Consider the following 236,579-nt stretch of genomic DNA (forward strand, 5'->3'; position numbering starts at 1 on the left):
TCACTCAAACTGTCACATAAACACAATAGTGCTAAGGAGGACTAATCTCATAAAGAGAGGCTATGTATGTGAAGAGCAGAGAGAAGAGCAACGATCCAACTTTTTAAAGTGAATGGTGAGCTTCAGAAGACAAGTATTAGGTAACAGGATATATAAATATATATATATATATACACACACACACACACACACACACACAAAGAGCTACTGCACAGACCTACATACTCTTACAACGCACCAAAACTACACTCATCCACCACAGTACAGCCTCTCAGTGCGGGAATCATGGGAAGGGTTTGACAGTGCAGCTCTCCCTGCTAGACACTGGACCACGGAAATGTAGCCGGGTGCAGCTTCTCCACTGCACATCATCTGTCACTTACTTAAGGTTGAGAACAGTGAATGTGTTTGCTGGAAGAGACGAGGAAACAGAAGCAAACCCAAAGCACAGCAATAACAGATACAAGCTGAGAGGATCAAAGCTGCCTCTACAAAACAAGCCTCAAAATAAAATGAAGACAAGCCATCGCTCAACATGAAGCTACCACTAAAACTTAGGCCAAAATGTAATTCGTAGTTTTTCTGCTGCTGGAGGCTTAACTTTTTTAAACATTTATTATTTGAAGTATATCCTCTATTTTACACCAACACCTATTGCCTTTGTGCTGGAAGGTGGATTCCAGTGCCTCTAACAGAATCTCAGTCACTGAAACAGAAACTGTGGGTTATAACATCATAAACCAGCTCCCAGATGGCAAGCACACCAGACACATAATTATCCTGATTGCAATTCCATGTCTTTTTAATTTTATTAAGTCCAAGTATCTGTACTGCCCCAGCCCCAATCCCAGTGTTATCAGACAATGTTTATGTCCATACGTTCCAGCAGTTCCCATGAGACTTTGCTTATCAAATTTGTCCTGATGTTTAAATATGTTTACGAAACAAAATAAAAAAAATATAAACAATTTACAGAACGCTGTGACATTGTCTGCATGGGAGAGGAGGGAGTCTGGATCTTCGGGAAGCAGAAAAGTGAGCGTAATCTTTCCTGATCTTTCTACATGCTGACCATGCATTATAGAGCACTGCTCAAAGCGTTTAGCCAACTAATCTAAAAGCAAAGGCCTAATGGCCAATTAATCATGTTGAAATCCTGATGAAATCCCTTCTGTTTCTGCGTCAGCTGTCCTCCACTGTGTGAAACAATGCAGGACGTGACAACATATTAAGAGCAGGCTTCAGGGTTTCAAGTGCATTCAAGTTGCACTGTGTGAATATGCCACTGCTATCACCATGGTTGCTTGCTCTCACACACACACAAACAGTGTGCGTGCACACGCACGCACGCAAACACACATACACACACACACACACACACACACACACACACACACACACACATACACATACACATACACACATACACACATACACACATACACACACACACACACACACACACACACACACACACACACACACACACACAGGTGGAAGGGGAAATCTCCCACCTTCAGCTCAGCTTTGAAAAGCCATTAACTCCATTTCCTGGGTTTACGTCACTGCAGGACACTTCTTGCCATTCAAATGCACTGTTTGTTCTGCCATTTAATTATTTGGCTGCCAAGTCTTACCACATGTTCTGAACTGGCCTGTGAATGAAATGTCTTTCTTCTTCTGAAAAGACAGAAACAGGGATTTCTTATTATAGTGAACACCCACCCTTACTTTAGCAGCTGGACACCAGACTGCCGAAGGTACCTAATCTCTCACCTCATTTCATTTTCCCAACATTCACTTGAACAAGCATTACTTCCAGAAAAAAAAACCTATTTTAGAAACTAAGACAAAATTCTGGTCTGGACATAGCAGGGCTCTACGCTAAGCTTGTGCTCCCGAGTTGAAAAGTTAGAAGCACAATAATGCATCTCAATTAGTAGATAAATTCGGCTCTAAATCACAGTGTTTCCAGTTAGCCCATATCAACTCTCAGGAGCAATGAAAATGAAAATGGTGCATATGACATGAGTGAATAATAATAGCATGGAGTGCTGAAGGCCTGTCCTCCACGCTTCCCCTGGTCCATTAGCACTGCTGTGGAGCGGGGTGCCAGATGGAGCGTGCCGCAGTCCGCCTGGCCCGGTCATTCCGAGCAGCGCTCCGAGGATTCCCAGAGCTCCGACCACGCAGTACTACCACCAGCCCCTGCGCTTCGGTCAGCGCCTGATCAAGAAACGCAATGGCTCGTGCAACGCTTCAGCACTGCTTGCACTGTTCCGGAGTCGCACATTTCAACATAAGGGACCAAGCAGCAAGTTGGCTCGATAAAACCGGATCTGAACTTGTTGCTTGTTGCGGTTTACTGCGGCATGTATGCATCCAGCGTGCCGCTATGTCTAGTCTCTCACAGCAGGGGACTTTTGACTCGACGGGAAACCGCTTCTGTTTTGCCAAGCAGTGGTACAGATCTCAGGTGTTTCCTCTTCAGACAGCTGAAGATCAATTCCATTTCACTTCAATAGCACTTTTTTTTTTACAGAGACACTGTCAAAGGTGCTTTACAGTGGAAAATGCCACAAAAGAAACAGGCCTGTACCCCAAAAAAATCTAGCAATGAAGGGTTAAAAATCTAAACCCCAATGGGAATCCGGAGAGGAACCCAGCTACAGAGGGTGAGACTGTCCTCAGCTGGCTGGCCCAGTGTAATAGTCACAGTAGAATGAATGGTAACAGAAATATAATGAGGGGTTGATAAGAGCAAACAAAAATTAACTGGGCAGGTTTGTCAGAGGTAGTCAAAATGTGCACTAGTTAAAATAGAGACTAGTTAGTGAAATAGGCAGTCCAAGCAGAGAGATGAATAGTAATTTGCAATTCAGAAGGGTGTGGTAATGCATCTAGGCCTCCAGGTAATGTCCAGGTGGCGTGGGTTTGAAACAGGAGAGGGACGGGGCTGGAGCAGTCTGCAAACTCAGGGCGGGGGACGGGGAAGAAGCCCCCAGGAAGGAGAAAACAGGGCTCTAAATCACCTCCGTCCCTTCGCCCCACTCCAACTACCAATACAGGCAAGAGTGGAGTCTGGGGCCCTCTCCCCAAAGCCTCGTCACTGTTCACCAGCTCTTCACACAACCAGTGTGGACCGGCGATTCCAACAGAGGGTCACCCAGGGCTCCTGTACAACATTACGGCAGAGAACAGAGTAATCTGTAATCAAGGCTTTATGAAGCAGGTTTCAGCACACAAACCTTGGGGGGAAAATAATAATAATAGGCAAGGCGTGTATTTCAGCTGAAGCTTTGCAACAAGACAACATCTGTGATCTTTTGGGTTTTATTATGCTTCAGTAAAGTTGCAGAACAAATAGAAATGCGGTTTTGGGCAGCTTTACTTTCTTACTGCGACTAGGCTGAATAAAACCTCTGAAATCTGGGATTGTCTAGGGGGCGGGTGGAATTTCCTTTGTTTTTGTGTGTGTGTGTGTGGGGGTGGGGGTGGGGGGGGGGGTGGATTGGTAGAGGCACAGATCATAAAAGGTTTTAAAAAGTAACCAACACTCTCATCTCTCACAACGTCATCTGTACAATGACCCTCTCTCTCATAGTGCATTCCATACCCCGACTCCCACTTGCAGACTAATTCTCCCTGTTTAACACTCAGACAACAATATCGTACCATAACCAGTCCTGCCTCTGGTACCGCAACCCAAGGAAAAGAGTGGTCTTGGTCCACTGACGCTCTCACTTCAGAGTGAACTCTAGTGTTCGCATGTATGCAACCATGACATGGAATTTCAACCCCAAGAGAGGCACAGAATGACAAAGCCCTGTCTGTGTGCACTTGGAGAAAAATGCACAGCTAAGCCCCTCCTGTGTTTACTCTCCTAAGCCGGTAGCTCTGGGCAGGGTGCGTGCCTGGTAGCCCCTCTCGACACCCCACTGTGAGCGCACGAAGCGGAGCGTCTCCTTCCACACTTCCGCAGATCACACACAAACCCCCCCGGGCTGCCTTGTCCCCCTCTCATCCCCCGCACAAGCGTTTCCAGTGCCGTTTCCTGCCACACGAGGCCCCGTCGAAACAGCTCAGGCACCAGAGCGGACCCTTCCTGGGGTGAGACGGGGGTCTCGGAGCTGCGGGGTGGACACAGGGGTGCGGTTTTCTCCTCTGACGTCAGGGCTGCCATTCCAAATAAGGGCTTTAAACGGGGGATGGAGGTATGTGACAGGACTTTGAACGTGGCCGGACTGCTAGATGGTGTCTGAAGAGACTACACGGCCACTTGAAACACAGTGAGGTCAATAGCACAAGACTGCTGTGAGTCCCAGTTCACTGCTGCAACAGAGCACCATGATGGAAGAAAGGCACAAACCGAAACCTACTGCCCTTCAGTAATTTCTGCCAAATATTTCACTGCCATGGTAAAATCAATGTTACCTCTGTAACCTGGACTGCTGCCACGGCATCATCCAGTGCCTAATTTAGGCTCATTAACAAGCAAAATTCATTACTGTATCCGCTTGTGTAGTTTCATCTAGCCTCACAAAATTATGTGTCCACCAAAAAAAAAACACATGAAATGAAAAAACAGGACAAAACTGAAGACTAGACACGGATTGTTCTTACAACTGAGAGGATGAGGATTATGAAGGATATTCATTAATAGTCACTACACTTCAGTACTAAGAATGGCATTAAATGGCATTAAAAGCTGTACCCTGATACTCCATTGTAGGTTCACAGCCAACCATTCTGTAAGCATGAGCACCATGTGACGTTGAAGGCCACCATCACCATTTGTGAATGTCTTGGAAAGGTCCTGAGAAACAGGGATCAAAGTCCAGCACAAACGCAAAAAGTACCACTGAAACGGGGACTTCAGCACAGCACAAATAAAAGGAGAGCATCCAAAAAAACTTCCTAGAGGGCCATAACGGTGCATTTTCAGTCCTAGCATTACTTTTGTTTGCTGCATATACAAAAGCATATGCTTGACGACCTAAGGATAAGTAACGTGGAAAAACATAAACAAACACACACACATACACACACACACACACACACACACACAGCTACAGCTTCAAACAGTTCCTTATTTTGCTACTTCTCCGGATCAGTCCTTGTAATTACATCTTATGTCTGCACTCTGACTTTGGACACTGCACTTTCAACAGTTAAGCTTCAATTTTCAAGGGAACTTCTTTGAATTCCTCTCCCAGAGAAACACCCTGACAAACAAAGCAAGGCTTTGTCATTTAAATAATGTATACATTGATGTGTGGGTGCAGCAGAAAAGATGGAAAAGGCTTAGCCTTTGCTAAGGCTTAACTGTTGCCACCATAACGGCTATGACAGGAGAGGGAATCTGAAAATGGCAAAACATTTTCTGAAGCGACTGAAGCGAATTCTATTGCAGGGAATGACGACGACGACAAAGCATTGTTGCTCTCACTCAGTAAATCGAACGACTTGTTTGACCAACGAATGGGATGTTGAGGAAAAATTAAACGCAGTAAGACTGGAATATGTACACATTACGTCACTTAATGGATTTAGGCTTCATAGCTTCGAGACTATATCGCTGACAAGTAACCTACATAAATTGTAGATTCTAAATTAAATACTTGGATAAACACAGTTCCATCGTAAGTATTACCGGGGACAAATATTTATGACAAGACGCGTCAAAGCCTTCACAGAATATTGCGCTGTATCAGTATTGGATAATGTCAACAGAGTTGAATTATCCAATTGGCAACATACATTTATGTATTCCATCTAGCCAGCTCCGTGTCATGCACATTGATGGTTGTCACGAGCAACGTCAGACAACGCGTGCAAGAAAGTTTTTGTGTTTGATCTGCGAGGACAACAGCTAGAAGCAACGAACGTCTATCTGGGATCTCATAGCTCGACACCATAGTCCATAATCAGACCAATCTTCGCACGTTTGTGCCAGCTATATGCTGGCTTTGTACAAAACTGATACATTGGCGGGCAAGTTAGCATGAAGAAAATGCCTATAGCCACCCAAACAGCGAACTCCAAATAAACTATTATCCGCATTGCTTTCATGTGAGCATCCCAGATGAGAGAAAAATGCACATGAACGAGAATGGGGGCTTGTCTTGTACAAAAACTTCTGTCATATGAAATAGGCTACAAGGAGACAGAAGACAATTGTATCCATTACTGGTAGTCGGCTATATTTCTGGTAAAACTTCTAGCAACGTTAGCTAGCAAACGAGTAAGCCCTGCTACATTAGGAGATGTGGGGGAACAAAAAACAAAAAAACAGTGTGTGCACATTAGCAAGGTCGATCTTGAAATGCTGTGTGAATGATGGCTGCAGGATACCCAAGAACCAAGATCAATTGATGACCATGAATTGACGCATTGGCTACTTCCACGTTGATTTTAATGGAGCAATCTGTAAATTGTTCGTGAATATGAACGAACTACGTGGGGTTAGCGAATTGTACAACGCACGTCGCATTGACCTGTAAGTGCCTGCTAACGTTACTGTGCACTTAGCTTAGTATGCAGCTAGCTACTGTAGCTTAATTGGCATCTATTCCATCCCTCACCATACATAATTATAACAAGCGAAAGAAGCTTCCGTTGACGCTGCCCATGCAAAGATGGAAAATCTCAGGAATCTATGCCATTGGTAGTGACTGGAGAACTGACATGACAACAGTCATAATCAAAATGCCGGTATGTGTGTGATCTCCTGGCCTCTTCAGCAATTGCTGCAGATATCAAGGCACGGATAGTCGCCGGCAAGCAGAAGGAGACGTTTACCTTCAGAAAGCTCCAACTCCAGCTCAGCCAGCTTCTCGCGAACCTCCGCCGGTAGAGTCATCGCAGCCGCCGGTGTTGGCTCCAACATCATCATTAGTAATCCCGTGGAATTTCTCTCAGCCATGCTTGTTTTTCGGATCGGTCCAATTATATCTGATCCGGTCTGATCCACCAGTAAGGCTGGTAGACAAAACTGATGGGTGGTGGTTACTGAATACAGATGTAGCGCAAGCTAGCTAGATAGCAAACGTCAGATAACTCACCACGATGGCTTGCAAGAACTGCATTAGGACAGCTACTGTAGCTGGCTAGCCAGTAATGTTTTGGCAACACAAAAATATCATCTAAATGGATAGAGCTCTCCGTCTTTGCTCCACTCAAAAACTCGAGCCTACGCCCCACACAGATGAGATATTCCTTTATTCCTTCACGTATCTGGCCTTAACAATCATTGTAGGAATTGAACAACTCATCCAACTCACGGCACCATCTACTCCGTACCCCTATAGCACCGCCATTGCAGCCGCAGCAGCAGCGCTGGAAAAAGTGCGCGTGCACAACACATGGCGCGTGTCTGGTATAAGCATAGGCATAGTTGCTGAAGTCGTCAATTAATATAAAATGATACGTTTTCAGCATGAGTTTCATTACTTAGTGACCATATCTAGCTGTTTTGTATTTGTTTATTTAGAAAAATATGCAGTCGACTTCAAGAAATTGTATTCTGAACAACAAAATAAGTCGGCTCGCCTTGTACAATAGTATCTGGGGAAAAATATCCCACAAATGTTATATATACAAAGGTTTATATATACTTATGTCTATGTTTATTTTTATATGTAGATACACTGATTATGTGGATACTTGTGTTGATCAGCATTTAAACAATGCATGTTGCCAGAATATGGAAGTTTAGTAATGCCATGAAAAAACGAATATTTACAAACAGGTTGTATGCTCTTATGAAACGAATATGCAGTTAATCAATATTATAAACACTCGCACGGAGCTCTTTTTAATAAACCAAAAGATCCTTGTTCTTTGTTCGGAAGCTGATTATTTGAAGCTCCCAAGTGTCGTGTGTATTGACATCCCAGGAGTCGAATTGTTCAAGTGCAGGAAATAATCTGCAAGTTATTGCTGTTCTGTGTTCGCAGTTACTCGCGAGATACGAATGCGTCATGTAAAAATGACCGACTTTAGCATTCATACTTTAAGGCCCATATTTCCAAAATACTTTGTTGGAAAATAATAAGAAAATAAAAGCCAGTAAATTGTGTTTTATTCATTTATTTGTCAATGTCTTCTACGAAAACCATAATCAAATTTATGCAAAGAGGTTGTGATGGAATGGAAAAACCCATATTATCCATGCATACTCCTTGAATCCAGTATTCAACGGCTTTCACTGCAGTTAATTGGAACGGTCCTAGATGTCCATCTAGCGGATATAATGTGTAATGACAACGAACGATCCAAAGTTCAAAAAGAGCTGATGTCCCATCTGATTGTTTAATAACGGCTTAAACCAATTCGTCGTTGAGAACAGTCTAGTACATTTACGGTGTTCAGTTACCAATTTTGCGGTGCTGCCGTTGTAGTCTGTTTTATTTATGTATTCTAATACAAAAGTAACTTCATGAAGTCAGAAAGCATAAAAATGTTAGATATTAATGGTGACATGCTCTCATCGAGTACCAACATAATCACATTACATTTACAGTTTTTTACAATCGTTTTCACTCTTGTCTCAATACCATGTCCACTTTTTCAAAACACTTAACACATTCACCATATCATTAGACTATGTGAACTAAACTGTGGATATTTTTGCATTGCTTTCATACTAAAGGCATTCAATCACCACTTCTTCCAAAATTCATGAATACCTCTCTCAGTCAGTGTTCACTACCAGCAAATGTTTGTACAAATACAGCAAATTTTGCAGACATTTAGATACTCTGTTCAAAACAGTTAACTTTCAGTTCAAAACCCAATACAATTCTGATCATTGTGGAAGGAAATATGCTGCATTTTGGCAGAAAAATGAAACTATATGCTTGAAATACGTAAGATCATTCTGATTTGAGCAGAAAGTTTATTCAGTTTATTCATTTTTTTTGTTTGCAGCCTTGTTACCATCTATACAAAAGTGATCATACTTGCATTGAAATGTGCATGTATATAGGGTAAATATAGATGTAGTTGTCACTGAAGAGATTTTTCCACTATTACTGCTGTATATGTACTGTCATTTCAGTGAACAATCTATCCAGGTGTTTGTTGTTTGTGCCCCGTTACCACATATACAAAAGGGGCCACCTTTGGATTGGCATTTGCATTCCTTAGCCTTGGTGGGGAAAATGGATGCAGCCAGAGGTAGAGGAAGAAGACATCGTGGAAGAGCAAGAACAGTTGTGTCTGGTGAAATCAGAGCCACAGTCATTGATCATGTGGTAAATCATGGTCTGTCCCTGAGGGAATCAGGTTGAGGGTTCAACCAAACTTGCCTAGATCCACAGTCGCTTCAATAGTGAGGATTTTCAGGCAAACCAACAAATACTATACAGTATTTACAGCATTCTGACTGAAGGAGTTCAATTGATGTGTATATTACAGCAGTACTGTGATTTGAGAAGTCACCAGAAAAAGCAGATGTATCAGTGCACATTTGTCTTTGACTCACTACAGGACCCAGCGGTTACCTCACACAGTCACACAGGGGGAAGAATGTTTACACCTCAACAGGAGGATACAATAGTTGGGATGGTCATTGTCAACAACAGCATTAGGCTAAGAGAAATACGCAACAACATAATCGCAGACAAGAACATATTTCCAAACATTGACAGTGTAAGCACTACAACCATTTCAAGAGTGTTACAGAAACATCAGATCAGGATGAAACAGTTGTACACTGTCCCCTTTGACAGGAACTCTGAGGGTGTCAAGAAACTCAGGTACCAATATGAAGTTTATGAAGGTATATGTGAAGGTGTAGGACCACCACCCACATGAACAGATGTCACTTCTAGATGCAATGGCTGCTGGGTGTATGACATAACAGTGGAACACATCCAGGGCTGGATAAGGCACGCAAAAAGATGTTTTCCTCGGTGTATAGCAAGAGATAACATTTGGAGTGATGTTGATGAAAATCTATAGCCAAATGCAGAGGACAGGATGGATGGGCCAGGCCAAAAGTAGACTTCTGATACTGATAGGCAGACAATATATGTGCAAATTACTGTATATAGTGGAAATATTGCTATTTGGTATGTATTTGTTATTGATTGTAATGTATTTTGAGTAATTGATTGTATTGTATTTTTCTTTTCTGAATTACAGTATATTGCACTGAGAGAACAAGCGTCAAAATACTGTAAACCCTCTGAAGAATACTGTTGCTTTTGTGATTTGTTTCTTTATCATATATTGTTTTACATTACACAGTAAAAATTGTTATTCTGGGTTTCCAATATAGTAAAACATTCATTCATTTACAGTTTACTGTAAATTTCCCACACTCAGTCGTGACATCTATTATGAGAGGCAAACCAACAGATCAAAAGTTTCTTTAGCTGCTTGGCTTGAAATATTTGTGGATGCAAAAATAGAGGAAAGGGAAACACATAATATATGTATTTAGCAATGCTCCATGTTGTTTGTGTTTTGCAGTTCATTGAACATTGAGTGACAAAGTAGTCTTATGGGAGAAAGCATATGCTATAGTTATGGCAGCATGAGTCACTTTTGGGTGAAATATTAAGTGTTTTGGTGGTTGAAGTGCATTTTGCACCAAAGGTTAACTGATGTGCTCAAGTGCGTGTTTCAAAAGCACACTGTGTGAAGAGTTTTGAAAAAGTGGACATGGTATTGAGACAAGTGTGAAAACGATTGTAAAAAACTGTAATAACAGTACACATTGCATGGTTGTAAAATCCAACTATTTTGTAAAGTATATCAGAACTGGCCTTGCAACTCTTGATTGAAGTTTATTGTTGAAATCCCAAGAAGGTCATTCAAGGGATAATACTGAAGCAAAGAAGAGACATACAAATGCTTTATTTAAAATATTTTAATGCAATGAATAAAATTCCATTTACATTTTATTATTAAGTATTCTTAGTATATAATAAAGTAGCATATGCTTCCATAGAATGAAATTATTAAATATCTTACTATATAAAAAGATAACATATAAGAGAGAATATTGCTGTGTCAGGGAATCTTCTAAGAAAATACAGTTTTTATACCAGGTTTCATGCAAACTGGGCAAACTTTGTGTCCGATTTAGTGTTGTTTTCGAGAAACTTCAAAACGTTTTCCACTCGTCATGAAAATTCTGTGTTATGTTCCTGTGTTCTGTCTGTTAGTCGTTATATTCGTTATTATCATTATTCTTGTAATTTGTTTATTGGATTTCCGGTCCTGCCTGCTTTTGGTTCTTCTGTTCCCCCCGGCATAACAGAACGAACTAGCCAACATGGAACCAGCGGACCCCACCCCCTGGGATATGGCGCACGACTCTTCCATTCACTTGGCCCGCATGTGGAGGCTGGAGCAGATCACTGCCCAACTCACAGCGATCCAGGCCAAGCTCCTTGGACCCGGCCATATCCAATTTCCTTTCTTATCAATAACCTACCCTCCACTCCTGACCCAGCTTCCAGAACCACACCAGTTCCAGCTTCCACTTCTACCCCAGTACCTGTCTCCGGGTTCCGAGCCCCGTCTGCCCGAGGACTGCCCGTCTCGGGCCCCCGAGCCTCTTATGCCCGGAGAAGCCCCGTTCCGCTCCGTTCGTCTGACCCCTGCACCATGTCTGGCCCAGTCCCAGGCTCTGGCCCCGGCCCATGCGCTGACTTGGGCTCCAGACCCCTCCAGGTCAAGAAGAAAGAGACCCAGGGCCCGTGCTCGCCTGAGACCCCATGTTCCCCCCGATAACCCTCCAAGACCCCTTGTTCCCTGCGAGAACCCTCCGAGACCCCCGTTGCCCCCGTTGCCTAACATTCACTAGTTTTGGGTATTTGTAATTTAAATCACTTAACTAACTTACTAACGCATCTCCAGTTTCAATTCTGTTCTGTAACTCCGCCTCCCTATTCTATCACTGATTACTTGCTTAGTTTCAGCGAAGTGTTCGCACCTGTCTCTCCGTATCTGTGCATCTCCTGATTCTCTGCAAATTGTCTACTCCCTAGTCCGGAGCCGTTTGTATTACATGTGTGTCTTTGTAAATCCAGTCCGCTTTGTGAATCCAGTTTCATATAAAGAGGTTCTTCCTCAGTGTGTGTCGCAAGCTTATGTGATACGTTTCTCGCTGATGCTTCTGGTTATGGTCATACATTACTCTGTTCACTTCTGTGTGGATGTCCACAAGGTGCATCCCCCTGTAAAAGGACAAAACAACATCTAATTCCATCTCAGAACAACAGCAGCAGTGCACAGAGGGGATGACAGAACACAAGTCTTCTCATGCACATTAGAATTCTCAAAATGAACTGACAATGGCCTCTGTGATCTGCTACACACAAAGAATACCATAGACAAACTTCACATTGAAATTCTGCATTGTAAGCTTCTCATGTCAGTGAGAGGATGATGATGTTGTTATTGTTGTTGTTGTTGTTGTTACCTGCTTTGTCCTTTCAGCAGGGCGCTGCTCAGTGACTGCACATACACAGAGCGGTGTGTGCTGTTCTCCAGCTGTTGCGCGTCTGTCCTACACAGGCTCCACACCACGTCGGCGTCCTCAGGGACAGTCTCCGCGCACAGGGCCTCGGCCGGCTGGTCCGTCTCCAGGTCCTCGTCGCTGAACCCGGAGCAGCCGTGGGGCCCGGGGAGGCCATAGCTCTGGATGAAGAAGAGCTTGGGCTTCCCTGCCAGCCAGGGGCAGGCCTCCGTGGTGAAGAGCTGCCTGACGGCGTCGAAGCTCAGCCCCGGGCCCTGGCACCCGGTGGCCAGCAGGCCGGTGGGCGTGGCCCGGCTGAGGACGCAGCAGACAAAGGCGTCGGCCCCCCGGTGCTCCCCCGATCTGGACACCTCCCGCAGGACGGACAGGGTCTCTCCCACACTCAGCCACTTATGCAGGATGACCCTGAAGTGCAGCTGCCTGAACGTCTGCTCCAGCATGTCTGGGGAAACGCAATGCACAAGTATTAATATGAGCTGTTGTTCAGCAAGATCCCACTCAGTTCAGTTAGGCCACGCCATTGTTGTGAATTAATGATGATAATTATTTTTGCGTGTTTGAGCAACATCATTTAACTGCTGTGAGTAGGATCACTAGCGTTGTATGATGTTTATGTATTTTGTTTAATAAAACTTCAAGATACAATAAAAGAAAATCTCAAAATGGTTGTGTCCCACACTAAGAAAAAGAGGCTCCCCTAAAGTAATGAAGTAATGGGAGTAACTTTGTAACATTAGTAAGAGGATCTACCAACGTGAGCTGCCTATGATCAGAGGCTGTTCTGCCAGTTCTTCCTATCTTGAAGACAATCCTTCTAAGTAATTATAAAACTCATGAATTAAAAGGTATCTTAGTCTGAGATGTTATAATAAGTTATAAGAGTTCATAATTCATGTTTTTTGAGGTTCTGCCGCAGTATCTGTAACTAAATATACTGAATATAAAACCAAAATGCAAACACAATCAAATAATATTCTTCAATAATTTGTTCTTTCAATTCATTTCCCGCTCTAATTAGACATTCAAAATAAAAAAATGGTACCAAGACAATCATTTATAGCTCGGGTAACCTTTGAGAGTATACCATATTTGTACTTGAGATGTTTTAAATAACAGCCAAACTTAAAAATAAATATATAAATAGAAAAATATACAGCCACATCAGGTTCAACTGAGCTGGCTTGCTCTGGGGTACAACAACATTTTAAGCCCTGCAAGCTCATGGCCAGCACGTCAGCCTCAAAGTCTTGAGCATTTCCCAGCACACCAGCCAATTACAGTAAGCGGCATATGCAGCTGTGGACTGAGCGCACTCACCGCCATCACTTCCCACGCAGTCTATGATCAGGCAGACACCCCGGGGCTCCGCCCGCATCCTGTAAGCCTCCACAGGGGCCTGCGAATCACAGAGCAGCGAGGTGAGTTCAGAGCCAGGACAGCGCATCAAAGCAGCGTGAGTCACTGGCAGTGCGGGAGCTTCATTATCTGCCCCACTAAGGCTGCTAACAGGGAACTTCACATTGAGATTTGGTCAGATGAGGTTTTTATTTTTAAAAATCATAATAAAAACAAAGAAAATAATAAACACAAAAGAAACTAAATCCACGCTGAGCAAGAATATTTCCACAATCTTTGAAAATCCATATTTCAACCAGCCAGCGACTGTGCCTCCAGTCGGAGATAATGGATGTCCATCCCGGAGGCCGTTTGTGCAAGTCGCTGTCGAAGTGTTTTCAGCGGATGGATGAATGATTGGATTCTAATATCTCAGTGAACAAAAATCAGAATCTAGATGTCTACAGGGTGCACGCTTAGGTTGAGAGAAGTTTTGACATAATTGGACGAGGTTTACTCAGGTTCTGCCTGGATATGGTCTGGCTAGGTCCTAGTAGACAGTTTCATTGCCTTGTGACCAACTGTTCACTGGGATATGATCATGAGATAAAGTTGGATAGTCGGTTATTTTGCAACAGCAAGGAAGGGGATCTTTGCCACATATGCGACTCTCCATGCTTTGACAGCTGTTCTCAGGAAAAGGAACCAAGTGCGCAGGAAGAGGAAGTGAAGATGAAACTTGAGAGCATTCCGGTTAAGCACTGAGGTTGCTGACAGTATAAAAGCCAGCAACGTCAGGGTTAAATCAGCCAGTGATGCCACAGATGTTTCACCGTAAAGCAGGGGAAAATAGTATCTTCGTATCACCTGACAAAATTGTCTTCCAGTTTCAGGCACTGCAAATGTAATGTTCCCTGGAGCTGAAAGGAATAAAGGCATTCAACACATACACATAAATGGGTAGGCGGGGGGGTTCCAATGCTATAAAATAAAAATTATAAGAAGAAAGCAGTGTCTCTAAAGGCCCGGACACACCAAACCGACGGTCGGTTTGGTGTGTCCAGGCCTTAAGTCCCTGCCAATGGGGACAGAGGGGGTGGGGCAATGACACTCACCTTGGGGTTTAGGTGACCAATGGCACGTGGCAGAAGAAGAAGTGGGGGGTTGAGGTGGGAACAATGCATAGCACTGCAGAAGAGAACAATACATTACATTTTATTTAATCCAAAGCGACAAACAAAAACTTGCATATCGAGGCCATTAGAATAAGCTACAGACAGGTTGGATAAGCTACAATTCACAAAGAATCAGTTGTACAGCCATGAACATGCAGTACACAAGGCCAAGTCAGTAAGGCTACGCCAAGTCAGTAAGGAATTAGGACAGTAACTACTGTACCCAGATGAATACAAATGCAAATACAAATGAATACAACAAGTTTGAACACACGTGAACACAAGGAACACATGTTTGAGTTGGCAGTGTGTGGACATTACAGGTTGCTGAGGTAGGAAAGATCTCACACAGAATCAATACAAAATAAATGACTGCATAATAAGCAGATAAACTCATCTCCTCACCGGAATCTTCCTCAGACACTGCTGTTTTTCCACTGATCTTTTGACAGTATAACTTAGCTGCGGCATTTCACCCCCATCTAAGATGGATGAAAAAGCTGATTAAAACATGTCATGACTGGTCATCATCCTCCCCCACCACCCCTGAAGGAAACCACCTAACTTTGTACAAACGAACGGAAACAAGTCATAGATTTTTCAGAAATTTCCACCTGAACCTGAATGTGATCAGGTAAATCACCCCAAAATATGTTATGGTAAATCACCCCAAAATTAAAAAAATATTCTGACTTTAAGCATGTTAGTGAAGACCATTACCGCTTCTCAACCCATTACATGATTCTGACTGAAAACCGAAACGTTCCAGATGCGTCAGTGTTTCCTGCCCACACAGACCTTCATACTGGTCAGTGATGGCGGGAAAGGAACTGAACTGATGACACAGAACTTGATTTATATCTATATGAGGAAGTCTGGTATTTCCCCTTTGACCCACTTTCCTACATGAATATGAATAGAGAAAGGAGAAGTAAAAGATACAGTATTATATTTAAAGATAAAGTTGCAAGATGATGTCTAGTCAAAGTCTTTACTTGAACACAATAAAGATGCTGTGGGAGGACCTAAAACAAGCAGTTGATTCTCGAAAGCCTACCACCCTACCTGAATTAAAGCAAAATATCGTTTGGTTGCAATTATTCCTGCTAAGTTTCGGGGGGCAGCTGCCTTTTCACAAGGGTGATATGGGTGTTTGATAACTTTTTACATTAAATAAATGAAGTTGCGTTTACTCAGCTTCCCTTATTATAAATGTCAAATATTACATTTTGTTTAAAGATCTGAAAGTGTTTGGTGTGAAAAATATAGAATAATAGAGGAAATCAGCGAAACCTTTTCAAGGCACAGAACAGATGTCATGGGCTATGAACAAAATCCTCACCTCTCATCTGGTACAGCTGCACCTTCTTTGCTAAGTCCAGCCTGCGGACAGTTCTTAGACATTCGTATATTAGATCCACCTTGTCGCTGGAAACCTTGTCTAGCATTTCCAACTCCACCACCACATCCAGGAAACTCTGTGGGATAAATAGGTAACCTCTTGAGTCAGGCAGAAACAATAACACACATATATATATATGTGTGTGTGTGTGTGTGATTAAGAACCAAATCTGTGGAACAACCCATTAAACTTAACTTCTATCAACTTGTTCAATAAAAACACATATCATGCAAAATATACACTAAATGACAGATCATACATCTGTTATCAAAATAAGCTAATTACTGATTTTCAAGGCCTATCTTCCTATCTCTTCTGTACAGCACATTAACTTCTGTGAAAACCCATTAATCAATTTCCTTCACAATCTGCTGCATGACAAAACAGAGCATTAAACATCTCGAGCTAAGTAAAATGGCAACCGATATTACTGACATTTGTAAGTCACTTTGGGGGAAAAAATCAAATCAAATGAATCTTATTTGTATAGCATTTCCCCAAATGAATTTTATAGCGTGAGAAGGAAAATTGGTGGGGAAAAAAACAGGGCTGACACTCCAAAAAGCAAGCAGTGAGGTAAGAAACTCCCTGGTGCAAAGAAAAACACAAATGTGGTGTTCAGAAAAACCCCAATGGGAAACACTCCTCTGCTGGTCCAGAGTAAAGAACAAAAAAAACATTCAAATGACTGAATTGTAAGTGAAACTGTCGGTCTTACTGTAGCTTTTTCCAACTGTCCTCTGGGCACCTTGCCACTGAGTAAGAATATGACGGAGCTCAAGTCCTTTTTACCCATGTTTTGACTTATGTCAGACATCAGCACTCTGTAACACAAAGAACACATTTAATATATAATCCATGAAGCACATTAATATGTCTGTTCTTATTAAATCTGATTCATGTACTTCATAAACAAATTATACTGTCTTATTATACAAGTATGTTAACGAGAAACTGGCACCACTGCAGCCCAACAAAATCAGAACTGTGCAGTCACCTTCGTCTAGCTTTTAGGTTGATATCTGCTGTGTTCCAGATTCTAAGGCTTAATTGTCGTGAGACTGTGTAATGTATGTTATCATCGGGGCAAAATACCTGTATTCCGAAACAACGTGTCCCCTTCCTAACATTGCCTCAGCTTCCTGTCTGTTTGTCCGCAGCACCTTCCTCAAAATGTCAAACCGCCTCAGCCGAAGCATGAGTTCCAGCAGAAACATCTGGTCCACCTCCTGGCAGTTCATTTTAAGCCTGAACATCCCTCTCACATCCTCCACAGACCAGTGCGGGTGCAGGTCTCCGCACAAGTACAGTAGCCTCCGGCACTCGTCCAAGCTGAGCTCCTCTGAGATTTGATTAATCGCCTGAGACAACTGTCCGGCCGCCATCCTGTAATTTGTTTGTAGATTGTAGTCTTGTGCTCTACTTAATATGATCAAACTGGTGCTTTCAGTGCCTCTATCTGTAAAAGGTAATAATAATAAAAGTAGGCCAAATACAACACAAACAACAACAATAATAATAATAATAATAATAATAATAATAATAATAATAATAAAAATCATAATCATAATAATCATCATCATCATCATCGTCATCATCTTCATCATCATCATAATAGTAATAATAATAGCTGCCCACCTTGATGTGCCCTTGCAATTGATCGCAATGAGCATCAATCCGTGAGAGGTAACTGAAATAAAGACATGAAATGAGTAATAGGTAGTCAATAACAATAGAAAATCAGCGCGTATTGCTGAGGATGGTCTAAATGATAAATAAGCCCCCATCAATCAAGCCAAGAAAACTGTACATACCTCTCTAAACGAGACCAGCTACGCAAGACGGAAATGCATGAATCGGATGCTTTAAATACGCTTATCCCATGCTGAACTGATGACGCATTACTGGAGAAACGAAAGTTTCGCTTCGCTGGGCTTTCGACAAGTGATCATTCATGTAGGTGTAGCCCATACTGTAGGTTTTGTGTATGATAGGTTAGCATAGACTAGCCTACATAATAAAAAGTGAGTATTCATACGCATGTATTAAAAGGAATTTGAACAAGTAAATAAGTGTCTCTAATGAGTGTTTTTAAAATTAACTTTCAGTAGCCTACATTAGAAGACATAGCCTGCATTTAGCCATCTAACGAATTGGTGAGGCTATGATTTAAAACTATCAAGGTAACTTTATCAAACTATCTAACCATGCAAGGGACCATAAACAATTAATTCCAAGCTGTGAAGTACAAAGTGAATACCTATCACCAGGAACAAGTACGCTGAAAGGCCATAGAAGGATTTACAGTTTCAAGTGTACAACAAAGATAAGGACTAGGGCCTATTTGATAAATCTGACAATGGATTATATCTAAAAACTATGCACAACGCAATAGAACGATACGCAGTTTATATAAACAAACGAAACTAGCAAAAAATATTTTCATGACGCTAACACAACAAGGGAAATTATCATTATAAGGTGGGCTGTGAAAAAGTTAGAAATACATACCATATTATCGCCAATGTAATATTCGGACTTCTTAATCGCCGATTAAACATGACCTAGTGGGCGGAATAAAGGAAACGAAAGTATTTTCAAGGGGAACATAATGTTCCAATCGTCAATCGTCATACTGTGTGTGCGCGCGCGTGTGCGTGTATGTGTGTGTGACATTGGAACATGGTTGTTGTCACATATATCACATTGACGTCACGTTAAAAAAGCAGAACTTTTCCACAATCCTTAAAAGTATCTTTCCGATCATTTTTGCAACCAAAAAGTATGATGTAGCCTACAGTATATTTACATATTTTAAAGACCGAGTGCTCCTTCTACTGGACGCTATGATACATTACATGCACTACTTTTCAAGGCACAAAGCAGCTGTAGTTTATTCACCTACTGAGTAGAAACCGTTTGTTGTGTTCCGTATGGGGGCATATTAGTTACGTAATTCTCTCCTATGCAGTGCCCTGAGAAGAAGCGTTCAGGAACATTATGAAATAAGTAGTTGTAAAATTCAATGTATAAAACGAAGTACTTGAAACTAATAGGATAGAGTTATGTTCTGTGCATATAGAAATTTAGGAACTTAGGGGAGGTACCACAGGTGATTTGAAGGGTGTTTTTGGCTGGAGGGGTTATATTGTGCTTATTTAGCGTCTACAAGTGTTGTAGTTTCATAAAATGTATGAACCAATGATCAGAAACAGCTGAAGTACTTCATTTAGATGTATTTAGCCTATACCAGCCATGTCATGTAAACCCAGTACTAAAAATATACATATACACTCAGTGAGCACTTTATTAGGAAGACCTGTACACCAGATCCTTAATGCAACTATTTAATCAGCCAACCATGTGGCAGAAACTAAATGCATAAAAGCATGCAGACATGGTCAAGAGGTTCAGCTGTTTTTCAGACCAAATGTTATAAAGGGGAAGAAATGTGATCTAAGTGACTTTCACCGTGGAATGATTGTTGGTGCCAGACAGAGTGGTTTGAGTATCTCAGAATCACCTGGGATTTTCATGCACAACAGTCTATGCATCATTCTTTCCAGAAAATAATTTCCCTACCTTTTTACTATGAGGCAATATAGGAACACAAGGAACGATCCATCAACTGCAAAACTGCCATCTAAACAACAGACAGTAAACTAGAAATATTCAAAACTTTGTTCTGTGTGATGTTCTGTCATATCACAAATGATGATCAGTTTCACATTTTATTGTTTATTTATCACATTTTCCATTTATATTGTAGGCTACAATGGTTAAAAGTTAGAATTGGGGTTGGGAAATGTAAGGGCAACATGCAGCTGTGTATCAAGGTACACCCAAAGTTATTTAAATAAATTAATTCTTATGTCTTCAGCAAATTGCTATAAGGCTAGATCATGCACTCAACGAGGTCTGTTGGCATTACAATAAGGCATCTTTTTTATAAGCATACAGTAGTGTGCAGTGATGATTATACAATTAACACAATGAAGATAAATCAGAAACCAAGTACAATTCAATTTCAGTATTTATTTCATGTAATATTGATTAATGTAGATGAAAATAAGTAAACAGATAACAATATATTGTGAAAACAAGAATAATAGTTTCTTTTGGAGAAAAAAAATCAATATCTAGTGTGGCCAGCCTTTGTTTTGCATTTAATCATTCACATATCTTTTTATTTCTTTACTCATTAAACCATTCCATATAGTTTGAAGTTCATTCCAAAGAGATTATTTCGATGTTACAACAGATTTATTTATCTTGGTATCCAACAAATCCCAGATTTGCTCAATCGGATTAAGGTCCGGACTTTGAGCGGGCCAAATCATAACTTTTATGTCACCTGATGATTCTTTTCATCAAGTGACCAAACCGGCATCATGTAAGGCTGCAATGTGGATATGAACAATCTCAGAGAGCTCTTTCCATCGTGCCATCGTGTTTAACACTGTGACACTGCTCAAAGTTCGTGTTACCTTAAATACTGGAACAACTGACCATCAGAAGTAATTTTGCAGAATAATGCTTCAAACCGGGCGGCACGGATGGTGCAGTGGGTAGCACTGCCGCCTCACAGCAAGGAGGTCCTGGGTTCGAATCCCCGTCGGCCGGGGCCTCTCTGTGCGGAGTTTGCATGTTCTCCCCGTGTCTGCGTGGGTTTCCTCCGGGTGCTCCGGTTTCCTCCCACAGTCCAAAGACATGCACGTTAGGCTGATTGGAGAGTCTAAATTGCCCGTAGGTATGAGTGTGTGAGTGAATGGTGTGAGTGAATGGTGTGTGTGCCCTGCGATGGACTGGCGACCTGTCCAGGGTGTATTCCTGCCTTTCGCCCAATGTATGCTGGGATAGGCTCCAGCCCCCCTGCGACCCTGATCAGGATAAGCGGGTTCAGATAATGGATGGATGGATGGATGCTTCAAACCAGTTTACACAAATTGTTTAGCATCAACAATCATGGAATGAGAATGCATGGCTCATTCCATGATTGTTGATGCTAAACAATTTGTGTAAACTGGTTTGAAGCATTATTCTGCAAAATTACTTCTGATGGTCAGTTTCTGTTTATTAGCCAAACTTTTACCCCAATGTAATTGTGGCAATGATTTTTTTGTTCTCATTGCCTACAATAGTATTCAATACATTTTCACCAAAATATTTAAAAGAATGAATATATTTGGACCCCTTTTAGACAAACGTGGTGGTGTATAATCCTCACTGCACACTACTGTATATTTATTTCATATTGCAAGCACATATTACATACTGTTCCTTCACTTATATGATACTTTTCTTTAGAAACCATCATTTTAACACCCACATATGATAATTTAGTATTTCTCATCAAGCAATGCTGGTTATGTTTCTCTCCCTCAAAGAAACTGCATTTTTGGCTGTGGCAAGTTATCTTCTGGCTGAGACATTATCAATGTTCCATACACAGGCAAGAAACTCTTTTTGAATTTACAAATATTTGCTATGCAAAATGAAAGCATCAGCAACTAGATCAGGCTTTAGCATAAGGTCAATTTCACAACACCAATAACTCTTCTATCTCAGCCATAAATTCCGCACTTCTCAATTGCAAAGATGCTTGAACGTGATTGTATACCATAATTAGTTGCATTATGGTTACATTACGTGACTATAAATAAATCCTATACAGTTTAAGATTGCCTGAGGAAAATAGGCTACCAGATCATGGCCACTGTGTGCCACATTGAATCTCCAATAAACAAAACTGTCCATGATTGTCCACTTTATTTTATGCATTTATTTCTATTGCAAAAAATATATGAGCTACAAATCAATTCATGGGTACATAACATCCTCTTTTAATGATCTTTGGAAATGCCTTTCTGGGCCTTCACTGCAGCTGCTTTCAGATTATCCTTGTTTCAGGGTTTCTTTTGTGCAACGACACTTTCTCCAGTTTCCTCTTCCACAAGTGAAGTTCAGTGCTTCATTGGCTTTAATCAGGTGACTCACTTGGCAAGTCCAAAACGTTCCAATTTTTCCCATTGATGAATGCTTCGGTTGCTTCAGTGTATGGTGGCTTTTAATATTATCATCCCTGCCCTCTGGACAGTGCTGGTAATGTCACTAACCATTGTTTTATGGGGTTTTTTTCATAGTTTTTTTGATTCATCTGTCATCAATTACAGTGGCCTTCGTGGACCTTATGTGTCAACAATCCAAAAGAGAAACCAATGCAACAGTTAACACCTGTCATTACATTAACATAATTGTGTACAGGTGAAACTGGGGGCAGCAAGCTACTTATATTACTGGTTGAGGGCAATATGGTAAGTACCATAGAAAAAAGCAAGGTTTCCTAAAAACCAAGGTGAATTCAATGTGCAAATAAAGACAGCAGACCGTATACTGCTTTTTACTTAAACTATGACCTGGCAAAGTCTAGTCATCTTTATAAACATAGTCACCTTTTTAAACTCATATACGCTCAGAAATAAAGGTAAGAAAGGGGCCCAAAAATGTACAAATGTAAAGAGGCACCCTATAGGTACATAAAATTGTACCCCTAGCCAGCAAACTATAATTCATTGTACCATGGAAAACGCAGAGATCATTGCAGTACTTTTGTGGTACATTTGGAAAATCTGATCGTTGAAGAACAGAAACGTGCCTCCACTGTCACTCCATTTCTGAGAGTGTACGTTGCCCATTACGATATATGTAAAAGTAGCCCACTGTAGTTTAGCTAGTTAGCTGTAGAGTGAGTGCCCATCTTGAATTTCATGCAAATCGTTCTTCGTTCGTGTAGGCATTTTCTAACAATTGAAAATGTATTTTCGTTGCATTTATTGTGCGATATATATATATATATATATATATATATATATATATATATATATATATATATATATATATATATATATATATATATATATAATAAACAAAATATATATATATAAATAAATCGTAAATGCAACGAAAATACATTTTCAATTGTTAAAAAATGCCTATATATATATATATTCAATAGGTATTCGGCAACACGCAAGAATGCTCTCATTGCTGACTTTGGCGAATCCCAAATTACCTCATGTAACCTCAACAAGCGTCACTGAACACACATCATATTATTATAAATATACCACACCTGATCAAAATATACAAGCATAGCGCAATACAACTTGATAGGTGGTATTGTTTTCAAACCGAAGTTCATTTAATATTCATTCTAAGCTCTCGTGCTTCTGATATTCTCTTCACGCTGTCCAAGCGCGCCGCAGCAATTGAGTTACCGAGCTAGCAAGCCTATTCGTGACTTGTTAAAGCCCGTTTAGCGATCATCCAATGACTGCATATGTTGGAAGGACAGCGAGTTGGCAGAAAGGAGAAGATGTTATTGGAGCGTCAGGAATCATTCAGCACAGACCTGAGACTACAGTCTGTGGTATCATGAAATAGGCACACATGCGGGTGGTTTTAATACATCGGACTGCTGCTGTTTAACCACTGGATTTCATTTTAACTTAATCCATGGGCGCCGATTAAGCTGCGCATAACCTGCATTCATCGCCTCAAGCCAAGACTTGGTGATACCAGGACAAGCTAGCTTGACTGCCAATACTGCAAAGCGAGGCTAGCTAGTGGAGATCGTTCTGGTAAGTATCATTAGCTACGTACTGTAACGTTAGCATTTTAACTTTAGACTGTAGCTAAACGGCACTTTCCACTTATTTGTGTGGTCTTTAAATTTAAGTAATTGTCAATTTAAGTAAGCCTAATGAACACGTACTTAAATGGACATGCTTTTTTCTGAGTAATGCTTTTAATGAACACCTTGCTACTCGCTAACGTTAGACTGCAAGCCATCGTTGCCGTATATGCATGCTAAGTGGCTAGGTACACGGATAACCATGTAGCTAAGCAACAAGAGATCTTGTTAATCTAGCTAACTGACAAGCCAGCTAACTACGTGTCAGTTAAGTAACGTTAAGTTACACGAGTAAATTTGGTCATCCATAGCTAGTCAATTAACTACCACGCTGGGTGGCAAGCTGTCTTGCCATGTAGCCTAGCTAAGTAAGTATCTGAGTGTATCTACCTATATTATGTTATTGCAAACGTTAGACAATAGGCTTTAACCAGTTCGCATAAGGTATCTAGACGGACGTTAAGCAGTCCGGCAGCCTGGCGAATGAGCCAACTAAACCAAAAAATAGTTTGCTAAAGCTGCCATATGTATTGGTATCCAATAGCTAGCTAGCTAACATAGTCAAACCGCATGACAAGTGTGCTCCAGCTCACATTTGAAAATAGGTTGCTTGATCGCTAGCAAAGTTAGCTTTAGTTATCTAGCGAATGTTCGCTACCATGCTAGCAAAATCCATTGCCGTTGAGTCTATTTACAAAATAACTGCTAAATTAACTATGGCTAGAAAGATCACCCAGCTTCATAGAAACGTTTGCAAAACGAGTCAACCTAGTTTAGGATCAATATAGGATGCGCTATACTAACGTTATCTTATTTGGGTTTCTTAGGTTGTCACTGAATTGAAGTCACCGTTGCAACATTGCTTGGAAGTTAGCTGTATGTGTAGCTATATCATATTCATCTAGGTTCTCTAGTAGTTAACTAGCTACATAAGTTATTGTCGCTAGGCTATGGTACTAGAAAACTGGCGACGTGTATGCGTTCCATCATGCATAGTCTATAACATTAAGCCCTCAACTGTGCGTTGCTGGTAAAATAAATGTGTAGCTAGCTAGCCAGCCTACTCGTGTTGTGAATCGTTTTCATGCCGCAATTGCACAATGTGCTGTTTATCCTGTAAAGAGAACTTGTTGGTATTTGATCACAACAAACAAAATGTGTCTGTTTCTTGTTCTTTGCTTTTTTAGGAAATCTGAATCTGCACTAATTTAAAAGGTGCTATGTGATTAAAATTGGCTTTATGCACGAAATCTACGTCACAACGATGGTATATGATGGGAGACATATATGTAGATCGCTAGGTGGATAGTAACGTTGCTTGTATGAATCGTTTATCTAAGATGAAATGCAGGGAGTGTATTGCTATGCTGCTAGTACTGACGTGTCCTGTGTCCGCCAAAATCTGTAGGGGAGGAAACCCAAGCCGTCATGCGACTCGTGATTACCGTGTTTTTCCCCGGACTGTGTTGACCAAATCTTGAACGACCCTGATATTTCTGGTATACATCTAACGCTATTTGTAACCGTGGCGCAGTGCATATAACCTGTCATTGCTGTAAAAACATAATCTAGATCACAAGCCAAAGTGTGCATTGGAAAACCAAAGGGAACACCATCGAGAAAGGTCTGCAGTTAGTTTGCAGTTTGAACTGGCTTTAAAGAAATGGTTGACCGTCAATGGTTTTTTTCTCAATAGCATTTCCGTTTTGGTGTTTGTTTGGCCCAGGTAGTTTCTGATAATATTTGATTAAATTATTATGCTTTTAGGCAATTTGATACACTCATGACAACCTGTCGGATTCACAATGGCAGGTATTTTGTGGTTCGTAATCTAAAGCACGCTAATACACTCCAAGTAACTTAAAAGCAGCTTGTATGGCCGTGCTGTAGCCTATACATTCAATAGAAAACATACAGTAAAACTGAAATCAATGCAAAGCCACCTACAGAAAGGGAACTGTGCCTATTTAAGGAGAGGTTGGTGGGGCAAGGAGCACAGAATATGAAATCGTGTTATCAGCTACATTAAGGTTTTTATGTATAAAAAGTGTGAAAAAATTAAGTGAATGTTGTTTGCTGTTGCCCATAAAGAATGAATAGTTGTGTAAGGACCACATAAAACGAATTATGGTTTTAGGTACCCTTTATTTAAGGTAATGGTAGACCATTTCTGCAATATTAATCTAATTAATATTTGGGTCCCTTTGGGTCTCAGGACAGTAGCTCTAGTGAAAGAAATGATGATGGTAATCAGAGATCAGCAGTCCAGAGTCCTAGGAGTAAACATACGTCACATTGCTGTCACAGTGATGGCAAACCCAGCTCTGACCTACTTTAGCCAAACTGAACCACCTATCAGGTTGCCCCTGGCTGCAGTTACACTTGTCTGGTTTAATAACAGGAGCTGCAGTTGACGTGTACTACTGTACCTCTGTAGCCACAGAATTAAAAATTGAAATTGTTGTTTGTGCATTGTAATTTCTTCAGCATACGCATTGTCAAGCCAAGTGGTGGAGATGACTTAACCTATGAGCCCGACCGTGTTACGTTAGCATAGCTTAGTACCTACTGGGTCTGGTGTTGCTATTTTCTGTTTGCATTGATACCCATGGTAAATGACAGTATGTACCACAATGTCCACATGGGTTTCTTTTTCCCAGAGGGAGGAGCCAACCCTCAACAATGATGACTATCATATGACACAAAAAACTAAAGAAACTTGTGATTTGATTGGGTCAATATTAATGAGATGATCCTATGATCATAGAGCCCAACCATTTCATTATTTATGCAGCTAGCCAAACAGGTAAAAGGACCTATTTTTCTATGTTAAAGCAGTGTTCCATTTCTGCTCTGGCATGGTTCTACCCCAGCCCTTAATTGCCAAAGTGCATAAGACACTTCAACCTATTCATTGCGCGCTAAACCTATAGAGATTGGTTAAATTCATTAGCCTGCTGCAGAGAGGGCTAGAGTGCAGGGAAAGCCCTTCACTGTAGAGAAATAGTGCAAAAAATCAAAATAGCAAGATTTGCCATGTGTAATTAGTAGGATCACGCTTAACAAGGGCTTACGTTCTGCAGCACATTTATTTACTAGCTAATGCTCTGAGTCGGATTAAAATCTGACCTCTGGCCTGCATGCTCCTGGAATTGGTAACCTCAGAAAACAAGAAACGCATTCTTACAGCTCGTCCTGTGCTACATACATGGGGGTACATTGCTTGTGTTGTAATCTTTCGCTAACATGGACAGTTTTATTCAAGATTTGCATCATTTTGCCTTGAGTCATATTATGATTAGGAGTGTATTCAATACTGGCAAGGGTTTTTATGAGCTACCCCCTTCCAGTAAAACGTTTATTTGAGAAAATGTTATTGCATAAGCCTGTATACGGCCCACAAACAGAGACAGTGGCATAAGTTCATTTTGAGTCTGTTTCAGTCTTTAGCTGTTGACTCTGTCTTTGGTGTGCTGTATGCACTTAATTGTCTGGCACCAAACACTTTGAGTCCTCTTATCTAATCAGAGGAAATTGAGCATGGGCACTTGTGCTTGTCACTGCCATTGAGAGGGTAGTGTTGTCGTAGCTCCACCCACCTTACATAGACTTCCTATTTATTGCAGTTGTTAATGTCTGGCCCACATTACAGAGGAACGCAACAGGGGCAAAAAAGTATGATTTTAATCAAATTACCTTTCATTTTTGACTTGAATGTTGATTGGTTAAATAAATCGTCTTTAATCTGCTTTGGGAAGACAAACACCTTTTTTGTTGCATGTCCGCTAAATGCTTAGTCATTTGGCAACTTTTCCTGTCAAACAGGCCCCAAGGGATATGCGTGACGAGGGAGGAATGGATGCTAATATCTCATGGACTGAAACTAAAAAGAGTGGCTAGAGATGGCTGTGTTCTGGACATGCTCTAGCTAAAGTATGAATGTGCTAAACATGAGCCATTACATTGTTGCAGCCTTAAAATATTATACATCTTTGTAGCAATTCACTCATGTAAATTGAAGTTGGGTACACTTGTAAATGCTAAATTGCTTCACATTTCCATAAAAAAATGCCTTACAAGCCCCTATGACTATTTAGAATTCAGAGTTGAGTGGAATTTTAGGTGTAGAATGTTACCGGTGTTCAAAGGGGCACTTAGTCCTTTCTCCGAGGGGAAAATTGGTGTCATACATCAATGAAGGGGGTCTGTTTTGTTTTGAGAGCTAGAGATTGGTTCCAGACCCAGGAGGACCAGCTAATTTGTCAGCTGAAACAACGTACAGTACAGTTCTGTCGAGTGAATGCCCCACGCAATTTACAGCCCCCCCACATTTGTTCAATCCACATCTGTTCAATCCAACCAGAGTTCATATAGTTTTTAAAAATATATATATTTTGCTAAGGAAGCGTCATATATCATTTGCATTTCCCATGTGACCCGATTATAGATTTACTCTTTTTATTTATTTTCTGATTGGTCTGTGCACTTCTATGGGTGTCCAGACTCCAGGTTGATTATAACCATATAATGGTGTCACTATTGTCAAAACGACGTGGGAATTTAATTTGGGGTTTTCTCAAACGCCACTTCTGCCTAAAGAAGGACCAATAAAGAGGGATGGACTCCAGAAAGGGAAGGTGGATATTTTAATTAGATAATGGCCAAGGACCAATTATTTGACATGCAGAGGATGAACTGTGACATTTTTGAAGTCCCAGTTTCTTTAATGTTTGTAAATGTCTAAACCAACCACCAGCAACTTAAACACGCGTTTTCCCCCTCTCTCATTTACCCTGGGGCAGGGTGACTGCCTTTGGCCTCTGCCTGTTCATGCGATATTCAGGATTCACTTTTCTATAGTGGCTGAACTCAGGGCTCCTTTTAAAATGAATGGTCAATGACGATGCAGGCAGTGGATGTTGCACGTGGGGTTTTCTCTGTGCTTAAAGGGGTGGAGGCTGCTAGTAATAAATTAAATTGAATAGCTCAGCCAATATTCATTGATTTCCAGCAGTGCTGGAAAGTGCTGATTCAGAGGAACTTGCGTGACGGGCGGTGTATATCAGATGAAGCCTTCGCCGTGTTGATTTCTGCCCAGCGCCCTCACGCTCTGACGAGTGCTGTATCCACCTTTAACTTAAAGCGTGGCAGCCGTAGAATTTCACATAGTTGTGGGAGAAATTTATATAGCTGATGTGAGGGTGTCTAAAATAATTCATCTAAGATTCTGAATAAAACATTTTATTTTATTTTTTTTCAAGGTTACGCTACATTTGCTTGTGAAGAGCGTAGGTCGGTTTGTGTTCCTGTGTGATTATGCTGGGGCTATAAGAATATTCAAATTAATGCCAAGATTTGTGCTTCATTTTCTGTATTTCGGTCTCTCTGTAAGCGGTGTGAGAAATGAACTGTCATTACCAGAGGCTGTGTTTATTTTTAATTTTATTCTGCTAGCGGCAGTCTTTTAATGTCCTTTAAATCTACGACGCACAATTCCACCGACAGCGTGCACTGAGAACATCATCATTACCATCATCTCGTATTGTATTTTTCTCAATTTAGTTATTTGTCATCCCTGTGTAGAAAGAGGCTCATGAAGAATTCAGGCATGAGTGGGGGTTTAGATGGATAAATTGAGGGTCTTCTGCCATCTGCTGCCGTCATTCTCTCAGTGAGCTTAGGCTGATCTCGCTCCCAGTGCCTGGGATGTGTCCCCTGCCCTCTTTCTTCAATGTAATCTTAAAACAAGGCAGGTACATAACTCGGAATTGGATGGTTGGTGGTTCAAGCCCCGGTGTAGCCACGATAAGACCCCCACAGCTGTTGAGCCCTTGAGCAAGGCCCTTAACCCCTGCTTAGTCTAATCAACTGTAAGTCGCTTTGGATAAAAGTGTCAGCTAAATAAACAACGATTCATTATAAAACCGTAGTCGCCCAGTAGTGTTTAATGTGTAATATTTCCATCTCAAATTAATCAAAATGCACATGCCTGCAAGGAGACAAACCTAGTGATTAGAAAATGAATTGGTTAATCCACTGTTGGCAGAATTAAGTTCTAAAAATAACTCAAGGTTTCATTGCCTTACTGAGTCTCTTTATTTAATAAGCAGCAATTTTCTCTCAAGGCATATTGACAACATGTATTTAAAGTAAAACGCTATGTACATTCTTTGAGAGAATTTCTCCATTGTTTATTAACATGGTTAAAAATATCTTGGAACAATCTATCAGATTTCAATCCTGTCTCGTGAATTCTATATCCTGTCCAAGGCTGATATTGATTTTGAGAAGCTGACCAACTATCTCATTCAGAAACTATTGTACTCCATTGAGACATTGAAGAACAGGCACGCTTCCTTCACTTGTTTTGCGTGTGTAGGATAAAGTAAAGCTTGCTCGCATAGCTGTCAGGAATTATTGTGCTAATGCAATTAGGGGAACTACCTTCCAGCTGGAGTTCCAAAAATATCGCGCAGGCCCATCCTGTTCTATCCGGCAGAAGAGGGGAAATGCTATTTCTGGAAATCAAGGGGCCTGTGATTCAGCCAGGGGGACAAATTGTTCTAAAAATAGCCACATCGAAAACAGAACCGTGTGCAAAAGCCCTGTTGACATCAAACAAGTCAGCGATGTGCCAGGGCTTGAAAATTAAGCCCTTTCCTCTTGTCGTGGTTCGCACCAGGGGCTGTTGTGGGCAAAAATAATTGGCTATTGAAGTATGGAGTGTTTTTTTTGTTTTTTTTTGTTCCTCTTTTCTTTTTTCAGAGTTACCCGCAAAATATGCCCCTGAACTTTCTCAATCAGAATTAAGAGCGTCTCTGCTTTTAATGAGCCATTCTCATTTATTAGATTATGCATGGCAAAATACATGACTCTTCTTATAAAATAAAATAAAGTCAATGGGAAGATGTATTATGTCTTATGCCTTATCATTTACTGGGAATTGCATGCTTTGCAGTAGAAAGGAGTGTGCATGTTGGTGTTATGGAGAGGGGTTATGTGTGAGTGTGTGTACACTTGTGGGCAAAGGGCCCATTGCCTCATTCCAATATTCCAATACTTGACTAAGACACTAGCCAACAACCTGGTGTCATCTGCCAAGGAAATCTAGCTTGGCTACCAATGGATCTTTTAGCAAAAGATCCCAAGCCTAGAGATACTGTTTTGTAATGGTCATTTCCAGAATTGAACCTGGTCAAAATGTATGGTTTGAATTTAAGAGGACAGTCCAGAAGCACAGCCTGGAGGATTTTAAGTATGTTCAAATAGTCTGTATGGAGGAATTGTCAAAGATCATGTATAATTAAGACCATGGGCAAAGGGTTCCTATTATCCAGTGTTTAGGATTTTCTGTGTTTCACTTCCATCCACGTCCAGGGTTGGTTGCACTCATGGTATCAGGAAATCACAAGAGGAAGGCCTGGGAGAAGCGGTAAAATCCACCATCAGATTATTTTGTCCTTTTTGGTGGCTTTTCTTGCATTTTGTCAGTCTATTTATTATCACCACCAGGAGTGGTTCCCAACCCTTTTCCTGGAGATCTACCAACCAGTAGGTTCTCATTCCAGTTCTAACAAAGCAGACATCATTCCACAGCAAGGTCTTGTGCTGCTAATTTGTAAAATCAGGTGTGCGAAAGTAGGTTTAAAATGAAAACCTACTGGACCATAGATTTCCAGGAACAGGGTTGACCTACCAAGTCTGGTTTGGTAACATAACTGAATGATTTTTAAAGGGATACAAAACATGGCAGTTAAGTAATAGAGAGAGTTGCCACATAAGTCTGTGTGAGAGAATGGCTCAATGCTGACCTTTGTGACCTTTGTGTCTTGTGGTGGTGTGGAGCTTCCTGGGTATTGGTGTGATATTTTAACCCTTTCTCCTCATTGTTGCTCAGCTCCATCCTCAAGGCTCTTCCTTCCCCAGGACCCAAACCCTGTCCTCACCTTCAAAGCCCCACCCCTGTCAAGATTTTCCATCAAAACTAGACCCAACAGGGAGAAATGGGAGTTTCTTGTGTGCATTTCAGCCTTTTATGTAGCCAGCATGTCTGCTTCTATGAAGAGCACATCTGATGGTCAGAGTGGGGGTACTACTGCTCAGTTTGAAGACCCCTGACCCCTGGGTACCCCTCCCCCACTCACTACTGTTTACTGACCGCAGGGCATGCAAAGGATACTACTTTAATTTGATGTCCATTGATTAGCATTGGTGACAGTCTGCTCTACTCTAACAGAAAACATAAGGCCATTCAGGATCTCTATACACACTATTGGATTGACAGAATTTAAAATAAGTTGACCTAGGTGCTGTAGTGTTTGTTCACATGCACATGCATAACGTGCCAAAAGAATATTGGCCTAAAGCTGATGGCAATGAAAGCAAGCTTCCAGCAAGAAGGGAATCCCACGATGCAATGCTCCAGAGAGGATAGGGCGCACCCATTCAGTCCGCTTGTTGCGGGTCACAGGTTTTGTCCTGAGATGACTCACTCCAAGGAAGAGAGGAAGGGTCAGGAATGTGTTAAACCCGGTGTTTGCTTCCCCTCAGTGTCTTTGTCATGTCCGCCTACACGTATGCGGAACCCCACATAAGATCACACGGGATTCTGACGCCTCCCTCTTATCGTTCTGTGCAAGCATTATGGGGATTTAGCCTGATCTTTTGCCAGCTGCTCAGTAGATATCACACACACGGGAGCGTTTGTTTAACTTCAGTAGGACTGAGCGTTGTTGTGATCTGTTGGGGGTCAAAGTTAGGACTGGATCAGTCCGCCTTGGCTTCACTTTATTTGTGGACAGAATTTGTGGCAGTTGTGAGTATGTGTAGGCGCGTTCCCTATTCCCAGAGCCCTACTGTAACCCACGACATATCGACCTGTGAGACTGTTCAGGAAAACAGCTTCTACCAGGTTCTTAGCCTCCGTCTCACTCTGACTCTCTCATGATTTCAAAATCCATGTGTCCTGCAAATCATCTTTAGGACCAGTCCTATTTCTATAAAAAAAAAAAAAAAAAAGCATCTGAAATCTGCAAAAAGTCTGAAATCTGATGTGTATTGTTTTGGCCAACAGCAGTAAAACTGTATTGCTCTATAATTGAGCTATAATCAGCTGGGATATGAGCAGAAAAGTGGCATTTAGCAGAAGCTTTAAGCAGCTTGTTATCGTGAGAAAGCGGTCTTCTTTCTTTTTAGTTCATGTTCTGTTTAGTTTCATTCAGCTTATGAGTTGCGGAAGTATCAGCTGCGCATTAATATACCCAGCAGAAGTGTTCCTGCATGATTCTTACAGCTATTAAATAATTGGAGGCCTGTCCACAAAAAGAAGGCTTTTTTAAAAATGTTATATAAATAATGTTTTTGTTTTTGCATTTTTCCATTTAAAAATGAAAGTCTTTGGCTGGTAGTTAGGCAGGCCTGAATTGTCAGCTGGACTAAGCCAGACTCCCATGGAGCAGTTTAGAATCTTCCATGTTTGTATACTGTTCATGGTACATTATTTTTGCCCTTAAATATTTGTTCTTCTCAAATTTCTGAACTTCCTTATTATAGTTCCTTGTTTAATTAGGCCGAGCAGCACTATTAGCTGAGGCTAATATTGCAGGGCATTTGGAGAGCCTGCACTGATGTAGTGGTCAGTGGTGCCTCATACATGTACACATGGAAATATCAATAATTCCCTCCCAATGGAGGGAGCTGAACTTTTGGTGCTCTCTGCCGTTGTGTTCTTCTCATTGTTCTGAAATGTGCTCCATCTGAAGTTCTGTTCAAATAGTTGTTGGAGCATGGATTTTAAGAAGTATTTGAGAAGAATATGAATGATCTGTTCTGGGAATATTTCCAGTGTAAGCACAGAAAATGGTGGTGTTTTTTTATTTGTATAAATTTTTCTTTACTTTGAGGCCATTTACTTTTACTTTGATTGTCAGCTAAACTCCTGAGAACCATCTTCTCAGGCTGTCGGGCTTGGCTTTTCCCAATGTGTGGGTGCAGCCTCCCCTCAGGTAAGTAAAAAAAAAAAAAAGAATTATCAAAATATTAACTTTAGTAATTTGAAATGGCTCTAAGAGCTTTTTTTTTAATTTATTGATTGATTTTTTTTATTTGAATGACACAAAGGTGTTTTGATACTGACGTGACCACAGTTACACCTTCCTGTACTGTGGTGAATCATGTCATCTGCCAATCCACACTAGCAAAGTCCCAAAGGACAAGTTGACAGCGGTGCTTTATACGTCTTTATTCACAGCGCTTGTTGCATAAACACTGTGCATCCCATAAGACACGTTTCCATAGTAGCAGCGGCGGGTCTCGGTAAACACCGCCTCGTCTTCTCGCCTCCCTCCGACGCACTGCAGGGAGAGCAGGCTACACACCCCCTGGAGAGCCAATCACAGCGTGCACATCGTCAGGCAACCGCAGGTGCCTGTCAGGTGACAGTGACTCCCGTGAGAGATGGCCGTGTCACTCCTCATGGAGCACCAGAGCAGATTAGTATCATAAGACTGCCGTTATCTGTTAGTTTTGCTGCTTTTTCTTGCGTATAATCTGTGTGGCCAATTACAATAATAATCTACAGGCTTTGAACATGGGCCGTTAAGGCTTCATTATTTAAGGCATCCAGATTTTCTTTGTTTTTTTTTTTGTTGGTTTTTAGGAATTGCACCCACTCTTAGTGCCAGTTTCACAAGTGCAGATGAAGCTTTATTCTTTGACTAAATTGAGAACTCAAGACTAGGCCTAATCTGTGTTTGTGAAACTGCCTCTTGGTGTCTGGACAGAGGTACTATGCCGTGACTTTGAACAAGAGTGCGGGGTATGTGATTAGGAATTAGGCTCTGTACAACCAGAGCCACTAAATCAGCTGACAGAATGTTCTCGTGGGTCTTGTAAATGAGCATAAATTAATGACAAAATGCTAAACTCCTGTGCACAAATCAAGGCTGTGGGACCCTGGGCCCTAGAATTGAGCAGCACTGGTCTGTGGCGCCGGATGTGGGGTGCGTCCGAGCCCGGCGTGGCTCCTGCTCTCCGGCTTTGAGCTTGGCTTTGCTCTCATCCGCCGCAGACAACCGAGGGCTCGTCTCCTCGCCGAAATTAGCGCGCATCAGCTAAGTGTGCATGGTGAAATCTGCGGGCTGCAATTACGAGAGCGTAATAACATCAATTAAGCCGGCTCTGGCTTCCTGCAACAGATGGGTGTTGTGGTGTTTACATGCTGCCGCGTGCTCCTGAGAGAACGTCGAGGACATTATGTTTGTGTTCTTTTCCATACATCGTGAAGCCGTGTCTCTCAAGCCTTCTTCGTTTTATTTTTGGGCTTCCAGGCCCATATTATTTACATGCATGAGTACGAGTGCTGACCTAGTATCAGTTCAGTTTCACCAGTCCAGTCTCCAGTTTTCCAATTGTACAACACATTGACATTGTGATCGAGTCAAAAGGCAAAACTGACCCTAGATCAGCACTCCTACTTTTCAGAGAATGACAATCTTCAGGGATGCTGGCTCCTGCTTAGTCTAATCAATGTAAGTGGCTTTAGATAGAAGTGTGCGCTAAATAACTGTAATGAAATGTAATGGAGATGTAATGGATGGCCTTTCCAGTCAATGGACAGTGACAGAAGGAAAGGACCTTCAGGAGAACTGAAATGTGATGCTAATGATCTCCAGGAGGATGGCCACCTCAAGATTTAGTCAAAGCCTCCTACCTTAAGGTCTTTGATGTGTGATATGGTTGTGGACACTATAGATACTCCATTTTTTTCCAGCTTATGCTTTATGTGCATAATTACGGTAAACCTCCCTACATTGGAACTGACCTGCATACAGTATGATGGTATGAGCTCTTATTGTTTCTCTATCATTTCTGTTTTCAGCATTTTTTACTTCTCTAGATGAAAAAGGCATAAATCTGTACTCTGAGCGCAGGGGCATGGCAGCAGAATTTCCTCTGGTGGTCAGCAGTGTTGCGCCGTTTTTGGACCTCGCTGTGAGCCGTTTGTGCCACTGCGGACCGTCTGCCAGGCAGGCCCTGATTTACGAGCTGTCAGATGGGCGGTTGCCACGGCAGCTCAAGGTGGCCCATTGTTCTGGGAGCCCTGTGAGTTTGTGGAGCACAGTGCTTTCCTGCCGTCCTGTGAAAATGGGGTTAAAAGCCGGCTCGTGAGCAGCGCGTGTGGAGAGGTCGGCCATGTGTCTATTCGCACAGCAGCTCCCCTTCTGATGCCAACTCGGATGCTCTCTCGCTCTCTCTTGATTTTTCCCCTCGCGCTCTTGCACTCTCTCTTTCTCTCCTGCTCTCTCCTTTATTCATTAGGTGTCAGTGTCTGTAAAAGAGCAAGGGTGTGGTGTGTCTGTGTGCGTCTGTGTGTGTGCGCACGGATGCTTGTGTGCGCGCACGGGTGTTTGTGTGTGTATGCACACGGGTGTGTGTGTGTGTGTGTGTGTGTGTGTGTGTGTGTGTGTGTGTGTGTGTGCGTGTGCGTGTGCGCGTGCGTACAGTGTGTGCCCACGGATACAGGATGAGTTTGTTGTGTGTGCGTGTGTGCGTGCGTGCTGTGTGTGTGTTGTGTGTGTGTGCACGGGTGTGTGTGTGTGTGTGCGTGTCTCCACAGCCTGCCCAGCTGGAGCGTGCCAGGCTTTGCAGTGCCAGCAGAGCTAATTTTACCCTGCGTTCAGTGCCTGGGTTCTCTGGGCTTGTGTGGAGGCTGCGGGGCTGAATGTGGCTGTAACAGTATAGGTCTGTAGTACATTGTGTTAGGGCTGCATCTGTGAGAGTGAAAGCTGATGCTCAGTGAGTTTATTTTGGAAGGCTTAGTGAGCCGCTGCGTTAACGCATATGTCAAGCATTGCCGTGTGACTCTGTCCATAACCTCCATACACTGTCCTGTCCCTCCATGAGGTCACTGCACTGGTGTCCTGTCGGGTTGTTGGGCTTGCTGCTGTATGTTGTTCACAAGTGAGGACTTGGATGATCAGATTTCCCAGTCCATCAGTGGTGCTTGTGTGCGTTTGGGTCATTCCGTGAAAAATGGATTGGGGACCACTCCAAATTTTTTAAAGATATTTTTTCGGCCTTTTTCAGCTTTATTGGACAGTATAGAGAGACAGGAAGAATGGGAGCGAGAAAGGGAAAGACATGCGACAAATGTCAGCCGGTCGGATTCGAACCGCTGACGTCGCGGCTCTCAATGAGCATGCGGTCAGTGCTCTACAGGCTGCGCCACCGAGACACGCAGGGACCACTCCAAATTTGTGCAAATGTTCTTTTTATATTCAATAAAGGACATCCAAAACATTATTGTTCCTCTCGCGCATCCAGACACCACCCTGCCCTTGTCGGCATCTCTACTTTTGCTCTGGCTGTTCTGTCACATCGCCACTGAAATGGCTTTTGGGAACGGACTTCGTGAGAGGGCCTGAATGGCACGGGGCCCAGTCAGACCTGTGAATCGGAGCGAGGTTCCCTCAGAGAGCCACGCTGACCTTGACAAATCCCCATTATGTGTGACCTGGTGTCGCTGTGCCTCGGCTCGCCATATTCAAATCCACGCTGGAATTTGCATGGCAGTTTGTGTGCCGGTGCGCTGGGCTGCTTGGCACGCAGGAAGGTCAGGCAGGAAGGCATCCTGGAACACAGGGTGTGTATTAACGCTGTCATGTGAGGGTGTTTAAACAGTCAGTCTCTGTCTTTCTGTAGTGTTGTAGATTTAGTCAAAACTCTGAACTGCTTCCATTTCCTAATCTGTAGACCGACGCCAAATGGAAATGGGGAAAATATTTTGGTATCGGAAGGTCTTTATTTTTATTCTTATCAGGTCATGGGAAATTATACAGTTATATTCCTAACTATAGATGTACAGAGGGAATTGCATGAGGAAATGAACAATTGTTTTACACACTTTTTTATTGTTTACGCATTTGTGCATACGAGGTGGACACTCCCATCACTTGCAGGTCAGTGCAAAATGGGCACAGTGCCAGGCTCCCGGCCACAGACCGCACTGGCATTGGTCAGGATGTGATTCTGCACCGTGTGATGCTTCACTGCGCAAAGTTCTTTATCTGGTCTGTTGGTCACATGGGCCAATACCGACATCTCCAAGCTCTGGCCCTGGAGATCTTTTCTTCCAGTCCATTTCCACCCCGGTCTTACAGGAGAGAAGTCAATTTGGCCCAGCGAAGAACGTGATTGGTGGAAGCTGAGCAGAGACGGGCTGCCGAGACATGTCCCTCACTCCACCCCGCCCCTCGCCCCAGACTGTAATTCCAGCCGGGCTGGGGCAGTCTCTGGAGCCTGGAGGCCCTACTCAACACCGTAAACCATCGCGTGTGCTGTACCAGGCAACCCGAGAGACGGACAAGAGCAGGGCCCTCGAGTATCGGCTAACATTCTTCGACATTCTTTGAGGAGAGGACACACACACACCTTTGTTGACAGATCTGGTAATGTGTGCTGAAGCTGCTGGTAGATCAGTGAGCTCTCTAGTGAAGAGTTATTTCTCTGTTTTGAAAGTTGGTTAATTAATGACCGGTGTTTAACTTTGCTTCAACTTGTGACACAGTAATGAAATGCAGTGCCACTTCTTCAGTAGCGGGTAAGGACGTATCTCCCTGAGATTAGCAAAGGAATGAAGAATGGCAAGTAGATGTGCAAATATGTCAGTTACTGGGGAAATTTGAATCTTTCAAACTAACTGAATGCAGCTGTGGTAAACTGGTTCCAGGTCTGATTTGCTATGTATTAAAAGTACACGACGGCAACATGGTTCAGCGCGTAATGTCTTTGTGGACTGATCCACAAAGGGCAACCGCTGGATCATAATAACTGCAGTTTTGCGCCGTGCTACCGACTATCAGAGATTCTGAATCTGAAGACCAAATGAATCCTCTGAGAGGGAATGGTTTTAGAAGGATGAAAGCTAGCATAGAACAATGGTCTTTTTTGTCCTTGGCAGTAGTAAAGAGAGGAACAGACAGTGAGGGGGTGGTTTAGGCCTGCACTCGGAGTGGGTGTTGCAGATAAAAACCCACAAGGTACCAGGGCTGACTCACCCATCCGAGAGGCCTCCCAGGAATGTGCGGACCTGCGGCCCTGTGTTTGGCAGCTTGAGCAACACTACTGAAATGCATACACACACACACACACACACACACACATACACACACACACACAACTTTAGTGTGTGGGAGGCTGTGGGGTGGAGTGTTGGTATAAGATCTGGAGGAAGAGAATGTTTGCTCATGAATACTTTGGACTGGACTGGGCCTGGAAAGCTCTCCTACTCTGACGACTGAATAGGCTCAGAAGTCATGGGCTTGTGCTAACCTAATCCTGAAATGCCATGATAAAACAACAGAAGAACTTAGTGTGCTGCAAGAGTGCGAGCCTGAAAGAGTGGTTATTATCATTCGAGCATGAATTGATTTGAATAGTTTGAGTTTTGTACCCTGCTCCCAGGTAGCTAGGAAATGTACTGACAGGGATGTGGGGTTCATTTATTTTCTCATCTCAAGTTGACGAAGGAAGCAGGTGGATTGAAAGTTTCATTGTAGGAATCTTGTCTGCAGGAACATATTTCGTAGTCCCAAAGCAAACTGTGTGATATCCAAGAAGACCCATTGGTTGCGGTCTTGCTTTAACCCTGCCGACCAACTTTTAAAATTTGTGTTAATGGCACAGTCTCAGGTTTTGTCCTCGTTATTGACATACAATCATTTAGAAATAATAGTCTGTAAAGTCTAGTCATGAGAGGGCACTCATTGTGCAGACGTTCAGGAGAGCAGAGTTCATGTACATACTGACGAAGAGACAACAATCCGTCGTCTGTGTGTGTGCCCGGAAGGCAGAGAAAGGCTGGCTCTGTTTCCACCTTCGTAATCGCCGTTTTCGCGGTCCCACTCCATACGCAGTGTGAAAAGCGCTCGATGAAGGAAACCGTTCATCTCCATCGGGGCTTAGAGCCACTGCTGAAACGGTCTTCATGGCTGACGGGGCTCCTTGCTCATTCAAACGTCATGTCTGTTAGGTAGCAGATGGGGTGAGGTGGATCCACAGGTCGATTATTAATGTTTCTTTTTAGTATATATATATACATGTATAAAAAAAATGTTTTGAGCAAGAGAACATCAGCGCATCTTTTGCAGAAGTATTTTTTCGAAAAACAAATATATCGATCATTTAAGTTTTTATATATAAATATAAACAATATATTGGGAATTCATAACTTTTACTTCTAGCTCCAAGAAGGAACATTTAACTGGTTGGAATGTCCTTAAAAACGGTGGACCTCGATCGATTTCTCGGTCTGGAAAAAGTAAAAGGGGGGAAAAAAGAGGAGAAAAATGAGAGATTGGAATGACCCCTTACGTCCTTTGGACTAAGGTCTCTGGAACCACCGATGTAATCATTTGCAAACATTTTTTGCATTGCTCGCTGGCAATTCACGTACACACACACACACACACCCCTCTCTGTTCTTACAGTGTCTGTTTGGTCTGGAGATCGCAGTCCTGGTAGTCATGGATGGGTACTCTTGTATCCATGGTCAGGGTATAACTATAAACCTGGATTGGCTCACAATGTTTCCACATAGTTGGATAAGGCTATCTGCTAAGCTAACTTTGGTTATCCAGTCTCGCCACTCCCTGGTTGCGATTTTATGGCTTGCTCACGTAAATGAGAAGCTTTGAATGTAAGCGTGGGAAGGGTGTGCTTACAGAACAAGTGATTACCCGCAGAGGAAGCAGTACTCCCTGAGTGTTTGCATATTGCTTTCTTAACAATTACCACAAACTGTGCTGAGTGCAGTCAGTGAGCAGTGCAGAAGTAGCTATTTTAAAGGGGTTTGAGGTGAATCGAATTTCAGCTCCTGTTTCATAATTTCATGCTTCATCCATTTCCTTCATGGTTTTTGTCCATTTAGACTTTTTTAATGAGTAGCTCATGGCATGGTTGCAAATATGTGGTATTTTCTGGTAAAGAAAATGTATTGCTCTTTCATGGTACTATTATTAATCTATTTCTGTAAATGGGCAGTGGATTGACATTATTATGAAATGCCGTTTCGAAGATCAGCGTGGCAATGCTCATTACATCCAGTCAAGCATTTTGGTGCGCTTATATAATTCAGTTTTTATTTTCAATAGGAATAACCTGAAGGTCAAATGTTTCTCCCTGGAAAGTAAAACGAGTGTATTTATTTTTCTTTCGAGAAAAGTTTGTAGCTGCTTCATCCTGCTTGGGTGCAGTGAAGCATGTGTCTTATGTAACGGATACCAAAACAGTGGATGTAAAATGCCATTAAACCTGTTAATAAAACCTGCTTTACTGTTGACCATCTATAAAACTTGCTACTGAAGATCCAGGCTGAATGATGGCAAAGCATATGACAGAATGAGTGGAGCCCATGGGTGGTTTTTAATCTCTTGTGCTGTCATGGAGTTTCACTTTGCAAGGTGGGTGGCAATTGACGGAATGGATAGGCTAGTATGCGGTGACGCATTGGTTTCATTGCGGTTTTTAAATGTGTTGTTGTATAAATAGGTCTGCTTCTGAAGTATGAATTCGTCCCATTCGGGTGATGCATTTGACTTTTTGGAACAACGCACACCTGTGTAATTTTCACCTCACCAGCGTTTTACTTTCAGCGTTTCTCTCCCACCTGTGTTTATTTTTAATCGTACCTGTGCATAGTCTTTCTACGAGCAGCATTTTTCATCAACGTTGGAGCACGTGCGTCCGTGTAAAAGAGTCCTCACTATGACCGCTTGCAGTACTCTGTTTGATGAAGTGATTGCTTTCAGGAGCAGCTGCTGGGTGCAGGTCTGTCACGGAGGCTCCTGGTCCCAGTGATTGACAGGGTAGTTGTGGATTTGACATCCCACCTCCTGCTTTGTTCCGCGAGTATCGATTGAGCTGTCGACAATCTTAAAATGCTTAAGTATGGTTTATTGCAGTAGTCACTGTTAATCGAATGTGAAATATTGCTTGGGGCAACCTCTTGTTTAAGTAATAAACCTGTCTTGTCTCTAGTTTGTGTTTCAGCCAAGTTTGCATAGCAGGGGACCTACTGGTTATATCCCTGTCTTTCCCTGCTAATACCTGAACCTCCAGTAGCAGGGGACCTGCTGGTTATATCCCTGTCTTTCCCTGCTAATACCTGAACCTCCAGTAACAGGGGACCTGCTGGTTATATCTCTGTCTTTCCATGCTAATACCTGAACCTCCAGTAGGGGACCTGCAGTTTATATCCCGTAATTGACCAATGAATTTTGACAGCAGCTCCTGAACTAAGTGAATCTTGCGTAATTGCAGGGGAACTTTCTGAGGGATACTGTTCTTGATGGTAATGGGACCGCTTCGGTCTGCCTGTGGTTTTCCTCTGGATCCTTTAACGTCTCAGTTCCACTCTCATCTCTTTCACCGTGACTGTCGCATGTTCTGACCACAAAAAGCTCCTTCCAGGACTGAGGGCAGTATCTTGTACCTTTTAGTTTTTATTCTGTGAGCATCAGTGAATCCCTTCCCCTGGTGTTGTGGAGGTGTGAGATGAGCAGTGGAGGCCAGTTCACCAACAATCGGAGCTATACTCCACTCCTTAAGTTAAAATCCAATTCATACTAAAACTTGTTTTCACTGAATCCTGTTTCATTATATCCCCTGATACTCGGCTGTTTGTCTGGTCATGTTGTTGTGTGAGCTACCGGAGTGTTTCCTCCCTGCATCGTTAGCTGAATTAAACCGGGGGAAATCTGGCCCAGTTGCGCAGATGCTGCGGTTCACAGTTGTGGGATAATCCCAAAGCCTGGTCTTTAAGCAAATTAAATGTTACTGATAGCCTGCCGGTGTTTAATAGGATTGTCCAGATGCAATCTGTTTCGAGCCGCCATGGATTTGCTTTGTGTCCCTTGTTGCTATAGGTAACATGTTTTGCTTTGGAAATCAGCGTGTATCCACCTCCTTTCTGTGAGACCTACAGTTTGCACTTTTCTCCTAATGCTTCGCTTGGATAATGAGCAATAGTATACAGAGTTTCAATGATTGCTTGTCTGGAGTGCAATTTGGGCAGCCACACGTTCCTTTTATCTCTTTACGTGTTGAATCAGGCTTGTTTAGCTAAACCTTTATTTGTCTCAAACTAAGTTGCAGTTGCATCGTTTGTGGTAAACTATCATATCTTGGTATAGCCAGCTAGTTCCATAGCCAAATAAGTTGCTTGCCCATAATATAGTTGGTTAGCTAAAGTGAAAACTTATAAATAGTGTTGCGTAGCACACCAAAGTCAACATTTCATGGAGTCAGCTGTTCGGCGAACATTTTCTTATGAGAACACTACAAAAAGACGGCGTTTGTCACTGTCAACATTCCAAAACGGCACATGTTGTGGTTTGAGGGTGTTTGTTGCTGCAATTCCTCTCTTGACCGTTAGGAGTACAAAATTACTTATTGTACCTTGAAGACAGCCCAAAACTGAAAGGCATCGTACTACGCACCCGTGAAGAGGCATTTGGCACTGGCTGTGGACAGGAGCATGTTAGGAGGGAGCCATTTTGGCTCTTGTTCTTCCTATGGAATCGCTGAAATGCCTCCACTGCTCTGCAGAAGGGAAGTACTGCAAAGAGCAGGCAGCTTGTTGGTATCTCTGTCTTTATTAGACTCTTAATTTCCTGCGTACCCACCTAATGCACTTTGGGAGAAAACACAATCTGATGTATGAACTGGATGTGTGAGTGCAGCCAGATGCTGTCTCCGGAGATAATTACACAACCCGCCCCTCTCACCCGTTCTCATCCTCTGAAGCCTCACAGGGAAATAAGAGGCTGAGTAGTCTCAAATGGTGCCACATATGGCATGGTTCTGCACAATCTCTAAAGTGAAAAATGCTGCTTTCAGTCGCTATTGGGCAGCTTTGTTCTATTACACATGTTGCAATCTCCTGTCGTGATGGTGATTTAAGTGTCCTTCAGATAATGCACATTCTGCTTGGCATGTGCAGTTTGTTACTATTGTGCAGAAATGATTGAGCTTTTTCTTGTGTGTACTGCTCATCAGAACATCTGTGACTGAAGCCAGTGTCTGAAGCGCACGCACACACACACACACTCACACTCCTGCTTCCCACTCTATTTTGATCTATATAATCTATTTTTCACTAAGATACAGAATTGGTTTTGGCTGAACTGCCAAGGTTCAGACTTGAGTGTTCTGCTACATTTGAGGAATGAAACTGTGCAACACCGCACCACGTTCAATCACACCATATTTTATTAATATCTGCGACGGTGAAATCCGTTACATTTGCAGTAAGAGCAGAAAACAGGATTAGTGCTACAAGCTGAGTCAGATTGGTCATTGTGATGCACTGTGCTCTGATTGGTTCCCTCTCCTTGCAGGTGATTCTGTGGGACTGACAGATGTGTGACGTCACGGGGAGCCAGCAGCCTCGACCCACGGAGATTTGAATTCCGGGAGAGTGAGGTGAGGAACACGGTGTCTGGAACATTCGGGCTTGGGTTAATCAACCCTTCCTCTGAAAAAGTCGCCCGTTCCCTCCGTATCGATCTGGGTCGCAGTTCTGTCGAAAAGCTGGCTGTACAAAACCTGGAAAATAAGCGGAGTCATGTGTCAAATGAAATGGTGGCGTTCGAGTAACGTAGTTCAGTTTAACAGGAAGAGGGAGGAATATTTTGGCAGTTGCGTCTCCATGGTAACGGAGCTCCGTGGTGAGTTACTCCAGACCGATGGACTGAGTGAGGGGGCAGAAATGAACGATTTCAGCCCTGGTAAGCAAAGGGAGGGACAGGGACAGCTGCCTCGGGGACAATGGGAGTGGGCTTGTCAGGACCCTTAGGGTCTTTGTGGAGAGTCCATACGCGTGCAGACTGCAGATATGGGAGGGGGAGATTTACTACACTCCTGCGGTATGCCATATCCTGCTAATGGCGTCGTGTCAAGCTGTCTCCTTGATTACTGTGGGCGGGAGATGGGGAAATCAGCCCGTAAAAATGGAAATTGGAAAAGTGTAATATATTTGAAAAGTAATTCCAAATTTGGCCTCTACCCTGATGATGTGTATGGTTGGGCCTTTCTTAAACCTTGTTTCACAGTGTTTAGTAATATGTGACCACTCCATATTCATCTTCTCTCCTGCCTGGCCTTCACTGGGCATCATTGTCTTTTAAATTGGATTGTATTCCCTTAATACTCAATGTAGAGTTCAGTTCATAAATGAGTGTGTCCTGGCCACCAGAACAAAAGGATTAAATAAACAGTAAAATTAAAAGATGATAAACATTAGTATGAAGGTGTGTGTGACAGGGGCCCGTCTGAAGGTCTGACTGGCAGGGGTCAGTCTGAAGGTGTGTGTGTCAGGGGCCAGTCTGAAGGTGTGTGTGTGTGGCAGGGGCCAATCTGAAGGTGTGTGTGACAGGGGCCAGTCTGAAGGTGTCTCTCACCTTTATCTCAGATTGAATGACAATGACTATGTTGTCGTCCTCATCTGATTCCACACATTCGATTGACTTTCTGCTATGACAGGACATGGACAAACTGTCCATTAATGAAGAGACAGTGGGCTATGTTTGGCGTTGCAGTGCCTGGATTAAATGGAAACCATTCACTCCAAACCTTCAATAGCCATGGGCACATTAATCCTTTAAATCTGTAGTCCTGCTGGGGAAATTGGAGCACAAGGAAGGGTCATGGAAGGAAAGTGTTTTCCCCCCTCGATTGATATGCCCAAAAGACCAGAGCTGAAGCTAGGACAGCACTCTGAAAAATAAAGTACTGAAGAATTAAGCCCTTTTCACTCGTGCTGTACTACATATTTTGAAACATGCTCACTGTTGACCATCACTGTCTAACCCCTATGCAACTCCCTAACAACATGCCTAAAGATGGTAACACATTACTGCCTTATAGACAACTGCCTAACCACTATTTTGAATGAGTAAATGCTACATAATTGACATGATACACATTTGTTGTAAAAGACACTGTACAGCATTGGAGAAAGGTGGAATTCAGGTTCCATCATTTTGAGGAACAGCTAACAGTCATTAACACTTTTGGAGAACCTGACATTTTGCATGTTTCCCCTGGAAAGGTAATCATTCCCCACTGACGAAGAATCAAACAATGCTCCTCTTTCTTCGTTCATGCGCTCTCTGCTGGCGGACTGTTTGCTCAGGGAAGTACGCGAGACCTCGGTGTTTCCCCTTGGTCTCTATTTCTGTAGGCTGTCTGTTGGTAACTTTGGACACACTGCTCTTCCAGCATTGCCTTATCCACACTCTCACTCCGCACAGCCTCCTAGGAGAGCTTCTCTTACATCACCATCCTCATCCAGCGCTCTACCAAGTGTGCTCATCCTCCTGACCGCCTGCTGACTTGTTCAAAAGATCTTATTTCATCCTTTCCCTGGAGTTTGGAATGCAGGGTCATATGTGCATGTGTGCAGACTAGCGCATGTGTCCCACGTCTATTCTGGAGAGTGCAGACTAGTGCATGTGTCCTCCGTCTGTTCTGGAGAGTGCAGATTAGTGCATGTATCCTCCGTCTGTTCTGGAGAGTGCAGATTAGTGCATGTGTCCTCCGTCTGTTCTGGAGAGTGCAGACTAGTACCTGTGTCCTCCGTCTGTTCTGGAGAGTGCAGACCAGTGCACGTCTCCTCAGTCTGTTCTTGGGAATGCAGACCAGTGCATGTGTCGCCCACCAACCTGCTCCTCCACCTTCGCTTTATCAATTTTACATCTCAAATCTTATTCATCTAAAGCCCTGAACAGGGCTGGCACCATTATAGCTCCTCCAGGGTCGTGTTGAAGAGGTACTTTGAGGGTTGGTGCTTCCAGGTTTTGCCATCATGACCAAATCGAGATGAAGCCTTGAGAACCTTACTGATGCTTCCTTACCTGTCGACAATGCAACGCTCCCTAAGCAAGACAGGTTGACCATTGGAACATCGGCATTTTTCTATCAAGTGCTTTGTGCTTTCGGTAAATTAATTATTGATTTGTAGAAGCTGAGTTTGTCTGGAATCATGCCTACTCACACACTGTTTTGCTAAAGATTCAGATTGTAACAAGTGTGTGTGTGTGTGTGTGTGCATTGCATTTGCATGCACAAACATGCTCATTTTTGTGTACATACAGCTGTGTGTCCAAATTAGAAAAGACATCCCTGCTTTAACATTTAAAGTACAAACTTCTCTCTATGTTGCCTCTATTTTCTTCTGATGTATGATTAACTAATTAGCCAAGCAAACGGCATACATTTAAAGATGTAGGCCAACATGTTACAAATGTGCATAATTTGATTGATTAACTCGTCTGTCTAACTCGTCGAATCTCTGGTTGAAATTATCAAAAGTAAACTAAATTCAGTAGAGGTGGTGTTTTTACCCTTACATGGTATGGTGAAAAATCTTTGGTCTAGATTAAGGCCCAGATCTATCCTACTGTTGCACCCTACCCAGTTTAATTAGTGTTTTGTGTTTGTGGCAGCAGTAATTCATAGTGACTAAAAACTAGACTTATTCCGGTTCCCAGGTGGGGCGGTGCTGAACTGCCTCACTAAATATCCAGCATTAAGACATTTGGTGTGTGTGTGTAGGGCTCCCTGGATAAGCCTGTCTGCCAACATGTAATCATGGATGTGGAGCAGCTCGGGTGACTCAGTGAGTCAGTGCCACAGCAGTGACTCAGAACACTGATGCCAATTTGCTCGCCTCGTGAGTCACGAATCCTTGTGTCTTGTGCGACCTGCCCATATGGGCACAGTTAACTGGCCTCAGTATTCTTGGTCTCCTCTGGTAAAAGGAATGGAACTAAATGACCGCATTGACCCTTCTGAAATATGATTTGACGTCATTGCAATTCTGAAGCGCTTTGTCCCGTTTTAGTGATCTTAGTGACTTTGTCTATCTGGGCTAACTTCAGTGTCCTTTGGTGCTTTTCGTTCTTCCTGAATTTGCCAAATTGGCCAAGATGTGTCAAATAGCAGCTGTAACTGGACCAGGGCTAATTTTCTGGCGGACACCCGACAGCTCATTAATTATAAGACTGCCCTCTTGCTAGAAAGCTGAAACCAGTGTACAAAAAGTATAGTGTTTGCTGCTGCTGTAGTTTATTGTAAAGTTAGGTTTTTGGTGTTTAATGTTCTGAATGTTTACTGAGGCCATTGAGATCAAATACTTTGCCAGTGGGTGAGATTGCAGTGTTGCAAACATGAGTTTAGAATGCACGCTTGCAGCAGGGATCATCAAATCGCTCTCCTCGAAGGCTGGCTTTCCACCCTTCTTTTACCTGGGAGTCAGGTGTGAAGGCAGTCATTTTTTAGCTGATTGCAGAGGAGAAAAGAAAACCAGGGCTGGATTTGAGGGCCAGATTTGATCATCCCTGCTGTAGAGTATGTGCTTACCTGCGTCAGCATATTGTGTGTCCACGTGTATGGCTCTGCAGACTAGTGTGTGCACTTGCATGGTTCAGTGCACTTCTTCTCACTGGAATTTACCTTACTCTACCTTCCTGTCATTGTTTCGTTTTGCTCAAGTTCAAACCGATTGATACTGACGGGTTTGATATTTCTAACAGAGCATCTGAAAAAGGATTGTCACAACCATGTCATACTGAGGAGTCGCGTAGGGACCGGGGCACTGCTGAATCAAACCCAGCCCAATTCCAGCTTAACCTCAGTAACTTTGAGTAAAGCACTTCCTGAAAGATTAACCACATGGTCTTATCTCGTTACCTTATTGTTATCTCTCCCTCTCCTCACCTGTCTCTTTCCTCCTTTTCCCGTTCCCCCTTTCTCTCTCAGAGGGAGGTGTCCTGGGGTCAGTGGAAGATGCTGGGTTCAGAGAGAGGAGTGGTGGAGGAATGGCTTTCAGAATTCAAGGTGAGCTAAAATTTAAATGAATAAATACTGCTGCCAAAATATTACCGACATTGAACATAACGCTTCAGAAATTGTAACTTTTTCTAATAATTTTCACTCACTAGTTGTTTCTATCTTGAAGCTTTTTTACGAAATATTTAGGGTATTTTCCCAATATCTTCTGTGCTTCTCACTGCTTGGCTGTGTTTTGCCCACACTAGGACTGCCCCAAACCCAATCTTTCCATTCACGTGCACTGTCCCGATTCTCTCCAAGTTTTGTTTATTTGGAAGGTCTCTGCTGTACCTCTGAGATAGTTATGAATGTCAGAATGGGGACCCCTCCAGTCACGCTTCAAGGGTAACTGTGGTAATGCCCACCCACAGGCTTTACCTGAGACCCAGATATCCAGCTATGCTGCCAGTCTCCACCTGAAGAAGTCCCTGGTGCCGGCGCTCTACAGAGTAGTTCAGGACCCCAGCAATGAGGTGAGCCTTGGAGACCTGCAGTCCTGGCCTGCGTTGTTTCTCTTCATCTGGAGGCTGTATGGTCTGGGAAGAGCTGAGATTATTATTCTATTTTTTTATTGTAATTATGTATTGTAAATGATTGCTTGGTGGTTAATATTTTTTATAGCTGTCTTTTTTATTTTTGCTGAAATATTTTTTAGTTTAAATTCCTTTTAACGCCCACCTGCCTAGCACAATCATACACAAACAAACATACTCACATACATACACACACACACACACATACTGTAGGCGCATGCACACAGACACACACAGACCAACAGACAGGCAACCACACACTTACACACACACACACACACACACATACTCTAGGCGCATGCACACACACAGAACAACAGACAGGCAACCACACACGCACGCACACATGCACACACACACACTCACTCACTGAGCGTGGGATGATGGACAAGGCTGTGTGCACTAGCGATGTGTGCTATCACACTCTCCCAGTGAGATGGATGTCCTGCTCTGAGCCTCCTTTGTCTTCCATGTAACACAGTGCGCACAGGCCCACTGCAGCGCTAATATTCCTTTAAACACACAGCCCATCAGCTAGAAAAAAAGGGCTTTTATTTTACCATAAAACACCTTCATTCTGTTTGAAACGTCTGCGATGTCAGCGTGTCGGAGCTGAAAGTGAACTCCGCCCTGTGTCGGCTCATTGTCATGGCAACCCAGGAGGCAGTCCGCTCTCGTGACCTCCTGGTGTGTGCTTCAGCTTAACTGACATTGATAGGAACCAGAGAATACACATACAGCTGTAATGGCCAGCGGTCACAAGCCATTTGAAGTTTTACTCATAATCATCATTTATCATAGGCTCTATAATTGGTATTGGTTTAAAGTCCTCAGTATCCTTCATGGTACAGTAAAGATGGGGTTGAATTGTGACGTGTGTGTGTGTCTGTGTGTGTGTCTGTGTGTGTCTGTGTGTGTCTGTGTGTGTCTGTGTGTGTGTGTGTGTGTCTTTAATAATAATCTTTACATTATTCTGGCACATATAATATACTTTAGATTATACATTTTGGCATTTGGCTGACTCTCATCCGGTGACTCACGTTTAAGGCCTATATTTTTTAATAGAGCTGGATATGTTCTGAAGCAATTCAGGTTAAGAACCTCGCTCAAGGGTACACCGATAGGGCCCTCCTGGGAATCAATCTCACCACCATGGAGGTGCAGGCTCAGCACCCCAACCTTTATACTCCAAGCTAAATCTATTCTGGGAAATGTAGTTTTGAGGGTCTGCTCTCACAATTGGTAATTCCCTGAGGGACACCTGAGTACCTGCAAATAATTGGTGAGCTGGTGCGGATGAGGTCAATGAGGGATCTCTGGCACGTCGCCCTGTGATGCATGGGGACCAGGCTGTAGTGTGGAGCTCCCCGCTCTAGAAAGCTGTAAAACCCAGATGCAGTCTTCCCCAATAATCATATTACCCACTTCCACAGGCTGTTAGACAATCACTGTGTGTCTTCAGGAATAATTATATGGCTTTGCTCATTTGCCTGAAAGCTCATTATCCATCTTCATGCCACACCTCTCTCTCTCTCTCTCTCCCTCTCTCTCTCTCTCTCTCTCACTATGTATTCCTCTCTTTTCCTCTGCTTTAGTTTGTCTCTCTCTCCCTCTCTCGTCCTGGTGAGGTTCCAGTAATGCTGTACTTTTTGGAAGCTCTGTAGAGAGGATAGAGCGCTGTCATCCCGCCTATACCCCGCCTGTGCTCTCTGTTCTCATGTTCGTGCAGCGAGGCCGCGCTGGAGGGATATTAAAACAACCGCAGGATGGCTTCTTCCGCTTCACCGCCCTTCCAGGAAATGACACGAAGGAACCACTTTAGTCTCGTTCATTTATCAAGGGCTTGCATTCATCTCCATGTCACCCCAACCTCCAATCCTGCCAATGTGTGCCACCACACATACAGCCTGCAAGGCAATCTCGAAAGCAGGCAGTTTCCCTCTTCCAATTAGGAAAAATCCTATTGTACGGCTGTAAATGTCGTCATTCCGAGTAGAAATTTCATGCACCTCCGAAATAGAACGAGTTTCCAAGGTGACGACAACGCTTCACAGCTGAACAAAGCATCACTGCTGAACATTGTGGGTTTTTTTGGGTGATACGCATTATTCCGGGCATGCGTGAATGTTTTATCCCAGTTCCAACCTTTCGACAAGAGCAGTGAATGCACTATGAATATCGCAGGGCTATGGAGAGACCGTTTAGGTGTTTTTGGGGTTGCCATGTCACCCACGTTTTCTGCGTCCCCTGCAGCTGCTGGAGCCGGTGTGTCACCAGCTGTTTGAGCTCTACCGCAGCGCCCAGGAGAGGCTCCGCCGGTTCACCCTCCAGTTCCTGCCCGAGCTCATCTGGGTGTACCTGCGTGTCACCGCCAGCAGGGACCGCCAGAGCAACGGCTGCATCGAAGCCCTGCTGCTGGGCATCTACAACCTGGTGCGTACAGACCCTACGGTCTATGGTACAGACCCTAAAGTTTATGGTACAGACTCACAGGGGCCAGGGGGGGAGACAGTCTATGGTTCAGACCGTACGGTCTATGGTACACACACATGCGGACCAGGGGGGAGATGGTCTAATGTTCTATGGTACAGACTCACAGGGGCCAGGGGGGAGATGGTCTATGGTACTGACGGTATGGTCTATTGTACAGACTCACAGTGGCTTTAATGATTTAGGTAAGGGGGGGGGTCCTTAGATGGGATTGGGTTTGTGGTGGAGTCCTGAGGCTGTGATTGGAGAAGGACGGTAACGTTGCTCTTGGACCTCATTGGGGATCTGGGCAATGTGGGGTTGTCCTCAGGCACTTGCAGGGCTCTGATTGGGGAAGGGGGTTGTCGGAGATGTAGTCTTGAATCACTGGCATAGGAGATTGTTGCATAACTACACTACCCCTCTGTTTTGCAGGAAATCGTTGACAAAGACGGAAATGGCAAGACGCTGTCCTTCACAATCCCTTCCCTCTCCAAACCTTCGATATATCATGAGGTAAGAGTGGGGCAGAGTTCTGTGTGTGTGACAGACCTGGGTTCAACACATAATTCATTTGGATTCAAAACTGTTTTTGTGCTTGATGCCTGGTGCAACAAAGACCAGAAGGCACAGTTAGCATTTTTTGAGAGTATTTTGTAGCTTCCAATACACCAGACAGGCTCAGTAAAGTGTAGAAGAGTATTTGAATCCAGATCCAGGTCTGATGCATGTGAGGCTGACCTGTGGAGAGCGCTAGGGAAGAAGAGAGGATTGTGGTTCGGTGGGGCTAGTTATGTTCGTCTCTTATTCACATGAGTTCATATTCTTTATAACCATTTCCTGTCAGGGTTGAATATTTCCATCTATCATGACCTGACTTCTACAGATGTGACTCTTGAACAGATAATTGGCACAGGTGCTTTTACTGAAACGGCAGTCTCAAAACTGAAAACGTAGCCTCTTCACATCAGAGCCACATCTGCTCACCCCAAATGGAGCAAATGGCTTTATTTACAGTCAAACCCAGATTGTCTCTCTCCAAGCTGCCTAGAGAGTGTTGTGTGAAAGGGGATTAGTGTGCTGCTTCCAGTGCAACATTTCTATGGCATTATTTACCATAAATCAGAGATTGGAGTTTACAGCAAAAAAAAAAAATCAGTAGAACCCTCTAAAATGTGCCATTTTAGTCTCTTGCTATGTTCCATCACTTAAAATGAAAGTGCACAATAGTACAGCTGGCAGTATGTGCGTGTCAGAGCGCTCCTGCTCTATTTCAGGCTGGGCCGTTTGACAGCCTGCGCGTATGAGCGCTGCGGAAGGAAGGGGGTAATTTATGGGAGTCATTACAGGCCTGAGAGCCTTCTCCATCTGAAGGTTTTCAGGTGGGGGGGTGGTTATAATCCCAGCCTATGGCACCATCTAGTCCAGCAGCCGTATCGTGGAGCAGATTGCATTAGCATACACTCTAGCCTTTCATCCAATATTAACCCCCCCCCACACCCTTAGCAGTGCTACCGTCGTCAGAAAACCGCAATCCTCAAATTCAATTACCCGAGACGGCCTCTCTGCACGCTGTCACCATGACTGAGTGTGTTTTCGTCTCCACGTGGCGTTGCGTACCGGCCGAGCCCCCCACCAAACGCCCCCTCGTTTTCGCACCAGCCACCTCTCTCTCTCTCTCTCTCTCTCTCTCTCCGGCTGCTTGTGCCAACCGTCTGCCGTCGTTCTGTATTCCACCCTTCCACTCTCTTCCCGCTCCCTTCCCTCCGTCTGTGGCGCTTTGCGGCTGCAGGACCCACGGCCGCCAGCGTCAGCGCTAGACTGCGGTTCCCCACCAGGTGTGAGTCAGTGGTCATTTTCAGTTCTCACCCTAGCTCAAACACCAGGAAATGCGCCCCTGAATCACGGGGCTGCTTTGGCTGCGTGCGTGCGTGCGTGCGGGGGTGCTGTGGGTGTGTGAGGGGGGTGTTTTGTGTGTGTGTGTGTGTGTGTGAGGGGGGTGTGTGTTTATTTGAACAAAGCTGGCAGTCACAGTCCTGTCTCTCTCAGCCCTCCAGCCTGGGGTCCATGGCGCTGACGGAGGGGGCGCTCAGCCACCATGACCTCATCAGGGTGGTGTACAGCGGCCTCCACCCTCAGAGAGAGACCTTCACCGCCCAGAACAGGTGCGCTCCTGAACCCGCGTACATCATCTTGCATACCATCCATTTACAGCACCAGTCAGGCCGAGTACCTTGATCCAAGGTACCTTGGCAGAAGTAGTTGCTAAATTACAGACATAAATGTGATAATGTGATTATAAATTTGCTTGTTACCCTAAGCAAAAGCATTTCTTTATTTTTCAACACAATACACACCACATTGTGGCTGAGGGGTAATCCCATATTATTCTGGTGTGTGCCGCACCATTGTTTGGTATGTTTACACATTTCCATATTCTGGTAATGCTGGATAGTCACTTTTTGACATTTTTTATATTCTACTGCCACTGTAACCTGTTTTTATGCCACAGCTGTGTCAAATCTGAGAAATTGTGCCTGGTCCTAGTATGAAACTATGAATGAACAGGATGCTAGGCAATGACAGGGCCAGTACCCATAATCCACAGCTTTTAGTGCCGAGCACAGAGGCAGTGGGCGGCATCTTTTAAAGCCTGACATGTGGCCCCACCAGCATGTATCCCCCAGCCTTACAGGGTCATGGAAGACACCAAAGGCCACTGGAGCCGCTGCAAGGCCATAAAACAATGTTGTTCTTGTGGCTGCAGGTTCGAGGTGCTGTGTTTCCTGATGCTGTGCTATAACTCCGCCGTGGTCTACATGCCCGCCTCCTCCCACCAGGCTGCCTGCAGGATGAGCTCACGGTAAGAACCAGTTTCCCAGCATCCTCCGCTCTCGCCTTCTCGTTTACCCTCGGTCTCCACCCAGAGGCCGGGAGCACTGCTGCCTTCGCCTTGCGTAAAGGTGACATAAAGGAGTCGTGTCACTCTCCTCTACGTCTCTGCGGCCGAGCGCTCGGTCATCCTCAGGGTGCCGGACCTCCCTCACTCTGTCTCTGTTTCTGCCGTCACACAGGCTGTGCGTGTGCGGGTTCCCGCGGCAACAGCAGAAGTTGTGGAGGGATCCGTGTAACAGAGTGGTTCTGGACGCTGAGTTCATGGTGCAGATGCTGACCGCGGTTTACCATGCCATGTGAGTTACGATGTACTGCTGAGGTCTTGCGTCACACAAACAACAACGTTTTCAATGCCCTGCACTTTCAGACTGACTGGTGGCATGATGGTTAAATATTTAGCGTAGTTTTCCTGACCTACAGATACATCATACAGGGGATCAGATTTAATTAAAGAGTAGTACCTTCTTTTATTTGTAATTTATTGAAGTGACACAAATAGTGTTCTATTTACGTGGAACCATTCCTCCTTCACTAAAAATTGTAGCTGTTGGCACAGGTATTGGCATTACTGTTTAGCAGGTAGAGTGCATTTTGGGCCTAATTCCAGACCAGTTTTTTTCTTTTAGGTCACTCACATAGAGACATGGGCGGAAAGGAAATTGGGAATGATGAACTTGAGCGTTATTTTTGTGGCCCAGTGCATCTTTCAGAGTGTGTGGTTTATGTCCTCAGAGGAGGTCCTCTGTGCTAGCTGGGCCAGTGTTCTCCAAGCGCCGGCTGCTGGCTAAATGGCCGACTACTCACTTCTAGCTGGCCAGCTACTCTATTAAGTATAATTATATCTTTAAATGTATATAATGGTATCTGTAATAATGCAATCACTAGCCTACTAATATTGTCCGCTGCCAACTGCATTGTCACACACGCTAGCTTCATGTATCAATGTAATGTTCATTTATGTGCTGTCTTAGGAGAGAGGAAACGGCTCGTCATTTTCTCTGCCAACGCGATGTAACTTACTCACCTATTCACAATCAGCTGTGAGTTTGTTATATTTTCTGTAGGCCATTTCACATATTAGCTAGCTAGTTAACATATTAAGTTATATCCGGTTTGCGAACTGCCCTCAACAGTAAAATAGGTGTAACGTTAGAAGACTGAAGTAAACCATATTATATAGGCTACACAATCCCTAAGCTAGTAGGCCTACTATCCTATATCGTGATCCATTTCCATAGACTAATGGCTAGCTCACTTTACAATTGGCTACTCTGACACATTCTTGAACAGTTTGCTGACTTTGGGTAATGTGATCTTAATTAACATTGATATTAATAAGAATATAGCCTACCGGGCACCATTTGCAACAAAACGTCAATTTCATAATTTCCCATACAGGCTTACAGTCGACAGCGACTTCCTAAAAAGGAAGGCAAATCCCAGAACCGGACAGCAGACAATAAAGGGCTTCGTAAAGAAAACCGTTATAGACTTACCTTACGATAAGTGTAAGATATAGATATCTTAGATCAATGAATTAATTCTTAAGATCCGATTTTGTGCACTCAGAAATCTGTCGATAACGTATGAGACTTCAGGGGCTGAGGAACATTGTAAAATGGAGGTGTTAACGTTAATAGAAACGTATCTAACGTTACCAATTTAATAAATTACAAACTCAACGGCTTGACGAAAGTAAAAGCAAACGCGATCGACGTTGTAAAGCCACTTCTCTTTTTAGGCTGCAAGCGAACAGGAGAAACCAACGGATTCGGCGTTGAACAAAATAACGTTATTGCATCCATATCGATAGCATTTTCAGTAATTTAGCGAACCCATGCGTCATTTGGTGTTGCAGCAGAAAATGTCTTATACAATTTATGTAGCCTATAGAATATGTTTTACATTATGTAATATGAAGTGTGCATATTATTTAGGCCTTAATAGCCTTAAATTGATTAATCAGTGACTATGAATTGGCAAACATGCTCTAAATTTGATTGGTGCTTAATTCTGGAGTTTACCATTTGGGTACTTTATTATTAAGAAAGACCTGAGTGATTCCATTTGTGTCCTAAATTAATATGAAGAATTTGAATGATGAAATAGCATATTGGAATGTTTTTTTGTAGAGGGGGATCAATCAGGCCCTAGTCAGCCTCACAGACAAGCCCACGGAGAGCCCCAATACCAGCCTCACAGAGAGCCTCCATGCACTGCAGAGATAGAGGAGGAAGAAGCCCATGCCCTAATAAACAAATCGGTTCAAATTGACACCTCAGTTCCCAGTCTCTGAGAGGAGCTTAGCAGAGCATTGGTGTCTCTTGACATGGACTTGGAAGAGCGTTTTACATTTATGATTGACTTCTGGCCGCCATTTCATGTCATCTAGAGCCTTCATTTATCGATAATTATGGTGGCCAACACACTCCTTAAGAGACACTAATTGGTAGGATTAATTATTGTGACTAATATAAAATTACATTTTAGATTTTTATTCAATATATAGTGGTGTCGTGTTCTAGTTTATTCTCCTTCGCTTGTTGCTGGCGTTTACAAATACACCTTTGCCGGTCTCTCAATGCTTAAGAATAAATCAATTTAAAATGCGTTCAACATATTAAAATGCACCAGAAGCCTCCAAATTGCTTCAGAAAAAAAAGACCAGGGGACATCATCTGACCCCCCCTGGTCGGCTACCTTTTCTGTTTGGCACTACTACTTACATTTTTGGGGAACACTCTGGCCAGGTCGCTCTCTAATCAACGTCCAGGAAGCCCATTCCTGGAGAGCTGTGCTCCTGCAGGTTTTCATTTCAATCCTAAATTTGGCACACTGGACTCTTAATTGACACTTCAGTGGAGCTGTTCTGTCAGGGTTGGAGTGAAAACCTGCAGGATGGTACATCTCCAGGGACAGGTTTGGGAACCATTGTCCTAAAGTCACAAACTAGAAACAGGCTGTGTACACAGAATGTATACACAGTCTTTATTTACACAAGCACATTTTATATATGCACGCACACACAAGAGACCCACAAAAGCTTTTCATCACCCGCTTTATTTACCGGCTCACAGGCGTGTACACGCAAAGGCATGTACACAGTATTATGTGTTTGCACACATCCGTGTCGGGGTCAGTCCAGTAAATTCCGCAAACCAATTGAATTTACAGTTCAATTCAGAATTCAGTGGCACTTCAGTGTAGCCTTGCGGCTGCTTCAGCGCTTTCAATCGGGAATCATAGAAAGCGCTGAAAGCCTCTGTCCCTGTAAACAGAGGTAAACGGAGGAAAGGTTTTCAGTCTGCCGTTTCTCTTCATTGCGGCGGATGTCTCGGTGAATGAAAGTGCGCAGTTTCTGCAGCTTTGCGATTACGCAGGTCCTTGTTTGTATAAAAGCCGAGAGGGGCCTTCTGAGTGTGCTTCTGACTCACTCTCTCCTCTCTGGGTTGATGAATGCACTCCTCCTGTTTACCAATGAAAACCTGCCTTTATATCGGTCTGCAGTGAAGAAATAAAAAATATATATATATGAATTTGTTATTTGAATGAGGGTTGACTGATGAACCCACTCCTAGTATTATTATTTTTTGTCTTTTTTTTTTTTTGGCTAGTGTCTTTATTGTCTTAAGGTCTGTTTATACAGTACATGAGGATATTTGTTGAGGCAATTCCATTAAGTATCTTTCTCAAGGGCGAAATCGCAGTGCCCTACCTGAGAATGTATTCATTTTACAAGCCCAGTTGTTTAATCACCACAGTGAAATTCTAAACTGGTTTAGGTTTCGATACTGTCGAACAGTCCTTTGTAACACGTTGTGAGTGTGTGAGTGCGTTTCTTTGGAGCGGTGGAACTAAACATCCATATGGAGATAAAGGGGGAGGTAACCATCAGCTGGTTCATTTGCCCTTTTTTTGGTTTAATTAAATTGCCATGGGCTGAAGTTGGATGAGAGTTTTCAAAATGACTCACTGGGCAGAGGAGGGGGATGGAATTAAAATGTGGTTTAATATTGCAGGTAGGTGCCGTAATGGTTTTCCTGTCCCTGAAAGAAAATGTTAAGGGTGCCTGTTAAGTAGAGCTGATATGGAGTCGGTGCATGGTAATGCGGCCTCCTGATGATGTCACCTTCCTCTGCAGATACAATGGAGAGTGGGACCTGGGGAGAGAGGCCCTGGAGGACATCCTGTACAGAGCTCAGCTGGAGCTGTATTCACAGCCTATTCTGGTAATACTGCTGAAGCAGAGGAAGCTAGCTAACAGTGTTGGGCTGGCACTCAGCAAACGTTCAGCAGACTGCAGATTTTTTGCATACGTAGCATTAGTATATGCACTTTGATGTGTAAGCCTTTTCACATTCCTAGTTGTACCAGTGGTTTCCTTGGTCCAGTTAGGGCTTAATTTTCCAATCGATTGTTTGTGTTATTAGTTTTGTATACGCTAAAGAAATCGGGCCCTCGGTCTTTGTTTTGCTTTGTAATTTTCCCCTGGCTCTGACCTTTGACCCCTCCCGTGCCGCTCAGGTGGCGAACGCCATGAAGAGCTCCTTGCCCTCCAGCGCCCCCGACGGATCCCGCGGGCGTAAGATCCTGCAGGTGGAGGTGACGCCCACCGTGAGCCGGATCTCGCGCTCTGCCATCACCGCCGCCTCCATCCGACGGCACCGCTGGAAGAGAGAGGGTAAGAGGGGTCACCTGACCGAGCGAGCTCTCCCGCAGACACGCGTCACAGAGGGGAATGTGTTCTGCAGCGTTAACTCTTCACTGCGCAGCTCCATCCACATCAGCATCAGCAAACTATTCAGCATTTTCAACCTTGGCTGTATGCGTGTACAATAGATGACAATACAGTTGATTAGTGTTTGCTGTAGATTGTTGACGGTGTAGTTATTTTAGCTTTTTTCAGTTTCAGTGTTTTTTTGTTTTTTTTTGTCCTCGATTGGCTCAGACAATGCTTGTGTATGAAGGACAGTTTGGAAACTTCCAGAAGTTGCAGCCAACCTGCAGGCTTCACAGTGGCTAGTACAGAGGCATCAATATGTTATATCATACATTTACACATTCACAAAAATAAATTAAATGATATCAACAAGCTCCAGAAAGTGAACTTCTATATAAGATATTGGCACATTTTAATTGAAAGCCTAACCGCTTTGGACCAAATCTTCCCTGAGCCTTTGATTAATTTGGAAGGTACTGGATTCTGAATTCTCCTGTTGTGCCAAGGAATAAGGTTTGGGCCGTTTGTGTCTTCATCAACGCTGTTTGATCATCAAACTTCATTTTATTTTATTTTTGTGTCTTGTTTTCATGCTGCTACAGCACTGTTTTTATCAGTGTACCAGTACTCCCTCGTCACCATCTTCAAATGATTAACTCTGTTTTTTTTTTTTTTTTCCTGCCCAAGGATGGGCTCCTTTGGTTGTCTCCAAAGGCACGATTCTTGTAAATGTGTAAATTTGTCACTCGAGAAAACGGGGGCATGTGAGGTGTACAAACAGCTGCTACGCCCCGGGCACTAAGGCGGCCATCTTGTGTTGAATCCCAGATTGTTTTGACCACTCGAGCGAAGCAGAGCTGCGCATCGTCGTCACGCCCGGCGGCCACGCCCCCTCGGAACCGTCGGCCGGCACCGAGCCAAGAGGGAGGGGCCAGCTTGGCTTGCCCCTGGCCACGCCCAAGGGTAGGCAGGAGAGGAGGCAGAGAGCAGGGAAGGAGCTGGCTAAAGCGGAGGGTGCCCCCTGCTGGCCTCCCACTTCAGTCCTCCAGAGTATACTAACTCATCCAGTCCCCTTCCTAAAACTTACAGTGCAACCCCCCCCATCTCCCCCTGATTTCCAAAGCCATCCCTGGGTCTCCATGTCCTTAGCTCTAGGGCAGGTGCTGTTACAATCACGGTTTGATTCTGTGGTGGTGGTGGTGGTAGTGGGGGGGGGGGGGGGGCACACCTGCATGGACCTGCATTTCCTCTCAAAACGCCCGTCCAATCAGAACGCATGTCTTGTGTAACCTGCTGAGAACTCCCTGCATATCACTCACTGAGCATGCTCGCTGCCGTGGAAACCAAACTGACTAACTCAGCGATCGCAGTATGTGAGGATGTTTTCCTTACATAGGGCTACCAGCTCATTTCCTCTTAGTCGTTTTTTTCTATCCCCTTCCCTGAAAAAGGAGTAAATCCAAATGGTTTCCTTGGTTCATCCTCTGGCTCTATATGAAGAGGAACCGGTATTTCTTCTTCAGACTACTTTCTGTTTGTTATTTCTCCCTATACATTACATTGCCGTGCAGGAGCAAGAGTAGACGACACAATCCTGCTCCTTTGCTGCCCCTAGTGGTGGTAGTGGGCTGTGCACACACTGGCCTGTGGAGCTGGAACAGTGTACGTGTGTCAAAATAGGAGTGGAGTCTTGAGTTGATTTGTATAAACCCCAAGCAAGACTCTCTGTGTTCATGTGCACCTGCGTCCAGATCTCCCATGAGCACTTTTCTGCACTTAGGTTTTTTTGGGGGGGGTTATTTTTGTTTTGTCCTCCTGTACAGTTGAGCTGGACGCACATGACTGAAGGAGCCAGACTGTGGTTAATATACGTCATTGTTTTGGATTCAGATACACTCCAGTAAAGCATAGAAAAGTGTCTGGTGTGTTGGAACCTTTCAAAAAGAGCAAATCCTGCCTTCTGGTCCTCTGGGTTGACAAAGTTGTACCAGGCAAGATCAGTTGAGCACAGAAAATAAGTTTCATCCAAAATGGTTACGTATTTGACCCAGGTCTGGAAGGAGCAGGCTCACTGAACGAGGATTGGGCCATTCACAAATAAACCTGAGCATGAGCACCACCACAACTGCACAAATGCCCCCGCCCCCCCGCCCACCCCGGAAAGAGCAATAACACTATCCCAGTGTGGTAAATGTAGTTCTTATCACACTGGTCTATGTGTTGCTTGTGTGTCGCTGTCTATATGAGATTGTGGATCTTCTGAAGACAATGGAAGGCAGTTTCCCAGTAGTTCCCTCTTGCGCCGTCTCGTCCTCCAGCTCAGTAGTAACAAATTGGCCTGTATTTGCATGGGCCTGCAGTCATCACAGCTCTTTACTCTGCTGCCTCTTCCCATGTGCCGTGCAGGTATCATGGGAAATGGCCGGGAGTAGCTCACACACCACGGCTTATTCCACACAAGCTATTATCTTAAGTAAGGAAAGGTGCAAGGCCATTACTGTCAGATGCACATAATGCCCCTGATAAGCATTTCTATAATTTTGGTCCCTCCCTAAATGCATTGAATTGAATGTCTTGTGAGTAGGGTTCTGCTTTTAAAATATAGAATCAAAGCTGTCACAAGTATGGTCCTGTGTTTTAGTCCGCAAGGCTTTGTTGCTTGGAATTCAGCCCTACAATGCAAGACAGGCGATCAAGATGATTTAGTCAGTCAAGTACGGGGTGTTGTAGTCACCCCTATGGTTCTGCAAGAGATTTTCCAATAGATTTTTGCCATAGACATTTCAGAAAGTTCCTAGTTAAAGTGTTTTAACCATCCGGCTACCAGATTAATCATGATATTATGACACATTTTTTTAAAGCAATAAAATCTTTAGAAAATGGAAAAAAGGCAGAGGTACAACACTGTGTACTTAACGGTTCTTAATGGGAGTGATCTACACATCCCATGAAGCATCGCAAACGATGTGATCAAACCACTTTCCGCTCTCTTTCGTGCTTTTAAATGCATAGCAATTACGTACATTTTACTAATGGTGGACATCTCCGTGGTAACAGCGCTTTAGGATGTGGGCGGCGTAGTTTTTCACCAGTACTTAGCCGACGAAGATGAAATCGGACTGATTTATAGCTTCTAAAGGAGCGTACACCATCGTTTCACAATCCGGTAGCTCATGGTAAGTCTACCTTGAGTCTACATACTCAAATCACATTCTCTCTGGCGAATATGAATGCTGTTTTTATGTCCCTCACCTCGGTACTCTGCGGGCAGCTGTCCCTGTCCCTCGCTCAGGCCCGTTTAAAGGCCAATATAAAGGGAGCCATTTTGGTTTTAAAAGTTGGATTCACCGAATGTGAGACTTTTGAATGGCAGTTGCTCTCTCTCCCCGATGAGAGCATGCAGAAGCAGGAAGCAAAGATTTGGCCCACCTGTCTAAAAGACGTTTTCCCTTCATTCAAATACCAGCTGGTCCCGCCACATGCTTTTCCTGCACACAGCCTGCAGTAGCTGTTAAACATTTATTCCTTGTCGGAGTCGCTACATATCTTAATTTATTAATTACGTCCATAAATCAAGCTTAAGCAGTAGCTTTGACTCTCGCCGGGCTGGCTTTTGCTCACTGGAATGAAAATTAAGTGAGTGATTTTTCCGGCTAATCTCTATTCAACGAGTGTGGATATTTTGCAAATGGAGTCCTGTTAAGGCCCTGCAAATGAACGATTGTTAGCGGAGAGAGGAGCATGGCTATGCTGGGCTGCATTTGGTGTTCGTTCACTGGCCCAGTAGGACACGTACTGTACGTACGCAGCAGTGTGTGTGCAGTCATGCCAGTTTCTTATGCTTGGTCTCCACAGTGCTGGGTCCTCCACTGCAAGGTATCCTGGGTCACTGTGACGCTGGAAGTGATTCAGAGGGTTCATTCCAACCCTTCATTTTCATTACTCGCATCTTTTGGCAACATGGATTATGGGAATGAAATGTCCTTTCATTCCTCAGTGTCGGTTTGAAGCTACGTCAATTACAGACAGTAGATGTGGATCCACCGGTGGATCTGTTATATGTCACGGGTTCCGAAAACGACTTCCTGTGGAAGGAGCATCTGATTGGAATGTGTCCGGGTCACACGGGGACTGAGAAGATGACGATGTATAAAATAAATTGAATGAGATCGGAATGAACCCACAGATTCAGGAATCCAATGCAAGTCTAGGTATCCAGATTATGTGGGGGTTGCTGCAGGTCAATGACCTGCAACAGGACATTTGGCCATTTCCAAAAGGAAGGGAACTAGAATATTTGTCCCTGTATCTCTGTCTCCAAAATGATAGCTTGTCTACATTAGTATTTTGGTTGTTAGTCAGTAGACTGGGCTGGTAATAGTATTACCCTTTAGGCAATAGAACCGTATTCTTGCAAAATACACTGTGAGCACTTTAACAAGCTGGTGTAGAGGTCTACCTAATAATGTGAATATTTAATCAGCCAATGATGTGGCAGCAGCTAAATGCATAAAAGCATGCTGACATGGTCAAGAGGTTCAGCTGTTCTGACCAAATGTCAGAATGAGGAAGAAATGTGATGGGACTTTGACTGTAGAATGATTGTTGGTGCCAGACAGGGTGGTTTAAATATCTCAGAAACTGCTGATATCTTGGAATTTTCATGCACAACAGTCTCTAGAGTCTGCAGAGAATGGTAAAAAAACAAAACAAACAAAGAAGTCAAATACCTAATAAAGTGCTCACTGAGTGTATACGGTCTGCTATTAGACATACATTCTAGCACAATTAATTTTTTCTTCTTTTTCTTCCTTGGCCTACTCCTGCTTTCGGCAAGGGATTTATTTTGTGTGGATTATGTATCTGATGGTCAAGTGCAAAAACAATTGTCATAATGCCAAGTTCTTTTGCCCATCTGCTGTGTCACATGACCAGCAGTGACCCAATGAGATACTCGTCAGCATTTTCCTGTGACTTTTATTTTAATTTTTTTAACCCTACTCTTATTGGTGTCAGGACTGAAGCCTCAGCACAGGCTTTAGTGAGCTGCCATGAAGACTAGTGGGAGAGCATGCGGTGGTGGTGTGCCTGATGTGTGCATGTCCTTCCGTCTTTCTCTCCTGTTTCTCCTTCACTCTCTCCTTCCTGAGGTCTCCCACCTCGGTCCAGTAACCCAGTGCTGCTTGCTTAGTGATGCATGATGGGAACTCGTAGTCCCTCATCTCTTTATCAGTTTGGATATGCGAGATGCGTTTCCTTTTCATGTGTATTTTCCTCTTCCCTTTCTTTCAGCTTGTGAAAAATGGATTCATTGTTTTCATCTATCGTTTATGTCTTCATAAATGTATTAATGATGCTGTGTGAAGACTGCTGCATTTCTGTTATGTACTGAAAGACAGCATTTTGCTCTCACTAATATATATTATTATTATTATTATTTTTTTATATATACCATGTTTCAGTTTTCAAATAATTTGGATGTTCCTTGGAAATATTTCAGGAGTTGACTGGCTGTTAAAAATGACAAAACAAACACCATAGTGTAGCACATCATATTGCTGAGTTCTAAAATATCCCTGAGAAAGGAAAAGGAGAGCACCACTGACTTCCTACTGGTTCTCCCAGCTTCTGTTCTGTTACCTTGACCAACTCCTCTGCGCTGAAATCGATGGGCACGGACCTGCCATTCAAACCCATAGCCCAGTGTGAGATGGCCGTCTTTGATAGGGGCTCAATGATGGATAACCATAGGCACAGGCTTTATACGACAACAGTTTTAGCCAGTTTTCAGCTGGTGATGAGAAAATCCCATTTGACTGGAACAGGGAAGTGTTGCTTCCTAATCAGCATTTCTCAGCTGACATGATAAATTCGTTTTTTTTCTATTAACATAATTAAAACATGTGATTTGAGCACACTTCGTCCGGAGTGTGGATTAGTCTTGAGAATTGGGACAAATGAGCTGGAGAAGCTTTCAATTATTTTTGTTTCAGGTCATTAGGGAAGAGACATTGGCCTGACTCACACATTGAGCTGATTCAATAATGGTTTCTTTTTACTGGTTCCTAAATTACAGAAGATAAAATTCAATATTGGAGCTGGAGAATCGCATTTTAAATTAAAATGGTCACTTCATCTGCCTCAATGCCATGTGTTAGTATGAATTGGCTATAGTTTTTTTTGACCAGTGGCAATGAGTAGAGGTACATGTTTTTTTTGCCTTGCTTTAGTCTTGTTGGCAATCAAAAAAGTCTCCCCTTACACCTTCAACCCCACCATTAGTGGGCTGAGAGCTATCCGCCATTGAAGTAGCTAGCTACGAACGCTCCACTGTAACCTTGTCACACCCCTTCCCACATAGAAAAGAGCGTCACATCCTGAACACACCAGAGAAGAAGAAATACAGGCACAGATTCAGCAAATGTCCGCCAGTGCCTCATAGATATGACTGAGCCTAGTTAATTTATGATATAAGATAAAAATCCTGCATATAATGCCTTTAATTTCTTTTAAATGATATACTTGGGCTAATATAGTTGAATTAGGGGACTGTATGAACTTGATTGGCAGCATTCCTGCTAATCAGAAGGCAGATATCCGGCGTTTCAGTCAGGGCTGGTCGTTTCCTCCTCGACTTGCCTTTTTTTGGACTGACATGTCTTCCTTTCAGTGTGTGTTTAATAATGCTTTCTCCCCCTCTGTCTGTTTGTCTCAATGCTTCTACCTCAATCTTACTTACTTTTTCTCTCACTCTCTCCTCACGCTCTCTCTCTCTCTCTCTCTCTCTCTCTCTCTCTCTCTCTCTCTCTCTCTCTCTCTCTCTCTCTCTCTCTCTCTCTCTCTCTCTCTCTCTCTCTCTCTCTCTCTCTCTCTCTCTCTCTCTCTCTCTCTCTCTCAGATGCTGACGGCATGAGCGGGGGTGAGGACTCCTTCAACCTGAATGACCCAGACGAGGGCTTTTCCTCGGGGGCGTCCAACAGCAGCCAGCGGGGCGGGAGCAGGGGCGGGGCGGGCGCGGCCCAGAGGAGCGCGGGGCTGAAGAAGGGCCTGGTGGCGCGGCTGTCCCGGGACCGGGAGGCCGGCCTGCCCAAGCACAGCAAGGAGCTCCCGGCCGACCCCCAGGCCGTGCTGCGGAGACACCACCAGCGGCAGCAGTCCCCGCCGCCGCCCGCCATCACGCTGGACGCCATCGAGCTCAGCCCCATGAAGAAGCGCCTGAGCTTCCCGGCCGGGCAAAGCCTGGTGCGGACTTCCAGCACCTCCTCCAGCAGGTCGTTCGACTGCATGAACGTGAGCCTGAACGGCAGCCGGGCGGGGGCAGGCTCGCAGGAGGGGAACCTGGGGACGCTGGGCAGCCTGAGCGTGGGCGGGGCACACCGCTTCTCCACCGTCAGCCTGCAGGAGGAGCGTCTGGCCCGACCGGAGGAGACCCAGGCCCTGCTGTCCCCCGGGACGCCCCTCACCAAGCAGTCCCGCTCGCCCAGCTTCAACATGCAGATCATCTCCCAGGTGTAGAGGGCCTGGCTCTCCCGCCGGCTCCTCCCCCGGGCCACGCCCTGCCGCCGTGTCACCGGGGGAGGCTCCGCCTCTTCACCCTTACTCTCTCCACTCGAGGGCGGAATTTACATCGTTCCCACTCGGGGGGGCGGGGGAGGGCTCAAGTCCCGTCGAGGTGCTGTGAGTGACAGGCCACGATAGGATGGCTGCTCTCTCTAAACTCACATCCTGGATAGGATCAGCTCTACTGCAAACATGTACAGAACTGTAAAGGCAGCCAGCGGTACAAGTTTGCATTAGAGTGTACCGGCCTCACACTGGCAGTCTGCAGGATACCTGTCCTCCCAGCATCCTTTCTGACCAAACGGAGCATTCCATGTCCTCTCCTTGTGGGGGGGTTAAAAAGTTCACACAAAACGCAAAACAAAATCAAACAAATGAGCAGGGAGAAAGAAAAAAAAAATCTATTCTAAGTTATGATTATCCATTCTGAGAAAAAATAATTGTTGTGGGTCTGATGTAATTTATCTTGAGATAAAAAAATGAAAAAAATAGTCTATGTTTTGTATTGAATCAGCAATAAGACTATCGTTTGTGAGAACAGAGTGGATCGTTGTAGTTTGTCATGCCTTCTTGTTTATCCTTGGGTGATGTGCAATCAAGATTCTGATTATTGTTTTTTTATTTTCAATATATATTTATATGGGTATGCTCTTTCAGTCTTGTCTGCTTAAAGAATGACTTCCCAAAGACACTGCTGTTCCTCAAATCTTTAGAGTGATTTTAACTAAATTGAAATGGAGACACTGGTGTTGACTGTTCCACTGTAAACTTGGATTTATTTTTTCATAAGGTAAAGTTTTTGCTTATCTGAGACTCTTTTTGTTGAATTATATATCCTTGTGACTGAAGCCCAGACTCGAATGGGGAAGTGATGACCAGACCTTTTGACCAGATTTTGAATCTTCGACTGAAAACCACAGCACCAAAGTGGTGGGCCAGAATTTTGAAGATTTGTAAAAAAAAAGTGAAAAAAAGTATATGCTGCTGTATGATTTTTTTAATAAGAACAGGGAACAGAAAAGGTGTATCTGGAGTCCATTACCAGTGATGATGTAGGCCGGGATGAGGGGGGCAAGATCGGAGCATCTTGCCTGAAACAGAACCACGCAAAATTGTCAGGAGACAAAAATATATATATTTTTTTTGTTGTAGTTTGACACAAAGTGTATAGATGTTAGTGGCAATGACTGTAAAACAGCCAGCGGATCCACTGTATGTGCTGGGTTTCATTCAAACTGCAATCAACCAAATGTATGAATCACTAATTGACCTGCAGTATGACTTCGCCATTGATGATAGACAGTGGCATTCACACAAGGGGTGTGAAAGAATGCTGAAAGTGGACACCTATTTACTGAAACTGCCATTTACCCAAGGGAAATAAAGATACTGCAGATGGTCAGTTGAAATCATTTAAACATTTTAAACAATCTTCCACTGTGTGCTCATGCTTTCCGTCACCTTTGAGAAATTGGCTTGTGGGAAAACCAGCACTAACACAGTGGAGCCCCAGTTCAGGGAAGCCTGCTGTTAATTTTCTGCTGGATGATGATCACTGTCTTTGGTTTTCGTTATGATCTCTGTGTCCATGCAGTAATTGTGGTACAGCTTCATCACCTGTCTTGAGTTGAATATCTGGAACAGATCAGTGGTTCCTACTTCTTTTGGGACTTCCCAAACCCCAAATTAGGAGGTGTTGCTCATGAACCAACTGGAAGCCTTCACTTTCAATAGCAAAAAGTTAATTTGATGAGTTTCTAGTTAACACGCGGTGGAGCCACCCATTTTCGGGGTGTAGAGTCCAACCATTAACTGACACTGTATGTGGGCACTTGGAAAGGTAAATGGCCAGTGTTCTGTATGCTGTAATCAATGAACATTCCTTCTACCTCATCTTGTTTTCCCTGATACTCAAAATACACCACAATTGAAAAACCCATTGCTCTTAGATAAGCTAACACTGTAGTCTGTCAATATATGAAGCAGAGCTGAGTTTGAAAACTTTGAAGAGCTTGGAAGCACAAGAGGAAAAGCTTAGTCATTTCCATGCTTTAGCTAGCATGTCTCAGCATTTCTCTTCATTTATCTGTGATTCGTACCCTTGCGGATTAGCTTGTGCAACAAGGAATATTTGTGATACAAGCTTAATCAATGTCAGCCATATATTTATTCACTCTGCTGTCCTGCTGTGCGATATTTTTTTTATTTGTTTGTTTGATTTCAAGGAAGTATCTTCACTGTTAACAGGGAGGGTAATTTTTATTTGAGGAGGTTATACGTTTATCATCCACCAAAACTTGCTTTGCACAGTTCTGCTTTATTTTGCTATTTCAAAGTGCAATTTCTCACACGCATTGAGAGGAGCGTCTCGCTTTGCCCTGCTGTGTTTCTGTGAAGATCGTGGTTATGCTTTTCACAGGAAGCTTATGTTACTTCATTCTTGTTACCGCAAACATTTTTGGGTTTAGCTCACGGTCACCCCCTTTTCTATACTGGGCCTGAAAGGATGATGAATGCAGGTGCGTATTTCCTCTGCCAAATTGGCCAGTGCCACTCGGGTTTAGTTCTTGTTTGGTTATGACACAGGAAGGTTTCCATTGCATCATAGTGTATATCGGGTCCAAACATTGCCTTCCTACTCATTCAGTTCTCATGCCGCGTAATGTCATCTGTGCCGATGAAAGGCTGTGCTGGGACAGAATTTTCATTTTAGGTCGTAATTCTTTCAGAGCTATTTAATGTGTGGGGGAGAGTGAGCGCGTCTTGAGACTTTCAACCCCGGAGTGTGTTTCCGGGATATGTAGTTCTCACTCTTGTCAGCAGCAGGGCATTATTGGACTTTATCTGCCATCCCACATCCCTCCTCTGTGACCCTAGCGCTGGAGTGTCTGTCACGTCAGATTTATATGTTCTGGGTTTTTTTGGGGGTGTGCACATGCGTTCAAGCAACTCATTAGAGGAAATGCTTGCTTTAAAAAAAATAAAAAAAATAAAAAAATTAAAATTAAATAAAAAAAGTGCATCTTATGTTATCTGAATTTCAATGTACGTCACATGGTTTGACAGGCGGTGAGAAATCCTGGAATGAAACCCCCAGTGGTACAGTGCCTGGGGGCTTTCTACATGGCCTGGAGTGGCCTGCTGGGTAGGACAGGTGAAAATCATTTTGCTGGCTATTTTCATGTGTTGTTGTGCTGGACAGCTGCTGTTATGGAGGTGATGTGTTCTGTGTGACCAGGTCTGTCAGTGCCAACCCTGGTCAGGTCATGCTGGATCTAAGCAACTGGATCTAACAGTCTTTCCGAGAGGCTGCTTGTCGTAGAGATGGTTGGCGTTTGTCCTTCTAGTACCCGTGTATTTATTAGGAATCCATTTGACTGAACAGCCCAAATGGGCAGCCTGTTCTTTTAGCCCAGCCGTGTGTTCTGTGTGTAAAAAGAAAAATAAGTTTTGCATTGCATGTGAAACGTATGAGGTGTTCTGCTACGATGCACTTTATCTGATCCTCTCTCAAAGCCTTGTGAATACATGTACAGATGATTAAACGTTTTTAGACAGATTTGTTTCTCCGGAGTAAAGATCTGAGAGGTCATCATGACATCATCAACACCTTCCTCATGCATTTTAACTGTGAAGGCAAGGGTGCAGTTATTCATTACTTTCTTTTGAAACCAAAAAGAGCAATGCATTTGTTGGGACGGTCTCAAGGAGTCAAGGCCAAGATTGCAGTCGTCTTCACTTGACAAAGATATGGGCCTCCAACTCTAGTAAAAACCTCTTCCCATTAATACAAAAATACAAAAAAAAACAATGGGATTCTATGCAACATGTGTTTCTTATTTCTTTTTATTTTAAGCTTTAAGGCTCTAGATGTTTTCCCCACAGAATTACACACAGCCCTTGGCAGTGGATAATGTGCAGGAGGTCATTAAAGGTCAGGGTGTGGTAATCCTGCTGAGAGCCTACAGTTCAGTGAGGCGGGACCGTGCGCGGTAGCGACAGCTGCCGTCACGACCTGGAAGACCTCATCCGGGCTCACATTGCATTGAGAAGATCGTCACCTCTTTTCTTTACGTGCATGTCTCCGTCTGGGAAGCGCCAGGGTATGCTTGTGGTGGTGATCGTGGTGTCCGTCGTGAAAGATGTGGCCAGGAGTCACCGGACTCGTGCATGCAAGCCACCTCTGTCCCCGCGTGGTGAGCCCCGGCCGTGGGCTTTCAGAACGGAAAAGAGTTCAAATGTGAAACCTTGTACAATTGGTGTTGTAAAGAGAGAATATTTTAAATCCTTGTAAATAATAAATAAAAAAAATTGTACGGGAATATGATGGAGAAAGAACTCTTTGATGCAGAGACTTCTGTCTTATCTGTGACATGTCAAATAAATATTGTGCTGTTTCTGGGTATGTGCGTTTTGTCTTTTGTTAATGTTGGTCTAAATGTTTTTTTGAGAATCATTAAAAGTACCTTGTCGACATGGCTCAGGCAGTTAGAGCAGTTGTCTGGCAGTCGGAGGGTTGCCGGATCGCTCCCCCGCCCGGGCTGTGTCGAAGTGTCCCTGAGTAAGACACCTAACCCCCTAATGCTCCTGATGAGCTGGTCGGTGCCTTGCGTGGCAGCCAATCGCTATCGGTGTGTGAGTGTGTATGAATGGGTGAATGAGAAGCATCAATTGTACAGCGCTTTGGATAAAGGCGCTTTATAAATGCCTGCCATTTACCATTTACCATTCGTCGATCACCAGCTGATTTTGATCCACCTCTACCCATGCATTGTTTCAGTTTATATCCTGCAACTCCCCCTGAGAATGTAGCCAGGGCAGTGCGTCTCTTCCCTCACTTGCACCACTGTGTAAGGAAAATAGCCCGTATATTTGCTGCCGCTGCTTCCTCGCAGTCGGGATTGACTCGGCTTCATATGAACTTCTGTCAAGGCTGGAAAAGTTATCTTTCCTTCCGTAAAATGTGCGAACTGAACAACTACAGTTCTACTTTAACACGTGTGCAGTTAAATACAAATTCAGTGCAGAAGTAAAATCCAAAACTCTCATCCCGATGACTTCATGTTAATGTCGCGAATTCTGAGGAGCACCCTGCGTCAGGTCCATGTTAGGCCTAGGCCTGGCAAGCCTGGGTGATCCTCCATACACAAGCATCGTGACAATGCTGCTTATTCCGAGCAATTCTACAATACGGAGGTACACTGCTGCCATTTTGTGACCAGTTAATCAGTGTTCTGCTTATTCCAAATGCAGTGGCACCATTTTCATAATGATGTCCTCAGACTCTACTTTTCTACTTATATTCTTGTCCGTGATGTGGTTTTGTAACATTTACAGGTAGCTTGTTGTGATTACGCTGGTTGAAATGAGCTAAATAATGATTGCCGATGCACGGAGCATATCTGATCTATAGGCAGTTGAGAATACAGAGGATCCTAACACTTTCTCTACTGGTTTGAAGACCCTATGGGGTGCATCCCAATACAAAAAGAAATGCATCCTGGAGCCGTGGTGGAACAACAGGCTAAGATGCAGCAGACTTGTGGTTGCAGTTTGTTGCTGTTGCACACCGAGAACTGGTTCTACCAAATGTTCTCGTGGAGCAATTGGCTCACTCGCTGCTCCAGAGGGAGGCGGGGTTAGCGAATCACCGCGCACAACAGCACCCCAGGCACCTCGGAATCATGGTCACGAGCATAAGACAAGACGGCTTGAAGAAGGCGTGTTGTTCTCCTTCGGGCCGCCGAGGGACAGGGTGTGGGCGGTGTATCCCCCAGCTAACACTTGTTGGATTAGATGGGGTACAATTGGCTACCAAATTGGGAGAAAAAAAAATGCATCCTACTTTACTTCACTTGTCTCCTCCTATTCTGAATTATGGGTGACGGAAAGGAGGATACATTTTTTTGGGACTCACCCCTGGAATGCAGGTAAAACCCTTGGAAATTCGCCATCAGCAATTACACATGGGCCTCCTACCTGCTACAATGGGTCCTAAAATTCGTTGATTGCTGAACTCTGATCTGCTCTGATCAGCCCAGATATGCTGTTCATGGTTATCATATACCGTGTACTTTATCGTTTGTTGTGAAGCTTCTGAAAACGAGTTCAAAAGCTGAGGGTGCCGATTCTGTCCATACGTTCCACTGTTTCCATTTCTGTCCAGGCACCAACACAAAGCTAGGAAATTCCATTGTAAGATAATTACTGTAATTAGACTTTTGTATGGCAACCAGGGCCATTGTGATATAGGTCTTTTTGTATTGTATTGACTTGCTTGCTATACAGAGTTAAGAGACCACAGTCAATGGGTGTCCAGTCCCGTAATGCACCATATTGCCTCCATTGTCCGTAATGCCCCATTTTCTATAGGCATGAGAAATAGTTGTATATAAATACACAGTCATGCAGTAATATTGATTATTATTATACTATTTATGTTGACCTATGTACTGTATGTTCTGTGTGAGACTGGTGTAGAAGAAGTAATTAACAAATGGCAGGTCTGCCCATGTTTATGTTGATTTCATTCTTTACTCAAACTTTTCTGTGACAGTACAGGTTCAAATGCCATCAATAGCCTCCTTATCTAGTTATTTGTCTTGATAGGTTTTATTGTGCATAATGGTGCTTTCAGTTATTTCAGGTGTTTTGGGTTGGAAAAGCACAATGAGTGACTGTACAGCTCATATCCCTTAAATGAGTGTCTGACGGGACAAGGAAATATGTGGAATGGAAGTTCAACTTGCTGAAATACACAATGTGACTAAATCGGCCTCTCTTTGAAACCAAGGTCTGACACTTGCTAGTTATACACACAACACACAGTTTTATTATTCATGTATTGTTCGTGCTGTGGAGCCAGAGCTAGATGCTATTATTAAACCTGTTTTGGTTACTGTTATTATTGCCCTCTGGGGGCAAAAATGATGGCCCTCAGTCTCTAGTGTATTGTGCTGTGCCCCAAGACACCTGCAAAAATGATATACAAACTTGTATTTTATTTGCATTAATTACAGTAATACTGCATATACAGTGGCTTCAGAAAGTATTTATTAGAAATTTATTTATTGTGTTGAATGGATAAAATTGCCATATTTGGCCATCAATCCACACTCAAAAACCCATAATGGCAAAGTGAAAACATTTTTTTAGAAGTTTCAGCAAAGTATTCAGACCCTCAATTCAGTACTTTGTAGGAGCCCCTTTGGCAGCAATTACATCTTTGAGTCTTCTTGGGTAAGTCTCTGCAAGCTTTGCACACCTGGATTTGGGAAGTTCATCCCATTCTTCCTGACAGATCCTCTCAAGCTCCATCAGATTAGATGGGAAGTATCTGTGAACTGCCATTTTCTGGTCTCTCCACAGATTTTCTATGGGGTTTCTGTCTGGGCTTTGGCTGGGCCACTGAAGGACAGTCAGAGACTTGTCTTGGTCATTGTCATGTTGAAAGGTGAACCGTCACTCCCAGTCTGGAGCAGCTTTTCTTCATGAATTTGGGTGCATTCGTCTTTCCCTAAATTCTGACCAGTCTCCCTGTTCCTGCTGCTGAGAAGCACTCCCATAGCAAGATGCTGCCACCATAGATGTGTATGCGTGTGTCTGTGTCTAGAGCTGCATAAGAAGGGACTGCCTCTATCTATTTGAGTGCTAGGTAAGAATGTTCTCATTCTTCGTGCTTGCAAGCATTGAATTCTCATAAACAATATATTTGTCTTTTTGACCACCTCACCTTAAAGGAAGATTAACCACTTGGCGTGGTCAGGCAGCATCGCTAAGTTCAGCGTCCAGCGATTAGGAGCATTCTGCTCCTGTGTTAGGAGAGTCACCTGGGTCTGAGTTGGGTTGGGGGTATAGGGTCTGGTGTGGTGCCAGGGAAGGCGCTGGACTCTGGATCTTATAGTGCGGTGCATCAGCATGCACCGATAGTTCCAAACCCTGCTACCATACTAGCTCAAGTCAGAAGCAATTCTGTGTATTTTACTGTGATCGATCGAGCAAATGCATTCTTCAGTATACCAGTGGAAAAAGAGGCCCAATGCTGGTTTGCATTTACATTCAAAGGAAAAAGATACACATGGTTGATACACAAAGATACACATGGCTGCAGAGACAGGAAAATTTGGAGGCGTTTGAGTTCTCTAGCCAAGACAGTACCTTAATACAATATGTTTTGATCTGTTCCCCAGATAAGAAAACATGTCTTTTTGACTCGATTGCTCTTGTGAAATTTCTCGCTGATAATGGTCACAAAGTTAGCTTAACCAAGTTACAATTAGCAGAGAAGGGGATTAAATATTTGGGCCATGCAATTTCTGCCACAGGAACTCTAAGTAGTCCCTAAGCCACAAACTAAGAGGCAAGTAATGTCATTTCTGGGCATGACAGGCTACTGTAGACAGTGAATTCCTGAATATTCTGAATTAGCACGACCTATTCAAGACGTGGCATGCGGATATGGATTAACTCCTGGAGATGAGGTCCAATGGACCTCAGAAGCCAAAAACAGTATCACGCAAGTAAAACAACAGCTGGGCAGCACACCCACATGAGGATTACCCGACATGTACAAACCATTCACTCTCGCTGTAGATGAGAACAAGGCTACATATCAGCAATGTTAATGCAGGAACATGGTGCGAAGCAGAGACTAGTCGCATATTTTTCTGAGCAGTTAGATGCTGTGGTGCTTGCTTCCTAGCTGTTATGGCCCCATCTATGGAAGTTATTGCCTGTCACAGTTTTGGTTCCTCATGCAATTGCGGAAATATTTCTCAAACTGAAAATTGCACACTTCTCACCCACACAAATGTTGCACCAGCAACATATTTTGCTCTCACTCCCCATGTGACTATTAAAAGATGCACAGTGCTAAACCCAGCCACCCTCCTGCCTGCAGAGGAGGAGGATGAGCCACATGACTGTAACCACCACACCGGTTACTCAGTTTCTAGGAAGAGTCCTGGTGGTTCCAATCTTCTTCCATTTCACAATTATTGAGGCCACTGTGCTCCTGAGAACACCAACATGCAGTGTGAATTGTGGAACCTTACATACACAGGTGTGTGCCTTTCTAAACTATGTCCAATCAATTCAATCTGTCATCTCATGTACATCTTTTGACCTCAAACTCAATTGTCTTCAGTGTATAGCAAAAACAAAGGAATTTACCTTGCTGTTCCAATACTTTTAAAGTGGACTGTATGTTTCAAAACAACCAAAAATCTCCAATGGATGGATGTTGCAATACTGTACATACACATTGCCAAATTGTGGTTGGTGGCAGCAGCTTCCCCATAATCAACTATAATGAGCCCTTGTAAATACTTTATAGATTCCGGAAAGTAACGCACTAACATAGAATGCAGTCAAGTGTCTCACCACACCTCCTGAGCTTATGTACTGCATTTACATTAACCACGTGATGAGCCGGCTCCTCGCGTGCAGATCTCCCAAATCCCCTGTAGGTGTCATTTGATCCTTTAAACAACCCCTTTTTCCCCCAAGATATACAATTCAGCCATTACCTGGCAACCATCTCTGGGACGACGGCTTCAAGGGCGAGGAACGCAGGTGTAGCCCAGCAGCCTTTAAGAAACAAACCCCTCTCAGACGATCGTGAAAGCCTCCAGTCTGCGGACCACAACCCTTGCTGCACATTCAATGTGCTGCCTTGACCTGTTGGCATAAGCGGGGAGAGTGTACCGAGAAGGGGGGTTTCTGTGCTCACAATGGGGTCTTCAGGCCACCCTGCACGGTGGCTCCAGAGGAAGATGTGTGGCAGAACGGCCGGCAGGGACAGATAGTGCAGGGCAAAGCTGCAGAAGCAGACATCTGAACAGGTAACGGGTACCTCCTCTCCACCACAAGTCTTACCTATATCAGCTCTGTATGTCAGAACTAGGGTACAGCTGTCTGCATAAGTCTGCTTTTTCTAGGTTCACAGCAAAGAGTAGCAGATGTACACCCCCCCCCCCCCCCCTCCTGTCACTGTTTGTGCTGTATTCTCAGCAGAAGCACATGCGAGAAATAGGAGGGGCTTTATGCGTGAGAGGGTAGTGAACATCTTTCTGTATATTTATATGATTGGAGTCTGCAGAATATGGAATATGTGTCATTCACCTGATCAAAAATCAAGCATGTGGTACAGTATGTATTATTTTTTTCCGTGTTTTTAGCACAGTGAGGCTCATGAATGACATTAAAGCATCAAAATGAAATTATTCATGCAAAGAATAATACTTTAAATACAGTAAATATTGTAAAACCTAATAGTGTTAATATGGTCCTTAAAAGCCTAGAGACAGAATCCTTACTTTTAGGTGATCCTTACTCTAAGGAGAACTTCAGTAGTCACATTCAGTTGAAAATATGCTTCCATTTAGTTAAATAATAGTTTATACAATAACAACACTAGTTATCACAGTAAATGTCAGTGGACTGAAGTTTTTTTCAGCTGCACATAAGCATATTTTGCTTTTTCTTCCACCTCGGCTACTGTTGGATACTTTACAACCGAAATGTTTCTCAGAGATGTTGCCCAGACAAGACATCAAGGTCCACCCAGACGAAGTGGACAGCCAGCGGAAAGTACACCAGCTGCTGTTCAACATCAAGAAGGTGTGTCACGCTATCATCTTTAAGTTGTGAATTACAGACAGCACCTCCATGAGGATATAACCCGGCAGGACCGAGTTTGCTCATTTATGAATTCAGTACTTAAATTTCACTATGATTATCAGGCTGTTTTATAATGTGTGACATTAGTTTGTTAGTCATTGAGATGGCATTCAATTCAAGATGACCTTTGTTTTTGATCCATGATTATTACTGTTTAACCTGTTCTCAAAATATGTAGCTCCTTTTCTGGATGCTTCAGTATAAAATTCATCAGTGACCAGAGCGTCACAAAAAGTTTGCCCCATCCCATTTAATGTAGCAATTTTGCTTGCAATGCAAAGTTTTTAATTGTTTTTATTTCAAGTGAATTTTCACCCAGCTGTGACTGTATAGAATAGAGATCATTTACGGCAGAAGGAAACATATGTGGCTTGCTATATCAAAATCCCCAAAACGAATTTTGTGTTTTACGAACGAGAATGTAATCGTTCTAACGATACCAAATTTACCTCTCTACGCCAGATATGAAGGGAGTTTGAAGTGCCACCACACCATGTTTTTGAGAAAAACGGATTTAAAGTTTCGTTGCGATAGTTACATGAGGCTGGGAGACTACAGACACTGGGCAAATGAAACTCTTTTTAAACTATATTTTTAGTCTGAACATTTACTCTTGACATTAAAACATACAGACCATGGAAGCAAATACACAAACATGCAAATACAATAACACCGGATGTGGTTGTCTGACTGCTGAACTGAGACAAGCTATGTGTTACTTTCACTTTTACAAGTAATGTGAATTCAAGTAATTTGGGGCACTTCTTGTAAATTCAGTTTGAGTCTGCCCTCACCACCAGTTTTAATAAGATACCCATAATACGGTACATGTTTACAATCCTCACGTTCTTAGCTATTCATATACATGCATAATTGTGATATTATAACGTGAATGTATGGCAAACTATTTTGTAATCACTGAGCCAAAATCTTTCCTTTTTTTCCCTTCACATTTGTAAATATGGGAAACCACGTTAGATAATTTGCGACACAGCATGAACTCAGACACAAATATACTTATATATAATTATTCAAGCATCAGACAATCCCAAATTGTTTATACTGTCATGTTCTGTATCATTTTATTACACTGCATATATTTTATAAATGAGACATACGGTAGTTTGATTATACTAACATGTTTTCGAAAACAAACAGGTCAATCATACAGAATCTGGATCCAGAAGATAGAAGTAAAAAAACAGAAACGGGTCGATAAACATCGGTTCTGAATCAAACAGACGGGATAAACAAAGAGCGGAAGTCGGGTGCGAAACGGGTCGTAAGAGAAATCAATCAGATAATACCGCTGGAGCGGACGGTATCGACACATGTGTGGTAAACAATCAGGAAGTGAAAACGTAGGTGAAACGAATAACAATGAATGAACGAACTGACACGGTGACTACGGTGTACGCAGAGGCAATAAAAACACGGAAACGCGACGGAAAACAATACAGTGAAAAACAAGAAACCTGACAGGTGTATTTGTATCTTCTAGCAGTGTTTATGCTGCTTCTTATTTCCCAATCAAAATTGATTGATTTATTGAAACTTTTATTTTAACAGAGAAAAATATTTGTAAGTTGTGCATGACGGAGATAACGTCGTTTTAATGAAAAAGACTAGCTGGCTTGCTCGCGAGTACCGAGGCTAGTAATGACGAAATTACAGCATGGAAATGGCAACTGGCAAGTCCTACTGACCTACTTCATAGTTTATTCATGGATATTTAACATAAAAAGTAATTAAGTGATGTTTAATCGTGGTTTCATAATTAAAACAGTACCTCAGTGATATCAGTCACCATAACCGAACTGTTGCTGCGGATGCGGTGCTTTTTTGAGTTGTATTCGGAATGTCGGGAAGATTGAACGATCACAAGGCAACACACAAAGTGTCAACATTTTTCTTTTGCAATATTTTTTGCATTTATTTAAACTGTTGGGGTCAATTTGACCCCAACCATAAAAGTGGCCATAAATATAATAGGAGGGTAAAGTTACACCACGGCCATTGCTCTGGCTCTGGTAAAAAGCATAATACACACAAGATTAGACTGACATTTATTTACAAGCACTCAAATTTCTGTCATGTTATATTATTTTTCTCTGTGCAAAGTACTTTTTTAACGTCCCAAATTACCATACGCGTGAAGGTAATTTGGGACAGTCTCAACATTATGAAATAAAAAAAAGTTCAATATTATATTCAAAACTATTTTCTTTATTTTGTTCATTCATTTTGCATTATTATGTCATACTTTGATATACACTCACTGAGCATTTTATTAGGAACACCTGTTCACCTACTTATTCATGCAATTATCTAATCAGCCAATCGTATGCAAAATATAATGCAGATGCAGGTTAGGAGCTTCAGTTAATGTTCACATCAACCATCAGAATGGGGGAAAAAATTGATCTTTGACTGTGGAATGATTGTTCATGCCAGATAGGGTGGTTTGAGTATCTCAGAAACTGCTGATCTCCTGGGATTTTCACACACAACAGTTTCTAGGCTTTGCAGAGAATGGTCTGAAAAAAAAGAAAAGAAAAAAAATCATCCAGTGGGCAGAAGTTCTCTGGGCAGAAACACTTTGTTAATAAGAGAGGTCAGAGGAGACTGGTCAAAGCTGACAGGAAAGTGACAGTAACGCGAATCACCACACATTACAGTGGTATGCAGGAGAGAATCTCTGAACAAACAACGCATCATAACATCCTAACATCAATAAGTTGATTCCATTTCAACAAAATCTCTGATTTAAAGGATAAATATATTTTGATGTAAACACTGGACAATGTTAGGCTACTTTTCAAAATTCATAAAATAATATGTTCAAGAATTAGGCTTGAGTTTTTGCCTACATGTTGGGTACTCTGAGGCTGCTCATATGGGTACACCGCATCACCCCTAATTCTGCTTCTGTGTACAGAGATTATTCTGGATAATTATCAAAACTGTGAAGGGAAGTTGAATGGATAGGGGGAATCAATGAAGCATGTTTTGCTCTCAGTCGCACATTATTCATTTCAGAACATAGATACTCAGAATATAGATACGCATTTCAGATCTGCTTTGATACTCCAGAGTTTCCTGAGCTCATATTACCCCTCCTGTAACATCAGTACCTTTAAATCCCTGCACGGTGAGCAACTGCGATGCTTCAGAATGGCCAGGGGCCGCCCAGCAGGCTATCACTTGTGTCCTGGCTTTGCTCTAGCAGTGCTTCATGGGAGTTGAAGTCTTTTGGTCCCCAGTTTAGATTTGCAGTTCCCCATCATAAGCAGGTTGGCAAGAATATATGAAGGGGCAAACCTGTGTTCTCACTCTGTCCTCAACATCCATCCAGGGTTAACCGTGATCTTCTGGCACATTCCTTTGTGCAGAAGATGTTCTGTTTAGTCATGATCAGATTTCATTCCCCCTCCCTCTCTGTAGCTCTCCCAGACTGTGCTCATGACATCACTGCAGCAGGAGAAAGTGGAGTAACTTACTGCAGAGCATCCTGCTGCAGACTCCCAGTGTTGAGCTCTCCTCTGCCTCTCCCTCTCCTGCACCCTCCCAAGCATGGAGGAGTGCGTGGAAGAGCCCATGCTCATCCAGAGCCTTGCTGTCAGCGTGGCCAGAGCCCCTGATTACATGTCCCTCTCTCCCTCCTTCCAGCGCAGCCTATTTGCCTCCTGGATAAAGCAGAACATCAAGAAGAAAGAGTGCTGCTTCTACAGTGAGAATGAAAGGTAAGGGGCATCCTCTCTCTTTACCTCTCCTCCCCTGTAGCTGTCTGAGCAGAGGGGAGTATGCCGGGCGCTGACCTTGATGAAGCTGGGGAGGGAGTCTCCCCAGGAGGTACGAACACGTGTGCGCTAACCACCCGATATAGTCGTCCTGCAGAAAACAGTGCATCTGTGGGAATGATCTCTCTCTGTGTAGGAACTTACACAACTTCTATAACTTAAACACATGCAGTCGCTTTTGAGTAGTTCCACTTATTATATGACACTGCATTTGTATCTATGAATGAGCATGTTCATAGTGTATACTTATTATATTAGACACTTTATATACTTATTCATAGCTTTGGAGTGTTGCATTTACAGTATCACTGATGTGGTCATTAATGATACATGTGGGAACACTGCTCAAACAGGAAAGACTCTTAATATTTTCAGTTATCAGTGATATTATTCTGTGATAATGGCTTTCAGCTCTTCATATAAGCAGCTCACTGGAATATATTTTTACACAGTCAAAGTGGGTATGAGTCACCCAGATAATGGATGCTCATATCATCTTTCTAGATTTAGCAAAATAAAGTTTATGTGAGATTTATATCTCTTTAGAAAGAGATACCTGGGAAGGTTGTCTGTTTTGAGAAAAAGGAAGTGTTCATTTTCTGTTCAAGAAACAGTGTATGGAATGTTGTTTGTTTCATGTCTGGTGATTGTTACAAATTTACTGACAGCAAAACCACTTAAGTGTTTTTGTTGCTCATAAATAATGCAGAATGAAATGAAACAATGAAGTGAAAGAAAATACATTTACACAAGGGCATGAATGTAATGAGTTGTACAGTATTTGTGTTATGTCTCGATAATGAGGTGCAATTATGATAGAAAATTATATGAAAAAAGAGTAATGTTTAAATTGGCTAGTTCCTCTATGCCAGATCTTAAAGTCTCTGATTGTTGGTCACGGTCAAACATCCCATAATTAGTTACAGGCTGCATCTCCACTATGAATGCATTGTTACGAATCCCTCTAGCTGCTGGGAAACGTATAGATCAAATTAAGCCTATAAGGTGCTGGCCAAACTATAATGCTCCTAATTAGACTTGCTTTACCGAGAGGTAGGTGTGTGCTGTGGGCAAGGGTGGTTCTAAAGAGGTGGCCAAGGTGCCACCACCAAAATCGGATTGGCCACCCCAGTGCCGACCTGCACATAGTCAGTCTGCTTTTACCAAGATATTGTTTTTAACAAGACACCATCTTTCCCGTTTTGCTGCCTTCCAAATGTGCATCAAAAGCACACCTGTCAGAAGCACAAATCCGTTTTGTCAGTCAATCTGTTTTTACAAAGACACCATCTTTTCCACTTGCAAGACTGCCAAATGTGCGCCAAAAAAATCACCAGGACATGACATGACAGGACTGCTTGCAAGCTTGTATGGTGCAGTTTGTAAGCCTCTAAACCAGGGGTGTCAAACTGAATTCCCAAGGGACCGCAGTGTCTGCTGTTTTTTGTGGTTTCCTTTCAATCAGGCCTCGAGAACAAGGTGTGTCGATTCTTTAATTAATTACTTAAATGAACCACAGGTTCTGAGAACAACCCGAAAACCAGCAGACACTGCGGCCCTCCAGGACTGGAGTTTGACACCTGTGCTCTAAACTCTATTTTGCTCTCGTCAGTGTGACAGGTTGAAATATTCAATATGTTGAATGGTAACATTATGGTTGAAATATAATTTAAATGTAATCATTAAATAACATCAAACAGCTAGCTAACGAACGTTAGTCTCAACAAGAAATACATGACTTGAATGCTGTTTTTTTAATATAATATGGCCCCCTTGTGTACTACAAGCTAAATCAGCTAAATCTATATAGCCAAATCGTTAACTTGAGAATGTGTATTTACATAATAATATTGTACCCACTGTGTACATTACATTATTGGCATTTGGCAGACGCTCTTATCCAGAGCGACGTACAACAAAGTGCATACCCATAACCAGGGATAAGTTCGCTGAAAGACCCTAGAGGGAAGTACAATTTCAATTGCTACCTGCACAGCAAAGATAAGGACGAGGGCCCTTTTTTTTTTTTTTTTTTTTGAGAACAAAGAAACAAACAGAGCAAAAGTGACCAAAGTTAACTATCCAAACACTGCTTTCCTAGCCAACTAAGAATACCGATACACAAAGCAAGTCACAAAGACAACAATTAAGGTTCACAGGGAGGTAGGGAGGGGTGGGGAGAGGTGCTGCTTGAAGAGGTGTGTCTTCAGCTTGCGCTTGAAGGTGGGGAGAGATTCTACAGTTCTGACCTCAACGGGGAGTTTGTTCCACCACCGTGGAGCCAGAACAGACAGTAGTCGTGAGCGTGATGTGGAGGTTCGGAGAGGGGGAGGTGCCAAGCGGCCTGTGGAGGCTGAACGAAGAGGTCTGGCAGGGGTGTAGGGTCTGATGATTTTTTTTTGCAGATAAGCTGGGGAAGACCCTTTAACTGCTTGGAAGGCTAGCACCGATGTTTTGAATTTGATGCGAGCCATGACAGGCAGCCAGTGGAGGGAAGTAAGCAGGGGGGTGACGTGTGAGTATTTGGGAAGGTTGAAGACCAGACGAGCTGCTGCATTCTGGATGAGTTGGAGGGGTCTGATGGCAGATGCTGGGAGGCCAGCCAAGAGGGAATTGCAGTAGTCCAGGAGGGACAGAACCATCGCTTGGACCAGGAGCTGGGTCGAGTAGGGGGTGAGAAAGGGGCGGATTCTCCATATGTTGTATAGGAAGAACCTGCATGACCGGGTCACCGCCACAATGTTCTCGGAGAGGGACAGTCTGCTGTCCATCACCACACCGAGGTTCCTTGCACTGGGTGACGGCGTGAGTGTGGTATCCCCGAGGGAAATGGAGAGATCCAGATGGGGAGAGGTTTTAGCAGGGATGAATATCATTTCAGTCTTGCCTGGGTTGAGCTTTAGATGGTGGTTGTCCATCCAGCTCTGGATGTCCCTCAGGCAAGCAGAGATACGGGCTGAAACCTGCGTATCAGACGGCAGGAACGAGACGAAGAGTTGGGTATCGTCCGCGTAGCAGTGGTAGGATAGCCCATGTGTAGTGATCACAGGGCCAAGGGAGCGAGTGTAAAGAGAAAAAAGAAGCGGGCCTAGGACTGAGCCCTGGGCAACTCCTGTGGCGAGGGGCCGAGGTGTCGATACCGAACCAGCCCAGGCAACCTGGAAGGAGCGACCAGAGAGGTAGGACTCAATCCAGTCCAGGGCTGTGCCACAGATGCCCGTTGCTGACAGGGCAGACAGGAGGATGGAGTGATCCACAGTGTCGAAGGCAGCAGAGAGATCTAGGAGAATGAGGACAGAGGAGAGGGAGGCTGCTCGTGCGGCATGGAGTGACTCACTGACGGAGAGGAGCGCAGTCTCTGTCGAGTGGCCCGATCTGAAGCCAGACTGATGGGGGTCTAGCAGGTTGTTGTTAGAAAAGAAAGAAGAAAGTTGAGTAGAAGCGGCTCGTTCTATGGTTTTAGAAAGGAATGGAAGAAGAGATACCGGGCGGTAGTTCAGGATGATGGAGGGATCCAGAGTAGGATTTTTTAGCAGCGGAGTGATGTGGGCCCTCTTGGAGGATGCCGGAAAACAGCCGGAAGACAGGGAGGAGTTGACAAGGGAGGTGACAAATGGGAGAATGTCAGGTGTGATAGTTTGGAGAAGAGAAGAGGGGATAGGGTCAAGGGCACAGGTTGTAGGGCGGTGGCAGAGCAGGAGTTGAGAAACATCAGAGTCTGTAAGGGGGGAGAAAGTGGAAAAGGAAAGGATGGGCCTAGAGGGGGGGAAGGGCACAGTGAGGGGGGCGGTGGTTGTAAAGGATCTACGGATGACTGTGACCTTCTCATCGAAGAAATCAGCAAAGTCATCAGCAGAAAAGGAGGACTGAGGAGGAGGAGGCGGTGCATTGAGGAGAGAGGAGAAAATAGAGAAAAGTTTCCGGGGTTAGAACCGGAGTTCTGAATTTGTGTTTGAAAGTATTTTGCTTTGGCGGCAGTGACAGCGGAAGAGAATGCCTCCAGGAGAGACTGGTAAGTCGTGAGGTCTGAAGTGTCTCTGGATTTCCCCCACTTCCTCTCCGCTGCGCGGAGGCTGGCCCTGGAGGTACGGAGGGTGTCTGATATCCAAGGACTGGGAGGGGATGTGCGAGGTGGCTTTGAGACAGGCGGACAGAGAGAGTCAAAGGCGGAGGAGAGAGATGAAAGGAGGGTGGCAGATGCAGAGTTAGTGGGGAGTTTGAAGAAGGATTCAAGAGGGGGGAGTGAGGCGATGACGGTGCTGGCAAAGGAAGAGAGTGAGAGGGAGGGGAGGTTACGGTGGGCTGAGGAAGTGTGGGTGGGAGGAGGGGGAGGAGGATGGGGAGGAAGAGGGAGGGAGAATGAGATGAAGTGGTGATCAGATGTGTGCAGAGGGGTAACCGTGAAATCAGAGCATAAGCAGTTCCTCACAAAGACAAGGTCTAGGACATTGCCCGCCTTGTGGGTTGGAGGAGAGTGTTGCAGGGAGAGGCCGAAGGAGTGGATTAGCGGTAGGAAGGCAGCAGCCTGGGAGGCTTCTAGGTGGATGTTGAAGTCTCCAAGGAGAATCAGTGGGGTGCCATCCTCAGGGAAGGAGCTGAGAAGGGTGTCTAGCTCATCAAGGAAGTTTCCCAGGGGCCCTGGAGGACGGTAAATAACTGCAATGAAAAGGTTAGTAGGGTGGGATACTGCAACAGAATGGAATTCAAAAGTGGATATGGACAGGTCAGAGAGGGGGAGAACAGAGAATTTCCACGAGGGGGAAATTAAAAGACCAGTACCACCGCCACGGCCGGAAGGCCGGGGAGTGTGCGAGAAGGAGAAGGAGGATGAGAGGGCAGCGGGAGTGGCGGTGTTGTCAGGTGTGATCCAGGTCTCTGTGAGGGCAAGGAATTGTAGGGACTGGTACATAATGCTGGTACAGAATGGTATATAATTCTTATAGTATTTTGACATTTTTATGTGACACGCTGATTGATACAAGTTTTCAAGACAATAATGAATTCATATAGTTCAAAAGCTCTTTATTGTTTGAAAAGATTTCATTAAAATAAAGAAACATTTTTTCCAATGTATTTGTTCAGTTTGTGTTCTTTAATTGCCTTAAATATAGTCAAAATAAATAAAAAATTATTTTTGGACCATAAACATCTAAGTGTCTTATGATAACAATATATGATGTCATGTATGATATACGATGTAATTCAGATTGGTCATATTGGTGCAATTTTGAGGCACTAAAACAGGCAGTGTGGCATGGAAAATGGAATGGAATGCTGTCTACTGTATGTGCAGACATATGCTTAATTTGCATAATGGTGGTTTGCTTAAAGCATTTGTCTAATGAATAGCCTTAACTTTTGCAAGTGAGCTCAGAGAAGGGTCTTGATGACAAAAGAGGCGATAGCCTATTTATTTGTCATTGTTAATGTTATCCTGTACATTGGCTTATCAGTAGCCAATAGCCTATTAATTTATGTTTAGTCTTAGTAGACTAGTAATGCATCGTGGTTTTTTGGGGGGTTTTTTCGCACGTGAAATGATAAAAAACATAAATTACCCCAAAAATGTTTTGTGCGCAGGAAGCCAGGAGATATGGTGGCCACCCAGGCAACCCTTGGACCCCCCTTGGCCATCCAAGTAAAAAAATCCTAGAACTGCCCCGGCTGTGGGCCTAACAAAAAATAGGAAAACAAAATGGGACACAGCCGCCATTTCCACAGATGTGTCCCGCTGCCTGACGTCACAGCAGCAAGTGCCAAATCAAAAATAAAATAAAGGGGAAAACCCAAAAGGAAACGAGGAATATCAGTGTGTGTGATTCCTAGTCGTAACAGCATGATAAAAACATTCTGTGAATTATTTTTTGTCTCTCATCCAGCAAAGGGTTCTGCATGTGTGGCTACCCCAGACATTATCATGTGGAAGATGCTTTCAAGCCTGACGAGTTTGTGGGTGAGACGTGGGACAAACACAAACACATTCGGGAGGTGCCCACAGACGCCTATGGAGACATCAGCTTCGGTGGACTGGGGCATAAAATAGGAAAGGTAAAAGGATGTGAATAGCATGTGAATAGCATCAGGTTTTGTGTATTTACAATAGATTGAGAGTTACCTTTCCTTTTCTGCCCTTGTATGTGATCTTTTGTGTGTGTGTGTGTGTGTGTGTGTCCCTTCAGTATGTGCGAGTGTCCACAGACACCTCCACTGATGTCCTGTACGAGCTGATGACTGACCACTGGAAGCTCCGCCCACCTAACCTTCTCATCTCTGTGACGGGCGGAGCCCAGAACTTCTACATGAGGACCCGGCTGAAGGAGATGTTCCGCAGGGGGCTGATTAAGGTGGCCAAAACCACAGGTATGTCCTGACCTGTGACCCCCTCATTTTCTCACCCAATTCAGACAAGAGGGTCCCAATGTCCTTATACTCAAAAATGTATCCTCCTTTCCTCAACACATCTCCTTTTGGAAGTGTGGGGAGGCGGAGATAAGTGGACACAGACTCCAACATACAGTGCGAGATGCTGTGTGGTGTTTCATGCCATGTCACCAGTGTATATTGGCATTGTTGAATATTGCATCTACAGTGGTATGGTGTGCGAGTGCTGCTGTGTGCGGGGTCTATGGTTTGCAGTCGTATAGACATGAGGCCTTTGTTGTGTTTGTAGGTGCGTGGATCCTGACTGGGGGCACAAACACGGGGGTGATGAAGCATGTCGGGCAGGCAGTGAGGGACTACGCCCTGACCACCAGCACAACAGAGGATCAAATTGTGGCAATCGGCGTGGCAACCTGGGGGACTTTGCTCAACCGGCATGCTCTGGTGAACACGGAGGTGAGGCTGGACCTGTGATACCAGACCTGGGTCAAATACATAATTATTTCGGATTCAAATAGTTTTCTATGCTTTACTCAGCTTGTATGGAGTGTTGGAACCTATGAAATACTTTCAGAATGCACCAACCTCTGCCTTCTGGTCCTCTTGGTTGGCTCAATTGCACCAGGCACGATCTATCGAGCACAGAAAAGTATTTCAGTCAGACAACTCACAATTAATTAAGCAATATTTTAATGTCAATCTCTGCCTCTCATCACTCCCTGTTGTAAGCCAGCCAAAACCAAAGGGAGTGACTACAAATGCTCCCATGGGGATCTTGAGAATCAGAGCCCACAGGTGGATGCTGGGGTGGTGGTGGGAGGGAAAGAAAATCTGAAAGGCATTATTTCAGACAAGCTCTGTTGAACTCTGAGGTCAGGCTGAACCTGTGTGCACACAGATGCCCAAGCCTTAGGCCTGCTTTGTCCTACCTTTCTGCTCTCCTGTTTTCTCATGCAAGGCCTCTTCCTGATCAGACGACTGCTCTATCCTACAGCCTTGATCTCCTATGTCTTGATACAGGGCTGCTTCCCAGCTCACTACTCCCTGGACGAGCAGAACCAAAGCAGGCTGGCTTGTCTGGATTTCAATCACTCCCACTTCTTGCTGGTGGACGATGGGACGCACGGGACCTACGGTGTGGAGATAGCTCTCCGCAGCAAGCTGGAGAAACTCATTTCCCAGCAGCCCCTGGGGGACAAAGGTGAGGAGGAGTGTGTGCTGGACCTGTGTTTTCCACTGATTGAGAGACGATGAATGGGAAATACAAGGTGTCATTAAATCCATCCCCATATTAGATTATTCTTTGCTTTTTGCGGGGATACCGAGCCTGTACGCTCTGTTTCTCCCCCAGAGTGTGGGCTGAAGGTCCCTGTGGTTTGCGTGGTGCTAGACGGTGGACCAGGGACCCTGAATGTAGGTAACCTCTGACCATATGGTCCAACGTTCTTCATTTAGTTTCAACAAACATGACAGACGTGACAGTATCCTTTCACAGTGGGCTGTGTCTGTGCATACCTCCACAACTACAGACGATCTACAACGCCATGCTCAACGGCACCCCGTGTGTGATCCTGGAGGGCTCGGGACGGCTGGCCGACGTCATCGCCCAGGTTGCGGAACGGCCCATAGCCCAAGTCACCCTCGCCCTCATTCGCCAGCTGATGATGAAGTTCTTTGGCCAAGAGTACGAGAGGTTCAAAGAGCGGCAGCTCATTGAGTGGACCAAGAAGGTAAGATTTGGGGCAGGGCATATAGATGCTTACGAGGGGGTCTGCAGATGTCTTTGGGTGGAGGACTCTGATGTTCACCTCCCCCTCAGATCCAGGACATTCTCAGGACGCCCCAGTTGCTGACCGTGTTCCGCATCGATGAGGAGGGACAGAATGATGTTGACGTAGCCATCCTCCGAGCTCTCCTCAAAGGTGCCTGACCAGGGCTTCTCAAATGACCCTGTCTGCATCAGCTCAGCTGGCGGGAATTCTGCCAGAGACAGCACTGTCTGCAAACTTTGGACTTTGTAGAAATATTAAACCCTGAATCTGCATTGGGAGAGCTTAGAGTTAGGAGGGCCCATCTTGCCATAATAATAGCTCAATGTCTCATGCTTCAATAAATGGATGGATGATTAATGTAGATAATGGTAATCTACAAAACCTACAAAGATACAAAGACTGAGAGAGTACCCATCATGATAGTAAAAATTCACTTACCTGTACAGTATTCCGGCTGCAGGACTTGCATTAGCCACTCTAACCTCTTCCTGTACTCTCCATGTGGCTGATCATTTCCAGTCAGAGCTGATATATAACCACTCCTCACTGTCCCCCTGAGAGGACTGTATGTTGTTTACTCCGCAGGTTTCCATTAATCTTCTTAAATGTACTCCTAAGCATTTTTAGAAACAGGATTTTCAATTGTGTCTTAATGGATGCTCCATTCCCATCAGAGTAGATGTATATTTTAACACTGTGCATAAAATCTGTCTAGTTGTTAGCAGTTATCCATCTGAGAGCGGTTTCTGCAGTTCTGTGCATTCCGAGAAGGACAATCAAGGACAAACAAGGACAAGGACAATGTTTACAATGCTCCTCCCTGTGCTCTTTCCCAGCTTCCCGGAGCAGTGGCCAGGAAACCTGGGAGCAGGAGCTGGAGCTGGCAGTAGCCTGGAACCGTTTGGACATAGCAAAGAGCGAGATCTTCACTGAGGAGAGCCAGTGGAAGGTGTGGCTTACACGTAATATCCTGTTTTTGGGTGACTTATCAGAAAGGATTGGGTCTTCGGCCCTCTATAGAATTAAATTTATACTTTGAGTATACGTAGCTAGATGTAATGGTGTTGGGTGGCCCTGAGTACATGTTCATAAGGGCACCATGTAATGTTCTTATTATGGAATTGTTTGTGCCCTTTCTCAACTAAACCCATTCTTGCATAAGCCTTGAACTGAAGCCAACACCACAGAAATTAATCTGACTTCACTCACCTTCTCTCTCAACAGCAAACTGGCTTCACATGTGTATAGTTACATGTTTGAAGAGGCTACCAGTTATAACTTTTGACCTGAATTTGAAGTTACATGTGTTGTTAATTAGTATATATGTTGTGTATGTATTTGTAATACATACATTTGTAATGTATTACCATAAGTAAAGGTTAGAGAAGCTTACTCTATTCTACTCCAGTCCAGCGACCTGCACCAGGCCATGCGGTCAGCCCTGGTTGGCCACAAGCCAGACTTTGTGAAACTGCTGCTGGAGAATGGGGTGTGCCTGAGGCAGTTCCTGACAGAGGACATCCTGGTCGATCTATACAGCCACCTGGAGACGGGCTGCATCTTCCTGCGCAGGCTGGCCAAGCGCATGAAAAGTGAGAGGGGTCGCAAGGGTTGCCAGGATTTGGCTGGCCGGAGCACTATGTGTCTCCGCCACGTGTCTGATGAAGTGCGCCACTACCTGGGCGGCTTTACAGAGCTCATCTACCCCCCTGCCTCCACCCGGCCACGCATCGAGATGCCTGAGGACCACATCCGCGTCATGGTGAGTGTCAGCAGGTCAGAAAAGGCCCGTCGAACGTTTGCGTTCATCACCGGGCTGTCGTGACTTTCGACACCATGCTTTTTCAGTTTCCCCCCAAAGGGCCAACGGAGCTCCAGAACATTCCATCCAACTGGCCGGACAGGGACACAGAGGGGTTGCGGTACCCAGGGAGGGACCTCTTCCTCTGGGCCATCCTGCAGAACAGAAAGGAGCTGGCTGAGATCGCCTGGGAACAGGTACAACACACTGGTAGAGAGGGTGGCTGTGCTGTGATCTGAAGACTCCAGGGAAGTCTGGTTTATATTAGGGTGCATTTCTGTTCAAATTGATCTGAATACCTTTTTTATGTAACACTTTTGGAAATAATGAATCTGTTTTCAAGGGGCCTCTTGCATGGGTTACGTGATTTAAAAGCTGGCAGTAAGGAGACTGTAAGTTGCTGGAATGTACATGCTAAGAGTTCTCTGTGCAGCACAGTGTGTGCCGTGCAGCTGAGCATTGTGCTCCTGTTGGGTTTGTCTGTGTAGTGCAGGGACAGCATGTGCGCTGCGCTAGCTGCTAGCAAGATCCTGAAGAAGCTGGCACAGGAGGAAGTTGATGAGGATGACGAGGCAGAAAAGATGTGGGAGCTGGCTGATTACTACGAGAAACAGGCCATTGGTACCTGAACCATCAAAATATTTTCACATTTTGATTCATGGTCTCTATTATCTTCTTACTGAAGTAATCTGATAATCCATTCACATAATGGATAGCAGTAGTTTAACCCTTCACCTCAATGACTATTGTGGTTATTAGTTCCAGCCCTGGTTTCCTGTATTTCTGACACATCCTCCCTGCCCTGTCTCCATCCCTGGCCCCAACCTCCCTCCCCCCTCTGCACAACCCCATCTCCACCCTACAGGTGTGTTCAGTGAGTGCTACAGCCACGATGTGCAGCGTGCCCAGAGGCTTCTGATTCGAATCTCTCCATCCTGGGGCAGGACCACCTGCCTACGCTTGGCTCTGGAGGCTGATGACAAGAGCTTTGTAGCTCACGCTGGAGTACAGGCAGGTCCAAGCCAAGAACCCACCAGATAAGCAGTTTCATATAAGCTGTGCAATCCTTTTCAGAAGCTCCTATGGTGGCTGCTTCTGTAAGAACATTAAAGGTCAATTTCAGTTTGGTATCACCAGTTTAGTGTTTTTCTTCCGAGAATCCCAAAATAGAACTCTGTTAGAGCTAGTTTATTTATTTTCTCTGACCTCAGAAGGGTTTCTTGTTCCATTATTCTGCTGTCTATCTTCATCTGATAGCAGCATTTCTCAGAAAAGAGCCTCTAGAGATATTGATCAATGACCGCATGCTTTTCCTCTCTGCATGGGTTCGTGTGTCAATGCCACAATTTGCAGACTTCCACCTTTGTGCCACAGTGTGGCCAGGCTCATTTGGGCCTCATTTATCAAATGTGGGCCGAATGAAATTCACCGTAACTCCATCGGAAATTCATTTCCACAAATTATGTGGGATTTATGAAAGTTTTTGGATGTCAGTTTTTTTGTAGGAGCCAAAAAAACTTCAGGAGTGGTCTCCTGTTTGCATTGTGCATGGAAATTAAAAAGAACAGTTGTAAAGTGTGTTTTGTTATTTTATTATTCCATTAATTAATATTTTATTCATATATAATATTATCGGCGGCATGGATGGCGCAGTGAGTAGCACTGCCGCCTCACAGCAAGGAGGTCCTGGGTTCGAATCCCCGTCGCCCGGGGCCTCTCTGTGCGGAGTTTGCATGTTCTCCCCGTGTCTGCGTGGGTTTCCTCCCACAGTCCAAAGACATGCACGTTAGGCTGATTGGAGAGTCTAAATTGCCCGTAGGTATGAGTGTGTGAGTGAATTGTGTGTGTGCCCTGCGATGGACTGGCGACCTGTCCAGGGTGTATTCCTGCCTTTCGCCCAATGTATGCTGGGATAGGCTCCAGCCCCCCTGCGACCCTGTTCAGGATAAGCGGGTTCAGATAATGGATGGATGGATGGATAATATTATATATATATATATATATATATAATATTTAATTTCATATGCCAATTGGATATTATAATTATTCATATAATATAAAAACGCAACAGGATTCAACATTAAATTGGGTGACGTTTCATTCATTAATCCTGATTAATTAATGCTTAAGTGGAGTTGAATATAAATTCCATAAAACATGTATGGGGCATGGCGTAGCCTACTACGCGAATGAAACAACAAACTATAATGGTGAGTTCAAGTTCAAGTTACATCTGCAAACATCATGGTAGGCTTCAGAAGCGGCATGAAGTGGCTGGTGAAGTTTTTTGCTTCGCGTTTAATGTAGATGTAGATGTGAACTGTTTTTCCCAGTCGGAAGGTGCTAATTTGTTCATTCTGATATGACGTGAAGGCAGCATTAGACTTTGTTGCTATGGCTTTACATTCCATTTACAGCTTTATTAGAAGATTTGAAGCATGGCCACATAATCACTTTGTTTGAGGCTTGTGACACCTCCTTCTGGCTCTCTGCAAGGACAGGGAAAACGTAGCTATAGGCTATTGCTCTCACCGCTCCGGTGTGATTCCAAATAACGACGTCTCCTATGATTTATCAATGCGTTCCTCCAGCCCAATGTATACTACTCCCTTAGTGAAGCCTGGAAGGCAACAGCTTGCCAAAATAGTGAGCTAATCGCGACGGGTTTAGCAATTAGCTAGGTCAGTAACATAAATACAGATAGCCTACATTTCATGAAAATACATTAAAGAAAAGTTGCTAGCGAAGTAATAATATATACACACATACACATTATCAGCTGAAACCGCTGTATTGCTGGCTTCACTGTGGGAAGGAAAGTGCCAAATGTGAAACCATTTTCTTTTTTACCTGTGGCGTAGTGCGTGTTACTTCAGAAAGAGTTTACAACAGCTAGGCTATATTGCCAGGCTTCAGTCTTCCACAGCTCTGACAATTTACACTCTGTAAATAAAATACACCGATCAGCCAACCACCTGCTTACCGTAAATCCTCAAATTGTGTCCGGGATTCTATTTGAAGCCGGGCCTCGGATAATAGCCGGGGGCGTGGTCTATTCGGACAAATAAAGGGCGGGGTAATATTGCCTACCAGTAGGGCTATCAGTCCATGAGCACTAGAAGACATTGTTTCGATTTAACTCAATTAAATAAAAGAGCTATTCTTAATATTTTATATTGTTGGTTGGTTTAATGCTGTTGCCAATGAAAAGTCGTTGTCCTACACCATGGGTCTCCAACACGTTGCTCTCAAGCTACCAGTCGCTTGCCGCCCCTTTCTGAGTAGCTTGCCAAAGGCTGAAGCAGTATACATATAAACGATTGTTGCCGCGAGGCATTCCAGCCTACGAATTTAATAAAAAGTAAATCAGGCAAAATTAAAAATTAACTCAATTTAGGCTACTTGGCTACGCAATAAGGTTTCCATGTATTTACAGCACAGTGCACATTCAATGAATGAATGAAGGCGGCTGCCTTGGCTCGCAATAAACAGATGGGTGGAAATCCCGACACTCTTTCAACTACATAAAACTTAACAGTGAACCATCAAATACCCCCCAGATTTCAGTGCCCATCAGTCCCAACATTTAGCAATAGAATCAAACAGTCCGAAAGTAAATTAAATCCCAAACCAAAGCGAAAATCTTTTGATAGCCTACCGGTATGGTACTCCAAACGAAACGCATGTCTCACAATAAAACGCACTTTAGGAAAAAAAGATCCTTAACTTGCTGTTATCTACGCTAATTTGTTATTGTTCATGAAGGCATGTCTGGCAAGTTGTTCTTTTATGGATTCTGGACTTGCATGTGATTTATTGTGTTTGAGAATATTTGCAATAAACTAAGTCTGTTAAGACTGACACTATGACTATAACACCAAACGGTGTTCCTGATTAGCCTACACTAATTGATTCCTGAATGGTTACAGGAAGTGTTGAACAGTGTTGGCCCACTTTAAGTGTAGCCTTTTACTTTATTTCTAAGAATAAAATTCTACAACAGAAGCCTAATAAGAAATAAAGGCCTGCCTCGAATACAAGCCTGCCCCAAATAAAGGCCTGTGCTTTGTGCAGCCTAAGTAAATGAAAGACCCCGGCCACAATTTGAGGATTTACAGTAAACCAGTTTTTCATGATTAAAAATGCTTTAAACTGTATACACTTGTCTCAGCTCATTAGGAGGGAGGGGGGTGCATTGTTTAACCCCCCCAAAAATGCTCTATTTAGTGCTTATAGACTAGTTTATCCAGTTTAAAGCATTTTTAATCGTGAAAAACCAGGTTTAAGCGGGTGGTTTTAATTTTATGGCTGATTGGTATATGTTTTTGGCTTGTTGTACTTCCATTAACTTCAATCTCCACTTCAGAGAAGCTTTTTTCTTTTATTTCGACTATCTCTTTAAAGAGCCGAAATTCCATATTATGATGTTTTTGGGGCGTCAATTTAGGCTAATCACAATCAAAGCTGTGTCTACGTTTGTTTCATGAATCTGGTTATGTTACATTTGCACACGCATTTCTGAAAATATTAATAAATGAGGCCCATTGTTTGGAAGGCTGTGGGATGTCATGGACATTTTGACTGTTTCCCCCGGGTGTCTAAAGGGTGGATTTCCCATTTGATCTCCAGGGGCTGCTGACGCAGATCTGGTGTGGGGAGCTGGCAGTGGACAACCCCCAGTGGAAGATGTTGCTGTGTATGCTGTTCCCCCCTCTGATCTACACGGGCCTGCTGACCTTCAGGTCATTGTCCTCACTCTCCATTGTTAGAGGACCACTCTGCTTCTGACAAATCTCCAGAAAGTGTTCTTTCAGCTTGTAGTACAGAGATATGAAGCTTGATGGCAGCAACGGGCCAAAGACTTATCTCTTTGATCGGTGACTGCACTTTTAATAGAGAATGTCTTGAGAATTTGCTGAAAACAACATTTTTTAAACGAGTGTACCTGAGAATAATGGTGTCACTTCATTGGAAGTCTAAACAAGTGAAATTATTATAAAATGGTGCCATGATTTATTTCAATAATAATGTGGATTGATGAGTCCCTGTCTTTCAGGCGTGATGAGGACATACACAGGGAGACTCAGCGAAAGGAGAGGATGCTCACAATGGAGTCTGTGACAAGAAGTTCAGTTGCGTCTCAGATCCGGTAAACATTTGGTCTGGATATATGAAAAAGATAGTCAAGTTTTAACACAACTGATTCATGGCTGGTACCTGCTAAATGAGTTGTTTTTTTCATCATTAAGAAAGGAACTCAGCATATAGCTAGTTAAAGTGGAAAAGCAGAAATATTATTCATCTCTGATGGTAAAAATAGAATAACATTAGCTGCTGTTCATGCTAAAAAACTTTGGGTAATCTATACACCTGGTCTCCCCCTCTTCCACCCTTCTCCCTTTAGGGATTATATGGAGAAAACAGACCTGCAGCCACTTACCTGTACTTCACGTTTGGTCAGCTTCTTCAGCTCATCGCAGATCAAGTTCTACTGGAACATTGTGTCTTACTTTGGTTTCCTGTGGCTCTTTGCCTATGTGCTGATGATAGACTTCCAGACGCCACCCTCTTGGAAAGAATACCTGCTGTATGGGTGGCTTGCCTCGCTTGTGTGTGAGGAGATACGCCAGGTCAGTTTGGAGTGGGAGGCCAGCAGGGGTTGTACACAATGGTGGGGTGTTATGCAGTGATTGTCTCCTCTTGGTTATAGCCTTTGATTTCATCCGTGGAGATTGCATTTGGAGTCAGAAGGCATAAACCATCATAAAAACCTGAGCACTAACTATGGCTGAAAATCAACTAATCTGTAAACTGAGTGACAGAATAATTAATTAAGAAACTGGGTGTGTCAAGTACATCAGTTTGAGTTTGAGGTCCATAAATATTGGGACATCGACACAATTCTCATCTTTTTGGCTCTATACACCACCACAATGGATTTGAAATGAAACAAACAAGATGTGCTTTAACTGCAGCTTTAATTTGAGGGTATTTACATCCAAATCAGGTGAACGGTGTAGGAATTACAACAGTTTGCATATGTGCCTCCCACTTTTTAAGGGACCAAAAGTAATGGGACAAACTAACAATCATAAATCAAACTTTCACTTTTTAATACTTGGTTGCAAATCCTTTGCAGTCAATTACAGCCTGAAGTCTAGAACGCATAGACATCACCAGACGCTGGGTTTCATCCCTGGTGATGCTCTGCCAGGCCTCTACTGCAATCAGATTCAGGTCAGGTGATTGATTTGGCCATTGCATAACATTCCACTTCTTTGCCTTAAAAAACTCTTTGGTTGCTTTCGCAGTATGCTTCGGGTCATTGTCCATCTGCACTGTGAAGCGCCGTCCAATGAGTTCTGAAGCATTTGGCTGAATATGAGCAGATAATATTGCCCGAAACACTTCAGAATTCATTCTGCTGCTTTTGTCAGCAGTCACATCATCAATAAATACAAGGGAACCAGTTCCATTGGCAGCCATACATGCCCACGCCATGACACTACCACCACCATGCTTCACTGATGAGGTGGTATGTTTTGGATCATGAGCAGTACCTTTCCTTCTCCATACTCTTCTCTTCCCATCATTCTGTTCCCACACCTAATGTTTTTGCTATCTCTCTGATGGGTTTGTTTTGATTTTTCAGCCTAATGATGGCTTGCTTCACTGATAGTGACAGCTCTTTGGATCTCATATTGAGAGTTGACAGCAACAGATTCCAAATGCAAATAGCACACTTGAAATGAACTCTAGACCTTTTATCTGCACCTTGTAAATGAGATAATGAGGGAATAACACACACCTGGCCATGGAACAGCTGAGCAGCCAATTGTCCCATTACTTTTGGTCCCTTAAAAAGTGGGAGGCACATATAGAAACTGTTGTAATTCCTACACTGTTCACCTGATTTTACTGTACTGTAATGGAGAATGGTAGCAATAGGATGAATTCAGTAGTGTACTGACATATTAATGGCAGTAGTAGGATTAATTCCGAAGTGTACAGGCATATTATGTACACCTATTCCTCCAAACTCATTGGCTTCATCCTGCAGCAAGATACTGAACACACTGCATATGCAACCAAAACATTAATCAGTGGAAACAAGTGGAAAGTTTTAGACGGGTCTAATCAAGCATGCATTTCACTTGCTGAAGAGGAGACTGAAACCCCTGAAACAAAGATCAGTTGAAAGTGGCTGCGTTAAAGGCCTGGAAAGCCATTTCCAAAGAAGATACTAAACAATTGCTCATGGCAGTGGGTCCTGGATTTAATGTTATTGCATTTATGGGCTATGCAACCAAATATTAGACTTAATTATTTTGCTGTACTGTTAAGTTTATCTGTTACTTTTGCACAGCTGGAAATTGGAGGATTGTCCATTTTATGTTTATCTAATTTTTCGAGAATGACACTGAATGGATGGTGTAGCAAATCTGATTACTCAGAAAATTATGGAACTTATTGCAAAAGGATAACTCAAGGTTGACCCAAAGTTCTGTGTCCATGTGGTAAGCTGTTTGATGACCCTGATGGATTTGGCTTCCGGAGGAAGTCCATGATGTACATCAGTGACCTCTGGAACATTTTGGATGTGCTATCAATCCTTCTCTTCATTATTGGACTGGTCTGCAGGTAAGACAGTTTCAGTTAACAGTCGCTGCCCATTCACGGCTATCAGAAATATTATAAAGAGAACCTTGTCTCTTCACAAGTACAATATGTATGTTACAATAAACAGTATAGCTGTCATGATTCTGTACTTCAATTAAACAGGTCAGTAAAACCCCAAACCTTTCCTCTAGGTTAACCACTGTTGTGTTCTATACTGGCAAGATAATCCTCTGCATTGATTTCATCGTATTCTGTCTGCGTCTCATGGCCATATTCACAATCAGCAAGACGTTAGGCCCCAAGATCATTATTGTGAAGAGAATGGTGAGTGGATTTGAGTGCATATATGAGAGTAAGGATTCATGAACCTCTTTTGCCTCTTTGAACCGCTGATAACAGATAGCAAGGTTTGGGTGCCTGAAAGGTCTCCATGAACACTGTCTTTTTTTCACTGTATTGGTCGATAAATGTAGGGATGGGATCTTCATGTAACTAACTGTAAGTGAATGGGAATATTTTTATATGGTTGATTCTTTGAGGCCCTGCCTATGTCAAGTTACTGCTCATTATGAAAACAGGGATATATAAATTCATATAAATTCAAGTATTGATAAATTGTTATATTATGGCATTATATTTAATGTATGATGATACATTATATGTTAATCATACTTCTTAGCAAAGGGATCCTGATAAGAAAATATGTAATGATCAATTTGTAATGGTACAATCGACAAGCGCCCAAAGATTGACTGGTGTCTCTTTCTCACTTCACCAGATGAAGGACTTGTTCTTCTTTATGTTCTTGCTGAGTATCTGGGTGGTGGCATATGGGGTTGCCAAGCAGGGCATCCTGATCCACAATGAGGAAAGGCTGAACTGGATAATACGGGGTGCGGTGTACGAGCCTTACCTCATCATATTCGGGAATGTCCCCACCAACATTGACAGTGAGTGAACTTCCCAACACATACTGTAATGCTTATATCCTGGCTGGTGCTGGGCTGTGCTTTGCTGACCTAGGTCTCAGCCAGTCATGTGCAAGATTCCTATGGTCCTTGAAAATATTGGTCTTTGAAAAGTTTTTATATTATTCCTAATGCAGTCATTACTGACTGGCATTCACTAATCCTATGACAAATATTTTTCTACTTTGCTTCCCCCACCTCTAACCTCATTTCATTGGAACTTGGAACAGTAACAGCAATCAAATGTCCTTTGGAATGAGCCATAAAAATATGAATGTGATTTCAATCGGACCTCTGTTATCTGTGTGGTACAGATGTGGAGTTTGACATGAACACGTGCAGTGTGAATGCGACTGACCCTCTGAAGCCAAAGTGCCCAGTTCTGAATACTGACTCCACACCAGTGTTCCCCGAATGGCTCACCATCATTCTGCTGTGTGTGTACCTGCTGTTTGCCAACATCCTGCTGCTCAACCTGCTCATCGCCATCTTCAAGTGAGTGCCCGCAAGTACCTGGCCCACTGCCTCTCCAAAGCCTGACACCTCAAGGCTGACCTCTTTTGTTCCCTGCTGTGGCTCATAATTATCTTAAAGGTCTTTCAAACTCATGCCCAAAAAATAAAACTGCAACTCCTTTTTGGTTGTGGACAGTGTGACAATCATTAGCAAAGGTAATAGATTATCATTTTAATATGGGGTTATAAGATAGATAAGATAAGATATACTTTATTGAACCCTGTGGGTTAATTTGTCCTCTGCATTTGACCCATCCTAGTTACCTAGGAGCAGTGGGCAGCCACGGTGCAGCGCCCGGGGAGCAATGTGGGGTTAAGGGCCTTGCTCAAGGGCCCAACGGCTGTGCGGATCATTTATTGTGGCTTGACCGGGTTTCGAACCACTGACGTTGTGGCTCCCAGTCATGTACCTTAACCACTACGCTACAAGCCGAAACTTCCGAAAGAAGTTGTGTTGCATTGTTCATCTCTCCTTCCCACCTGAACCAGAACCCAGACCACAATCATTTAGCTCTTTCCACACTCCTTCACCCTTTCAGTATTTATCTCTTTGTCCCTATCCATTTCTCCCTCCCTTCCTCTCTGCAGCTACACATTCCAGGAAGTGCAGGACAATACTGACAGAATCTGGAAGTTTCAGCGCTACGAACTGATCAAAGAATACCACAGCCGCCCCACCCCACCCCCACCCTTCATCTTCCTCAGCCATGTGTACATCTTCTTCAGGAGGATGGTGCTCCGCAGCACCCCCAAAAAACACAAGCAGTTCAGTGAGTACAGTACACGCTCCAGAACAACAACCTCTGCCGTCTCTTAGCAGCAGCTGTGTCAGCGCTTGTATGACCTCTTTCCTCTTCTTCCTCGCTCAGAGGAAGAGCTGTCACAGTCGGAGGAAGAGGAGGTGCTCTCATGGGAGGCCTTCATGAAGGAGAATCATTTGGCCAACAGCAAGAGGGACCTGAGCCAGAGCATGGAGCGTCGCATTCAGGACACTTCTGACAAGTATGGGCCCTTTGGGCAAGGGGGGAGAGACAGTGGTTCTCACTCCTGGTCCTAGAGAGCTGCGGGATGTGCTGGGTTATTTTTTGCAACTCAGCAAATTATTTCAATTGAAGGGCAGTTTGATTTCCCTGTCAATTTAAATATAAACATATGTCATCAGCATACAGGCTGTTTATTTTGTGTTCCATTGTAGTGGTCTGGAAACCATTTATGTTCCAATATTGTCTGAAAGAAAATGCCAGTTGAACGATAAAAAGAATAAAGACAAGGGACAATGGACATTCTTGCCCTTGTGCCTTTTTTACAGAAAAGGTTGAGAGGTGTGGCCAATGGAAGGGTGGGGACAAGTGTTTGGAGTATAAGGGGGAGGGGCAGATGCAGATGCTTTAGAAGGATTTCATGAAGGTCACTTGTCTTGTTAGACCACACTTCTGCGTGTCTGAGCGCCACCCTATAAGAAAGATAGAGGCACAGGAAAATGGTCAGAGAAGAGCAACCAGATTGATTCCATTTATAAAAGATGGACATAAGATGCTCAATCTCTTTAAGCTTCGTGAAATGAGAAATGAGAAGTGAAATGCCTCCATCTAGTGGAGGCAGAAACATTGTAGGTTTTCAAGCCCAGGCTTGATACGGTGCTAGATACTATTTAACGTTTACGCAAACAAAGCAGTAGGTACGAAAAGGCAAGCATAAAATGGCCTATTCGCTAAATGCCCTATTCTCGCCATTATGTTATGTTATGTCTTACAGTCAGTTCACAATATATCTACCTAAATCCTAGGGTGGGAGTCATGGTGGAGTTACTGGAAGGAGAGCATGACAAGGATTCTGGTGCCATGGCGAAAAGGCTGGCCCACCTGGAGGAGCAGGTTGATATCCTTTTGATAAATCTGCTGTGCCCTTTCCTCAAATGCTGAAAGTCTGTCTACCTGTACCCATTTCCCAAATGCTGTGCCTGGTGTCTCCCTGTAACCTCTCAGAATAAAAGGGTTCTTTAGCTTAGAGGAACCATAGAAAAACCCTTTTTAATTATTTATGGAACCCTCTATCATAGATGTAAAGTGTGAAAGTTAGCTGACAAAGAACCATTCTGCTTGACAAAAAACCCTTTAACTAGATAGGTTTCTTCTTTGGAATCAAAGGGTTCCTTTTGGCTGTAAATTGGCACCAAAAATGCAAATATTGCCCATGTCCTCTACTGCCATTGTCTCTTTATAAAATCCCAACTGTTTACTCTCATTTGCCCTCTATAGTTTCTGACCATTTCTATTTGACAGGTCTCCCAGTCCGTTAAAGCCTTACAGTGGATAATGGACGCCCTCAAATCCCATGGTTACGTGACGAAGGAAGAAGCCCCTGTGTTGTGTGAGTTTGATTGTTATCTGTCTGGTGGGTAATGCTGCACTTAATGCAGCTTTCTTGGATGGATCCATTATGCCTCCTCAGCCAAACGTTACCAGCGAGTTTTCATCTCTGCCATCAGCAGTTATTGTTCAGACAATATCAGTTATCATTCTGTTGATAACTCACTGGACCTGTTCTCTGGTCTAGCACTACAAAGAACAATCACAGAGACTGACATAGCAGTATCCATGAGAGAGAAAGGGACGGAGAAGACTTTTGGAGAATACCACGTCAACGCCCGGTGTCTCCAGTACCCTGACAGCACTGTGGATCGATTCCCTGTGCCAGAGGAGATGGTGCCCTGGGAGGTGCCTGATTTCAATTACTTTAGCAGTCTAATTGTACAGCAATAATTAATTAATGACTGGATTGCCTTTTCTAATTACAAGGCACATCTGTCCTTGATCTGACACCAGCCCTGTCTGATGTGTTTCTGATGTTGAAAGGCAGAGAGCTGACCTGTGTTGTTTTGCAGGTAGAGTTTGACGATTATGAGCCCCCCATATATAACGCTGATGAGTCGGAGCAGCCCAGCGGGTGAGTTCTGTTCTCAGGGTGGTTCCCCAAAAGAGGCTCTCTATGTCACTGTGTGCTGTCAACTTATTATATACAGTGAAAATGAATCTTTATCCTGTTCTGTTTGAGATTCATAATTTATTTTTTTAAATGTTTTTTTCCCCTTAGCTCTGACACCACTTTGGACAAATACAGGCAAGGCATTAAATTCCAGTTTGGTTATATTTTATTTGGCTTACGCTATACTTTCTCACCTAAATTCATATAATACATTTTTATAAATCACTGTTTTCAGAAACCCAGAGGGAAGGACGGGGATAAAGGGGAAAGGGGCACTGGATCACCTGGGACCAAACCAGGTTCTGGATCCGGTCCTCACACGGTAATGGACCCCAGTTCCAAAACAATGGAAGAGGACCTTTTTAAAAACACATTTTATCGACTGTTATTCCATTTAAATCCAAGTCTATTATGCCTTTTCAAACATAATATAATATCCATGCCAATTTCTATAGTAAGTAACATCGGTATGCACACTGCTTATTGACCATTCTTTTATCCTTTAAAGGATGTGTATTGGGACTTGGTATAAAGGTTTGGCGGTGGCTATTTTTAATGGAAAGACTGTGATGTAGCTTCAGGATTTTGAGGTTTTAATGATCATTGGCTGTGCTTTTCCAGTTGGAGAGATGATCAGAAATCTGCTCTAGAGTTCCTGGCTGTGTGGGATAAGAAGGAGGGGATCTGGACAATACCTGGGGTGAGCCTAATGCTCTTGGCAAACTTTGGTTTGGGTCCTCTTTACAACTGTTGACACCTAAAGTGCTATTCCGGTATAGCAAAGGAAAAGTCTGAGCATCTGTATGGTTCCATGAGCACATATAGACTATGTTTAAGTCCAATCAGTGTTTTCTTGGTGTGTCCAACTGCACCCTATCTCTTGTGTTTCTTTCCAGTACCATGAATAAAATTTGCTTCTGGTTTCGTAATATCCAGCTCCTGTATCTGTAATTATACAGTTCCTTCCAAAAGTATTGGAACAGCAAGATCAATTCCTTTGTTTTTGCTATATGCTGAAGATAATTGAGTTTACATGAGATGACAGATCTGAATTTCAGCTTTTATTTCCTGGTATTTTCTATCTAGATTTGTTAAAATACTTAGAACATATCACCTTTTGTATCAGACCACACTATTTTTACGTGAGCAAAAGTATTGGAACGTGTGATTGACTGGTGTGTCTTGTTGCCCAGATGTGTCCTGTTAGAATTTGTGTCAGAAATTATAAACTTACATGAAGACCAGAGAGCTGCGTTTGGGAGAAAAAGCAAGCCATTTTGAAGCTTAGAAAAGAGGGGAAATCAATCAGAGCCATTGGACGAGCATTGGGGGTAGCTTGTACAACAACTTGGAATGTCCTGAAAAAGAAAGAAACTGTTGGCATACTGTTGGCATACTGAGCAACAGACATCAATCAGCTCGACCAAGGAAATCAACAGCAGTTAATGACTGTGAGAGCTGTGAAGAAAAACCCCAAAACATCAGTCAGTGACATCACAAATGATCCACAGGGCAGGGGTGAAGGTATCTCAATCAACCATTCAAAAAAGACTTAGAGTGCAGCAATATAGAGGCTATACCATAAGACATAATCCACTCATCAGTAGTAAGAATCAGAAGGCAAGATTACAATTTGCAAAGAATTACAGAGATGAGCCACAGAAGTTCTGGAACTTGTTATGGACTGATTAGACCAATATTAACTTCTAGGAGCAAGTGATAGAAAGGGCAATTGTGGAGAAAGAAGGGATCTGCTCATGATCAAAAACATACAAGCTCATCTGTGAAGCACGGTGGAGGAAGTGTCATGGCTTGGACTTGCATGGCTGCAAAGGTCTGCCAACTCACAGAGAAATGCGTGCAAACTAATTGGAACTTCATGCAGCAAGACAATGACCCAAAACACACTGCCAACACAACATAGGACTTCATTAGGGAGAAAAGGTGGACAGTTTTACACTGGTCAAGTCAATCACCTGACCATAACCCAATTGAGCATGCATTTCACATCCTGAAGAGGAGATTGAAGGGAAAACCCCCTGAAACAAACAAGAACTTAAAGCAGCTGCAGGAAAAGTCTGAAAGCAAGGGATATGCTACCAAAGCTGAAATTCTGAACTTTTGTCTCGTGTTCATCTTTTTATCTCAACTTCAAATGTATTCAGTGTATTGTAAAAACAAAGGAATTGGCCTTGCTGTTCCAATACTTTTGGAAGGTACTGTATCCTGCCATATGTGTCTGGTATGCAGGTTGTCTGATATGGTAATGACTGACACGAAAGCTACATTATCAGCATGTTACGATCCTGTATTTCCAAATTGTTTAAGACTTGCTGTAGCACAATAGCCTACTTTCAGGTAAAGGCTGCAGGGCTCTGACAGACTGTTGCCTGCTGGGTGATTGTTCCTCCAGGGGCGCGTGCTCTCCGGTGAGATTCTCCCACAGAGGCTGACCAGCATACTGGGCGAGAAGCTAAATGATCAGATCAAAGACAAACTAGCCAGCAAAGCTGAGGTAAACGAGGTAAACACACACACGCGTAAAAACCTGCATTCACACCCACCCACACACACACACACACAAGCCACCTCCATTCTCCATTTGTTCATGCAGGTTTCAACTATATCAGAGACTGATATACATTTTTAGCCTGGTTAGAGAAACTTCAAGTTTAAGGCTCTAACTCAAGGGTTGCGGGTTTTTTCCCAGGTGCAGCACTTTTTTGCCTTAATGGCCCACTCACCTATGTTGTTGCTAATAAAATAAAATAAAAATGGTACAATAGTATAGAATTATTCTCCTAATAAAATTACAGTAAAGATCTTAGTAGTATTTAGTGTTGGACCAACACATAAATTATAGAAAAAATTGTGTTTGACAGAAATATTCCATATTTCCTACTTCTTTTTTTATATATAACGGTTGTTTTGGAATTCTTGCTCAGTTCATCATCATAGATACAATCTCGCCAGGCAAGATATTGAAAAGAATAGTTGGCTAACATTTTGCTAAATGAACTACCCCAGAAGTACTTGCCACAGTAGCCGCATGCGAACTGCAACAATAACTGTAACATTAGAATTCAGTGGGCTAAGCAAAGTTGTTGCCCAGGTTACCAAGAAGCTAGTGCAAGACGTTAAAAGAGGTACTTAATTGCCATCCATATATGTTGGATACAACCGAAAGCTCTGTGGAGTGAGAACTTAAGCAGAATTGTTAAGTAGTAATTCAATAAATATCCAGTTGTGTAAATGTATATTGATGTCTAAGAAAATATAATTATACTTGGTTGTTGCAGGTGTTTACTGGTTATGTGGATGACCAAAGGAACACAGATAATGCCTGGTTGGAGACAACTGCTTTCAACATACACCTTGACAGGAGGGGTTTGTTGATGGCTGATCTTAATAACATGGTATGGCTCTCTCTCTCTCTTTCTCTCTCTCTTTCACACACACACACACACACACACACACACACACACACACACACATATACACTCACAACTGCATTGAAATTGACAGATGACAAGATTCAAATTACAAGATCAAAGTATACTCTTTCAAAAGTTCACAGCATACATTATCACTTTTCCCCATTTACACCTCTCACCCCGTTCACCTGCCTGAGTTACAGTGTAAGAGCCTGTGACTGAGCACCATTACCCCACTAAATCTCCCGGCCCGTTGTGTCTCTCAGGCTGAGAGCAGCCAGGTCTCGGAAGAGCTGGTAAAGTGGCAGGAAGTCAGCAGCAGGACGTTGGCATGTGCGTACCAGAGAGAGCTCCTTCGCAAGGTTGCTGAGCTTCACTGCAGGCGCTTCTGATACCTTCCTGGTGCCATCGCTCAACACAGAGACTGTACCGGCTATGTACAATCCCCAGAGCACTTCATGTTTATGTTATATATGTAAGGCATTAAGATAAATATTCTCCTCTGAGTGAATCACCATAAGTTTGGCTGCATATTCAGAACTGATTCATGTAGACTCTCCGTGGAAAATAAGTGGGATCAAATAATTTCCTATGACTCATGTCTTAGGTGTGATTCCATGTCCAAAATAAAGAAGCATTAGTCAATGAATGCTTGACACAGCTTCAAAAAGCCATTTATAATGTGTGTGGTGCCATTTTTTATGCGTGCATTCACTGAATGTGCAAAAAACTTTTAAGCCTTAAAAATGCACATCTTAAGAAACTGCTAGAGAAAGCTTGCATAATCTCACTAAAGGATTATGTGAATGCCTTCTTTGACATTTTACGGGTTTGTGGAATCAAAAACTTTAATTTTTTTTCTGTATTTACACGTTTTCAGATTTTTTTTTTTCCTTTTCCATTCATCATTAGTCATTATCTAATGCTCTAGATCACACTGTATGTACTTACTGCATAACTATGAAATGATATATAAAAAACCAATACATCAACATAATGTGAAAAATGTAAAAATGTGAATATTTAATAAAGGAAATGAGACTGTTTGGGAATTGTTCATTATGTGAATTATGCACATCGACGACCATCAATATCAATATTTTACGGCCAGTCAGCAGTAAATAATTGCTAAATAAGTGTATATATTGTGTATTTATTGTGAAAAGGGAAGTGTGTGTAATGGGTGGGAAGAGGCAGGGGTTTATTTGTTCAGGTATACATTTTTCCAAATGAAAAATATTGTGATAATATTGAACCATGCATGAGATTATCGGGCCAGGACGGATTTGAGGGAGTGAGACAGGGTTAAAATATAGCCCTACTGAACAAATAGATATTTGTAATGAATGAGCAACAACTTGTTCTCAGTTCTGAGGGAATTTCTAAACTAGTTTTTTCCATTCTGGTGAATAAACCTGCCTTAATTCTAATTAATTATTAAATGAATACACCAACATTTTGGGAAATTCTTTTTTCTGACTTAGACGAGATTCAATTTTTATGTTCGATTTCATTTTCACTTTTGTGCATTTACTGGTTTGGTTTCCTTGTTAGCTTAACATGTTAGCTAAGCATAAAGACTTGAAGCCGAACGGAATCAGTAGCCTACCTTCTTCAAAGTGAAGAAATACAAATTTTGTTAGACGGTTGGGACTATAATCACTGAACAAACATGTGTCCTCTTGACCGCAGTGATCTGCACACCTTCTGAAAATACAGCTAGATCCAGCACAAATGTCAAAAAGGTATTTAGCACGTTCAGAGAGTCTAGTCTGTCCAGAATAAATCATCTTCATGACGGAGAGGTTCTGAATGTTACCCACAAGACGTGAGATGACCACTAATATTTTCTGGGGGGCATCCTTAGAGACAAGGGATACACCCCAGAGGAGGAAGGCCAACCCATCAAAACGGTCAAGAAGTCTAATCTGACTCGAGCAAGGACATAACAAACGGCAGGGAAAAACAAAACAAAGCAGGATTACTGACCCTAACACTAGAATACACAAAAAATATTCACACTCTAATTCAACTGACGGAGCAGGAATACTAATAAAGAGGTAGGAAATGTACAACAGCAACGGGGGTCTCAATCACAGAACCCGAAGCTTATAGGCAAAGCTCTCCACCTCAAAGATACTCCAACGACCATGTACACCGCTTGACTTTAGGAAAGTCAGCAACCACAGATATTCACCAGATGCTCACCTAGGCTCAACTGACCATGCAGGAGCCTTACAAGTGAGGCAACTGAATGCACCTACTGCTCCAAGGGTTATCACACACAGAACCCCGGGTGGTCGCCAAGTACCGCATGACTCTACAATGAGAGGGGTGGTCTCCCACAACCATGCATTTAGTCTCTTGAACTCCTCTCACTACTCGCAAACATATGTTAATCATGACATGAATACAGTACGCTTTTCGACTCCACTGACCATGTGGGAGACTTAAGAGGAAGCAAGTTAAATGCACAAACAGCCACAAAGGACTCCCATATATATAACTCTGGGCTATCAGAGGTTTGCAAAGCTCTTACTGAGAGGAATGATAACTCCAAACTCACAAATGAAGATGTGAAATGAAAACAATGAGTTCTGAAAGTGACAAAAAGAAACACCACGCTATACTAAAGTAAACATAATGCGGCTGTAAAACTCAGAAACAGCACTTAATGACCAGAAGGCCTCAGTACTCCTGGGCCCATCTTAACTCAGCCTAAAGCTCCTTCCTTCCTAAAGCTAGCTTTTAAACAAGGCGGAAATAAACTATGTGAATGAACAGCCAATGAGAGCGAATGTGCAGAAAAAGGTGAAATAAACCCTAACACATGTTCAGCTCCCTCACCCATTCACTACAACAGGTAAGTGAGTATCGTCATTCACATCCTTCACATAGGGCAGAAATGAAAATCAAAAGAGAAATGTGCAATGGACTATGGAGAAATAATACAAAGCCCAGAGTTAAAGAAACGCGGGACTTAAATAGAAAGACACGCAGCTGACCTTCATCGGTAATCATCCCACATGCGGCAGACAATTGGAATCTGTCGTCACCACGAGTGTATTGATTACCTGAGACTAAACACAAAATTGGCAGAAATACAGCAAGCACATCCTCTAGCGCCACAAAAGGGTAGTGCCTGAAAATTAATCAGAGTAGAAATTCAGAACCGTGACAGATCATGTTGGAAGGCATGAGAGGATCTTTGTGTAACCTTGATGAAGCTCGGGAGGTACAAACATGTGTGCGTCTTAGCGCTTCCGTGCTAACCACCAGACATACCACTGGCCATCCTGCATGAAGCAATGCGTGTGTGGGAATTTGCTCTCTCTCTCTCTAAGAACCTCCACTGCTTTAGTGTGTCCATAATTTAAACATGCATTTTATATAGTTATTATGCATGTATAATGTTGGGTATACTAGTTTTGATTACTGGCTTTGAGACCCAGACAAAACTGTAAATCATTTTCGCAAACTTGCATTGCCCACATAATGTAGCTCTGTTATTATCTGGCATGCTGTCTGTTCTGTCTCTATCACTGCCCCCTCCCTCTGCAAAATCTATCCTGAGAGTTTATCACATTCAGGCTTGGGAAGAAGAGCACACACGAGCCTGCCCTTTCAACTGCACCTTGCCATCATTGAGTCATCTGGCTTCCTGTCATCTGACTGAGGCCCTGCATGCTGTGTGTGATTTGGTAGAGACACTATTAGTAATGAGCTGCCTTTCAGTTCACATAAGTACTACATTAACAGGGGAAAAGCACTGCATGTAATTCGAGGTAGTCCAGGCAACCCCTTTTCCTTTGCCAGTCAAGATACCCTAACATAGGAGAAAGAAAAGACTTGTGCTAGGGTGTCACAACCACACTGACACAGAAGAGTTTCCAGAAGAGACCTTAAATCTCTCTGCACCACATTTTATTCTGGGACTTATTTCAGCGTGCCCATATATTTGGTGGCACTATTGAATTCTGACATGGACTAAATGTTTTGAAAATGGTTGGGGAAGTATTCTTTTCCTTCTTGTCTCAGGTTCTGTGGTTTTCTGTATCTGGTTTTTGTTCCATGTTACCCCCGGTGACCACTGTAGTCTGTTTCCTGTTTTATTCACCCTCATTAATTTGTTTCACCTGTGGTCCGTTTAGTGTTTCCACCTCCCACTCCATATATGTACTTCCTTCCTGTCTCTTGTCATTCATCTCCCATGTTTCTCATTGTCTGTTAATCTCTCTTCTATTTAAGCCTGTCTTTTTCAGTTCTTGTTGCTAGTTTGTCCCTCTCTGTTCCCGAGTTCTGCCCTTGTGTTCCCTACCTCGGTTCTAGCCTCCTCTTCCCCGTGCCTTCGTCCCTGAGTATTCTGTCTGTTTTTTTTTGTCAGTTTTTGGATTTTTCTGTTTTTGACATCTGCCTGGTTTCTACTCTCTGTGTTTTTGGATTTCAATTGTATACTTTTGCTGGTTTGATATATCTTTTTGGTTTTGAACTCTGCCTGGCTTTTGGCTTATGATCTGCTTACCCCGCATGTACTTGTCTACCTGGATAACGACTATTGCCTGTTTCTGGATCGCATTTTGGATGTGCTTCCTGTTTATAAAACCTGCCTTTCACGTTACCCCTGAGTCTGCTCTTGGTTCTTCTGTCCCGAGTCCTGACATCAAGTCAATAACATGTGATACATACAGTATTTTTTGTGGTAATGGAAAAAAGCTTTTAGCAGGTGCATGTGCTTTTTTTCCAATAGAGGGAATGCTGGATAACTAGTTTTGATTATTGGCTTTGAGACCCAGACAAAACCATGTGTGAATTATTTTAGCAAACTTGCATTGCCCACGACTAACACATCTGGAATGCTGTCTGTTCTGTCTCTATCACTGGTACCCCACCTCCACAAAACCTGTGTCCTCACCTGCTTTCAAAATAGCTCCATGGTTGGCAGTGTTGTTCCGGCACATTCCTCCACAAAAACTTTCCCTGCCCTGCCCTAAAAATGCCTCCAGGGTTAGCAGTGTTGTTCCGGCACATTCCTTTGTACAGAAGATGTCACCATCAGGTTTCATTCCCCCTCCCTCCCAGCAGCTCTTCCAGACTGTGCTCATCACATCACTGCAGCAGGGGAAAGTGGAGTAACTTACAGCAGAGCATTCTGCTGCTGACTCCCAGTGTTGAGCTCTCCTCTGCCTCTCCCTCTCCTTCCTCCCAAGCATGGAGGAGAGCATGGAAGAGCCCATGCTCATCCAGAGCCTTGCTGTCAGCGTGGCCAGAGCTCCTGATTACATGTCTCTCTCTCCTTCCTTCCAGCACAGCCTATTCACCTCCTGGATAAAGCAGAACATAAAGAAGAAAGAGTGCGCCTTCTACAGTGAGGATGAAAGGTAAGGGGCACCCACTGATACAAAAGAAATCCATACCAACTTCACAATTTCTTTGAGTCAGCCAAATAGCTGTCTTTGCCTTTCCCAACAGTAAGTTTAGTAGCACCACTTGTCTCTTCTTGGATACATTGTATTTTGGCCCATAAATAAAATGTGCATTAGAGTACCCGCCACACAACACCATACACCACTCCCTAACTAAGTGCAAGACTCACTCCAGATGTGCACACTGTTTCCGGCAGCCCACAAAAAGGGCACCCCTCCACCATGGCTGGATCTAGGTGTCCCTTGTGTCTGTTTGTTGCTAAAGTCTCTTGTACTATCCTCCTCTGCAGACCCCCTGATCTTTTGTCAATGGGGACTTCGTAAAGGACCCATCAGCTACCTTTCGGGGAAATGTCTGGCCCTAAAAAAATCTATCGCCCTCGATTCCTTAAGGCCCTGGAGATCACTAAGATTCAGCACCTTCACGCAGATGTTGCAAATGGCCTTTTTTCCAATGTCACGGTATTTGCCCAGTTCTGGTAATCTGAAAGAGCCTCCTCCCCCTCCCACCACTCCCCAAGTGCAGGTGCCACTACCACTTCAAGAAAAAGTCCCTCTCATTGCTCCAGACTCCTTGTAGGCTCTTGCTCATTTAGGTAGGCACCAGCAGTGGCAGGCAGGACTGTAGTCAGGTCATCCCGCACCCACAGAACCTTGTTGCTGCTGCAACCTGCTCTGTTGTCAGCCATCTTTTGTGAGTGCTGAGCTGTCCGACAATGGTGATCCCATCTCCCAGCAGGCCCACTCACACAGTGGCAGACCGCAAAGTCTCTATGGGCAGGAACGGATTAAAAAACAGTGGCTCATCCAAAATCCAAGAACCTGTCTCTCAGTCTCCTGTCAATTACAGTCAAAAACCTTCCATGCTTGTAACAGTGACAAATGAAAGAAGGGTAGCCCTTTCCAGTGTATTTCACTCAATTTAAAAACAAGTGCCTGTCTGGGCCCAGCCTTCCTACCTTCCTTTGGAGGGCACAATTTCCATTTCTGCCATAGTATCTGCATATCTGGCAGCAGCGCAGTGGTTTGAGGCTCATTTGATACCTTGGACCCTTGACGACCTAAACCAGCAGTGTCAAAGTAATTTGAACTTGGAGGCCATTTTCAGTCTGCAGCCAAGAGTTGGAGTGCCAGTGGTGGAAATGTCACATCTGTAACATACTACGTAATTATCTATGCTTAACATATCTTGTTTCAAGTCAGGAAAACATATATTTTTATTTCTCCTGCATTGAAACATGGTTAGCTCAAGTTTAGACAATAATTTTTGCCTCTGCATTACCAGTCACAGCTTCTGTCCTGACACCTGGCAATTCTTCTGCCTGACTAGCTTTGTGATGTCTGGTGACTACTACTACTACTGTCTGGTAGCAACTTGATCTGTACTTTGATTTGTTCACATTTATTGTGGAAAAGAGCCACTCACATATACTATATGTGCTTCCAAAAAGACTTTTGGCAAAAAGCTTTGTTAACTTGGGGTCATCCTCACTAATTCTGCTATTGGTTACAGATATTATGATTTTGTGAAGGGGAGTTAAGGGAGCATGTTAATGCTTTAATTCAATTCCATAAAAAATATTCCAGTGCTGAGCTCTCCTTTCCCTACTCCCTGTGACAAAGGAGCTTACTCTGTTAATCATCTGGAATGCTGTCTGTTCGGTCTCTATCATTGGTCCTCCCCCTCCAGAAAACCTGTGTTCCCACCCTGCCCTGAAAATGCCTTCAGAAACCGTCAGATTTAATTTGCCCTCCCTCCGAGCAGTTCTTCCAGACTGTGTTTATCACATCACTGCAAAGTGGAGTAACTTTCATCCTACTGCTGACTCCCAGTGCTGATCTCTCCTCTGCCTCTCCCTCTCCTGTGCCCTCCCAAGCATGGAGGAGAGCGTGGAAGAGCCCATGCTCACTCAGAGCCTTGCCTTTAGCATGGCTAAACCCCCTGATAACATGCACAGTGGATTCACCTCCTGGATAAAGCAGAACATCAAGAAGAAAGAGTGCTGCTTCTACAGTGAGAATAAAAGGTAAGGGGCATCCTCTCCCTCTCTCTTTACTTCTCCTCCCCTGTAGCTATCTGAGCAGAGGGGTGTGTCTTGGGCGCTGACCTTCATGAAGTTGGGGAGGGAGGAGGGAGGTATGTACACGTGTGCGTTTTAGCTTCTATGCTAATCATAGGTGTCATTTACACAGGGGACGTGTCCCCCTGAATATTTGACAAAGCCTTATCTGTCTTCCGCAATCTTTGGCCCATACATTGAAACTGGGCCAGATGCACGGCGCCCTGCCCTTTCCCAAAGTATAGGGGGGAAAAATACATTAATGGCAAGTTTATGTAGGCTAGTTTATTTACTTCTCAACATTCATAAGAAATCACTGACAGTGTGTGAGAACACTAAAGTTTTTATATCAGTATATTGCTAGAAGAATGGGCTAAGTCTATTATATACCATCGATTCGACCAACATATCTGCTTCATGGTTGCTCACTTAAAAAATAAATTATTTCCGACCATGTCAAACATGTGCAGAGAATCTAGGTTATATATTGCAAACACTATAATGAAGCTATATTGTCTTTGGTAGTCTCTGAAAGCAGTATATTATGATAATATGCCAGGGTTGCTGGCAAACTTGCCTGTGTATTTGTTTGTGATGATGCAGAATGATGATGCCTAACTGTAAGCTAGTTTTAACAGTGAAGTTTGAGATAGTTGTGGAAGACAGCACTGACGAGAGCTGCAGCGAAGGGAAAATGCCGTAGAAACACAAAGATCAATGTCTAGATAAAAATAGACATGTTGAAAAGGAAGGTAAGTTGTCAAAGTCAGATGGCTTTCTTTTTAAAGCCAGCCCACGCCTCTCAATCACAACCACCATGGACATGGCAAAACGTGTATGTGACCACAACTTCAACTACATAGCTTGTAACTAGCAGACAATTCCCTGCTCAACAGCTATTATTCTGGACCCATCTTAGAGCTGATGCCATTCAAATTAGTGAGTAGAAAAGTTCTCCTCGTGGATTCGTGTGGAGCTTTTGATGGGCCCCGCTGAGATCCCTGCTGAAAAAAAAGCTGGTTGACTAGTTCAGATCAGCTACCAGTTTCACATGGTTTGATCAGTTCAAGCTATGTTTTGAAATGGCTGGTAGCTCAGACAAGCTACCAGTACTAGCTGGTTGACCACCTCATACCCAGCTAGACCAGCTTCATGACCAGCTTGGCCATGCTGATCAGTTCAATTTTCAAGCCGGTCAAGCTAGCATTGTTGGATTTACCTGTATCTGTGGGTAAATTAGGTTATCAACAATTATGTTACGATTCTGTGAGCAAAGCTGCCAGGCAATCATATGCACCATTTATGAAAGTGAAAGCATTTGTTAATTTTCAAGCTCTAAAACTAAGTAGGGTGTGTTCAGTAAATCTTTTTGATCTTAAAAATGTCTTACTGGGGAAAAGGAATAGGTTGTACTGTATTGTATGATCCATACATAGCCAAAGTTATAACAATAGATTGTTACACGGAACATATAAGCAGAAAGGAACTCTTTCTTCCAAGGTATTCAATAACTCAGCTTGTGTACCTCCTACAATATTCATGGTAGTCTCCTTAGAAAAAGACTAAAATTCTAAATACTAAAATCCTTTGAAAACAATATCATAGGGCTCAGCCCTGCTTCTAGGAACAGAAGGCAACTTTAATATGTAGATTGCTAGTTTCAGATAATATAGTTCTGGCTCTCCCACACCTTCCAGTTTCCAGCTATGCCCCTCTGAGGGCAAGGTTCCACCACTTTTTTTTCAAGCACATGAAATGCTAGCCTTCCTTGACTTGGTTGGCTTTTTTCACACTGACACTTCCAGGGAGTCAAGTTAGTGTTATTTGGGGGGTAACCTGCTGAGCCGTAGGATTCTGCCTTACAGCTGCTCTGGGCTGCGTTTCCCAAAGCCTTCTTAATGCTACGTCCTTCATAATTGTACCTTAAGCTGTACCTTAACATTTCCCGAAATGTTCTTTGCTAAGTATACCTTCTGTAAGCGATACTTATGTAAGGTTGGTCTGGACCACTCTTAGCTATACCTTATGGATGTTGTCAGCTCACTCTGTTACCACTGTTATGACTGCAAGCTGAAATCAGCTGTTGCTCCTAGTTACATCTCAATCTGTTTAGCAATATGTACACTAATAATTCTACAGTTGTAGCTGTAGTTATAATAGTACTAAAATACCACATTAATGGGAGTATTTTCATGCGAAGAATAAAATTGTACATTATGAAGGATGCATGTTGCACTTTATTGAATGTGTAGCCAAATACCCTTTAAAATTATATTTATAAACTGACGATTTCCCTCTCTCTCTCAGTGGGCAAGTGCGCTGAAAGACCGTAGAGGGAAGTACAATTTCAACTGCTACCTGTACAACAAAGATAAGAACCAGTGCCTATTTGATCATCGGATTATTTATTTATTTATTTATTTTAAATAGTAATACCACAACATGCAAAAATAAGCTGCTTACCTGATGGCGGACGCTGGCAGGCCAGCCAGGAGAGAGTTGCAGTAGTCCAGGCATTACAAAACCATTGCTTGGACCAGGAGTTGGGTCGAGTAGGGGGTGAGAAAGGGGCGGATTCTCCGGATGTCGTATAGGAGGAACCTGCATGACCGGGTCACCACTGCAATGTTCTTGTAGAGGGACAGTCTGTTGTCCATCACCATGCCGAGGTTCCTTGCACAGGGTGATTGGGTCAGTGCGATATCCCCTAGGGAAATGGAGTTATCCAGAAGGGGAGAGATAAGAGCAGGAATGAAGATCATTTCAGTCTTACCTGGGTTGAGCTTTAGATGGTGGTTGTCCATCCAGCTCTGGATGTCACTCAGATAATGAATGTTCATATCACCTTTCTGTTAGGCTACGGATTTTGCAAAAGAAAGTTTAAATGAGATTTAAATCTCTCTTGAAAGAGATACCTGAGAAGGTTGGCTGTGTTCTGATTTTCTGCTCAAGAAACAGTGTATGGAATGTTATCTGCTTCATGTCTGTTGTTTGTTACAAATTCACTGACAGGAAAACCATTTAAGTGTTTTTGTTGCTCATAAATAATGCAGAATGAAATTAAAGAAAATGCATTTACAAGAGTGCATATACTGAGTTGTATTTGTTCCTCGATATGTCTCGATAGTGAGGTGTATTCTGTGAATGATTGTGTCTCCCTTCCAGCATCAAGTGTCCAGGGTTCTGTATGTGTGGCTACCCCAGAGATTTTCATGTGGAAGATGCTTTCAGGCCCAATGAGTTTGTGGGTGAGATGTGGGACAGACAAAAACACATTCGGGAGGTGCCCACAGACGCCTACGGAGACATCAACTTCAGTGGACTGGGGCATAAAATGGGAAAGGTAACAGGATGCTGTAAATTTGAGAATGAAGATGTGAATAGCATCAGGTTTTGTGCATTTACTCTTGATGGAAAGTTACCTTTTCTTTTCTTATGTGTGATCTTTTGTGTGTATGTGTGTACGTGTACATGTATGTATGTGTGTGTGTGTGTCCTTTCAGTATGTGCGAGTGTCCACAGACACCTCCACTGATGTCCTGTACGAGCTGATGACTAACCACTGGAATCTCCGCCCACCTAATCTTCTCATCTCTGTGACGGGTGGAACCCAGAACTTCTACATGAGGACCCGGCTGAAGAAGATGTTCCGCAGGGGGCTGATCAAAGTGGCCAAAACCACAGGTATGTCCTGACCTGTGACCCCATTGCTCACTCACACAAGTAATTTGTTCAAATACAGTGAACTCAACATACAGTGAGAGATGCTTGGCACTCACTGTGCTGTGTTTGGGTGGTGTTTTATGTGACCAATGTGAAGTGGTGTTGTATGATGAGCTTACAGTGGTAAGGTGTGCGAGTGCTGTTGTGTATGCGGTCTGTCGTTTGCAGTTGTATATATGGATAGGTGCGATCTTTGTTGTGTTTCTAGGTGCGTGGATCCTGACTGGGGGCACACATACAGGGGTGATGATGCATGTCGGACAGGCAGTGAGGGACTACGCCCTGACCACCAGCACAACAGAGGATCAAATTGTGGCAATCGGCATGGCAAACTGGGGAACTGTGCTCAACCGGGACACTCTGGTGAACAAGGAGGTGAGGCTGGAACCGTGACACCAGACTTTGGTCACATACATAATTATTTTGGTGTCAGAGACCAGGGCTGAAGAACCAATGAATAGACTGTGTTTATTAGCTTTGAAAGTAGTGAAACAGGCGCGGGTCTATAGTGTAAGGCCCGTGCTAACCCAACGATGGAATTTAACGAGGGCGTGCTTGTCCTTCTGGTGTTGCTGAAAGAATGTTCGTAGAGTTAAATGTTACTGATCGCTATGTGGAAAGACTAGATCAGCCAATAAATAAAGTTATAAAGACAGTAGTACCACTCTGCCTTCCGCTTTCTACTGGTCTGGGCTGACCAAGAATCTTCATAATCCGGCCAATAAATCTACCTTTGCATTCTCTGACTACATTTGAAAAATATCATGTAATTTATATATCACATTGTAGTATTATTGATAATTTAGACTTGATCGCGAAAGGAATCTTGTACTGTAACAAGGAATCTTGTACTTGGACTCCCTGAACAGCTCTGCTGGTCCCACCACATGTCACATTGTGTGTTATGTGCATGTCTCACTAGCTGGCTAGATGGCTATGGTCATTTCAGAGGTTGCGTAAGATGCTACTTTTGAGTATGTCTGATGGCGGCTCAGGGGCCCTAAGAAGACCAACATTAGCTATCCCCATTCTCAACATGAATAATAAGGTAAGGCAGAGGAGATTGATTTACTGTCAGAGGTCTACGGGTGCAATATGCCATGATACATTAAATGAAAATGTGCATCCTCCCTAGACCAGCCCACAGGGGGTATACAAACATTCCCTGTGTTACAGTGGGTGTTCAGTAAAAGAAACCACACAGATCAAGTTTTAACAATTTATTTTTTACCAGGCAGGTAAAAAATTTTACCTAATTACAGTCTTAAAATGAAAGTCATACCTGGCAACAAAACTACATGCACTATGTGCATGGGAGTCTGACTACATTCTCCCAGATTGCTTGGTTTACTGTCCCTAAAAGCACAAACCAGGCCTTTGATCCTGATCGTAAAAATGGGTCCACAATGAACCATTTGGTGTTTATAACCATTTGGGATTTAGAGCCAGGCCTCTTGGGATTTGATCAGGGGGCAAATGGCTTTCACTGGGACAGATTTCTGCACAGTTTTCCCTAGGTTCCTGGATGGTTATGATGTCTTAGGTATACTGTTGTGGAAATTAGACTATTGCATCTGTGGCACTGAAACAATCAGAATTATACCAAACATTAACATGTTCTGATCTGGGATTGTCATGAAACATCTTATGCCATATACATTATTTCAGTGCTCCAACCCTGAAAGGAATCTGAGAGGAGGGGGTGATTTAGGGGGGGTTCAGGAAGACAGATGTTTTGGGAACAATGCATGAGTTTTTCTCTCACACGTTCCCGCACAGTATGGGTGCCGAGAAGGTGGGGGCTAAAGATGTGTGCTACTGGGGGGAGAGTTAAATTACTTTACTGCCACTTATTGTCACCATATCAGAGGAAGTCAGCAAGCTGACCAGTGCACTGATGAGTAACAATACCAGGTTTAATAATTTCAGCCTTACAATAGGGAGCAGACAGATGCAAAAAAGGTATTTCAAAACAGAGTCAATGTCTCAAGCAATAGTTCATACATGAATAGGCAGTCCGACCAGGCAAATGTACAAAGATAAATCCAGAAAACGTAATCCAATAGTAAATTTGTAACCAGCAGATCAAAACAGAGACAGAATCAGAATACCAGAAACAAAAGTTGGACAAGCACATAACAATCTGGCAAAGAACTGATGAAAACATATTGGTATAAATACACAGGTGATTGAGCTGAAATGACAAACAGGTGTGAATGTGAGGAACAGGTCAATGAGGCACAGGTGAAATGATTGAATGGACTATGGAAAGCAAGGGCAGACACGAAACGTGGACATGAGCCACAGACACAGAGTATGACTGTTACGTCCCAAAATCCACCTGTGTTGCAATAACCAAAGCCACATTGAAGATAACCACAACCCAAAAGGAAGACAAATGGGTTAACAGATGTTTATTAATATAAACACAGTGAGTTGTTCTCTAATTAAACATGAAGACTTTACAAGACATGGTCTCACCGGATAGCCAGCACGCAGGCCCAGATGGTAGGGGAGTTCTCTTCCTGTGATGTTCAAAACAGGAACCAAACTCTCTGGGGTATGTCCTGCATGCTTATTCCCAAAATGAATACAGCTGATAACAAAGGCAAGATGATAGACAGCATATTGTGGAAAAACAAAGTTGTCAATAGTGTGGTGGAAGTCGGGAACTGCCAGAATTCTGGTGGAGGTCCCGCATCATTTAAAACCGTCCTTAGTAACAATAACAAAAACAATAACATGCCATCTTTTGGGTGAAGTCGCCAGGCGATGTCCAGCCGCATCATTTCCTCACATTGTTCCAAGGGTTCCCCTCGTAACGGCATGCATTCTCACTCCTAGCAACTCCACAGCTAGGCCATGATGTCATCTCCATCTATAGGGGAGACACAAACTAGCACAGCAGCCCAAAGCCAGAACGAAACACAAAGCAGGGCTTAAGACAAAACAGAGGGATGTAACAATGACATTTAGATTCATTCTTTTCTATGCTTTAATGTGCCTCTCTGGTGTATCTGGCGTCTTTCGGAATCCACAAAACCTACTTTCTCCCTCTTGGTTGGTTCAATTGCACCAGGCAAGATCAATCAAGCACAGAAACCTACAGGCACACAACTCACAATGAATTATGCAATATTTATTGAGGTTTAATGTCAATGCAAACTTTTGTGTCCAGGCTCTGCCTCTCATCATTCCCTGTCGTAAGCCAGCTGAAACCAAAAGGAGTAACTACAAATGCTCCCATGGGGATCTTGAGAATCAGAGCCTGGATGCTGGGGTGGGGGTGCGAGGGAAAGAAATTCTGAAAAGCATGATTTCAGACTAATGCACAAGCTCTCATGCAAGGCTCCTCCTGATCAGACGACTATTATATCCTGTACCCTCCTATGTCTTCATACAGGGCTGTTTCCCAGCTCAATACTCCCTGGACAAACAGAACAAGGGCAGGCTGGCTTGTCTGGATGTCAATCACTCCCACTTCCTGCTGGTGGATGACGGGAGGAACGGGCACTACAACATGGAGATAGCTCTCCGCAGCAAGCTGGAGAAACTAATTTCCCAACAGCCTCTGGGGGACAAAGGTGAGGAGGAATGTGTGCTGGACCTGTGTTTTCGAGAGACGGTGAATGGGAAATACAAAATGTAATTAAATCTGTTCCCATATTAGATTATTCTATGCTTTTTGTGGGGATACCGAGCCTGTTCTACAACAGCACTCTCTGTTTCTCTGGGCTGAAGGTCTGAAGGTCCCTGTGGTTTGCGTGGTGCTAGACGGTGGATACGGGGCCCTGAATGTAGGTAACCTCTGACCTTATGGTCCAACGTTCTTCACTTAGTTTCAACATACATGACAGTATCCTTTTACAGTAGGCTGTATCTGTGCACCCTTCCACAACTACAGACGATCTACAACGCCATGCTCAACAGCACCCCGTGCGTGATCCTGGAGGGCTCAGGGCGGCTGGCCGACGTCATCGCCCAGGTAGCCAAGTTACCCAGAGCCCAAGTGACCCTCGCCCTCATTCGCCAGCTGATGAGGAAGTTCTTTAGCCAGGAGTTCAAAGAGCTGTGGATCATTGAGAGGACCAAGAAGGTAACATTTGTGGCAGGGTGCAGTACACTTGGTTGGGAGAGGGCGTGTGGATGTCTTTGGGTGGAGGAGTCTGATTTTCATCTCCCCTTTAGATCCAGGATATTCTGAGACATTGCCAGCTGCTGACTGTGTTTCGCATCGATGAGGAGGGACAGAATGACATTGACGTAGCCATCCTCCGAGCTCTCTTCAAAGGTGCCTGACCAGGGCTTCTCAAAGGACCCTGTGTGCATCAGCTGACCTGGTGGGAATTCTGCCAGAGAAGTGTGCACTACCTTCTGACTTATTATATATATATATTAAACTGCATTGTGAGAGGGAGGAAATAAAGTTATGACCCAACTTGCCATAATAAGAGCTCAATATCTCATGCTTATCAATAAAAGATGATTAATGTAGATAATGGTACAAATAATTGTCACCTACAAACACCTAGAAAAATACAAAGACAGAGAGAATACCCATCATGATAGTGGAAATGTAAATTCACTTACCTAAACAGTATTCTGGCTGCAGGACTTTAGCCACTAGCCACTCCAGGCATTAACCACTCTAACCTCTTCCTGTACTCTCCATGTGGCTGATCATTTACAGTCAGAGCTGATATATAACCACTCCTCACTGTCCCCCAGAAATAACTATGTTGTTTCCTCTGCAGGATTCCATCAATCTTATTAAATGTACTCATAAGCATTTTTAGAAACAGGGTATTCAATTGTCTCTTAATGGATGCTCCCTTCCCATCAGAGTAGATGCATATTTTAACACTGTGCATAAAACCTGTCCAGTTGTAAGCAGTTATCCATCTGAGAGTGGTATCAGTGCATTCTGAGAAGGATTCCATGTTTTCAGTGCTCCTCTCCGTGCACATTCCCAGCTTCACGGAGCAGTGGTTCTCCGGGCCAGGAAACCTGGGAGCAGGAGCTGGAGCTGGCAGTGGCCTGGAACCGTTTGGACATAGCAAAGAGCGAGATCTTCACTGAGGAGAGCCAGTGGAAGGTGTGGCTCACACATTACATCCTGTTTTTCGGTGGCATGTCAGAAAGGATTGTCTTCTGCCCTCGATAGAATCAACTTTTTACTTTAAGATCTAATGGTGTTGGCTGACCCTGAATTGCTTGTCCCCTTTCTCAACTAAACCCATTCTTGTATAAGCTGAAAATGCCTTGAACTGAAGCCAACACCACAGAAATTAATCTGACTTCACTCACCTTCTCTCTCAACAGCAAACAAGCTTCACATGTGTATAGTTACATGTTTGAAGAGGCTACCAGTTATAACTTTTGACCTGAATTTGAAGTTACGTGTGTTGTTAATTAGTATATATGTTGTGTATGTATTTGTAATACATACATTTGTAATGTATTACCATAAGTAAAGGTTAAAGGTTAGTAAAGTTTACTCTACTCTACTCCAGTCCAGTGACCTGCACCAGGCTATGCGCTCAGCCCTGGTTGGCCACAAGCCAGACTTTGTGAAACTGCTGCTGGAGAATGGGGTGTGCCTGAAGGAGTTCCTGACGGAGGACACCCTGGTTCATCTGTACAACAACCTGGAGACGGGCTGCATCTTCCAGCGCAGGCTGGAAGAACGCATAGAGAAGAGTTGCAAGAGCACTGTGTGTCTCAGTGACGTGTCTGACGAGGTACACCACTACCTGGGCGGCTTCACTGAGCCCATCTACCCCCCCGCTCCCACCCAGCCTTGCATCGAAATGCCCGAGGACAACACGGTGAGTGTCAGAGTGAGTGAGTGTCGGCAGGTCGGAGAAGGCCTGTCGAACGGTTTGAACTGGGTCGTGACTTTCTACACCATGCTTTTTCAGTTTCCACCCAAAGGGCCAACGGAGCTCCAGAACGTCCCATCCACCTGGCCGGACAGGGACACAGGGAGAGACCTCTTCCTCTGGGCCATCCTGCAGAACAGAAAGGAGCTGGCTGAGATCGCCTGGGAACAGGTACAATACACTGGTAGAGAGGGTGGCTTCGCTGTGATCTGAAGCCTCCAGGGAGGTCTGGATATCTTTTTTTATTGAACATATTTTACCAGGCTGCCCTTGGAAATAAAAAAAATCTGTTTTCAAGGGGCCTCTTGCATGGGTTACATGATTTAAAGGTTAGCAGTAAGGAGACTGTAAGGGCATATACAGTTTATGAGAATGTACATGCTAAGAGTTCTCTGTGCAGCACAGTGTGTGCCGTGCAGCTGAGCATTGTGCTCCTGTTGGGTTTGTCTGTGTAGTGCAGGGACAGCATGTGTGCTGCACTAGCTGCTAGCAAGATCCTGAAGAAGCTGGCACAGGAGGAAGTTGATGAGGGTGACGAGGCTGAACGGATGTGGGAGCTGGCAGAGTGCTACGAGAAAAAGGCAATTGGTACCTCAACCATCAAACTATTTTTCAATTTAGATTTGTGGTCTCTATTATATTCTTACTGACATAATCTGATAACTTCAGTTACATAGCAGTAGTTTGACCATTCACCTCAATGACTATTGTGGTTATTAATTCTTGCCCTGGTTTTCCATGCTTCTTATACTTCCTCCCTGCCCTGGCTCAATCCCTGGCCCCAACCACCCTCACCCCTCTGCACAACCCCATCTCCACCCTACAGGTGTGTTCAGTGAGTGCTACAGCCATGATGTGCAGCGTGCCCAGAGGCTTCTGATTCGAATCTCTCCATCGTGGGGCAGGACCACTTGCCTACGCTTGGCTGTGGAGGCTGATGACAAGAGCTTTGTAGCCCATGCTGGAGTACAGGTAGGTCCAAGTCGAGCACCCACAAGATAAGCAGTTTCATATGAGCCTTTTACTCCCCCTTGGGCTGTACAAGCCCAAGCTCTTATAAACTCTTATGGCGGCAGCTTCTGTAAGAACAATGAAGGTCAACTTCAATTTGGTAACTATTGATAGAACTCTGTTAGAGCTAGTTTATTTATTTTCTCTCTCCTCAAAGGGGTTTCTTGTTCCATTATTCTGTTCTCTATCTTTATCCGATATCAGCATTTCTCAGAAAAGAGCCTTTAGAGATATTGATCAATGACTGCATAAAAGGCTGTGTGCATGGATTCCTGTCAATACCATAATTCGCAGACTTCCACCTGACTTTGTACCATAGTGTGGCCAGGCTGACTCATTGTTTGCAAAGCTATGGGATGTCATAGACATTTTGGCTGTTTCCCCCGGGTGTCTAAAGGGTGGATTTCTCATTTGATCTCCAGGGGCTGCTGACGCAGATCTGGTGTGGGGAGCTGGCAGTGGACAACCCCCAGTGGAAGATGTTGCTGTGTATGCTGTTCCCCCCTCTGATCTACACGGACCTGCTGACCTTCAGGTCATTGTCCATTGTTAGAGGACCACTACACTTCTGACAAATCTCCAAAAATTGTGTCCTTCCAGCTCGTAGTACTGAGATTTGAAGCTTGATGGCAGCAACAAACCAAATACGTATCACCTTGATTGATGGCTGCACTTTTAAAATTTTAAGTCTTGAGGATTTGCTGAAAAGGATGCTTGAATTTATTTGAATAATAATGTGGATTGATGAGTCCCTGTCTTTCAGGCGTGATGAGGACATACACAGGGAGATTCGGCGAAAGGAGAGGATGCTCACAATGGATTCTGTGACAAGAAGGTCAGTTGCATCTCTGATCTGGTAAACATTTGGTCTGGTTACACAAAAGATAGTCAGATAACATAATTACATGTTTTAACATGACTGATTTGTGATTGGTACCTTGCTACCTTAAACCACTGGGTTGTTTTTCCATCATGAAGTAAGGAACTCATATACGCATATACGTAACTAGTTAAAGTAGGCAAGCAGAAATAGCATTCATCTCTGAAGGTAGAAGTAGAATAACATTAGCTGTAGATTAGGATTTCTTACTTAAATTCAGACTTTTCATGCCAAAAAAAGATTGAATAAAATTTGGTCTTAAGACAATGACATTTATTGATAAACACAGAGGACTTTGTGTAATTTACACCTCCACCTGGGCTCCCCCTCTTCTACCCTTCTCCCTTTAGGGATTATATGGAGAAACCAGACCTGCAGCCACTTACCTGTACATCACGTTTCGTCAGCTTCTTCAGCTCAGCGCAGATCACATTCTACTGGAACGCTGTGTCTTACTTTGGCTTCCTGTGGCTCTTTGCCTTTGTGCTGATGACAGACTTCCAGACTAAACCCTCTTGGAAAGAATACCTGCTATATGGGTGGCTGGCCTCGCTTGTGTGTGAGGAGATACGCCAGGTCAGTTTGGAGTGCAAACCAATGCATTTGAAAAATGTCACACGATCAGCATGCATGGATTTAGCAGGGATTTAACTACTGCTGTAACTGTGAGGTTACACTGCACAATGTCAGTATAAATGTAAATATATAATTTGGCATTTAGGCTATTATCCGTGTTATGATCGCTCGTAAATCATAACATAAAGGACACACACCAGTTTAAGGAATAACAAAATAATAGAAGTTAATAATACAAAAGATGACAAATATACAAAAATTGGTAATGAGATGTGTAGAGCTATGTGTCATGTATTTAATGTATGGACATAAAATGAATGGAATACGTGTAAATGTAAATGTTAGTCAGTCAAACAAAAGTGCTTGTCAGCATAGGAGGAAGCAAGCCCCAACTGCAGGAATGCAGTTGCAGCCTCCGGCCGCAGGTGCTCCTCGTTAACCTGATGACCCTCCTGTTCCTCAGCCAGCCACTTGAAAGACAAGCAAAAAGAAAAACCAGAAACGGATACGAGAGGGCCGTCACATCTGACTTACAATGTTGACCTTTAACTATTAAGATGGCCCAAAATAAAGTTTGAAAATGCAGTTAAATTTGTCTGTACTATATAACCCCTAGCAGTAAGCAGTATCGGTTACGTGGTTAACCGTTTAAAAAATGGGATGGTAACAAAAAGTTGATTTGTCAAATCCCTAGTGGAAACAAGTGGAAAGTTTTAGACTAGTCCAATCAAGCATGCATTTCACTTGCTGAAGAGGAGACTGAAAACAGAAACCCCCAAAACAAAGTTCAGTTGAATGCAGCTGCATTGAAGGCCTGGAAAGACATTTCCAAAGAAGATACTAAACAATTGATGATGTCAGTGGGTACTAGATTTAATTTTCTTGCATTTATGGGCTATGCAACACAATATTAGACTTAATTCCTTTGCTGTACTGTTAAATTGATCTGCTAGCTTACATTTGCACAGCTGAAATGGGGGGATTGTCCATTTTACTTTTGTCTCATATTCCTCTTTTGTTCTGAAATCCAAATGACATTGTGAGGTTCCGTGTTTTCACGGTCTAGTCTTTTATCTATATGTGTTGCATTTCCGTGTTTTGGTACCCTCACCATAGTCACACCGCCAGATTGTTGTGTCAAATCCATACTTTCCAGCATTTATATCTGATTGATGCCTGGTACGACCCTTTTTGTTTTCGAATTCTGCATTTTGCTTATCCAATCTGTCTAGTTCTGAACCGCTGTGTTTTTGTTTTTCGACTTCGTTCTGTGGATTCCGATTCTGTCTGATTAGCCTTTTTGTTTTGGATTATCTGTATTGTACCTGTTTGCTGGAGATTTGACCCAATGCCTGGACTATTAACTACAAACTGCCTTATTCTTGCTGATTCTGTTTGCTGGCTATTGACCTCCACCTGGAAAAGTTACACCTTGGTCTCCCATCTGGGTCTGGTGTTACTGTTCCCATACTTTTGGATGGCACTGTCATACACCAGCTTCAACTTTTAATTTGAATAATTTGTTTTTAGGTATTTATCTCTTCATTGGATTTTGGTGGGCATAGGTTTAAGAGTACTATTTAGAGAATGACACTGAATGATTACTCTTATTGCAAAAGGATAACTGAATGTTGACCCAAAGTTCTTTGTCCCTGTGGTAAGCTGTTTGATGACCCTGATGGATTTGGCCTCCAGAGGAAGTCCATGATGTACATCAGTGACCTGTGGAACATTTTGGATATGCTATGTATCCTTGTCTTCATTATTGGACTGGCCTGCAGGTAAGACAGTTTCACTTAACAGTCGCTGCCCATTCACGGCTATCAGAAATGTTATAAAGAGAACCATGTCTCTTCACAAGTACAATATGCATGTTAAAATGTGCAATAAATGTCATGGTTCTCTACTTCAATGAAACAGAGGTCACTAAAATTCCAAACCTTTCCTCTAGGTTAACCACTGTTCTGTTCTATACTGGAAAGATAATCCTCTGCATTGATTTCATCATCTTCTGTCTGCGTCTCATGGCCATATTCACCATCAGCAAGACGTTAGGCCCCCAGACCATTTCTGTCAAGAGAATGGTGAGTGGATTTGAGCGTAAACATGTGTGCGGATTCATGAACTTCTTGTGCCTCTTTGAATCTCTGATACCAGATGGCAAAGGCTGCACCAATGTTTGGGTGCCTGAGAGGTCTCCATCAACACAAAAAATTGCAGGCACAGGATTTTGATGTCAGGGAAGAATGGTTTTGGTGTTTACTGTAAGTGACTGGGAATATTTGACATTTGATTCTTTGAGGCCCTGCCTACATCAAGCCAAGTTACTTTGCTCATTAAAAATGGGTATCTAAATTCATGTCTTTAATTATTATGAGTCATACAATATATAAATGAGTATACTATTAATATATGTTGAAGGATACAGAATATATCAGTCATACTTCTCAGCAAAGGGATCCTTTTAAGAAAATATGTAATAATAAATAAGAAGTGGTACTATAAGGGCAAATGGATTTGCTCAATGAGCTCACAAAAATCAACTGGTATCTCTTTCTCACTTCACCAGATGAAGGACTTGTTCTTCTTCATGTTCCTACTGACTATCTGGGTGGTGGCATATGGGGTTGCCAAGCAGGGCATCCTGATCGACAATGAGGAAAGGCTGAACTGGATAATACGGGGTGTGCTGTACGAGCCCTACCTTATCATATATGGGATTGTCCCCACCAACATTGACAGTGAGTTAACTGCCCAACACATACAGCTTATATTAGGGGTGAGCGAGCACAGCCTTATCTATATCTGTCTCTGTGTCCGTTTAACCTACTAAATTATTTGGATCTGTACTCGTATTCATGAAATAGCCCGGAGGTGGTGTTGTTTAAACAATGCCTGGTACTACATGCGATTTGCAGTAAAGTAAAATACTCCTGAAGCGCAACTACTACAGTTTTGTTTGTTTGTTTGTTTTTGTTACGTTAACACCAAGGCTGTGCCGGGGTAACAATGAAGAGACGGAGAGCCATGTTTACAATGCATGAACATTTACTCTTGACACAACACTATACCCACAATAGGGTCTGTGTTACAACAATAGCATAGCTCAGCTATAATCCCCTTTTCCAGAACTGCTATGCAGGTCAATCTCTATTAAATCTTTATCTGGTTAAACTTAATATTAATGAAAATCTGAAACTGCCTATATAAAATGAAATTCTGTACGTGCGTGAACAATTTTATAAGGAACACTTCTGGCTGAGCTGTATAAGCCTGCCTGTTCGTATCAGCACCACTAACCATGTTGCCATGAAATTTCATATTTGACACGAATGAGAGAGCTGTGTACTGTGTGTGTGTGCGTGCATGTGTGTCTGTATGTGTGAGTGTATGCAAGGCTCAAGGCTGTGGCCATTTACCTGGGTGGAGCGCCATACACAACCATGCAATCTACAACTCTGGCCAATAGATCTAATGTATTACTTGTTAGACTACAAAACATAGATGTAAATAAACAGACTTAAATATCCTATTCCCGCAATATTATGCTTACCCGCGAGAAGGGGCGTGTACTTCGAAGTACTTCAAAGTACCCGGATCCGCCAGTCTGGTCTATTACTCATACAGTATTTGTGCTCGGAAAACAGTCAATAATCATTACAGGTCTCCTCTAAAATGAGTACTCGGCTCACCCCTAGCTTATATACTGGGCTGTGTGACACTGACCTAGGAGTCATGTCTCAGCCAGTCATGTGCAAGATTCCAATGGTCCTTGAAAATATTTGTCTTGACATTGTTCCTCATGCAGTAATTACTGACTGGCATTCACTAACATTGAATATTTTGTTACTTTGCTTCTTCCACCTCTATCCCACCTCTCCTACCAGCATTGTCCAAGTAACCTAATTTATTTGGATCTAGGAATGGTAAAAGCAATGAAATGTCTTTAAATGAGGCATAAAAATGTGAATGTGATTTCAATTGGACCCTTGTTATCTGTGTGGTACAGATGTGGAATTTGACATGAGCACGTGCAGTGTGAATGCGACTGACCCTCTGAAGCCAAAGTGCCCAGTTCTGGATGCTGACTCCATGCCAGTGTTCCCCGCGTGGCTCACCATCATTCTGCTGTGTGTGTACCTGCTGTTCGCCAACATCCTGCTGCTTAACCTGCTCATCGCCATCTTCAAGTGAGTGCAGCAAGTACCTGGCCCACTGCCTCTCCAAAGCCTGGCACCAAACTGCAACTTCTTTTTGGTTGTGGAAAGTGTGACAATCATTAGAGGTTATAGATTTTCATCCAGCCATCCATTATCTGAACCCGCTTATCCTGAACAGGGTCGCAGGGGGGCTGGAGCCTATTCCAGCATACATTGGGCGAAAGGCAGGAATACACCCTGGACAGGTCATCAGTCCATCGCAGGGCACACACACCATTCACTCCCACACTCATACCTACGGGCAATTTAGACTCTCCAATCAGCCTAACCTGCATGTCTTTGGAATGTGGGAGGAAACTGGAGTACCCGGAGGAAACCCACACGAACACGGGGAGAACATGCAAACTCCACACAAAGAGGCCCCGGCCGACCAGGATTCAAACCCGGGATTGCTACCCACTGCACCATCCGTGCCGCCTTAGATTACCATTTTAATGTTATTATTCAAAAGAGAATAATAAAGAGATGTGATCTAAAATGGAGTAAAATTGGTGCTAGCAATCTGATTGGCTGGTGTGGATAAATTTGCACATCTTTGCTGTGGGGAATATTTCAGAAATCCACAAATGAACTCAAGGGTCACCACACATACACTAAATTTTTGCAACACTCATATTATTTATATATTGATTTGCAAGACAATGATAACCCCATATAGTAATCTTCATAGAGCAATAACTTTGAAGAAAATCATTTTGATTGGGTCATATGAATCATAAGGTGCCTCCATCCATTATGTGATTCAAAAGCCTCACGTTTCCTCCCCTACACCCAGAACAATCTCTTAAGCCTGTCCTACTATGAATCATCTTTCCTTCCCACCTGAACCAGAACCCAGACCACAATCATTTCGCTCTTTCCACACTGCTTCACCCTTTCAGTATTTATCCCTTTGTCCCTATCCCTTTCTCCCTCCCTTCTTCTCTGCAGCTACACATTCCAGGAAGTGCAGGACAATACTGATACGATCTGGAAGTTTCAGCGCTACGAACTGATCAAAGAATACCACAGCCGCCCCGCCCCACCCCCACCCTTCATCTTCCTCAGCCATGTGTACATCTTCTTCAGGAGGAAGGTGCTCCACAGGCCCCCCCAAAAATTCAAGCGGTTCAGTGAGTCCAGTACACGCCCCACAACAACAACCTCCGCCGTCTCTTAGCAACAGCTGTGTCAGTACTCACGTGACCTCTTCCTCTTCTTCCTCGCTCAGTGGAAGAGCTGTCACAGTTGGAGGAAGAGGAGGTGCTCTCATGGGAGGCCTTCATGAAGGAGAATCATTTGGCCAACAGCCAGAGGGACCTGAGCCAGAGCATGCAGTGTCGCATTCAGGACACTTCTGACAAGTATGGGCCCTTTTTTTGTTACTTAGAACTTAAATGATCAATTAAAGCAGTTAATTACACACTTAACTCACTTCACATGGTTTCTTGGGTCTGAATTGATTGCTGATATTAACAAAACAAACAAAAACCAGCACACCTTGCTGCTCTCCAGAACAAGGAGTGAGGACCACTGCTCTAATATATTGACTAAATATATGATCAAATCACTGCTTGAAAGAATGTTGATTGCAGGGCAACTGAAAACTGACAGACATTTAATGAACAAACATGCCAAAGGTAAATATATATTTTCCAGGAAGTGGAGAAGGTTGGAAGGAAGCTTCAAATTTAAAATGCAAAAGTTGTATACAAATGTTTTTATTCATTTATAGACATGTTCATGTGATTATTGGGAGTAGATTCAATTGATGAAAATGGGCAGTTTGATTTCCCTGTCAATTTAAATACAAAAATATGCCATCAGCATCCAGGCTGTTTATTTTGTGCTCCATTGTCTTGTCTTGTTAGACCACACTTGGAGTACTGCGGACCGCACTATAAGAAAAATATAGAGACGCTGGAAAAGGGTCAGAGAAGGGCAACCAGATTGATTCCATATACAAAAGATAACAGTAATGAGGATAGACTTAAGATTCTTAATCTTACAGTTATGTCTTACAGTCAGTTCACAATATATCTACCTACATCCTAATGGTTCCTTGTGGATTACTGAACAGAAGTGTAATACAAACTGAGTAATAACACCAATTTCCTCATAGGACTCATAGGACTGTCTTGGAACTTCTTTTAATAGACTCCATGCCTTTGTTGCTGTCCTTTTATTCATCACACTGAGTTTGCATATCTTTTCCAGGGTGGGGGGCATGGTGGAATTACTGGAAGGAGAGCAAGACAGGGATTCTGGTGCCATGGCGAAAAGGCTGGCCCACCTGGAGGAGCAGGTTGATATCCTTTTGATAAATCTGATGTGCCCTTTCCTCAAAGGCTGTCTACCTGTACCCATTTCCTACATGCTGTTGTAGGGGACAGGCCCCTACACTCTATGTGTAGATTATGAGGATTTATAATTAAGACGTTTTCACCTTAATATTGGACCAAAATGTGGAAATTGCGAATATTAATGGTCAAATATATTCAGATAGTAAATTCTTCGAATGATTTCACTCAGCTCTCATGTTCATGCGACATCAAAGCAGAAACTAGGTTTAATAAAATAAATGTATTAAACAGACGTACAAACACAGATCATAAAAGGGCTGAGCTACCGGGAAGCTAGGTAAGATAAGGAATAGTACTTGCGTGTGCATGATAAGGTAAAGGTAGCTAGTTTGGGTTGTTAGCTAGAGTGGGAGTGTTAGAGGGTAAGCTGTGAGGCATAAGAGGCTGCATGCGTAGTTTAACTCTATACATAGGCGAAAGACGGCAAACCTATTCACGTAAACATACAGCTAACACAAAGCATTCTATAGATAACAAACAGAAGCACACACATTCTCAGTTAAGACTAAGCTAAACACTGGCTATACCTGGAAAGTTTGTTCAGTCTTACTGAGTCCACACGTGTTGCTGGCTCCGGAGATGGAGGGGTGCTGTCCCTTGAAAAGGTCATTGAAATATGTCCGCTGCAGTTAGAAGTTTGCTCTATGGTTCTGTGTGGTTAGCTGATGCAGCAATGTGCATGTGCAAGTTTCCACTTTGATTTATATAGGCCTAGACTTTAAGTTACCACGAGGTAAGCTATGTATGTCTGTGGAGAGTCTCTGTCTGAGCATTTGGAGCAGGGCTACATGTAGTTGCAGAAGGCAAGTGAGAATGAAAAAGCACAAGCCAAGAAAGTTAATGCGATTGTCCTAGCTCTTACACTGTTAGGTTTATTGCTTCCAGTGTTACAGTATTGGTTTAGCTGTAACTAGACGTCACGCCGGGGCAGTGCTGTAATCGTAGCGGAGATTCCCTATGGAATCCTGGGAAATGTGGTCACTACACTGTGCCTGGTGTCTCCCTGTAAACTCTCAGAATAAAAGGGTTCTTTGGCTTGTCTCCATAGAGGAACCCTTTTTAGTTCTTTATTGAATCCTCTTTGATAGGTGCAAAGTGTAAAAGCTCCCTGACAAAGAACAATTTTCTTGTCAAATAACCCTTGAACTAGATAGGGTTATTCTATGGAATCAAAGGTGCCAAAATACTGTCGGTTCCGAAAACATGCAAATATTGCCCATGCCCTCAACTGTCGCTGTCGCTTCATAAAATCCCAACTGCTTATTCTCCCATTTGCCCTTCTATAGTATCTGACTGTCTTTATTTGACAGGTCTCCCAGTCCGCTAAAGCCTTACAGTGGATAATGGATGCCCTCAAATCCCATGGTTTCTCAGGGAAGGAAGAAGCCCCTGTGTTGTGTGAGTTGGATTGTTCTGTCTGGTGGGTAATCCTGCCCCATTTGATGTGCATAACAAGAGGGATCCAGTGTGCCTCCTCAGCCAAACGTTACCAGGGAGGTTTTGTCTGCTATCAGAAGTTATCTTTCAGATAAAATTACTTATCTTTCTGTCTAACTCAGTGGACCTGTTCTCTGGTCTAGCACTGCAAAGAACAACCCCAGAGGCTGACCTAGCTGTATCCATGAGAGAGAAAGGGACAGAGAACACTTTCGGAGAACACCACGTCAACGCCCGGTGTCTCCAGTACCCTAACAGCACTGTGAGCCGGTTCCCTGTGCCAGAGGAGATGGTGCCCTGGGAGGTGCCTGATTTCAATTACTTTAGCAGTCTAATTGTACTGCAATAATTAATGTGCCTTCTAATTACAAGGCACATCTGTCCTTGATCTGACATCAGCCCTGTCTGATGTGTTTCTGATGTTGAAAGGCAGAGAGCTGACCTGTGTTGTTTTGCAGGTAGAGTTTGACAATTACGAGCCCCCCGTATATAACGCTGATGAGTCGGAGCTGCCCAGCGGGTGAGTTCTGTTCTTTGGGTGGTTCTCCAAAAGAGGCTCTCTATGTCACTGTGTGCTGTCAGCTTATTATATACTGTGATAATTCATCTTTTTCTGTTGTGTTTGTGATTAAATGTTTTTAAAAAAATCCTTTTCCCCCATAGCTCTGACACCGCTTTGGACAAATACAGGCAAGGCATTAAATTCAGTATAAGTTAATCATTGGTTTCATTTGGAAGCTTACATATTTTCTCACCTAAATTCATACAATACATTTTTATAAATCACTGTTTTCAGAAACCCAGAGGGAAGGACAGGGATGAAGGGGAAAGGGGCACTGGACCACCTGGGACCAAACCAGGTTCTGGATCCGGTCATCACATGGTAATGGACCCCAGTTCAATAAACAATGGCGGAGGACCTTTTTAAAACTCCGTTATTCCATTTAAATCCAAGTCCATAATGCCTTTTCAAAAGAAACATGCCTTCCGTGCAAATTTCTACAGTAAATAAGACTATGCACGCTGCTCATTGTCCATTCTTTTATGTTTTGAAATGGCACTAAATGTCCTACATGGTGAAAGTGTCAAATGTGCTGAGGATGTGTATCGGGACTTTAAGGTTTGGCTGTGGCTACTTTTTAATTGAAAGACTGTGATGTAACTTCAGGATTTTGAGATTTTAATGATCATTGGCTGTGCTTTTCCAGTTGGAGAGATGATCAGAAATCTGCTCTAGAGTTCCTGGCTGTGTGGGATAAGAAGGAGGGGATCTGGACAATACCTGGGGTGAGCCTAATGCTCCTGCCAAACTTTGAGTTTGGGTATTAGCCTCCTCTTTACACCTGTTGACACCTAAAGTGTTATTGCAGTAGAGCAAAGGAAAAGTCTTAGCATCTGCATGGTTCCATGAGTACAGATGTTTAGGTCCAATCATTCTAAGGAGTGTTTTCTTGGTTTGTCCAACTGCACCCTTTCTCTGGTGTTTCTTTCCAATAGACCTACCATAAATACCATTTGTTTCTGGTTTCCTAATACCCAGCTCCTGTAACTTTAAATATATCCTCCCAGATGTGTTTGGGTCGTCGTAGTCATTTACCAGGGTTTAGAGTTCAGTCCAGAGTACCCTGGAGGATAGAATCTGGTATGCAGGTTGTCTGACCTGATAATGACTGGCACGAAAGCTACATTATCAGCACGTTACGATCCTGTATTTCCAAATTGTTTAAGACTTGCTATAGCACAATACCTACCTTCGGGTAGGGGCTGCAGGGCTCTGACAGACGGTTGCCTGCTGGGTGATTGTTCCTCCAGGGGCGCGTGCTCTCCGGTGAGATTCTCCCACAGAGGCTGACCAGCATACTGGGCAAGAAGCTAAATGAGCAGATCAAAGACAAACTAGCCAGCAAAGCTGAGGTAAACAAGGTAAACACACACACATGTAAACACGCATGGACACACACAAACACACACACACACACACACACACACACACACACACACACACAAATGCATGCACACACACACACACACACACACACACACACACAAGCCATCATCATTCTTTGTTTGTTCATGCAGGTTTTAGCTATTTCAGAGACTGTGATATACATTTTTAGCCTGGGTAGAGAAACTTCAAGGTTCAGGCTCTAACCCAAGGCTTGTAGGATTGTTTCCCAGGTGCAGCACTCTTTTGCCTTAAAGGCCTACACACCAATTTTGGTTGCTGGTAAAATGCTAATGGATTTCAACTAGGAAAATTACCAAAACTGAGTGCCGTGATCCACTGAGGTACTTGATTGCCAGCCACTTGGTTGCTGTCCCCTAAAACTGAGGTTTTAACACAAGAGCATGAGCCAGACTACAGCCAGTTTCACACACAATTATCAAGGAGCAAATGGATGTCTAAGAAAATATATTTATACTTGGTCGTTGCAGGTGTTTAATGGTTATGTTGATGACAAAAGGAACACAGATAATGCCTGGTTGGAGACAACTGCTTTCAACATACACCTTGACAGGAAGGATTTGTTGATGGCTGACCTTAATAACATGGTATGTATCTCTCTCTCTCTCTCTCTCTCTTTCTCTCTGTCGCTCTCTCTCTATCACACACAAACACACAAATGCGTTGAAATTGACAGGTAACAAAATTATAATTTTTCAGAGTGGATTCAAAGTTTCTATCATAAAGGTTCAGAGCATACATTATCACTTTCCCCCCTTATACCCACCCACCCTTTTCCCCCTTTACACCTCTCACCCCGTTTATCTTCCTGAGTTATAGTGCAAGTGTCTGTGACTGAGGACCATTACCCCACTAAATCTCCCGGCCTGTTGTGTCTCTCAGGCTGAGAGCAGCCAGGTCTCGGGAGAGCTGGTGCAGTGGCAGGAAGTCAGCAGCAGGACGTTGGCATGTGCGTACCAGAGAGAGCTCCTTCGCAAGGTTGCTGAGCTGCACTGCAGGTGCTTCTGATACCTTCCTGGTGCCATTGCACAACATAGAGACTGTACAGGCTGTTTACAATCCCCAGAGCACTTCATGTTTATGTTATATATGTTAGGCATTAAGATAAATATTCTCCTCTGAGTGAATCACCATAAGCTTGGCTGCATATTCAAAACTGATTCATGTAGACTTTCCGTGAAAATAAATGGGAACAAATCATTTCCTATGACTCATGTCTTAGGTGTGATTCCATGTCCGAAATAAAGCGCATCAGTCAATGAATGCTTAATGCATGTTCAAAAAGCCATTTGTTATGTGTGTGGTGCCATTTCTTATGCCTGCATTAAAAAATTCCTAACTTTGTAACACCAACATAATATACCTTTTTTCTGACTTGGCCAGGCTTAGACAAGATGTTCGATTTCATTAGAATTTTTGTGCATTCACTGGCTCAATTTCCATGTTAGCACAGTGTGTCAGTAGCCTACCTCCTTCATAGTGAAGAAATACACCTTACAGAAACAGAAAATTTGAAATACACGTCCATCCATCCATCAATTATCTTAACCCGCTTATCCTGAACAGGGTCACAGGGGGGCTGGAGCCTATCCCAGCATACATTGGGCGAAAGGCAGGAATACACCCTGGACAGGTCGCCAGTCCATCGCAGGGCACACACACCATTCACTCACACACTCATACCTATGGGCAATTTAGACTCTCCAATCAGCCTAACCTGCATGTCTTTGGACTGTGGGAGGAAACCGGAGTACCCGGAGGAAACCCACGCAAACACGGGGAGAACATGCAAACTCCGCACAGAGAGGCCCTGGCCGACGGGGATTCGAACCCAGGACCTCCTTGCTGTGAGGCGGCAGTGCTACCCACTGCACCATCCGTGCCGCTTGAAATACACGTGCGGGAAGAAAATTAAAACAAGAGACATTGTTTTTGGAGAAGTTAGACGGTTGGAATTATATCCGCTGAACACACATAGATCCCCTTCCGTCTTCCGCTGGTTGAGCACACTGGATTTAAAACATTTTTTTAGAGTGTTAGAGTGTCCTTTTATCTGAATTAAATCGAGGACATCATGCAATATCAGCTCCAACAGCATGGAAACTTTATCCCAAGCCTTTTTTTAGGTTGCCTTTATAAAAGGTGTACAGGGGTTCATTCGCTTTCACTATCCATACACTCTGCTTCTGGTGCAATTCCAGAGCTAATTCTGCTCCCAATCTCCCCCTCTAGTGCTGTGCTTTTGCAAATTCACAATTTCTTCATACAAAGGAATGACACTTACTCAGCTGCTACAACAATCCAGTTACTTTGCACTTTTTTGCATATAACTGACATTGTGACATGTTCTTCAGAAAGTAATCGTGTTCGTAAACTAAGCACATGCTGTTGCCTGCTAATTCAAGTCGTGTTTCGAGATCCAGCACATACACACAGACAGACGCACCAAAACTGACACACCTGCTTACATATGCATGCATACACTCACGCATTTTAATACTTTTATTCATGTCCACATACCAAAGTAACATAAAAGGACATAAACAATACACAAAACATACACACACACACACACTCATGCATGCATATGCACACACACACAGTAATGCATTGGCATGTAAAAGAGGTTTTAATCTCAATGTGACCTAGTCCAGGGGTTGGCAACCTTCACTATCAAAAGAGTCAAATCTATCTGGTGCCGCAAAACATACTTTTTCATCTTATAATGATGGTAACACAGCCGATTAAGTCTAAATCGGGACTGGTCTTGTCTTGTCTTAGCAGTATGCTTCGGGTCAGTGTCATGTTGAAAGGTGAACAGCGAAAAGCAATACAGCGAAAAGCAAGAAACCTGACAGACAGGTGTATTTGCATCTTCTAGCAGTGTTTATGCAGCTTCTTATTACCCAATCAAAATTGATTGATTGAAACACAATGCAACATGCCCAAACAATCATGTACTTAAACATCACGTTTTTAGATAACTATGATCAAGAAAAGGGGGTGATTGATCACTAAACTACCAAAACTATGCAAAACGTAGCTACCTGCTTACTTTTTGCACACTTGAATGTACAGAATTTACAGAATGTACAGTGGTTGTTTTGAAATACAACTCCAAGAAAGGGGTGAACCAGATTCAGCCTCAAAGGTTTTGGGTATTGTAGTTTCATAGACATGCCATCACCTTAGTTATTTGAATAAGTAGACAGACAACAATATACATAATTTGATACAGTACATATACAGTGGCTTCAGAGACCCTTTGCTATGGCACTCAAAATTGTGGTCAGGTGCATGCTGTTTGCTTTATTTATTCTTGAGATGTGTCTAGATAATTATGAAATGTATTAAGTTTTAATCCGCCAGGACTCTTCCTAGAGTTGGCTGTCCAGCCAAACTGAGTAACCAGGCAAGAAGGGCCTTAGTCAGGGTCAGACTACATAATCAGCTTAATTACACAAAAGGATGTGAATGTGAATGCCTTATTTTATGAGTTTGTGGAATCAAAATGCTTATTTTTTTTTACTGTTGTTTTAAATGCTGATTCTTTATTTACATGTTTTTACAAGTTTTAGTTTACTTTTCCATTCATCATTAGTCATTTTCTAATGCTTTAGATCACACTGTATACACACTTGAATCTCCAGCCTGTGTTTCGCAGAAGGTAACGGACGCTCAAACTCCACCCCTGAACGCAGTGACTGGTTTATGTTCGGCCACCCATCTGTTAACGTTACATGACAATGCTAAATGCAGCACTCAACTTCATTATTTGACCGTTTCATTGTTTAAGCTGCTTTTTGTATCCTAAGTTGCATTCATTGTTATATGAAGGATAACAGAGTTTTGCACCCAAAGTTTATTAATTTGCTAATACAGCACAATGCATATTGGGAATCTAATTTGCAACAGTAATTCTGACCTGATACAAGTAACATTATATTCACTGCCTTCATACCCTTATATGTGTCATAGGAATCACCAGCAAACTGCTTAGTATATATGTAACTATGATATTCAATATAAAACCAATGTTCTTCATCATACAGTGCAGCTCCTCTGATTCCAAGTTGATATTTTATGGCTTACCAGCTAACATGAGCTTTTCCGTAAGTAGGCTATATTAATGTAGCTAATGTAGCAGTTAAATGTCGCCGAATGGTTCTATAAAAGTGCCCATGGAAACGTAGAAGGCACATCAAAAATGTCCTTGTCACAGCTAATTGCTTGTTTTCTAGCATAAAATCCTGTTGTTAGCCTCCATTCTGATGGTTAATGTGAACATTAACTGAAGCTCCTGACCTGTATCTACATGTTTGTATGTATTGCACTGCTGCCACACAATTGGCTGATTGTGGGTGTAATAAAGTAATAAAGTGCTCGATGAGTGTATGTCTGCAGTCTGCCTGTTGGGTTCTGTGTATAGGCCTTTGTAGCTGGTTAAAAGTATGATTTGTCTGTGTACATAGCAATGCTGAAGTAGCAAAGCTTCTTAGAAAGAATAACATATAGCTGCATAGTGTGTGCACACTATCAGTAATATACTGTATATCAGTAATGTACAGACTTGTTTGGGGTGTGGCATCCATGTATCACTGTTTGGCAGTCCATTTTTGTGCCAGTAAGTGATTCATCTTTCAACTGTAAACCTCCAAATATAATCTCCCTCAGTCTGAATAGTAGTATGATAGCATTCAAATAGTTGGGAAAAGGTACCTGTTCACTCCCATACTATTACATTTTAAGTGTGCTATGTATGCTTGTATGCCACAGTGGGTTTTTTAGGTTATAGAGAGGGCATTAGGGGATTTAGACCTGCCTCAGCCCATTTCATAATTCGGTTACTCGCCGTGCATTAAAGTGGGGAGAGGCGTGGTTGAGGGTGTATCAGTGAAGATCAAGCAGCGCACTGCAGTTTTAGTGTCAGCATTGTCTGCGATTTGTGCCTGCACTGTGCTGCTCAGATCAGGTCTCTGGTGCAAGTCACAGCCCAGTGTATGGAAAATTACTAATTTCAGAGGCTTTCCCTGTTAGGAATCCCTCCTAGGCCAGGATTCAAACCCAGGCTGTAGTGGTACTGAGTAGGTACTGCCCCCTGGGCCATGGGGAGAGTGGATCCAAGTGCAGAAACCACACAAAGGATGTAGGCAAAAGTAGGACTTTACTGAAGGGATAGTCGAAGCAGACAGGCGAAAGGTCGTAACCGGGGTCAGTCCAAAAACATCAGCAAAATTACAACAGGCAAAAATCGGAATCCAAGAAACAGGAAACAAAGTCTAAAGGTACTTTGAGAAATTCAAGCGTAAACTCACACACGCACGCATGCAAAGCCAAAACTAACTCAAGACTGAGTGCTGAAGAACACAAAAGGCAGAACTTAAATACCAGCACTAAGAAGACATTGGGTGGAGTTTAACAATATGCAGGTGACACTAATACTTACAGTCCTGGGAGTCCCAAGGATGAGAGAGTCTCCCTCTGGTGGCATACAGAGGAAAGGTCACTGGAACCTCACATTCCCAGGCAATGTCCACTTGATCATAACGTATTTTAATGGGACAAAAAGATTTTAGTTGGTGCGTGTGCTTTTTTCCATTAACTAATTTTCATTATTGGCTTTGTGGACCAGGCAAATTATTTTAGCAAACTTGCATTGCCCACATGACTAAAGTAATTGGGGGCGACATGGCTTAGGCAGTAAGAGCAGTCGCCTGGCAGTCGGAGTCGATCCCCCGCCCGGGCTGTGTCGAAGTGTCCCTGAGCAAGACACCTAACCGCCGAATGCTCCTGACAAGCTGGTCGGCGCCTTGCATGGCAGCCAATCGCCGTCGGTGTGTGAGTGTGTGTATGAATGGGTGAATGAGAAGCATCAATTGTACAGTGCTTTGGATAAAGGCGCTATATAAACGCCAACCATTTACCATTTAATTTGCTTTGTTAATTATCTGGAAAGCTGTCTGTTCGGTCTCTATCACTGGTTCTCCCCCTCTGACAAAACTGTGTCCCCACTCTCAAAATGCCTTCAGAAACCATCATATTTCATTCCCCCTCCCTCTCAGCAGCTCTTCCAGACTGTGCTCATCGCATCATTGCAGCAGTGGAAAGTGGAGTAACTTTCTGTAGAGCATCCTACTGCTGACTCCCAGTGCTGATATCTCCTCTGCCTCTCCCTCTCCTGTGCCCTCCCAAGCATGGAGGAGAGCGTGGAAGAGCCCATGCTCACTCAGAGCCTTGCCTTTAGCATGGCTAAACCCCCTGATAACATGCACAGCGCATTCACCTCCTGGATAAAGCAGAATATCAAGAAGAAAGAGTGCTGCTTCTACAGTGAGAATAAAAGGTAAGGGGCATTCTCTCCCTCTCTCTTTACTTCTCCTCCCCTGTAGCTATCTGAGCAGAGGGGTGTGTCTTGGGCGCTGACCTTCATGAAGTTGGGGAGGGAGGAGGGAGGTATGTACATGTGTGCATTTTAGCTTCTATGCTAATCATAGGTGTCATCTACATGGGGGACATGTCCCCCTGAATATTTGACAAAGCCCAATGCTTGGCCCCTACATTGAAATTGGGCCAGATGCACAGCGCCCTGCCCTTTCCCAAAATATAGGGGGGGGAGGGGGGGGAATACATTAACAGCATCATGTAGGCTAGTTTATTTACTTCTCAACTTTCAGAAGAAATCACTGACAGTGTGTGAGAACACTAAAGTTTTTATATCAGTATACTGTTTGAAGAATGGTCTAAGTCTATTATATACCATCGATTCGACCAACATATCTGCTTCATGGTCGCTCACTGAAAAAAAAAAATCTTTCCGACCATGTCAAACATGTGCAGAGAATCTAGGTTATATATTACAAACACTATAATGAAGCTACATTATCTTTGGTAGTCTCTGAAAGCAGAATTTTATTATTTTCTGATAATATGCCAGGGTTGCTGGGAACCTTGCCTGCGTATTTGTTTGTGATGATGCAGAATGATGACGCCTAACTGTTAGCTAGTTTTAACGGTGAAGTTTGAGATAGTTATGGAAGGAAGGTAAGTTGTAAAAGTCGGATGGCTTTCTTTTTAAAGCCAGCTCACGACTCTCAATCACAACCACCATGGGCATGGCAAAACGTGTATGTGACCACAACAATAGAGAAACGGGGTCTCGGAGGGAACGCAGGGAGCTCGGGGGGCTTCTCGGAGGGAACGAAGGCAGCTTGCGGGGCGTTCTCGGAGGGAACGAAGGGAGCTTGCGGGGTTCTCGGAGGGAACGAGAATCGATTATGTGAGCAAAGCCACCAAGCAATCATATGCACCATTTATAAAAGGGAAAGCATTTGATTTCAAGCTCTAAAACTAAGTAGGGTGTGTTCAGTAAATCCTTTTGATCTTGAAAATGTCACGTTTCATGTTTGTCACGTCATGTTTCATGTTTAGTCATTGTCTTAGTTACGTTATTGTCATGTCACGTATTATGTTAGTCTAGTCTCGCCATGTTGTTATGCTTTATTTCTTGTTACATTAAATTTTCATGTCATGTTACGTTTCATGTTTAGTTGTTATGATTTACTCTTTAGTCTTGTCTTGTCACGTTATGTAGTTTATGTCACAGTTCGCAAACTTGTTATGTCACGATTTATGTTTGTTTCATGTTATGTGGTTCTGTTCATTGTTAAGCATACACTTTTTGTGTCTTTCTGTTAACCTTGCATTCCTGCTTTCTCTCTCTCTCTTTCTGTTATTCACACTTCCCTAATTGTTTCAATTTCCCTTGTCTACTTACTAACCTACTAACACTAGACGCTAGGGCAGGATAGGTTTATTACTAATTATCTTGTTAACTTGTCCTGATTTCCATTCTCATGCTGCTCTCAAGCTAATTGTCTACACCTGTCTACACCTGCATATATAGTTCAGTTCCATGTCATGTCTTTGTGAAATTGCTGCCCCCTGTTCGTCAGTGTACTTTTGAGTGTGTTTGTCAAGCCATTGACTACCCGTTACGATCCAAGCCTGTTTATTGACCAAAGGTTATTGACTTCTGTTTTGTTGACCATTGCCTGCCTGTACCACGACTTTGCCTGCTGTCTTTGTGCTTTTGCCCCGCGGAGCAGACTTCGGTCTTGACTCTTGCACCGTCATCGACCCTGAGCCTGCTTGCCGTCCGCCTGTACTTCTGTCCCGCTGACAGCTTTCCTGGCTACTGGACTTTTTTGCATGGGGTACCGATTACAAGTCTGCCTTCTCCCTTGGTACTGTACTTTGGGTTTGGCTGGATTTTATGTGTTTGAACATTGCCTGTTTTCTGACTACGCTCACTGGACATTCCCTGAATAAAGCCCTGACGGGACTTTATTTCACCTCTTTTGTCTGAGTCGTGCATTTTGGGTCCAACCCCCCATGCACCCGTCTCAGAAAATTCCTTAGTGGGGATAAGAAATAGGTTGTATGACTGTATGATAATTTTATGATTCACACACAGCAAACATTAGCTTAAGTTATAACGAGAGAGATTATTAGTTTTTTATAATGTTAGCTAGTATAGTAACCTAGATTGGGGTATATTGAATGCCCATTGACTCCTGTTGCTTTTGGGTGTTTTGAAAATGGCAAAATTGTAGCTGGTTACAGGTAAATCTTATAGCCTTTAGATAGCCTCTATAATGGTTAAGGTGTGGTTATGGGTGGTGTAGTGTGTGTGACAAAATTAATTGCGAACTCGTAGCCCAGTGGTCAAGTCAGGAAAAGTGTAATTTGTAACATATACATCATATAACCAAGTTATTGCTGCATGTATCTCTAAGAAGTTGGTACTCTGCTGTAAAATGCATTGTAAATCGTCTTGCATAGACAAAGCAGTTCACACGATGACATCGCTATTTGCTTGTATCACAGCTGACAAGTAATTTATTGAAATCACCACACAAACTACATACAATGAAGATGCCATTCACAAACGGCTTCCTTGGGTACCTTCTGTGAGTTGTTCCTCAGCTGGTGGTGTACTTGGTGTTTCTTCTGCATCTTCATCTCTGAAAATAAGATAAAAGCAAAAATACTTTGGAAATGTGACATAGTTACATCATAACCTAGAAACAAAGATACCTCTTTACAGACTAGCCTATGTCTAAGAAAAAAGGTATGATTTTGAGATGTAATGGTTAGAATCGTTCATAAATTCAGAAGAGATTAGAAACGTTCAAATGCGCTTTACTGAATTATTCAGACGAAAACAGAGAGAAGTTGCAATATAGCACATGTATTTACATATATGATCGTAAGAAATGCTCTTGCTCTTGGAGTTGGTCTGTTTAGCCAAGCTATTTCCCATAACCTAGATACAGTATGCTATTGTGCAGGGACACCCAGTTTTAGAATCATAGCTATGTCACTACACATTACATAAGTATTATTTTGAGATGCAATGGTTACAGTGCAGGCGGCACGGATGGTGCAGTGGGTAGCACTGCCGCCTCACAGCAAGGAGGTCCTGGGTTCGAATCCCCGTCGGCCGGGGCCTCTCTGTGCGGAGTTTGCATGTTCTCCCCGTGTCTGCGTGGGTTTCCTCCGGGTACTCCAGTTTCCTCCCACAGTCCAAAGACATGCACGTTAGGCTGATTGGAGAGTCTAAATTGCCCATAGGTATGAGTGTGTGAGTGAATGGTGTGTATGCCCTGCGATAGACTGGCGACCTGTCCAGGGTGTATTCCTGCCTTTCGCCCAATGTATGCTGGGATAGGCTCCAGCCCCCCTGCGACCCTGATCAGGATAAGCGGGTTCAGATAATGGATGGATGGATGGATGGTTACAGTGCGGGAATTTACAAACGCGCATATTACTGAATATTATAACGAAGCCGGAGAAGTTGCAGTACACAGGCAATTTTTCATTTTCCATAATGAAACGAATGAATTTGCCCCGAGTGAAACTCACAATTTCGGTTTGAACCACCAACTGTGCTGGTCCCAGTCATATACCTTAATCACTACGCTACAGGCGGTTTTGTTACATGGAACATATGAGCAGAAGGGAACTCTTTAGAGGTATTCAATAACTCAGCTTGTGTACCTCCTACAATACTCATATTGGTCTCCTTAGAAAGAGAAAACAAATATGAATCCTTTGAGAACAATATAGTCCTGCTTCTAACAACACAAGGGAACTTTAATATATAGATACTGAGTCTGTCTTACAGCTGCCTTAAATTTTTATCAGTGATTTCAGATTTAGCTGCCTTCTGGACTTTGGACTTTAATTTCAGTATTGTGGGACTGAAATTAAACTGTTTCGTGAGAGACACACTGGGGTTTGGCATTTTCTTGTTTCTCTTGTGTATGTCCATGTCTTTAAGGTACCTTTCTTTGTTTAAGGGAGTTGACCTTTGTCTTTAGATTGTGACTGTGATTGCATGACTAAATGATTGTGTCTCCCATCCAGCATCCTGGATAAAGGGTTCTGTATGTGTGGCTACCCCAGAGATCGTCATGTGGAAGATGCTTTGAGGCCCGATGCGTTTGTGGGCGAGATGTGGGACAGACAAAAACACATTCGGGAGGTGCCCACAGATGCCTATGGAGACATCAGCTTTAGTGGACTGGGGTATAAAAAGGGAAAGGTAACAGGATGCTCACTTGTTCTTGTGTTTGAACTGCACTTCGCTGTACATTGCTCTGGATAAGACCGTCTGCTAAATGCTTGGTAATGTAATGTAATGCTGTAAATTTGAGAGTGAAGATGTGAACTAGCATCAGGTTTTGTGCATTTACTGGGGAACTTTTGTAAGAAAAACAGGAAGGTCTCCTGAACTTTATTTACAGGAAGTTGTCAAGTTGTCAGGAATACATGAAACATATTCTGGATTCACCAGAGCCAGACTGAACCAAGAGCCTGTGCTGTGATGACTTTTTATCCTGTTCCAAGCCTTGATCAGGAATATTCAATACACATGATAGGAGGATGTAGACACCTGATCTCTCACTCCTGGCCACTATAGATATATTGGCATCAGAGACAGATTTCTTACACTTTTCTTTTCTGCCCTCATGTGTGATCTTTTGTATGTCTGTGTGTGGGCGTGTGCGTGCATATATGTGTCTGTTTATGAGTATGTGTGTGTGTGTGTGTGTGTGTGTGTTCCTTCAGTATGTACGAGTGTTCACAGACACCTCCACCGACACCCTGTACGAGCTGATGACTAACCACTGGAATCTCCGCCCACCTAATCTTCTCATCTCTGTGGCGGCGGAACCCGGAACTTCTACATGAGGGCTCGGCTTAAGGAGAGGGTCCGCACCGGGATGATCAAAGTGGCCAAAACCTCAGGTATGTCCTGTCGTGTGACCCCTTTGCTCACTCACACAACTCATATACTCAGATACAATGTACTTAACAAACAGTGTTGAGATGCTAGGCACTCACTGTGCTGTGCTTAGGTGGTATTTTATGAGTGTGAAGTGGCGTTGTATGTTGAGCATTGTGCGAGGTGTGCGAGTGCAGTTAGAAAGATGGATAGGTGCAGTCTTTGTTGTGTTTGCAGGTGCATGGATTCTGACTGGGGGCACGCACAAGGGGGTGATAATGCACATAGGTGATAATGCACATAGGGCAGGCGCTGCGGAACTACAGCACCAGCAACACGGAGGATCAAATTGTGACCATTGGCATGGCAACCTGGGGGACTGTGCTCAACTGGGAGACTCTGGTGGACAAGGAGGTGAGGCTGGACCTGTGATACCAGACCTGGGTCACAGACAAAATGATTTTGGATTAATTCTTTTCTATGCATTACTAAGCTTATCAGGTATATTGGAACCTATGAAATAATTTTAATAGGTTCCCTATTAACTCGCAAATCCCTCCTTCTCCCTCTTGGTTGTCTCAATTGCACCAGGCAAGATCAATCGAGCACGGAAAACTACAGGCAGACAACTCACAATGGATTAAGCAATATTTATTGAGGCTTAATATCGCTACAAACTTTTCTGTCCGGGCTCTGCCTCTCATCACTCCCTGTTGTAAGCTACAGCGAGTGACTACAAATGCTCCCATAGGGATCTTCAAAAGCAGAGCCCACAGTTCTGTAAGCCAGTCATAAGGAACATTTGGTCTCATGCGCTGGTCAGCTTGCTGACTTCCCCCTCCTGGAGCATACATTGTTAGCCCCCACCATTGGCACACATGCCTGTGGGGGAGAGCTAGAGAAGGATTTTCTCACATTCCAGAACAGGAATATTGGAGATGGTATAAAGATGTTTCATGATAATCCCAGGTCAGAATATAGTGATGTTTGGTGTTATTCTGATTGGTTCAGTGTGACTGGTGTAATGGTCTAGTTTTTGTAACAGTCTACCTTTGATAGCATAACCATTCAGGAGCCGAGGGGAAACTGGGCAAAAGTTGTCTCTGTAGAAGCCATGTGTTTTAGCCCCCTGCCTGGTGGGCCTGGCTGTAAATTATAGATGGGTGACTCACTTTTAGGGTCAAGAACTAAGGCCTGGATTTCGGAGATAAGGAGAAGAAACCAAACAGTCTGGGATGTCTCCTTTCCTTTCATTCACCCAAATCAGGTTTATCCCAAAGGTATATTACCATGAGAGGCACAAAGACATATTTATAGCATAATGCAGTTATCATGAAAACTCCCAACTACAGCATTCATAGATATGATGGGGCGGCCTGTAGCATAGTGGTTAAGGTCAGGAAGGGCTGTCAGTTGTGAGGGGCCTGAGAGCTGGGGTTTCAATGTTGTTTAGACTACCTGTTGGGGAGTTAAGATGTATGAGTGGTCCAAGGCCAGTTGGGTCATGGGAAAAGAATCCTCCCGAACATTGGTGACCTCCCTGTGACCCCATACCTGGTCACTTCCAAGGGGGAAGACTCCGGACAATGCCACATTGCCCTCATTTGGGCACTGCTGTCATTACACCGGTGACTGCTCTCTTAGATTAAATATTCAAAACTGCTATTAAGATAGTAAATAGACCCGGTAACACCTTGAAAACATTGCCCATGTGATCCTTGTATTATTGCATTAAGTCTTATGTAATGGTAACAGGAATTGCATGTAAAATGGATAATCAGGAGGGAAGTTTCATGATAACTGCAACATAATAAAACATAAGGGTAATCTGTTTGGTATGGATGTGATCTGATAAAATCAAGGAATCGGATGAGATACATTTCATACCAAATGGAATTTAATAAACTATAGTTTCAGTATCCCAAGGGAAAACCTACACGTCCTCTCCTGGTAATCATCTCATTTTCCCTACTCAACAACCCCCAACGGTGGGGGTCTAAATTCCAGATTTGACCACCCCTCCGGGTTGATTTATGGCACTGCCGCCTGGTTCCAAACGTATGATTTGGCATAAAAGCAAGGGAGACAGACCAATCTGGGAAGATCGTATTCGACTTCCCACACAACATGTCTTTTGTATGTATGTATGTATGTATGTATGTGTAGCAGTGGAAGATCGTATTCGACTTCCCACACAGCATCTTGTACGTGTATGTAAGTATCAGGAAGATCGTATTCGACTTTCCATACGGCATATTCTATACTCTGTGTTTGTGTGTAGTCCAAGCAGGCTAGGTATGATTATTTACTCTATCTCTATTCTTAATTTGTGTGTTTTATACTTGATTGTGATATTCTAAAGCTAATAACCTACCTGTCTGCGAATAAACTATTTTGTTTGGAACTTGCGTGATCTCCATGACTCTAATTCATCTTGTACCTTTTCAGCCTAAGTTACAACTGAATACTCAGGGGGAAATGGTGGCCGAAGACCGACAATCGGCGGGGCGGTACACCTGTGGTAGTTCTAAGCTGTGCGGCCAGCAATTTCTGTCCCTTAAGGGTCGGGGGACGCATGGCTCTTGTGATTTGGTGCGAAGGGAACCCTTGGGCGTTACGGCGCCGGTTCCTGCCAAATTAGCTCGAAGGAGCCCAGTTAATGCTACGCCGACCTGGGCTCGCAACTATCATGGCAGGTTTGCATGTATTGTGTTGACTGGACCCTCAGCCTCTGAGTTCTCCTCCGAACTGAGATTTCAGCAGTAATGCTAATCCCGGGAGCATCTATTGAGTAATGGTGGCGCAGGTACAAGTCGAATGTAATCACTCCCGACGTCCGCGTAAGTTGCAAACCCAAATTGCTAAATTATATTTTAAATGGAGTCAGATAAACGAGTAAAACTATAGTAACCACTAAGCGTACAATACGGCCCCGTTTGAGAACGGAGAATATTAAGAATTGTACTGATCCGTTTCAGGCCAGCTATAAGCGGGATATGGGGCAGGTCAATCCATATCCAACCCATGGCAACGGACCCAGTATATTCTTAAACATAATTGTGCTCTGTTCTTGTACGGAGGATAATAATTAACCCAACTAATGTTCTCCCAGCAACGCCAGAAGGACAAGCACGCAAAACCCCCTTCGGCCCCCGCTAAATTCCGTCATTGGGTTAGCTGTGGGGTTTTACAGTTGGATGCTGGAGTGGTGGTGGGAGCAAAATAAATTCTGAAAGGCATGATTTCAGACTGGTGCAAAAGCTCTGTTGAACGCCGAGGTGAGGCTGCACCTGTGCACACACAGATGCCCAAGCCTGAGTCCTGATCTGTCCTAACTTTCTGCTCCCCTGCTCTATCCTGCAGCCTTGATCTCCTCTGTCTTCACCCAGGGCTGCTTTCCAGCTAACTACTCCCTGGATGAGCAGAACCAAAGCAGGCTGGCTTGTCTGGACTTCAATCACTCCCACTTCTTGCTGGTGGACGATGGGACGCGCGGGACCTACGGCGTGGAGATAGCTCTCCGCAGCAAGCTGGAGAAACTCATTTCCCAGCAGCCCCTGGGGGACAAAGGTGAGGAGGAGTGTGTGCTGGACGTGTGTTTTCCACTGATTGAGACGGTGAATGCGAAATACAAGGTTTCATTAAATCCATCCCCATATTATATTATTCTGTGATTTTTGTGGGGATACCGAGCCTGTATTCTCAGTTTCTCCCTCAGGGAGTGGGCTGAAGGTCCCTGTGGTTTGCGTGGTGCTAGACGGTGGATATGGGACCCTGAACGTAGGTAACCTCTGACCTTACGTTCTTCATTTAGTTTCAACAGACATGACAGTGTTCTTTTACAGTGGGCTGTGTCTGTGCATACCTCCACAACTACAGACGATCTACAACACCATGCTCAACGGCACCCCTTGTGTGATCCTGGAGGGTTCGAGGCGGTTGGCCGACGTCATCGCCCAGGTAGCCGAGCTGCCTATAGCCCAAGTCACCCTCGCCCTCGTTCGCCAGCTGATGATGAAGTTCTTTAGCCAGCAGTATGAGAGGTTCAAAGAGCAGTGGCTCATTGAGTGGACCAAGAAGGTAAGATTTGGGGCAGGGTGGAGTATACTTGCTTGCGAGGGGGTCTGCAGATGTTGTTGGGTGGAGGAGTCTGATATTCACCTCCCCCTCAAATCCAGGACATTCTTAGGAAGCCCCAGTTGCTGACCGTGTTCCACATTGATGAGGAGGGACAGAATGACTTTGACGTAGCCATCTTCCGCGCTCTCCTCAAAGGTGCCTGACCAGGGCTTCTCAAAGGACCCCATGTGCATCAGCTCACCTGGGGGGAATTCTGCCAGAAACAGAACTTTGTGCAAACTTCTGTCTTAGTAGAAATATGAAACCCTGAATTGCGAGTGGGAGGAAATTGAGTTAGGACCCATCTTGCCATATTAAAATATAATATCTGATGCTTCAATAAATGGATGGATGATTAATAGATAATGGTAATCTACAAAGACAACAACACCTATAAAGATATAAAGACTGAGAGTGTCCATCATGATAGTGGAAATGTAAATTCACTGACATATACAGTATTCTGGCTACAGGGCTTTTATTAGCCACTCTCGGCTCTTCCTGTACTCTCCATGGGCTGATTATTTACAGTCTGAGCTGATCACTCAGTGAGCACTTTATTAGGTATTTATTAGACGTATTATTTTGACTTAATGGTCAGAAAAGCACCAGCAATCATTTCACGGTCAATGTAACTTAGATCGTATTTCTTCCTCTCACTTCATATCCTGTTTGTGGATGACTTCTCAGAAAGGATTGTGTCTTCTGCCCTCTGTAGAATTAACTTTATACTTTGAGTTATATGTAGCTAGATGTAATGGTGTTAGTTGGCCCTGAGTACATGTTCATAAGGGCACCATGTAATGTTCTTATTATGGAATTGTTTGTCCCCTTTCTCAACTAAACCTTCTTGCATGAGCTGATTCCTTGAACTGAACCCAACACCAGAGAAATTCATCTGACATCCTTCACCTTTTCTCTCAACAGCAAACTGGCTTCACATGTGTATGGTCATTAACAACACATTTGCCCACAGTTTTTTGTTTTTCGCACCATTCTCTGAAAACTCTAGAGACTGTTGTGCATGACAATCTCAGGTGATCAGAAGAACCACCCTATCTGGTACCAACAATCATTCCACGGTCAAAGTCACTTAGATTAGTTTTGTTTTGTGTTTATTTCTAATGCATACATTTGTAATGTATTGACAAAAGTAAAGGTTAGAAAAGCTTACTCTATTCTACTCTACTCTAGTCTACTCTACTCCAGTCTATTGACCTGCACGAGGCTATGCGCTCAGCCCTAGTGAAGCACCAACCAGACTTTGTGAAACAACTGCTGGAGAATGGGCTGTGCCTGAGGGAGTTCCTGACAGAGGAAATCCTGATCATTCTATACAACAACCTGGAGCTGGGCTGCCTCTTCTGGCGCAGGCTGGCCAAGCACAAGGGTAGCTGGAATTCTTTGTGTCTCCGTGACGTGTCAGTTCAGGTGCAGCACTGCCTGGGTGGCTTCACCGAGCCCATCTACTCCGAAGACCAATTTCGCATCGAAATACCCAGGGACAAGACAGTGAGTGTCACAGTGAGTGTCAGCAGGTCGGAAAAGGCCTGTTGAATGTTTGCTCTTGACGCCTCACCGGGTTGTCATGACTTGCCACGCCGTGCTTTTTCAGTGTGCAAGAATTACCCAGGGAGGGACCTCTTCCTCTGGGCCATCCTGCAGAACAGAAAGGAGCTGGCTGAGATCGCCTGGGAACAGGTACAACACACTGGGAGAGAGGGTGGCTTTGCTGTGATCTGAAGCCTCCAGGGAGGTCTGGTATATTAGTGTATGTTATTGTTCAAATTTATCTTTTTTTAAATATCTTTTTTATTGAACATATTTTACCAGGCTGCCCTTGGAAATAAAAAATCTGTTTTCAAGGGGCCTCTTGCATGGGCTACATGATTTAAATGCTAGCAGTAAAGAGACTGTAAGTGCATATGCAGTTTATGAGAATGTACATGCTAAGAGTTCTCTGTGCAGCACAGTGTGTGCTGTGCAGCTGAGCATTGTGCTCCTGTTGGGTTTGTCTGTGTAGTGCAGGGACAGCATGTGCGCTGCGCTAGCTGCTAGCAAGATCCTGAAGAACCTGGCACAGGAGGAAGTTGATGAGGATGACGAAGCAGAAAAGATGCGGGAGCTGGCTGATTACTACGAGAAACAGGCCATTGGTAAATATTTTTTAATTTAGATTTGTGGTATCTATTATCGTCTTATTAAGTAATCTGATAATCCATTCACATACTGGATAGCAGTAGTTTGACCATTCACTTCAATGACTATTGTGGTTATTAATTCCAGCCCTGGTATTCCATACTTCTCATACTTCTCATACTTGAGGAGCTGGCAGAGTGCTACGAGAAAAAGGCAATTGGTACCTCAACCATCAAACTATTTTTCAATTTAGATTTGTGGTCTCTATTATATTCTTACTGACATAATCTGATAACTTCAGTTACATAGCAGTAGTTTGACCATTCACCTCAATGACTATTGTAGTTATTAATTCTTGCCCTGGTTTTCCATGCTTCTTATACTTCCTCCCTGCCCTGGCTCAATCCCTGGCCCCAACCACCCTCCCCCCTCGGCACAACCCCATCTCCACCCTGCAGGTGTGTTCAGTGAGTGCTACAGCCACGATGTGCAGCTTGCCCAGAAGCTTCTGATTCGAATCTCTGACTCTTGGGGCAGGACCACCTGCTTACGCTTGGCTGTGGAGGCTGATGCCAATAGCTTTATAGCTCATGCCGGGGTACAGGTACTACCTATTAGACTAACTACATCTGTTAGAGCTAGTTTATTTATTTTCTCTGACCTCAAAAGGGTTTCTTGTTCCATTATTCTGCTATCTTTATATGATAGCAGCATTTCTCAGAAAAGAGCCTCTAGATATATTGATCAATGGCCGCATGCTTTTCCTGTCTGCATGGGTTTGTGCGTCAATATCACAATTTGACTCCCACCTGATTTTGTGCCATCGTGTAGCCAGGCTGGTTCATTGTTTGGAACACTATGGGATGTTATGACATTTTGGCTGTTTTCCCCTGGTGGCTGAAGGCTGGATTTCCCATTTGATCTCCAGGGGCTGCTGACTCAGATCTGGTGTGGGGAGCTGGCAGTGGACAACCCCCAGTGGAAGATGTTGCTGTGTATGCTGTCCCCCCCCCTGATCTACATGCGCCTGCTGACCTGGTCATTGTCCTCACTCTCCATTGTTAGAGGACCACTATGCTTCTGACAAATCTCTAGAAAGTGTGTTCTTTCAGCTTGTAGTACTGAGATTTGACACTTGATAGCAGCAAGACTTATCTCCTTGATTGGTGGCTGCACTTTTAATTGAGAAACACTCAAAGATTTGCTGAAAAGAATGTTTGAAAAAAATGTCAACGAGTAAAGCTGAGAATAATGGTGTCATTGTAAGTCTACAGACATTGAATTGTTTGCTACAAAATGGTGCCATGATTTATTTGAATAATAATGTGGATTAATGAGTCCCTGTCTTTCAGGCATGATGACGACATACAAAGGGAGACTCGGCGAAAAGAGAGGATGTGTAACATGGTGTCAAGTAGGTCAGTTGAATCTCTGATCCGGTAAATATTTGGTCTGGTTACATGAAAGATAGTGAGATAACATAATGACTTGAAGTTTTAACATGACTGACTCCTTATTGGTTCCTGGCTACCTTAAACCACTGGGTTGAAATAGTATTTAGAATAATATTTGGTGTAGATTGGGATTCCTTGCATACATTTGACAAGTTTCCGTAAACATTGGTTTCAGGACAATTAGATTTATTGATAAACACTGTGTTATTTATAGACCTGGTCTATAGTTAATCTCTTCCACCCTTCTCCCTTTAGGGATTATGGGGAGAATCCAGGCCTGGGGCCGCTTACCCGTAAATCACGTTTGGTCAGCTTCTTCAGCTCAGTGCAGATCAAGTTCTACTGGAACGTTGTGCCTTACTTCATTTTTCTGTGGCTCTTTGCCTATGTGCTCATGATAGACTTCCAGACTGAACCCTCTTGGAAAGAATACCTGCTATACGGGTGGCTTGCCTCGCATTTGTGTGAGGAGATGCGCCAGGTCAGTTTGGAGTGGGAGGCCAGCAGGGGTTTGTACACAATGGTGGGGTGTTATACAGTGGCCTCCAGCAGTATGGAGACAGTATGGGCAGTTTGTGCATTGAGTCCCCCTATCTTTAGCTGTGCTAAAGTAGGTTAATGGATGATGGACAGGTGCTAGCTGTTCCACGGTCATTTCCTTTTGCCAGGATTGTTCACACATAAAACAGCAGTGAGTGTCTTCTCTTGGTTATAGCTTTTGATCTGTGGAGATTGCATTTGGAGTCAAAAGGCATACACCATCATGAAAACCAAGCATATAGCTGAAAAACATTACTCTGTAAACTGAGTGACAGAATAATTAATTAAGTAACTGGGTATATCAAGTACATCAGTTTGAAAAAGAAATACTCAAGCGGAATCAGAAGTAAAAACTGTGCAAGAAGGACAACTGTTGAAGAGTGCCAAGTGCTGTCATGGAAGACCTGAAAGGGAGCGGGGTTGGAGGATCAGATGCGACCCAGAAGAGGTTCTAAAAGTTTCCCACCAGATGTGGGATAACCACTAATATTCGCTAGGGGTTTCCCCCGAGAAAAGGAATACGCCTTAGAGCACTCTAATAGCAAGCATACACTAATCATGAAACAAAGACGGTGAGCATCTTGGCTCTACTTATGAGTGCAGAAAACTCATGAGTGCGCAAGCTACAAACCCAAACTGCGGCAAGGATATCAGACAAAACTCTTGCAAAACTCTCCACTGAGAGGGGCGATTCTCCAATAACTGTGTATTTAGACTTTGTGAGAAACATCACAAATGGGGACTGCAACAAACAAGCCCCGATTCAAAGAGAAACAGGGCTTACATAGACAGACACATAGCTGACCTTGATGAGTAATCAAACCCCATGCGGCAGACAATTAGAATCATTCGTTAGCATGAGGGCATTGATTACCTAATTGGCACTCACCGCCAAAGTGAATTTAATTACCAAAATAGGCAGGAATGCGAAAAAGGTAGCGCCGACTGTATGTCATACCAGCTTCCACTTTTAATTTCTTTGCCTTGTTTTTAGGCATTTACTGTATCTCTCCATTAGGTCTTGGTGGGGATAGGTTTTAATTTAGTAATATGTAGAGAATGACATTGAGAGGATGGTGTAGCAAATCTGATCTACTCAGGAAATTGTGAAACATATTGCAAAAGGATAACTGACAGTTAACCCAAAGTTCTGTGTCCCTGTGGTAAGCTGTTTTATGATCCTGATGGAATTGACTTCCGGAGTAAGTCCAAGATGTACATCAGTGACCTGTGGAACATTTTTGATGTACTATCGATCCTTCTTTTCATTACTGGACTGGCCTGCAGGTAAGATGCTTTCACTTAACACGAGCTGACCATTCACAGCTATCAGAAATGTTATAAAGAGAATCTTGTCCCTTCACAAGTACAATATCTATGTTACAATATACAATATAACATTTGTGGTTCTGTATTTCAATTAAACAGAGGTCACTAATACCCCAAACCTTTCCTCTAGGTTAACCACTATTATGTTCTACACTGGAAAGATAATCCTCTGCATTGATTTCATCGTATTCTGCCTGCGTCTCATGGCTATATTCACCATCAGCAAGATGTTAGGCCCCAAGACCATTATTGTCAAGAGAATGGTGAGTGGATTTGAGTGCAAACATGAGAGTGAGGATTCATGAACCTCTTTTGCCTCTTTGAACCTCTGATAACAGATGGCAACGGCTGCACCAATGTTTGCGTGCCTGAGAGGTCTCCATCAACACTGCTCCTTTTTCACTGGATTGGTTGATACATGTAGGGAAGGGATCTTGATGCTGAAATATTCTGATTTATTGGGTTGAAGTGACTGGGTGTATTTCATGTTTGATTGTTTGAGACCCTGCCCATATCTCATGAAGCCTATATCTCATTATGATCACTTTGCTCATCATAAAAAAAGGGTTATGTAAATTCAAATGTTTTGATAAATTATAATGAGTAATAAAATATAAAGAAATATAAATAAGAAATGTTATACTATTGTCATTATATTTAATGTCGGAGGCTACAGTATACAGTACTGTGCAAAAGTTTTAGGCAGGTGTGAAAAAATGCTGTAAAGTAAGAATACTTTCAAAAATAGAAATGTTAATAGTTTATTTTTATCAATTAACAAAATGCAAAGTGACTGAACAGAAAAAAAATCTCAATCAAATCAATATTTGGTGTGGCCACCTTTTGCCTTCAAACCAGCATCAATTCTTCTAGGTACACTTGCAGAAAGTCAGAGATTTTGTAGGCATATAGTCAGGCGTGTCATTAACCAATTATACCAAACAGGAGCTAATTTAATATATAGGTTGAAACACAATCATTAACTGAAACAGAAACAGCTGTGTAGGAGGGTTAAAACTGGGTGAGCCATACTCTGCTTCCAAGGTGAGGTTGCTGAAGACAGTTTAATGTCAGGTAATATAATACCAATACAAGGTAATATAATACCAATATATAAAAAGGGGACTAACAGGCCGTGCCCTCTGAAACCTTCCCGTGCCGTAAAGGATGTTGCCCTGTCGTAACGAGTTTTACGGCTGGAGGCCTGAGTCTTCCCCCACAGGCTCCTGCCCATATGGGTGCGGAGATAGCGGGGGTTAATGGTGCATGCTCCTGGGTTAAATTACTTTACAGCCACATATTCCACAATACCAGAGGAAGCCAGCAAGCTGACCAGCCCTGAGTGATAATGCCAGATAATAATTTTTTATTATTAATAATTTCCGTCTTACAAAAGCATTCTTATTTTACAGCATTTTATTCACATGTCTCTTTCTCATTTCACCAGATGAAGGACTTGTTCTTCTTCATGTTCTTGCTGAGTATCTGGGTGGTGGCATATGGGGTTTCCAAGCAGGCGATCCTGATCCACAACGAGGAAAGGCTGAACTGGATAATACGGGGTGTGGTGTACGAGCCCTACCTCATCATATTTGGGAATCTCCCCACAAACATTGACAGTGAGTGAACTGTCCAACTCATACAGCTATATATGCTGGGCTGTGATATGCTGACCTAGGAGTCATGTCTCAGCCATTCATGTGCAAGATTCCAATTGTCCTTGAAAATATTGGCCTTTGAAAAGTTTTGATATTGTTCACTAATCCTATGAAAAACATTGTGTTACTTTGCTTCTCTCACCTCTATCCCACCTCTCCCACCAGCATTGTCCAACTAACCTAACTGCATTGGAACTTGGAACGGTAACAGAAATCAAATAAATGTCGTTTGAAATGATCCATTAAAATGTGAACGTGATTTCAATCGGATTCTGTTATCTGTGTGGTACAGATGTGGAGTTTGACATGAGCACGTGCAGTGTGAATGCGACTGACCCTCTGAAGCCAAAGTGCCCAGAGCTGAATGCTGACTCCACACTAAAGTTCCCTGTGTGGCTCACCATCATTCTGCTGTGTGTGTACCTGCTGTTTGCCAACATACTGCTGCTTAACCTGCTCATCGCCATCTTCAGGTGAGTGCAGCAAGTACCTGGCCCACTGGCTCTTCAAAGCCTGGCACCAAACTGCAACTCCTTTTTGGTTGTGGAAAGTCTGACAATCATTAGAGGTTATAGATTATCATTTTAATGTTATTATTCAAAAGAAGTTGTTGTGAGATTAGAGATATGAAATCCACAAATGAACTCAAGGGTTACCACACGTACACTAAGTATTTTGTTTGTAAGATGCAAAAGATATGGAAAATATTTGTAAATTTCAATTTATTTTTGCAACACTCATTATTTATATATTTATATTTGCAAGACAACGATAACTCCATACAGTAATCTTCGTAGAGCAATAACTTTGAAGCAAATCATTTTGATTGGGTCATATGAATTATGAGGTTGTCACGTAACACGGAGCATAGGAACCAGAAGCAGACACGGTGGTGTGGAAAAATGGCAGGTTTAATGCAAATGCAGGGGCAGAGTGGAGTCAAAAAACAGGCGGTCAGTCCAACAATGCAGCGTACAGATATCCACAAAAACCAAAGATGAGTCCAGGGAAGCAGGCAGGGGTCAAACAGGAAATCCAGATACAAAAATAAATAAAACAAGACTGAATGCTACAAGGGCAAGGGCTCGGAAACAAGGAGGCTAGAACTGGGGGATGGAAGAAAAGGGCTCCGGACAAGACAAACTATAAGGACAGGTATAAATATACAGGGAAATGAGACAGGGCGGGGCATGGGAGTGAGGGCGGTCTAAAAGCACAATAACAAGGGGGAAACGAAAACGTGGGCTGGATTCACAAAGACACGTAATACAAACGGCTCCAGAACTACCGTAAACACCCGAATAGTGGAGCACTCGGGCTCGTAACATTCAGACTCAGATATCACAGGGGAAGACAAGTGCAAAGACTAATAAATATAAACAGAACACCAGAAAAGAATATGAAAAAGAATAATCAACAAAAATAACGATAATAAACAATGATAAACTAACATTTACACCCTGAATGATTTCTTAACCCTGTTCGAATCATCTCTCCTTCCCAGTTCTACCTGAGGAGGAACACAGACCACAATCATTCCACTCCTTCCACACTCCTTCACCCTTTCAGTATTTGTCCCTTTGTCCCTATCCCTTTCTCTCTCCCTTCTTCTCTGCAGCTACACATTCCAGGAAATACAGGACAATACTGACACAATCTGGAAGTTTAATCGCTACAAACTGATCAAAGAATACCACAGCCGCCCCACCCCACCCCCACCCTTCATCTTCCTCAGCCATGTGTACATCCTCTTCAAGAGGGTCGTGTGCAGGGAGGAATCCCAAAAATTCAAGCAGTTCAGTGAGTACAGTACACGCCCCACAACAACAATCTCCGCCGTCTCAGCAATAGCTGTGTCAGCGCTGTTAACCTGCTGCCATGAACTCTTCCTCTTCTTCCTTGCTCAGAGGAAGAGCTGTCTCTGTTGGACGAAGCAGAGGTGCTCTCATGGGAGACCTTCATGAAGGAGAATCATTTGGCCAACAGCCAGAGGGATCTGAGCCAGAGCATGGAGGGTCATTACATTACATTACATTACATTATTGGCATTTGGCAGACGCTCTTATCCAGAGCGACGTACAACAAAGTGCATACCCATAACCAGGGATAAGTTCGCTGAAAGACCCTAGAGGTAAGTACAATTTCAACTGCTACCTGTACAACAAAGATAAGGACAAGGGCCATTTATTTATTTATTTATTTATTTATTTATTTTTTTGAACAAACAAACAAACAGAGCAAAAGTCACCAAAGTTAACTATCCAAACACTGCTTACCTAGCCAACTAAAAATACCGATACACAAAGCAAGTCACAGAGACAACAATTAAGGTTCACAGGGAGGTAGGGAGGGATGGGGAGAGGTGCTGCTTGAAGAGGTGCGTCTTCAGTTTGCGCTTGAAGGTGGGGAGAGATTCTATAGTTCTGACCTCAACGGGGAGTTCGTTCCACCACCGTGGAGCCAGAACAGACAGTAGTCGTGAGCGTGAGGTGGAGGTTCTGAGAGGGGGAGGTGCCAAGCGGCCTGTGGAGGCTGAACGAAGAGGTCTGGCAGGGGTGTAGGGTCTGATGATTTTTTGTAGATAAGCTGGGGAAGACCCTTTAACTGCTTGGAAGGCTAGCACCAATGTTTTGAATTTGATGCGAGCCATGACAGGCAGCCAGTGGAGGGAAGTAAGCAGGGGGGTGACGTGTGAGTATTTTGGAAGGTTGAAGACCAGACGAGCTGCTGCATTCTGGATGAGTTGGAGGGGTCTGATGGCGGACGCTGGGAGGCCAGCCAAGAGGGAATTGCAGTAGTCCAGGCGGGACAGAACCATCGCTTGGACCAGGAGCTGGGTCGAGTAGGGGGTGAGAAAGGGGCGGATTCTCCGTATGTTGTAGAGGAAGAACCTGCAGGACCGGGTCACCGCCGCAATGTTCTCGGAAAGGGACAGTCTGCTGTCCATCACCACGCCGAGGTTCCTTGCACTGGGTGACGGCGTGAGTGTGGTATCCCCGAGGGAAATGGAGAGATCCAGATGGGGAGAGGTATTAGCAGGGATGAATATCATTTCAGTTTTACCTGGGTTGAGCTTTAGATGGTGGTTGTCCATCCAGCTCTGGATGTCCCTCAGGCAAGCAGAGATACGGGCTGAAACCTGCGTATCAGACGGCGGGAACGAGACGAAGAGTTGGGTATCGTCCGCATAGCAGTGGTAGGATAGCCCATGTGCAGTGATCACAGGGCCAAGGGAGCGAGTGTAGAGAGAAAAAAGAAGCGGGCCAAGGACTGAGCCCTGGGGAACTCCTGTGGCGAGGGGCCGAGGTGTCGATACCGAACCAGCCCAGGCAACCTGGAAGGAGCGACCAGAGAGGTAGGACTCAATCCAGTTCAGGGCTGTGCCACAGATGCCCGTTGCTGACAGGGCAGACAGGAGGATGGAGTGATCCACAGTGTCGAAGGCAGCAGAGAGATCTAGAAGAATGAGGATAGAGGAGAGGGAGGCTGCTCGTGCGGCATGAAGCGACTCACTGACGGAGAGGAGCGCAGTCTCTGTCGAGTGGCCCGATCTGAAGCCAGACTGATGGGGGTCTAGCAGGTTGTTGTTAGAAAAGAAGGAAGAAAGTTGAGGAGAAGCGGCTCGTTCTATAGTTTTAGAAAGGAAAGGAAGAAGAGATACCGGGCGGTAGTTCTGGATGATGGAGGGATCCAGAGTAGGCTTTTTTAGCAGCGGAGTGATGTGGGCCCTCTTGGAGGATGCCGGAAAACAGCCGGAAGACAGGGAGGAGTTGACAAGGGAGGTGACAAATGGGAGAATGTCAGGTGTGATAGTTTGGAGAAGAGAAGAGGGGATAGGGTCAAGGGCACAGGTTGTAGGGCGGTGGCAGAGCAGGAGTTGAGAAACATCAGAGTCCGTAAGGGGGGAGAAAGTGGAAAAGGAAGGGATGGGCCTAGAGGGGGGGAAGGGCACAGTGAGGGGGGCGGTGGTTGTAAAGGATCTGCGGATGACTGTGACCTTCTCATCGAAGAAATCAGCAAAGTCATCAGCAGCGAACATTCAGGACACTTCTGACAAGTATGAGCTCACACCACAGAGGGGGTTTTGGGCAGTAGAAGGATTGCTGCTGCTGCAGAAGGATTTTATATATGTCACCTGTCAGTTCACAATATATCTACCTCAATCCTAATAATGGTTCCTTGTTGACTGAATAGAACTGTAATACAAACACCAGTTTCCTAACCAATAGTCTCATAAGGATGTCTTTTATTTGACCCAATGCTTTGTTGGTGTCCATTTATGGAGGTTTGCGTGTCATTTTTTATTACATTTGTATTAATTTATACTGTGTTTGCATATCTTCTCCAGGGTGGGAGCCATCTTGGAGGATTCTGTTGCAATGGCGAAAAGGCTGGCCCACCTGGAGCAGCAGGTTGATATGCTTTTGATGAATCTCCATCCATCCATCCATCCATCCAGCATCACCCGCTTATCCGGAGTCGGGTCGCGGTGGCAGTAGGCAAAGCCGGGTATTCCAGGCGTCCCTCTCCCCAGCAACGCATTCTAGCTCCTCCTGGGGGATCCCGAGGCGTTCCCTGGCTAGGAGAGATATATAATCTCTCCAGCGGGCTCTGAGTCTCCCTCGGGGTCTCCGCCCTGTTGGACGAGCCCGGAAAACCTCCAAAGGGAGGCGCCCGGGAGGCATCCTGATCAGATGCCCGAACCACCTCAATTGGCTCCTTTCGACGCGAAGGAGCAGCGGCTCTACTCCGAGCTCCCTCCGGATGTCCGAGCTCCTCACCCTATCTCTAAGGCTGAGCCCGGCCACCCTACGGAGGAAGCTCATTTCGGCCGCATGTATACGTGATCTCGTTCTTTCGGTCACTACCCAAAGCTCGTGACCATAGGTGAGGGTTGGGACGTAGATCGACCAGTAAATCGAGAGCTTCGCCTTCCGGCTCAGCTCCCTCTTCACCACAACGGTCTGGTGCAACGCCCGCATTACTGCTGACGCTGCACCGATCCGCCTGTCGATCTCACGCTCCCTTCTACCCTCACTCGTGAACAAGACCCCGAGATAAGATACTTGAACTCCTTCACTTGGGGCAAAGACTCGTTCCCAACCCGGAGGGAGCAATCCACCGTTTTCCGGCAGAGAACCATGGCCTCGGACTTGGAGGTGCTGACTCTCATCCCGGCCGCTTCACACTCGGCTGCAAACCGCTCCAGTGCGTGCTGAAGGTCACAGTCCAATGAAGCCAGCAGAACCTCATCATCCGCAAAAAGCAGAGATGCGATTCTGAGGTCACCAAACTGGACACTCTCCTCACCTCGGCTGCGCTTTGAGATCCTGTCCATGAATACCACAAACAGGACCGGTGACAAGGGGCAACCTTGGCGGAATCCAACACCCACAGGAAACGTGCTTGACTTTGTGCCGAGAATGCGCACACAGCTCTCACTTTGGTAATACGGGGACCTGATGGCTCGTAACAACGGCCCCGGTACCCCATACTCCCGCAGTACACCCCACAGGGTTCCCCCGGGGACACGGTCAAAAGCCTTCTCCAAGTCCACAAAGCACATGTGGACTGGATGTGCAAACTCCCATGACCCCGCCAGCAACCCTGTCAAGGTAAAGAGCTGGTCCACTGTTCCACGGCCAGGACGGAAGCCACATTGCTCCTCCTGAATCCGAGGTTCGACCGTCGGTCGGAGCCTCCTTTCCAGCACCCTAGAGTAAGCTTTCCCAGGGAGGCTGAGGAGTGTGATACCCCGGTAATTGGAGCACACCCTCCGGTTCCCCTTCTTGAAAATGGGGACCACCACCCCGGTCTGCCACTCTACAGGTACTGTCCCCGACCTCCACGCGACACTGAAGAGGCGTGTCAGCCAAGCCCAACAATGTCCAGAGCGTTCAGCATCTCAGGGCGAATCTCATCTCCACCCGGCGACTTGCCACTGAGGAGCTTTTTGACTACCTCAGCAACTTTCGCCAGGGATATAGGTGCAGATTCCCCCGAGTCTTCGGGCTCTGCCTCTTCCACAAAGGATTGTTGGGGGTCAGCAGTTCTCCTCCCCTGCTGAAAACAGCCTGAGACAAGCCCTGCTTTCCCTTTCTGAGTCGTCGGATGGTTTGCCAGAACTTCCTCGAGGCCAACCGAAAGTCCTTCTCCATAGCCTCCCCGAACTCCTCCCATACCCGGGTTTTTGCTTCGGCAACTGCCGAAGCCGCAGCCCTTCTGGCCACCTGGTACCTGTCTGCTGCTTCAGGGGACCCCCGGGCCAGCCAAGCCCGAAAGGCCTCCTTCTTCAGCTTGACGGCCTCCCTCACTTCTTGGGTTCTTGGGTTGCCGCCCCGACAGGCACCGATGACCTTCTGGCCACTTGATCCAACTCGCCACCAGGTGGTGATCAGTTGACAGCTCTGCTCCTCTCTTCACCCGAGTGTCCAAGACATACGGCCGCAGGTCTGACGATACGACCACAAAGTCGATCATCGATCTTTGGCCTAAGGTGCTCTGGTACCAAGTACACTTATGAGCTACCCTATGCTCGAACATGGTGTTTGTTATCGACAATCCATGACCAGCACAGAAGTCCAATAACAAAACACCACTTGGGTTCAGATCAGGCAGGCCGTTCCTCCCAATCACCCCCCTCCAGGTTTCTCCGTCATTGCCCACGTGAGTGTTGAAGTCGCCCAGCAGAACTATTGGGTCTCCGGGTGGCACCCTTTCCAGGATGCCACCCAGTGACTCCAAGAAGGCCGGATACTCTGAACTGCCGTTTGGTGCATAAGCACAAATGACAGTCAGAGCTTTCCCCCCAGCGACACGTAGTCGCATAGAGGCAACCCTCTCGTTCCCCGGGTGGAACTCCAACACAGTGGCGCTCAGCCGGTGGCTTGTGAGTATCCCCACACCCGCCCGGCGCCTCTCACCTTGAGCAACTCCAGAGAAGAACAGAGTCCAGCCCCTCTCCAGGAGTTTGGCTCCGGAACCAGTACTGCGTGGAGGTGAGTCCAACTATATCTAGTTGGTACCGCACCTCCTTCCCCACCAGAGAGGTGACGTTCCACGTCCCCAGAACCAGTCTGCGATGCCGAGAATCAGCACGCCCGGATCCCCGCCTTTGCCTACTGCCCGTTGGGCAAAGCACCCGACTCCGATGCCGACCCCTGCAGGTGGTGAGCCCACAGGGCGGCGACCCCATGTGACCAGTTCAGGCTGTGCCCGGCCGGGCCCCATGGGATAAGGCCCGGCCACCAGACGCTCGCCGACGAGCTCCCCTCCCAGGTCTGGCTCCAGCAGGGGCCCCCGGTTTCCCTTTTCCGGGCGAGGTAACTGGGTCGTTGTGTGGCCGTATCATGGGAGTCTTTGAATCGCTCTTAGTCCGGCCCCTCCCCCGGGACCAATTCGCCTTGGGAGACCCTACTGGGGGCTAACAGTGCCCCCGACAACCTAGCTCCCAGGATCACCGGGACACACAAACCCCTCCACCTGTACCCATTTCCCAAATGCTGTGCCTGGTATTTCCTCTCAGAATAAAAGGGTTCTTTGGCTTAGAGGAGCCATAGAGGAACCCTTTAATTTGAACCCTTTTACTCTCTCATTTGCCCTTCTGTAGTTTCTTACCGTTTTTATTTGACAGGTCTTCCAGTCCACTAAAGCCTTACAGTGGATAAAGGATGCGCTCAAATCCCATGGTTACGTGACCAATGAACAAAGCCCTGTGTTGTGTGAGTTGGATTGTTATCTGTCTGGTGGGTAATGCCTTATTTGATTTGTTCCTTAGAGGGATCCAGTGTGGCTCCTCAGCCAAAAGTTACCAGCGAGTTTTCTCTGCCATCAGCAGTTATCGTTCAGATAAGCTCAGTTATCATTATGTCGATAACTCACTGGACCCGTTCTCTGGTCTAGCACGGCAAAGACCAATCACAGAGACTGACCTAGCTGTATCCATGAGAGAGAAAGGGACGGAGAAGACTTTTGGAGAATACCATGTCAACGCCCGGTGTCTCCAGTACCCTGACAGCACTGTGAGCCGGTTCCCTGTGCCAGAGGAGATGGTTCCCTGGGAGGTGCCTGATTTCAGTTACTTAATGTATGGCAATAATTCATTAGATTGACTTTTCTGTCAATCTGTCCTTGATCTGACACAAGCCCTGTCTGATGGGTCTTTGATGTAATTCTGCAGGTAGAGTTTGAGGATTACGAGCCCCCCATATGTAAGGCTGATGTGCAGTCGGAGCAGCCCAGCGGGTGAGTTCTGTTCTTAGGGTGGTTCTCTAAAAGAGGCTCTCTATGTCTCATGTGCTGTCAGCTTATTATATACTGTGAAAATGAATTTTGAGATTCATTTAATTTTATTTTTTTATGTTTTTTTCCCCTTAGCTCTGACTCTTTGGACAAATACAGGCAAGGCATTAAATTCAGCTTAAGTTACAATTTGGTTTTATTTGGAAGCTTATATAGTTTATCACCTAAATTAAAATAATACATTTTTATAAATCACTGTTTTCAGAAACCCAGAGGGAAGGACAGGGATGAAGGGGAAAGGGGCACTGGATCACCTGGGACCAAACCAGATTCTGGATCCGGTCCTCACACGGTAATGGACCCCAGTTCAAAAAACAATGGAAGAGGGCCTTTTTAAAAAGGCTTTTTATCAACTCCGTTATTCCATTTAAATCCAAGTCCATAATGCCTTTTCAAACAAAATATGCCTTCCATGCAAATTTCTACAGTAAATAAGACTATGCACGCTGCTCATTGTCCATTCTTTTATGTTTTGAAATGGCACTAAATGTCCTACATGGTGAAAGTGTCAAATGTGCTGAGGATGTGTATCGGGACTTTAAGGTTTGGCTATGGCTACTTTTTAATTGAAAGACTGTGATGTAACATTCAGGATTTTGAGGTTTTAATGATCATTGGTTGTGCTTTTCCAGTTGGAGAGATGATCAGAAATCTGCTCTAGAGTTCCTGGCTGTGTGGGATAAGAAGGAGAGGATCTGGACAATACCTGGGGTGAGCCTAATGCTCCTGCCAAACTGTGAGTTTGGGTATTAGCCTCCTCTTTACACCTGTTGACACCTTAAGTGTTATTGCAGTAGATCAAAGGAAAAGTCTGAGCATCTGCATGTTCCCATGAGTACAGATAAACTATGTTTAGGTCCAATCATTCTAAGGAGTGTTTTCTTGGTTTGCCAACTGCACCCTGTCTTTGGTGTTTCTTTATAATACCATAAATACAATTTGTGCAAGGAACCTCGGCGTGGTGATGGACAGCAGACTGTCCCTCTCCGAGAACATTGCGGCAGTGACTCGGTCATGCAGGTTCTTCCTATACAACATATGGAGGATCCGCCCCTTTCTTACCCCCTACTCGACACAGCTCCTGGTCCAAGTGATGGTTCTGTCCCGCCTGGACTACTGCAATTCCCTCTTGGCTGGCCTCCCAGCGTCCGCCATCAGACCCCTCCAACTTATCCAGAATGCAGCAGCTCGTCTAGTCTTCAACCTTTCCAAACACTGACATGTCACCCCCCTGCTTACTTCCCTCCACTGGCTGCCTGTCATGGCTCGCATCAAATTCAAAACATTGGTGCTAGCCTTCCAAGCAGTTAAGGGATCTGCCCCAGCTTACCTCCAAATAATCATCAGACCCTTCACCCCTGCCAGATCTTTTCGTTCGGCTGTCACAGGCCGCTTGGCACCTCCCCCTCTCAAACTTCCATCTCACGCTCACGACTACTATCTGTTCTGGCTCCACGGTGGTGGAACGAACTCCCCGTTGAGGTCAGAACATTAGAATCTCTTCCCATCTTCCCATTTTGGCTAGTTAAAGGGTTTGTTCATACATTTGCGTGCTGCGGTATTATAAAAAAAAAATATATATATATAAATATATATATATATATATAATAATCAAATAGGCCCTGGTCCTTATCTTTGTTGTGCAGGTAGCAGTTGAAATTGCACACACAAGCCATCCCCATTCTTCATTTGTTCATGCAGGTTTTAGCTATTTCAGAGACTGTGATATACATTTTTAGCCTGGGTAGAGAAACTTCAAGGTTTAGGCTCTAACCCAAGGCTTGTAGGATTGTTTCCCAGGTGCAGCACTGTTTTGCCTTCAAGGCCTATGCACCAATTTTGGTTGCTGGTAAAATGCTCATCTCAATGGATTTCAACTAGGAAAATGAGTGTCGTGACCCACCAAGGTACTTGGTTGCCAGCCACTTGGTTGCTGTCCCCTAAAACTGAGGTTTTAACACAAGAACATGAGCCAGACTACAGCCAGTTTCACACACAATTATCAAGGAGCAAATAGATGTCTAAGAAAATATAATTATACTTGGTTGTTGCAGGTGTTTATTGGTTATGTTGATGACCAAAGGAACACAGATAATGCCTGGTTGGAGACAACAGCTTTCAACATACACCTTGACAGGAGGGATTTGTTGATGGCTGACCTTAATAACATGGTATGTCTCTCTCTCTCTCTCTCTCTCTCTCTCTCTCTCTCTCTCTCTCTCTCTCTCTCTCACACACACACACACACACACACACACACACACACACACACACACAAATGCATTTAAATTGACAGGCAACAAAATTAAAATTTCTCAGAGTGCACTCAAAGTTTCTATCATAAAGGTTCACAGCATACATTATCACTTTCCCCCTTTACACCTCTCACCCCGTTCACCTGCCTGAGTTACAGTGTAAGGGCCTGTGACTGAGCACCATTACCCCACTAAATCTCCCGGCCTGTTGTGTCTCTCAGGCTGAGAGCAGCCAGGTCTCGGGAGAGCTGGTGCAGTGGCAGGAAGTCAGCAGGAGGACGTTGGCATGTGCGTACCAGAGAGAGCTCCTTCGCAAGGTTGCTGAGCTGCACTGCAGGTGCTTCTGATACCTTCCTGGTGCCATCTCACAACACAGAGACTGTACAGGCTGTTAACAATCCCCAGAGCACTTCATGTTTATGTTATATATGTAAGGCAATAAGATAAATATTCTCCTCGGAGTGATTCAAAATAAGCTTGGCTGCATATTCAAAACTGATTCATGTAGACTCTCCGTGAAAATAAATGGGTACAAATCATTTCCTATGACTCATGCCTTAGGTGTGATTCCATGTCCGAAATAAAGCGCATCAGTCAAAGCAGCTTCAAAAATTCATTTGCAATGTGTGTGGTGCAATTTTTTATGCCTGCATTAAACAATTCCTAACTTTGCAACACCAACATTTTGGGTAATGTACCCTTTTTCTGACTTGGCCAGGCTTAGACGAGATGTCCAATTTCATTTTTGTGCATTCACTGGCTCAATTTGGCACAGCATGTTAGGAGTCAGTAGCCTACCTCCTTCATAGTGAAGAAATTCACCTGACAGAAACTCCATAGCTGTCTTATTTACATTTTAAATACATGTGCGGGAAGAAAATGAAAACGAGAGACGTTGTTTTTGGAGAAGTTGGACAATTGGAATTATATCTGCTGAACACACATGGATCCCCTTCCGTCTTCCGCTGGCTGAGCGCAGTGATCTGCATACCTTCTGAAGGTAATTTTAAAAGGTAGAACTTCTCCAAAAACAACATCGCATTTTTGTTATTTTTGTTATTTTTTTATTCCTGCACTTGTATTTCAAATACACTCGATACCTTGTGTAAATAAGACTGCTTCGGAGCAATTGAACCAGTCAATGCACAAAAACTTAAATTAAATCGAACATCTCGTCTATGTTGGAAAAAGGTATATTTCCCAAAATGTTGGTGTTTTCCTTTAAAAAATGCACAGCTTAAGAAACTGTTTAAGAGAAAGCTGTGCATAGACTCGATAATCAGCTTAAGTTTAATCAGCTTAATCAAAGCATATGAATGTGAATGCCTTATTTGACATTTTACGAGTCTGGAATCAAAATGCTTATTTGTTTTTAGTTATGTGATTCTTTATTTACATGTTTTCGCAAATTTTAGTTTACTTTTCCATTCATCATTAGTCATTTTCTAATGCTTTAGATCACAACGTTTGTGCATACTGCATAACCATGAAATTATTTATAATTAACCAACACATAACACAATATTAAAAATGTATTTAATAAAGGAAACGAGACTGCTTGGGAATTGTTTATTAAACGAAACTCAGCAAACGAAACTCCATGGCTATAACTTGTCACTTATTTATAAACCCTCTAAAACTATATTTTTACTGTGACATTGAGACATACAGACCATGGAAGCAAATATATAAACATGCAAATACAATAACATCGGATGTGGTTGTCTGTGACTGGTGAACGGAGACAAGCCGCAGACTTTCAGGTTTGTCTGAGAGGGGTTTGAGACTACCAGCACTGGGCAAACGAAACTGTTTTAAAACTATATTTTTAGTCTGAACATTTACTCTTGAGATTAAGACATGTGAATTCAGGTAATTTGGGGCACTTCTTGTAAATTCAGTTTCTGAGTCTGCCCTCACCACCAGTTTCAATAAGATACCCATAATACTGTACATTTTTACAATCCTCATGTTCTTGGCTATTCATATACATGCATAATTGTGATATTATAACATGTGAATGTATAGAAAACTATTTTGTAATCACTGAGCCAAAATCCTTGCTAATTTGGGATAGCACATTAGATAATTTGCGACAAAGCTTGAACTCATAGACACAAAGGTACTTCACTTAACTATAGATAATTATTCAAGCATCAGACAATTCCAAATAGTTTCTACTGTCATGTTCTGTATCATTTTATTACACTGCATATATTTAATAAATGAGACATACGGTTCAACTACTGAACTACAGTTTGATTATACTAACATGTTTTTGAGCATCACACTGAGGAAAAGAAACCACGATTTATATCATATTCAGAAACACATACACGTGCGCACGCAGAGGCACACAACTACTTAAACATACACATATTTACTCAATGCATATGCCTGAAAAACTGATCCAGTGTCAGGGAGATGAGAAGGATTCTGCCTTTCATTGGAGACAGTATCAGGTTTGAAGAACACCAGACCCAGATGTGAGACCAAGACGTAGCTTTTAATGACGAGTCTTTATTAGAATAAAGGCAGGCTAGCCAGGCTGAGGTCAATAGCCAGCAAGCTGAATCAGCAGGGATTAGGCAGTTCATAGTAAACAGTCCAGGCAATCGGTCAACTCTCCAGCAATCAAGTACAATACCGATAATACAAAATGTAGTCATGGTCGAAAACAAACATGTTAATCATACAGAATCGAATTCGGGGGGGTGCACAGAGGTAACAAAAACATGGAAAGGCGACGCACTTATAAAACAATACAGCGAAAAGCAGGAAACCTGACCCACTGGGGTATTTGCATCTTCTAGCAGTGTTTATGTAGCTTCTTATTACCCAATCAAAATTGATTGATTGATTGAAACTTTTATTTTAACAGGGAAAACACAATGCGACATGCCCAAACAATAATGCACTTAAACATCACGTTTTTAGAAAACTGGCTATGAAAAAGAAAAGGGGGTGACTGATCACTAAACAACCAAAACTATGCAAAACGTAACTACCTGCTTCAGAAATTAATTGCATATTTGTAAGTTGTGCATGACAGAGATAATGTCGTTTTAATGATAAAGACTAGCTTGCTTGCTCGAGAGTACCGAGGCTAGTAATGACGAAATTACACCATGAAAATCGCAACTGCCAAGTCCTACTGACCAACTCGATAGATTATTAATTGATATATAACATAAAAAGTAAGTGTTGTTTAATCGTGGTTTCATAATTAAAACAGTTCAGGACAGGAGGTCAGAGATTGATCGATTGAGACAAAACAATTTGGAAGGGGGTGAACCAGATTCAACCTCAAGGGTTTGGGGTGTTAGTTTCATAGACATGCCATCACCTTTGTCGTTTGAATAAGAAGACAGACAACAACATACATAATTTGATACAGTATATATACAGTGGCTTCAGAGAGCAGTCAGACCCCTGACAAATTTGTTAAGAATCAAAAACTGAAATTTCTCATTTACATACATATACAGACCCTTTGCTGTGGCACTCAAAATTGTGGTCAGGTGCATGCGGTTTGCTTTATTTATTCTTGAGATGTGTCTTGATAATTGTGAAATGTATAGAAGTTTGAATCCACCAGGACTCTACCTAGAGTTGGCTGTCCAGCCAAACTGAGTAACCAGGCAAGAAGGGCCTTAGTCAGGGTCAGACTACATAATCAGCTTAATCAGACAAATGGGATGTGAATGTGAATGCCTTATTTTCCGGGTTTGTGGAATCAAAATGCTTATTTGGTTTTACTTTGGTGATTCTTTATTTACACGTTTTTACAAGTTTTACTTTTACATTTATTATTAGTCATTTTCTAATGCTTTAGATCGCACTGTATACACACACACATATTTGGTTTGAATCACCAGCCTGTTTTTCCCAGAAGGTAACGGGCGCTCAAACTCCACCCCTGAATGCAGAGACTGGTTTATGCACTTAAAATGATGATGCATTGTGTGTTCAGAGATTATTTACAGATTATTATCAGAGGTTATTTGCCGTACTGTCACCTTCATGTCAGCTTTGACCAGTCTGGCCTTTCTCCTTTGACATCTCTCATTAACAAGGTGTTTCTGTCTGCAGAACTGCTGCTCAATGGCTGCTTTTTGGTTTTTTTGCACCATTCTTTGCAAACACTAGAGATTAGTGTGTGTGAAAATCCCAGGAGATCAGCAGTTTCTGAGATACTCAAACCACCCTGTCTGCCACCAACAATCATTCCATGGTCAAAGTCAAATTTTTTCCCAATTATGATGGTTGATGTATCTACATGTTTGTATGCATTGCACTGCTGCCACACAATTGGCTGACAAATAAGAAGGTGTATTAAAGTAAAAATGTTCCTAATGAAGTGCTCGATGAGTATATGTCTGCCTGTGCATGTAGGCTTCTGTGTATAGGCTTTTGTGGCTGGTTCAGAGTATGATTTGTCTGTGTACATAGCAATGCTGCAGTTGCAAAGCATGTTCGAAAGAATAACATAAAGCTGCATAGTGCATGCACACTATCAGTAATATACTGTATATCAGTAATGTACAGACTTGTTTGGGGTGGGCATCCATGTATCACTGTTTGGCAGTCTATTTTTGTGCCAGTAAGTGATTCATCTTTCAACAGTAAACCTCCAAATATGATCTCCCTCAGTCTGAATAGTAGCATGATAGCATTCAAATAGTTTGGAAAAGGTACCTGTTCACTCCCATACTATTAAATTGTAGGTGTGCTATGTATGCTTGTATGCCACTGTGTTTTAGGTTATAGAGAGGGCATTAGGGGCTATATTTTCTCCCTGCCAAAGTGTCATTTTTGCCATGGCAGGTCATGGATTTAGACCCGCCTCAGCAGCCGCAGGGTTGTCTCAAGATCTCGGTTCATTTGCTCCATCTGGCCATTGGACTGGGGATGAAAACCAGAGGAGAGACTGACTGGAGTTCACGGTTTGACACCACATCTATTGGAAGACCAAAAACATGGAAGACATAGTGGCAAATGAGTTCTGCGGTTTCACGGGCAGTGGGGAGTTTGGGCAGGGGTAACAAAATGGTAAACCTTGGAGAATTGGTCGACTATCACCAGAATGACGGTGAGAGGGCGGAAGGCCGGTGATGAATTCCAAGGTTACGTGACTTGAAAATGGGTAGGGGATGAAGGAGACCTTGAAGGCGCAACCACAGGCTCTTGTTCTGGACACAGGTTGGACAAGCTGCCACAAAGGAATGGACGTCCTCCATCTTGGGCCACCGAAACTGTCTGAGGAAATCCTAGATGCCCCCATTGTAAGACCTTAGATCTAACTACCGCTGGGACAAATAGGGTGGACCACTGCCTGGATCAGACTCCCGCTGCTGTGCCTATCTGAAGGATCTGGAAGAGTTCATCTGGGTGCTGGCATGAAATGTCTCTTGAGCTCTATGAATGCCTCTTCTCCCTCATGGGTCCAGGAGAAGCGTGAAGGGGTCCCCTTAGTCAGGGTCGTGAGCGGTGCGGCTATGGAGCTGAAGTTGCAAATGAATCGCCTGTCGAAGAAACTGAATGCTCAGGAGGAACTCAGGACAAGTTGGAAGGAACAGGAGACTCGAGAGATGCAGAGAGCTCAGCAAAGAGGCAAGTGGCATGACAAGTGGGTCCCCACTCAATCACAGACTCAGAAGACCAGCCAATGTGTGGGTTGTGCAGCACCAGCCAAGGGTGCCATTGGACTATAGGGAACTTCGGGGATTGAATAAGCTGGAGCTGTATGGTTTCTTGATGTTGATTATTGACACAGAGGCGCAGGGGGCTTGCAAGGTGAAGGATTCTACCGTTACCCAGGGAACGACATTCTAGGGTAGTTACAGACACAGAAGTCTAAAGGCTGGTGAGTGGGATCTGGAGTTGCTTGGCCAGGGAGATGTCCTTGAAGTCCAGAATTCAGCCCCAGAATCCACCTGGAATTACATGGCATGTTGTTCCTCTACTCAGGAGATGACTGTGGGGAGCAGGACCCCAGAGACTGGAGCATTGGGAGTGAAGGTGGGCCCCATCACAATCCTCCCTTCTCTGGATGGGTTTGTGCTTTAGTGGCCTGGATTTCCACAATAGAGACAGCCAATCTCTCTCTCATCCTGCAGTCTCGCTCAGCCTGCTTTAGTTGTGTCCCTCCCAACTGCACCGGCACCTATGGAGCCAGGGAAGAACTTTCAGGTACTTGGGAACCCTCTGGTAATAGTAAGAGAATTGACACTGGTCTAGTCTCAGGAAGACTGTTGTTCAGGAAGCGATGCTCTCTTTGCCTATCACAGAGTTCATTTCTAGTCTGATAGATAAGTCTATGAGGGTCTCTAGATCCCTCACGCCTTCTCTGGCTGCTAGCTTGTCCTTGGTGGCATCGGAAAAACCATGCTGCAAGGCTACGATGAGTGCTTCAGGGGCACTCTTCGCAGCAGCAAAGGTTCAGAAGGTGATAGCATAGTCAACGACACTGAGGCTGTCTTGAGGGGGGTAAAATAAATCTTGCACTAGGGCCCACTGGTTGAAGCTTGAATGTGAGGAAAGCCTCAACACTCCACTGGACCACCATCGAAGCACGGGGGTGTGGGCAGCCTGTAGCATTATGGTTAAGGTAAATGACTGGGACACGCAAGGTCGGTGGTTCTAATCCCGGTGTAGCCACAATAAGATCTGCGCAGCCGTTGGGCCCTTGAGCAAGGCCCTTAACCCTGCATTGCTCCAGGGGAGGATTTTCTCCTGCTTAGTCTAATCAACTGTATGTCACTCTGGATAAGAGCGTCTGCCAAATGCCAATAATGTAATAATGGGCAGGTGTGGTTGTGAGTGAGGCTGAGGCACTGGAGGACCAGGAGATGGATGAGCTGGGGTGGCTGGTCCAGAGAGTTGGAACTGGGGGAACCCTGCAGGGCTTCTGTAATCTGACCGAGCATGTGTTCATGCCTGGATAATGTTGCTTTGAGACTAGCCAGAACGGTAGAATGTTTTCCTACCACGGTGTAAGGCCGACTGACTGTGATACTAGTGAGTGGGTAAAGTTGCCTGCTTGTACCATAAAATTTTACAACCGCACCTGGTTTTCAAAACCTAGGATTCGACTCATCACTCTGTACTCCCCAGAACGCAGGACGGGTAATCAAGGCATCTGTTTTCTTCCAAAGCAACCCCCTCTGTTATCTGATTGTTTATTCAGGCCTCCAGCCATTAAAACTCGTTAAAACTCATTACGACGGGGCAACATTGTTTACGGCACCGAGAGGTTGGGAGGGAATCCTGCCTGCCAGGCCCAACCTTCTCCTGAACCCTTTATTACTCTCCCTCTTGACTCAGACACTGAATGGGGTGTACAGCACTGGATGTTTCATGGCAAGGCCAATTATGATAAAATTCATGTTTGGTATCATTTTCCTTGGTTTAGTGTGATTGGTACAATGGTCTCATTTTCGTAGCAATGTACTAAGGATATCATAGCCATCCAGGAACCTAGGAAAAGCTATGGGAATCTGACCCAAGAAAAGTCATCTGGTTCCACCCCCCTGTCTAGATCCCCATTAGTGATAGTTTACAAATGATTAATCATGGATCCACTTTTATGGTCAAGCATCAAAGGCCTGGTTTGCTACTTAAGGGGAAGATACAAGGGGTCTGGGAGATCTGTTGCCAGACTCCCGCACCTGCCGTGTGTGTACCCTTGCCAGGTATGACAATGCTTTTACTTTGTACTCTGTGGAAAAATTGTATTATATACTAAGATTTGTAACTTTGTGTTTTGGTTTTAATTTGAAGACGTAACCTACCTGGCAAAATAAATTGTTAAACTTGATCTGTTTGGTTTTCCTTACTGACACTTAATGTTACACAGGGAATGCGTGGTTTACCCCCTCGAACTGGTCTAGGGAGGATGATTATTTCCACTTACTGTATCACGGCGTATAGCACCCGTAGACCTATGTTGGTAAATCCCTCGCCTCCGCATGGTAGTTCATTCATGTCGAGCACAGCCGTAGCTATGTTGGTCTGCTTGGGTCCCTAGGCTGTAAACAGATATACCCAAGAGTAGCTATTCCTGCGACCTCTGTAATGACTACAGATAGCTAGTCAGTTCGTGAGACGTGCACATAACGCGCGATGTGTCATGCGGTGGTACCAGCAGAGGATTGTTCAGCGAGTTTCTCAGTATAGGATTCCTGTAACAATCAAGTCCAAATTTAGATAATGACAATATTATAAATTGGGGTTAATTATTTGAAACAGAGTCAAAGTGTATAGGAACTGTAAGATGCACCATTCCCGGAGTTCTGGGTCAGTCCATATCAGTTAAAAACGGAAGGCAGAGTGATACTGCTGTCTTTGCCCCTTGGTATTTCTCTGACTGATCTAGTTTCTCTACGGAATGGGTTCAATTAGGTAATAACATCAACCTCTTCCCAAACAGCACCTGAAGGACACACGCAGATACCTTCGCCCTACACAGCTAACTTCGTCTTTGGGTTAGTGGGGGGCTTACAACGGCTCCTTGGTCGGTCAAACCCAGGCTGTTGTGGTCCTAAGTGGGTAGTAATTCCCCTTGGGCCACAGGGAGACACAGAAAACATGAGTGGATCCAAGTGCAGAAACCACACAACAAAGGATGTAGACAAAATAGCACACAGGCGAAAGGTTGTAACCAGGGTCAGTCCAACATCATCAGCAAAAGTACAACAGGCAAAAATCGGAATCCAAGGAACAGGCAACAAAGTCAAAAGGTACTTTTGAAATTGAAGAGTAAATTAACACACACACAAAGCCAACACTGAGTGGAGGATGGGGTTTAACCCAAGGATGAGACAGAACCTCACATTCCCAAGTAATGTACACTCGATCATAACCTATTTTAATGGGGAACAAACTCTTTTAGCAGCTGCATGTGCTTTTATTCACGAGAGGGAAGATTAGATAACTGGTTATATTTTTTGGCTTTGTGACCCAGACAAATGTGCTAATTATTTGAGCAACTTTGCATTGCCCACATGACTAATGATTTCATTCCCCCTCCCTCTCTGTAGCTCTCCCAGACTGTGCTCACATCACATCACTGCAGCAGTGGAAAGTGGAGTAACTTACAGCAGAGCATTCTGCTGCTGGCTCCCAGTGTTGAACTCTCCTCTGGCTCTCCCTCTCCTTCCTCCCAAGCATGGAGGAGAGTGTGTTCCCGGGGAAACTCTCTGATGAAATGCACAGCACATCCTGGATAACAGAGAACATCAAGAAGAAAGAGTGCTGCTTCTTCAAGGAAAGGTAAGGGGCTCCCTCTCTCTCTCTTTTTACCTCTCCTCCCCTATAGCTGTCTGAGCAGAGGGGAGTGTTCCAAACTAGCTTGTTTGCAACAATCTGGGAGATCACACATGGGAGATAGTTCAACGAAAAAGGTTGTACAGACATAAAAATATATTCAAACCAAACACAAGCCCAGGAACCTCTCCCTAGTGGCGCGCCAATCAGTGAGAGAGAGAGAGAGCTCACTGAGGCCCAGGCAGCTCTTTATGCCTGCAGCCACAATGACCTGCAGGTGTGCAGGCAACACCCCTGCCTGCCCCACCCTGTAACCAATGAAATCAATTTTGCTTTTTAATTTTAAAGAGCTACCAGCAGCTGTGGGTAACTTAGGCTATCAACGATTGTGTTTTGATTCTCCTACACCTTACCGGTATCCAGCTGTGCCCCTCTGAGGGCAAGGTAGCCCCCCATTTATTTTGTTTTTCTAGCACATTCCTTGACTTTGTTGACACTTTCTGGGAGTTTTTGGGGGGTTTATACCTGCTACTGAACCTTAGGATTCTGGTCATTTTTACATTTTCATCAGTGATTTCAAGAAGATTTAGCTGCCTTCTGGTCTTTGGACTTTAATTTCAGTTTTGTGGAACTGTTTTGGTAGAGACACGCTGGGGTTTGGCATTTTCCTTCATTTGTTTCTCTTGTCAATGTCCATGTCTTTAATGTTCTTTGTTTAAAGTAGGTGACCCTCATCTTTAGATTTAGATGTTGATTGTTCTGTAACATAATTAAACTCTTAATTTTATTCCTTGCATTGTACAATGGTCTGCCAATCAATGAATTTGGCAATTTATTTGATTTATATTGTTTGCCAATAATTAACAAATTAAATTGAAGAAATTTATTTTATATTTTGGAGGGTCTTAATCGTTGATGTCTACAGTGTGCCAAGTGTTAAAAGAGGGTGTTAAAACTCTTGGATTTGGGGAATTAACCATATTTCACTTTAAACTTACCTAACCCGGCAATACTTCAAAATTTAGAATCACCGTGGTTCAATATCTGTGTCCTTCTTAAGGCTGTAGTCATGCAAGAGTCAAAGTTCACAGCTTTCAGTTTTACAATTATGAATGTGATAACTTAGCTGTTGTAAGTAAACATGTGGGAACAATTTTCAAACAAATCTATATTTTTCAGCTTCTGTGATAATGGCTTTCAGATCTTCATATCAGCAGCTCACTAGAATATATTTTTACACAAGTGCAGTGGGTATGATAATGAATCCCCATATCATCTTTCTGAAACTATAAATGAGATCTTGAAAGAGATACATGAGAAGGTTGTCTGTGTTTTGCTTGCTTCATGCTTTTGCTTCATGTCTGTTGTTTGTTCCAAATTTTAATCATTATAAATAATTCTTTGCTTATAAATAATGCAGAATGAAATAAAAGAATGAAATGAAAATCAAAATGTAATGAATTGTATCTTGATATGTCTCGACAGTGAGGTGCAATTATTCTAAAAATGAAAAAAAATGAAAAAAGAGTGATGATGTGTAAATTTGCTAGTCCATCCATTTCAATGCTAGATCATGAAATCTCTGATTCTGGGTCACTGCATCTCCTCTGTGAATGCATGATAAAAACATTCTGTGAATGATTATGTCTCTCATCCAGCATCCAGTATCCAGGGTTCTGTATGTGTGGCTACCCCAGAGATCTTCATGTGGATGATGCTTTGAGGCCTGATGAGTTCGTGGGTGAGACGTGGGACAGACACAAACACATTCGGGAGGTGCCCACAGATGCCTATGGAGACATCAGGTTCAGTGGACTGGTGTATAAAATGGGAAAGGTAACAGGATGCTGTAAATGTGAAAGTGAAGATGTGAATAGCATCAGATTTTGTGTATTTACTCAAGATTGAACGTTTTTCAAAACTTTTCTACTCTTATATGTGATCTTGTGTGTGTGTGTGTGTGTGTGTATATGTATGTCTGTCCCTTCAGTATGTGCGAGTGTCCACAGACACCTCCACTGATGCCCTATACAAGCTGATGACTGACCACTGGAAGCTCCGCCCACCTAACCTTCTAATATCTGTGGTGGGCGGAACCCGAAACTTCTATATGAGGGCTCGCCTGAAGGAGATGTTCCGCAGGGGGCTGATTAAAGTGGCCAAAACCACAGGTATGTCCTGACCTGTGACCCCTCACACGACTGATATACTCAAATACAGTGAACTCAACATACAATGGGAGATGCTAGGCACTCACTGTGCTGTGTTTGTGTGGTGTTTTATGAGATGTCACCAGTGTGAAGTGGTGTTGCATGTTGAGCCTACAGTGGTAAGGTGTGCGAATGCTGTGGTGTATGGGGTCTGTTGTTTGCAGTTGTACATATGGATAGGTGCGATCTTTGTTGTGTTTGTAGGTGCATGGATCCTGACTGGGGGCACACATACGGGGGTGATGAAGCATGTCGGGCAGGCGGTGAGGGACTACGCCCTGACCACCAGCACAACAGAGGATCAAATTGTCGCAATCGGTGTGGCAACCTGGGGGACTTTGCACAACCGGCACACTCTGGTGAAGACAAAGGTGAGGCTGGACCTGGGCTACCAGACCTGGGTCACATACAAAATTATTTTGGATTCATTCTTTTCTTGCTTTACTGAGCTTGCCTGGTGTATTGGGAACTAATAAGAAACTGCAAATCCTGCCTTCTTCCTCTTGGTGGGCTCCATTGCACCAGGCAAGATCAATTGAGTATAGAAACCTACAGACAACTCACAATGTATTAAGCAATGTTTATTGAGCTTTAATGTCAATGCAAACTTTTGCATCCAGGCTCTGCCTCCCATCACTCCCTTTTGTAAGCCAGCCAAAACCACAAGGAGAGGCTACAGACGCTTCCATGGGGATCTTGAGAATCTGAGGCTACAGGTGGGTGCTGGGGTGGTGGTGGGAAGGAAATAAATTCTGAAAGACATGATCTCATACTGGTGCATAAGCTCTGTTGAACGCACACTGATGCCCAAGCCTTAGTCCTGCTTTGTCCTACCTTTCTGCTCTCCTGTTTTCTCATGCAAGGTTTCTTCCTGATCAGACGACTACTAGATCCTGTAACCTTGATCTCCTATGTCTTCACACAGGACAACAGAGACACCCCAGCTGAATACTCCCTGGACAAACAGAATCAGGGCAAGCTGTCCTCTCTGGACGCCAATCACTCCCATTTCCTGCTGGTGGACGACGGGACGAACGGGCGCCACTGCGTGGAGATAGCTCTCCGCAGCAAGCTGGAGAAACTCATTTCCCAGCAGCCTCTGGGGGACAAAGGTGAGGAGGAGTGTGTGCTGGACCTGTGTCACTGATTGAGACGGTGAATGGGAAATACAAGGTGTCATTAAATCCATCCCCATATTATATCATGCTGTGCTTTTTGTGGGGATACCGAGCCTGTACTCTCTGTTTCTCCCTCAGGGAGTGGGCTGAAGGTCCCTGTGGTTTGCGTGGTGCTAGACGGTGGATACGGGACCCTGAAAGTAGGTAACCTCTGACCTTATGGTCCAATGTTCTTCAGTTAGTTTCAACAGATGTGACAGTATCCTTTCACTGTGGGCTTTGTCTGTATATCCCTCCACAACTACAGATGATGTACAACGCCATTCTCAATGGCACCCCGTGCGTGATTCTGGAGGGCTCGGGGCGGTTGGCCGACGTCATCGCCCATGTAGCCAAGCTGCCCATAGCCCAAGTCACCCTTGCCCTCATTCACCAGCTGATGAGGAAGTTCTTTAGCCAGCAGTACGAGAGGTTCAAAAAGGGGCAGCTCATTGAGTGGACCAAGAAGGTAAGATTTGGGCCAGGGTGGCGTATACTTGCTTGGGAGGGGGTGAGCTGATGTCTTTGGGTGGAGGAGTCTGATGTTCACTTCCCCTTCAGATCCAGGACATTCTCAGGATGCCCCAGTTGCTGACCGTGTTCTGCATCGATGAGGAGGGACAGAATGATGTTGATGTAGCCATCCTCCGAGCTCTGTTCAAAGGTCCCTGACAAGGGTTTCTCAAATGACCCTGCGTGCATCAGCTCACCTGGCGGCAGTTCTGCCAGAGACAGGCTTCTGACTTAGTAAAAATATTAAACCCTTAATCTGCATCAAAGAAGGAGGAAATTGAGTTAGGACCCACTCTAGCCTCTTCCTGTACTCTCCATGTGGCTGATTATTTGCAGTCAGAGCTGATATACACTCAGTGAGCACTTTATTAGGTATTTATTAGACTTAATGGTTTTCTGCTGCTGTAGCCTATCCACTTAGTGGTTTGATGTGTTGTATGTTCTGCTCTTCTGCATACCGCTGTTGTAATGTGTGGTTATTTGCATTACTTTCACCTTCCTGTCAACTTTGACCACTCTGGCCCTTTTCCTCTGACCTCTCTCATTAACAATGCGTTTTTGCAACAGAAATGCTGCTCACTGGATGTTTTTTGTTTTTCGCACCATTCTCTGCAAACTGCTGTGCATGAAAATCCCAGGAGTATTGTGGAATACTCAAACCACCCTGCCTGGCACCAGCAATCATTCCATGGGCAACTTAGATCATATTTCTTCCCCATTCTGAGATTTGGTCTGACAAACAGCTGAGCCTCTTGACCATGTCTGCATGCTTATATGCATTTAGTTGCTGCCACGTGATTGGCTGATTAAATATTTATGCATTTACAAGCTGATGTATAGGTCTACCTAATAAAGTGATCACTGAGTATATAACCACTCCTTACTGCCCCCCTGAATCTTCCATAAATCTTCTTAAATGCACTCCTAAGCATTTTTAGATTAGTATTTAATTGTCTCTAAATGTGTGCTCCATTCCCATCAGAGCAGATGGATATTTTAACACTGTGCATACAACCTGTCCAGCTGTTAGCAGTTATCCATCTGAGAGCAGTATCTGCTGTTCTGTATATTCCAAGAAGGATTCCATGTTTTCATTGCTCCTCTTTCCCAGCTTCCCAGAGCAGTGGTTCTCCGGGTCAGGAAACCAGGGAGCAGAAGCTGAAGCTGGCAGTGGCCTGGAACCGTTTTGACATAGCAAAGAGCGAGATCTTCACTGAGGAGAGCCAGTGGAAGGTGTGGCTTACACTTAATATCCTGTTTTTGGGTGACTTGTCAGAAAGGATTGTGTCTTCTACCCTCCATAGAATTAACTTTATACTTTGAGTATACGTAGCTAGATGTAATGGAGTTGGCTGGCCCTGAGTACATGCTCAAACATGTTTAAAGAGGTTGCCAGTTATAACTCTTGACCTGAATTTGAAATTACATGTGTTGGTAATTAGTATATACAGTGGTGTGAAAAAGTGTTTGCCCCCTTCCTGATTTCTTTTTTTTTGCATGTTTGTCACACTTAAATGTTTCAGATCATCAAACAAATTTAAATATTAGTCAAAGACAAGTAAACAAGTAAACACAACATGCAGTTTTTAAATGAAGGTTTTTATTATTAAGGGAGAAAAAGTGTGAAAAAGTGATTGCCCCCCCTGTTAAAACATAACTTAACTGTGGTTTATCAAACCTGAGTTAAATTTCTCTAGCCACACCCAGGCCTGATTACTGCCACACCTGTTCTCAATCAAGAAATCACTTAAATAGGACCTGCCTGACAAAGGGAAGTAGACCAAATGATCCTCAAAAGCTAGACATCATGCCGAGATCTAAAGAAATTCAGGAACAAATGAGAAAGAAAGTAATTGAGATCTATCAGTCTGGAAAAGGTTATAAAGCCATTTCTAAAGCTTTGGGACTCCAGCGAACCACAGTGAGAGCCATTATCCACAAATGGCGAAAACATGGAACAGTGGTGAACCTTCCCTACCTTGATGTTCCCCAAGACTTTTGGGAAAATACTCTGTGGTCTGACGAGACAAAAGTTGAACTTTTTGGAAGGTGTTTGTCCCATTACATCTGGCGTAAAAGTAACACCACATTTCAGAAAAAGAACATCATCCCAACAGTAAAATATGGTGGTGGTAGTGTGATGGTCTGGGGCTGTTTTGCTGCTTCAGGACCTGGAAGACTTGCTGTGATAAATGGAACCATCAATTCTGCTGTCTACCAAAAAATCCTGAAGGAGAATGTCCGGCCATCTGTTCGTGACCTCAAGCTGAAACGAACTTGGGTTCTGCAGCAGGACAATGATCCCAATAAACACACCAGCAAGTCCACCTCTGAATGGCTGAAGAAAAACAAAATGAAGACTTTGGAGTGGCCTAGTCAAAGTCCTGACCTGAATCCTATTGAGATGCTGTGGCATGACCTTAAAAAGGCGGTTCATGCTCGAAAACCCTCCAATGTGGGTGAATTACAACAATTCTGCAAAGATGATTGGGCCAAAATTCCTCCACAGCGCTGTAAGAGACTCATTGCAAGTTATCGCAAACGCTTGATTGCAGTTGTTGCTGCTAAGGGTGGCCCAACCAGTTATTAGGTTTAGGGGGCAATCACTTTTTCACACAGGGCCATGTAGGTTTGGATTTTTTTCTCCCTTAATAATAAAAACCTTCATTTAAAAACTGCATTTTGTGTTTACTTGTGTTGTCTTTGACTAATATTTAAATTTGTTTGATGATCTGAAACATTTAAGTGTGACAAACATGCAAAAAAATAAGAAATCAGGAAGGGGGCAAACACTTTTTCACACCACTGTATGTTGTGTATGACCTCTACTCTGACCTCTCTCATTAACAACGTGTTTTGCCCACAGAACTGCTGCTCGCTGTTTTTTGTTTTTCGCACCATTCTCAGCAAAATCTAGAGACTGCTGTGTATGAAAATCCCAGGTGATCAGCGGTTTCTGAGATATTCAAACAACCCTGTCTGGCACCAACAATCATTCCATGGTCAAAGTCACTTAGATCTAATTTATTTTGTGTTAATTTGAGTGAAGGTTAGAAAAAGCTTACTCTACTGTACTCTACTCCACTGTACACCAGTCCAGTGACCTGCACGAGGCCATGCGCTCAGCCCTATTTGGCCACAAGCCAGACTTTGTGAAGCTGCTGCTGGAGAATGGGGTGTGTCTGAGGAAGTTCCTGACCAAGGACACCCTGCTCAAACTGTACAACCACCTGGAGACGGGCTGCATCTTCCAGCGCAGGCTGGCCAAGCGCATGAAAAGCCAGAAGAGCTCTATGTGTCTCAGCCACGTGTCCCATGAGGTGCTCTACTACCTGGGTGGCACCAAGCCCATCTACCCCCCTACCTACGGCCAGGCATGCATTGAAATGCCCAAGGATGACATGGGGAGTGTCAAGGTGAGTGAATGTCAGCCGGTCAGAAAAGGCCTGTTGAATGTTTGCTCTTGACGCATCACCGGGTTGTCATGACTTGCCACGCCGTGCTTTTTCAGTGTGCATCCAAAGTGCCTGCAAAGAATTACCCAGGAAGAGACCTCTTCCTCTGGGCCATCCTGCAGAACAGAAAGGAGCTGGCTGAGATCGCCTGGGAACAGGTACAACACATTGGTAGAGAGGGTGGCTGTGCTGTGATCTGGGACTCTAGGGAAGTCCGGTTTATATTAGGGTGCATTTCTGTTCAAATTGATCTAAATACCCTTTTCACGAAATAATCGCTTTTGCATGGGTCACAAGATTTAAAGGTTAGCAGTAAGGAGAGTGTCAAGAAGTCGCTGGTACTCTGAATGAACATGCTAAGAGTTCTCTGTGCAGCACAGTGTGTGCCGTGCAGCTGAGCATTGTGCTCCTGTTGGGTTTGTCTGTGTAGTGCAGGGACAGCATGTGCGCTGCACTAGCTGCTAGCAAGATCCTGAAGAAGCTGGCAAAGAAGGAAGTTGATGAGGATGACGAAGCAGAAAAGATGCGGGAGCTGGCTGATTACTACGAGAAAAAGGCCATTGGTACCTCAACCATTAAAATATTTCCACATTTAGATTTGTGCTCTCTGTTATCTTCTTACTGAAGTAATTTGATAATCCATTCACATACTGGATAGCAGTAGTTTGACCATTCACGTCAATGACTATTGTGGTTATTAATTCTGCCCGTGGCTTTCCATAGTTCTTATACTTCTCATCCATCCCTGGCCCCAACCACCCTCCCTCTTCGGCACAACCCCATCTCCACCCTACAGGTGTGTTCAGTGAGTGCTACAGCCACGATATGCAGCGTGCCCAGAAGCTGCTGATTCGAGTCTCTCCATCCTGGGGCAGGACCACTTGCCTACGCTTGGCTGTGGAGGCTGATGACAAGAGCTTTGTAGCTCACGATGGAGTACAGGTAGGTCCAAGCCAAGAACCCACAAGATAAGCAGTTTCATGTAGGCCTGTTGGGCTGTGCCTTTCCAGAAGCTCCTATGGTGGCAGTTTCTGTGAGAATATTGAAGGTCAACTTCAGTTTGGTAACATCAATTTGGTGTCCAGGAATCCCAGAATAGAACTCTGTTCAAGCTATTTTTTTTTTTCTGACCTAAAAAGGGTTGCATTATTCTGATTTCTCGGAAAAGTGCCTCTAGAGATATTGATCAATGACCACATGCTTTTCCTGTCTGCATGGGTTTGTGTGTCGACATCACAATTTGCCAGTGTGGCCAGGCTCATTGGGCCTCATTTATCAAACATGAGCCAAACGAAATTCACCGCAAATCCTTCGGAAATGCATTTGCACAAACAATGTGGGATTCATCAAAGTTTTCGGATGTCAGTTTTTTCATAAAAAACTGTGGTCTGTTCGTATTATGCATATTTATTTCTATTTTATTTTGATTTTGAGTGTCAAAATTATTGTAATAAGCCAGTTGAATATTATAATTATTCAGATCATATAAAAACACAACAGGATTCAACATTGAAATGGGTGATGTTTCATTCCGGTAATCCTGATTAATTCATGCTTAAGTGGAGTTTAATATAAAATCCATAAAACACTTTGCTATAAATAGGGCGTAGCCTACAAGTAAAAAAGTTTGCTATAAATACAGCGTAGCCTGCTCAGACCGTTGTTTATATGCCTGGCCTCTCTTTACATTACAGGAACATTTATTGCTTTAGCCTATTAGAGGATTTGGGGCATGGGGTAGCCTACTTCAGAAAGAATGCATATTCAAAGACCAAGCCGATTTCTTTGGTGAGACAAAGGAAACAATGAACTATCACAGCGCCTTCAAATTTGTACTTCATATTCATATTCAAAGACCGAGCCGATTTCTTTGGTGAGGCTCACAAGTCACTTCCGACTGCCTCCTCCTCAGTTTGTGCAACACACTGGAACCAGAACTCTGCTTTCCGTCCTTCTTGCAGACTGACACAGGACAGTAGAAATATATTGCTCCTTGATAATCGCAGACAGTAACGTCTCTCCTATAATTTTACAACTTTGCCTCCAGTTTTATTCATTCATCATTCATTCATCCATTTTTATTTTACCTGTTCCACAGTACCGGGCGGCACGGACGCCTCACAGCAAGGAGGTCCTGGGTTCGAATCCCGGTCGGCCAGGGCCTCTCTGTGTGGAGTTTGCATGTTCTCCCCATGTTCCCGTGGGTTTCCTCCCACAGTCCAAAGACATGCTGTCAGGGTTTGGAGGTAGTACCGGTTGTGGCCACCAGGAGTTTATTATTTTCACCTGGTCCTCATTAGTGCCAGGGGAGCCTACCTCCTGTGGGTATTTAAAGCACTCGCTGGAAATCGGTCGGCGCTTTGGTGTCAACTGTTGCCATCTCTTTAAATAGCCTGAAATTGATTTCCGTTGACCTTATGAGGTATTTTAGGGGCGTCAATTTATGCTGAATAAAAAATGTTTGTGTATGCCTTTTGTTTACGATTGATTGGTATTTATCAACATACAAAAAAAGCTGTGTCCACTCCTGTTTGGTAAATCTGGCACAAATTTCTGTTTGTTTCCAATCACACATACATTTGCACACAGATTTCCGAAAATATTGAGAAATGAAGCCCATTGTTTGGAAGGCTGTGGGATGTCATGGACATTTTGACTGTTTCCCCCTGGTGGCTGAAGGCTGGATTTCCCATTTGATTTCCAGGGGCTGCTGACGCAGATCTGGTGTGGGGAGCTGGCAGTGGACAACCCCCAGTGGAAGATGTTGCTGTGTATGCTGTTCCCCCCTCTGATCTACACGGGCCTGCTGACCTTCAGGTCATTGTCCTCACTCTCCATTGTTAGAGGACCACTCCACTTCTGACAAATCTCCAGAAAGTGTGTTCTTTCAGCTTGTAGTACTGAGATTTGACACTTGATGGCAGCAACAGACCTATCTCCATGATCGGTGACTGCACCTTTAATAGAGAAAGACTCAAGGATTTGCTGAAAAAAATTAGTATAACTGAGAATAATGGTGTCATTTGAAATCTATAGACATTTTTTGCTACAAAGTGGTGAATGATCATGTGGATTGATGAATGGTAAATGTCTGCATTTATCTATTGCCTTTATCCAAAGTGCTATACGATTGATGCTTCTCATTCACACACACACACCAACAGCAATTGGCCACCATGCAAAGCACCAACCAGCTCGTCAGGAGCAATTGGGGGTTAGGTGTCATGCTCACTGACACACCTGGGGGGGGATCAAACCGACCACCATCCAACTGGCAGATGTCTGCTCTTACCTCCTGAGCCAATGTTGCCCCCCATATGATGAATTCCTGTCTTGCAGGCGTGATGAGGACATACACAGGGAGACTCGGCGAAAGGAGAGGACATCCTCTGTGAAAAGGTCAGTTGCATCTCTGATCCGGTAAACATTTGGTCTGGTTACATGAAAGATAGCCAAATTTTCAGGTAACATAATTACTTTAAGTATTAACATGACTGATTTGTGATTGGTACCTTGCTTCCTTAAACCACTGGGTTGTTTTTTCATCATTAAGAAAGGAACTGAAATAGTATTCATCTCCAAAGGTAAAAGTAGAATAACATATTATAAATTAAGAATAACAACCAAAAAAATATTGAATCGACATTGGTCTCAGAACAGTTATATTTACTTAAAAAACGCAGAGAACTTTGGGTAATTCATACACCTGGTCACCCTTCCACCCTTCTCCCTTTAGGGATTATATGGAGAAAACAGACCTGCAGCCACTTACCTGTACATCACGTTTGGTCAGCTTCTTCAGCTCAGCGCAGATCAAGTTCTACTGGAACATTGTGTCTTACTTTGTTTTCCTGTGGCTCTTTGCCTATGTGCTGATGATCGACTTCCAGACTAAACCCTCTTGGAAAGAATACCTGCTATATGGGTGGCTGGCCTCGCTTTTGTGTGAGGAGATGCGCCAGGTCAGTTTGGAATGGGAGGCCAGCAGGGGTTTGTACACAATGGCGGAGTGTTGTACAGTGGCCTCCAGAAATATGGCAACAGTATGGGCTGTTTTTGTCTTGACGGTGTTAACTGTTGCTCTGTTTTTAACTTTTCGATACTCCAACAACCATGTACACCACTTCACTTTAGGGAACCCACAAAGATTCACCTGACACTCACCTAGGCCCAACTGACCATGCAGGAGACTTACAAGTGAGGCAACTAAATGCACCTACTGCTCCAAGGGTTGTCAAGCGCAGAACCCTGGGCGGTCGGCGAGTATCTGTGCACTCGCGAAACACTCCACTGAGATGGGCGGTCTCCCACAACCGTGTATTTCGAATTTGTGAAAAACATCATAACAGACGTGTGCTAAAACTGAAACAAATACAGTGCGCTTCTCGGCTCCACTGTATCTCGGGCAGGATACTTATGTGGAAGTAACCTAAATACCCAATCCGCCATGAGGAACTCCGGCGTAGATCCCCTGACTATCGGAGGTGCGCAAAGCTCTCTCTGATAAGGGTGTTATCCCTGACAGCGGCATATTGAGACTTAACAGACTTACAATAACAGACGATAACGAAAACAATGAATTTTGAAAGTGACAAAAAGAAACACCTTGCTATACTAAAGTAAACATAATGCGGCTGTCAAACGTGGAAACGGCACGCTACGGGAAATAGACACACAGCAGCGCCAAGAGCAAGTTCCACAAACAGATCGGTTGAACATTGCCTAATCCCTTACGCTTGATCAAAGCTGTAGGGAGTCTGAGCCAGGCTTTTATTCACAAGAGGGCCTCAATACTCCTCTGTCCACCTTAACTCAGCCTAGAGCTCCTTCCTTCCTCAAGGTAGTTGTTAAACAAGACAAAAACTATGTGGACGAATAGCAAATGAGAGCACACGTGCAGAAATATGGGGCAAAACTTTTAATCTGTTTGCTTACTTTTGCTCAGTTGAAAATGGGGGGATTGTCAATTTGACTTTTATCTCTTGTTCATTTTTTATCTGAATCCACATGCCAAGTATATGGCAAAATAATAAGTTTAACTCTACTGTTCCTATACTTTTAGAGGGCACTGTATGTCATACACCAGCTTAATCTTTTAATTTCAATGTTTTTGTTTTTTCAGGTATTTACCGTATCTCTCCATTAGGTCTTGGTGAGGATAGGTTTTAATGGAGTAACATGTAGAGAATGACATTGAGAGGATGGTGTAGCAAATCTGATCTACTCAGGAAATTGTGAAACATATTGCAAAAGGATAACTGACGGTTAACCCAAAGTTCTGTGTCCCTGTGGTAAGCTTTTTGATGATCCTGATGGATTTGGCTTCCGGAGGAAGTCCAAGATGTACATCAATGACCTGTGGAACATTTTTGATGTACTATCGATCCTTCTTTTCCTTATTGGACTGGCCTGCAGGTAAGATGGCTTCAGTTAACAGTAGCTGCTCAGAACTATCAGAAATGTTATAAAGAGAACCTTGTCTCTCACAATATGTATGTTACAATAAACAGTATAGCTGTCATGGTTTTGTACTCCAATTAAACAGGTCAGTAAAACCCCAAACCATTCCTTTAGGTTAACCCCTGTTGTGCGCTATACTGGAAAGGTAATCCTCTGCATTGATTTCATTGTCTTCTGCCTGCGTCTCATGGCCATATTCACCATCAACAAGACGTTAGGCCCCAAGACCATTATTGTCAAGAGAATGGTGAGTGCATTTGAGTGCAAAAATGAGAGTGAGAATTCATGAACCTGTTTTGCCTCTTTGAACCACTGATTACAGGTGGCAAAGGCTGCACCAATGTTTGCATGCCTGAGAGGTCTCCATCAACACTGGAGATCACTCCTTTTTCATTTGATTGGTTGATAAATGTAGGGACAAGATCTTGATCTCAAGGATGCTTATTTATTAGGTTTTGGCATAAGTGACTGGGAGTATTTGATGTTTGATTGTTTGAGGCCCTGCCTACCTCTCATCAAGCCAAGTTACTTTGCTCATGATGAAAAAATCATATGTAAATGTAAATTCATGTGTTGATAAATTATGATAAATATGGTAAAAATATAAATATTAGACTATTGTCATTATATTTAAATTTGGAGGCTACAGAATATATGAATCATACTTCTCAGCAAAGGGATCCTGTTAATAAAATATGTAATAATAAATAAGAAATGGTATTACCAGGGCAAATAGATTTGCTCTCTAAGCTCCCAAAGATCGACTGGTGTCTCTTTCTCACTTCACCAGATGACGGACTTGTTCTTCTTCATGTTCTTGCTGAGTATCTGGGTGGTGGCATATGGGGTTGCCAAGCAGGGCATCCTGATCGACAACGAGGAAAGACTGAACTGGATAATAAGGGGTGCTGTGTACGAGCCCTACCTCATCATATTCGGGAATCTCCCCACCAACATTGACAGTGAGTGAACTGTCCAACACGTACAGCTATATATACTGGGCTGTGATATGCTGACCTCGGAGTCATATGTCGGTCAGTCATGTGCAAGATTCCTATTGTCCTTGAAAAGTCTTGATGTTGTTCTTAATGTAGTCAATACTGACTGGCAATCACTAATCCTATGAAAAATATTTTGCTACTTTGCTTCTCCCACCTCTATCCAACCTCACCCACCAGCAGTAATCTAATTTCATTGGAACTTGGAATGGTAACAGCAATCAAATGTCTTTAAATGAGCCATAAAAATGTGAATGTGATTTAAATCGGACCCTGTTATCTGTGTGGTACAGATGTGGCGTTTGACATGAGCACGTGCAGTGTGAATGCGACTGACCCTCTGAAGCCAAAGTGCCCAGTTCTGAATGCTGACTCCACACCAGTGTTCCCCGCGTGGCTCACCATCATTCTGCTGTGTGTGTACCTGCTGTTCGCCAACATCCTTCTTGTCAACCTGCTCATCGCCATCTTCAAGTGAGTGCCCTGGCCCACTGCCTCTCCAAAGCCTGGCACCAACCTGCAACTCCTTTTTGGTTGTGGAAAGTGTGACAATCATTCGAGGTTACAGATTATCATTTTAATATGGGGTTATTATTCCAAAAGAAGTTGTTGTGAGATTACAGATCAGAGTGAAATGGGTGCTTGTGAACTGATTGACTGGAGTAGACTCAGTGGAAAATGCTGAGCGGAACAAAGTAATCAACTCAGGACACTACATAAACACCAGTTACTTAGTTTATAACATTACATTAATGGCATTTGGCAGACGCTCTTATCCAGAGTGAAATACAGTTGATTAGACTAAGCAACTGGAGCAATGCAGGGTTAAGGGCCGTGCTCAAGGGCCCAAAGGCTGTGCAGGTCCCAGTTATATACCTTAACCACTACGCACGCTACTGGTTGTAGCTGTGCAGTGCTCATATTATTTATAGAATGATTTACAAGACAGTGATAACTCCATATAGTAATCTTGGCAGAGCAAGATTAAACTCTCTGGTTTGAAGCAAATCATTTTGATTGGGTCATATGAATCATAAGGTGCCTCCATCCATTATGTGATTCAAAAGCCTCAAGTTTCCTCCCCTACACCCAGAACGATCTCTTAAGCCTGTCCTACTATGAATCATCTCTCCTTCGCACCTGAGGTGGAACCCAGACCACAATAATTTAGCTCTTTCCACACTCCTTTGCCCTTTCATTACATTACATTACATTATTGGCATTTGGCAGACGCTCTTATCCAGAGCGATGTACAACAAAGTGCATACCCATAACCAGGGATAAGTTCGCTGAAAGACCCTAGAGGTAAGTACAATTTCAACTGCTACCTGTACAACAAAGATAAGGACAAGGGCCATTTTTCTTTTTTTTTCTTTTTTTTTTTTTTTTGAACAAACAAACAAACAGAGCAAAAGTCACCAAAGTTAACTATCCAAACACTGCTTACCTAGCCAACTAAAATACCGATACACAAAGCAAATCACAGAGACAACAATTAAGGTTCACAGGGAGGTAGGGAGGGATGGGGAGAGGTGCTGTTTGAAGAGGTGTGTCTTCAGCTTGCGCTTGAAGGAGGGGAGAGATTCTATAGTTCTGACCTCAACGGGGAGTTCGTTCCACCACCGTGGAGCCAGAACAGACAGTAGTCGTGAGCGTGAGGTGGAGGTTCTGAGAGGGGGAGGTGCCAAGCGGCCTGTGGAGGCTGAACGAAGAGGTCTGGCAGGGGTGTAGGGTCTGATGATTTTTTGCAGATAAGCTGGGGAAGACCCTTAAACTGCTTGGAAGGCTAGCACCAATGTTTTGAATTTGATGCAAGCCATGACAGGCAGCCAGTGGAGGGAAGTAAGCAGGGGGGTGACATGTGAGTATTTGGGAAGGTTGAAGACCAGACGAGCTGCTGCATTCTGGATGAGTTGGAGGGGTCTGATGGCGGACGCTGGGAGGCCAGCCAAGAGGGAATTGCAGTAGTCCAGGCGGGACAGAACCATCGCTTGGACCAGGAGCTGGGTCGAGTAGGGGGTGAGAAAGGGGCGGATTCTCCGTATGTTGTATAGGAAGAACCTGCAAGACCGGGTCACCGCCGCAATGTTCTCGGAAAGGGACAGTCTGCTGTCCATCACCACGCCGAGGTTCCTTGCACTGGGTGACGGCGTGAGTGTGGTATCCCCGAGGGAAATGGAGAGATCCAGATGGGGAGAGGTATTAGCTTTCAGTATTTATCCCTTTGCCCCTATCCATTTCTCCCTCCCTTCTTCTCTGCAGCTACACATTCCAGGAAGTGCAGGACAATACTGACAGGATCTGGAAGTTTCATCGCTACAAAATGATCAAAGAATACCACAGCCGCCCCACCCCACCCCCACCCTTCATCTTCCTCAGCCATGTGTACATCCTCTTCAAGAGGGTCGTGCTCTGCAAGGACCCACAAAAATTCAAGCGGTTCAGTGAGTACAGTACACGCCCCACAACAACAACCTCCGCCGTCTCTTAGCAACAACAGCTGTGTCAGCGCTGTTAACCTGCTGCCGTGACCTCTTCTTCTTCTTCCTCGCTCAGAGGAACAGCTGTCACAGTCGGAGGAAGAGGACATGCTCTCATGGGAGGCCTTCATGAAGGAGAATCATTTGGCCAAGAACCGGAGGGACCTGAGCCAGAGCATGGAGCGTCACATTCAGGACACTTCTGACAAGTATGGGCTCACAGCACGGGGGGGGGGGGGCTTTGGGCCCTTATTGACTAAATGTATGATCAAATCACTGCCTGAAAGAACACTGATTACACGGGAACTGACTGACATTTGAACTACAAGGAACATGCCCACTGATACTCAATGATGGAAAATCAAAATTAATATCCAGGTTTCCAGGAAGTGGATGGAAGTTTCAATTTGAAAATACAAAAGTATTCCAATTTTTTTTTCTAGTAAATGCACATATATTTTCAAGTGATTATTGGGAGTTGATTAAATTGATGAAAAAGGGAAGTGTGATTTCCCTGTTACTTTAAATACAAAAGTATGTCATCAGTATCCAGGCTGTTTATTTTGTGCTCCATTGAAGAGATCTGGAAACCGTTGATGTTGCGATATTGCCTGAAAGAAATTGTCAGTTGAATGATGAAAAGAGCAAAGACAAAGGGGACAATGGACATCCTTGCCCTTGTGTCTTACTTAACAGAAGAGTTTGGGAGGTGTGGCCAATGGAAGGGTGGGGACAGGTGTTTGGAGCATAAGGGGGAGGGACAGATGCAGGACACAACTGCTGATTTCATATATGACACTTGTCAGTTCCCCAAATATCTACCTCATTCCTAATAACGGTTCTTTGTTGATTGAATAGAAGTGTAATACAAACTGAGTAATAATACCAGTTTCCTAACCAATGGTCTCATAGGACTCTCTTGGAACTGCTTTTATTAGACTCCATGCTTTGTTAGTGTCCATTTATGGAGGTCATTTTTAATTACATTTGTCTGTGTTTGCATATCTGCTCCAGGGTGGGAGTCATGGTGGAGGATTGTGTTGCCATGGTGAAAAGGCAGGCCTACTTGGAGCAGCAGGTTGATATGCTTTTGATAAATCTTCTGTTCACGTTTCCTCAAATGCTGAAAGGCAGTCTTACTGTACCAATTTCCCAAATGCTGTGCCTGGTGTCTCTGTGTAACCTCTTAGAATAAAAGGGTTCTTTGGATTCGTTCGTTTAGGGTTAGAGGAACCCTTTAATTTGAACCCTTTTACTCTCTCATTTGCCCTCTATAGTTTCTGACCGTTTCTATTTGACAGGTCTCCCAGTCCACTAAAGCCTTACAGTGGATAATGGACGCCCTCAAATCCCATGGTTACGTGACGAAGGAAGAAGCCCCTGTGTTGTGTGAGTTGGATTATTATCTGTCTGGTGGGTAATGCTGCACTTAATGCGTCTTCCTTGGAGGGATCCAGTGTGCCTCCTCAAGTTTTCGTCTCTGCCATCAACAGTTATCGTTCAGTTAATATCAGTTATCATTCTGTCGATAACTCACTGAACCTGTTCTCTGATCTAGCACTGCAAAGAACAACCGCAGAGACTGACCTAGCTGTATCTATGAGAGAGAAAGGGACAGGGAAGACTTTTGGAGAATACCATGTCAACGCCCGCTGTCTCCAGTACCCTGACAGCACTGTGGACCGATTCTCTGTGCCAGAGGAGTTTGTGCCCTGGGAGGTGCCTGATTTCAGTTACTAATTGTACTGCAATAATGAATTAATGACCGGATTGACTTTTCTAATTACAAGGCACTGTACACCAACCCTGTCTGATATGTTTCTGATGTTGAAAGGCAGAGAGCTGACCTGTGTTGTTTTGCAGGTAGAGTTTGAGGATTACGAGCCCCCCATATATAACGCTGATGAGTCGGAGCAGCCCAGCGGGTGAGTTCTGTTCTTAGGGTGGTTCTCTAAAAGAGGCTCACTATGTCACTGTGTGCTGTCAGCTTATTATATACTGTGAAAATGAATTCTGAGATTCATTATTTATTTTTTTAAATGTTTTTTTCCCCTTAGCTCTGACTCTTTGGACAAATACAGGCAAGGCATTAAATTCAGCTTTCGTTACAATTTGGTTTATTTTGGAAGCTTATATAGTTTATCACCTAAATTCATATAATACATTTTTATAAATGACTGTTTTCAGAAACCCAGAGGGAAGGACAGGGATGAAGGGGAAAGGGGCACTGGATCACCTGGGACCAAACCAGGTTCTGGATCCGGTCCTCACACGGTAATGGACCCCAGTTCAAAAAACAATGGAAGAGGACCTTTTTAATGCCTTTTTCAAGCAAAATATGCCTTCCGTGCAAATTTTTACTGTAAATAAGACTATGTACACTGCTTATTGTCCATTATTTTATGTTTTAAAATGGCACTAAATGTCCTACGTGGTGAAAGTGTCAAATGTGCTGAGGATGTGTATTGGGACTTTAAGGTTTGGCTGTGGCTATTTTTAATGGAAAGACTGTGCTGTAACTTCAGGATTTTGAGGTTTTAATGATGCTGTGCTTTTCCAGTTGGAGAGATGATCAGAAATCTGCTCTAGAGTTCCTGGCTGTGTGGGATAAGAAGGAGGGGATCTGGACAATACCTGGGGTGAGATTAATGCTCTTGGCATACTTTCAGTTTGGGCATTAGCTGTTATTGCAGTAGAGCAAAGGAAAGGTCTTAGCATCTGCATGGTTCCATGAGATGTTTAGGTCCAATCATTCTAAGGGGTGTTTTCTTGGTTTGTCCAACTGCACCCTTTCTCTGGTGTTTCTTTCCAATATACCTACCATGAATACCATTTGTTTCTGGTTTCCTAATACCCAGCTCCTGTAACTTTAAATATATCCTCCCAGATGTGTTTGGGCCATTGTAGTCATTTACCAGGGTTTAGAGTTCAGTCCAGAGTACCTTGGAGGATAGAGTCTGGTATGCAGGTTGTCTGATATGATAATGACTGGCACGAAAGCTACATTATCAGCATGTTACGATCCTGTATTTCCAAATTGTTTAAGACTTGCTGTAGCACAATAGCCTACTTTCGGGTAGGGGCTGCAGGGCTCTGACAGACCATTGCCTGCTGGTTGATTGTTCCTCCAGGGGCGCGTGCTCTCCAGTGAGATTCTCCCACAGAGGCTGATCAGCATACTGGGCAAGAAGCTAAATGAGCAGATCAAAGACAAACTAGCCAGCAAAGCTGAGGTAAACGAGGTAAACACACATGCACATAAACATGCACACACAGACACGTAAACCCGCATGAACACACATACACACACCCACGCATCCACACACACACATGCATGCATGCACACCCACACACACACACAAGCCATCTCCATTCTCCATTTGTTCATGCAGGTTTCAGCTATTTCAGAGACTGTGATATACATTTTTTGCCTGGGTAGAGAAACTACAAGTTTAAGGTTCTAAACCAAGGCTTGTAGATTTGTTTCCCAGGTGCAGCACTGTTAAAGGCCTACTCACCAATTTGTGTTGCTGGTTCAATGCTAATGGATTACAACCATGAAAACTATAAAAAAAATATGAGCGCCATGATCCACCGAGGTACTTAGTTGCCATCCATGTCATTTTTGTTCAATACAACTGAAAGGGTGGTCATTACTGGGCGGGCCTTGAAGAGAACTTGAATTGTTTGAGTAAATATCCAGTTGTATAAATGGACTGTTTGTAGAAAGAAAATTTGCAATTACCTGAATATTTTATGGTAAATTTAATTTAATTTCTCTCCGCCGCCCACAGTTCGGATCGGACAGCTCGTAGAGCATCAGAAAGCCAAGGACTGGGGGGGGAGGCCCGAGCTAGTTTGGTGGTGAGGGGACACAGAGAGTCAAAGGAAGATGAGAGGGAGGACATGAGTTGTAGCCGCATCATCGGGAGACAGTCGAGAGAAACACTCCGCGGATGGTAGGGAGGAGAGGATTGTAGACGAGGGTGGAGGAAGACAGGTGGCATAGGTTCCGTCGACAGGTGACAGTGGATGGTGGGAGAGATGGATGGGTGTAAGAGGAGAGTGGAAGAGAGAAAGAGATGAAGGAGTGGTCAGATATATGGAGTGGTGTTACAGAGAGGTTGGTTGTTGTGCAGCTCCTTGTGAAGATGAGGTCAAGAAGGTTGCCTGCTTTGTGGGTGGGAGGGGAAAGAGTGAGGGTAAGGTCAAAAGAAGAGAGGAGGGAGAGAAAGGTGGACTGGGTGGACTCTGAGTTGAGGTTGACGTCACCCAGGAGGATCAGGGGGGTGTCATTGACTGGTGAGGAGCTGAGGAGGATGTCCATCTCATCCAAGAAGTTCCCCAGAGGACCCGGGGGGCGATAAACAACAATAATAAACAGTTTGCACGGCAGAGTAACAGAAACCGCATGAAATTCAAAAGAGGAGAAGGAGGGATGAGGAGAAGACACTAGATCTCCATGAGGATGAGATTAGGAGACCTGTGCCACCTCCTCTGCCAGAGGATCTGGGTGTGTGGGAAAAAGAGAAGGCAGAGGAAAGGGCAGCCGGGGTGGCCGTGTTCTCTGGTGAGAGCCACGTTTCAGTTAAAGCAAGAAAGTTAAGGTTGAGGTGGGAGGCATAGGCAGATATGAAGTCTGCTTTCTGGACGGCGGACTGGCAGTTCCAGAGGCCACCAGCCACACAGAGATCAATACCAGGGGATCTGGGAGGGAAGATGAGGTTAGAGATATTCTGCCCATGTTGGCGGGAGGCGAACCTCCTACCTGACTGGGACCTGGGGAGAGGAGAGAGGACAGGGATGGGAAGGAAGCACATGGAGGGAACTAGGGAGGACAAGAGGAATACTACACAGTGGAATGAGGGCAGGCAGCAAAAACTAAATCAAACATCAGGCTCTCGGACAGGCTTGATGGACACCCGTAGATAGACACCCTCGACTTTGTACACCTGCGACTTCGTACGCCGAGGCAAGTAGCCGAGGCTGCCGCACACAGCTGCCGCTGGTGCGCTACACAACTGCTTAAATAATACCGACGCTGAATACAGAAAATGCAACCAACCCACTGCAGAACACTAATGCACACTGAAGTGAGTTCAGGTGTGCCAGTAATTATACCCTGAGCAGGGTGCAAAGTATTGGCTCCTCCTACAACAAAAGCTGTGGCCTGCCAGCCAGTAAAACAATAGCCTAACTTAATAGCCTAGCTTACCTGAGAGAAACAAACACCTAACCCAGTTTCACTGAATCTAAATAAACACCACTTGTAATAGTTAACAAACAAACAAGTACACAACAGAACACTATAATGACAACTAAACTGAGTTTAGAATCAGCAAGCAAACAAATAATACTTAACTAATCCAGGAGAAAATGCAACCAACCCACTGCAGAACACTAATGCACTTATCAAGGAGCAAATGGATGTCTAAGAAAATATAATTATACTTGGTTGTTGCAGGTGTTTAATGGTTATGTGGATGACCAGAGGAACACAGATAATGCCTGGTTGGAGACAACTGCTTTCACCATACACCTTGACAGGAGGGATTTGTTGATGGCTGACCTTAATAACATGGTATGTATCTCTCTCTCTCTCTCTCTCTCTCTCTCTCTCTCTCTCTCTCTCTCACACACAAATACAAATTTCTCAGAGTGGATTCAAAGTTTCTATCATAAAGGTTCAGAGCATACACTATCACTTTCACCCCTTATATCCACCCACCCTTTTCCCCCTTTACACCTCTCACCCCGTTCACCTGCCTGAGTTATAGTGTAAGAGCCTGTGACTGAGCGCCATTACCCCACTAAATCTCCCTGCCTGTTGTGTCTCAGGCTGAGAGCAGCCAGGTCTCGGGAGAGCTGGTGCAGTGGCAGGAAGTCAGCAGCAGGACGTTGGCATGTGCATACCAGAGAGAGCTCCTTCGCAAGGTTGCTGAGCTGCACTGCAGGTGCTTCTGATACCTTCCTGGTGCCATCGCAGAACAAAGAGACTGTACAGGCTGTGTACAATCCCCAGAGCACTTCATGTTTATGTTATATATGTAAGGCATTAAGATAAATATTCTCCTCTGAGTGAATAAGCTTGGCTGCATATTCAAAACTGATTCATATAGACTCCCCGTGAAAAGAACAAATCATTTCCTACGACTCATGTCAGTCAATGAATGCTTAACACTGCTTCAAAAAGCCATTTGTAATGTGTGTGGTGCCATTTTTTAAGCCTGTATTAAAAAATTCCTAACTTCGTAACACCAACGTTTTGGGTAATATACCTGACTTTGCCAGGCTTAGAGGAGATATTCGATTTAATTTAAATTTTTGTGCATTAACTGGCTCAGTTTCCATGCTAACACAGCCTGTTAGGAGTCAGTAGCCTACCTCCGTCATAGTGAAGAAATACACCTTACAGAAACTCCAAAGCGGTCTTACTTACATTTGAAATACATGTGCGGAAGAAAATGACAATGAGAGACGCTGTTTTTGGAGAAGTTAGACGGTTGGAATTATATCCGCTGAACACACATGGACACCTCCTCGTGGGGTACTGCTCGTGGGAACGTGAGGTCTGAGCTCGGCACGGGGTCCGGGGCTCACGACAGAAGTAACTGTTAAAGAGAAAGCTCTGCATAGACTACATAATCAGCTTAATCACACCAAAGGATGGGAATGCCCTGTTTGACATTTTGAGAGTTTATGGAATCAAAATACTTATTTGTTTTTAGATATGTGATTTTTTTTTAAAATATGTTTTTACAAATGTCTATTTACTTGTCCATTCATCATTAGTCATTTTCTAATGCTTTAGATCACAATGTATGCGCATACTGCATAACCATGAAATACTATATAATTAACCAATACATAATAAACACAATATTAAAAATCCTTTATTTAATAAAGGAAACGAGACTGTTTGTGAATTGTTGATTATGTGCATTTTGTGCAGTATGCACATAGACCACCATCAATACCTGTAATGATACCCTCTTGTGGCCAGTCAGCTGTAAATAATTGCTAAATAAGTGTGTAGATTGTGTATGTTTTGTGAAAAGGGGAGTGTGTGTGATGGGTGGGAAGGGGCGAGGGTTTATATGTTCGGGTATGCATTTTCCCATGTAACATATTGCAATAATATTGATCCATACATGGGATCAATTGGATCATGACCAATTTGTGGGAGTGAGACAAGGTTAAAATGTAGCCTTACCAAACAAATAGGTATGGGTAATGAATTAGTACTAATTCAACTGACTAAGGGAAAAATGTACAATCATGTTTCACATTTCACCTTCACAATTAAGTACTGATATTAAAGTGCTTAATAGTGAATTCTATTTCTTGTAAATTGCTTAATGATAGTTTGATTTGTAATACAACAGGACCAAAAGCCAAACAGTATAGTATATAGTAGATAGTATATACACTCACCGAGCACTTTATTAGGTATTTATTAGACTTATTTTTTACTTCTACTGCTGTAGCCTATCCACTTCGAGTTATGATGTGTTGTGTGTTCAGAGATGCTCTTCTACATACCACTATTGCAATGTGTGGTTATTTGCGTTACTGTCACCTTCCTGTCAGCTTTGACCAGTCTGGCCAATCTCCTCTGACATCTCTCATTAACAAGGTTTTTCTGTCTGCAGAACTGCTGCTCACTGGATTTTTTTTCAGTTTTTTGCACCATTCTTTGCAAACTCTAGAGACTAGTGTATGTGAAAATCCCAGGAGATTTGCAGTTTCTGAGATACTCAAACCACCCTGTCTGCCACCAAGAATCATTCCACAGTCAAAGTCACTTAGATAAAAATGTTTCCCCATTCTGATGGTTGATGTGAACCTTAAAGGTGTACTCTCACGCTTTTTTCAGTTGATCTTATTTGGATTAAATGCTTAAATTATGTGTGTAGGAATTTTTAAAATCACTGTCAATGTAGCTATTTCCTAAATATGGGGCAAAACTTCTCTAAATAAATACATCCAGTGATGTCACTGGCCGTGTTTGGCTTGAATCTCCAGCCTGTGATGGTAACGGGCACTCAAACTACACCCCTGAATCCAGAGACTGGTTGATGTACGGCCAGTTACATTCATTGTTAAATGAAGGACAACAGAGTTTTGCACCCAAAGTTTATTAATGCTAATTCAGCACAATGCATATTGGGAATCTAATTTGCAACATTAATTTTGACCTGATACAAGTAAAGCTATATTCACTGCCCTCATACCCTAACATGAGCTTTTCCGTAAGTAGGCTATATTAATGTAGCTAACGTAACAGTCAAAAATGTCCTTGTCACAGCTAATTGCTTGTTTTCTTGCATAAAATCCTGTCACTACCCTCCATGTGCAACAGTTTGTCAGACAGCTTCCACCTTCTCAATTCTCACTGCGCATCCCTGTGGCAGAGCAATGACGTGAGCCACGTTCACTGGTGTATACCGTGATCCTGCATGTTTAGGTACCCAGTGTGCAGACTCCTCTGGTACCAAAAGCCCCATAGTCCATTATGGTCGCCTCCATGAATTGGCTTCTCGCGCCATTGAGCAGCTCCCATAGAAATCCATGGGACTCGATGGAATTGAAGTCTCTCCTTTTTCCTTGCTGTTTGTTCAGTTGAAGTTCAAGTGCAGCTCCAGGCCCCCAGCTATTATGTTCACACTGCTGCATGGCTGGACAGGTGTGCTGAGTCTGTTTCACAGGGTGGGGAGGAAGTGCTGGTTCCCCTCTACCTCGGGTCGCCTATCCACTTCTACCTCGGTCGCCTATCCACTCAGATTTATGTGATGTGATGTGATCTGTGTTCAGAGATGCTCTTCTGCATTCCACTGTTGTCATGTGTGGTTATTTGCTTTACTGTCACCTTCCTGTCAGCTTTGATCATCGGTCTGGACATTCTCCTCTGATGTCTCATTAACAAGGCATTTCTGTCTGCAGAACTGTTGCTCACTGGATTTCTTTCAGTTTTTTGCACCATTCTCAATACTCAAAGATACTCAAACCACCCTGTCTGCCACCAACAATCATTCCACGGTCAAAGTCACTTGGATCACATTTTTCTCCATTCTAATAGTTGATGTGAACATTAACTGAAGCTCCTGACCTGTATCTACGTGATCTACATTGCACTGCTGCCACACAATTGGCTGACGAATAAGTAGGTGTTTTAAAGTGCTCGGTGAATGTGTCTGCAATCTGCCTGTGCATGTAGGGTTCTGTGTATAGGCCTAAGTATAATTCAAAGTATAATTTGTCTGTGTTCATACCAATACTGAAGTTGCAAAGCATGTTAGAAAGAATAACATATAGCTATGTAGTGCGTGCACACTATCAGTAATATACTGTATATCAGTAATGTACAGACTTGTTTGGGGTGTGGCATCCATTTTTGTGCCAGTAAGTGATTCAGCTTTTCCTTTCAACAGTAGACCTCCAAATATAATCTCTCTCAGTCTGACTAGTAGCATGACAGCATTAAAATAGTTTGGAAAAGGTACCTGTTCACTCCCATACTATTAAATTGTAGGTGTGCTATGTCTGCTTGTATGCCACTGTGTTTTAGGTTATAGGGAGGGCATTAGGGGCTCTATTTTTGGGCTGGTATGTGCACGCCGTTGGCATGTGCAAGCAGGCATTTTTGTCATGGATTCAGACTTGCCTCAGCCCGTTTGATAATTTGGTTACTCACCGTGCATTGAAGTGGGGAGAGGTGTGGTTGGGGGTGTATCAGTGAAGATCAAGCAGCTCACTGCAATTTTTTGCATCAGCATAATCTGTGATTTGTGCCTGCACTGTGCTGCTCAGATCAGGTCTGTGGTGTAAGTCGCAGCCCAGCGTATGGAAAATTGTTTGTTTCAGGGCTTTCCCTGTTAGGAATGGCTGGGATTCAAACCCAGGTTGTAGTGGTACTGAGTAGGTAATGCCCCCGGGCCATAGAGATCTTGAAGGGATCCACAAACTGTGGACTGCGCTTGTGAGGTGAGGTTCCGAATGGACAGCCAGACCCTCTGCCTCAGGCAAAAGGGAAGGTGCCGGCCTGTGTTGTTGGTTGGCCTGGTGCTGATGTTGGTGACTGGTCCACTACAGATGCTCCTCCAGGTCTGCTGGCATCATTGGACAAACCTCTGTGCAGATGATATCCTAACCATGGAGTCCTGGTCTGTGAACAATGGAGTCTGGTAACCAAATAGGCATTGAAGGGGGGACATAACTGTGGACGAGCAGCATAGGGTGTTATGAGCATATTTTGCCCACAGGATGTGACTGTTCCAGGCAGAAGGATTGGAAGGGGCACTGCAGGGTTGTCTCTGTCTGACTTAAGCTGTGTGCAATAGGCATTTCAAAGCTGACTGTGTGCAAAAGGCCTTTCAAAACTTGGCAGTGAACTGGGGTCCACGGTCTGGGTCCACGGTCTGACACCACATCTATTGGAAGACATAGTGGCATATGAGTTCTACAGTTTCACAGGCAGTGGGAAGTTTGGGCAGGGGTAACAAAATGGTAAACCTTGGAGAATTGGTCGACTATCACCAGAATGATGGTGAGAGGCCGGTGATGAATTCCAAGGTTACGTGACTTGGGAATGGTTAGCGGATGAAGGAGACCTTGAAGGCGCAACCACAGGCTCTTGTTCTGGACACAGGTTGGACAAGCTGCCACAAAGGAATGGATGTCCTCCATCTTGGGCCACCGAAACTGTCACTTGAGGAAATCCTAGATGTTCCTGGATGACCAGTTAGTCGGGTGTAATGCCCCATTGTAGGACCTTAGCTCTAACTACCGCTGGGACAAATCTGGATCAGATTCCCTCTGCTGTGCCTATCTGACAACGGTCTTGATTCCCCAAAAAACTGGAGCCACAATTCTTGACTTTGGGAGGATGGGCTGTGGGGAACTCTCCTGGTTAAGGAACTGAAGCACTCTGGAAAGGGCGTTGGGCTTCTGATTCTTGGAACCTGGATCCTAAGAGAGCACAAAGTTGAAGCTGTTAAAGAACAGACGATCGAGCTTGACGAGGGTTAAGGCATTTGGCCTGCTGGATGTACTGAAGATTTTTGTAGTCAGTCCAGACAATGAATTGATGTTGAGCTCCCTCCAGGCAGTGTTTTCACTCCTCTCAATTCTCTATCCCTCATCTCATAGTTCCTCTCTGTTGTGGGGAGACAGTGGGAAAGGAAGGCACAGGGATGTAACTTGTTATCAGCAGTCCTTTGGGAGAGGATAGCACAGTGCTGCCATGAAATGCCTCTTGAGCTCTATGAATGCCTCTTCTCCCTCATGGGTCCAGGAGAAGTGTGAAGGGGTCCCCTTAGTCAGGGTCATGAGTGGTGCCTTCAACATCCACCTTGAAGCCTCCCAGGCTGCTGCCTTCCTACCACTACTCCACTCCTTCGACCTCTCCCTGCAACACTCTCCTCCAACCCACAAGGCAGGCAATGTCCTAGAACTAGTCTTCGTGAGGAACTGCTCATGCTCCAATTTCACAGTCACCCCTCTGCATACATCTGATCACCACTTCATCTCATTCTCCCTCCCTCTTCCTCCCCATCCTCCTCCCCCTCCTCCCACCCACGCTTCCTCAGCCCGCCGTAACCTCCACTCCCTCTCACCCTCCTCCTTTGCCACCACTGTCACCACCTCACTGCCCCCTCTTGAATCCTTCTCCGAACTCCCCACTGACTCTCTCTGTCCCCTTGTCTCAAAGCCACCTCGCACATCCCCTCCCAGTCCTTGGATATCTGACACCCTCCGTACCTCCCGGGCCAGCCTCCGCGCAGCGGAGAGGAAGTGTGGGAAATCCAGAGACCCTTCAGACCTCACAACCTACCATTCTCTTCCACTGTCACTGCCGCCAACGTAAAATACTATCAGAACTCCACTTCTAACCCCCGGAAACTCTCCTCAGCACACCACCTCCTCCACCTCAGTCCTCCTTCGCTGCTGATGACTTTGCTGATTTTTTCGATGAGAAGGTCACAGACATCCGCAGATCCTTTACAACCACCGCCCCCCTCTCTGTGCCCTTCCCCCCCTCTAGGCCCATCCCTTCCTTTTCCACTTTCTCTCCCCTTACAGACTTTGATGTTTCTCAACTCCTGCTCTCCCACTGCCCTACACCCTGTGCTCTTGACCCTATCCCCTCTTCTCTCCTCCAGACTATCACACCTGACATTCTCCCATTTGTCACCTCCCTTGTCAACTCCTCCCTGTCTTCTGGCTGTTTTCCATCATCCTCCAAGAGGGCCCCGCTGCTAAAAAAGCCTACTCTGGATCCCTCCGTCCGGTATCTCTTCTTCCTTTTCTGTCAAAAACCATAGAACGAGCCGCTTCTGGTCAACTTTCTTCTTTCTTTTCTAACAACAACCTGCTATACCCCCGTCAGTCTGGCTTCTGATCTGGCCACTCGACAGAGACCATGCTCTTCTCCGACAGTGAATCACTCCATGCCGCACGAGCAGCCTCCCTCTCCTCTGTCCTCATTCTTCTCGATCTCTGCTGCCTTCGACACTGTGGATCACTCCATCCTCCTGTCCTCCCTGTCAGCAACGGGGATCTGTGGCACAGCCCTGGACTGGATTGAGTCCTACCTCTCTGGTCGCTCCTTCCAGGTTGCCTGGGCAGGTACGGTATCGACACCTCGGCCACTTGCCACAGGAATTCCCCAGGGCTCAGTCCTAGGCCCGCTTCTTTTTTCTCTTTACACCCGTTCCCTTGGCCCTGTTATCACTGCACATGGTCTATCCTACCACTGCTATGCGGACGATACCCAACTCTTCATCTCATTCCCACCATCCAATACACAGGTTTGAGCCTGTGTCTCTGCTTGCCTGAGTGACATCCAGAGCTGGATGGACAACCACCATCTAAAGCTCAACCCAGGTAAGACTGAAATGATATTCAACCCTGCCATTACCTCTCCTCATCTGGATCTCTCCATTTCCCTAGGGGATACTACACTGACGCCATCACCCTGTGCAAGGAACCTCGGCGTGGTGATGGACAGCAGACTGTCCCTCTCCGGGAACATGGCAGCAGTCACCCGGTCATGCAGGTTCTTTCTATACACCATATGGAGAATCCGTCCCTTTCTCACCCCCTACTTGACCCAGCTCCTGGTACAAGCGATCGTTTTGTCCCATCTGGACTACTGCAATTCCCTCTTGGCTGGCCTCCCAGCATCTGCCATCAGACCCCTCCAACTTATCCTGAATGCAGCAGCTTGTCTGGTCTTCAACCTTTCCAAACACTCACATGTCACTCACTACTTACTTCCCTCCACTGGCTGCCTGTCTTGGCTCACATCAAATTCAAAACATTGGTGCTAGCCTTCCAAGCAGTTATGGGGTCCTCCCCAGCTTACCTCCAAAAAATCATCAGACCCTACACCCCTGCCAGACCTCTTTGTTCGGCCTCCACAGGCTGCTTGGCACCTCCCCCTCTCCGAACTTCCACCTCACACTCACGACTACTGTCTGTTCTGGCTCCACGGTGGTGGAACGCACTCCCCATTGAGGTCAGAACAGTATAATCTCTTCCCATCTTCAAGCGCAAATTGAAGACGCACCTCTTCAAGCAGCACCTCTCCCTGTCCCTCCCTACCTCCCTCTAAACCTTCATTGTTGTCTTTCTGTGATTTACTTGTGTATCAGGATGTTTTAGTTTGGTTAGGTAAGCAGTGTTTGGCTAGTTAGTTAAGGGGTTTGTTCATACATTTGCGTGTTGCGGGATTATAAAAATAAATGAAAATAAAAATAAATTCAGATGATCAAATGGTCCTTATCTTTGTTGTGCAAGTAGCAGTTTAAATTGTACTTCCCTCTAGGGTCTTTCAGCGCACCTATCCCTGGTTATAGGTATACACTTTCCACTTCGTTGTACATCACTGTGGATAAGAGCGTCTGCCAAATGCCATTAATGTAATGTAATAATGGTGCGGCTGTGGAGCTGAATTTGTGAATGAATCGCCTGTAGAAGTTAACAAACTCAAGAAACTGAATGCTCAGGAGGAACTCGGGACAAGTTGGAAGGAACAGGAGACTCGAGAGATGGAGGGAGTGGTGGCATGACAAGTGGGTCCCCACTAAATCACAGACTCAGAAGACCAGCCAATGTGTGGGTTGTGCAGCACCAGCCAAGGGTGCCCTCAGACTATAGGGACCTCTGGTGATTGAGTAAGATGGAGCTGTATGGTTTCTTGATGTTGATTATTGACACAGAGGCGCAAGGGGCTCGTAAGGTGAAGGATTCTACCATTGCCCAGGGATTGACTGTAAGCCAGTAAGCCAGCCAGTAAGATTTGACCACCCCTCCAGGTTGATTTATGGCACTGCCGCCTGGTTTCAAACGTATGATTTGGCATAAAAGCAAGGGAGACAGACCAGTCTGGGAAGATCGTATTCGACTTCCCACACAGCATATTGTACGTGTATGTAAGTATCAGGAAGTATTCGACTTTCCATACGGCATATTCTATACTCTGTGTTTGTGTGTAGTCCAAGCAGGCTAGGTATGATTATTTACTCTATCTCTATTCTTAATTTGTGTATTTTATACTTGATTGTGATATTCTAAAGCTAATAACCTACCTGTCTGCGAATAAACTATTTTGTTTGGAACTTGCGTGATCTCCATGACTCTAATTCATCTTGTACCTTTTCAGCCTAAGTTACAACTGAATACTCAGGGGGAAATGGTGGCCGAAGACCGACCGATCGGTGGGGCGGTACACCTGTGGTAGTTCTAAGCTGCGCGGCCAGCAATTTCTGTCCCTTAAAGGGTCGGGTGACGCACGGCTCTTGTGATTTGGTGCGAAGGGAACCCTTGGGCGTTACGGCGCTGGTTCCTGCCAAATTAGCTCTAAGGAGCCCAGTTAATGCTACGCCAACCTGGGCTCGCAACTATCATGGCAGGTTTGCATGTATTGTGTTGACTGGACCCGCAGCCTCTGAGTTCTCCACCAAACTGAGATTTCAGCAGTAATGCTAATCCCGGGAGCATCTATTGAGTAATGGTGGCGCAGGTACAAGTCGAATGTAATCACTCCCGAGGTCCACGTAAGTTGCAAACCCAAATTTCTAAATTATATTTTAAATGGAGTCAGATAAACGAGTAAAACTATAGTAACCACTAAGCGTACAATACGGCCCCGTTTGAGAACGGAGAATATTAAGAATTGTACTGATCCGTTTCTGGCCAGCTATAAGCGGGATATGGGGCAGGTCAATCCATATCCGACCTATGGCGACGGACCCAGTATATTCTTTTTTTTTTTTTTTTCAGATTTTTCCCTTTTTCTCCCAATTTGGTAGCCAATTGTACCTCGTCTGATTCAATTGGAGGTAGTCGTATTAGATGTACCGCCCGTACCCCGTCCCTCGGCGGCCCGAATGAGAGCGACACGCCTTCTTTAAGCTGTCTCGTCCCGTGCCCGTTGCCGTGATTCCGAGTCGCACGAGGTGCTTATTATGCAGCGATCTAATAACCCTGCCAAATCCGTCCCTCTGGAGCAGCGAGCCAATTATTGCTGCCCCACGTGAGCTGGCCAAACTTGGCTTTTGGACCCAGTATATTCATAAACATAATTGTGCTCTGTTCTTGTACGGAGGGTAATAATTAACCCAACTAATGTTCTCCCAGCAACGCCAGAAGGACAAGCACGCAAAACCCCCTTCGGCCCCCGCTAAATTCCGTCATTGGGTTAGCTGTGGGGTTTTACAGTTGGTGACCCCGACGTGATCAAATTTTCATTCATATCTGATTTGTCCGACGTGATGGTAACTTTTCATTCATATAAGATTTGTCTGCCGATGTGATCAAATTTCATGCATGTGTGTGGAATTTTACAGTTGGTAAGCTTGACTTGAACAGCTTTCAAGCTTTCATCCATGTGAGATTCGTCTGCTGAGGCTTACAATGGGTGAGGTGTCTGAAGTTTGCTCCTTCTGGTGGTGTTGTTGCATTCCGGAGCTTGAGCTCCGTTAAAGGTGGCAAGTTTCTCCATTATAATTGCATAAATTGTTATAAATTGCAACTGGGTGCTGAATCAGGGGCATAGCCTAGGTCCTAGGTTCCAGACCTAGAAGCGGAGTCTAGGGAGTGCTGATACTGAACCCAGCCTATGTCTAGACCTCTGAGACTGGTGTCGGGTGTCGCCTCACAGAATTTCTGTCTTTCTGAGCTGCTGGAGACTGAGTCCTCTGGCCTGTGCTACCTGTATTGCCAACAGTTGTATACTTGTAATTAAATACATAGGCTATAGTTTGGAAAGCATTTGTTATAGGCATGTGGATAGTTAAATATACCAAATGTTCTGTAATAAATGTCAAATCAACTTTGCCCTGGTAGGGATACATCCTTAATAAAAAGGATGAATTCCCTGATTGCATCATTTATCCTATTAGGATAAATTAAATAATTCAGGCATAGGCCAAATGTATAGTGCATCTTGGTGCACCATATTAGTTTCCTCTGCTTCACTTTGTGTGCTCTAACTGCACCACTGTGAATGCAGAGGATCTATATTATTATATATGGTAAACTGCATGTCTGTGCATGCCATTTAGGAATTGTTAGTTAATAACACTAATATACTTACTTAGAAGCCAGTTAGATTAACTGAGGCATGTGTGTACTTAAAAATCTAATTGTATGTTTGTGTGGTTTCTCACACTAACACAAAATATATATATTAGAATATTTTCTAGACCTTAGATAAACTAGTTAATGCCCTGAAATGAACCCTTTAAAGTTTTCACTGATTTACAGTGACCTGTGGCATCTGTGCCTATATGGAGAGATGTTTACAACAGGAGAGGTCTTTATAGCCCAGTAACACTGAATTGGCTTATATTTTGGAAGGTGTTCCAAATGCAAAATGCTTCAGTAAATTTAAGAGTAAAGGAGAAGAAGCAATTCCTCCTCTTACATTTCTGGGCATAAAACCTAACAAGGGGGGGTCATTTTCTGGCAAGGACTGATTTATGGGTCATTCTACTCCCCCCACAGTTTCAAACTTCTCAGTTCCTCACTGCCCCCCCTCACGGCTCTCACTGCTCCCTTTGTGCTTCTTGTCTCTCCTTCCCTAAGTGTTTGTCACGTGTGGTGTTTCTTGTTGTAAGAGCAGTGAACCTGCACTCTCAATGGTTTATCTTGAAGGAGTGTATAATTTATTTTGGTTTTGATGTATTGTTTTTGATCAATTCTTTAATTTGATTACAGATTTATGCAGACATTCACCCTGCATAAATGTGTATATTTTGAAGCAAGTGGCTGCATTATACATCTTGTGTTTGGTATATGTTAGTTTTAACCGTCCCAGCATTCTGTTCTGCATGCGATATACTGCAATATAGTAGTATGCATGGCTACAGGCACAGCTCGATAATTTAGTTCCTGAATTCTTAGGCAGACGTGCCATCCAAATACTTATAGGATAATTAATTATCCTAAATTTCATCAAGTTTGGTAAACCAGATGATCACTGGTCTCAAACATATCATTCATAGTTTACAAAAAATATATTCACGGCTGTTAGATCTGAAGCGCAGGCGCTCCATTCTATTAGCTGTTCACTTGTCCATCAGACCCATACCATCGAGCGTGTCTTAGCCTGCAGAACATATGCCAAGGGTTGGTTTGCTGCTGCCAGCAAGATATTCTGGACTTTTGTCTGCACAAGAACCCTAGTCATGTCGTAAGGGAATTCATTGAAGCCTTAGGCTGGCATAGGTGGATTGTGTCAGAACAAAGATAAATATTCTTTATCCACCTCATTAATGTGTCTATGTATTGTTGTGTGTTTACTATAAATAGTTGTACTGTCTATATTGGATTCTTGGTTTCTTTTTCTTTGATTCACCTAAAACAGGTCTATCTAAATTCCACTACCATACACTACCATATGCTCAACCTGCATAGTAGTGAAGAATCAGGTATTTAAATTAGATCACCGTATTGGTGCATATCTCTATAAGGGACATGAAGACCATATTCACCACTCGCACTGGTTGTCATGAAACATCTTGCCATGATTATATGTCTAACAATATTTTCCCATTTTGTGCCAAATGTAGTATAGTGTTCAGTTTTTGTATGGCCACGCTGAGATCGTCCAAGTGTCTCACCCACAGTAGTACGTCATCAGCGAGATGAGCTCCTTCACGCATGAAGGTCTGACCTCTCCAGCGAGTCACTTGATCGACTGGAAGTGATTGAGGACTTCGTAATGGGTCAGATCTGCGTTCTGAGGAGAATTCCGCTGGAGGTGGACGTCTTTCTGTGGTGGAAGGACACTATTTCTGGACAGTGTGCATGGTCTCTGACTGACCTAATGGACCTGGTGCAACGGGTCGTCCAGGGCTAGCTCCTCTACCAGCTCTGCCCAGGATGCCTACATACTGGGGACTGGTGGGACTGGGTATTCTGAGGGTCCGTCATCACCAGCCTCATTCCACTCCCTAAAATCTTCTACCCCTGCTGTTTCGGTGCTCAGCCCCCTGCAGGTGCCAACACTGTCAGGATTGAGACCCCAAGCATCCGCAGGGAATTACATGTACAGCCACAGCTTTCACAGTGACCCCTTGGAACTGTGTTGTTTGTCCCTCGGGGCCATGGGGGGGAATCTGTAAGCCAGTCATAAGTAACATTTGGTCTCATGCGCTGGTCAGCTTGCTGACTTCCCCCTCCTGGAGCATACATTGTTAGCACCCACCGTTGGCACACATGCCTGTGGGGGAGAGCTAGAGAAGGATTCTTAGAGGTGCCTTCTTGGGCCCTGGGGGCCCCCTTTTCTCACATTCCAGAACAGGAATATTGGAGATGGTATAAAGATGTTTCATGATAATCCCAGGTCAGAATATAGTGATGTTTGGTGTTATTCTGATTGGTTCAGTGCGACTGGTGTAATGGTCTAGTTTTTTTAACAGTCTACCGTTGATATCATAACCATTCAGGAGCCGAGGGGAAACTGGGCAAAAGCTGTCTCTGTAGAAGCCATGTGTTTTAGCCCCCTGCCTGGTGGGCCTGGCTGTAAATTATAGATGGGTGACTCACTTTTAGGGTCAAGAACTAAGGCCTGGATTTCGGAGATAAGGAGAAGAAACCAAACAGTCTGGGATGTCTCCTTTCCTTTCATTCACCCAAATCAGGTTTATCCAAAAGGTATATTACCATGAGAGGCACAAAGACATATTTACAGCATAGTGCAGTTATCATGAAAACTCCCAACTACAGCATTCATAGATATGATGGGGCGGCCTGTAGCATAGTGGTTAAGGTCAGGAAGGGCTGCCATTTGTGAGGGGCCTGAGAGCTGGGGTTTCAATGTTGTTTAGACTACCTGTTGGGGAGTTAAGATGTATGAGTGGTCCAAGGCCAGTTGGGTCATGGGAAAAGAATCCTCCCGAACATTGGTGACCTCCCTGTGACCCCATACCTGGTCACTTCCAAGGGGGAAGACTCCGGACAATGCCACAGTGCCCTCATTTGGGCACTGCTGTCATTACACCGGTGACTGCTCTCTTGGATTAAATATTCAAAACTGCTATTAAGATCGTAAATAGACCCGGTAACACCTTGAAAACATTGCCCATGTGATCCTTGTATTATTGCATTAAGTCTTATGTAATGGTAACAGGAATTGCATGTAAAATGGATAATCAGGAGGGAAGTTTCATGATAACTGCAACATAATAAAACATAAGGGTAATCTGTTTGGTATGGATGTGATCTGATAAAATCAAGGAATCGGATGAGATACATTTCATACCAAATGGAATTGAATAAACTATAGTTTCAGTATCCCAAGGGAAAACCTACACGTCCTCTCCTGGTAATCATCTCATTTTCCCTACTCAACAACCCCCAACGGTGGGGGTCTAAATTTCAGATTTGACCACCCCTCCAGGTTGATTTATGGCACTGCCGCCTGGTTTCAAACATATGATCTGGCATAAAAGCAAGGGAGACAGACCAATCTGGGAAGATCGTATTCGACTTCCCACACAGCATATTGTACGTGTATGTAAGTATCAGGAAGATCGTATTCGACTTTCCATACGGCATATTCTATACTCTGTGTTTGTGTGTCGTCCAAGCAGGCTAGGTATGATTATTTACTCTATCTCTATTCTTAATTTGTATATTTTATACTTGATTGTGATATTCTAAAGCTAATAACCTACCTGTCTGCGAATAAACTATTTTGTTTGGAACTTGCGTGATCTCCATGACTCTAATTCATCTTGTACCTTTTCAGCCTAAGTTACAACTGAATACTCAGGGGGAAATGGTGGCCGAAGACCGACCGATCGGCGGGGCGGTACACCTGTGGTAGTTCTAAGCTGTGCGGCCAGCGATTTCTGTCCCTTAAAGGGTCGGGTGACGCACGGCTCTTGTGATTTGGTGCGAAAGGAAACCCTTGGGCGTTACGGCGCTGGTCCCTGCCAAATTAGCTCTAAGGAGCCCAGTTAATGCTACGCCAACCTGGGCTCGCAACTATCATGGCAGGTTTGCATGTATTGTGTTGACTGGACCCGCAGCCTCTGAGTTCTCCACCGAACTGAGATTTCAGCAGTAATGCTAATCCCGGGAGCATCTATTGAGTAATGGTGGCGCAGGTACAAGTCGAATGTAATCACTCCCGAGGTCCGCGTAAGTTGCAAACCCAAATTTCTAAATTATATTTTAAATGGAGTCAGATAAACGAGTAAAACTATAGTAACCACTAAGCGAACAATACGGCCCCGTTTGAGAACGGAGAATATTAAGAATTGTACTGATCCGTTTCTGGCCAGCTATAAGCGGGATATGGGGCAGGTCAATCCATATCCGACCCATGGCAACGGACGCAGTATATTCTTTTTTTTTTCTTCCAGATTTTTTCCTTTTTCTCCCAATTTGGTAGCCAATTGTACCTCGTCTGATTCAATTGGAGGTAGTCGTATTAGATGTACCGCCCGTACCCCGTCCCTCGGCGGCCCGAATGAGAGCGACACGCCTTCTTTAAGCCGTCTCGTCCCGTGCCCATTGCCGTGATTCCGAGTCGCCCGAGGTGCTTATTGTGCGGCGATCTAATAACCCTGTCAAGTCCCTCCCTCTGGAGCAGCGAGCCAATTATTGCTGCTCCACGTGAGCTGGCCAAACTTGGCTTTTGGACCCAGTATATTCATAAACATAATTGTGCTCTGTTCTTGTACGGAGGGTAATAATTAACCCAACTAATGTTCTCCCAGCAACGCCAGAAGGACAAGCACGCAAAACCCCCTTCGGCCCCCGCTAAATTCCGTCATTGGGTTAGCTGTGGGGTTTTACATGACCATCTAGGGTAGTTACAGACTCAGAAGTCTCTGGGCTAGTGAATGCGATCTGGAGTTGCTTGGCCAGGGAGATGTCCTTGAAGTCCATAATCCAGTCCCAGAATCCACCTGGAATTGCATGGCATGTTGTTCCCCTACTCAAGAGATGACTGTGGGGAGCAGGACCCCAGAGACTGGAACATTGGGAGTGAAGGTGGGCACATCACAATCCTCCCTTCTCTGGAGGGGTTTGTGCTTTAGCAGCATGGATTTCCACAGTAGAGACAGCATCTCTCTCTCTCATCCTGCAATCTCGCTCAGCCTGCTTTAGTTGTCCTGCATCGGCGCCTCTGGAGCCAGGGAAGAACTCCTAGGTACTTGGGAACCCTCTGGTAATATTAGGAGAATTGACACTGGTCTAGTCTCAGGAAGACTGTTCACAAACAATGCTCTTTTTGCCTATCTGTCATGGTGGGAGGTAATTCCCGCTGTGATCGCCAGAGAGCCAAGGATCATTGGTTACACCTGTTCCTCGTTAGCACCTGGGGAATTACCTTCCCCTAAGAGTACTTAAGGCCAGGACTGACTACCTTTCAGTGCTTTTGTGTCTACTGTTCGCCCTAGCTCAAAGCCGGTAATACACCAGGTAGACTCTGTGCTGGTAGAGTCAGGTACGGTGTTGGTGTGTTTATCTGAACTCTCAGAATTTAAGAAATATAGGTAAGGAAGGTGTTTGGTTGTGGTGTTTGTTCACCGACGCCTTCCTGAAGGGTTTTCTTTTCTATCTTTTTATTTGGGGCTCGTGTGAGCCGGTGGTAGAGGGACGTTGTCCCCAGTACTGTATTTTTGTTTGTGTCTTTTTCCTGAGCTGCGTCTCATGGGTTTTGTTTTGTGCCTAGCAGTTTTGCGCTAGATTGTATTTTTATTTCTGATTTCTCAAATTGTAAGTCCCAGTGCTCGCCTCTAAGCACTTATTTTGGGTTTGGTGTTTCGCCCTGTTTTTCAGAGGGTTGATTTATTTTTCCTACAGCCGTTTTGGGCTTATTTTCTGTTCCATTCTAAATATCACCTTCGGGTTAGTTTCTGTTCATTCCCCTCTGTATTTGTACATCCCTGTGTCTTTCCCTTCCGGGATCTGATAGCGTACACACCCGCGTGTTCGCGTATTGGGGCTTTTTCTCACGGTCGCGTCTGGCTCTCCGCTCATCCTCACCCTCATACTATCAGACAGTGAGATTTCTAGTCTGATAGGCAATGAGGGTCTCTAGATCATTCACCCCTTCTCTGACTGCTAGCTTGCCTCAACACTCCACTGGACCAGCATTGAAGCACAGGGGTGGGGGCAGGCGTGGTTCTGAGTGAGGCTGTGGTACCGGAGGACCAGGAGATGGATGAGTTGGGGGTGACTAGACCAGAGAGTTGTAACTGGAGGAACCCTACAGGGCTTCTGTAATCTGGCCGAGCATCTGTTCATGCCTGAATTATGTTACTTTGAGACTGGCCAGAATGGTAGAGTGTTTTCCTTGGTCAGTCAAAGCTGTCTGAAGCTGGCCAAACTCAGTGAAGTGGTCTGCTGGATCTATTTTTATGACTCAGTCTGACCCAGTCTGACCCAGTCAAACCCAGGCTATTGTGGTACTGAGTATGTAGTAATTCCCCTTGGGCCACAGGGAGACTCAGAAAACATGAGTGGAACCAAGTCCAGAAACCACACAACAAAGGATGTAGGCAAAAGTAGGACTTTACTTAAGGGATAGTCGAAGCACACAGGCAAAAGGTCGTAACCAGGGTCAGTTCAAAAACATCAGCAGAAGTACAACAGGCAACAAAGTCAAAAGGTACTTATCAAAATTCAAGAGTAAACTAACACACACACACACACACACACAAAGTCAAGCAAACTCAAGACTGAGTGGGGGGGTGGGGTTTAAAAATACACAGGTGACAGTAATAATTACAGTGTTGAGAGTCCCAAGGATGAGAAAGGGGCTAAGTCTCCCTCTGGTGGGTTACACAGGGAAGGTCATTGGAACCTCACATTCCCAAACAATGTACACTTGATCATAACCTATTTTAATGGGGAACAAGAGCTTTTAGCAGGTGCATGTGCTTTCTTTTTTTAAGAGAGGGAAGGTCGGATGACTAGTTTTCATTATTTGCAAATTATTTTAGCTTTGTTAATTATCTGTCTCGATCACTGGTCCTCCCCCTCTGACAAAACTGTGTCCCCACTCTCAAAATGCCTTCAGAAACCATCATATTTCATTCCCCCTCCCTCTCAGCAGCTCTTCCAGACTGTGCTCATCACATCACTGCAGCAGTGGAAAGTGGAGTAACTTTCTGTAGAGCATCCTACTGCTGACTCCCAGTGCTGAACTCTCCTCTGCCTCTCCCTCTCCTGCACCCTCCCAAACATGGAGGAGCATGTGCCCTTGGTGAAACTCCCTGATAACATGCACAGACCATCCTGGATAAAACAGAACATCAAGAAGAAAGAGTGCTGCTTCTTCAAGGAAAGGTAAGGGGCTCCATCTCCCTCTCTCTTTACCTCTCCTCCCCTATAGCTGAGCAGAGGGGAGTGTTACAAACTAGCTTGTTTGCAACAAACCTGGAGATAGTCAAACAAGGTTGTACAGACATAAAAATATATTCAAACCAAACAGATAAGCCCAGGAACCCTCTTCCCAGTAGCACACCAATCAGTGTCAGAGAGATCACTGAGGCCCAGGCAGCTCTTTATGCCAGCAGCCACAATGACCAGCAGGTGTGCAGGCAACACCCCTGCCTGCCCCACCCTGTAACCAATGAAATCAATTTTCATGCTGTTCAAGCTGGCACAGTTAAATTTTACGGCAGGGTTACCTCATTTCAATTTTAAAGAGCTACCAGCAGCTGTAGGTAACTTAGGCTATCAACGATTGTGTGTCAATTCTCCTACACCTTCCAGTTTCCAGCTGTGCCCCTCTGAGGGCAAGGTCCCCCCCCCTTCTGGACATGAATTTCAGTTTTGTGGGACTGTTTCGATAGAGACACGCTGGGGTTGGCATTTTCCTTCATTTGTTTCTCTTGTGAATGTCCATGTCTTTAATGTTCTTTGTTTAAAGTAGGTGACCCTCAACGTTAGATTTAGATGTTGATTGTTCTGTAACATAATTAAACTCTTAATTTTATTCCTTGTGTTGTATGTTCTGATAAACATTAATCCAACAGGTTCAATGCATTTGGCAATTGATTTGATCATTTATATTGTTTGCCGATAATTAAGTAATTAAATTGAAGAAATGTATTTTATATGTTGGATAAGTGAAGGGCCATCATTGATGTCTTCGGTGTGCCAAGAGTTAAAAGAGGGTGTTAAAACTGCTGGATTCGGGAATTTCGCTTCACTTACCCGAAAATACTTTGAAATTTAGAATCACTCTCAATATGTGCATCCTTCTTAAGGCTTTAGTCATGCAAGAGTCAAAGTAAGTTGTAAGTAAACATGTGGGAACATTCATATTTTCAGTTATCAGCTTCTGTGATAATGGCTTTCAGATCTTCATACGAGCAGCTCACGAGAATATATTTTTACACAAGCGCAGTAGGTACGATAATGAATGCTCAGATCATCTTTTTGTTAGGCTGCAGATTTGGCAAAATAAAGTTTAAATTAGATTTAAATATCTCTTGAAAGAGAGAGAAGGTTGTCTGTTTTGATTTTCTGCTCAAGAAAACGTGTATGGAATGTCTGTTATTTGTTACAAATTTTCATGATTATAAATATTTTTTTGCTGATAAATAATGCAGAATGAAATAAAAGAATGAAATGAAAATCAAAATGTTATGAATTGTATCTCGATATGTCTTGATCGCAATTATTGTAGAAATGAAAACAGAGTGATGATGTGTAAATTTGCTAGTTCATCCATGTCAATTCTAGATCATGAAATCTCTGATTCTGGGTCATGGTCAAACATCCATAATAATTTACAGACTGCATCTCCTCTGTGAATGCATGATAAAAACATTCTGTGAATGATTGTCTCTCATCCAGCATCCAGTATCCAGGGCTCTGTATGTGTGGCTACCCCAGAGATCTTCATGTGGATGATGCTTTGAGGCCTGATGAGTTTGTGGGTGAGACGTGGGACAGACACAAACACATTCGGGAGGTGCCCACAGACGCCTATGGAGACATCAGGTTCAGTGGACTGAGGCATAAAATGGGAAAGGTAACAGGATGCTATAAATTTGAAAGTAAAGATTTGAATAGCATCAGGTTTTGTGTATTTACTCTAGATTGAAAGTGACCTTTCCTTTTCTACCCTTTTGTGTGATCTTGTGTGTGTGTGTGTGTGTGTGTGTGTGTGTGTCCCTTCAGTATGTGCGAGTGTCCACAGACACCTCCACTGATGCCCTATACAAGCTGATGACTGACCACTGGAAGCTCCGCCCACCTAACCTTCTAATATCTGTGGTGGGCGGAACCCGAAACTTCTACATGAGGGCTCGGCTGAAGGACATGTTCCGCAGGGGGCTGATTAAAGTGGCCGAAACCACAGGTACATCCTCACCTGTGACCCCTCACACGACCTATATACACGACTGACCCCTCATATACTCAAATACAGTGAACTCAACATACAGTGGGAGATGCTTGGCACTCACTGTGCTGTGTTTGGGTGGTGTTTCATGAGGTGTCACCAGTGTGAAGTGGTGTTGCATGTTGAGCCTACAGTGGTAAGGTGTGCGAATGCTGTTGTGTATGGGGTCTGACATTGGCAGTTGTATATATGGATAGGTGCGATCTTTGTTGTGTTTATAGGTGCGTGGATCCTGACTGGGGGCACGCATGATGGGGTGATGATGCATGTCGGGCAGGCGGTGAGGGACTACGCCCTGACCACCAGCACAACAGAGGATCAAATTGTGCTAATCGGCGTGGCAACCTGGGGGACTTTGCTCAACCGGCACGCTCTGGTGAAGACAAAAGTGAGGCTGGACCTGGGCTACCAGACCTGGGTCACATACAAAATTATTGCTTTACTGAGCTTGCCTGGTGTATTGGGAACTAATAAGAAACCGCAAATCCTGCCTTCTTCCTCTTGGTTGGCTCCATTGCACCAGGCAAGATCAATCGAGTACAGAAACTTCCAGACAACTCACAATTAATTAAGCAATAATTATTGAGGTTTAATGTCAATGCAAACTTTTGCGTCCAGGCTCTGTCCTCTCATCACTCCTTTTTGTAAGCCAGCCGAAACCACAGGGAGAGACTACAGACACTTCCATGGGGATCTTGAGAATCAGAGCCCATAGTTGGATGCTGGGGTGGTGGTGGGAAGGAAAGAAATTCTGAAAGGCATGATTTCATACTGGTGCAGAAGCTCTGTTGAACTCTTGAGGTCAGGCTGGACCTGTGCGCACACAGATGTCCAAGCCTTAGTCCTGCTTTGTCCTACCTTTCTGCTCTCCTGTTTTCTCATGCAAGGTTTCTTCCTGATCAGACAACTACTCAATCCTCTTGTGAGGTTGAGGAATGGCGGAGAGCCAGGCGCGACTAAGGGTAATCCCTAGTAAGCGGGCACGCAAACGTGTCCGCCACTAAACCCAGGGAGGTCGAGGACACGGAAACAACTCGGAGACAGCTCCGATCAAATAAAGAAAATAGCCCCAAAAAACGGCTAATGAAAGTAAAGCAACCCTTAAAAACCAGGGAGAATAACTCCTCCCTGTCTTCCGGCTGTTTTCCGGCATCCTCCAAGAGGGCCCACATCACTCCGCTGCTAAAAAAGCCTACCCTAGATCCCTCCATCATCCAGAACTACCGCCCGGTATCTCTTCTTCCTTTCCTTTCTAAAACTATAGAACGAGCCGCTTCTACTCAACTTTCTTCCTTCTTTTCTAACAACAACCTGCTAGACCCCCATCAGTCTGGCTTCAGATCGGGCCACTCGACAGAGACTGCGCTCCTCTCCGTCAGTGAGTCACTTCATGCCGCACGAGCAGCCTCCCTCTCCTCTATCCTCATTCTTCTAGATCTCTCTGCTGCCTTCGACACTGTGGATCACTCCATCCTCCTGTCTGCCCTGTCAGCAACGGGCATCTGTGGCACAGCCCTGGACTGGATTGAGTCCTACCTCTCTGGTCGCTCCTTCCAGGTTGCCTGGGCTGGTTCGGTATCGACACCTCGGCCCCTCGCCACAGGAGTTCCCCAGGGCTCAGTCCTTGGCCCACTTCTTTTTTCTCTCTACACTCGCTCCCTTGGCCCTGTGATCACTGCACATGGGCTATCCTACCACTGCTATGCGGACGATACTCAACTCTTCGTCTCGTTCCCGCCGTCTGATACGCAGGTTTCAGCCTGTATCTCTGCTTGCCTGAGGGACATCCAGAGCTGGATGGACAACCACCATCTAAAGCTCAACCCAGGTAAAACTGAAATGATATTCATCCCTGCTAATACCTCTCCCCATCTGGATCTCTCCATTTCTCTCGGGGATACCACACTCACGCCGTCACCCAGTGCAAGGAACCTCGGCGTGGTGATGGACAGCAGACTGTCCCTTTCCGAGAACATTGCGGCGGTGACCCGGTCTTGCAGGTTCTTCCTATACAACATACGGAGAATCCGCCCCTTTCTCACCCCCTACTCGACCCAGCTCCTGGTCCAAGCGATGGTTCTGTCCCGCCTGGACTACTGCAATTCCCTCTTGGCTGGCCTCCCAGCGTCCGCCATCAGACCCCTCCAACTCATCCAGAATGCAGCAGCTCGTCTGGTCTTCAACCTTCCCAAATACTCACACGTCACCCCCCTGCTTACTTCCCTCCACTGGCTGCCTGTCATGGCTCGCATCAAATTCAAAACATTGGTGCTAGCCTTCCAAGCAGTTAAAGGGTCTTCCCCAGCTTATCTGCAAAAAATCATCAGACCCTACACCCCTGCCAGACCTCTTCGTTCAGCCTCCACAGGCCGCTTGGCACCTCCCCCTCTCAGAACCTCCACCTCACGCTCACGACTACTGTCTGTTCTGGCTCCACGGTGGTGGAACGAACTCCCCGTTGAGGTCAGAACTATAGAATCTCTCCCCACCTTCAAGCGCAAGCTGAAGACGCACCTCTTCAAGCAGCACCTCTCCCCATCCCTCCCTACCTCCCTGTGAACCTTAATTGTTGTCTCTGTGACTTGCTTTGTGTATCGGTATTTTTAGTTGGCTAGGTAAGCAGTGTTTGAATAGTTAACTTTGGTGACTTTTGCTCTGTTTGTTTGTTTGTTTAAAAAAAAAAAAAAAGCCCCTTGTCCTTATCTTTGTTGTACAGGTAGCAGTTCAAATTGTACTTACCTCTAGGGTCTTTCAGCGAACTTATCCCTGGTTATGGGTATGCACTTTGTTGTACGTCGCTCTGGATAAGAGCGTCTGCCAAATGCCAATAATGTAATGTAATGAATAACACAACCAAAAAGAGGGCTAAAAGGCGAGCCCTGAAACCCCGGACCGGGGATCCCCAAAATAAAAGTACAACCTAGTAAAAAAGACTAGGTAAACAAAATAAACAACCGTGAGTTGCAGCTCCGGAAAACGCACAAACCAAAATATATACCGGGGACAACGTCCCTCACCCACAGACTCACACGAGCCAAAAACAAAAGAGAAAAGAAAACTAAAGAACTTACAGGAAGGTGTTCGCAGTGTACACACACACACAACGAGCAGAACACCTTCCTTACCTTTTTTTTCGTTTTGTTTTTTCTTTTAAATTCGAAACCCAGAACCAGCACAATAACTCATTTAACCGTGAGTCTACCGTGTGCTTACCAGCCTGGTGGCAGAGCGAACAGTGACACCAAAGCATCGACCGATAGTCAAAGAGGGCTTTAAATACCTTATGGAGGTAGCCACCCCGTTGGCACTAATGAGCACCAGGTGAAAATAATAAACCCCTGGTGGCCACAACCGGTACTACCTCCCAACCCTGACACCTGTAGCCTTGATCTCCTATGTCTTCACACAGGACAACAGCGACATCCCAGTTGAATACTCCCCAGACAAACAGAAGCAGGGCAGGCTGTCCTCTCTGGACGCCAATCACTCCCATTTCCTGCTGGTGGATGACGGGACGACCGGGCGGTACCGCGTGGAGATTGCTCTCCGCAGCAAGCTGGAGAAACTCATTTCCCAGCAGCCTCTGGGGGACAAAGGTGAGGAGGAGTGTGTGCTGGACCTGTGTTTTCTACTGATTGAGATGGTGAATTGAAAAGGTGTCATTACATCTGGCCCCATATTATATTATTCTATGGGGATACCGAGCCTGTACTCTCTGTTTCTCCCTCAGGGAGTGGGCTGAAGGTCCCTGTGGTTTGCGTGGTGCTAGATGGTGGATACGGGACCCTGAAAGTAGGTAACCTCTGACCTTATGGTCAAATGTTCTTCAGTTAGTTTCAACAGACATGACAGTATCCTTTCACTGTGGGCTTTGTCTGTACATCCCTCCACAACTACAGATGATGTACAACACCATTCTCAATGGCACCCCGTGCGTGATTCTGGAGGGCTCGGGGCGGTTGGCCGACGTCATCGCCCATGTAGCCAAGCTGCCCATAGCCCAAGTCACCCTCGCCCTCATTCGCCAGCTGATGATGAAGTTCTTTAGCCACCAGTACGAGGGGTTCAAAAAGGGCCGGCTCATTGAGTGGACCAAGAAGGTAAGATTTGGGGCAGGGTGGCATATACTTGCTTGGGAGGGGGTGAGCTGATGTCTTTGGGTGGAGGAGTCTGATGTTCACTTCCCCTTCAGATCCAGGACATTCTCAGGACGCCCCAGTTGCTGACCGTGTTCCGCATCGATGAGGAGGGACAGAATGATGTTGATGTAGCCTTCCTCCGAGCTCTGTTCAAAGGTGCCTGACTAGGGTTTCTCAAATGACCCTGCGTGCATCAGCTCACCTGGCGGCAGTTCTGCCAGAGACAGACTTCTGATTTAGTAAAAATATTAAACCCTTAATCTGCATCAAAGAAGGAGGAAATTGAGTAAGAACCCATCTTGCCATAATAATAGCTCAATGTCTCATGCTTATCAATAAAAAAATGATGATTAATGGTACAGATAACTGTCATCTGCAAAGACAACAACAAAGACAACAACACCTACACAGATATAAAGACTGTGCCCATCACAAATTCACTTACCTGCACAGTATTCCAGTGTCAGGATTTACATTAGCCACTCTAACCTCTTCCTTATTAGGTATTTATTAGACTTATTTTTTAGACTTCTACTGTATGCTCCATTCCCATCAGAGCAGATGGATATTTTAACACTGTGCATACAACCTGTCCAGCTGTTAGCAGTTATCCATCTGAGAGCGCTATCTACAGTTCTGTATATTCCAAGAAGGATTCCATGTTTTCAGTGCTCCTCTTTCCCAGCTTCCCGGAGCAGTGGTTCTCCGGGCCAGGAAACCTGGGAGCAGAAGCTGAAGCTGGCAGTAGCCTGGAACCGTTCAGACATAGCAAAGAGCGAGATCTTCACTGAGGAGAGCCAGTGGAAGGTGTGGCTCATATTTAGTATGACCTTTACTCTGACCTCTCTCATTAACAACGTTTTTTGCTCACAGAACTGCTGCTCACTGAATTTCTTTTGTTTTTCGCACCATTCTCAGCAAAATCTAGAGACTGTTGTGTATGAAAATCCCAGGTGATCATCAATTTCTGAGATACTGAAACAACCCTGTCTGGCACCAACAATCATTCCACGGTCAAAGTCACTGAGATCAAATTTATTTTGTGTTCATTTGTAATGCATGCATTTGTAATGTATTGCCATGAGTGAAGGTTAGAAAAAGCTTACTCTACTGTACTCTACTCCACTGTACACCAGTCCAGTGACCTGCACGAGGCTATGCGCTCAGCCCTGGTTGGCCACAAGCCAGACTTTGTGAAGCTGCTGCTGGAGAATGGAGTGTGCCTGAGGAAGTTCCTGACCAACGACACCCTGCTCAAACTGTACAACCACCTGGAGATGGGCTGCATCTTCCAGCGCAGGCTGGCCAAGCGCATGAAAAGCCAGAAGAGCTCTATGTGTCTCAGCCACGTGTCCCATGAGGTGCTCTACTACCTGGGTGGCACCAAGCCCATCTACCCCCCTACCTACGGCCAGGCATGCATTGAAATGCCCAAGGATGACATGGGGAGTGTCAGGGTGAGTGAATGTCAGCAGGTCAGAAAAGGCCTGTCGAACGTTTGCTCTTGACGCATCACCGGGTTGTCATGACTTGCCACACCGTGCTTTTTCAGTCTCCACCCAAAAGGCCTGCAAAGAATTACCCAGGGAGGGACCTCTTCCTCTGGGCCATCCTGCAGAACAGAAAGGAGCTGGCTGAGATCGCCTGGGAACAGGTACAACACACTGGTAGAGGGGTGACTGTGCTGTGATCTGAAGACTCCAGGGAAGTCTGATTTATATTAGGGTGCATTTCTGTTAAAATTTATGTAAATACCCTTTTTACTAAAGAATCGCTTTTGCATGGGTTACAAGATTTAAAGGTTAGCAGTAAGGAGAGTGTCAAGAAGTCGCTGGTACTCTGGGAATGTACATGCTAAGAGTTCTCTGTGCAGCACAGTGTGTGCCGTGCAGCTGAGCATTGTGCTCCTGTTGGGTTTGTCTGTGTAGTGCAGGGACAGCATGTGCGCTGCACTAGCTGCTAGCAAGATCCTGAAGAAACTGGCAAAGAAGGAAGTTGATGAGGATGACGAGGCAGAAAAGATGCGGGAGCTGGCTGATTACTACGAGAAAAAGGCCATTGGTACTTCAACCATTGAAATATTTTCACATTTAGATTGGTGGCCTCTATTACCTTCTTACTGAAGTAATCTGATAATCCATTCACATACTGGATAGCAGTAGTTTGACCATTCACGTCAATGACGTTTGTGGTTATTAATTCCAGCCATGGTTTTCCATACTTCTCATACTTCTCATACTTCCTCCCTGCCCTGGCTCCATCCCTGGCCCCAACCTCCTTCCCTCTTCGGCACAATCCCATCTCCACCCTACAGGTGTGTTCAGTGAGTGCTACAGCCACGATGTGCAGCGTGCCCAGAAGCTCCTGATTCGAATCTCTCCATCCTGGGGTGGGACCACTTGCCTACGCTTGGCTGTGGAGGCTGATGACAAGAGCTTTGTAGCCCATGCTGGAGTACAGGTAGGTCCAAGCCAAGAACCCACAAGATAAGCAGTTTCATGTAAGCCTGTTGGGCTGTGCCTTTCCAGAAGCTCCTATGGTGGCAGTTTCTGTGAGAACATTGAAAGTCAACTTCAGTTTGGTAACATCAATTTGGTGTCCAAGAATCTCAGAATAGAACTCTGTTCAAGCTAGTTTATTTATTTTCTCTGACCTAAAAAGGGTTGCATTATTCTGTCATCTGATTTCTAAGAAAAGAGCCTCTAGAGATATTGATCAATGACCGCATGCTTTTGCTGTCTGCATGGGTTTGTGTGTCGACATCACAATTTGCAGACAGTGTGGCCAGGCTCATTGGGCCTCATTTATCAAACATGAGCCGAACGAAATTCACCGCAAATCCTTCGGAAATGCATTTGCACAAATAAAATAGGATTCCTCAAAGTTTTCGGATGTCAGTTTTTTCATAAAAAAGTGTGGTCTGTTCGTATTATGCATATTCATTTCTATTTTATTTTGATTTTTAGTGACAAAATTATTTTAATAACCCAGTTGAATATTATAATTATTCATATCATAGGATTTGGGGCATGGGGTAGCCTACTTCAGAAAAAATTCATATTCAAAGACCAAGTTGATTTCTTTGGTGAGGCAAAGGTGTAGAACCTGCACAGCTAGACCAATGAGGGAATAGCTGGAGGTGAAGGGACGACGTGTTCTTTCCTGGCTGTTTAGAAGTGAATGAAAAAATTTGAATGATCAAACTCCGCACACGAACAGAGCACAATTATGTTTAGGAATATACTGGGTCTGTTGCCACGGGTCGGATATGGATTGACCTGCCCCATATCCCGCTTACAACTGGCCTGAAACAGATCAGTAATATTCCTAATATTCTCCGTTCGTAAACGGGGCCGTTTTGAAAGCTTAGTGGTTACTCTCGTTCCACTCGTTTATCTGACTCCATTTAAGATATATAATTTAGAAATTTGGGTTTGGAATTTACGCGAACCCCGGGAGTGATTACACTCGACTCGTACCTGCGCCACTATTACTCAATATATGTTCTCGCGATTTAACATTATTGCTGAATATCTCAGTTCGGTGTAGAACTCAGAGGCTGAGGGTCCAGTCAACACAATACATGCAACACTGTCATGATAGTTGCGAGCCCAGGTCGGCGCAGCATTAACTGGGCTCCTTAGAGCTAATTCGACAGGAACCGGCGCATTAACGCCCATGGGTTCCCTTCGCGTCAAATCACAAGAGCCGTGCCTAACCGACCCTTTACGTTGGCAGAAACTTGCTGGCCTCACAGCTTAGAACTATCACATGGGTACCAAGCTCTCAGTTCGGTGTAGAACTCAGAGGCTGAGGGTCCAGTCGACACAATACATGCAACACAGTCATGATAGTTGTGAGCCCAGGTCGGCGTAGCATTAACTGGGCTCCTTAGAGATAATTTGACAGGAACCGGCGTAACGCCCAGGGGTTCCCTTCACGTCAAACCACAAGAGCCGTGCATAGCCGACCCTTTACGTGGGCAGAAACGTGCTGGCCTGACAGCTTAGAACTATCACCTGTACCACGGGACTGCCGATCGGTCAGTCCTTGGTCCCCATTGTCCCCCTCAATATTCAGTTGTAATTTAGGCTGAAAAGGTACAAGATGAATTAGAGTCATGGAGATCACGCAAGTTACAAACAAAATAATTTATTTCCAGACGGGTAGGCAGTTAGCGTAGAATAAAACAGTCAATTACAGTCAATAGACAAATTAAAGATAAATAGAATAGAGTGAAATCTTACCCAGCCTGCTTTCGCTACACACATATACAAAGTATGCACAGTGTGGGAAATCGAGTGCGATCTCCCCGATACTTACATACATGTACAATATGCTGTGTGGGAAGTCGAATACGATCTTCCACTGCTACACATACATACATACATACCTACACAAGACATGTTGTGTGGGAAGTCGAATACGACCTTCCCCGATTGGTCTGTCTCCCTTGCTTTTATGCCAAATCATACGTTTGAAACCAGGCGGCAGTGCCATAAATCAACCTGGAGAGGTGGTCAAATCTGGAATTTAGACCCCCACCATTGGGGGTTGTTGAGTAGGGAAAATGAGCTGATTACCAGGAGAGGACGTGTAGGTTTTCCCTTGAGTTATTGAAACTATGGTTTATTAAAATCCATTTGGTATGAAATGTATCTCATCTGATTCCTTGACTTTACTGGATCACATCCATACCAAACAGATTATCCTAATGTTTTGTTTTGGTGCAGTTATCATGAAACCTCCCTCCTGTGTATTTTACATGTAATTCCTGTTATTACTACAATGGGCATATTGCAATACAACAAGGATCACATGGGCAATGTTTACAATATTGTACCAGGTCTATTGACCATCTAAACAACAGTTTTGAGGTTTTCATCCAAGAGAGTAGTCCCTGGGGTAATGACAGCAGTGCCCAAAGGAGGGCACTGTGGTACTGCCCGGAGTCTTTCCCCCTGGAAGTGACCAGGTGTGGGGTCGTAAGATGTTAGGCACATTCTTTTCCCGGGAGTTTTAATGGCCCACATGGCCTAATTGCCCGGGAACCGCTCATCCACCCACCATATATCTCTCCTTTATCTTCTTGGCGTCACTGGTCTGGAACTCCTCAAAAGGTACTACAAACAGTATTGTCCTTTGTCCCTTTTGACACACACCAGAACCCCCACCTCACAAATGGCAGAGTCAACCCCCAGCTCACAGGCTCTTCACAGATGGCAGCCCTTCCTGACCTTAACCACTATGCTACAGGCCGCCCCATCATATCTATGAATGCTGTAGTTGGGAGTTTTCATGATAACTGCATTATGCTGTAAATATGTCTTTGTGCCTCTCATGGTAATATACCTTTTGGATAAACCTGATTTGGGTGAATGAAAGGAAAGGAGACATCCCAGACTGTTTGGTTTCTTCTCCTTATCTCCGAAATCCAGGCCTTAGTTCTTGCACCCATCTATAATTTACAGCCAGGCCCACCCGGCAGGGGGCTAAAACACATGGCTTCTACAGAGACAGATTTTTCCCAGTTTCCCCTCGGCTCCTGAATGGTTGTGATATCAAAGGTAGACTGTTACAAAAACTAGACCATTACACCAGTCGCACTGAACCAATCAGAATAACACCAAACATCACTATATTCTGACCTGGGATTAAACAGTATAAAGAAACATCTTTATACCATCTCCAATATTCCTGTTCTGGAATGTGAGAAAATCCTTCTCTAGCTCTCCCCCACAGGCATGTGTGCCAATGGTGGGGGCTAACGATGTATGCTCCAGGAGGGGGAAGTCAGCAAGCTGACCAGCGCATGAGACCAAATGTTACTTATGACTGGCTTACAAAGGAAACAATTAACTATCACAGCGCGTTCAAATTCGTACTTCATATTCATATTCATATTCAAAGACCGAGCCGATTTCTTTGGTGAGGCTCACAAGTCACTTCCGACTGCCTCCTCCTCAGTTTGTACAACACACTGGAGCCAGAACTCTGCTTTCCGTCCTTCTTGCAGACTGACACAGGACAGTAGAAATATATTGCTCCTTGATAATCTCAGACAGTAACGTCTCTCCTATAATTTTACAACTTTGCCTCCAGTTTTATTCATTCATCATTCATTCATCCATTTTTATTTTACCTGTTCCACAGTTCCGGGCGGCACAGATGGTGCAGTGGGTAGCACTGGCGCCTCACAGCAAGGAGGTCCTGGGTTTGAATTCCGGTCGGCCGGGGCCTCTCTAACGCAGGGGTTTTACTCTCTACGAAACCGGGGCGCCAGTTAAACGTTGTGTAGCAGTATAACTGCAAAAAGTAATCAGTCTCATGAAATTACTATTATCAGAAATATCTAACCACAAATTTAGTATTTTAATTAATAATTAAAATAACCAATATTAATGATTAAACATACCGATAACCTGAAGGTTGGAAGTTCTTCGAAAGACTGCTTTAACTCGGCTCTCATGTCTATGTGATTCCAAAACGGACACCGGGGTTTAATAAAATATATTTATTAAACAAACGTAAAACACAGAACAGATAAACTAACGGGAAGTTAGTAAGGAAATTTAGTTGGGTATGTGTGTGTGCGTGTGTGTGGCGCGCGCAAGCGCTCGTGTCGCTTGAACAAAGGAAAGGTAAAAGTGGGAGTAGCTAGCTTGGGTAAGCTAGAGTTCTGGGTGTGTTAGTTATTGTTAGCTGTGAGAAGACTACTTGCGTAGTTTACTCTATATATGGGCAAAAGCGAATCAATTCAAGTACATATATAGCTAACAAAATACATTCCAATGATAAGACGGCAAATATGGAAACACAGATTCACAAAAACAGTTAAGACTAAACTAAACACTGGCTATGCCTGAATGTTTGTTCTCTTACTGAGTCCATACACATTGGATCCAAAAGATGTGCTGTCCTTGTAGGAGCCGCGATGGTGCTGTGAATGTGTGTCTTGGAGAGATGCGCAGGCTGGGGCGTCTTAGCCGTGCGTTGTCGTCTGGTCCGCTCGGTTGCTGGAAGGATGTTCGTTGGTCCCTTTTCCGGGTGGAAAATTTGTTGCTGTTGTTCGTTGGTTAGCTTTGCAGGAGTAAACTGAAGTAGCGTTCCGCGTACACCAGTTTCCACTCGCTGTAGGCCAAGAAGTTACCGCAAGGTAACTGGGTGTGTCCGTAGGCCTGGTAGTGCGCTGTGCAGCATTCAGCCTCTGTCCGAGTCTCGGAGCAGATGAGCTGAAGCGAATGGCCAAAAAGGGTGCGTCGAAGAAGAGAAGCAGAAGAAGCAGAAAAAGCAGAAGAGAGATCCCAAGAACGTGTCTTATACGGGACCGTTTATTGCTCCCGCCATTACGGGATTGGCTGAACCAAGTTAGACGTCATTCGTGGTGGACGTCGCAGAATTCTCCTGTGGGAATGTGGAAGTTGTAGTCCCTACAGTGTGGAGTTTGCATGTTCTCCCCGTGTTCACGTGGGTTTCCTCCGGGTACTCCGGTTTCCTCCCACAGTCCAAAGACATGCAGGTTAGGTGAATGGTGTGTGCGCCCTGCGATGGACTAGCGACTTGTCCAGGGTGTGTTCCTGCCTTTCGCTCAATGTATGCTGGGATAGGCTCCAGCCCCCCTGTGACCCTGTTCAGGATAAGCGGGTTCAGATAATGGATGGATGTTCCACAGTATGTGGAACTCAAGACAGAGATTACAAAAACATCTCCATTGCGTAGATCAATGGAGCAGGTAGGACTTCATTTTTACACTGCTTTTATTCCAGTCCTATGTGGCACATATGTAGTTTATGTAGCCTATATAAACGAAAGTAGGCTAATTGCCAACTAACTATGTTTAGATGTTAGTTCGGATGAAAGGAAGGAAGCCTGATATGCTCCTTACACACAGTAGACAATGTTATGATCCCAGTGGACCTTCTTCAGGCTTGGCACATCGCTTTATGTTTCTCCTCCAGGACAATCATTTTAATTTCCTTGTCCGTCTTTGAACAGAATAAACAACATACAAAAAAAAGCTGTGTCCACTCCTGTTTCGTAAATCTGGCACAAATTTTCGTTTGTTTCCAAACACACATACATTTGCACACAGATTTCCGAAAATATTGAGAAATGAAGCCCATTGTTTGGAAGGCTGTGGGATGTCATGGACATTTCCCCCGGGTGTCTAAAGGGTGGATTTCCCATTTGATCTCCAGGGGCTGCTGACACAGATCTGGTATGGGGAGCTGGCAGTGGACAACCCCCAGTGGAAGATGTTGCTGTGTATGCTGTTCCCCCCTCTGATCTACACGGGCCTGCTGACCTTCAGGTCATTGTCCTCACTCTCCATTGTTAGAGGACCACTACACTTCTGACAAATCTCCAGAAAGTGTGTTCTTTCAGCTTGTAGTACTGAGATTTGACACTTCATGGCAGCAACGGACCTATCTCCTTGATCGGTGACTGCACTTTTAATAGAGAAAGACTCAAGGATTTGCTGAAAGAAATTAGTATAGCTGAGAATAATGGTGTCATTGGAAGTCTAAAGACATTTTTTGCTACAAAATGGTGAAGGATCATGTGGATTGATGAATGGTAAATGTCTGCATTTATCTATTGCCTTTATCCAAAGTGCTATACAATTGATGCTTCTCATTCACACACACACACCAACGGCAATTGGCCACCATACAAAGCACCAACCAGCTCGTCAGGAGCAATTGGGGGTTAGGTGTCATGCTCACTGACACACCTGGGGGGGGATCAAACCGACGACCATCCAACTGGCAGATGTCTGCTCTTACCTCCTGAGCCAATGTTGCCCCCCATATGATGAATTCCTGTCTTGCAGGCGTGATGAGGACATACACAGGGAGACTCGGCGAAAGGAGAGGACATCCTCTGTGAAAAGGTCAGTTGCATCTCTGATCCGGTAAACATTTGGTCTGGTTACATGAAAGATAGCCAGATTTTCAGGTAACATAATTACTTTAAGTATTAACATGACTGATTTGTGATTGGTACCTTGCTTCCTTAAACCACTGGGTTGTTTTTTCATCATTAAGAAAATAACTGAAATAGTATTCATCTCCAAAGGTAAAAGTAGAATAACATTAGCTGTAGATTAGGATTCCTTACTTAAATTCAGATTTGTTCATGCCAAAAAATATTGAATCGACATTGGTCTAAGAACAGTTATATTTATTTAAAAACGCAGAGAACTTTGGGTAATTTATACACCTGGTCACCCCCTCTTCCACCCTTCTCCCTTTAGGGATTATATGGAGAAAACAGACCTGCAGCCACTTACCTGTACATCACGTTTGGTCAGCTTCTTCAGCTCAGCGCAGATCAAGTTCTACTGGAACATTGTGTCTTACTTTGGCTTCCTGTGGCTCTTTGCCTTTGTGCTGATGACAGACTTCCAGACTAAACCCTCTTGGAAAGAATACCTGCTGTATGGGTGGCTGGCCTCGCTTTTGTGTGAGGAGATGCGCCAGGTCAGTTTGGAGTGGGAGGCCAGCAGGGGTTTGTACACAATGGCGGGGTGTTATACAGTGGCCTCCAGAAATATGGAAACAGTATGGGCTGTTTTTGTTTTGACGGTGTTAACTGTTGCTCTGTTGTTTCCTTTTTGATACTCCAATGACCATGTACACTACTTCACTTTAGGGAAGTCAGAAACCCACAAAGATTCACCTGACACTCACCTAGGCCCAACTGACCATGCAGGAGAGTTACAAGTGCGCCAAATAAAACCACCTACTGCTCCAAGGGTTATCACACACAGAACCCTGGGTGGTCGGCGAGTACCTGTGCACTCGCAAAACACTACACTGAGAGGGGCGGTCTCCAACAATCGTGTATTTCAAATTTGTGAAAAACAAATTTGCTAATGCTAAAACTGAAACAAATACAGTGCGCTTCTCGGCTCCACTGTATCTCGGGCAGGATACTTATGTGGAAGTAACCTAAATACCCAATCCGCCATGAGGAACTCCGGCGTAGATCCCCTGACTATCGGAGGTGCGCAAAGCTCTCTCTGATAAGGGTGTTATCCCCGACAGCGGCATATTGCGACTTAAAAGACTTACAATAACAGACGATAAGGAAAACAATGAGTTTTGAAAGTGACAAAAAGAAACACCTTGCTCAACTAAAGTAAACATAATGCGGCTGTCAAACTTGGAAACGGCATGCGGGAACTAGACACACAGCAGCGCCAAGAGCAAGTTCCACATACAGATCCGTAGAACATTGTCTTATCCCTTACGCTTGATCAAAGCTGTAGGGAGTCTGAGCCAGGCTTTTATTCACAAGAGGGCCTCAGTACTCCTAGGTCCACCTTAACTCCTTCCTTCCTCAAGGTAGTTGTTAAACAAGACAAAAACTATGTGGACGAACAGCAAATGAGAGCACACGTGCAGAAATATGGGGCAAAACTTAATCTGTTAGCTCAGCTGAAAATGGGGGGGAATGTCAATTTTACTTTTATCTCATTCATTTTTCATCTGAAATCCAAATGCCAAGTATATGGCAAAATAATAAGTTTAACCCTACTGTTCCTATACTTTTGGAGGGCACTGTATGTCATACACCAGCTTAATCTTTTAATTTCAATGTTTTTGTTTTTCCAGGTATTTACCGTATCTCTCCATTAGGTCTTGGTGGGGATAGGTTTTAATGGAGTAATATGTAGAGAATGACATTGAGAGGATGGTGTAGCAAATCTGATCTACTCAGGAAATTGTGAAACATATTGCAAAAGGATAACTGACGGTTATGTAGCGTAGTGGTTAAGGTAAATGACTGGGACACACAAGGTCGGGGTTCTAATCCCGGTGTAGCCACAATAAGATCTGCACAGCCGTTGGGCCCTTGAGCAAGGCCCTTGACCCTGCATCGCTCCAGGGGAGGATTGTCTCCTGCTTAGTCTAATCAACTGTACGTCGCTCTGGATAGGAGCGTCTGCCAAATGCCAATAATGTAATGTAATGTAATGTAATGGTTAACCCAAAGTTCTGTGCTGTGGTAAGCTGTTTGATGATCCTGATGGATTTGGCTTCCGGAGGAATTCCAAGATGTACATCAATGACCTGTGGAACATTTTTGATGTACTATCGATCCTTCTTTTCCTTATTGGACTGGCCTGCAGGTAACATGGTTTCAGTTAACACGAGCTGACCATTCACAGCTATCAGAAATGTTATAAAGAGAATCTTGTCCCTTCACAAGTACAATATCTATGTTACAATATACAATATAACCTTTGTGGTTCTGTATTTCAATTAAACAGAGGTCAC

General features: G+C 44.0%; 6 protein-coding genes and 1 pseudogene across 17 annotated transcripts in view; 5 read left to right on the forward strand and 2 right to left on the reverse strand.

The window, feature by feature from the left end:
- Nucleotides 1–7,322, reverse strand: part of LOC133116334 (disco-interacting protein 2 homolog A-like) — a 92,240-nt gene extending 84,918 nt beyond the window's left edge. For all 5 annotated transcript variants that reach the window (XM_061225776.1, XM_061225775.1, XM_061225774.1 and 2 more), the window contains exon 1: nt 6,802–7,322. In XM_061225776.1, the coding sequence (XP_061081760.1) occupies nt 6,802–6,925 (124 nt within the window). In that variant the 5' untranslated portion in view covers nt 6,926–7,322. The remainder of the gene's footprint in view (nt 1–6,801) is intronic.
- A 3,542-nt stretch (nt 7,323–10,864) lies between these two features.
- On the reverse strand, nt 10,865–19,043 carry LOC133116673 (CASP8 and FADD-like apoptosis regulator). 3 transcript variants are annotated; one of them, XM_061226512.1, is made up of 11 exons: nt 18,920–19,043; nt 18,047–18,098; nt 17,504–17,794; nt 17,127–17,232; nt 16,349–16,484; nt 15,412–15,488; nt 14,947–15,019; nt 14,699–14,751; nt 13,814–13,892; nt 12,440–12,938; nt 10,865–12,194 (listed from the first exon to the last, which is right to left on the reverse strand). In XM_061226512.1, the coding sequence occupies exons 2-11, from the start codon at nt 18,079–18,081 to the stop codon at nt 12,068–12,070; spliced, it is 1,476 nt and encodes a 491-aa protein (XP_061082496.1). In that variant the 5' UTR covers nt 18,082–18,098; nt 18,920–19,043; the 3' UTR covers nt 10,865–12,067. The 3 variants fall into 3 exon arrangements, with proteins under 3 accessions (XP_061082496.1, XP_061082497.1, XP_061082498.1); XM_061226513.1 differs by having other exon boundaries at nt 17,504–17,867; nt 18,920–19,042; XM_061226514.1 differs by lacking the exon at nt 18,920–19,043 and adding an exon at nt 18,223–18,680 and having other exon boundaries at nt 17,504–17,867.
- A 4,542-nt stretch (nt 19,044–23,585) lies between these two features.
- LOC133116243 (hyccin 2-like) lies at nt 23,586–71,572 on the forward strand. Of its 2 annotated transcripts, XM_061225622.1 has the most exons (13): nt 23,586–24,048; nt 44,498–44,582; nt 48,921–48,998; nt 49,364–49,465; nt 51,779–51,958; nt 52,430–52,510; nt 54,044–54,159; nt 54,762–54,857; nt 55,069–55,185; nt 59,031–59,118; nt 59,414–59,570; nt 60,438–60,572; nt 66,508–71,572. In XM_061225622.1, the coding sequence occupies exons 3-13, from the start codon at nt 48,948–48,950 to the stop codon at nt 67,122–67,124; spliced, it is 1,740 nt and encodes a 579-aa protein (XP_061081606.1). In that variant the 5' UTR covers nt 23,586–24,048; nt 44,498–44,582; nt 48,921–48,947; the 3' UTR covers nt 67,125–71,572. The 2 variants fall into 2 exon arrangements, with proteins under 2 accessions (XP_061081606.1, XP_061081607.1); XM_061225623.1 differs by lacking the exon at nt 60,438–60,572.
- A 4,953-nt stretch (nt 71,573–76,525) lies between these two features.
- On the forward strand, nt 76,526–108,171 carry LOC133116239 (transient receptor potential cation channel subfamily M member 2-like). Of its 4 annotated transcripts, none has more exons than XM_061225617.1 (34): nt 76,526–77,011; nt 77,701–77,789; nt 81,519–81,592; nt 87,529–87,697; nt 87,829–88,009; nt 88,320–88,486; nt 89,051–89,231; nt 89,382–89,443; nt 89,560–89,760; nt 89,850–89,952; nt 90,639–90,751; nt 91,211–91,564; nt 91,651–91,800; nt 92,092–92,224; nt 92,469–92,614; nt 96,233–96,345; nt 96,660–96,752; nt 97,008–97,233; nt 99,126–99,244; nt 99,415–99,547; nt 100,002–100,173; nt 100,506–100,686; nt 101,295–101,476; nt 101,576–101,708; nt 102,493–102,580; nt 102,989–103,076; nt 103,263–103,423; nt 103,591–103,652; nt 103,800–103,826; nt 103,927–104,013; nt 104,313–104,391; nt 106,105–106,215; nt 106,991–107,107; nt 107,392–108,171. In XM_061225617.1, the coding sequence occupies exons 2-34, from the start codon at nt 77,703–77,705 to the stop codon at nt 107,515–107,517; spliced, it is 4,419 nt and encodes a 1,472-aa protein (XP_061081601.1). In that variant the 5' UTR covers nt 76,526–77,011; nt 77,701–77,702; the 3' UTR covers nt 107,518–108,171. The 4 variants fall into 4 exon arrangements, with proteins under 4 accessions (XP_061081601.1, XP_061081599.1, XP_061081600.1 ...); XM_061225615.1 differs by lacking the exon at nt 76,526–77,011 and adding an exon at nt 77,198–77,318; XM_061225616.1 differs by lacking the exon at nt 76,526–77,011 and adding an exon at nt 77,198–77,318 and having other exon boundaries at nt 106,105–106,206.
- Nucleotides 108,172–114,308: 6,137 nt separating this feature from the next.
- Nucleotides 114,309–137,933, forward strand: LOC133116242 (transient receptor potential cation channel subfamily M member 2-like). Of its 2 annotated transcripts, XM_061225621.1 has the most exons (32): nt 114,309–114,575; nt 117,774–117,951; nt 118,112–118,292; nt 118,540–118,706; nt 121,735–121,915; nt 122,073–122,128; nt 122,236–122,427; nt 122,520–122,622; nt 123,305–123,426; nt 123,845–124,159; nt 124,253–124,384; nt 124,669–124,801; nt 125,040–125,185; nt 125,647–125,759; nt 125,988–126,059; nt 126,455–126,680; nt 128,343–128,461; nt 128,632–128,764; nt 129,250–129,421; nt 130,690–130,870; nt 131,831–132,012; nt 132,111–132,243; nt 133,097–133,184; nt 134,553–134,640; nt 134,823–134,983; nt 135,138–135,190; nt 135,343–135,369; nt 135,476–135,562; nt 135,888–135,966; nt 136,492–136,602; nt 137,116–137,232; nt 137,528–137,933. In XM_061225621.1, the coding sequence occupies exons 1-32, from the start codon at nt 114,427–114,429 to the stop codon at nt 137,651–137,653; spliced, it is 4,323 nt and encodes a 1,440-aa protein (XP_061081605.1). In that variant the 5' UTR covers nt 114,309–114,426; the 3' UTR covers nt 137,654–137,933. The 2 variants fall into 2 exon arrangements, 1 of the variants encoding a protein (XP_061081605.1); XR_009705851.1 differs by having other exon boundaries at nt 135,138–135,199; nt 135,343–135,562; nt 136,492–136,593; nt 137,528–137,548.
- A 4,906-nt stretch (nt 137,934–142,839) lies between these two features.
- LOC133116286 (transient receptor potential cation channel subfamily M member 2-like) lies at nt 142,840–170,077 on the forward strand (annotated as a pseudogene).
- Nucleotides 170,078–179,363: 9,286 nt separating this feature from the next.
- On the forward strand, nt 179,364–201,531 carry LOC133116241 (transient receptor potential cation channel subfamily M member 2-like). Its single transcript, XM_061225619.1, has 32 exons — nt 179,364–179,441; nt 180,656–180,833; nt 180,988–181,168; nt 181,412–181,578; nt 182,133–182,319; nt 182,464–182,525; nt 182,633–182,833; nt 182,926–183,028; nt 183,989–184,110; nt 185,973–186,293; nt 186,389–186,490; nt 186,763–186,895; nt 187,129–187,274; nt 189,037–189,149; nt 189,672–189,731; nt 190,069–190,294; nt 191,629–191,747; nt 191,907–192,039; nt 192,583–192,754; nt 193,084–193,264; nt 195,053–195,234; nt 195,347–195,479; nt 196,285–196,348; nt 196,572–196,659; nt 196,829–196,989; nt 197,134–197,195; nt 197,328–197,351; nt 197,458–197,544; nt 197,831–197,909; nt 198,402–198,512; nt 200,735–200,851; nt 201,109–201,531. The coding sequence occupies exons 2-32, from the start codon at nt 180,678–180,680 to the stop codon at nt 201,232–201,234; spliced, it is 4,119 nt and encodes a 1,372-aa protein (XP_061081603.1). The 5' UTR covers nt 179,364–179,441; nt 180,656–180,677; the 3' UTR covers nt 201,235–201,531.
- The last annotated feature ends 35,048 nt before the right edge of the window (nt 201,532–236,579 follow it).

This window comes from Conger conger, chromosome 17, assembly GCF_963514075.1.
Source record: "Conger conger chromosome 17, fConCon1.1, whole genome shotgun sequence".
Lineage (NCBI taxonomy): Eukaryota > Metazoa > Chordata > Actinopteri > Anguilliformes > Congridae > Conger > Conger conger.

Excerpts from the sequence above, each read along its gene's own strand:
- LOC133116242 (XM_061225621.1), top strand. The coding sequence starts at position 114,427 with ATGGAGGAGAGCGTGGAAGAGCCCATGCTCACTCAGAGCCTTGCCTTT. Across the intron at positions 124,160-124,252 it reads AAATGCCCGAGGACAACACG|TTTCCACCCAAAGGGCCAAC; the intron begins GTGAGTGTCAGA and ends ATGCTTTTTCAG. Across the intron at positions 136,603-137,115 it reads GCAAAGCTGAGGTAAACAAG|GTGTTTAATGGTTATGTTGA; the intron begins GTAAACACACAC and ends TGGTCGTTGCAG.
- LOC133116243 (XM_061225622.1), top strand. The coding sequence starts at position 48,948 with ATGCTGGGTTCAGAGAGAGGAGTGGTGGAGGAATGGCTTTCAGAATTC. Across the intron at positions 49,466-51,778 it reads TTCAGGACCCCAGCAATGAG|CTGCTGGAGCCGGTGTGTCA; the intron begins GTGAGCCTTGGA and ends CGTCCCCTGCAG. Across the intron at positions 59,571-60,437 it reads GCACCGCTGGAAGAGAGAGG|ATTGTTTTGACCACTCGAGC; the intron begins GTAAGAGGGGTC and ends GTTGAATCCCAG.
- LOC133116673 (XM_061226512.1), bottom strand. The coding sequence starts at position 18,081 with ATGCTCATTGCGATCAATTGCAAGGGCACATCAAG. Across the intron at positions 14,752-14,946 it reads TTGGTCACCTAAACCCCAAG|CTCCAGGGAACATTACATTT; the intron begins GTGAGTGTCATT and ends TATTCCTTTCAG. Across the intron at positions 13,893-14,698 it reads CTGGAAGACAATTTTGTCAG|GCCCCTGTGGAGGCTTACAG; the intron begins GTGATACGAAGA and ends TGTGATTCGCAG.
- LOC133116239 (XM_061225615.1), top strand. The coding sequence starts at position 77,213 with ATGCGTGAGAGGGTAGTGAACATCTTTCTGTATATTTATATGATTGGA. Across the intron at positions 92,225-92,468 it reads CTACGAGAAACAGGCCATTG|GTGTGTTCAGTGAGTGCTAC; the intron begins GTACCTGAACCA and ends TCCACCCTACAG. Across the intron at positions 97,234-99,125 it reads TGTGTGAGGAGATACGCCAG|CTGTTTGATGACCCTGATGG; the intron begins GTCAGTTTGGAG and ends CCATGTGGTAAG.
- LOC133116241 (XM_061225619.1), top strand. The coding sequence starts at position 180,678 with ATGTGTGGCTACCCCAGAGATCTTCATGTGGATGATGCTTTGAGGCCT. Across the intron at positions 181,169-181,411 it reads TAAAGTGGCCAAAACCACAG|GTGCATGGATCCTGACTGGG; the intron begins GTATGTCCTGAC and ends TTGTGTTTGTAG. Across the intron at positions 197,352-197,457 it reads GACTCTTTGGACAAATACAG|AAACCCAGAGGGAAGGACAG; the intron begins GCAAGGCATTAA and ends GACTGTTTTCAG.